The sequence below is a fragment of the Leucopleurus acutus genome (genome assembly GCF_964270905.1).
Source record: "Leucopleurus acutus genome assembly, chromosome: 1".
Taxonomy (NCBI): domain Eukaryota; kingdom Metazoa; phylum Chordata; class Mammalia; order Artiodactyla; family Delphinidae; genus Leucopleurus; species Leucopleurus acutus.
In genome coordinates, this window is record NC_139142.1 from 165,414,147 (window position 1) to 165,702,504 (window position 288,358).

The 288,358-nt window shown below is 44.9% G+C and overlaps 4 protein-coding genes and 1 pseudogene across 8 annotated transcripts; 3 read left to right on the forward strand and 2 right to left on the reverse strand.

Annotated features, from left to right (window-relative positions):
* Positions 1-6,100: 6,100 nt before the first annotated feature.
* ABHD2 (abhydrolase domain containing 2, acylglycerol lipase) lies at positions 6,101-116,113 on the forward strand. 2 transcript variants are annotated; one of them, XM_082852184.1, is made up of 10 exons: positions 6,101-6,212; positions 33,151-33,350; positions 68,147-68,322; positions 71,233-71,400; positions 90,514-90,697; positions 101,116-101,208; positions 103,756-103,866; positions 106,412-106,481; positions 107,968-108,052; positions 110,224-116,113. In XM_082852184.1, exons 2-10 carry the CDS (start codon positions 33,157-33,159, stop codon positions 110,418-110,420), a joined length of 1,278 nt encoding a protein of 425 aa, XP_082708310.1. In that variant the 5' UTR covers positions 6,101-6,212; positions 33,151-33,156; the 3' UTR covers positions 110,421-116,113. The 2 variants fall into 2 exon arrangements, with proteins under 2 accessions (XP_082708310.1, XP_082708311.1); XM_082852185.1 differs by lacking the exon at positions 6,101-6,212 and adding an exon at positions 30,508-30,608.
* Positions 116,114-120,731: 4,618 nt separating this feature from the next.
* RLBP1 (retinaldehyde binding protein 1) lies at positions 120,732-147,323 on the reverse strand (the record flags this gene model as incomplete). Its single annotated transcript, XM_082850686.1, has 8 exons — positions 120,732-120,890; positions 121,212-121,322; positions 122,266-122,424; positions 124,395-124,573; positions 126,154-126,358; positions 127,596-127,724; positions 127,994-128,086; positions 146,952-147,323. The coding sequence occupies 8 exons, from the start codon at positions 147,321-147,323 to the stop codon at positions 120,732-120,734; spliced, it is 1,407 nt and encodes a 468-aa protein (XP_082706812.1).
* On the forward strand, positions 147,084-223,761 carry FANCI (FA complementation group I). Of its 2 annotated transcripts, none has more exons than XM_082855019.1 (38): positions 147,084-147,164; positions 149,954-150,056; positions 156,002-156,074; positions 167,052-167,182; positions 167,624-167,780; positions 167,860-167,917; positions 169,801-169,842; positions 170,172-170,295; positions 170,731-170,816; positions 172,403-172,529; positions 176,421-176,513; positions 177,161-177,297; positions 179,349-179,529; positions 180,932-181,019; positions 188,687-188,817; positions 189,277-189,347; positions 190,425-190,539; positions 192,079-192,201; positions 198,126-198,194; positions 202,012-202,113; positions 203,042-203,215; positions 203,291-203,412; positions 203,941-204,105; positions 204,926-205,105; positions 209,421-209,587; positions 209,920-209,993; positions 211,538-211,654; positions 214,015-214,066; positions 214,905-215,032; positions 215,129-215,197; positions 215,383-215,476; positions 215,755-215,942; positions 217,018-217,071; positions 217,154-217,213; positions 220,246-220,320; positions 222,253-222,348; positions 222,602-222,706; positions 223,675-223,761. In XM_082855019.1, exons 2-38 carry the CDS (start codon positions 149,973-149,975, stop codon positions 223,735-223,737), a joined length of 3,975 nt encoding a protein of 1,324 aa, XP_082711145.1. In that variant the 5' UTR covers positions 147,084-147,164; positions 149,954-149,972; the 3' UTR covers positions 223,738-223,761. The 2 variants fall into 2 exon arrangements, with proteins under 2 accessions (XP_082711145.1, XP_082711146.1); XM_082855020.1 differs by having other exon boundaries at positions 214,024-214,066.
* On the forward strand, positions 196,551-197,601 carry LOC309959035 (YEATS domain-containing protein 4-like; annotated as a pseudogene). Its single transcript has 2 exons — positions 196,551-196,911; positions 197,215-197,601. The product of its transcript is annotated as a YEATS domain-containing protein 4-like (transcript).
* Positions 223,762-223,867: 106 nt separating the features above from the next.
* POLG (DNA polymerase gamma, catalytic subunit) lies at positions 223,868-240,356 on the reverse strand. Of its 2 annotated transcripts, XM_082855040.1 has the most exons (22): positions 239,627-240,356; positions 236,548-236,743; positions 235,462-235,626; positions 235,223-235,369; positions 234,994-235,073; positions 233,992-234,174; positions 233,733-233,887; positions 233,441-233,567; positions 232,259-232,495; positions 231,194-231,314; positions 230,900-230,986; positions 230,482-230,589; positions 229,849-230,009; positions 229,072-229,125; positions 228,864-228,981; positions 228,294-228,429; positions 227,946-228,192; positions 226,431-226,553; positions 226,131-226,299; positions 225,795-226,003; positions 224,674-224,834; positions 223,868-224,099 (listed from the first exon to the last, which is right to left on the reverse strand). In XM_082855040.1, the coding sequence occupies exons 1-22, from the start codon at positions 240,256-240,258 to the stop codon at positions 224,041-224,043; spliced, it is 3,675 nt and encodes a 1,224-aa protein (XP_082711166.1). In that variant the 5' UTR covers positions 240,259-240,356; the 3' UTR covers positions 223,868-224,040. The 2 variants fall into 2 exon arrangements, with proteins under 2 accessions (XP_082711166.1, XP_082711167.1); XM_082855041.1 differs by lacking the exon at positions 226,431-226,553.
* Positions 240,357-288,358: the final 48,002 nt, after the last annotated feature.

The window sequence follows — 288,358 nt, forward strand, 5'->3', positions numbered from 1 at the left end:
ATCCATGTTGTAGCATGTGTTAGAATTTCCTTCATCTTAAAGGCTGGATGGTATTCTATAGTATGTATATACCACACTTTGTTTATCCATTCATCCATCAATGAATATTTGGGTTGTTGCCACCTTTTGGCTATTGTGAATGTTGCTATGAATATGGGTATACAAATATCTGTTGGGATCAAGTAGCATGTGGAAGAACGTTTTAAAATTTAATAGTTATGAAATTATTATAATGTGGAGTAGAATAATTATAACCAGCACACCAAGCTTGCTGTATTATAGATGTTATTACTTGGGTCCACAGGGATTCTCAACCTCAGCACTACTGACCTTTTGGGCCAAATAATTCTTCATTGTGGGAGCTGTTCTGTGTGGCAGCATCCTTGGCCTCTACCCACTAGATACCAACACCACTCCCTTCAGTTCTGACAACCAAAAAAATGTCTCCAGACATTGCCAAATGTCCCTTGGCGGGTGAAACTGCCCCCAGTTGAGAACCACTGATTTAGGATGATACAGAAGAAGGTATTTAATATAAAAAATGAATGAATTTAATGAAACTATTAAGTAAATAATAAGCAGGTAGTAAAGAGATAGGGTCAAATGATGAAGGTGACATGCAGGTGCCCGGAGCTTAGGATGCCTGGGGCATGCCATGCACTGAGCTAGGATAGCCAAATCCTCAGGCAGCTAAGAGGAAGCCGTCAACTTAGATGAAGTATTAACTAGCCTCTGTCACGGGCCCACTCTATCTTTCCATCTTCTCGCCTATTGATTCTCCACTTGGACTCTTCTCTGGACAAATCAACTTGTATTCTTCCACTTAGAGGCCTCTGTCCCTGTTGTCCTCCCCCAACTGGAATGTCATGCCACCCCAGCCTGACTTCAGCCCATAGACCTTTAAGGGCCAGTTCAAATCTGTAAGAATCCAAATCAGAAGAAATTTTTCCCTCCTCAGAATAATTGTTCATGTTGATTACACTTTATTGCTTACTGCTCAGTCCTTTTTAGTCATCTCTTCAAATATTTCCCCTTGCCCTATATAGGGATGGGACTTCACTTCCTGGTTCTCTCTCTCTGATACTAAATGTCTTGCTTGGTAAAAATATTTACTTTCTTGTTAACTCAAATATTTGGTAAAACAATATAGGGATCTCTGGTAGGATGTAAACAGCTCAAAAATAGCTCAAGAGGGCTTCCCTGGTGGAAATAAAAAATAGCTCAAGAACATGAAATTATGCAGGAAATGATTGTAAAGCACTTACTTAATGCACAAGTTTTACTGATTCCTCTTGAGTTAACAGCATGAACAACTCAATTTTTATTACTGTAATTAAGGATGACGTCAAGAAAAGGAATACATGGTGACTAAGAAGTCATCTTTAGCCAACCACCTGTCTGACACTCTGCAGACATTATAAGGCTACAACAGCTTTGTGTGTGTGTGTGTGTGTGTGTTACATGAGAATTTTCAGTTCTGGGTCCTATGTATGTAAGTGTAAAAGTTACCACCCAATTTATCTTTCAAACTGAGACCATTTGACAGTGAAAGACACTCTTTCAAATTTGGGGGACACCATTCAAATTTTGCCAGGACAGTAGGCATAAACCACGACTGTCCTGGGCATAAAACCACCCTATGATTTTACTATAGACAACTTCACATGTAGGTTTAAGGAAGCAGCCTGAATCACAGACAAGGTTATTGTTCAGCACTGTTTGACTAGCCAGAAGGAAGCTTTCCTAATAACAAAAGAGGCTAAACCCTTGAATTTCACCATAGTTTGTTCTCGTGGAACTACTGCATGCTGGCACTTAGAACTTCTAAACAAACTTCATCTCTGTTATCAATCAGAAGCTAGCCAGGAGGCCTGGCCCTGGGGCATTCTGAGCTCACTGCCTAGACTTTACACGCAGGCAGCACTTGGTGTGACAGACAATAAAGTGACAATTTTGGAGTCCTCAGAGCCTAAGGTATCTCAGGCCTTGAGGGGAATCTCATGAACACCCAGGTTGCAGCTTTTATCACTATTCTCTCAGCTACAGACTTTCCCATTTTCCTCCGAGTGATTATGCTGACGAGGTCTGGTCTCAAAAACCTTAACTTATGGTGGGAATGTAAATTGGCAGCCACTATGGAAAACAGTATGGAGTTTCCTCAAAAAAATAAAAAGAGAGTTGCCATATGATCCAGCAATCCCACTCCTGGGCATATATCTGGACAAAACTATAATTTGAAAAGATACATGCACCCCTATGTTCATAGCAGCACTATTCACAATAGCCAAGACATGGAAACAAACTAAATGTCTATCAACAGACGAATGGATAAAGAAGATACAGTACATATATACAATGGAATATTAATCAGCCATAAAAAAATGAAATAATGCCATTTGCAGCAACATGGATGGACACAGAGATTATCATACTAAGTAACGTAAGTCAGAAAGAGAAAGACAAATACCATGATATCACCTATATGTGGAATCTAAAATATGACACAAATGAACTTATCTACAAAACAGAAACAGACTCACAGACATAGAGAACAGACTCGTGGTTGCTAAGGGGGAGGGGGAGTAGGGGAGGGATGGATTGGGAGTTTGGGATTAGCAGATGCAAACTATTATATATAGAATGAATAAACAACAAGTTCCTATTGTAGAGCACAGGGAACTATATTCAATATCCTGTAATAAACCATAATGGAAAAGAATATGAAAAAAAACCTTAACTCAGTCCTCTGAACCCTCTCTGGTAAGGGTATTCTGAAGGAAAAGCTTCTCTCACTAGGTGGTAGATATAACTAGTAAAAAAAATCCTGCATGCATTGGGGCAATGGGTAAATGAGAACTTTCTGTACTTGCTGCCCAATTTTACTGTGAATCTAAAACTATTTTTAAAAATAAAGTCTACATAAAACCAAATCCTGAATCCTGTGACCACTACTTCTGAGGGACAGAACTTAGAAAATGAGTTAGCACTTAGAGGAAAAGAAATTTTTTATATATATATATATATATTTTTTTTTGGCCTTCCCACAAGGCATGTGGGATCTTAGTTCCCCGACCAGGGATCGAACCCGCACCCCCTAGCATTGGAAGTGCAGAGTCTTAACCACTGGACCACCAGGTAAGTCCCTAGAGAAAGATTCTTAAATGGGTTCCTACAATAACTAGGGCAAACATTTATTAAGAGCTAGATATGTGGCAGGCACTGTTTGATGCACTTTACATCTATTAACTCATTTGCTCCTCACAGCACCCCATGAGGGAAGCACAAATACTGTCATCTGAATTTTATGGGAAAAAGTGGGCACAGGGAGGTGCGGTACTTGCCCAAGTTCACAAGGCTCGGAGAGGTGGAGTCAGGATTCAAGCCCCAGCAGCAGAGGGGCCAAAGCCCATTGCTCTCAATCATTCACTAAGGATACAGAATAATGAAAATGACAGGCTGAGTGAATCACTGATTTTGCTAGGAAAGAATAAATAGAGCTCACTACCTTCTCTGACCTCTGCTGCTCGCTATCTCTTTGAGGACCTCCAGGACTTTCACAAATCCTGCTGAGAGGCCCCAGGTGAGTTTAGAGCCACTTCTACTTCGGTAAATTGATGGAGCTTTAGTCATTCCAGAACGCGAGTGGGTGCACACCCTCTCCCTTGTTCCCTTTATAACAAGGCACTCTTATGCTTTCAAAAGTGTACTTCATAGCCACGTCCTAACCACTGGTTATCCCAAGCCAAGCCTCACCAAATCCTCAATCCCAACAGGCTACTAAACTTGAGTCCATTCTGTCTCCTAAATGGCCTCCCACAGAAACTCTTTATAGAGGGAAATAGTATGATTCAACAGAATATGGCAAGAGCCAAAGCAGAAGAGAGGAAACAGAAACCAGAGACCAATAAGGAAACAGTTCTATGTGTTGCAAATGGTAATGGTTATTTAAACCAGCCAGAGCTGCAAAGGAGAAGATGCACGTGTCCTTTCCCTCTTTCTCCTCTGCCTGGCCTCATTCTGCACCTCCCTTTGAGCCTTGGTGACACAATTGTGCTTTAGAATTCCCGAATTGGATGGACATCCCTTTCTGGAACTCTTGGCTGAACCTGTGTTGCTGACATGAGTGGAAAAATCCATTGGCACAATGATAAGTCCATCTGCAATCTACTCCCAACAGCTGCTTTCTGTGGCTCTGAATCAAGCTGGAGAAATCTTCCCGGATATCAGGAGCCACTACATGCTTTTCAAGGCCTAACAAGACATCTCAGTCTCCTTCAGCAAACACAAGCAGGAGCAAACCTGTTTCCCCAGCACGCGTGCAGATGTATGTATGGCCACCAAGCAGTACTATTTAAAGACACAACAACTGGAAAACTGTGGAGCAGAACCAAGTGCATGAACACACACGTGCACACACACACGTGCACACACACACATCCAACTGGCCACAGATCTAAAGCTTTTTTCTGGAAGCTGAAACTGTTTTAACACAGAGTCGGAACTATGGGCGTCCCTCACTAAAATCCTTTGGGTTTTTCTTTCCTAAAATAGAAGAGAATATAGAGGAATAAATAAATGTTGAGGTAAAAAAAATTTTTTGACAACGGAATGACAAAAATACAGCAATGGCAAAGGATTCTTTCTCCTCCTTCACCCTAGAAAACCACAAGTGTGTGTTCTCTCAAAGGCAGATCCAAAGGATCTGGGACTAAATTCAGGCTTGAGAGTCTATTTCTGTTCACATTCTAGGACTTCCACACCTTCAGAGTGGGCAATGGGCTTCAGGAGTTCCTGACAGATAGATTTTTATGCAGTGGTTTTTGGTCCAGTGCTGATCAGCCTTCAAAGGGATGAAACATGAGCCATTGGACACTTGGATGGGTGAACAGGAAAAAGGAAGCTCCATTTTTTCTTGTCATAATCCTGAAATGTGTTGGAAAAAATTTAACATTGATACAAATACCACTTCCCTTCTCTGGCTAAATGGCTACTCTCATCTCAACCCCTGCTCTTGGTAGGGTGGCCCTGTCTGCCCTAGAGCAGTTGGCCTTTCAAGACAGTCAAGTGTTCTATTCGTGGTAAAAGCACATGCCATTGCAAAAGCAGTTTCAGACTCAGAATTTTAGAACTGGACCTAATTCCATAAACCAATGTGTAAGTGGGTGGGGAACTAGTTTTGAATGAATGCCTACTGAGTGCCAGGCACTCTTAGCGTTTACCGGAGTTGTTTAATCTTCTCATCAACTACTATTGTTACTCCCAGTTGCCAAATGAAAAAAATCAGGATGCATGCAGAAAAGTTAAGTGACTTGCTCAAGGCCGTACAACCTGTACTCGCCAACAGGGAGTTCAATTCTTAGATATGATTCCAAAGGCTACAGTCTTCCAGGCTGCCTCCAACTGGGAGAAGGTCGTCTTAAGGGCTGAAAGAACAGTGGGACAATATCTGAGGTCCACACTGCCTGGCACGGCCCCATCACCCTTTCCTACCTGGAAGGGGCCAGAAGCCGCTGCCTCTTCATCCTTTCCTCTCCTTGAGGCTTGGTGACTCACTAACCTGACTCCTCTCCCCCGGGACACGACCCCAAATTTTGCCCCTGGTGTCCTGGACTACAGGTGAGTCCACCTGTCGGCCTGGAGCCATCAGACCCGGCAGCTGAACTACCAGTCAGCCTCCCTCCTCCCAACCCCAGACGACACCTTACATTACCCAATCGTCCAACCCAGCTTGCGGTCACAATTGCCTCCTCCCTCTTTGCAACCCGCCACAGTCAACATCAAACAACACCCCTCCAGTAGCCCTCCTCTCTTTTCCCTGCCCCCTCCGGGCTGGCTTTATCCTATAGTGTCTCGGCCAACGGGCTAAAGACGTGAAAAATAACCAATTGTCGTGGAGCTCTTCGCTAAGGGCTCCGCCTCCGCTCTGAGGAGCAGCTCCGTTGACCAATGGGCTACCCTCAGGGTACAATGGAAGTGCGGGGCTAGTAGAGCAGCGGCTGGGCGGCCCAATGAACGGGCGGGTTTCCGTGGCTAGGGGCGTGGCAGAAGCGGTCGTCAGGGGCGTGGCGGCAGTTGCTTGGGCGGGGCCGGTAGCGGCGGGAGCTGCACTGGCCAGGGGTTCCGGCTGCATTTCCATGAGCGCCGGCGGCAGCTGCTGAGCTGCGGGAACCTGACTGGGGGCGAACTGGGCCGCAGTAGTCAACCACAAGCAGGTAAAGCCACGGCGGAGCGAGCTCCGCTAAGCCGTGATTGAGCCCCCCGTCAGTCGGGCCAAACCCCTGAGCCCCGCGGTCCCTGTCGTGGCTCGGCCCATCGCGCCGCAGCCTGAGCGCCCCGGATCCTCGGGGGGCCTGTCGCCTGTCGCCGCGGTGGTCCCCAGGGCCGGCGGGGAGGGAGGCAGCCTGGAACGCATCGGGTGGGATACGCCTTCCTGAAAGCCCTTTGTCCCCTTCAGCTTCAGATACTGAGGATGGGGACAACCCCGACTGCGGCCTCCCTACCGGCCATCCCTCCATCAGTGCGCACTCTTGGGACCTCTGGGGTCTGGGGAGGGGCTCTTCCAGCCTTGGTGATGGAGATCCGGGTTCGGCACCTGCAAGGAGAGGGCCGAGGGACCTGATTACAGCCCCGAATATCCGAGGGGCCTCTGCGTTTCTGGGCTCCAAGGGGGCACCCAGGAATGATGGGTTCAAGTTGTACGGAGGCAGCTTTTGACCCACTTGGAGGCACACTTATTTAGCTCGCCCACGTGCCAGGCACTGTTCTAGGCGCTTCGTGGTCTTTCCCCACAGTGAGAACTGTCCAGCAGCGCAGGCCCTGCTAGGCGAGGCAGCCAACACCGCGACCTTGGAAGTGACCAGGCAGAGGCCAGGTGACAGCCACCTGCCAGGGATGCTTAGAAGGGACTCGCAAGGGAGGACTGCATGACCCACCTGTAAGGCCCTTCTCCATTCACAGATGCACTCTGACCTTTAATGCCTACCTTGAGAAGAATACTGCTGGGGGCTCATTAGTTTGAAAGTGGGTGTTGAATTCATCCACAATGAACTTGTGGTCTCAACTCTCAAGAGTGGGTGTTAGCAAAGAGAACGGACCATACCAAGAAGATAAGGTTTCTTTAGCCATTATGAAACCCTTAATTTGAACTACTGTGGGTTGCGTGCGTCTTTTGGTCTTCCTGATTCCTCTCCTTTGGTTGCTTCACCTCCAGTATGTCAGTTTCACCTGCATTCCAGTAACCAGATCCAAAGGCAGGCTCCAAAATCAGACTCCTGAGAGGTGCCTGGGTGGGACTGTAGGTTTGGCAGAGTTAATGTGATCTGGCCCAGAGCTTTTCGAGGGCCATTTTATTGCAACCACGCAAAGTAGAGTCCAAAAGAAAAACCATGCAGTACCCCTTTCACTACCCTCTGTCATTTGCCTGAATAGAGGCATAATAGAGGAATAATCTATTATTATTAGAGTAATATATATAATATATATAATATATAATTATATATATTATTATATAATAAGAGGAATAATCTTCTGAAGGTCAGGAGGCAGAGGAAGAACCTTAATAGCAAGTTTGCTGCTTGTTTTAGGATGAATTAACCTTTGAATAACCCTTCAGAAAGCAGACCTGTCCATATACTGCTGATTGTCGCATGAACTTGTGGCATTTTAGAGCTGAAGACACCTTAGGTAGAGCTTGTCTAATCTGTCTTAATGCACAGGTGAGTGAGGAAACGAAGGCCTGGGGAGGTCACAGGACTGACTGGTCATCACAGAACCATGATCTGTTGACCCTGGATCTAGCCAGTGCATGACTTGTATTTCACTCCTAGACTACTTATCTCGCTCTCTGTGTTGAAATTCTAGGGGAGTCTAGAGAGGTTAAGAGCACAGATTTTGGGGTCAGAGTGTCTGGATTTGAATCCTAGCCCTGCTTCTTACTAGCTGTAACCTTGGGCAAGTTACTTAACCTCTCTGTGCCTCTGTTTGTTCACCTATGAAACAGGAATAATAAGGTACTTAGATTAGAAGGTTGTTTTGAAGATTACTATATCTGAGGCACTTAGAACAGTGCCTGGCACACAATAAGCACTATAGATTTGCCAAATACGATCTTCTGTTGCCTTTTTATACAGCTTTTCTTCATACCTACCACCCAGTATTTTCTATCAGGAGCTAATTTTTTCCCCTGCTTCCTCTCCCCCAGTTCATTAAATATATTTCAGATTTCATTGTATTTAGCACATATGTCTGTGGGATTTTCCAAGTCACGTCGCATTTCATTTCTTATTTTTGTCTTTTATTGAATCAGGTAATTCATTTTCTCTGTTAGTCCTCTCGCTGTAATTACACTCTTCTTAGACTCCAAATCTGATTCTCTTTAACAGGGGGGTGGGGGAAATCCCTCAAAGTGATAAACCAAGTCCCTGATGATACCAATCTCCACGGCATCCTTCCAAATATCTATTCCCTCTGTTCGGCCCTATTTCCCAGTTGTCAGTGTGCTGCAGCGTGATTATAAATGGGTGAACATTTTTAGATGAAGATTTCATGAGCCACTGTATTAAGTGCTTTTCGGAAGTTCAGGGATCGTGTGTCAAATGCATTGAAGTAAGTTACTTAGTCATTGGAGCAGGGGGTGCACCAGCAACGCCTGCCTTGCCTGGCAGAAACACAAGTGTATGACTGATTCTTGCTGGTAATCTAGCTCTTTCACTAATTTTACTGCATTTTTCCTGTTCTTTTCTTGAGCTTGAAATAAACCAGATGGGACGTGCAGCGGAACGGTCTTTTCTCTCGTTCTAGTTGGGGAAATTCCCTTTCTTTTCTACTTTCACCTTCATTCTCTTTATCACCTTCACGGTTCTGATAAATATCTACTCTCAGTCCGCCATCCAATTCTCTTTTAATCAGAAGATACCTGTCACCTTTATTTCTTGCAGGAATCCGGTCACTTTGGGTTTTCCCTTCTCTGTTTTTACATGTTTTCTAGAATGAAGCAAACTATTTATCGATTGTCACCTTCCTAAGGGTTGATTCTGAGTTTGGATTTTTTGTTTAGGACATTCTGGAACTCAGCCATCTTAGAATAATTGTTTTAGTTTCTTTGTGTATTAATAAGGGCCCCTTTCTCTCACTCTCTTGTTCTCTTTTCTCATAACATCTTGGTGAAAGGGCTTCTTATTTGCTGTTATTCCTTACTTCTTCCACTTCCGCCTTCCTCCTGGGAATCTCTGGCAGGGCCCACGAAGAGTGTAGTGGTTCCCCACTGCCCTTGTTCCAAGCTCCTGTCCAGAGCACGAACTAATTTCTTTGGTCCTATGGAAGACTGGGGTGAAGTCTGCCTTGTTCTTTGCCTAAAACCTGGCTCTTTGAAAAGCCCTAGGAGAGAGAGTCTTCCAATATAATGGAATTCACGTGGCAGAATTTCTGCTCTAACCTACTGCATAGTTTTCCGGTTTTCATTGCAGGGTGGGTTTTGAGTACTCTTTGACCAATTTAAGAGCATAGGTGACTGGGGCAAGGGGTGTTTAAGCCTTCCTGTTTCATCTTGGGCTACGCTGTCCCTAGAGCAGAGCACAAGGAGTTCAGGCCGCCTCTTGTTGTTCTCTGGCATTAGGATTTTATAGCAGCTCTGCATGTTCCAACCTCTTTGGCCAGTGCATGTTGTTTTTAACCCTCATGCTGCTATTTCTGCATTGATACCCTGCAGGTGCTGACATTATCTCCCTTCAGGATCATTTTCATATCTGCATGTTTGTTTTTGTGGTCTTGGTTCCAAGGCATCATGTTTTTGGATTAAACATTTTCTATTTATAAAATGACTGGTGTGGGCAGGCCACCAGACCTATTGTTACCCATGAAGCTTGCGCACTGGACCCAGTTGGGTGCAGGGCTTGTGACCCAAGGACCCATTTTCCGATCTTTTGCGATAGTTAAGTAGCAGACAGGTAAAGAGCTTATTAGAGAATTGGAACACTGATACCCTTGGGTTTGCCTGGTTTCTGATTTTCTTTTGTTGTCTTTGAATGGAGCTTCATTAAGTTCAACAAACTGAGCATCTGGTGTGTGCCAGGAAGACAGCTGTCCAGATTAACAAGGGTGTTTGGTTTGCTGCGGAAAGACTATTTTGTTTTTATTTTACATTTTAAAATTTTCAGTGTTTTTAATTTAAAAAATTGTTTTAACAGGTAATGCATTTACATGATGAAAGAAAATATTCGAAAGGTGCAAAAGTGAAGTAGTAAATACATCTCTGTCCACCCCAGACTCCTACCAACTAGTTTTATTCCTTAGAGGCACCAGCGTTACTGATTTCTTCATCCTCCAGAGGTGTTCCAGGCACAGCCGAGATATTTCATAACATCTATTAGCAAATCCATTATGATTATCTTTCCCTTTAACACAAATGGTAGCAAACGATACATGCTATTTGGAACCTTGCCTTCTTTCACTTAGTGTTTCTTCGCAGTATGGAAAGAGCTTCAGCCTCATTTTTTACGAAGGTGATCTATTTTAGATATTCGATTCTGTTTCTAAGGCTGCTAAGAACCAGTCTTATTTAGGCAACAGCTTCACATGGAGATCCTAAAGCATTTTGTGGATTATTTGGGGGCAAATATTTTTCTTCTCTGTCCTGCAGCTCTGAGCCTGAGAAGAGGCCGCATGAGGGGGAGGGCCTCTCCTGAAGGTCATCCTATGAGGGGAGAGCGGGGACATTACAAAATGAGGAGCACTGGACCTCAGGCTTTTCACCTGCCCTCTGGGCAGAATGTGCTGGAATTGCCTGGGAAAGCTTGCTATGCTTTCTCTGGTCTCCAGTGAAAGCTCCCGGCCTTCCTGATACACCTTTCAGCATCTCTACCACGTCCAATCCTGTCTCCTGCACCCCAGCCCCGGCTCTGTTTGTTCTCGCCCTTGGGCATCAGAGAGGAACCCTGCCCTTCATGACGGGACTTCCTGCCTGGAAAGCTTTGTTAAGGGCCCCACCCCTTCCTTTCTCTCACCCCACGAAAAACCAGCTCTCACACCTGTGCCTCTGTGAAGCATTTTTCCCAAACAACATTTGGGAATATGATATTTGTTGCTCTCCTTAGGAGTGTTTCCCATTCTCCATATCACTTGACCAAGGTCTCTGAGCCTCACATGACCTTGCTAAGCTTTTGCTGATGACTATTCTAAGAAGAGAATTTAGGGGGTCTTCACATTTGAATTTTCTGTGGCTGCCCTTATGTTTTGGATAACCACGCTGGTTTAAACATGGTCTCATGGTCTTCTGTGGCTCCCAGTGGTTGCCTGTTGCTTTGTTTCTCACTTTTATTTAAAATGTGTCTTGGGACTTCCCTGCTGGTCTAGTGGCTAAGGCTCTGTGCTCCCAATGCAGGGGACCCAGGTTCGATCCCTGGTCGGGGAACTAGAGCCCGCATGCCGCAACTAAGAGTTCATATGCCGCAACTAAAGATACCGCATGCCACAACTAAGACCCGATGCAGCCAAATAAAATATAAATAAATATTAAAAAAATAAATAGAACACAATCCTCCTGGGAATAAGCTATAAAAAAAAATGTGCCTTAATCTTCATCTTGTTTTTATTTCCCTTCCAATCTAATTTAGAGTGTTGAATTGCATTGAATCTTTATGGTGTTAGTCAGCCAGTCTATTGAGAGTCATTACTTTCTGATCTTTGCTCCTTGCTGGGTGTCCACGTCATCAATCAGTTGTACCACAGATGCTGTGTTATGTAATATGAGGAGAGGGAGGTGATGTTATCAGTCAGCCTCTTCCCAGTCCGTCTGGGGTAGAAGAGATAGAAGCTTTGAAAAATCTGCCCCATTTCTGCACAGTCACTCCAGGCATGTATTTGTGTACTGTTTACTAAGTCATGTCAATGAGAGCAGTAGAAAACAAATCAGCAAGTCCAACATAGGATTGCCAAATTTTAAGTTTTTCAAGTAAGGCATTAAAAAAGCCCTGTCATCTCCCGTCATCGCCATCATTTAAGAAAAGACTTTTTAACCCCAAAAATGTGGGAAGGTCCGTATCCGAGGATAAAGAACAGCCTTCTAAACAGAACATATTTAGATTGATAAAAAGGTCGAGCTCATAGAAATCGAATCGTGGCGTTTGAGTGGGTCTGATGTAGAGGATTCTATTCAAGGAGGGTTCCGCTTTTCAGTTTCCTTAAACAGTGCCAGCTGTTCTTTTGCTGAGAAACCAGGCCATTCACTTAGCCAGCTAACCTAGCCATGGCATCATTTGATGTGGTTTTGTGCCTAGTGTTTTTTTTTAGATGGTATGGACCACACAATGTCGATGTGCAGTTGTAGCATCTTAGATTGATGTGAGCTGTTGGTGGGAGTTGTTCTCAGACTCAGCAGGGGCTGGATGTGTTCATGTCTAAAGTGCTATGTTGGGACTTCCCTGGCGGTCCAGCGGTTAGGGCTCCGCGCTTTCGCTACCGAGGGCCTGGGTTCGATCCCTGGTCGCTGAACTAAGATCCTACAAGCCACGTGGCGTGGCCAAAAATAAGGTACTAAAAAAAACACAATAATATAGTGCCCTGTTGTAGTTGTTAACAAGGAGGAGTGAGGGAAATTGGGGTGGGACCTCCACAACTTGGAATGAGGCCATTTGATGCGATGGGTTTACACATCAGGCTTTTGAAGCGTCTGCTTACACTCCTTAAATTCTTGATGTAATGTGTCAGGTGGTGGCTCCCGTTGTTTCTGAGATATAATGTGACTTATCACCTGAGTCCCCATGGCACCTTTTGCTCTCCTCCAGCAAAAGTAAATACCACGACATTCCCTCTGTGTTATGGGTATTTCCCAGTCCAAGGCCAAGGGTATATTCTTGAGTTTCTTTGAGTTCTCCTTAAATTAAGAACACTCAGACTTTTAGGTTTCATGTTAATGATAACTGGAAATATTTTAAAAGCATGTCCTGGATCACGGGGTTGACCTAATTATATCCAGGTCCAGGCACACACCACCTCAGTGCCCCTTAGGTGTGTGTGAATTTCTGATGAGTTAGAACCAGGCTAACCTGCTATGAGAAAAATACAGAGATGGACTTAGCGTGAAGAAGAGGAGCTAGCATCAGGTGAAGCCAAGTGTGCAAAGGAAGGCTGAAACGGGGGTCCCAGCAGAGGAAAGGGGTGCGAGAACAGTCACCACACTGTGCCTGGTACTCATACAACCTGCCCAGGAGCGGGTGGGAGCACCTGACGTTGTCTTGGGGATTTCAGGTCTGAGAAATGGCATCAGCCTCATTACGTTAGTGTAGTTAACCTGAATTATACTGTTTGGGTAATTGTATTTATTTGTACATTCGTTTTAGTCTCCATAATTGTAAAAGTGCTAAGAAAACTTTATGTCTGGTTTTATGTTCGTACATTTTAAGAAATAGTATAAGAAATAATAATCGAATAAAAGTAATTCAATTTAAATTTAAGATTCGAATAAAAAGTCCCCAGAGGATCCGGCGGGACCGTTTTTTTCCTGTAGAGGGGGCCAACTAGCACTTGAGTTTGAAAGACCCCAGCGTAGGAATCTAACCTCATGACTGAGGTTTCCAGTCATGTTTGTGTCATGCATGGCTCCTTTCCACGTGTTGAACACTTTAGAAATATTCATTGAGTCGAAATGAAGAGTTAGTTTGCATCATTGCCGTGCCGCCTGAATGAGATCCTGTTTGTATGTGCAGTCCACACTAAGTGTCCGTCCCAGTGGAGGGGAGCCCTCCAAAAGTAATGTCTTTGATTCTTTTTGTTTAATTTTGGAGTTAGTGATAAAGTTTTCTTATTGATATTTACATGACCCACACACTTACCAGGAGGGCCATACCTGGGAGCAGCCTGAAGCTTATTCACCACAAGTAACTCATCAGCCCAGGGACAGTGGAGATTTGACCATAGCTGAAAGCCAGGTGTGAACTTGAACCTCAGTGACTACTGAGACTGTTTGTACTGTGGCTAAATAATCATTCATTCACTTATTAGCTTTTATTATGGGATTTTAAAGGTATACAGAAGTAGAGAGAATCATATAGGGAACTCCCGGGTACCCAACACCACTGTTTCCTCTTTACCAGCCACTGCCCCAGCTCACATCAATTTTGAATAAATCCCAAATATCATACAGTTGTATCTATATGTATTTCTGTGATATCTCTTAGAGATAGGGATTCCTTTATTAAACCTAACTACAGTACTATTATTACTCTTTAAAAAGTTAACAGTAATTCTTTAATATCATCAGCTATCTAGTCATCGTTCAAATTTCTAAGTGTCTAAAAATGTCAGAAGTACTTTTCTTCAGTTTAACATTTTTGAATCAGGATTCAACTAAGGTTCACACACTGTGGTTGGTGGCTCTGCCATTTATGTCCCTTTTAAACTACAAGTCCATTTCCTTTTCTTTTTTTCCCTGCAGTATTTTGGAGAAACTGGGTCATTTGCCCTGTAGACATATTTATTTATTTATTTTTGAACAGGTAATACACTCACACAGTATAAGAGTCAAAAGCTATGACATAGTAAACAGTAAAAAAAAAACCTCCCCAAAGCAATGAATGTTACTAGTATCTTATATATTCTTTCAGAGGTATTTATGCATATCGCAGCAAATGTATGTATATCTCTATCCTGTATCTTTCTTTTTCCTATAACTGGCCACATATTGTGCTTGTTGTTCTGTTCCTTGCTTTGTTCGCTTAACATGGAATGATGGATTTTAGCAAATCTCCATATGTATTGTTTGGCATCCTATTAACTTTTCTCAAGTATCCAATTATGACATTACTGCTTTTGAAAAATTGAGGGAAGCACAATCATTCCCAGGATGATGTGATTGCACTGGAATCTTTCAACATTTATTGAGCCCTCTCTCTGCTGGGCCTCTGCCATCCAGGCTCTCCCCTGAAGCCTGGACACCCTCTGCCCCACTGTTGGCCCATGCTTAGCCCAGAGGTGGTTTTCCATGAATGTTTGCTGAGCTCCCAGCCCCTCACAGCTAGCTAGCTCCCTGTGTGGCCTGGAATGTATTCACACCGTAGACTTAGCTTCTCAGATTCCATATACCCTGGCTACAATTCCCTTCTCTATTCCAATCAGATAAATAAAGTGCTCACTCACTCTTGTCAATGACATTGAAAAATGTGCCCTTCTAAATAGTAAGATGATAGAAAATGCCAAGGAGATTATAGCCAAGGATATTTTTCCCAATTTAGAAAATACAGACCATTTCCCTCTGTCTATCATTAATATCACCCATCAGTCTATTTATTGACTCCCCATAGAAAGCTGGATGTTACACTGAAATTGCAAGAGAAATCTTGACTTTGCCACCAAAGAGTTTATGAGAGGAATGCAAATTTCTTTAAGGCTCTCTTTGGATGGGAGAGGACTTGCAGAGCGTCTGTCAATGGGGCAAAAGGTATCAGGATCCATCCAGCTGTGTGACAGGTGCCTTGTTTCTCTGTATTCCTAGAGCCTTTTCTAGACCTGGCCCAGGGTGGGTCTCCAGGCCTCAGACTCCTCCATGGCATTAATAATAACTCACAGAACTGTCATAAGTACCAAATGAGGTAATGTCTAAGGGCATACTTTGTAAACAGTAAATTACAGATTGGTTTCCATGTCAACACCAATGCACTTTGTGACATGTTTCTTTTTTTTTTTTCTTTTGGCTGCGTTCGGTCTTCGTTGCTGCGTGTCGGCTTTCTCTAATTGTGGCGAGTGGGGGCCACTCTTCGTTGCAGTGCGCGGGCTTCTCATCGTGGTGGCTTCTCTTGTTGCAGAGCACAGGCTCTAGGCACATGGGCTCAGTAGTTGTGGCGCATGGCTTAGTTGCTCCGTCACATGGGATCGGACCAGGGCTCGAACCCGTGTTCCCTGCATTGGCAGGTGGTTTCTTCACCACTGTGCCACCAGGGAAGCCATTGTGACATGTTTGAGGAATTACTGAGGTCATGTATTTAAATCACAAGCCTGTGATAAACTGTTGAGCTACACAAATAGGAATTTTATTTTTGTCTAGTTCTGCTCCTTCCTTTTGAAAATATGGTGACTTGTTAGTTGGCATTAGCCAGAGAGCACTTACTGGTTCCCAGGATGAGGGTTTGACCCCTAACCTGTGGTTCACAGACTTAATATTTTCTCTGGGGGGCTGATAGATAAGCTAATGGTCTGGAATGGATGCAGGAACTTGTAGTACATCCGTGATCTACTCATCACCTGCAGAAGATGGTTAAATTGGGGTTGGTAGTGATCGCTCATAGGCAAGTCCAGGACCTGGACTAACCGGGCTTGAAGACACAGACTTTGGTCTCTGCCCTGGGACCCTCTAGCCCTGTTGGATAAAGTGAGCCCCTCTTCTGCCATGTCTGGTGGACACACCATTGCCAAAGATTGTGTTTGCATTTAAAATTTTCATTTTAATAATTAGGCACTCTTTATCATCCCCGTTTTAATAGGTAAGGAAACTGAGGTGCAAAGAGGTTAAGAAATTTGCCCAAAGTCATACAACCAGTAAGTGGTAGAGTTGTGATTCAGGCCAGACCTATCTGTCCCCAAAGCCTGTCACCCTACTGTTAGTGGCCTTACTACCCCACCATCCGTGCACACCCACAGGAAGCTTCTCAATGAGGTAGAAATCTTTGTAACAAGACTTGTTCTGACCCATTTACATAAACCTGTTTCAGATACCACAGATATTTAAGGAAGGATTTTCCCATTTTTCTTAGATATTAAAAAGGATCCCTATTTTTTAATTTCCACTAACCTCTCAATCTAGGTTAACCTTAGGATTAATTGTACTCAAATTTATATTTTCTGGATCAGATAAGCTCGCATCAGTTGGAAAATGCCATAGACAGTTTTGTTGCACTGGATGTTTTGGAGTGAAAAGCACAAATCATGAGTCTTCTAATGGTATTTCAGTATTTATCTGAATGCCAACAGTCAATGGGTAGTTTTCTGCCTACCTTCTCTTTGGGCATTTTTCCTTCCTTCTGCCACATAGAACAGCCTGTTTTTGCTTTGAATTCTCTTTCTTTCTTTATTGGTGAGCAGTTTCTGAAGTAGATTTATAACTCTGTGAAACTTTAGATAAACAGGGGAAAAGGTGAAAAGAAATATGGCATTGGACGTGAGCTTCTCTGAGTGATGAAAAGTGGAAAACTTTCACTTCGGTGGATAATTATTTGCCTGAACTTCAAAATGTTCTTTAAAATATCCAAAAGCTACTGACAGCCCAGGTCACACTGAGCTTCTTCTCTTGACCCACGGTAGTATGGCAGTTACTCATAATGGCCCTTACCTCTCAGCCTAATGTAATAATTTCCTCATGAGAAAATTCTGCTCAAGGGATCAGAATGGTGATGCGTTGGGCCTTTCCCACAGGCTCAGTCAATCAATAAATATTTACAGAGTGCCCACCCATGCTCCACACCCTAAATTTAAACTAGTATACAATTTTACACTGAGGATTGAATTAGCAGGGCATAGACCAGAATCCCCAACAGAGATCAAAGGGATATGAATCATCACTTTTATGTGGAAATGAGGCTTGCTGATTTTCTAGTTATGAAAGAGTATTTGCAAAATGTGAAGGGAGGAAACAGGATGATTTTCAGGGTCTGGAGGGGATGGCCCTCAAATGAAGACTCCTGTATAGTTGAGCAGATTGTATGAAAACTACTTAGCTGTAAGTAGTTTTAGCTTGGGGTGATTTTCACGTGGTGAATGACAATGTTTGTCCAACACCCCACGGGTCAGGTTACACACAGCCAAACAAAGCCTTCTCACACTTACGAGGCCCATCAGTCGCCCATTGGGCCAGCACAGTAGGCTCTACCAAGGTGCCATCTTCCAGGTTGATGTCTGGAATTCCCCCGGGAGTAAAAACCCTGAAGCTTCTTCCACAGTGACTCACTCCCACTGCTCCCAAACCTGTCCCTCTTGCCCTGCCTGCCACTCTCCTGGCTGCCCAGCATCCTTGGCTGGCCTGTGAGGCTAGCTTGAGGTCTGCACCCACCCCTCCTTTTTCTCTTCTTCTGTTCCATCCCTTCCCATGGTTCTCCAGCTATCTGAGCCCATCTCATTCTTTCTGTCTCCTTTGTTTGAATTCCTCTAGTATTTATAGTTGGAACTTCAGGATTTCATTCTGAATTATACATGGATTTGCACTGTTTGCTAATTATTTCCTGGATGCCATGTATTATACTTCTTTCATAGTCCCCACAGAGCTTAGAATGAAGCTGGTGTCTTTGGTACCTGTGGGGAGCAGGGTGGAATGTCAGAAGCAGGATGTAGTTTTGCAAATATCTCCCCCAGTGGTATTAACACACTTTTTTGCAGGGGGAGGTCTACCCTTTTCTTTTACAAACCACTGCTTTATCCATGAGGGTGCTCCAACTTATACAGGTAAATCAATTTGGGGGAAATGGGATCACTTTCCTGATGATGGAGAAGCATTTCCTTCCTTTCCAAGGAAATCTTCCTTGATGGCTAGTTCCTTGCCTCCCAAGAAACGTGATTGGCATCACATATGCGTGGGGAAAGCCTGGCAGAGGAAGACCTCCTGTACAGTGAGCTCGTGGCTGAGTCTCTGCTCCATACGCGGCTCACCTGCCTTGAGCAGAGGTGGAGATGGACTCAGAGAAAATGCCTGCCTGATACAGGCAAAATTTAGACAAAAACCAAAGGAGGAAGGCTGCTGGGCAACTAGGAGCAATGGTGGGGACTTGCCCTCAGGCTTTAAAGTAAGCCGAGAAAGCTCGCTTCCAAAGTGGGAGGACAGGGGGAAAGGCCCAGAACAGCAGTGGGATGTTTGCGCTGGATGGACCAGGAGACAAGAACTTTCGAGGGTGTGAACCTAATTCTGTCTCTTTACTTGGAAAAGCCATCTATTTAGATAAGACCCCAAAATATATCAACCCAGAGGGCTGCCCTTTCTATCTCAGAGCCTTTGAATTTTTATTTTTCTAGATTTTCAGTGTCCTCAGTAGAAGGGTCTGATGAAGTCCAGCTCAAGACTGCCTGGGGACCAATTCCCATGTCCTTCATGTGTTGAAAATTCCCTAGCTGTTTCTTTAAAACTGACATTTTTATAATCTTGAAATATGTAATAAGGCAGTTTTCCTCTAAAACGCTCAAAGCATTTTGCAAACCTCATCTTGAGAGTATGGGTATTTTATAATTATAAAGAGTTTTTTTTTACCTACAAAATTTCATCAGCTTCTTTCCCTCAATAGTCTATAAGGTAACCTCCCCTACCCCGTTTTATAGAAAAAAAGGAAACTTTCACAAAATTTAGGTAGTTCATCCAAGGTCACTTGGCACAACCTAAGCTCAAACACAAGTCCTCTGACTCTAAAACCTTTGTCATTTGAACCTGATTAAAAAATGGGCAGAGGCCCTGAATAGACGTTTTTCCCAAAGAAGACCTACAGATGGCCAACAGGCACATGAAAAGATGCTCAACATTGCTTATCATCAGAGAAATGCAAATCACAATGACAATGAGCTACCACTTCACACCTGTCAGAATGGCTGTGATCAAAAAGAGAACACATAACAAATGCTGCAGAGGGTGTGGAGAAAAGGGAGCCCTCGTGCACTGTTGGTGGGAATGTAAATTGGTACAGCCACTATGCAGAACAGTATGGAGGTTCCTCATTATTATAAAATTATGAATAGAACTACCATGTAATCCAGCAGTTCCATTCCTGGGAATATATCCAAGGAAAAAAAAAAACACTAATTAGAAAAGATAAATACACCCCTATGTTCATTGCAGCACTATTTACAACTGCCAAGATATGGAAGCAACCTAAGTGCCCACCTAGAGATGAATGGATAAATAAGATGTAGTATATATATATATATATATATATATATATATATATATATATATATATATATATATATATATATACACTATATATAGTATGGAATATTACTCAGCCATAATAAAGAATGAAATCTTGCCATTTGCAACAGCATGGATGGACCTAGAGGGTATTATGCTAAGTGAAATAAGTCAGACAAAGACAAATACTGTATGATTTCACTTATTTGTGGAATCTAAAAATACAAAACATAAGAAAAATGAGCAAACATAAAACAGAAACAGAGTTAGATACAGAGAACAAACATGTGGTTGCTAGAGGGTGGAAAAAATAGGTGAGGGAGATTATAAGAGTACAAACTTCCAGTTGCAAAATAAATGAGTCACCCGTATGAAATGTACAATGTGGGGAATATAGTCAATAACTATGTAATATCCTTGTATGGTGACATAGTGTAACTAGACTTGTGGTGATCATTTTGAAAAGTATGGAAATATTGAATCACTGTGCTTTGTAACAGGAACTAACATAGTGTTGTAGGTCAATTTTACTTCAAAAACGGACAGACAAACAAACTTAGAAAAAGAGATCAGATTTGTGGTTACCAGAGGCAGGGGGTGAGAGGAGGGGAAATTGGATGAAGGTGGGCAAAAGGTACAAACTTCGTTATAAGATAAAAAAGTACTAGGGTTGTAATGTACAACATGATAAATATAATGAACACTGCTGTCTGTTATTTATGAAAGTTGTTAAGAGAGTAAATCCTGAGTTCTCATCACAAGGAAAAAGATTTTTTTTTTCTATTTCTTTAATTTTGTATCTGTGTGAGGTGATGGATGTTCACTAAACTTATGTGATAAATTTCATGATGTAAGTCAAATCATTAGGCTGTACACCTTAAACTTATACAGTGCTGTATGTCAAATACATCTCAATAAAACTGGAAGAGAAAAATATAATCTTTGTCATTTGATTATAGCACACAGGCCCTTAGGGTAAGTTTCAAAATCCCCAGAGAGGGCAAGTGATATGCCCAGAGCTACACAGCACAGCATACTCAGAGGGGAGAATAATTCCAGATACCATTGGAAGCAAGTTGTATGGAGACACAAATGGGATTCCCTCCCTCTTCTGACATCCAGAATCCAGCACGTCTGGGTCCTTCCACTTGGGTTGTGACCTAGAAGTTGGGGACGAGGCTCTGTCTAGCTCTCAGAATCGGCAGGACTGATGGCAGAGGCTGGGTAGGGGCTCCCTGGAGGCCCAGTACTGGGGCTGGCTTGTTCAGCCCCAGAAGGGTGACTATCTCGCATTAATATCGTGTCCTTCATTTTTAGCCTAAGGATGTGAGTGTGAATCAGTCCTTCATATGTATCTGTATTTAGCTGGTAGAGTTTGTCTTCTAGGACTTGGGCACTTGTCACAGTGGAATCCGTGTGACCTTTAAGCTTACTACTCCAAGCTAGCAGGAGATACTCTTTCTAGTCGCAGTGCCCGAGGTATATAAAACAGAAATAAAGCATGCCTCAAAATGCCATGCACGCTGCATACCCTTGCCCCTAGAACCTTCTCTCAGTCTCGGAAGGACAGGAAGCCCAGAACCTTTCCTGCTTTCTAGACTGAGCCCTGAGGGGAGCTACTTTTCTCACTACTGGCAAAATTCATCATCAGAGAGCCCAGAACTGAGAGAGGCAGGGGGTGGAGGAGATCAGCCCTGCCCCTGGCCTTGCGAGTGGGCAGGAGTGTCTCTCCCTAGGGGAGGGGCGAGGGGCTTGACCTGTGGGTCTGGTCTCCTCACAGATCTACTTCTTGCTGCCTGTGCAGTGAAAAGCAAGTGTCAGGATTATAAAGGGCTGCCCTTGGTAATGCTCACATTACAGCTTCCAGCGGCACTGTGCGCCATTCTGGCTCTGGGGCCCTTGGGACACCCCAGAATGCTTAGGAATGGGGACTGCTGATTATTTTTATTTTCTCATTAACTGAAGGTAGCTGTAAGTGCTTTGTTTTGCAGCTCTAGGTGAAACTTTCTTCTCTGTTTTAGTGAGTTCCATGGGGTCAATGATTTTTAGCCAAGGGCCGTGCCTCCCACCCCATCCCCAGTTTCCTCCTTCTGGAAGCTTTTTTGCTGGTGAGATTCCAGCACATGCCCCAGAAAGTTTCTTCTGTGGAATAAATCCGGAGATGCTCTTCTCTTCAGCTGTATCTATCTCTTAAGAATTCCAGTAAACCAGGCACTTGAGTTTGTTGGGTTCAGGCAAACTGGGATTTTCTTTTGATATCACAGATTTTAATTGCAGTGTATGGTTTTTTAAATTTATTTATTCATTTTTGGCTGCATTGGGTCTTTGTTGCTGCACGTGGGCTTTCTGTAGTTCCAGCGAGCAGGGGCACTCTTTGCTGCGGTGCGCAGGCTTCTCATTGCAATGGCTTCTCTTGTTGCGGAGCACGGGCTCTAGGCATGCGGGCTTCAGTAGTTTTGGCTCGCAGGCTCAGTAGTTGTGGCTTGCAGGCTGTAGAGCACAGGCTCAGTAGTTGTGGCGCACGGGCTTAGATGCTCCACAGCATGTGGCATCTTCCTGGACCAGGGCTCAAACCCGTGTCCCCTGCATTGCCAGGCTGATTCTTAACCACTGCGCCACCAAGGAAGCCCTAATTGCAGTATATGTTTTTTAATACAATGTTAGAATTATCAAATCTCTCCATTAAAATGCCTGTCCTATTAGAAAATTCTCTCATCTCCATAGAGGAAACACCTGGCTTAGGATTTTTGGTTTGTTCTCAGGTGTGCATTGAATGGTTTCTTGATGGTAGAGAAAGCAATTTTGCTTGTGATTTTACTAAGTGCTGTTACCCATTGTCCTCCACTTGAAAGTACTACTCTTTGAGCAAGACTATTTGCTAATGAGAGAGGCCAGCTGCCTTTCAGTAATTTAGTAAATGCATGTAAAAGTGCCCAATTAAATGTGCATGCTTAACTGGTGACTCAGTCTCCAGCTATTTTTAATTTAGTGACTTTGTGAAAGTTGTGGATTAGTAGCCATTCCTGATATGTAAACAGGAGGTTCACATTTTCTCTCATAGGGTAACTTTCCTCTTACTAGAAACTTGTAGGACATTTTCTGAAATTTCAGTAGGATGAATGTGTGGCCTTATGACTTTGTGGAAGAATATGGTTAAATAAAACTATTATCACATGAGTGAGTTTGCACAAAAAGGCAATTTCAAGCTCTTAAATTTGAATGCAACTGAGAGTGAGGTTAACCTAAATGTATTTAATTATCTGTAAATTCTCTTCTCTTTACCAAATTGTGTGTGACTTAGGACATTCCCTTCACCTCATAGGACCTGATTTGTAAGGGATGTGGGACTAGATCTTGCTTTCAGTCTCCCTGCCACCACCCACATCCCAGTGTCATAACCTGGTCCCAGGCCCCCAGGGCTGCTCCTTGGTTTGATCTGCTGAAGGAAAGGGTCTGGGTACTTGATGCTTAATGTTCAAAAATTAATCAATCAATCAATCAATCAGTGTCTCTTGGCATCTCTGGAAAACAGGGTTTTGGCCCCGTCGTTGCCAGGGCTCTCCATCATTTGGGGCTTGAGGTAGTGGCGGTGGTGAGAAGGGGAATTTCAAAACCCAGTTACCCTGAAGACTCAGCCAACAGGACTATCCCTGGGAGAAGGACACGCAGGACTAGAACAGCCTGGCTGTGCTGAGAGGTGGTGCTGTGAGCTGCTGGCGGAGGTGCTCACCCAGGGAATCGAAATCTCCCTGTGAGATCAGAGTGGGGCCCAAAGCGGCCCAGGTTATCAAGGGTACGCAGGCCTGGGTAGACCAGGACATACCTCAGAACCTTCTGGCCGTGCCTCTGGCTCTGTCCCAGCCCCGTGGCAGTGAGCACTTAACAGGTGCAGAGAAACAGCTCAGTGGGGGTGGTAGGGCTTTGTCCTAGCAGTCTGCTTTGGGCTTGTTTCTCCCCTTCTGTGGAGTTACTTTTTTCTGTGTGTGCAATAGCCCTGATTTCTTTAGTTAAATGGCAGATAAAGGGGTGAGAAACTGGCCCTTTTCCTCCCTGCTTTCTCCCCAAAGGTGTCATGTTGCCTACATTTCGGGTTAACTACTTTTATCTAAGTTGCCACCAAGAAGGCTGACAGATTGGGATGACGTGAGGTTTTGTCTGCTACACTACTCATAGGGCATTCTTGAGGAAGGAAGCCTGCCTGAGGCTTACTATGTTGGCGTAGGGTTTTATTTCAGGGCATTGAACAGGTTTGCTAGGAGAGTCGGGCCAGACATGAGTGGTTTTACCTGCAGGAAGGAGGTGCAGATGAAGGAACGGTCTCTCTGCGGGAAAGGAGGGGTCCCTTGGCAGGAGAGAGGTTGTGTGTATCAGAAGGAGGGGGTCCAGGCTGTGCACCGCCAGACCCCTTTCAGCACAGAAACGAGAACACACCTTGGAACTGTTAATGGACCTTGGTGATGAACACTTACTATCTAACAATTTATTAAGTCTAACACGGTTCCGCGTTAGAAGAATCAAGAGTGTGTCCTGGGATTAATTTTAAACTTGTTGGAGGAGACCCAAGCAGTGGATCCACTAGTTATTTCATTGTTGATGAGGCCTGTCAGCTGGGAAAAAAGTATCTTTTGTAGTAATTTCTGTCAGATTAGCGTTTACTTAGGCAAAATGGAGGAGAGTTTAATGGTGGGGATGGGATGGCTTATATTTGGGGGACGGACACTTACTGTATGTCAAGGATTGTTTTAAAATAATTTCTGTGTATTAACACCTTCAGTTTGCAGAGGAGGCCCAGAGGAGGTAAGAAACTTGCCCAAAGACAAACACCAGAACTGTCGGGGCCAGGATTTAACACGGGGTTACCTCACTCCAGGGCCTGAACCTAAACATAATCCTTTTCAACCTGATTGGAATTGGAAGAGAGAAATCCTTTAGGAGTTTGGTTTGGTTTTCCTTGAGGAGTATTTGCCATGGGACCCACGTATGTATTGAAGTTTGCTTGTCAGGTCCTTTGGGTGGCAAGGGAAAGAGGGCCCTCCCCTCCTAGCCCGTGATGTTTCCGTCTCTGGGCTCCCTCACTTCCCTATAACAGGAGAGGAAAGGATGGTCCTGACAGCTGAATCACAGAGGCAAAGAGGCCAAGCTAGTAAACATTTGTGCACAGAATACAATTTGCCTTGTGTTAACAAGTAGCCTGGGAGTATCTTGTTGTTAGCTGATTATTGGTATGTATTGGTTGGAGTTTGTCTGGATAACTTCCGAAAGCATGTGGCAGAGGGTCTCTTCAGCCTCTGAAGAACAGGGGTGTGGAACAGCTGAGTCATGAGAGGTCATTTGGGCTTATTCTGTCACAGTTCTGGAGGCTAGACGTCTAAAATCAGGGGTCGGCAAAGTTCTCAGTGTCAGCCAGGTTCTTGAGGGCTCTGAGGGAAATCTGTTCCCTGTCTCTCTCCTAGCTTCTGGTGGTTGCTGGCAATCCTTGGTGTTCTTGGTTCAGAGATGCATCACCCCAGTCTCTACTTCCATCTTCATATGGTCTCTCCTCTGTGTTCTGTGTCCAAATTTCTCTTTTCTTACAAGGACACCAGTCATGGGGTTAAGGGCCACTCTAACCAGTATGACCCCATCTTAACTTGATTATATCTGCAAAGACCCTATATCCAAACAAGGTCACATTCACAGGTCCCTGGTGAACGTGGATTTTGGGGGAACAGTATACACCCCATTATACCAGGTAATGAGTCTTTTGTGTTTGACGTCTCTGCTTGTTTTTTTCTTCACTGTAAGTTTTAGATTTTCAGTGAACATTAATATTCCAAGGCTGAAATCATCACTCACCCATGGAGGTGGAATGAATATGATGGAATTATTGGCATAAATGGCACAGCTGAAAATATAGAACTGTTTAACTTATTTGAAGGAAGAACAAAGGCCCTGAGGGTCGTTAGTTCTTATGAGTTTTACTGTTTAATGGTCCATGTAGTAGGCTGGAAAACAGGGCTATCTTCTGTTACAGAGCACAGAGAGAGTGTTCCTCTGCTCTTTAGCCAAGGACTGCAATTCTATCCCTAGAATCTCAGAAATTTTGAGCTGAGAGAGACCTTTGGTATCATTGACTTCTAATCTAATCCTCTCATTTTACAAATGAGTTCTTTAGGGCCCAGAAAGGTTCAGGGACTTGTTCAAGGTCACCAACTGAGAAGGGGCAGAGCAGGCACGAGGACCCAGGTCTCAGAACCCCCAGACTGGGCATCTCTCGCTGAATCTGTCCCTCCATCTTAAAATAACACTCTTAGTCATGGGGAACAGTGAGAAGCCCAGGCCCTCGCACTGGCGGAGATGCCAGTGGAGCCTGTCTTAGAGACTGAGGGCAATACCAAAAGTTCCTTTACTGCTGGGCCTTTGACAGCACCTTGGATTTCTTCGTTAATGTCGGGAAGACAAATGGAATTTTAACTATCATTTACAGCACCTAAATCTCACTCAAAAGAAGACTGCGGTGGGAGCAGGGAAGGGTGGAGGAAGTGCTGATCGGGTGCGTGTGAGGTGTGGGTGGGGAGATGTCTCCTTTCCATCTTCCGCATACCTGGCCCTAAGCTGCCTGAAGTGCACTTTAACTGGATTTCACCTGCCCAGAAAGGGAGAAGGGGCACACAAAATAGCACAATAGAAGCTAAGTTTGTTATGTCTGGAACAAGTGCAGAATATTAATTTTTAGTGGCAGGTCAAACTTAGATAGAAAGAAGACCATAAAATAAAATGCAGCAAGATAAGTTAAAATGAATATCAAGAGTTTTATTCTACAATTGCCAGTTAATTCCTTGTTTAATGTATATCGTGCACATGCACACGCACACACACACACACACCACAAAATCTCTCTCACACAGACTTACACACACTTCTTCTAAATCTATACTTCACTAAGGTGCAGTTCTAGTTCTAACTTCTCCATAAGTCCTTTCCCCACTTATTTTTTTCCTGGACTACTTATTCTTGTCCCCAAGTTTCTAAAGTATCTGTAGCCCTAACATAAACTTCTTTTCTTTTTCTCCCCAGTTAAAATGAGAATTCGACTTAACTGTGGTTCTACACAATACTTAGTACAGAGCCAGGCACACAGTAGGTCATCAAGTCCTTCAGCCCACTGAAGTTCAAGGAAGGTGGCCCTAGCAACATGCGGTAGAACCGCCCTGCTCCTCAGGACTTCAGCTCAAGGCTCTGTATCTGGACCGTAATAATTAGAAACCTCTCATAGGATTGCCTTCACCGAATCAAATTCAATTTTAAACCGTTGGCATTTTTCAAACGTTGAGGAAATTGATTCTCTACTTCATTTGCTATTAAAAAAAGTTGTAGGAGGACATTACCTATCACATCACTCAAGGTCCCCATATGTAAAGTCCCGCAGAATTTTTTTTTATAAATCTGTGCCAGAAGAACCCTGTTTTCTTTGAGTATCTGTCGTGTTCTCTGGAGGTAAGAAGAGTGTACTACGGATTAGCTCTGCATTTTGGAGAAACCATAGGTCTGACTAGGTTTCCCTTTTCCCCCTGGCAGTCAGAAAGCTCAGACACATTCTAGGCTTAGTCATATGTTTAGTTGTATATCATTTATATATATAAATTTATTTAATTTATTTATTTTGGGCTGCATTGGGTCTTCATTGCTGTGCAGGCTTTCTCTAGTTGTGGCGAACGGGGGCTACTCTTCCTTGCGGTGCGGTGCCTTCTCTTGTTGCGGAGCACCGGCTCTAGGCGCGCGGGCTCAGTAGTTGTGGCGCACGGGCTTAGTTGCTCCACGGCATGTGGGGTCTTCCCAGACCAGGACGCGAACCCGTGTCCCCTGCATTGGCAGGCAGATTCTTAACCATTGCACCACCAGGGAAGTCCCAATTGTATATTTTGACCTAGGTATTTTCCTTGTTCAGAGTCTCTTAATTTCTTTTTAGATTTTGTTAGTTGCTATTTTAAAGCTTTTTTTTTTGTAATAAAAAAAAGTTTGTAGTCATTATGAATTTTGGAAAAGAAAAAGAAAAATTGCCTGTGCTCTAATAATAACCCAACCAGTGTAGCATCCATAAAGATTTGGGGAGATAGTACTTCCTCCTGTGTCATTAGAAATTACAGACTACAAGAGTCTAGAAATAACAGTGGTTTAAACATGCAAGGGTTTATTCTCTCACATAAGAGAAATCCTGAGGTAGGCAGTCTGGGTCTGACATGGTGGCTCCATGGAATCATCAGGGACCCCAGGTCTCTGTCTTTCTCCTCTGCTGTCCTCTCCATGTGGCTCCTAGAGTGACCTCAAGGTCACTTCACGGCCCAAGATAGCTGTCGGAGTTGCAGCCCTGTTGTCTGCATTCCAAGGAGGCAGGGAGGGAAAAGGGCAGAAGAAGAGTTAACTCCCTGCCTTTTAAGGATTCTCCCCAGAAAGCAGAGCAGCCCCCCCCAGAACTGGCCAGCATTTAGTCATGTGGACTTGCCTACCTGCCATGGAGCCTGGGATCTGTAGTTAGTTTTTTCCAGCTAGGCACATTTTCCAGATTTGTGTTGAAAGAAAGGAGAGACTTCTTACCAGGAAGCAATCAGCAGTCAGCCACATTTCTGAATCTTTCTCTGTGTAAGTCTATTCAGCATTCTTTTTTTGTGTAGGGGGCATGTGGGATCTTAGTTCCCCAACCAGGGATTGAACCCGCGCCCCCTGCAGTGGAAGCATGGAATCTTAACCCCTGGACCACCAGGGAAGTTCCCTATTCAGCGTTCTCTTGAAGCTATCTCAAATAGTTTGTGGAAAAGAGTGAAGGTATAAATAAACATCAGTGTAAATATCAATAAATAAAACATACTACATCTTGTTATTTGCTACTCTGCCTTCCCATAATTGTTTTTTATTAATTTATCATTTATACATATACTGATAGTGTTATGTTTTGAATATTCAATCAATATAGACTTATCCAGGGCTAGTAAGGACCTTAGATTTCTGCAAGGTTTGCACATTCGGATGCCTTCAGGGACCATTCAGGTACCAGCAATGATTAAGTAGGCCAGAGGTCATTGTTGAGGGCCATGATAGGGAGTGGTGGGAACTGTGGCAACCAGGAGGGAGCATGGCCTGTCTAGAGGGGCAGCCCCGCCCAGCTCCATTCATTGCTGCCATGTGAGAATGCTGGATCAGTGTTGCCAAATCTTCAGATTTTTTTCTCAAGAGAAACCAGAGATCCAGATTTTTATCTGAAATCTCCTGGTGTTTATAACTTAGCAGCCAATAAATTCATTTTTTTAAAATGCCAGTTACATGCACTGCCATCCCATAGGTTGCCAGTTTAAGGTCTCTGATCTGGCACATCCCTTGTTTTTTAGTTGGCAGCCGAGCCCTGGAAAGGTCAAGTAGCTTGTGATGTGGCTGGAGACATTGCTCTTTAGTCCCCTCCCCAAAAAAGCCTGGGCCTCTGTGGCTAATTTGTCTCAGAATGTGAAGAAATAATAAAAATTTGAAGTTGAACAAGGCTACTCTGAAGGTTAATTGAATCTCCCCTTCAACTGGCTTTCATTTTCTTTTTAAATCATTTTGGTGTGATGGAATCAGAGAAAATTGGGCTTCAATACCAGCTCTACTATTTTACAGCCACATGAACTTGAGCAAGCTTTTGGTGTCTCATTTGTGTTTTCAGGTAATATCCACTTTCTTTCTTGTTTCTCTCTTTCTTTACTTTTCCTGCTTTCACACAGCGTAGTGGTTAAAAGCACGCTCTTCGGAGCCTGGTATGAATCTTGGTTTCTCTGCCTACTAGCCGTGTGACCTTGAGCAAGTTACTCAAGTTTTCTATGCCTCAGTTTCGTCATCTGTAAAATGGGGATAATAATAGTACCTACCTCAGAGGTACAATTAATAGCGTTAGGATGGGTAAAGTATGAAGAGCAGAGCTTGGCACATAGATAGTGCTATATAAACACTGGCTGTCCCTCCCCCACCCCTTTCTCTCTTGTGTTTCCTCTGCTGCTTTCGAAGCCACAGATCTTTAGCCCAGTGGGCCTGGCTCTGGTTCCCCATCTCACGGCGAGCACTTTTAGCTCCGGATGGCCCTGAGTAGCCAGCCTCCAGCCCCCAGTATGGACCAGATCTGACAGGTGTTACGGCTCCCCACTTATTACTTTCAGTTCTGTTCTGTTTCTGGAACTGTGTTTTTGAGCCCATCTGTGCCCTTTTACTTTTCTCAGCTCATATTTTTTCCTCTCGTTGCTGTATACCTGGGAGAGATGGAACAAGTCAACTGCCTACTGTCTTGACCTAAACCTGGCTAAGTTATTTCATTGGTCACACAGAGATGGTACCTGTCAGGTGTTTCTGAAGATTACGTTACAAGTTAAAGGACAAAAGCAGTGTGAGTTTGCGTTAGCCAGAGTTTTGAACGCAGCAGATAACTTGTCCTGGAAACCACAGAGAGCCCGTCAGTCTGTGGATTCACAGAGGCTTTGCCAGCAGGTCTGCCCAAACAGCCAAGAGTGCGTCACATGTGTTAATTAAAGAAATTGTCTTTTTCCCTAAAGGCTTTAAATGCAGAAAAACTTAGACTATGCTTATATTTCAGTTAAATTGCTTCTTTCTCAGCCTTTAATAGATCACCATCCGATCTTTTTAGCTTTTAGGTTAAATCGAATGAGATCTGACCTGACTGGCCCAGCTGTACAGATTTTCAAGAACAGTTCATATTCGCAGTAGAGAGGAACAGGTGACATAGGTACATATTGGCGAGACTCTTATTTTTGCTTCTTCTCCCCACCTTCCCTGACATTAGTAAGCAGGAGTGGAAGTGGGGACAGAGGGACTTCTTGTACGTTTTAAATTCAGTAAGTCTACTCTAGACCAGCCAGGAAACTGGTCAAGCCATCCAATGCATTCCTCTCCTCTCTTTGCAACCAAGGGGATAAGAAGGATGTCTGTTTCAGTTCCATATCACCAGCATCATGTCAGAGAAACTGGAATTCCTGCTAGGTTTTGGTTTTGGCCCTTCACTAACTACACTTAAAAATCCCTATTAAAATTAACACAACATTGTAAATCAACTATACTTCAATAAAATAAATTTTTTAAAAAATCCCTATTAACAAGCTGTGTCATCTTGGATGTTTGTTTCTCATCGGTTTGACTGGCATAGGTGGCAGGGCTTTGGAGAGATGAGGGACAGGGGCCACAGGTGGAACCCCTGGGGCATCTTTGAGTGCAGTGCTGTGTACTTTTTAGGTCACAGGCCCCTTGAAGAATCTGATTAAGTCTGCAGACCCTCTTCCCAGAAAACTTTCAGACACACACACTTTCATGTATAATTTCAGGGAGTTCCTGGACCTTAGAATTCCATAGGGGACCTACAGACCCCAAGTTAAAAGAATCCTTGTTTCAAGGGTTTGAGGAACAGCCTTTGGGGAACATGACCCTAGGAGTGAGGTGACATGTCCCCAGAGGTTAAGTTTTAAGGAAACTGTCAGCTCATAAAAGGTCAAAGGTTGATGTAGCTGAAAAGTATATTCTGAGGTCCAGCCTTGATTCTAAATCATGCCAGATAAATTTTAAAGAATTATTTTCTTGCCCTGATGGTGAGTTAAGGAGCTGGGGTCTTTTTTTTTTTTTTAATTGGGGTATAGTTGATTTACAATGTTGTGTTAATTTCAGGTGTATAGCAAAGTGATTCAGTTATGCATATACATATATTCATTCTTTTTTAGATTCTTTTCTCATATAGGTTATCACAGAATACTGACTAGAGCTCCCTGTGCTGTACAGTAGGTCCTTGCTGGTTATCTGTGTTATATATAGTGGTGTGTGTGTGTTCATCCCAAGCTTTTGATTTATTCCCCCCCACCCCACCCCCGTGCTTTTCCCCTTTGGTAACCATCGTTTGTTCTCAATATCTGTAAGTCTGTTTCTGTTTTGTAAATAAGTTCATTTGTTTCTTTTTTTAAATTAGATTCCACATATGAGTGATGTCATATGATAACTTGTGGGATGTTTAATTGCCTTTCCTCACTGAGTTGGAACCCCTGCCAGAGATCGTCTACAGTGTGTTTGGGTCCTGTATTTGCCAAAATCACCTCGATTTTAGAAGAGGGCTTCTGAGACCTCTCTGGCCTGGCTGTAGGTCTCAAATGAGTTCATTCGGTTATGCCCCAAACACGTTTTTGAGAGATTGTTTTGTCCTGCCTCTTCTGTCTGCGCCGTTGGCCACCAGAGTTCTCATACTGTTTTTAGCAGAGGCTACTTGAAACCATTCCAGGGGAAGCTGTTGCCATAGCTACCTTGGCTGCCAGAGTTACCGTTTTCTCCTTTTTGTTAGCTTGTGGTTTCCCTGATTTTTAAGGTAACAGCTGATGTTCTGTTTTCGTGCCTTGCAGCAAGGAAAAGGATGGAGTTTTGTTGCTGTTGATGTTTGGTTTTTTATGTTTGGAGTGGTGTGTGTGTGTGTGTGTGTGTGTGTGTTCTGTGTACAACATAAAGCTACCTGAGAAGATGAAAAGCCAGATATGCATGTACATTTTCCATACTCCAGTTTTTAATTTTGGTCTAGCAGTTGAATTTGGTCCACTTTTAGCCCAATTTTGGACTAACGGCTATAGTCAGTTGCCTTCGGTGGGGAAAAATGTGGCCAAGTTCCATTTCACACTGCCTACAACTCCCAGGAGCAAGAACCACTGCGACCTGGGCTGAGCCTGAACTTGGCTCCAGCACCAGGGCTGCCTCCAAAGGAGCAGGTGGCTGAATCAGGCCCTTCCTGCTCTGAAAACAGAGGTGAGTCCAGCAGGCAGTACAGCCTCACCTGGTGGCAACAGCAGTCCCATCTCACGTCTCTGTCCAAGGCTGTAAACACAGCGCCTCACGTGCAGCTGGTGCTCCAGGTGCAGGTTAAGTCTGCAGAGAGAGTCAAGGTTGCCTGGTAACAGAAATCAGAGCTCGCCTCCTGGTCCCCCTTGTACCTCTCCGACTGGACTCCTTTCTCCTGCTCTCAACAGGACGCTATTCACAGCATTTTCCAATTCGCTCATCTTAGAAATAAACGTTCATTAGATTAAAAAAAACACCACCCAGCCCAGTTTATTAGTGCTCAGGACTGTTCATGATCTGGGTTGTTGCCAGTCTGTTGGCACTTGTAAGGCACCGATGGGAATCGGCCAGGGTGGGTTCTGCGGACACATCTGGATCGTGACAGGTGATCGCTGGCTTTGTCTCTGTGTGGTGGGCTCCTCCCCTCCCCACGTGCTTCTAAACCTGCCTGTACCCCTGCTCCCCAGATCAAGATGAATGCCATGCTGGAGACCCCCGAGCTCCCGGCCGTGTTTGACGGGGTGAAGCTGGCCGCAGTGGCTGCTGTGCTGTATGTGATCGTCCGGTGTTTGAACCTGAAGAGCCCCACGGCCCCGCCTGAACTCTACTTCCAGGACTCGGGGCTCTCATGCTTCCTGCTCAAGTCCTGTCCTCTTCTGACCAAAGAGTGAGTAGACCTCAAACCCACCTGTACACCGGCCTGCTGATCTGTCTTTGCAGTGTTCAAAGAAGAACCTTCTCACAATGTGTCCTCAAGGCATCCATGTAAAATAGTGTCATTGGTGTTAAAGTAGCCACCCTCTCAATAGGAGCCTGGCGTTTGAATCCTGGCGGGCTGGAGACAGCCTCAGATCTTTGTTGCCTGGAAACATCCCTTCCTCCACGGGGTAGTGTCATCAGCCATGACAAGGACTTTGCAGAAAACAGTTGTCATTTTTAGGTAGATGTAGAAAGCTTAGACAATATTCTAGCCCTTTATCAAATGCTCTGTTGCCAGTTCTAAGACAGAGAAATCATCCTGACCCAAAATAATTAATGAGCAAAAAAAGCACAGGCTCATTCATTGGGTACTGTCCCTCTGCCTTATTGAAAAATATACTGAGCATTAACTAAGAGAATCCACTTAAAGAGAGGGTTTTCATTGCAAGTGAACCAGATTTCCCTGCAGAAGCCCTAGGTCTGTGTTTTGGGGGTGGCAGGGGTGAGCACTGCTTCTGATAGAGGAAACCGTAGTTGTAAAACAAAGGGTATCATCACACGTGCTGTTTTCAGGAGATGCCTCGTGAAATCTTCCCCTGTTGACGTCTTCTGAATAACTCCGTCTTCCTGCAGCGATTGGGACAAGCCTCTCACGTGAAGCAGTCCACGCTCTCTGGGGTCTTAGTTCCTTCCTCCTTCCTCATCATTGCTGCTTCACCTTGTTTGTGCCTCTTCAAGCTTAGTCCATTCTGCCAGGTGTGGCTTTCCAGATGGATGCTGCTTGGAGAGCTGTCTTATCCCAACCGTGTCTCTGGAGCGCCTAACAAAGTGTCTTATACTCAGTGGACAGTAGCAGAAGCTCTTCCCTCTATCCCAGTATAACCTCTCACCGCCTCTGTTGGGTGAATGATTCCCTTCTAAGGGGAGATGGGCAGCAGAGACACCTGAGAGTTTGAGCTCTTGCTTTGTCCTCTTTGGTTGTCTAGTTCATTTTCATGTGCTGTTACCCATGGGTGAAGAGCTGTGGGCTGCAGGTGTTTTGGGTGTTTGTGTACAGTTTGCTCGTAGTTGTAACAATAATGCCATGACTCCAAAAAGTTGCTATCAAGTCGAGAGAGACTTATAACTCCGTCATATTGCCTAACACCTGTGAACTGCCATGTACCATATAAATGTCATCATAGTAAATTTGGACCTGCCCTGCTGAAGGGACTTTACATTACAGTAGGCTCCACAACCATTATCAAGGATGTAGTGTTCTTAGCAAGCAGTGTTTGCATTGAAAACGCTCCTCTCTGAGGAGCGTGCACAGAATCGGTATGTTTTCAAAATTGTCCAGCATTTTTCTTCCATACTTAATTTAGATAATTCACTCATCTGGCAAGGAACATTTGCACCCGATTTCAGATTGAGTGGGACCCAGTTAGACCCAGTTCCCAGGTCTTCTCTTTGTAGAGAGCTTTTGAAAACCAAGATATTAAAAGCCCTACAAGATTATAGGCAGCTGAGTACACATTTCGACCCAGCATTGCTTCCTAAGTAATTAGAGGAAGCCCTGGGAAAGTTGCTCCTGTCCAGGCTCTGGATAAACATCACATAAGGTTTGATTCCACACTAATTGTTAAAAGTGTTCAAAAAAAAAAAAAAGAGCTGATTTTGGCAGGTTTTTTTTTTAACCTCTTTTCTTGTTTTTCTTTGAAAAATACCCCAGAGACATAAGTCCAACAGTTTCTCTTTGCTTTTTCCCCTTCCTGGCACTCTTTCTCGATGAGCCTATGGAACTGTCCTGGCGCTACGTGACCTCTATTGCGATTGCCCCCACCCTCCCTCCTGGGATGGAAGTGCATCCCTGGTCACAGTCTCCTCGGACCTCGTGGCTCTGGCCACTCTCTCCCACCACCCCCTTCATTAACCAGTTGCCACGCTCCTTCCTGGTGAAACCCAAATCAGGGAGAGGTGGAGGTCAGCCTAGGTTAAAGGCAGAGCTGGTGCATGTTTAGGACTTAGCTATGGTTTGAAGGTGGCTGTGAGAGGACAATTCCCCAGAAACTATGTACTTCCAAGACCTGTCCTGTTGAGCACAGGACCAGCCCTCCTAGAGCACGTTGGAACATTACTTAAAACAGCTAAATGCCAAACACCCACATTCTCTGACTTGATCGTGACAAATGATTATTAAAGGGCAAAAGGATTCACTTTTCCCCTCCATCTTTTAACTAGGTTCTTATTTTTTATTTATACTCTTAATTTTGGGTAAAACTATATCCTGTGTTCACGTAGCATATCACCAAAATGTTTTCCTGTTACTCTCTCATCCACATTACTGCATTTAAAATTTTGAGTATCTCTCATAGGCATTATGCCATTTAATCCTCTTAACAACTCTGAGGTTAGATTAATTTTTCCTCTCATTTTAAGGATGGGGAAATGAGGAGTAACAGAGGTGGAGACTGGACCCAAGTCTGTGACCCCAGAGCTGGCTTCCTTCCTATCCACAGGGAGGGGGACAGAGACCTTTCTCAGGGTACAGGTGAGAGAGAGGAAGCCGAGAGCAGTGAGGGGCCAGCCCACGACAAGAGTCTCTAGCAGGACTGGCCCCAGAGTGGCCTTCCGATTCCTGCATGACCCTCTTTCTATTTTAATCCCTGTCGGAAGCCAGTGGCCTTGATGTTCTTTCTCTGTGTGGCGTGTTTGTAACAGCCTTCCATATATTTGAAGCTGAGGGCAGGAAACATATCTGTTATGGGTAAAAGTGCTTCTCCTGGAACTTTGAAGATTTTTTTCCCAGAGGAAGCCTGTCTGCAGCCTTCACAAACAATCACCTAGGCCAGAAATGTCAGTTAATTGATTTACAACAAGCTAATGGTGTTACTCAGTAACCCTGACTGAAAGTGGCCAGTTATTTTGACTCATGTCCGGAATCAGGACATAGTCTCTTGCTGTTCTGGTGTAGAAAAAAAAGTCGGTGAAAGGTGAACATCGAAAACCTGTTAGGAGAATAGGGATTTTTTTCCCCTCCTTTCAGCACTGAAGTCAGTTTTTAAATCTGTTTTGAGATCACCTATCTAAAGATACATTAGAAGTGAACCTTTTAATGTCTGGAAGAAATTCTAAGATGGGATGATATGTCTCTTGTTCACTTAGCAACAGATCAATATTTACCTAGCAATTCCTTTTTTTTGTTCTCAAGAAGTGTTTGCTTTCAGTGAAACAAGCAAACTAAAAGATCAAATCAGTATTTAGAAAATGTAGTTGACGATACAGATCTCCGTTTTTTCTCGAATAAAAAATTTAATGCATATTCATTTTTTTAAATGGAGAATAAAGTGAAACATACGAAAGTCTTCTGTAAGTCTCCTCCTCAGAGATTCATATCATTACTACTTTGGTCATCACCGCTGTGGGGTTTTTTCTGCTGCAGATACTTTCCCCCAACAAAATCAGGGGCATATATAGCATTTGGTAACCTGCTTTAACACTTCGTGTTCCCTGGGAATGTTCCTGGCGGTCCAGTGATTAAGAGTCTGCACTTCCAATGCAGGGGGTGCAGGTTCAATCCCCTGTGGGGGAACTGAAATCCCACATGTCTTGCGGCGCAGTCAAAAAATTTAAACAAAACAAAGCACTTGATATACCATGGACATTTATCCACGCTGCTACTTATCTTCTAATATTTGATTTTTAACAGCTTCAGAATTATGTCAACCATTCAGATTTCCTAATGGCCGCTGGCAGCAGTGGTGTAGAGAAAAAGGCTTGGTTTGAAATGTAGATTAGGATACAAACTGAGGTCTTCTAAACTAGCTGCAGAACCCTGGACCAAGTGACAGGCCCTCTGATCCTTGGTTTCCTTGTGTATAAAATGAAACAGTCTTACAAAGCTACTTCTCATCATGAAGCTATGATAGGAAAGTACTACCCAAGACAGCATCAATGTTCTTTTTATTTATACATGTGGCAGACACCACGTAGACTTCTAATACCCCAGCTTTTTGTTGGGGGTGAATGACTCAGTGACTAGAAGTCACAGAGCCATGAAGAGGGGAACATTCTAGAGCTGTGCTTTACATATATCTCTAGTTTTAAGCCATGAAGAAAAGGTTGAGTGTTTCTGATGGTAATTCTTTAACTGTAATGCATGAAAAAAACAGGGCTGATTGACCCCATTATTCTGGCTGTGTATACTGCCTCTTTTCCCATTCTAACTCACATTGAACCATCCCAGTGTGGCTTGGGAAATGGGTTGTGCTATAGACTGAATTGTGTCCCTCCCCAAATTCATATGTTGAGGCCCTAACTCCTGATGTGATGATATTTGGAGATGGGACCTCTAAGAGATAATATGGGTTAGATGAGGTCATATGGGTGGGGCCTTCATGATAGGATTAGTGCCCTTGTAAGAAAAGGAAGAGATACCTGTGCTCTGTCTTTACCATATAAGGACACAGCAAGAAGGTGGCCTTCTACAAGCCAGGAAAAGAGCTCTCACCAGGAATCAGATTGGCTTACACCTTGATCTTGGACTTCCAGCCTCTAAAATTGTGAGAAATAATTTCTGCTACTTAAGCCAGAAAATAAAATTAAAATTAAAATTAAATTAAATAATAAAATGAAACAGGTAGATTTCCTGCAGTACCCTTTCAGCACTAACATCCTCTGAGTCTAGGACCACTGCATTGTCACCAAGCACCAGAAGAGTTTCCTGCGGGAAGGACCCTGGGGTTGGGGAGCCCTGGCTACAAGGTAAGGGCAAGAACCCAAAGAGAAGGATTCTCTTGTGTATCTGCCCTCTCCTAACTATTCCCACTCCCCTTGCTCTAAGACAAGGGAACACTGAATCCCATGGGCTTTTATTTTTTTTAAGGACTTTTTTGAGCTATCATTTACATATATTAAAATACACAAACCTTAAGTATACAGCTCAAGGCCTTTTGCATATATATTCACCTGTGTAACTGTCACTCCCTTGTGCTTTACAGGAGTGTCCCGAGTCACCTCCCTGCCTCTGCCCCACTCTGTCACAATACCACTTGAGTTGGGTTCTTCAAGCAGGCCAGCACCCAGGGTGCTACAGTGTGACCCCAGCCTACCTGGCCTGCCTTACCACTCATGGCATTCTCCCATTGCCTGTTAAGTGCCTACCCCTTAGGTGTTCATCCCTGGCTCCCCCAAATCCCTTCTTTCTCTCTCCACCAAGATACCTCCTTACCCTGTAAGAGAAACTTTAAATAGCTTCAATTCTGAGAAAATTTGCCTGACTTCCTCCAACTCCTCTTCAGCCAGAATGAGGGCCTCTTCCATCTTCCTACCCGTGTTTCCCCAGCATGTAGCTTCTGTGTCCATTTAGCACATTTCCTCTTGTTCTTTAGGGATCTGTGTCTGTCTCTTTTCTTCATCAGTGGAGTACATGTACCCCCACATCAAGAGCCATACTCTTGACCAGACAGAACAGGTTTCCTAGCAATGCCAGATCTTTAAGTATAATGCCATTCTGTCTCTCATTTTCCATGGACAGGTGTAGATGAGGGATGTTCCCATTTTGGTGAATGCCACGTGCTCAGGCGAAAGAAACTGTTTTCAGCTTATGCAATCAGTGCTGCTCAGGTGCGCTCCAGGGAATCAGGTGTACCTTCGGCTCTGATCAAGTTTTGTTTATTAGGAAGTCACCATGCTGTCTCTGAAAGTAGATAGATTGGTTGTTTGGTCTTAAATTAAGTCAGGGCAACCCCAGGTCTATGCAGAAAGGCAGTTTGCAGCCTCTGCCCTTCCCTTGTATTTTCCATCACCAGGTCCTCGTTAGAAAACGAAGACAGGAAGCAGGTGCCCCATCTCTGGAAGCCTGCTATTAAAATGTATATATTCCCTGTGGGAAGCTAGGCTTCTACTTTTTCACTCATTAGCAGGCCTGTCAGTATGGGTCATGGTATAGCTGAAGATGAAGGCATTTAGGAGGAATGTGATGGAGCACTTAGCTAATAGACAAGCCTAAAAGCGGATAGCTGAGATGTTTTTATTGGATGCAAGAGACATCTATGAGTCCCTACGGGGTCTGGAGAAGGGAAGCAGTGTGATCAAAACCTCAGCCACATGTTTGTGGGTCCTTTCTTCCACAGAGACAAAAAGGTAATGGGTTTCTTCTGCAACCAGCTGCCACCTGTATTAATAAGAACTGGATGTTATTATCTCTGTGAGTTTGAGAGATACCTGAAACTTGAAGAAGAGGGTCACACCCATTCCAACACCAAGTCAAAAATAGTAGTTGACTCACCTATGCCATGGTGCCCTTTCTGAGCATTTCCTCTTTGAAGCTGCTTCAGACACTGATAAGAGAATGGCAGAAACCCCATGACCTTTCCATGGATCGTAATGGGTTCATCTTCTGTGCTTTTTTTCTGTTTCTCTCCTCACTCACCAAGAGTACAAACTCCAAACAAGAATCCTATTGAAATGTTGTTCTCATCATAATTAGTCCACGTTTTTAGCTTCCTGCCAGTGGTCCTCAGTTAGTCTTGGTTAATGAACATTTGAAGACCTACTTCTCTGAGACTCCATTGTTGGGAGGTATTTTTAAAAGGTCATTTTTAAAACCTTTTTCATTGTGAACAAAATTTTTAGGGACTTCCCTGGCGGTCCAGTGGTTAAGACTCCAAGCTTCCACTGCAGGGAGTGCAGGTTCGACCTCTGGTCAGGGAACTAAGATCCTGCATGCCACACGGCACAACCAAAAAACAAAAACTAAAACTAAAATGTTATTGGTTTCTGCACAACTGTGCTTCCTAATTATTTCTTCTCTCAAGCAATACCAATTCCCTCTCTGTTGCAGTCATACACATTCCCTTCCTAACAGTAATATTCATTTTTCTTTTATGTACCCCAAATAAAAGCCTGATTCTATATATAAAATTACTATATATATATGTATATATATGCAAGATACACTATTTTTGTCCTAATTAGAAGTACTCAACAGAAAATCACTAATTCAGATCTCTCTGATACTGCAGTATATGGAATTATTTTCCAAATCTAAAGAGCAAAGGACTCCGTATATAAACTCCTACTCCCTTTCCCATTTCCTTCCTTGCCTCCTTTTTATTTTACTGTCTATTTGCAGGGGCAGTGTCACAGGGGAAGCTAGGGCAAGGGTCTTGGATATAGACAATTGGTGTTTTCTCAGTCTTAAATAAAACACCATGCAAAAGCAGCTTCACACGTCCCCTTCCAGTCAGATTGCCACCCCTAGGCCCCTCCTGGGTAGAAATTCTGGAGCCAGCACTGCTTATTTATAGTGAGTTAAAGTTGAAAAGAATTTGATTATCTTGGGCTTAAATTCTTAATTCCCTCTTTTGCTCCCAGAGACATTCCAAATCAGATTTAGATCCTTTCCTCCTTGGCTGAACACTAAAGCTTTGTCCTGTTTATAGGATAATCTCCTAATTGCCAAGAGTCTTAATTCTATTGACCTGATTTTACCCATTTTAAGAACTGTGCAAATATTTCCTTAGATGCTTGTGGTAAATCATTAACAATTGATAAGTGGATCTGTAGTGCTCTGGTGAGCTTATTATGTAAGCACCAGACCTTCAAGCACATTTTGGGGAAACTTACATTGCAAGAGAGTTCTTGAAAGATGAAAGACTCAAAATCATCTCTGTTGAGACTGATTATTGATGGTTTGCCTCAGTGAGGACACGTTCTCAGGTGACTTCATCTTAAAATTCCTTGTTTCTGATGACATGGCCCAAACCAAAGCGGTCAAGGTGAGAAAGTTGAGAGTTGTTAAACCTTGGCTACTGTCCTCTGTTACTAGGCTGACCAAATATCCCGGTGTTCCCAGGACTGATAGGTTTCCCAGAATATGGAACTTTCGATGCTAAAACCAGGGAAGTACCAGACAAACGGGGGTGCGTTGGCCACCCTCTGTTACTGTCTTCTGCCATCAGATGGTGAGGTTTTTATAAGGGGGTATGCATTAGGGGTAGGTGTTCAGTTCGCCAGTGGTCAGGTTTAATTTAACTCTTGGATGTTGTCCACCTGTACTGTCTCTGCCCTAGCAGGTCACTTATCCAAGAGGCCAGGAGGAAAGTGCTACCATCTTTGAGGCCTCTTGTATTGAATTAAGATGAGCAAGCTGAGCCTGTGGAGAAATTCATCCACTTTCTCTAACCTTGGTACAGGTTGTAGCTTCTTGTTAGAGACTCTGTGCCTTCATGCAGGAATTGCTGAAAGATCTTCCAAATTGCTGAAAAAGCTTCCAAATCCAGAATATTCAAGACTTCTTTGATTTAGTTCAGATGGAAGGCAGCACATCTCCCATGTGCCGTGCACTCCTTAAAGCAGTCAATTTCAGTTTCCAAAAACGTATGACCAACCTATTCCCCTGTTCATCATGCCTGAGTTTATTTCTTCAGGGCTCTACCATGCCTTCAGAAAGGCAAAAGAAGCATGTGCTACAGCTGATTCCATCACAACGGTGTAAAACCCAGCACATATGGATGGGCAAGTGGGCCTCTGCTCCGTGCAAGGCCGGTCCCATTGCCAAGTCACCCTCTCTTTCAGTCTTCCCCAGACTAGGCTCCAGCGACCATCTTTGTCCACCAATCATCCTTAATTTTGCTTAAACAACTTAACTAAATCCAATTTACTTTACAGGATTTGCCTGGGATCAGATCCACGTTTCCGGTCCTTCTCAATACGTAGTTGACTGAAAATCAATCCAATGTCCAGGAGCAGGAAATGGGCCTCATTATCTAGAAACTCTAAAATTTCCAAGTGTAGCCAACTTTTATCAGTTTCTTATGTTCTACTGATCCTATAAATTTAGTGCTTGCCAATTTTGATGTCAAACTAATCCTTTTGTCTGCCTGCTCCACGGCACGGCTCCCTTCACTATGACAGTACACTCGATACTGCAAAGCAGTATATGCTTTACTAGTAAAGTATAATTAAGACAGCAACTTGACTTTGAAAGTGTGTTCTAGAGGGTTAATAAATATGATTTCTAAACTCTAACTGCCCCTGTTGCCATCCAGCTGTGTAGAGGGTTAAGAGCTGACTGAAGTTTTACTTCATCTTTGTCTGAAGCAGCTGTGTGTGAAGCGACCAATTTTGGAAGCCCCCAGTTCTCTGCAGCAGCCTCAAGGATACCTTCTGAGCAAATGGAGTCTGTTGGGGGGACTGGGTTTTAGGATCAGAATCTGCTTGGTGGTTAACTCAAGGAAAGCATCTTCCTGGATTTCTAAGGAAATCTACCCCTCCGTGAAATTCTAGGAAGCAAAGCTTTTACTCATACAGAAAGCTGTAATCCTTCACGAATTGTTGTTTCACATGATTGGATGAGATGCCATCCCTGTTACCACCCCAAGTAACTGTCTGCCAGGCTGAGCAGTGCCCTCTCTCAAGGGCTGTGTCCTCCTCAGAGCAAGCACTTCCTCTGCCCAAGGCGGCTGCCTGCGGTGCAGTGTCACCACAAGCCCTGGAAATGAGTCAGCCCTTGTGGCAGCTTGTGAACCACCCTAAATCTCCACCCCATGTCATTTCTAATCATAGAGTGAGGACTCTCGGTCAGCGAGGGTGCCTGGCGTCAAGTTGGAGGGCTTAATTTCTGAGGTGGACAGTAAGAGTCTATAATCCGGAGCATTTGGGAAACCTCCTAGCCTGGAGGTCCAGTGGTTGATCCCAAACCATCTCTGGCCTTGTGGGAACGGAGAGGTCCACAAGAAGCAGCAGGTTGTGTATTTTTCCATGTTTCCACTGAGTACTAATGCCATTGCCAACCAACCTGACTTTCCTGTTGACACGTGGCACCAGATTCTCCAGAACTAGTATTTTCAGCCAGATAACAAAAGCTTGAACAGTAATTCCTTATTAATATAAAGTGAGAAACTCCATGTTTGTTTGTTTGTTTAATTTCTTTTTCTTTTATTTTTTTGGCCGTGCTACACGGCTTGTGGGATCTTAGTTCCCTGACCAGGGATTGAACCCGGGCCCACGGAAGTGAAAGAGCCAAGTCTTAACTGCTGGACCACCAGGGAATTCCCCATGTATGATTTTTAAACTTGAAATCTGCCAAGCCGTAACAGTACAGACTTTTCCTTCCTTAGTATTTCAATAAAGGATGATTCTTCTCAGTGAATACATAAATATGTATTTTTTAAAGTTAGTTAATATTTAGTAACCTGCTCTTCCAGTCTGTTCTCTGTGTGTATACCACACTCGTCCCCTCCCACACACACAGAACCCTTTTTCTCGTGTTTCCATCTCCTCTGCGCGTCAAAGTCCTCTTCGTCCCTCAAGGCCTCCCCACATCCTAGTTCTTCCAGCATTCTCAGACTTGCAGTCTTCTTCTGCCCCTTTGGCTCCTACCTAACAACAGGGATGTAAATGATATCTTTCCATGTGTGTATCTCTCTTCTGTATTCTGAGAGGCTTAAGGACAGACACCATCTTAAAATTTTCTTTATTCTCTATGGCTGCTACTTTGCACAGAGTCAGAGCACCCTAATGTTTTTAGGTAGTTTTGGTAGGAACCCAGGTGATTAAGTGTCAGAATGAGTAATTCAGGTAAGTGATAAAGGAGTTTAGAGAAAGAGGGAGATGGTACTATGGTGGCTTGGATGTTGAGGTCTTGTGTGATCCTGAAAGATGAGTTGGTTTGGAAAGAAGAGAAGATAGAGGGGTTGGTGTGAGCGTGAGCCAGTGAAATCCATCCTTTAAGCAAATGCTTCCGGTAGAAAACCGACTTTGCTCTCCGGGCCAGCACTCTTCACCCACCCACATCTCTCCCCTTGTCCTGCTAACCTCCCAGCCAGCTGGCCTGCGTAACAAGATGATGGAGTCCTCACCGACTTGGCATGTTTCCTCATTTTCACTGATGTGCCCTGACCCCACAGCCCCTCTGCTCCTGTCTCCCCACTTCCAGGATCTTCATTTGGCTGGACGTTGACCATCTCTCTTGCAATTCCCAAACATCTTCTTGGTGCTCTGTGTAGCCTTTGGACCTGCCGCCCTCTCTGCCCTTTGTTCACTGTGCCCTTGATTTTGTTTGCTAGTGTGCTTTGGCCCCATCACTAGCCTAGTCTCCATAGCTGCTTCCCGGCCAGCTCTTTGCCAGGTCCCTATGCCATGATCTGGTGTGACAAGAGCGTCTGATTACAGCAGAGAGCCCCAGGTCTTCAGGGGAGAAAGAGGAGGTCAGATCACATGGATTCTCAAATTCCCAGAAACGAGGTGTTTGGACTTGATCCCACGACCACTAGTGGTGGTAGGAAAGGGAAGGATGGGACAAATTCCAGATGCCTTTCAAGGTAGAATCAATAGAATCAATCAATCAAATGTTGGTGAATAATGGAATGGCCTTGGGCATCGGGCGGGAAGGGCTGAATCACAGAAAATGCAGAGGTTACTGAGCAGTTGAGAGAAGAATAGAATCATTGACAGAAATAGAGAAGTCCAGTAGGGAAGCTGCTTTCTTGGGGAAAGCTGTTTAGTTTGGGGCAGTCTGTAGGATGTACCTGTGCCCAGGTGCAAATGTGGCAACGGTGTGGCTTAGGTGTGGGCTTAAGGCCCGACATGCAGATCCCAGAGCGGCTGCCGGCGGGGGAGAGAAAGACAGAGGGGCAGAGAGAGCTGAGGACTGATGGCTGTGGCAGGTGAGGGTGGGAGGAAGAGCCAGTGAGCAAGCCAGAGATAGGCAGTCAGAAAGGAGAGCTAGGAGCCCCGGCTGCCACAGAAGCTAGAGAAGGAAGGCGTGGCACGAGACAGTGTCAGAAACCACAGAAAGTGAGGAAAAATGAGGGCTGACCAAAGGCCTTGGAGCTCGGCCAGAAAGAAACAGGGATTTTTTAAAAAATCTTTTGGCTGCACCGTGTGGCATGTGGGACCTTAGTTCCCCGACCAGGGATCGAACCCGCGTCCCCTGCACTGGAAGCACGGAGTCTTAACCACTGGACCACCAGGGAAGTCCCAGAATCAGGGATTTTTGAGGGTGAGTTTTCAGTAGTAGGGTCAGAAAAGAAGTCAGCTCATAGAAACTGAGGGGGGAAAAAAAAATGAGTGTGGTAACCAAAGCTGAGAAAGAAAGGAAGGGGAAAAAATAGGAAGCTAGAGGAGAAAGTCAAATTGGATGAAGGTCTTCCTCAAGATTGGGAAGGTGAGTGCCGGGGCGACAGGCAGAGGGAGAAGTTAGCAGCTGTTGCTCAGGGAGATGTGGAGCCCGGGCTCCGTGGTGAGACCACCTGGGCTCAAATGCCAGCTCTGGCCCCTCCTGGCCAGGCCACTTCACCTTGCTGAGGGTCTGTTTCCTCATTCCTAAAATGGGCATAAGAGCACTTATTTCATAGGTTCAGTATGAAAATAAAAAGAGACAGCAATGGGAAACGGTTTATAGGCCGCTTAGCATGTGTAAGACTTCAGTAAGTATAGCTGCTTTATTGTAGCTATTTTCATATTAACATTGTTAGCTAGATCAGTTATACAAATGACAAAGGGCATCATGTACACCAAGTTCATACAAGAATATTTGGACATGTATAAGACCTCGGTGGATAAGTGGGTAAAGGATATGACTAGATAATTTCCACAAGAGGAAAGACGAGTAATAAATACCAAATGATGTTTAGCCTTGGTAGCAATGAAACTTTTAAAAATGGAGTATTGTTGGATACTCAGAGGAAAATCTGGCAATATGATCAATATGAAATTAAATTGGACACGGCATTAGTCAAGATAGGCTAGTTTATGCCGTGGTAACTAATTACCCCTAAATCTCAGTGTCTTAAAACCACAAACATTTATTTCTCACTCCTGCTACATGTTTACTTTAACCAGCAGGAGGGCTCTACTGATTGTATTCCCGCTAGGACCCCAGCTGATGGAGGTGTCATCTCCATGTGTGCTTCCATGGCCACCACGGAGGTGGGAAAAGGGCTGAGACAACTCACTGCTACCCAGAAGGGACCCTCAGTCATTTTCTTTCCCGTTTCGTTGGTTAAAGCAGGGCTTATGGACACGCCTAACTTCAGGCACACAGACTCACCCTGTATCCAGGAGGAGGGAGTATGATGGTGACCACAGCCGCTGACTCCTATCAGCTCAATCTCCTCAGTCTGTCTCTCCGCACCATCCCATTGCTTCTGCCTCAGTTCAGGGCATCATCAGGTCTTGCTTGGACTGATTCCATAGCTGCACATCTATTCTCTACCCTTCTAACCACCTTGCAGGCCACCAAGTTGTCTTCTAAAGCACAAATCTGGTCATGTCATGCCCCTGCTCTAAGCAGCCTTGCTGCTTCTCTCCCACCCACATGCCTTGTGTTCCCGACACATCAAATCACTCCACATTTCCTGATACCCTGTGTTCTCTCCGGCCTGTGTCTCACACTTGTCATTCCTTCTACCTGGAATCCTTCCATACCTTTACACAGACTCCTTATTTGAGAGAACACAGATACCACCTCTTTGAGGAAGCCTTCCTGGTTATCGTCCTCCACACTCGGAGTGAGTTGTTGGTTATCTCACAGCATCTGGGACTTCCATTATAGAATTTACATTCATCTGCATTAAAATTATTTACTAGTTGGTATTCCATGATAAATTATGAAATAACTTACTATTAACAGCAATAACAACAAAAATAACAAATACCATTGTCTCTTGAGTGGCTACTATTCACCAAGTTCAGTGATTTCAATATATTTTATTTCATCTTTAGAACAACCCTGCAAAATGGGTGTTATTATTCTTCACCTCTACCCTCCAGTTTTTAACTAATAAGTAAATGCAACTCAACAAGGTGAATTGACTTGCCCAAAGGTGCAGAGCTATAAGAACTGAGATTGGACCCTGGTCTGTCTGACTCCCTAGTCCTTGTTGTTTTCTCTCTGCCATGTGTCCTCACTGCCCAGGATCATGTCCAGCACACACTAGGTGCTCCATAAATGTTTACTGAGCAAATACATAAAGACACAGATCATAAATAAAGGAGCAAAAATGTTGATTCCACTGCTATGAATTTAACACAAAGAAATCATTTAAACAAAGAGAAAAGCTAACAGGCTTGATTAACAGTGGCAGATCGAACACATGTTTATCTTCACCTCTTCTTGAATCCCCACTAAAATGATAATAAGGGGAAAAAAGGCACAAATTCTCAAGAACATAGAGAATAGGATAGGAGAGGGGAGAGTGGAAAGCAGATGGACAAGTAGAAACTAACTTAGAGGAGCAGAGACAGCTGAAACCCCAGCCTACAGAGTGAGAACTCTGCAAGAGTCAGGCTGATTTGAAGACTCAGGAGCGAGGCATCCCTGAGGATGGGGCGTGAAAGATGTCTGAAACCACGAAGACTGGTGGAGAGTCCCCCATTCTCTTCCCATCCCACACAACCAGGTGACTGCCCTGCCTCCGCCCTGGCAGGAGACTGGCACATTGAGAGTGGGAGTGAAGCGCCAGGCCACAGAGTCTGTGCGTGGAAAGTCCCAGCCATGACCAGGTTCCCCAAGGAGGTGGAAGGACTCCCCTCTGGGGAAACTAACCTGCCCAAGGGAAAAGTCCCAAAGACTGCTATTTGGGGGTCCTGTAATAGAGCGGCTGGAAGCCACAGATTGACAGGCCCGGCCTATGTAGACAGATAGCTGGGCATCAACTCTCCTGCCATAGAAGCAGACCACCAAGAGTTGCTGGACATGTAAGGAAAGCCTTGAACATGAAAGGCAAAGATATAAAGCAAGCAGATGAAAGGAAGGGGAGGAAACACAATGGAGGGAACCAAAGTAAACTGGAGAAAACCTGTCATGAGCATACTCAGCGAGAAGAGAAGATGTACATCCTTGTGGCAAGAAGAATTGCATCGTTCAGAGAACAGGAAGAGCTTTTGGAGCACAAATGGAGAAGATTAATAAAGAGATTAGAAGATTAAATGAAGATCTCTTCCAGAAGGTAGAATAAGAAGTCCTTATAACTTAATAACAGTAACAACAAAAATAACAAAGAAAAGTGGAAGAGATATTAGAGGATCAGTCCAAGAAATCCAATATCCAAATTGTCGTCGTTCCAGAAAGAGGCTAGAGCAAGTGAAGGGGAAGAAATTATCAAAGAAGTATCCCAATAGCTATCCCATAAGTATAGGACCTGAAAACTCCAGATTGAAAGAACTTCTGAAATCCTAGCCCAGAGAATGAAAAAGACCTAATCAAGGCTCTTGTGAAATTTTGGAACACTGGCACTAAAGCAAGATCCCAAAAACTTGCGGAGAGTAAGGAAATAGAGCACACACAAGGACACTCAATGGCAGACCAGAAGCTGAAGGACAGTAGAGCAAGGCCTTCAAAATCCTGAGGTAAAACGGTTTTTAACTTGGCCTTATATACCAGACAAACTAAACCTACTGTGAGGGTAAAATAAAGACATTTTCAGATATGGAGAGTTGGTCTCAAAAAATTTTTTTTCCAATTTACTTTTTCTCAAGAAGCCAGTGGAAGCCAACTTCCACCAAAAGAAGGAAGTTAGCCAAGGAGTGTGGCCATGGGGTCCACAACACAGGAGAGAGGCAAAGGGGCCTCGCAGGATGGGGGGAAGGGGAGCCCTTCCAGAGGGAGCAGGCACAGAGAGCTCCTTGAGCAGTGTCTCCAGGATCAAGCAAAACAGGTGATTGTCTGATGTCTTTGACTGTCCAGTGACTTACAGGTCCTTTAGAGTTTGGAAATAAGTTGATGATTGGTGCAAAGAAAACTAAGCTAATGAGGAAAAGATAAAAGTGGTAACCTGAGGGAAAATGAAGAGTCCTACAAGAAAAATACAACATGTGACTTAGTTGTGACTGATATTTACATAGTTATGATATAAATGCTGAAAATTAATTCAAACATGTTGCTATAACAATATTGAAAAGAATGGGTGGGGTGGTGGAGAAAATGCATGTTTTGGGGTGGTATAAGAGAGTAGGGACAACCAACAGAGTTGAAATACTTGTCTTTCAGAAGCAGGAATTGGGAGTGGAGAAGGGTAAGGAGGCATCTTGTTGGACTTTTTTACTGTGTTGAAAAAAATGAAAAAAATTCTAGAAAGGTAAAAACGAGACATGGAAAGATATTCTACCAGCGTTGTTTATTGTAGTAATAAACCTTGGGAACAAAAGGATCCCCAATGGAGGCAGCAGCGGTATAATGCAGGGGGAAGAACGTGGGTATCAGGTCAGAGATGTGGAGTTCAAATGCAAGGTCGACTGCCTGCTGGATCTTTAGACACTGTTTCCTGGTGTGTAAAGAGAGGTCCTGATAATACATGTTGCTGTGAGGGGTAAATTACATTATGTAATGTGTCCATAGAAAGTGCCAGATAAATGTTTGCTCTCTAAACTATAGCTAATAAACAGGTTAGAATTTTGTGCAGTCATCCAGAACTTAGTATTATAACTATATGTAAAAACAGGGAATAAGTGAAAAAAACAGAGGACAAAATTATATATCTACATATTGATATACCAATATTATAACTGTATCATTACTCTATATTCAAGTAGATACGGGTAAAAAGGAAACAAAAGTGAAAATCGTTTCACAAGGGTTGTGAGGATATAGATGATTTTTATTTTGTTTTTTTGATGATTTTTAAACTTTTGATTTCTTCTAGCTGTTTTAGATTGATATGAAATAAAACTGAGGACTCTGAATATACGTTTCATCCTTCATAGTTTTGAAAGTCGTTTGTAGTTCATTGCTAATAATAGGTATAAGCAGTGACACCAGCCGTTGTCTTTTGAATCTGTCCTTCATGTGTAAAGAGAGATGTGCTTTGCTTTAGCAGAACTTTCTAGAATATGCTTATCTGTATGATTTTGTGATGCTCTCTTGTCCTGTGGACAAGTATGAAGGTTTGGTGCCTAAGTTGCTGTGAGTTTTCACAAGGGTGGAGTCGTTGACTATTTGAGGAAATATTTATCTGTTCTCATGTCATAGCAAAGGGCTGCCATTTCAACAGGGCTAAACCACAGCCTTCAACAGTGGCTTCTTTCAGCCTTTTGGAACTGCGTTCCTCTTATTGAAAGCTCCAGGGCAGCTGCATCATTTCCTTCCTTTTACATTTCTGCTCAAGAAGCAGTGTCTGCATTTGCCAGTAGTTCTCTCATCAACCAGCAGAGTCTATGACCTTGTTCTGTCCTTCAGTGTTGCCCTTGTGGGCTCTGAGGTTTATCAGAGTAAATTTATTATAGTTACACATATCATAAACATCCTCAACTCCTGGATAGCTTATATTTATATTTATTTTTAAAAGAAAGGTTACATTCCCATGAAAAGATTCCCCCAGACATCATCAACCAATGTTTCCCTTCAACCAATGTTTCCAGTTTCTTGACTATTTTTCCAGACATATTTTATGCAAAAACAATTACACACACACACACACACACACACACACACGCTTCTTTTCCTTTTATTGCACAAATGGTAGTATTCTGTATACTCTTCTGCATTTTGCTTTTTTCATGAAATACCACCGAGGGATTCTCCCATATGAATGTAGGAAGAGCTTCCTCCACATATGTCTTGACTTCTTAGTATTCCACAATGGACCATCATTTGTTTAATTAGTCTGCTAGAGGGAGGTTTCATTTATTTCCAACCTTTTGCTTTCACAATGCTGCAACAGATAATTTTACATTTACATCATGATGCACAGGTGTCTGTGTAGGATAAACTCCTGGAAGTAGAATTGCTGGGTCAAAGAGGATGCGCGTGGAAAATTGTGTTAGCTAATGCCCTCAGGGCTATCCTCACAAGCACCGGGAGTATGAAAGTGCTGTTTCTTCCAAACCTTGCTAACAGAAGGGGTTCTCCTACATTTTTATATCTGCCAATCTGATAAGCAAAAAGTATTTTCTCACTGTGGTTTTAATTTGTATTTCTTTTTATCAAAGAGGCTGTGCATCTTTTTTATATTTAAGAACTGTTTTTATTTCCTTTTCTATTAACCTCCTATTGGTAGCCCCTGCCCGATTTTCTGATGGTCATTGGTCTTTTCAGAATCACCTGAGAGAGCTCTTTAAGTACTAGGGAGATTAGCCCTTTGTGGTATGAGTTGCAAATATTTGTTCTCAGTTTGTCATTTGTCTTGTGACTTTGCTCATGGTGGTATTTGCCATGCAGAATTTTTTTTAAACGTTTGCATAGTCAAATCGTTGGATCATTTCTTTTGGCTTCTGGGATTTCTATTTTCCTTTGAGAGGTCTTCTTCATCGTACAATTATTTTTAAAAACACCAAACTTTCTTTTGGCACATATATGCTTTCATTTTTTACTTTGAAATGTTTAATCTCTCTGGAATTTGTCCTGGTGTGAAGTGTGGCTCCAACTTCATTTTTTTCTAGATGGCTACCCTTTGCCCAATGCCACTTATTGAACAAGTCATCTTTACCCCATTTATTGAAACACCACCTTTTTCTCCTGCTAAGTTTCCTGGATGCATTTAGACGTATTTCCAGTCTGTTCCATTCTGGTGATAATCCTGAATATATACCATAAGCAGATTTGTAGCTTTTTAATACGTTTTACTCTGGGCAGTGGGGTTGGTTCTGCTACCCCCTCACTACTCTTCTTTTTCATAATTTCCTTGACTATTACAGCTCGTTCATTTTTCCATATGAACTTTAGAATGCTTGTTTAATTCCAGATATAAAAATCCTGTTATTTTTACTGTGTCTCTGTGACATTTATAGATAATTTAGGGAGAACTGGCATATTTGCGAGGCTGAGTATTCCAACGCAAGCTCGTTTGTTCCGGTCTCCTGAGCCCTAAAGAGCTTTATACACTTCCTTCTTATCCCCTTCTCGTGACTGTGAACTCCTTGGGAACAAGAACAGAGCCAGGTTTTGAGTGTGGGGCAGTAGTAAGGATATATATAATTACTGACAATAGAAGCATGTTTTTAATTAACTATTTTAAGAACCATCTTTTTTCTAATGTCATTGTTTGCCATTTTGTGAATTATTTTCTGCATATCAAAGAAAGGCAAGATATGTGCCCATGTTGAATGCTAACATTTTAATTCTTACAGTAATCTCTTGATTAAAGTGTTCTTAAAAGGGGCATTCCATGTAGATAATCCAGGAACCTCACATGTAGCTATTCCAGTTCCTCCCACACTAGGAATAGTAGCAGATACGATGTGATATTTCAGCTCTTATCTTCCTGCCTAGCCCTGGAATAGATTTTTGAGGTGATCTTGGCCTGAGACGTGGCCAAAAAGGGTCGGGCAAAGAGCAGACCACTGGCATTTCTCTGCGTGTCCTCCAGACAGAAGAGGGCTGAGCGGGGAGACAGGGACAAAACGAAGGTGTTCTGTGTGCTGTGCATCACCATGCGCCCTGTCTGGTCAGCAGAGGCAGTTTTTTCAAATCCATGATTTAGCGATAAGAAAGGTAAGGCGGGGAAACAGTTTAGCATCTTGAGTGCCAGACTCCAGGAGCTGTGATGTAGTCCCCTAGTTAGGTAACTAATATTTGACTGGGTCTTTGCAGGACTAGTTCTTTAATGTATGGTATTTTTTGGTGGAACCCTGGAGCCTCGTAATAAACTACGAGCCCACTTAGAGCATAGTGTCCAAACCAGGTTGAGATATACATGAGGAGAGAGGACTGTGCTTCCTCCCTTCTGTATACAGAGGACTGTGACCAGAGCTAGATGTGCAGGAAGATTGGGACTTCCCTGGTGGCCCAGTGGTTAAGACTGCACGCTTCCACTGCAAGGGGCGCGGGTTCGATCCCTGTTCAGGGAACTAAGATCCCGCATGCTGCATGGTGCAGCCAAAAAACAAACAAACAAAAAAATATGCAGGAAGTTAATGGGATCAGAGACCTTTAACATGTGAATGCAGTTCTGAGGGGTTTTAACTGGTTTTCTTTGAACTTTAAAATTGAGTTTATTTTTCCTCAGAGCAAAAAATGTGTGGTTTCTTTTTAAGTGGTTTTATTGTCACTCATGCGCTTGTTCTTGCTAACATTTGCGTTTCATGGCTTTCACAAGGTACACAATGGGTCATAGATGGGCCAGTGTCCTGTATTTATTTAGAAACCAGTCTCAGGAACAGAAGCTGATTTCTCTCATTTCCTTAGGCCACTTTTGGTCATTTCAGGCAGAAACAACCCGCTCTGCACTGGAATTTTCCTGTGCATCATCCTGCAGTTCAGGAATAGAGCATCTAACAACAGCAGTTTTGAAAGTGTAATGTGTGACAGCTGTGAAGAACTGTTTACCACCACCACCCCCCCCGTGGGGAAAATGTTGTGTTCAAAGCGTATTTCTTTCTTTCTTTCTTTTTTTTTTTTTTTGATGTGGACCATTTTTAAAGTCTTTATTGGATTTGTTACAGTATTGCTTCTGTTTTATGTTTTGTTATTTTGGCTGCGAGGCATGTGGGATCTTAGCTCCCTAACCAGGGATTGAACCCGTACCCTCTGCATTGGAAGGCGAGTCCTTAACCACTGAACCGCCAGGGAAGTCCCCCAAATCATATTTCTGATGAGCCTATTAATGGGTGTTGGGGAAGCTGAATATGCCACTTGACATTTTGAGATAAAAGGCACAAGGTGTTTGTTTCCAAAGCTAAAATGGTGAAGTCCTTTCCCAGCCTCAGCCTTGCCTCCCCAGCAGGACTGGTGTCATGTGGTGCAGGGTCTCCTCCACCTCTGGGCCTCCTGCAAAGAAGGGGCTTCCAGGGGCCTGTGTCCTAGTGGAGAAGGGTGAGGCCCAGTGTTGTAGGCACACAAAAGACCATCTGGCTTCAGGCCAGCCAGGCTGGACAGGGGAAGAGAGGCCACGAAGGGAACCAAAGGGATCTGTGGTAGGAGCAGCAAGAGTCCTGGGTTCAAGGTCTATGAAGGAGAGGCTCTGGCAGTTCAGGATCCAGGATAAGTATCTACAAACTGTTCCCCTAAGTCTAAAGAGTTCTGCCCCTTCCCTGCTTCCTCACCTCCTCTGTGGGGACACACGCTTGTCCACACACACACACACACACACACACACACAGAGGCGGAAGTCAATTTTCTGACTTCCGGAGCTGCCCCAAAGCTCTGTTCCCAGTATTCCCCCCACCCCAACCCCCTGCCCCACTGATCCTTGTTCTGATTAATTTATTCTCACTCATTAAAGTAGGTAAAAATGCTTCCCCAAACCAGACATCTCTTGCCTTTCCGGAAGTACCTCTAGCCTCTTTATCATCACTCTTCTGGGTCTCATTATCTTTGGGGAGCTATTCAGTATGAGTTAACATTCTGGCCCCATCTTGAAATAATCAATGTGAATATCCAAATTAATTACCCTCCAGATGGATCTCCTGCAGAAAAAAACTTCACTAATCTAAAGAAGATAGTTACAGTTGTGAAAAACATGTAAAATCAAAGAAATGTTTTTTTGTTTAATATACGTGAAGAACACCAAAGACAAGTTCCAACAAATTCAGTTATCAATTTGGAAAAACATGATTTAATATAACATTCTGCCAGTTGATCAGACAGAAAAGAGCAGGCACAAAAATGTTTAATTGTTGTTCTAACTTGTAGTTGAGGGAGTTGATGGGTCTCGAGTGTGGCGTGGTAAGGAAAGCTCTGGACAGACATCAGAGATCTGTCCTCTAATCCTGACTTTGTGATATCAAGCAAGTCAAGACTCTACTTTTCTCATCTGTAAAGTGGGGGGGGCGATATCATCGCTCAGAGGTATTGTGAAGATTGAGAGACGTGACCAGCCCAGTCCTTGACTCAGAGGTTGGTTGCTCAGAAACATGCCCTCTCTGAGAACCTTAGACTCCCATCTTAGTCAGCTCAGGCTGCTATAACAAAATACAGTAGACTGGGATGCTTAAACAACAGATACTTATTTTTCAAAGTTCCAGAGGCTGGAAAGTCTAAGATCAAGGTGCTAGCAGGTTTGTTTCCAGGTGAGGGCCCTCTTCCTGGCTTTGCAGATGGCCACCTTCTCACTGTGTCCTTGCATGGTGGAGAGAGAGAGAGAGAAAGAGAGAGCTCTGGTCTCTCATCGTCCTCTTTTAAGGGCACCAGTCCCATCACGTGGGCTCCACCCTCATGACTTCTTCTAAGCCTGATTATGTCCCAAAGATCCCACCTCGAAATATCATCACATGCAGGGTGGCGGGTAGGGCTTCAATATGTGGATGTTGGGGGGACACAAACATTCAGTCCTTAACACTCCCCATCATGTACTGAGTTAAACTCGTGCTTCTCAGCCTCGTGATTGTCTCCCCATACCATCCTCCCATCCTGCCTTTCTGCCCCCATTGCCCACTCCTTCTCACTGTGACAGTAGTTGTCTGTGTTTCCCTCATGCGCTTCCACCCCCAGGTTGTGAACCCTACAAGGTCAGGCACTGTGTCTTGCTAATCTCTGAATTTTATTGACTCAACATGTAAGAGCCAAAAGAAAACATAGGCAGAGGCCAGCTCAGTTCCGATAATGTCTCTGGTTTGGTCCCAGATGCCAGCCACGTGTTCCTAAGAGGCATTCCTCATCCGTGTGCTCACTCTCCAAACAAATCTCTTGGTCTGAGTAAATCTCTTCTCAGTGGACAAATATTTTTCCTGAAATGGAAAATTTGTTTTTCTTTACCTGAGGCTGTGCTTTGAGTAGAGTGGAGGGCCTGCTGGGAAGGGGAAGCTGAGGAAACATCCTGAGCCCTTGTCTCCTAAAGAGTCCCAGCACCTGCTCTGACCCCTGGCCGGCATCTAGGCTCAAACCCAGGGAAAGACATTATCAGCCACTTGAAAGTGAGGTTCTCAGGAGAGAAACGGGAGCAGCCGTGAGGCAGCGCTCTGTGGGGCCGACGCAAAGGGAGCTTTTCCCTTGGGAGGGCTTCCCAGGATGACGTGACCCCTCTGCTTTCTGCCCCATCACTGAAGTGTCCCTTGGGCTTGGGCTTTGCTGAAGGAGAGGGAAGCCGAGGGCAGACCCCTGTCTGTGGAGCGAACCTCTGTGTTGGGAACAAAGTCAGGGCCATGGGCTGGTTGGGCTTCCAGTCAAGTGCTGAGTTCCCAGACGCTGACAGTCGAAAGTCACCAACCCTTGAGAAGGTGGCCGCTCATTTTGCCGGATGACCTATTAAACCTCAAGAGTGAGTTCTAGGTGAATCCCGGAGGTAGCTGTGGATGTCTGGGGGAATCCTGCAGACAGATGGCTCTGCACTGGGTGTTCCTTCTTCTGCCCAGTGCCTGGAATTTAGGCTGGGGATAAATTAAATTACTACTTTTTTTTTTTTTTTTTTTTTTTTTGCGGTATGCGGGCCTCTCACTGCTGTGGCCTCTCCCGTTGCGGAACACAGGCTCTGGACGCGCAGGCTCAGCGGCCATGGCTCAAGGGCCCAGCCGCTCTGCGGCATGTGGGATCCTCCCGGACCGGGGCACGAACCCGTGTCCCCTGCATCGGCAGGCGGACTCTCAACCACTGCGCCACCAGGGAAGTCCACTACTTTTTTTAACATTACAATATTTAATTATTATCCTGATATTCTTTCTAGTCTTCAGTGGAGTTGTATCATATGTGACTTAACTTGTATAGATCCAAGTCTTTACACCAAGAAAGACACACACACACACACACACACACACACACACACTTCCTTTGTGCTGGCCCCTCAACCGGCCTCTCCACTCAGACAAGTGCAGGCCCCATGGTGTGTGAGCTGGGAGCCTCACATCCCCGCTGGTAGTGCCAGGGCCTGTGTGCCTCTCGTGCAAGAGGGAGCATCGTGCTGCATCCTCTCATTTAAAGATTTGAGTTTTTTTTTTTTTTAATTTATTTATTTTACTTTATTTTTGGCTGCGTTGGGTCTTCATTGCTGTGTGCGGGCTTTCTCTAGTTGCGGCGAGCAGGGGCCACTCTTCGTTGCGGTGCGCAGGCTTCTCATTGCGGTGGCTTCTCTTGTTGCGGAGCACGAGCTCTGGGTGCACGGGCTTCAGTAGTTGCAGCACACAGGCTTAGTAGTTGTGGCACGCAGGCCCTAGAGCACATGGGCTTCAGTAGTTGTGGCACATGGGCTCAGTAGTTGTGGCTCTCGGGCTCTAGAGTGCAGGCTCAGTAGTTGTGGTGCACAGGCTTAGTTGCCCCGTGGCATGTGGGATCTTCCTGGACCAGGGATTGAACCTTTGTCCCCAGTATTGGCAGGCGGATTCTTAACCACTGTGCCACTAGGGAAGTCAAAGATTTGGGGGTTTTATATTTCACAACACAGCCCTAACCTCAGGCCACCAGTGCCATCTGTGTTAATGCAGTCCCAGCCATCTGCCCGGCACTGGACAAGAGCTACCTGGGCTCCGCTTACAGACAGTGTGTTCCTTCCTTCCTGAAGGGTATTCTGGGGGGTGATTTGACTGTAGTTGATGGCTTGACCTTTTAACTTGAGGATCAGGCTACGGGTGAAACGTGACACCACTACACTAACAGAATGACCCTGAGGAGGAGAGAGCAAGGTTAAAACGGGAGAAGGGGTCACTCCCGAATGACCTCTTTGTCGTGACTGTTGGGCTTGCTGGAGGCCCAGGTCGTGGTCTGAGTGTTTGTCCTTTCTCCTGTGTGTTGCCAGCTTCCAACTCAACAAGCAGATTTGTATCAGGAGTGACCTCCCGGGGCTCCCCGTGTTGCTGAGGAGCCCCTGGTCGGCCATAGCCTTAAAAACAGACAACTCTGGAATACACGTATGCTAATTTGATGTATTTTTAAAGCTAGAGGCTGGTCGTTGACTATTTAAGATACCTTAAGCCTCATTTACACTGGTTCTAGATAACTAATATTTTTAAAGGATGACTAATAGAGTCATAGGAGTCTCCGGAATGAAAGCATCTATTTTCCTCATCACGCCTATTTTATCATCCAAACAAGCACTGGACGCAGTGGTCAAGGCCTCAGTTGAAGTCCTAACTCTGCCCTTGATTAGCGGAGTGACAAGTGACCATGGCCAAGCCTTTCGCTCTCTGGGCCGCAGGGTCCCCATGGTTGACAACAGCTGCCCATTTCACAAACTTGTTATCAAAGGCAAATGAAAGCAACAAGGTCCTGCTGTATAGCACAGGGAACTGTCTTCAATATCCTATAATAAGCCATAATGGAAACAAATCTGAAACAGAGTATGCATATATGTATATAACTGAATCGCTTTGCTGTACACCAGAAACTAACACAACATTGTAAATCAACTATACTTTAATTTTAAAATTTAGTTAATTTAAAAAGTAAAAATAAATGTTTTAAAAAGCAAATGAAATCCTATACAGAAAGGACTTTGAAAAATTGTGAAGTGCTATAAGTAAATAAAATGTTCTGTGTTCAAAGAAGGAGGTAAATAAATAATGGTGATGGAGCCATGACTAGTACCTCAGATGCTCCTGACTTCCTTTGGTAAAGGGCTTGGGGAACGTCCTTAATGTGCCCAAAGTCATGAACGGAGAGGCCCTAGGTTTCAGTCCAGGTGATATTCCTTTGCTCTAGTAAGGTTCCAGCGACCTTTGTCTTCAATGTATCTCAACTCATTCTTGCAGATAATTAGAGCATGGTAACCCTTCCCTCCTGTTTCCTTTTTCTCTGTGAAATCATGAACCCTATTACTTCCTTGTGAAGGAGGAGAAGCAAGACTTCTCAGATGACTCCCACGGATCTCCACAGCCCCTGAGTGGACCCTGCATTTGGGATCTTCTCTTCCACATGGTTCCTTTTCAGTTCATATCATCTCCTTTGTTGGTCCCGAGTCATTTGTCGGGATTGGGCTGGGAAGGAGGACCTCTAGTTGAATTCTAACCACCTGCACTCCCATTGGGAGAAGGCTCAGGAGAGGTTGAATCCAAGGACATTTTAAATACAAGTATCTTCATTAGAGTTGTGCTAACATTAAAGAGTTTTAGACTATTTTCAGGAACAAATCCTACTGAGCCAATTTGATTCCGTGTTGATTTTTTTAATATAATACAGTTAAATTTTATCTTCATCAGGTTTATTTTCCATTTAACTTTGCTACAAAGCTTGGAATCAGTTTTTGTTCGTATTGTATGTTACTGACCGTAGAAAGTTCTCTTATGGCTCTTCTTTTCATCAAGACCAATTCTCTAGGTTAAACTTTGCAAGTCTAAATGCTTTTATGAAAACTGGATTCTTTTGTCAAAATTTAGGCAATACTAGATTATACCACATGCCGTTTTAACTGTTACCAATTTTATTCTGATTCGATTCTTTCTACCAGTAGTAGCCGTTGTGAAGTGAACAGGAGGCTAATAGTATACATTTATTTTATTTTATTTATTTACTTTTTAAAATTTATTTATTTATTTATAGCTGCCTTGGGTCTTCGTTGCTGCACGTGGGCTTTCTCTAGTTGAGGCGAGCAGGGGCTACTATTCATTGCGGTGCACGAGCTTCTCATTGCAGTGGCTTCTCTTGTTGTGGAGCTTGGTCTCTAGGCGCGCGGGCTTTGGTAGTTGTGGCACACAGGCTCAGTAGTGGTGGATGGGTTTAGCTGCTCCTCAGCATGTGGGATCTTCCCGGAACAGGGCTCGAACCCGTGTCCCCTGCATTGGCAGGTGGATTCTTAACCACTGTGCCACCAGGGAAGTCCAGTATATATTTATTTATCAACTGGTTCATCTTTTAAATTGTGATCAGTATCACAGACAGAGATAGAAGTAGAGATAGAGTGGAGGAAAATAGCCTAGAGTCAAGATGGTAGGGCTGTTCAATGTCATTAATTATTAGGGAAATGCAAATCAAACCACAAGAGATGCCGCTTCATACCCACTAGGATGGCAGTAATAATTTTTCTAATGGAAAATAACAGGTGTTGGCAAGGATGTGGAGAAATTGGAACCCTTGTATGTTGTTGGTGGGAATGTAAAATGTTTCAGCTGCTATGAAAAACTGTTTGGAGGTTCCTCAAAAAGTTCAGCATGGAATTACCAGATAACCCAGAAATACTACTCCTTGGTATATACCCAAAAGAATTAGAAACAGGTATTCAATCAAAAACTGGTACACAAGCATTCATATCAGCACTCTTCGTAATAGCCACAAGGTGGAAGCAATCCAAGTGTCCATCAACAAATGAATGAGTAAACAAAATGTGGTATATCCATGAAATGAAATAAAAAGGAATGAAGTACTGACACAGGCTACAACATGAATTAACCTCGAAAACGTAATGTAGGTGAAAAATCGCAAGACAAAAAGTCACACGTTGTATGATTCCATTTACATGAAATATCCCAAATATGTAAATTCATAGAGACAGAAAGCAGATGAATGGTTGCCCAGGGCTGGGGGAAGGGGAGAATGGGGAGTGATTGCTTAACGCACATAGGGTTTCCTTGTGGAGTGATGAAATATTCTGAAAGTAGGTAAAGGTGATGATTGCACAATGTTGTTAGTATACTAAATGCCACTGAATTGTATACTTTAAGATGGTTAATTCCATGTTATGTGAATTTTAACTCAAAAAGATAGTGGGGGCAAAATGATGGGCTGCGTAAAATGTACTATTTTACTCTAAGACCAGTAAAGATCATTGACCAGGAGTCATAAAAACTCTACTTTGCTAGATGTCTCCTTTAAAGAAAATAACACAAACTCTTTTTTTTTTTTTTATGAAATTAGCTTTTAGAAAGATGGCTGTGTGAGAAAAAAAAACAACAATGCTTGAGCAAGTAGATTGCCTATTTCTGATCTATGTTGTATTATAGGTGAAGCTTTTCTGAAGAGGCTCTAAAATATCAATAGATACATTTTAGAACGATGTGAAATACTAAGAGTTGGGACCAGGTTTCAGGGAACAGTGACAGAAAGAAAGAGGAGACTTTGGAAGAACTAGAGGGAATACTGTGATTTGATGGGGGCTGTGGAGTGTCAGGGGCACTGAAAAAGCTTTTTGAACCAAAGACATGTCCAGCTAAAAACCTTGTAGGGGACATTTGTCACTTTTCTGCTGCCCAGCATCCATTCTTCCTCTCCAGGGGCACACAAATTTCCTTTTGGGGAAGTTCCTCTCTCCCATTGCATGTAGGTAGTAAATCAAGGTTGCCCTGCCCACCCACTCTGAAATTCCCTGCTTCTAGACACCTCACTCCTGGGATATTGACTCTTTCCAGGTGGCTGGGGGGCAGTGATGTTGCTGACTGTGTAAAGAGCACATCGCTAGAGCAGCCCCCTGGTTTCCTTCCTGGATCCTGTGCTCTTCAAGCCTGGTTCTCCAGACTCTTGTCCATTTGGTGAGCACCCCAGCATCCCTGTAATATAAGAGGAGTTAAGTTGGAGTTGGGTTTTGTTGCTTTAACCAAAGCAGCCTGTTTGATACAAATTTAAAATGCCAAGGAGTAGCGGCTGATGGGCATTTGGTTCACTGGGAAGGACTTGCTGGGATTCGGCGGGGGGCTCAACCTCAGACAGCATATCCTAAACACCTACTGTGTGCCAGGCCTTGGGCCAATTTGGTAGAGAGGTACTGGAGAGGATCAAAGGGAATAACGGCTAAGTCTGGGTCCCATAGCTATAAAGTGGTTTGATCTACAACCAAGGGACCCAAGTCCCATAAGGAAGAATTGGTCACCCACAGATTTAGGGCAAAGATGAGCATTAGTCGGCTTTTTTTTCAACTGTCTTATAAACAGCCCAGCAACCATCTGTCCTTGCTCGTGTGAACTCCATCTGCCGAAAGGCAGCATGTGTGTGTGTGTGTGTGTGTGTGTGTGTGTGTGTGTGTGTGTGTGCGCATGTCTGGAGGGATGTGGGAGGGAGGGAGGTCCAGATTTTCCCTTGTGGTCTTTCCCTTTGGGCAATTCCGTTAGCATAGCCAGATGTTGATTATAAGTAGGTTCAGAAGATAAAGACATGCTGGCCTCTAGATTTTGTTGTGATCTTCTAGCTTCTTTCTTAGTAACAGGATTCATTAACCACTGACGACAGTATGACATTGGACAAAATACCATCTAGATAAGTAAAGAAGTAGAAGACATCACTTCTGCTTTCTGGGAGTCAGGAATAAAACATGCCCAGATGCTAACTCTAAGAATAGCTTTTTAAAATGTAGACATGCATGCAAATTAGTGTAGTAAAAAATGAGTATTGAAACGTGAAGCAAGACATAAAGTTTTACTATAGGACATAAATACCTGAATAATGGAGAGATACACCATGTTTGGTTTTGGTTTTTGTTTTTGTTTTTTGCGGTACGTGGGCCTCTCACTGCTGTGGCCTCTCCCGTTGCGGAGCACGGGCTCTGGACGCGCAGGCTCAGCGGCCATGGTTCATGGGCCCAGACGCTCTGCGGCATGTGGGATCCTCCCAGACCGGGGCACGAACCTGTGTCCCCTGCATCGGCAGGCAGACTCTCAACCACTGCGCCACCAGGGAAACCCCCATGTTTGTTTTTTTATCTTTTGGCTGTGCTGCGTGGCATGTGGGATTTTAGTTCCCCAACCAGGGATTGAACCCTACATTGGAAGTGTGGAGTCTTAACCACTGGACCACCAGGGAAGCCCCTCACACCATGTTTTTGAATGGGACAAGTCGAAACTGTAAAGATGTCAGTTCTTCCCAAAGTAGTATATGTTTGGTGTGTTTCCAATTTAAAACTTCAAAATTTTTCATAGAACAAGCTAATCGTATAGTTCATCTGGAAACTAAAATGCCAAAAGTCTGCCAAGAAAATTTTGAAAAAGTAGAGTGAAGTAGGCCTGCACCATCAACTTTCAAAATATTCCATAAACTGTATTAATTAAAGTGGTACCATATTGGCATAAGAATAGACAAAGAAATCGATGAACCAGAATAGAAAATGCAGAAACAAATCCAGATATTTAATTGAGAACTTGGTATATATTTAAAATGACCGTTGAAATCAGTAGGGAAAAGATGGGCCATTTATGGAGTAAGGACAATTAGCTAACTAGTTGAATTAGATTAAAAATGAATTAGATCTTTACTTTGCATCATTTTTTAAAATAAGTGACTTCAGGGTAATACATTTTTAAAAACTATAGGAATAATAGAAGGAATATTGCTGAATATATTTATAATTGGGTGTTGGAATAGCCCCTTTTAAAGCAAAATGCAAAACACAAAGGTTTTAACAGAAAAAATTAATAAATTTAACCACAAAATATAAAAAGCTATATAAGATGAAAAATAAAATTAAAATATACAATAGACTGGAGAAAACCCTTGCAAAATATAATATATAATGACTTAATGTAGCAGTGATAAAAATAAAAAAGGAAAAAGAAAACTATAATAGAAAAATGGACAAAGGATATGAACAGACAATTCACAGAAAAGAAGTACAAATTGCTAATAAACACATGAATCAAGGAAATGCAAATTCAAGTAAGAAACGTTTTTTCTGCCATAGATTGGATCAACCTTAAGAAACACAAATTGAAATATAATACCCATTTTTTGCCTATCAAAGTAGCCAAAACACCAATTTTTTTTTTTTTTTTTTTTTTGCGGTACGCAGGCCTCTGACTGTTGTGGCCTCTCCTGTTGCTGAGCACAGGCACCAGACGCGCAGGCTCAGGGGCCATGGCTCATGGGCCCAGCCGCTCCGCGGCATGTGGGATCCTCCTGGACCGGGGCACGAACCCGTGTCCCCTGCATCGGCAGTTGGACTGTCAACCACTGCGCCACCAGGGAAGCCCTAAAACACCAATTATTGATGAGGGTGAGGAAGACAGGTACTTTCATACACAGTTGGAAGGAATGTAAATTGGTCCCTCTCTTTTGGGAGGCAGTTCGGTGGTACTATAAAATTTTAAATGCACACAGTTCTTGGTTTTATTTCTCATTCTCTAGCCCCCCTCCGTATTTCCCTCATCACTGGGTAGTCAAGGCCTGGCTTCTTTATAGCATAGCACCAGACTTCCAAGGAGGTATTGTACAAGCAGAAGCTGCCAGGCTTCTGAAGGGCCAGGCCCAGATCTGCACTGCAGGCCTCCCACCATGTCCAGCAGACCGGACAAGTCACAGGCCAGCCTAGATCCATAGGGGTGGGGTAGGGGAGGTAGGATTCTAGCTCCTGACGGGAAGAATGGCTTGTGGGGGCAGGAATAGGTGGAATTATTTGGCGGCTATATTTTCAGACAAACTACCCCATAGGTAGTTAGAGTAAAACATATTCCTCCATGTACCACTTCAGCAACATCTCTTAAATGTTTCCAGGAACTTCCCTGGTGGCGCAGTGGTTAAGAATCTGCCTGCCAATGCAGGGGACGCAGGTTCGAGCCCTGGTCCGGGAAGATCCCACATGCCACGGAGCAACTAAGCCCGTGTGCCACAACTACTGAACCTGCGCTCTAGAGCCCATGAGCCACAACTACTGAGCCCACATGCTACAACTACTGAAGCCTGCACGCCTAGAGCCCGTGCTCCGCAACAAGAGAAGCCACCACAGTGAGAAGCCTGCGCACCACAACGAAGAGCAGCCCACACTCACCGCAACCAGAGAAAGCCTGCACACAGCAACGAAGACCCAAGGCAGCCCAAAATAAATAAATTTTAAAAATTAAATATTTCCATATTTATATAAATTTCAAAATATTCTGTTGTTTTGGTCCAGATTTCTTCCCTGAAGTGAACCATGTGAGTGGGCACCTATTCTGGTTTTGACTTTCTTTTTTTTTTTTTTTTTTGCGGTACGCGGGCCTCTCACTGCTGTGGCCTCTCCTGTTGCGGAGCACAGGCTCCGGACGCACAGGCTCAGCGGCCATGGCTCACGGGCCCAGCCGCTCCGCGGCATGTGGGATCTTCCTGGACCAGGGCACAAACCCATGTCCCCTGCATCAGCAGGTGGACTCTCAACCACTGTGCCACCAGGGAAGCCCTGGTTTTTACTTTCTTAATGTTTTTCCTATGATCTGTGGATCAGTTATGAAGGCAAACAAAAACACAATAAAGCTCCACCACAGTAAATGCTATGCAAAACCTCAATTTTGTAAGCCCTGGTGTTGGGTTACTGTGATGTTAATTAAAAAGTGTTTTATCAGTAGGTGGTATTGTCATAAAAATTATAGACAGTGAAACTTCCACTGTGTACAACTGACCTTACACTGAACTGAGAAAGTCCCAGGCAGTCACCTGTCCACACACCATGCACGCACGCATGCACACACGCAGGAACCGCTTGAGAATTTCATCCCAGCCCAGTCTGAGAATGGTGCTGAGTAGCCTGGAAGGAGAACAACAGCCAAACACCAATCATGCCACAGCCGAGTTCACATCATCCTGATGCATATGATTTTTTAAGCATATCTTTGTCTTTTCAGATTTACTAAGTGGGTCTGTATTCTGTTCATCCTCAAGTCCTCTCTACGTGCTTCGTGTGTTTCAAGTGCCCTGAGGATAGACACAAAGGAGAATGAGCCCAGGCCCTGCAGGTGGCAGGGAGGAGTGTGCTTGAAAAAGGTGTATTTTAATCAAGCCTCGTGGGTGCTAGGGTGTGCAGGGTGCTTTTCCAGGGGGCACAGAGGCAGGGAGCTTCCCAAAAAACCTGACTGGAAGTGACTCTTGAGTGGACGGTGGTTCAGGTTTTTTGGAACTTAGGCAAAAGAGGTAAGCAGGCACCAAGGTGGCACCTCCTAAGCCGAGCTACTAGGACTCAAGCAATGGAGGGCCGTGGCCAGGTTTGTGTGTTAGTTATCCCTCCACTGGTGGGGGGATGCCAGAGTCGATGGGAGCAAGACTAGAGGCTGAGAGGCCACTTGGGGGGCAATTGCCAAGATTCAGAGGCGGTGACAGGACCTTGAATCTGGAGCATGGCATCAGGATTGATCACCTGTGTCATGATTATACAGGAAATCTGAGTAGCCAAAAGGAAATTTTATGCTTCTGTCATCTTTTCTATGATTATATTATATTCTAAATGAGATCAGAGGATAAGTAGATGAAATTTAACCCATTCTTCTGACACTTTTAACCTCAGCACATTTCTGTTTTTAATTTATATTGTAAACAAAATTTTCTCCGAACTTCTCCTCCAGGAACAATCAGAAGTTTGGTTTCTTGGACCACTCCCCTCCCCGTATGCACAGTTTATTGTCCAACTTAGTAGTCTGAAACCCTTTATAAATTCGGTTATCTAAATCTTTTATAGTATTCAGCTGTCCTATTGCCATTATTTTATAAGCTTGCTTTTTGTTACTGTCATAATCCACTTATCTCTTAAAAATGCCTTTGCCTGCTTTCTAAAGGCCGTGGTCTCTGCGCTGAGATTTGCACCTGTGGTTGATGCTGGCAAGTGGTTTCATGTCCATAGGTCTTAAAAATACTCTTCCTTGGGCTTCCCTGGTGGCGCAGTGGTTGAGAGTCCGCCTGCCGACGCAGGGGACATGGGTTCGTGCCCCGGACCGGGAAGATCCCACATGCCGCGGAGCGGCTGGGCCCATGAGCCATGGCCGCTGGGCCTGCGCGTCCGGAACCTGTGCTCCTCAACGGGAGAGGCCACAACAGTGAGAGGCCCGCGTACCGCAAAAAAAAAAAAAAAAACTCTTCCTTCTCCTCCCCGCCCCCAGAGAGGAAGCTTATCTGGGAACTGGCTTGCTTAAGGTGATGACTTCCCTTCTCTTAAATTTGTGTAGATTTAATGAATTGCCAAAAACAGAGAGTAAATCTGGTTTAATTTAAGAAGAGGGTCTGGGATCATCTGGTCTGATAGAAATGATAGGCACAAATCGGCAAGCAGGTTAAGGTAAATTCTTAATAAAATGTTCACCACTGTGATACACTACAGAGGTGAAGGATTGATGTCATTACCATTTTATATTATGTCTCTAGTTTAATACAGAACACAAATCCTGCTCATGCATCAAGCTTGGGCTCAAAGCTGAAGAAGAGAAACCAATAGCAGTTTCAGTAAATGGAATCATCTTGCCCTGTGGTTGTGAACTATAATCATTTCTTAATTGTAACTTGGAACACCTTGTTTTCCCAGTGACTAACTAGTTTGTGATTTTTGCACTTCCTACCAAGGACCAGAGTCACTGTGTTTTCACGAAGGACAGTTGTTAGGGTGGTATCTTGCCTTGCTTATGCTAACAAGACTTTATCCTTCATTAATCCAACAAATATTTACATTGCTCTGCCCTTCCAGCACATTCTCCAGAGCATACAATGTGCCCCCCAGCACACACACACACACACACACACACACACACACACACACACACATACATGCACAAGGCACTTAACAGACTCTTAGGAGGCTTTGCAGCCCTTCCCAGTTTAACAAGGTAGCAGGTTTGGTTCATGGGGTAACCCCTGCAGCTGTGGCCTGCCTTATTGGGGGAAGGCAAAGAAGTGAACATTTAGTTTGCATAGGTGCCGTGCTAGCTATTTTATATACATTAGCTCATTTGATAATGAGGCTAACCCTGTCAAGTAGCATGTGTTCAAAATGTATTAGTTGCTTTCTTTCTATTCTACATTATGGAAATAACCCGTGTTGAATTAATTTATTATGGCAATAACCCGTGTTGAATTAATTAACACCTTAAATTTGAAATCCTGTCTATATAAGCATGCCCTGGTTGATTTCTAAAGCTAATCTGATGCGTTAAATGGGAAAAGGAGATAAATCATGGCATGGGTATAAGGTTTAAAAAATCTCATATTTGTGCTTAGTGAACAGAATTTGTCAGGAAAAAAAAAAGAGGTTGAAAAGCTCTTGCTCCAAAGTTATTTTAGAGCATTATTCAAGGAGTGTGGGAAAATTGACCTCTCCTCTCCTTCTTTCTTAGATATATTCCACCTTTGATCTGGGGGAAAAGTGGACACATCCAAACAGCCTTGTATGGGAAGATGGGAAGGGTGAGGTCACCACACCCGTATGGGCACCGGAAGTTCATCACCATGTCTGACGGAGCCACTTCGACCTTTGACCTCTTCGAGCCCTTGGCTGAGCACTGTGTGGGAGGTAAGCTAGTTTAGGTCATATGATTAGGCCATCACTCGGGGAAGGGGAACTAGTCCGTGAGGGAGCCTCAATATAAATGCTCGAGCCATTGATACTTACCATCGCATTCAGGGTCCTGTAGGAAGTCTGCTGAGGTGCATCACTTAGGAGCAACTGGCAAGGACTGGCTCCAGCGTGTGCTTGCCGGACGTCCTGTAGGGCTCTTCAGAAAGCATTGTTGAACACAGTTTTTTAGTCCTTTTGTGAAATAGAAAAGCTTGGTATAAGAACTTGGAGCCCAGGACCAGGCCTCTGGTTTGATGACAGCAACAGAAGCTGGACTATTCTAAGTGCTTTATGTATGCTATTATCTCATTTAATCCTCACAACAACCTTGAGAAGTCAGTGCCTTATTATCCCTACTTTACTGATGAGGAAACTGAAGCTTAGAGATGCAGTGTAGCTGGTCTTGTTTGTTGGACAACAGCAGATAACAAAGGCTCTCATATACCCTCTGCTTAGGTTTCCAGAGGTCTGGGACACCTATATCTCAGAAACAACCACGGTTTCTACTGGTGATAAAACTCTCATTGCTCTGTGCAGACTGCACAATAAACATTCATAAAAAGCTTCACAATGAGGACTTCTGAGGAAGTGGAGTTAGATGGCTGCATCCTTTGAATGCTGTTACTACTGGAAGAGGACATGTCTTTTGAGTTCTGTAGTATTCAAAGGCACCTAGTTTTTTACAGGAGCTCAGTCAATATTTAGGGGTAAATTCCAGTAAATGTAATATAGCTCTCAGTTATTTAAAGCACTTAGAACCTCTGAGTAGCTAGTGACAACTTAGCTTATGTTCCCTCTGTCTGGAATGCTTGTTCCAGACCTTCACACAATTACCTCTTTGTCATTTAGCTCTCAGCCCCGATGTCACCTCAGAGGGATGGTCCCTGACTCCTCTAACTAGTGTTTCCTTCCCAGGAAATCCATCACACCTTCCTGCTCTAGTTCTTCATGGTACCTGCCACTCTCTGAGCTTATTTGCATAGTTGTTTTTCATCTGTCTGCTAGAATGTAGGAATCCCCAGAGTCGAATAAACAGTCACAGAAGTGAATAAATGAATAGATTAGGAGTTCACATTGTGTTTCTAAGGCTTGTAGCTGATCTTTCAAATGTTTATTTCTCTACCATTTAAAAAAAGTTAAATATTTTTTCCCTTGCTTCTAATGCTCTGACTTCTTCTACTATTAAAGTACAAAATTTAAGCAATTTAATTTAACCTGCTCTTCTAGGACTGAGGTGGAAAGTTGAAAAGGACGAAACTGATTCTTTTTTGTGATTGTCTGTGTCTTTCTATCACCCCTGTGCCCAGAAAGGATTGATGAAGGTGGTTCTGGAAGGCAGAAATGCTTCCAGGAAACGCTCTAAGAAAAGCAGTCGTTTTTCCTTTTTAATAATTTCTTCCTGACAACAAAAGGAATAAATACTCACTCATAGAAAATGTAGATAATGTAGAAACATTTAAAAAAAAGAAAAGAATCATCTGTAATCCTACACCCAGCATACCACTGTTAGCGTTTTGTTCCATTTACCTTCGGTTCTATGCAAAGTTTTTCTAAAATTTAAATTACTACACATTATATTATAAATTATAATGTAAATATTTCCCCATATAGTTAAAAGTCTAAAAGTCTTCAATAACAAAAGTCTAACAATTGCTTAATAGTCTCCAATGTGGTCATACCATAATTTAATCATTCTGGTTTTGGGCATTTAGCTTGCTTATAATTTTGTTGCTCTCAAATAATCCTTTGATAAGCATCCTTACTCATAAAATTTAAGGCAAGATTCCAAGAATTGGAATTACAAGGTCAAGGTTTATAAAAAATTTTAAGTTTCTTTATGCATATTACGTACGAATTTTAAAATTGTTCTTATCTTAACTTTCGGAAGGAAAATTTATGATTAGATTTAATAACCCAAACACCACTTTTCTTTTAAAGAAAAACACATATTCATATTTTTAAGTAGGTAGTTCATGCTCATGATAGAATATTCAAAATGTACTAAAGGATATACAGTAAAAGTATAAGTCTCTCTCCCACCCTAACAGTGGTACCCACTGTTAAGATTCTTGTGTTTGATTCCAGAGCTAGTGGATGCATTTATAAACATAGATGTCTTTTCCCCCCAACAAATAGTAGCATATCATAACCCTTTTCTGCACCTTGCTTTTTCCACTTAATACATATTAGAGAGCTTGCCATATCAGTGTATGTAAAGATGTCTCATTATTTTTAAGGGCTACATAATATTTCATCGTTTGGATATGCAAAAATTTATTTAAGCAGACCCCTATTTCTGGACATTTATGTTATATTCAGTCTTTTACTATTACAATCTATACTGTAGATATATTGTTTTGTGTATGTACAATGTATCTGTAAGATAAATACCTGAAAGTAAAATTGCTGGATCAAAGAGGTCTAAACAAACACTGCTTTTTATTTTTCCATTCATTCATTCATACAGAATTTCATATAGAAATTAAGAGTAATGCTTGGAAACTTGTATAAGAATTTGACAGAGTGATTTTCTATCCATTGACTCTAATAATTAAAAAATTGAGATTTGAATCTTTTTCATTTCATTTTTCTAGTAATTAATTTTGATTGTATTTTATTTTTCAAAAGCATCTGTCCATAATGGATTGGAACTTTTAAAAACTGACCCTTCACCACAAATAATTAGAGAAACACTGCTATAGAGAGTTCCAGCTAGAGGGAAAGATATTCTTTCCAAGAGAAATGAGTGACAAGATGTATGTTAAATTCTCTCCTACTGTTGGCTAAGCCAATGAAGTGTAGTTGTGACCATTTATCATGTCACTATTTATTGGCTATCTCGGAATCTCCTCCTCCACCACATAGATGATGTTACCATGGTCATCTGCCCTGGAATTGCCAATCACAGTGAGAAGCAGTACATCCGCACCTTCGTTGACTACGCCCAGAAAAATGGCTATCGGTGTGCCGTGCTGAACCACCTGGGCGCCTTGCCCAACATTGAACTGACCTCGCCACGCATGTTCACCTACGGTAAGCTTGGGGCACAGCCAAGTGGAGAACCCCTTATTTCTTTTCCCACTCCAAGTGTGCTGCTACTTCTGCTTCTGCCTTACTTTTCTAAGTTTAGAATTTGTGCCCATCTGAAAGAGCTGGTGAGGCACACAATTTCAACAGCAGCCCATGTGTACTGGGCATTTGAGAAGCCATGCCTCACATCAGCCTCTCAGCTGGGCACTGGAACAACCCCTATCTCAGCCGATCTCAGAGGCAGAAACTAAAGCTCACAGGGGAAGGTCTTGCACAGCGCCCCCTGCTGGTAAGTTAATGCCCTTCATCACTATGCCCTCCTGATGCTCATTCCTCAGGACTCTTGTGAGTGGCAGGCCAGCGCTGTGATGAGGCATGTGGATGTTAGTGGGAAGGGAGTCTAGCACATTAACAACTCAGTGGGTTTCAGGCTGCTTGAGGACGGGAATTGGATCTCATATTTCGACAAATGCTTCTTGAGTTTCATCAAAGTCCTTTGTTAGGTAAGGCTCTGTGTTCTGGACTGCTCGTTCTTAAATCTTATTTAACTCTCCCTTCAGATTAACTGAACACACATAAATAATAAACATTAAAATATGTGTCTGTATATGTATCAACATTTGTGGTGTTTATAACCACATCAATTATAAGGTGTTTTCATGGGAAACAAATGAAAATTACATTTATAATCTCACCATAACTAATTTTCTCTTTCTTCATCCTCCCATTCTTTTATCTGTGTGCACATAGTTTTTATTTAGATGCAGTCATAGTGTGTATATCTATGGTAACTTAATTTAAATAACTTTATATTCACTAACATAAAGATGCATAGTCATTATATTTAATCTTTTTAAAGAGCCACATTGCTGTGATTACCCTGTTATAGTTTATTTAACCATTCCTCTTTGTAGCCATTTAGGTTATTTAAAGTTTTTCAGCATTTTAAGTAATGATGGTATAAATATTTTTTCATAGAACTTTTTTCTTCTCTTTAATGTCTTCTTGGGAGTAAATTTCCAGGAGTAGAATTTCAGAGTCAGCATTTTTTATGCACGTCTTGTACATATTGTCAGATTGTCCTCCAGTAATATTGCTCCAGTTTTTTCCACCCTTGGTGGCATGTGAGGGTGGGTAAGGAAGCATAAGTGGGGGCACCTGCTCTGTGCCAGGCTGGGGGCTCCCATCCGACTGCTCCTCCGTGTGCACTCCCACCTAAAGACACCCATTTTACAGCCTCCCTTCTGTTCAACAGTTTGGTCAGTAGCTTGAAGATACAGGTGAAGCTCCAGATTTACACGTAACACAGGCACATGGGGAGTAGTGAGTAAGTGAGAGACAGGTTTGGATCAAAAGGCAGAAACAGGCAGTATCTAACAAAAATGAAAACAATGGAGAACAATTATAAGGTCCTGTACTTAGATATACAAATTCGGGTGCACAAGTAGAGGATGGGGAAGTGTGGCTTGGCCGCAGGGTCTGGGACGGGAGTGCTACCTAACAGCACGAAGTGCCAACAAGACAAGAAATGCCAGCGAGAACACTTAACGTGTGCCCAGCACAGCACCGCCGTTTCCCAGGGACGTGATCTCTTCTATCTCCACAGCAGCCCTTGAGGCAGTGAGTGAAATTGTGATGGAGAGACTGAAGCACAGAGAGTTTAAGTAATTCGGGCAGGGAGAGAACCCGTAAGTGGAAGAGCCAAGATAAGAGCCTGAATCTTGCCGCCCTGGCCTCCAGAATCCTAGGAGAGGAGCTAGGCCTGTGCAGTCCAGGCCCCCGCCCCTCAGAGTGCTGAGCTATAGAGACAGGAGTCTAGACTGGGGGGTACTCGCACACAAGTCGAGGAGTCTGGTGGCTAAAGGAGCAGAGACGAGTCGGCTCAGTGTGGGACGTGGTCACAGAGAGGCTACCCAGCCCTGCCACTGGCCAGCTGTGTTACCTTGAATTTGCTTAACCTCAGTTCCAGGTTCTTCAACTGCAAAGTGGGGGTTACAGTTTTACAATTAAATATGGGTCACTAAGGACTTAGCAGGCAATTGAGTACCTAACATATAGTATCCACTTATGAAATGTTCGACTTATTCAAATACTTGAAGATCCTATAATGCTAGTGAAAGATTAGCAGTGCTCTGTGTGGCCCAGATAAATAAGACGTGTTCTGCAGGGGAAGATGGGAATATCAATAATAATTACAATACAGTATGATGAGTACACCAGTTGAGAGTGTCTGGTGGGCGCGCAGCAGCAGGGTGGAGAATCCAGCCTGTCTCCATAGGCAAGGGTCACGCGTGGAAGGAAGGGTCCTCCCAGAAAAAGCATTTGAACTGGGTCCTCAAGGTGAGGAGGGGTTGGAGCTCAAAAATAGAGAGATGGGGGCTGTGGGGTAAACAGCCCTACAGCTGCCTTTGAAGAGAGTGGCACATCTGGGCTGGCAAGCAGAATTTGAGAAAGGAAAATCCGTGGGGTGAAGTGAGTCCATCTAGGGTGAGCTCAGCACCCACATCTTTCATAGTAATTTAACTTACCCTTTTTGTTGTCACCGTTTGTTTCATCAGAATTTTAGAAATAAATTCCTATAGTTTATTTTAGTAGTTTTCCAGAAAGACAGGTACCTAAAGATATGGATGATTTTTCTAGCTGTGCTATTTAGTTCTTTTGTTTATCAGTACATCTTTTAACTGTTGAGGTGCATTGTTTAACCATCGGTTAGTAAGGTCAAACAAATGTGACCTGAGGTCAAAAATCCAGAACTTAAGGCACTTGAAATCCAAACAAAAAAGTCTCTGGGGGCTTCCCTGGTGGTGCAGTGGTTGAGAGTCCGCCTCAATTCAGGGGACACGGGTTCGTGCCCCGGTCCGGGAAGATCCCACATGCCGTGGAGCGGCTAGGCCCATGAGCCATGGCCGCTGAGCCTGCGCGTCTGGAGCCTGTGCTCCGCAACGGGAGAGGCCAGAACAGTGAGAGGCCCGCGTACCGCAAAAAAAAAAAAGAAAGTCTTTGGTAGCTTAGAGAAGGTGTTAGTACTTCTCTAAGTGCTATTAATATGACTTCAGTTTAAAAGAATGGTTTTTTAAAGAATGAAATTTTGCTGTTTGCAACAACACAGGTGGACTTGGAGGGCATTATGCTAAGTGAAATAGAGACAGAGAAAGACAAGAAAATAGAAATAGAGACAGAGAAAGACAAGTAGTGTATGATATCACTTATATGTGGAATCTAAAAAATACAACAAACTAGTGAATATAACAAAAAAGAAGCAGATACACAGACATAGAGAACAAACTAGTGGTTACCAGTGGGGAGAGGGAATGGGGGAGGGGCAATATAGGGGATTAAGAGGTAGAAACCTCTTATTTTGTACCTTAGGTATAAAATAAGCTATAAAGGGGAATTCCCTGGTGGTCCAGGAGTCCAAAGACGAGGGTTCAATCCCTGGTTGGGGAACTAAGATCCCATAGGCCGTGCAACACGACCGAAAAAAAAAAAAAAAAAGCTACAAGGATATATTGTACAACATGATGGAGTATTTTCAAATATTTTATAAATATAAGTGGAGTATAACCTTTAAAAATTGTAAATCACTATATCGTACATTTGTAATTTATATAATATTATATATCAACTATACTGCAATTTTAAAAAATAAAAGAATGGGTTTTTAATAAACGGTTCCCTGGACTGGTGAATAAGGAGCAATCCTTCAACAAAGCTGGCCTGATACATTAGAGCAAAGCCTATGTTTGTTACTTTTCACTGGTAAAGTGAGGCAGCTCAACTGTTAACAAGCTAGAACTGAAAAATCTTCATCACACTTAGTCCTGTATTGACTAGTTGCCTATTTATGGACTTTCTATACTTCAGTATAAATATATTTGTCGACTTTTATTTCTACACCTAATATCATTCATTTTTAATTACTGTTGCTTTGTAATATGGCCTAATATCTGATAGGATTCACCCTGACCCATTGCTTCTTCAGCGTGTGCGTTTGTCTCTCTGCCTGTTTATTTTTTCAGTTGAACTTTAGAATTACTTTGTCAAGTTCTGTGTTGAGTTTCTGTACCAGTCAAGATGGACTCGATTATGCTGTGGAAACAACCCCCAAATCTCACTGGTTTAAAAACAAAGATTTATGTCTTCCTCACATGACAAATCCATCCTGGCTTGGCCGGGGGTGTCCTATGTCCCATCACCATCCTCACTCAAGCACCCAGCCTCATGGAGCAGCCCCCATCGGGAGCATTACCCGTAGAGGTCACAATTTATTGGCCAAAGCACATTACATGGTCAAATCTAACTTCAGTCGGGTGGGGGAGGTGTGTTGTTCCCAGAGAGGGAAAGTAGATTTTGGTGAACTCTAGCACACTGTATCACAATTTTTGAATAGAAATTTTATTGTATAAATTAACTTGGAAAAGTTCGTTGTTACAGTGTTTTCTTATCCAGGAATGTGGAACTTCCCTTCAAGTCTTCCTTTGTTTCTCCCATAAAGAACTTCTAGTTCAGTGGTTATCAACATTAGAATTCCCCTGGGGAACTTCTGAAATATACCAAGGCCAGGGGCCAGCCCCCAGGAGTGTAAGGTTCCCCCCGCCCCAGGCTGAGAGCCACAGATGTAGATGTTACACATTCTTTGTTTCCTCTTCAGTATTTTTCTTTTACCTTTTTATTACAGAAATGTTCAAAATATAGAAAAGTAGAGAGAATAGTAAAATGAACTCAGAATAAACCCCTCTGTACCCATCACTCAACCTCAACAAGTACTCAGCTTCTGGCCAATCTTATTTCATCCATAAACCACACCTTTCCTGCATCCCCCTTCCAAGATTGTTTTGGAGAAAGTCCCAGACAGCCTATCATCTCATCTGTGACTGTTTCAGTGTGATGCTAAGGTACATGGATTCTCTGTAAACTGTTTTAGTTTGCTAGGGCTACCAAAGCAAAATACCATAGCCTGGGTGGCTTAAATTAAAGAAATGTATTTTCTCACAGTTCTGGAGTCTAGAAGTCTAAGTTCAAACTGTTGGCAGGTTTGCAAAGGCTTCTTTCTTTGGTTTATAGATGGCTGTCTCTCTGTGTGTCCATGTCTGTGTCTCTGTCTGTGTCCTTATCGCCTTTTCTTTCTTTTTTTTTTGTCAAATATCCATACCATTTGTTTTGTTTTGTTTTTGAAATTTATTTATTTATTTATTTTTGGCTGCATTGGGTCTTTGTTGCTGCACGCGGGCTTTTCTCTAGTTGCAGGGAGCGAGGGATACTCTTAATTGCGGTGCGCGGGCTTCTCATTGCAGTGGCTTCTCTTGTTGCGGAGCATAGCCTCTAGGCGTGCGGGCTTCAATAGCTGTGGCTCGCAGGCTGTAAAGCGCAGGCTCAGTAGTTGTGGCGCACAGGCTTAGTTGCTCTGCGGCATCTGGGATCTTCCCGGACAGGGCTCGAACCCGTGTCCCCTGCATTGGCAGGTGGATTCTTAACCACTGCAGCACGAGGAAAGCCCTAATCTCCTTTTCTTATAAGGACATCAATTATATTGGGTTAGGGCCCACCCTAATGACCCCATTTTAACTTAGTTACCTCTCTAGAAGCCCTGTCTCCAAATACAGTCACATTCTGAGGTACTGGGGCTTAGGACTTTTACATATGAATTTGGAGAGGACACAATTCAGTCCATAACATAAACATAGCACAGTACCATCATCACACCTAAAACTTTAACAGTATTCCTTCATAGTAGTTCAGTTTCCCCAGCTAACTTCTTTCTTTGTTATTTTCCTTTTTAATTACAGTTTGCTCAATTTGGGATCTAAATCAGGTCCCATATATTACAGTTGTCTCAGAGGTTTCTTAAGCCTCTTTTAAATCTCCTTCCCTTCACTTTTTTTTTCTTTTTTTTTGGCTGTGTTGGGTCTTCGTTGCTGCGTGCAGGCTTTCTCTAGTTGCGGCGAGTGGGGGCTACTCTTTGTTGCGGTGCACCGGCTTCTCATCGTGGTGGCTTCTCTTGTTGTGGAGTACAGGCTCTAGGTGCACGGGTTTCAGTAGCTGCAGCACGCGGGCCCTAGAGCACATGGGCTCCAGTAGTTATGGCTCACGGGCTCTAGAGCGCAGGCTCAGTAATTGTGGCGCACGGGCTTAGTTGCTCCACAGCATGTGGGATCTTCCCGGACCAGGGCTCGAACCTGTGTCCCCTGCATTGGCAGGCGGATTCTTAACCACTGTGCCACCAGGGAAGTCCCTCCTTCCCTTCACTTTTAATAGACCCAGTCAAGTCAGCCTCTTCCATGTGGGGTAACTGGATGTGACATGAAGGGGGTCCAGATCCCTGGGACATGGCACAACCCATCCAGAACATACGTGGGCACCAGGCATGGCCTGAGGGGCCTGCTGACCTCAGGTCTGCCCAAGTTCTGTGTGGAGGGCCCTTCTCTTGTCTCACCAGGTTTCACCTTGTCATGCAGGACTCAACCAAGATGGCACCTTCTTAGAGAACCCTTCCAAGACTCCCCTCGCCCCCAGTCATTCTCTGTCTAATCCCCCTCTTCACATTCTTCAAGGCACGTATGGTTTGATGAAATGTTGTATTTGTTTACATGTTTATTTCCTGTCTCTCCATCCCCAATTCCCCTCCACAAGTGCCCGGGGTCTTTGTGCTCCTGTTCTAGCCCCACAGGGCCTCGAACCCTGCTTGGCCCATAGAAAGTGCTCACTAGGTCGGTGTTGCCTGAATGAGGACTGAGAGGAAGGGTGCGAAATGACAGTTTGTGGATGGAAGGTGATGTTGTGCAGACTAGCATGCCTCAAACAGGTGTGCCTTATGGTTGTATGACCTGTCCTTATGTAAACCGTGTCGCTCTGGAGCAGATGGCAGGCCTTCCAGTCACTGTGATACTCTTGGGGCCTTTGGAAACTGTGACCTTGACCAGAGCAAACTAAAGAGGGCATGAGCATGAAGCCCTCATTCTTCATTTCCTGTTTCCCCCACACACACACACACCCCTCTCTTTCTGAGAAAATTGCAAAAGACCTTTTCCTGCTTATCAAACTAACTCTGTTCTAAACCACGTAAGCACTAATCCCTTGTTATTGGGCATCTTTGCTGATGTGATTAGAAATTGTTGAAAATAGATCTCTTGAACAGAAGAATTTCCTAAATGGATAACCTTACATTCTTGTGACTTAGAATCACATGAATCCTTAGTTCTGCCTTTGAAAGATAAATTCATTAAGGAAAATCCTGCATGACAGCAGTTACCATTTATCTCACACTAACAGTGCCGGGCATGTGCTGAGCATGCACGGGTATTACTTCCCTTGATCCTCCTGATGCCTGGGAGGTAGGCGTTAGTTTCCCCACTTCCCAGGCTCAGGGAGGTTAAGTACCTTGCCTGGGGTCACACAACCAGTAAGTGGTAGGACCAGCATTCAAACTGCGTGATTCTTAACTTCAACTCAGTACCACCTCTGCCGTAGTGTTCATTTCCTATTTATGATATTGCTTATTAGAATAAAGGGGAGCAGGGAGATAGTTGAGCATTAAAAAGATTTGTCCCCACTATGGTGGTAGTGGTCATTACTGTTTTTATTGGTAGCTGTCGCTTACATTGCACTTGTTGTGTGCCAGGCACTGTTCTAAGTACTTTATAGGATGTATTAAATCAGTCATCCCCCTTTTACAGATGAAGAAACTGAGGCCCGGCAAGGTTGAGTAACTTGCACATACTGTATAGCACAGGGAACTCTACTCAATACTCTGTAATGACCTAGATGGAAAGAGAATCTAAAAAAGAGTGGATATGTGTGTATGTATAACTGATTCACTTTGCTGTGTACACCTGAAACTAACACAACATTGTAAATCAACTATACTACAATAAAAATTTTTTTTAAAAAAAGGTTGAGTAACTTGCTCCAGATCACAAAGCTGATGAGTGGGTGATCCAGGTTTCCATCCCAGGCAGTCTAGTCCTAGAGTCCATGCTTTTGAACAACTACATAGCCTTTCCATGTAAGGGACTGCATCCTGCTGATACTTCTAAGGAGTAAGGAAATAGTTCCCAGTCGGATACATTTTAGGTTTAAGGCAAAAGAGCAGCCAGGAGCTTCTCAGAGCCACAGAAACAGGCCTGTTGGGTTTGGGCTCTGGTTTTTGTTTATCTCACATCCTACAGACATTCATGAGGCCAGACCCTGTGATGAGAATACAGGTGGGAATTCAAGTCCCTGCTTTCCGGAAGCTCCCATTCTAGTGAAGAACAGCTCACCATTGAGGGAAGGGGGGGAAATAGTCCCAATCAGTCTGCACTTACTGGCTGGGCTTGTCCAAAAAGAATATTTACCAACAGCAGCCTTTTTAAGGACAGGGGCCAGATTTTAATATTCAATTTTTATATTATGTTCTTGTTAATCTCCTGCATAAAGTGTATCACTTAGAGAGAGTTGCTCAGGGAACGCCTGCATAAGGAAAAGGCAGTGTTTTAGAGTCCAACAGATGGGAATTTGAATTCCACAGTTGGGAAGTAGCATTAATATAAAAGTACACAGCACGAGACCCAGCAAATACCAGTAAATGCCAATGATTATTGTCTTTATTAGTCTTTCACTCTTACTTTGTGTTTTCTGTGAGCCCACTTAGAGGAGAAAAGGTGAAAGTTTACTTGAACAATTAAATGGCCTAGCCTCTATGTCGGCTTCAAACAGTTGACTGCCTGTGAACTGTCATAAGGGCCAATTTGAGAAGCAGTGCTCGTTGAGCATAAATTTCTGTTTTGAGCTTGGTCTGAGTTATGACTCTTTTTACAGGTATGGCAAGGCCCCGGTGGTTATTTTGAAGGGTGCAGTGCTTGCTTTCCAGCTTCATAACCTTCAGTACTGGCTCCTTGCCAAATCTGGTGGGCCCAGGCTGAGGGTAGGGGGGGTGGTCACACACCTCCAGCTCAATGTTACTGGCTTCTATATTCAAAATCAGTACTGGAAAGTTGTTTTTATTGTAGTACATGTTTATTAGCTATATTTTAACTTTCTAAAAATTATTTTCATTCTTTAAAAAATTTCCTTACCACTTGCCTCAGAATAGTTCATAGATTTTTTTTTTTAACCAGCAGATATTAAAGATTTCCCTTTTGATGAGTTACATGACATTATCTGATCTGACCAAAGACAAAATGTGAAACTGTTAGGATGACTAGTAGAACCCACAAGGGTAGAATTTATCAGTCTTTTAAATTTCTTATTTAAGTACGATACTTTGCTGGAACAGACCGGGGGTCCATAACCCTATCTTCTGGATGAGATCAATGAATAACACTCGAAAATGAAGGAAAGCATAGAAGTCTTGAAGATTTTTTTGAAGTGTATTTATCATACAGGGCCTAATCTTTAATTGGAACACTGCGGTAGTGAACAATTGACTTAATTGATTTTTTAACCTAGGCAGTGTTAGGAATGTGAGTAATGTCGTCAGTGATGCTGCAGGGGACCAGTAAATTCAGGAAATATTCTGCTCCATCTTTATCTTTGGCTAAATGCCTTATCCCAGCAGTCCAGTATTCATATTCAGGGCAAAGTAGAGCTGGATCAAGTCCACCAGCCAAGGAAACGAACTAAAAACCAGAATGATCCAGTTGTGGTTATTCTGACCTCCATTTCTAAGACTGACCTTGAAGTCTTATGACCAGAAAGTTAAGAGCCAAGTTAAGAGCCAAGTGACAAAGGGTCTATGAGTTTGATCTTGATTAGAGGAAAAATTTAAGATTTTTAAAAAGTCTTTTCTATATCAGATGAAAGGAATAAAAATAATAACCTTGCATTGGTGACTCAGTCAATAAGGTGACTGAGTCCCTTAGAATCATGAGCCTCCTAAGAACTTAGGACCGAACACCAACCTAGGACATTTTGACATTGAAAATGGTCTCAAACGATTTAAATTGCCTTTTCCTGTGAGTTTAAACAGTGAAGTGGGCTCTTCCCTTATTTCTAAACATCTGGCTTTCTTACATTAGACATCAAGCTGAGAAGAGGTACATGAAATCACAGCATCATCTTCTGTTGCTTGGAGGAGGAGCTCATTAATGTCCAATTGGGTTTAATACAGGATTTTTTTTTTTAACTGTCTTTTGGAACCTCAATGTAAGATCAGAAAATTTTGCCTTGCTTAGGGGATAGCATTTCCATCTTAGAAGGGAGGGAAGCCCTGTACCTGGGGTCACCATATAATTTAGCAACCCAACTGGGTCACTTATGAGAGTGAAAAAGGACCTTACTAATAACTGCATCAGAATAACAGACAAACTCCAGGACTCTCTCAGGCAAACTAAGGTGTATGGTCACTCTGCTATACAGCATGCTGTAGAGGTCACCCACATGATCCAAGGCATTTTGCCACAAAGAGTTGCAGACAGTGATTTTTAAGAAACTTCTACTTTGTTAGAAGTAGAAGTAACTGCTCAATCTAGCTGAAGATATTTGATTAGATCATGAACATAAATGTTTCTGTAAGCTTTTCATGTCTACCATTTTAATTGATGCAGACTCCATTTTAGTTTTTTTTTGAATTTTATTTATTTTTTATACAGCAGGTTCTTATTAGCTATGTATTTTATACATATTAGTGTAGATAGGTCAATCCCAATCTCCCAATTCATCCCACCACCACTGCCCCCAACCGCCACTTTCCCCCCTTAGTGTCCATACTTTGTTCTTTACATCTGTGATGCAGACTACATTTTGAATCGTATTCATGATTCCAGATGACAGCCAGGAGCTGTGTTGCGTCTGCAACAGTCGAGTGTTATAATGGCAGAAGGACACTGTGGGAAGGGAGGAGGGGGGGAGGTGGGTGAAGAGAGAGGGAGAATGGGGAAGCGAAGGTAGTGAATTTGCAGACGTTCAAGCATCTTAGTAAAACATCTGACAAGACCGTCTGCTGAGAGTCATTGAGCTTTGAGAGGGTGCCCAGGGAGGGGCCCAGAGTTTAGGGACATGTTGGGGAGTAATACTGTGAGCAGAACTGTGGAGGAGCCTCGACAGGTCTGTGCTTTCTGGATGAGATCTGAATATTTAACCTTCAGACAGAAGAGGGCAGTTTTCAGCATCCTGTACCCCGGGAAACAAAGCCAACAGCACTCATTTGCGAAAATCTTTGTTTCAGAGTTAAAGACAAGGCAAATTCATATGGTGGGCAAAGAGGGCTCTCACTTTATTTCCACAGCTGTTTTCTTCCCGAATGAGTCAGCTTTGCAGCAGCTTGCCCACAGCTCTAGGAAATGACTCACACACCTTCACTATGAAAATGCTAGGGGCTGCTAGGCCCCCAACAGTCTGCCAGCGAGCCATGTTGTTAGCTGACCACTCTCTTGCATTAAATTTAGTGGGAAGGACATTTAGGTTCTTCTTTCCCGTCCCCTGCTCAGTCACGCTGGCTGATACTGTGTGCTTTCATGCCGCATGATTCAAACTTCCTTCTTACCGAGCTCCATCAATGGCACGCCCACCATGTGCCTGGTGTGGAGGATACAGAGATGACTCAAAGTCTCCATCCACAAGGAAGACCACGTCTCTGGGTCCTTGTATTCGAGCTGACTGAGTCATGATAGTGCCATTTTGGGGGAAATGGCTTTTGAAATAGATGGTACAAGAAAAAGGTCTCTCCTGTCCTCGGCAGTTTGCTTTTCCAACATAGGCCTGTGGTACTCATCTGTCTAAGGCCAGGTTAGTGCCTCCTATTTCGTCGTCTTAAAAAGCTGCAGCAAGGGCTTCCGTGGTGGTGCAGTGGTTGAGAGTCCGCCTGCCAATGCAGGGGACACGGGTTCGTGCCCCAGTCCGGGAAGATCCCACATTCCGCGGAGCGGCTGGGCCCGTGAGCCATGGCCGCTGAGCCTGTGTGTCCGGAGCCTGTGCTTCGCTACGGGAGAGGCCACAACAGTGAGAGGCCCGCGTACCACACAAAAAAAAAAAAAGCTGCAGCAAGATTATATAAGGGCCTACTGTATAGCACAGGGGGGAGAAAAAGGTACAATCTGTTTGCAGGACATATATTAAGTTAACCTTAAAAATGCATTCCAATATACATTTGTCTGTAGACAAATACTGTTTGATTCCACTTATACGAGGGACCTAGAACAGTCAAATTCATAGAGTCTGAAAGTACATTGGTAGATGCCAGGGGCCGGGGTCGGTGGCGGGGTTGGTGAGGGGGAATGGGGAGTTACTCTTTAATGGGGACAGAGTTTCAGTTTAGGAAGGTGCAAAATTCGGGAGATGGATGATGGTGAGAGTTGCACAACAATGTGAATGTACTTAGTGCCACTGAACTGTACACTTAAATATGATTAAAATTTTTTTAAAAGTGGGCTATAGAAACATTTAAAAAAAAAAGATTATATACCTAAATCTTGTTACTGGTGCTAATCCTTTAAGGATTAAATACATAGAACCTCATTACAATCCTCCTAGTATTAAAAAAACAGGTAGCTGCAGCTCTTAATAAAAGAACCCAGGGAGGGGTTCCCAGACACTGAGGGTGTTTGGTAACTGACAACCGGTGGAGATCCCGGGAGGACCCTGCATCTACCAGCGGGCTGATCCTGGAGCTGGACAGACACCATGTCCTTGCCTTTCCCTTGCCTGGGAGAGATGGCAGCTCTTCACAAAACACCCAACAGCTTGTCTAGGATTATGTAGACCTGGCCTTTTATCCAGATCAGAAGTGCTTGAATCTAATTAAACTGAGGCTCCCAAAGTGCCTACACGATTAGCTGTAGTTGCTCCTCAGTAGTGTAGCAAATCCGAGTTACAAAATCCAAGTTTTGTAACTGCCCCAGTGACATCTGAACATCTCCTCTAGGTCTCAAATAATTAGTCTCAGACCTGGATAAAGATAGGTAGGTCCAAAAGGCATCAGATGGTGAAAAAGTAAGACTTTTCACAATTGAAAAATAAATCCTGGCCATGCAATTACTTATGTAGATTTGGGATACAAGACAAAGGACTTGGGCTATGGGGTTAGACATGGGTCCAAAGCCCGTTGCTCCCACTCACTCACAGGGCCTAGCACAGGGCCTGGAACGTAGTGACTCCTTCCCATTCGTTTAGATGATACTGACTGAGTGCCTGCTGAGTGCCAGGCCCCACAGATACAGTGGTGAACAACACCAGGAATATCTTTGCTTGATGGCGTTTATAGTCTAATAGAGAGGCTCATTCAATGGTAGAACAAAACTTAAAGATACAAATAATTAGCCAAGGGATGAAAAAATTAGACAGAGTCCCAAGGAAATGGTGGTAGAAACAATTGACAATAAGTCCCTTAGTACCATTTCTTGTACAGGCAAATAATGTCCCCATCACAAGCTGCACACATCACTGCCCCAGCATGAGGGATGTGTTGGGTGTATTTAACATAGTTGAAACTGGTCTAAGGATATTTAAACATCTTTTTAAGAAATTATTCTTGATTTTCACTAGATTTTTTAACTGGCTGGATTTTTATTGAAAAAGTAATGTATATACACAGGAAAAACATTCAAATGGTGCAAAAATCTGTATAGCAATAAGTCAAACTATGTCTTCCTCCCATCCTAGCCCCTGGTTTTCCTCTTCAAAAAAAAAAAAATAATAATAACTGCTATAGTTTTTCAGCAAATATTCAATCAGATATGTATACACATATAATCCCTTTAAAAACACAAGTACACACAGGAGATGGTGCCATCCCACTGCTTCGCTCTTGTTTTAGCCCCTCAGTAAGCTGGGTCAGGGTCATTCCACATCAGCAGACCGGACTCTACCTCATTCTTTTTCACAGCAATTTAACTAGTCCTCTTACTGGTGGAAATTTAGGTTATTTCCAATCCTTTGCTGCTGCAAACAGCGCTGCAGGAAACATTCTTGCACATATATCTTCGCACACATCTGCAGTATAAAGTCCCCCAAAGTGGAATTGCAGGACCAGAGGTTTGTCCTTTTGAAAGCATTAATAAATGTTACCACATTGCCTTCTGAAGGCTATTCCAGTGCCCACTCCCACATCAGTGGATGGACCAGCAGTCCCGGTACCCACACCCTCCCCAGTGCTGGGTATCGGCAAAGTTGATCTTTTCTAATATGGGCAGTGGAAAAGGATTGTGAATTGTCGTTTTAATTTGCATTTATTTAACTGTGAGTGACATGAAGCATCTCTCTGAACCGCCCTTTTAAAAGACAAAAGAGGGCTTCCCTGGTGGCGCAGTGGTTGAGAGTCCGCCTGCCGATGCAGGGGACACGGGTTCGTGCCCCGGTCCGGGAAGATCCCACATGCCGCGGAGCAGCTGGGCCTGTGAGCCATGGCCGCTGAGCCTGTGCGCCTGGAGCCTGTGCTCCGCAACGGGAGAGGCCAAAAGAAACAGAAAATTGAAGATTTTACCCACCTTTCCTATCAACTCAGACAGGGGTTCTCAAAGTGTGTTCCCTGGACCAACATTGCCTGGGAACTTGCTAGAAATGAAAATTCTCATCCCACCCAGACCTCCTGAATCAAAGATTCTGGAGTTGGGACCTAGCAATCTGTGTCTTAATGAGCCCTCTGTTTAGACCCCACCCCTAGAGTTTCTGATTCAGTAGGTGGCGTGAGGCATAAGAACTTGCATTTTGAACAATTCCCAGGCAATGCTAATGCCGCTGGGCCAGGGACCACACTTTGAGAACCGCTGGGCTAGTGCATTTTTCTTGCAGTAATATTTAACCTCAATGCAGCTTTTCTGATCCACTCTACAAGAACGATTACCAGAAAGCAGTTGTGTGTATTTAGGGCTTTAAAGATTGTTTTTGTTAGGAGTTTGATGGACCCGGTAGAGCTGCCCTGTTGGGTTGAGCAGGGGTTCACCCACTACAGAAACCTGGCTTTGAGGAAATATTTGGAAAGCAGCTACCAGGGCAACAGCCCTGCTTCAGAAGCTTCCAAAAGGCAGGGCAGTGCCTCCGTGTGGGCAGATTGCTTACTGCAAGTGGAAAGGGAAGTCTGAAGAGGCTGGTCCAGAGACCAAGTGGGAGTATGCCTTAAAGAATGCTTTCTCCTATTAGTCTGAGCCAAACGGATCCTTGTTCCCTGGAACAGTGGTTCTCAGCCCTGGTTGCACTTTGGAGTCCCCTGTAGATCTCATAAAAGAACACCCATGCCCGGGTCCTACCCTCAGATAGTCTGATTTAATTAGTTTGGGGAGGGCCCAGGCATTAGTATTTGTTGTTGTTTTACAAGATCCTCAGGTAATTCTAATGTGCAGTCAGATCACAGAACACTGCTTTGGAGAAAAATCTAGAAATCTAGATTGGCCTTTTCAAGTGTTAAGCTACAATCCCTTGTTTAAATGATTTTTTTTAATTGTGGTAAAATACACAAAAATTTACCATTTTCATCATTTTTAAATGTACAGTTCAGTAGTGTTAAATACATTCACATTGTTGTGCAATCAATCTCCAGAACACTTCTCATCTTGCAAAATTAAAACTCCGTACCCGTTAAACAACAACTCCCCATTCCCCCTCCCTCCAGCCCCTAGCAACCACCATTCTACTTTCTGTCTCTGTGAATTTGACTACTCCTTGTACTTCATGTAAGTGGAATCCGACAGTATTTGTCTTTTTATGTCTGGCTTTTTTCACTTGGCATAATGTCCTCAAGATTCATCCACTTTGCAACATGTGTCATAATTTCCTTCATTTTTAAGACTGAATAATATTCCATTGTATACATGTACCACATTTGGTTTATCCATTCATCTGTTGATGGACACTTGGGTTGCTTCCACCTTTTGGCTGTTGTGAATAAAAACTGCTATGAACATGGGTGTACTTAAATAATATTTTTAAAAGAGAAGAGAAGTAACAGTTATAATAATAGTTAACATTGAATACTTACTATGCCCTGGTCTAAGCCTTTTACCTACATCACTTTACTCAGTCCTGCAAACCAACTCTGTAAGGTATTCACCATTATTACCTCCATTTTACAGATGCAGAAACAGACCCAGAATGGTTTGGTAACTTGCCCAAGGTATTTTCCAAAGTTCCCTCAGGATAAAAATCATTTGGAGTATTTGTTAAAAGTACCCATTGCCAGACCCCATGCTGTATCTGTGGACTCTGAACCTCCAGCAGGGAGCCCAGAGGTATAGATTTTCCTTGTACCCCAGGATTTGCTTGTCATCATTGGGAAGTTGAGAGCATTGGGGGCCACTAAAGGGGCCTACCCTAAACAGTGTGACCACAGAGCTCTTTCACTCAGCCATGGGGCCAGACTGCCTCATTAACGCTGTGTTTTTAAGGCCTCTTATGGCCTAAGAGAGGTGAACAAATGTCTCTAACAAGAGTTCTGAATTCTTTATTTGTTGCATGCCTGAGCAGCCGTGATATCAGCTGAGTGTGTTTGAAGACTCCCCCCTCTTTTACATCACATCTCCCCATTTTAAACCTAGCGTTTCCCAGAGATATAACATTCCTTCTATTGCTACCTTTTTAAAAAGAGAAACTTGGATAAATAACCTAGGTGGGGACAAAAGTCTGACGTTTCAGATTCCTAAGTTAAGAGTCAGGGTTCCCTCTGGACCAGCTTTTTGTTGCTCCAGGAGGCTGTCACCAGGACCCATCAGAGGCCTTCAGAATCCACTCAATTCATCAGCTATTTATTGAAGGGCTGCAAGGTGCACCGCCCTCTGCTGGGTGCAGGAGGGAGAAAAATAGGAGACTTGATCTCTTATATCTCAATGGAGAGAGAGACATACTTCCTTTTCAGGGTGACGCCTGGGTCTTTCCATGTTGGGAGGGAGCAGCTCTTGGCCCCCAGTTTTTCCCCTAGTCTTAAGCATCTTTTGCCACCTTCCAAGCCTCAGGAGCTCTGAACACTTTCAAATTGCAATCGTTAGTCAAAGTCTGGGGGATCTTGTCTGGAAAGAGGCGCGAGGGGGCCTCTAGGAGTGTCAGGAATATTTTCCGTCTTGATCTGCACAGTGGTTGCATGGGTGTAAATGCATAGATTCATCGATTGTGCACTTTCCCGGGTGTATGTTATACCTCATTAAAAATAAAAATAAAAAAGAAGGCAGCTTTATGTGTATTGTTACACAATGGCTTCTGAAACATATTGTTAAAAAAAAAAAAACAGTGCTAAGCAATATGTATGCTGCCATTGGTTTTGTTTTGTTTTGTTTTTGCGGTACGCGGGCCTCTCACTGTTGTGGCCTCTCCCATTGTGGAGCACAGGCTCCGGACGCGCAGGTTCAGCGGCCATGGCTCAGGGGCCTAGCCGCTTCGCGACATGTGGGATCTTCCCGGACCGGGGCACGAACCCATGTCCCCTGCATCGGCAGGCGGACTCTCAACCACTGTGCCACCAGGGAAGCCCTGCCATTGGTATATTTAAAAAGGGTATAGAAAAGTACCTTTTACCACATCTTTTATGTCATTTGAATTTTGTACCATGTGCATGAATAACCAACTCAAAACAAAACACATTTAATGCAGATTCCTGGGCCTGGCCACCATCTTACTGAATAAGCCTCTTTAGGGGTGAAACCCAGGAATGCCCGTTTCTAACACCCTCTCCAGGTGATTCTTTGTACCCCATGGGCTGAGAACCCCTGCATGGGGCTGTGCTGGCCTTCCACTGTTAAGAGGAAGACAGATCCAAGGGGGAGCTTGTCCCGGCTCAGAAGGTCGTGTCCCTCAGGGTTTGTGGGTTAGGAGAGGAGCCGTTCAACTCTCTTAGGAATGTCCAGCCCTCTGAGCTGGCTTTGATAAGCAGGAAGATGTGGAAGAAGTCTGTTTTCATTTTTTTTTTTTCAACGAACAAAATCCATACCGTCTTCATGCTGGTCTGTCTCGTACATGCCTCTTGGCAAAGTCCCTCACTTTCCCTGTTAGGTTTTATTTTAAGTTGTCTCCCTGCTGAGTCTGGGGCTGGGCCTTAGAAGGATGTGATGAACCCCTTCATTTGTATGGCCGCTAACCTTCTCCTCTTCGCAAAGCTGCTGAGACATAACATGACTTCACCAACTTCCCAAGGGGACACCAGTTGACATCATCCCTCCTGGGCAGACTGGGCCCAAACACCCTCTCCGTTCAGAAGTCTCCTCTGTATGTTTCTGAATGGGTCTGTCTCCCACGGCACCTGTCCCTATGTCACCAAGAACATTTTATCCTAATCCCACAGAGCATCTTGGCCGTCCCTCTGGACTAAAGTTTGTCTCTCCTTCCCTTCCCCACATTGACAAGGCAGTCCTGTAAATAACATCCACTTGGTACTTTTCTTAACACCATGAATCATTGTACATGTGGGTGTAACATCCTATTTTGTAGCCTAAGAATCTAACCCCAAAGAGTATTGCTCTTGCTTTTGTTTACCTGTGTGTGCAAACACAGGTGCTCATGTACACCCTGAATATCTGTTTTAATTTCCATGAGTATCCAGATAGGTTTCTTACAACCCATCTTTAAAGGAGCATTGTACAAGTGTTTGATACATGGTCCCTTCCCTCATGGGCACTACTAATGTCGTGTTTCCTCTAATACTGAGGGGCATCTGGGAACTTCGCTGCAGGCAGCCAAAGAGAAGTCTGCCTGTCTGGCTGAATGTATGTGTCTCTCTCCACACACACACACACACACACACACACACACACTCACATACACACACACACACTCCTATACAGTCATCCCTCAGTATCCTCAGGGGATTGGTTTCAGGATCCCCACGGATACCAAGGTCCACAGATGCTCAAGTCCCATATATAAAATGGCATAATATTTGTGTATAACCTATGCACACCCTCCTGTATACTTTAAAACATCTCTAGATTACTTATAATACCTAATACAATGTAAATGCTATGTAAATAGTTGCTGGTGCACGGCAGATTCAAGTTTTGCTTTTTGGAACTTTCTGGGATTTTTTTTCTGAATATTTTCAATCTGTATTTGGTTGAATCCACGGATGCAGAACCAGCAGATACAGAGGGCTGGCTGCGTACGTAGATATTTCTCTCTCTCTCTCTAGTAGAGTCTTAACATCCACTTAGTAACCTTCCAGCTCACATTTTCTCCAATCTTTGTTGCACCCGAAATGACCAAGTCATCTTACCTCTCTGCCCATAGGCTGCACCTGGGAATTTGGAGCCATGGTAAACTACATCAAGAAGACATATCCCCTGACCCAGCTGGTGGTCGTGGGCTTTAGCCTGGGTGGTAACATCGTGTGTAAATACTTGGGAGAGACCCAGGCCAACCAAGAAAAGGTTCTGTGCTGCGTCAGCGTGTGCCAGGGCTACAGTGCACTGAGGTGAGTGATCCCGGCCACATGCTCCCAGTTCTTTCTGCCGTTGGTCCTCCAGTTAGCACTCGTTTATTGAGATGCCCCAGTGCACCAGACATTGGTCCATGAAGAGCAGGGGAAATGCTGGGGCAGACTGAGCAGAAGTTCCTGGGTCTTGGATTCACCTTGTTTTGCTTCCACATCGTACACTGGATTTGTCCTATCAGACCCCTTAAGCCTGGGATATGCAGCTCTATTTTGGGATCAGATCTGTAATTGAATAAGCCAAAGCCCCCCTTAATAGCTGCTGTTCCCCTTTGGAGTCTCTGTGAGACGACTTAACTCTGTTCGTGCTCCAGGAGTTTTGTAGAACTGTGGGTTTATGAAAACAGAGGAGACTTGGTGAACCAGGGTCTGAGAACTGGGCCTTATGACCCCAGATTCCTCCTGTCTACCAAAGAATTGAGTCTCAGGTGGCATCTGGAAGGGGTCTTTAGAAACCATTTAATCCATGCCCTCACTGTCAAATAGTCATCTCTCTCAGGCATACCAGAATCACACACAAGAGATGACCTACTGGGTAAAGGTTTACCTCTCCCCTTAGTCTCCCGACAACAGAACCCTGAAGGAGGAGTCCTAGGAGGGCATTATCGTCTTCTCTGACCTCCCACCAGATCAGTGTTGTCCTAGATCACTCCAGAGTCACCACACACACACATTCACCCACACACACACACACACACACACACACACACACACTCATACACACCACACTCACACACACATCTTTCCAGACTCTTTAAATGCATTCATATTTTTTCCTGTACTCACTGCTCATGATAATGTCTTTTGTATTACCAATGGGTATGGCCAGTTTATTAAAGAACTCTTGAAATCCAAAATCACACAAAAAAAGTAAAAACAAACAAACAAAAAGCTCCCTGATTGATCCAGTCTAATGCCAAAGAGTCCTTATAGTTAATAAATGAATCCTTCCTTTTTGCCTCACCTATATCTCTCATGGTGTAATTTAAGCCTATCTTGTCATTTTCTAATGGATAAGGGGCTACGTTATTTCTAAAAATATCTGTTACTGGAATGTGAAGTCAACACATCCAAAGGGCAAATGCAAGCTCGGAATTCAGCCTCTGCCTGAGCCTTAAAGCTGGCCAAAACGGAGAATTTAAATGTACCCAAAAATAGACATGAAAGACATCCCTGCTGGAACCTTCCCTGAGTTCCAGCGCCAGGGCCTAGGTTCCAGTTGTCCTCACCTGCAATATGCAGATGACAGTAATAATAAATGGTACCTACCCCATGGCGCCATTATGAGGGTCAAATGAGTTAATGGGCATGAACTACTTGCAACAGTGCCAGGCATGTAGAAAGTTAAGTCAGTAACTGTTAATTATCATCGTTATTCATTGTAAAAGGAGAAGTGGACTAGATCAGTGGATGACAAAGACCAATCTAGTGAACTAGCGACTGCCTCACTTCATTAAGAATCACTTGGAGGATCGTGTTAGAAATAAACTCATTTTCTTGGGCCCCAGCCCTGGAGATCCTGATTCATGCATCTGCGTCACAGGGCCGGGAATCTGCGTTTAGACACATTTCACAGGTGACTGCTGAGATTTAGCCACGTTTAGCAGTCATTGGGCCTGGGGACCTCAGCGGTCTCTCCAGCTCTAATATTGCAGGACTAGGTTAGTCCCCTCGTCCTCCTGATGGGAATCCTCCCCTTCACTCCTCTCTATACTCTGGTGAGCCAGGACATGTTCCTTTATTTTGGCTTGGCTAAAAATATTCAACTCCCAATTCATAGCCATTATGTAACCAGAGTTAACTGAAGTCCCATCCTGCCCAGTGACTGGAATATTAGAGCAATGAGCAAAGGGCCCGCCACAGGATCCGAGGGAGGGAGCAGGGCCTGGCAGGAGGCCCTTGTCACCTGGCAAGTGGTCCCGTTTTTGGCAAGGCTTCTAGCATCTGTAAAAATCAGAATCGCTGAAGTCCCCTCCTAAACCAAGTGCTGTCAGATTACTGTGAACACTGACTTTGTGTTCAGAGAGCCCTGGATTTGACAAGCAGGAGGATGTAGGACAAGTTTGTTTTCATTTTTTTTTCAACGCGCAGACTCTTCAGCAACAGCCTGATTTCATTTTGCTGCAACAGCGCCATCTGCTGCTGGCCAAGCACACGACTCACGCGTTTGCCGATCCATGATGTTCAAACTAAGGCAAAGGTTTAAGCTAGGAAACTGACCAACATCTGTGAGGTGCTGAACATTTTGCAGGCGTGGTCTACACCACTTCTCCTTGAGACCTCAAAGATCTTGATACTCATAATCATTGTCACATCAGCCTCCTGCAAAGAGGAGAGAAACAGGCAACTTTATCCTCTAGAGCACAGAGGACTAATGCTAAGGCTAAGATCCTGTGGCCCTACACACAGGAACTGGCAGCAGGTCAAGGAGACACCATCGCCTATGTGCGCCCCCAACACTTTAATGAGTTCAGGTCCCCCCAACAGTTTAATGAGATCTACTTGCTAAATGACAGTGGCTTACTTTAAACCAGCATAACCTTTTTTTTCCTGCCAAGGCTTGAGGGCAATGAGCCTTTTCAGCACTGGGATGATGGCAGCCATGCTTCCTATATGCCAAGGTGGAGCGGGGAGGGCTCGTCTGCCTCTGCAGGGGCCACACAGGAGTTCATGCTTCCGGTAAATTCCTCCTTGTTGAGTCTACACAACCGCTTGTCAGTGATCCATCCCCTCCCTCTGGCTTCTCGTCCCTATAGCGCACCTCCCCACTAGCCAGAGCCAGTTCTAGGCTCAGAAGCCAGCGCCTGCTTGCTGTAGTTAGAGCAGACTAGCTGCTGCTAAACTAGCTCACCTTTGATGAGGTGCTGAACCAGTGAAGGAGGGAAACAGATGTCCCAAAACTACATGATATCCAGCTGACTTAACATGTTGCCTCAGGATAAAGAGCAGCCAACTAACTAGCCCTGGAAATGTGTGTGGTCAGACTCAGCCTAACTCTCTGGTTTAATTAATCATTTGAAGATATCATGAAGACCTTCATTATAAATGCATCCAGTGAATAGCAACCAGACAGAAATGCAAGAGGGAGAAGTAGTGATGCCTAAAGATTACCCGTGATTAATTCATCCATTGATTCTTTGATTCATTCAGCAAGACACCCTTCTAGGTAATAGGACACAACTGTGAACAAGGCCAACAAATTCCCCACCCTCGTGGAGCTTAAAGAAAAGGGAAGGGAAGGTCTTGTAGTCTCATTTCAGGTAAAATCAAGTCATCATTTCTGAGGAAGCCATCAACAATCTTGCACTGAGGAATCCGCCAATAATAATATGAGTAAATACAAGCATTCTGTTGCAGTTTGGGTGTAAGAGATAGTCTGTACCTGCTTAATGGCAATAGAATGATGTTTACACAGCAGCAAACCAACAAATAAGTGTCACTAATGGTGACACGCTAGGTATATGGGTGCCAAGGAAGTCTTCAGTCAAGTGGGGAGTCAGTGGGGAGGGATTTTTGGAAGGAGGTGAGGTGGGGTCAGAGGCCCCTTACAGGGCAGTGGAGGAACCATCAGATCTCCCTAAATGCAGTATGTTTCTGGCTAAGTGAGTGCATGAGCACCACTAACTCGTAGCCACTTTAACAGCCCAGCATTTTTAGCAGGGCCTTCCTGTCACAAGGAAGAGGCAGGCCCCACTTTTCCTGCCAAATTATGCATATATTCTCTCTTTTGCAAATGGGCAAACTCCAGACTATGGATAAGTTTATGACAAAAGCAAGCATTATCGTTCATAAAGTCCCTCTGTAGAGCTGTAACTTCATCAAACCTGTGTTCACAGTCGAGCTGTAAAATAATTTTAATACTCAGTAATTTTTTTAACAGAGCCCAGCAAAGGAAGAAAATCTGCTGAGTTTAGACAAAACTCCATGGACAGAATTCCAACCTTAAGAAACAGCTTAAGGGCTTCCCTGGTGGCGCAGTGGTTGGGGGTCCGCCTGCCAATGCAGGGGACACAGGTTCGTGCCCTGGTCCGGGGGGATCCCGCATGCCACGGAGCGGCTGGACCCGTGAGCCGTGGCCGCTGGGCCTGCGCGTCCGGAGCCTGTGCTCCGCGCGACGGGAGAGGCCACAGCAGTGAGAGGCCCGCGTACCGCAAAAAAAAAAAAAAAAAGAGCTTAACTTTGCCACCACTGGGTTATGAAGCTAACCAAATGTTTTGTCCTTGGGGATTTTTGTTTACTTTTCATTGTTAATTTTTGTAATCAGAAAAATGAGGGTGTATGATATGCCGTTTGACCCATTAATCCCATTCCTGTAAAAGTGCATCCTAAGGGAAAATATTCTGATAAGGAAGAAAGGGGGTTGGTGGGTGGCCATCCCTACCCTTGTCTGGCCACAAAGCCCAGCCAGGCAGGTGTGAAGAGTTCTGGGCCCAGTCCCTAGTAGGGTACGGAGAGCTTTTCTTTTGCCTGCAGTCTCAAGCTGAACTAGCTGAGGTAACGACCTCTCCACAGGTCAGCCCTGCCCCTGAAGGGCAACCATCTGCCAGCCAGGAACCTTCTGCTGGGTGTCTTGGGCACAGAGGTGCCACCATCTTCCTCCCAGAGGCCACACTGTTCAAGGCTTGTCCTGGTTTTGCCCCACTGCAGTATGACTCTTTTGTAGGGCCAAGTTAGAAATAACCCACGTGTCCAGCAAGAGGGATAGTTGTAAGCTATGATGTACCCATTCAGTAGAAAACAAGGCTGCTTATATTTTTTTTAATTAAGAAAATATATAAAATGGCAGAGTGTGTGTATTAAACGTAGGGGGGAAGGTAACTATGCAAAAATATGACTGTAGGGAGAGAGAAATGGAGAGTTGTCATTTAACTGGGTATAGCGTTTCAGATTTGCAAGATGAAAAAGTTCTGGAGATCTGTTATATAACAGTGTGAATATACTTAAGATTTCTGAACTATGTGCTTAAAAAGGGTTAGGATGGTAAAATTTATGTGTTTTTTACCACAATTAAAAAAAAATTTTAATGATTGCATATTGGCAAAGCCTGGAGGGGAACCCCCTCCCTTCGCAAATAAAAATATTGGTTATATTGGTGTGGAAGCATTCTGGGAAAATACTTAATATACTTTAAGGTTTCATTGGCATATTACTTTCAAGCTATTTTTTAATATTGCCTAGGACCGTATTTAAGAAATTCCTCACCAATCTTAATTTGTGGTGCCCCTTTTTGGAATGTGAGAGTCATGCTTGCCCATCCCAGACGTATAGAACCTGTCTCTCATTCTCATCCTCCATATTTTCTCAAAGACCACAGGAAAGCTATGTGGTGTTCTCACAGTCTCCCAGCACTCTGAGATGAAATTTATATGCGCTAGGAGATTTGAATTTCTTTGGGTGTTAGATGCATTCTTCTCCCAGTTCATTCTCTTCCAACTTTAATTCCTTTTAATGGATGCCTTGTCCACTCATTTTGCAAAGTATGAGTTGGAAAAGTTGAGCTTTCTCTGAGCAGTACCCCAGGAGCATAAAGCAGTTGTCTCAGCTCTTCCTTGCCTAATTGATTGTTCTGAACATAATTACAGACCCCTGTTTTGTTGGGACCCTTTTCTATAAGTGATTTAAAAATCCATCTCCTGGGACTTCCCTGGCCGTCCAGTGGTTAGGACTCCACGCGTCCATTGCAGAGGGCTCAGGTTCGATCCCTGGTCTCAGGGAACTAAGATCCCGCAAGCCGTGCATCACAGCCAAAAAAAAAGAAAAGAAAATATCCATCTCTTTCCACAGCACCTTTTAAAATTCTTTTAACCCTGCAGAGAGAAATCTCTCACCAGCAGATGGCTGGGAAACCAGTACAGGTAATATCTTATTAATGTTACATTGATTAGAAATAACAGCATTTTAAAGAACTTTATTGGTTTTCATAATAGATAGGTAGATGGATGGATAAAGTTCTTTAAAAATCCATACATGTCATTCTGGAATAAGACTCCCAGTGAAACCTTACTAGTGTTTTGGGGTACTGTCTTCTCATTTGCCATCTCAATGACAGAATCATTTTTGAGGGCTTTGCAACTCTCAGGGGGCATCATCCCTTTTGGAGTCATCTCGTTCTTTCTGAAGTCTATGAAACCTGCCTTCCTTCCAACAAGGGTTCACTTTGGATTATACAAAGGCTTTCCTCCCTGTAATTATGACCTAGCTGCATTCTCCCAGGTTCCACACATCTCTGCTGTGTCCTCAGCCAGTTTCTCCTGGTGGGCCAGCATCTAGCTCAGCTTGGGAGCAGTTCCTGCCATCCCTTCTCTCTTCTGGAGAACATAGCTATTTAGAGGCAAGTCAAGAACTTGGATATTCTGCTGTGTGGCCAAGTAAGGGATTCTTTCAGTGTCTAGAGAGCTGAAGTCCCCTGGTTCTGGTGCCCATTTAGCATCAAAAAATGAAAATTCATTTCTTCCATCTGACGTGGCAGATCTCACCCAAACATTCCCCACATGTTTTTCCACCTTGGTCTCTGTTTTCTTGTCATATAGCACTTTTCTGCTTCTCCTTGTCTACCTTATTTTAAATAGCTACACAGTGTCCATCGCAGGGTTCCTTCCAATCCTGCTCTCATCTCAGCAAGTCTCACTGATACCTCTCATATCTTATGACTCTGCCGAGTTGAGTTCACCTGTGCGTGCTCTTTCCATTGGCATACCGGTATCTGAGGCTATAAATGTCATCTCTCCCTCCCCGTTCTTTCCCGTTTGTTCTCATGACACCACTATGCTTATCACCCTGTCATACTTGAAGTCTGTCCGCCATGGTACCCTATGTTATAGTCTCATCTGAGTGTTCTTCCCCTACCACCACCACCATTCTCTTTAAACCTTCTTGACTGAGTCATCTGGTCTCCAGGCAGACATTCTCTTCATCCTCATGAGATGCATGCCCAGGAGCCTGCCCATCCCTCAGGTCTCTTCAGCCGAGGCCAGAATTCAGACCCATTCTTAACACCACCGGTTGGCTGGCTCCCCACTCACAACATCCACCACTGTCTGCAGAAGTCCATCCACCATTAACAGAAGCAATGAAAGCAACACCAAGGCCCCCAGGGTGGCCTCTGTCAGGCCTGTGATAGAACTGTCTACCTACCTCAGCCACAGAGCGATCTGGGTGTGAAAACTGTTTCTCTAGTTCAACCTCCTGATTTGACAGATAAGGAAACTGAGGCTTGGAGAGGTGAAGTGGCTTCTGCAGAGTTTGGTGAACTACCCAGTGGGGTCAGATGGGCCCTAGTTCAAGTCTCTGCTCTAACTCTTGCCAGCCAGGTGGCCTGGACATCTTGTTAGACCTTCATCCCATCACCAGCCCCAAGCCCTGGGCTCGTTTGCCCCTCTAGCCTGGTTCTGCCTCCTGCTTCCTCTCACTGCAAAAACATGACAGATAAATTGGAGTTTGGCTTCAGTGGGAGCTGCATGAGTGAGGTTCTTGACGGGCCATGTATATAATGGTTCCAGACCACCTGCTGGTCTTTTGCCATCCCTGAAAATGGTTGTTGAGGCTCAGGGTTAACAGTTAAAACTGACTTTGATCTTTGGCTGTCCTCAGCAGGGTAAATAATTTTCAGTAGCTCATAATCCAAAAGATTTTCTATCTTTCTTTTCCTCCTCCTTCTTCTTCATTGTTATGGAACATTTTAGACACATACAAAATAAAAGCAATAGGATATTGAACCCCCGTGTACCACCACCAGCTTCAACCATGCTTAACTCTTGGCCACTCTTGTTTCCTCTGCACCTCATCCACGTACCACTCCCCCGTAAACTGGATTATTTTCAAGCAAATCCCAGACATTATGTCATATCACTTGTAAATATTTCACTAAGTAGCACTAAAAAACTCTAAGGACTTTTTCTTAAACATAATCACAATACCATTATCACACCGAAAAATTAATAATTCCTAATATCATCCCGTTTCTAGTCAGTGTTCAGATTTCCTTGATTGTCTCATGGAAGTTTTTTTAACAGTCAGTTTGTTTGAATTGGGATCCCCATAATGTCCACACATTGCATTTATTGATTTGTCTCTTCAGTTGCTTTTAGTCTGTAGGATCCCCCTCTCTTTTATTTCTTTTCAGTTTGTTGGTGGTGGTGGTATTGAAGAAACCAGGTCATTTTTTAGATATATGAAATGAATGTTTTTACAATATGTTGGTCTTGATTATGTTTTCTTAAAACTAATATAAAATTAAGTTTCAATCCCTTAATTTTATATTCAGAGGTAGTGAAAGACATCCCTTAAATATACTGAGTGGTAAACCAAAGATATGAGGAATCAATGTTGGCCAGCGTTGACTGGGTAAAACATTGGTCCCAGCAACCTTATCCCAGTCCCTTGAGCCCGGGGCCCCCGTGTATTCCCAGAGCCTTTCAGTGAGTGGCACCTCGGGGGTGATTCAATCAAGGAATCTGCAGCGCTGGAGCATCTTCTCATAGCTTAAATTTATGGTCAGTGCCCCCTCCCTTCCCAACCTCCACAGTTCCTCTAATATGAAGGAGATAGTAACAAAAGCAGTTAGAAGGTCAGCAAAGGGAGAAAAGGATGAGGGCAAGAGAAAGCTGGGATTTTGAGACCATAGGCTTTCTGAAGAAGGGACAGCTTGGGTCCAAGGTCAGAGGAGGGAGACCCGCCCTAGCAGCAGGCTGTGGGTCACAGATTGGGAGACCCCCCTCCTCCCTCAGACCAAGAGGCAAGTGTCCACAGTCCTGCCTTAGCTGGGGCCCTGCCCATGGTGATCCAGCCCGTCCTTTCTGCTCCTACAGTGTTCAGGGAGCCCCCCACAAAAAACCCGTGCATTTATAGAATGACCTTTTGACCTTTGAAGGCAGTGTTAGTCTTCACTGTGAGCTTTAGCCTATGTTTTATGAGCACATCATAGGCCGTTAAATCCACAGACCCTTTCACTTTTAACTTCCCGCCAGTTCTGATTTTTTAACCGCGATGTTACGGGAAATGTTTGTTATTCCAAAATTGAAGTGTGGCAGTTTTGGGGAAATTACTTTTGTAACTCCCTGGATTTTTTTAAAAAATACCTATGTACCACCCTCTCTCAAGAGTCCCCTCTCTGGCCATCTGGGAGATGAGGCCAATGGAATCTGTATGGGAATAGTGACACCCAGACTCATTCCCGGGGTGGAATCAGGCCTCAAGACTCAGAAATCTGCAAAATGAAGGTTAGCGTGGCCTCCATGGCAGCTGTGTCTGGGTTCACACCCCCCGAGGGAAGAAAGCACAAAGTGGGGAGGGCTGAGCGGCAGCCTGGGAATGACAACATCGGTGTTTGTTCACCTGACACGTGGGTGAGGAAATCTGGCCGCAGAGGCGAGTAGAGGAGGGACAAGGTGATGGTGGCGGAACACACGTGCTGGAGCCAGGCAGGCCTGCTTAGACTCAGCCATACCTGACCGTTCCAGTGTGACCCAGGGCAGGTCGCTTGACGTCTCTGAGCCCGTGGTCTCCCGATCTGGAAGCAGGGGTGTTGCCTGCCTGGTGACCCCACACGTCGGTAGGCCTTGCCGTGCCAATCACACACTAGCTCTAGAGGAAAAAAGACTCAGGACCAGCCCCAGCAGCTGGGCCTTGAAGGGGTTGATAGCCTCGCTACTTCTTCCGTTCCTTGCCCCTTGAATATGCTAAGGCTAATCAAAAGAAAGCTCAAAGTATATGATATTCCTTTGCCTCACAAATGGCAACAAGTGTTGTTTTTTTTCCCTTCCCATTTTTTAAACTGTTATTGAATGATTGTTTAAATTCTATAGTGCTTTACCGTTTTTAAAAGTTTCACACACGATTTCATACACTCCCATAATAACCCTTCCCCCCACAGCCCCTCCCCCTTCCCTCTCCCCACTGATAGCCACTAGTTTATTCTGTGAGTCTGCTTCTTTTGTGTTTTATCCACTAGTTTGTTGTATTTTTTAGATTCCACATATAAGTGTTTTCAGGTTTTTCTGTGCACTTATTTTCTCCACACACCCCCTCCCTTTACACACTCCTGTTATTAAGCCAGAAAAACATGCTTGCAGGGTAGGAAGCCGAGTAGCGAACGTGTTCAAATGACAATTGAATAGGTCCTGTGACGAAGAGAAGACCAAGGTGATGGAAGGAGGGGGTCAGGAGTGTCAGCAACAAAGCCTGTGGCCCCAGAGAGCTTTCTGGCTGGGGCCTCATGTTCAGCAGCGTTCAGCTGTTCTGGTGTCTCTACAGGTAGCTTGAGGACCACGCATCCAAGCCCACGTTCCAGCGTAGGGAGCCGGCGCTCTCCAGCGGCAAGAGCTCTGCCTCCTGCCCTCGCCAGCCCCATCCTCTCCTCTCCAGGACGCAGTCCCTCTCACTGTCACTTGTGGTTCTTCCAGGGCCCAGGAAACCTTCATGCAGTGGGATCAGTGCCGGCGCTTCTACAACTTCCTCATGGCCGACAACATGAAGAAAATTATCCTCTCGCACAGGTGTGTTGCCTTCCCTATCCCTTGGGAGACAGTTCCTTTCTGAGCTTATTTCACTAAAAGCCAAAATTCCTCTTTCTCCAGGAAAAAAAAAAAAAGGCAGGGGTGGTACACATTGTCTGCTGACTGTTTTGTGACTTGGTTAGAAACAAACTTGTCCCAAGCTACCAAATTCACCAAATCGCTTTCTGCTTCCATAATTTTCAAAAAGTCCAAGAAGAAAGAGAAACCGTTTCCACACCATTCTTTCCCAAATGCGGGCAATCCTGAGAGTGGCTTGTCACTGTTGGGGAGCTTTTCTCCTTAGGATGCTTTTGTGCTTGGGGATCCAGAATCGTTCTCTGCTGGCTCTTGGGGTTCTGACCAAGCAGCAGCATGACAGGAGTCCGGCTGCTGATGCCAAGCATGGTGTCCACACTCTCCATGCTCTGCCTGCCCGTCTCCTGCTCAGAATCCTTTGGTGGGTTAGCCCCTGACAAGTGCTTAGAGCAGCACCTGGTCTTCAGTAGCGCTCAAGAAATATTAGTGATGATTTCATCGTTGTGATTATTGTTAGCGATATTGGCTCTCCCTCCTCCCCCATGCCTCCCTCCCTCTCCAGCTGGACCAGGCCGCTCAGAGGCCCACGTGCCCTCTGGCCTCTCCCACACCACTTATGCCCTTGTTGAGGACCCCCTTCCCCTCATCTCTGCTTGTCCAAACCCAGCCCATCCTTTTAGGTCCGTCTCGGGTATCTGCCTCTGTGAAGCTAGCTCCTCCCGCGACAAGTCGTTTTTCTGCTGCCTCCGCAGTGTGAGTCCCGCATCACGAACTAAACTGGAAAGCACTGGAGGGCTCGGGCGTGTTTTGATTCCCCCAGAACCTGGTACATATTGGGCACTCAAAAAGTACAATTTTAGGGGGGTTTTGATGCCATCCTAGGAAAAGCAACCTGACTGAATGATCAGTTTCTTATCCTATTTTTTTTCAGTGATTAAAAGAAAATGTACTGCCCACCTGGCCAGCCAAGCACCCTAGATTGGGCTTCCTGTAGGTGGGGTTCACATGGCGCCTGGGCAAGGCTGGTGCTTGCAGGCCCCTCAGGCTGCCAGGCACATCCCCAGGCCCTGGTGTTGGGTGAGTGGAGGGCACAGGGAGACTTATGTCCCCCAGGCTGGCTGAGTTTCTGCTCAGATCGTGGTGTGTGAGCATCAGTTGTGTGCTGGGCCCTGATTCAGGTATGGCTCAGCTGAGGTTTGGATGGATCCAGGGATTTGCTGAGGTTCCAGCAGGGGTGAAACCAGGCCATCAGACACCAATTCCAAGTCCTCTGTCTGTCTTCCCATACCTCTGCAATGGGAAGTGAACTCCTTCCTCCCAGGGAACATTTGTTTTGCTACAGGGCCCAGTCTTGCCATTAATAAATTAGTCCAAAAGGTCCATCTTGTAATTCTTAACAAACTGGCAGAGTCCTCTGGATGTGCTCTCAGGGTATTTACATTTTTAAAATTTACCACAGAAAGCCAAACACCTAGAAATTTTAGGGATACTTTATTAGAATTTTTTTTCTCTATCAGCATTGTCTTTTCTTTTGTAAAATTTTGTTCTAGTTTTATTGGGACACACTTTAAATTGTGAATTCTATCCTTTAAGTATATAATCTTCCTAATACTCTTTTGAAAAAAAAGTTTTTAAGAAATCTGTTCCTCTTCTTTGGAAGAGGTTGTGAATGGATACCAGAGCATTTAGTTTCCGTAATGAATTTTTCCCACTGTAGGGCCAAACCTCAAAGCAAACTCAGTCTTCCTTCAGCTGTGTGAGTGAGAGCCCTTGCTGGGAATGGACGTCTAAATGTGCACATTTTGATCTCTGCCTTTGTTGTCATCCTCTCCAGAAGGATCATTTTCTTACTGGAAATAATTACTCTTCTGAGTATACGTTAGCTTTTTAGCGAACATATTGGAGGGCTGTTGATTTGCCCAAATGCTGAATGGGTTAACCGTTATCTTCCTTGTTAAGTGACACAAAGGGCTCATAAAGAGAAAGGGGTTCTGCTAAAAGGGGGCGGTGTCAACACCAGTGTAAAGATGGGGCCTCCACAACTTTAGACTAAGGCCCCCCACTGTTTGGCTGACAGCCCACCACAGGCCACAGAGCCCATCCTGAGACCTCTCTGTAGGGCCAGTTTTGTAATAGTCACCTAGGCTCAAACACAATCTTCAGTTTGTCTAGCTGCCCCTTAGACAGCGGCAAGGAAAATAAGGTCTTGCTGTTGATCCCTCGTCGGTTATTCAAAAGTCAACAGTGCAAGGGTGTCCTCTGGGACATTCTGAAGCCTGAAGGGATTTATTTCTAAGTTACACGCAGACGCTATGTCAGAGACCCTCTCCTGGCTTGCCTCTGGGCAAGAAAGTAGGCTCGGCTGTGGTTGTTTATTGTGTGCTTTAAAAAAAATTTTATCAGCTTTACTGAGGTATGATTGACAAAATTGTAAGGTATTTCATTGTACAGTGTGACGATTTGGTTTATCATCTGCTTTTCATTCTCTGTTTGCTTCTTGTCTCATTGTAGGCAAGCTCTTTTTGGAGACCATGTTAAGAAACCTCAGAGCCTGGAGGACACAGACTTGAGCCGCCTCTACACAGCCACATCCCTGATGCAGATCGACGACAATGTGATGAGGTGTGCCCATGCTCTGGGGCAGGGTGCTAGGCGGGAGGTAGCAGGCCGTTGCTGCCCAGCGCTAGGGGTTTCCTCTGCCCACTTTAGTGTTAAGGGTTTTGGTTGTTTTTTTTTTTTAATGTCCACTGTTTAAAAACTGAAGATTTCACAGAGAAATCCAAATTTCTAATGCCTCTTAAAAAAATAGGAAGAGGACTTCCCTGGCAGTCCAGTGGTTAGGACTCAGCACTTCAAATGCAGGGGGTGCGTGTTAGATCCCTGGTCGGGAAACTAGAATCCCACATGCCACATGGCATGGCATGGCCAAAAAATGTAAAAAAAAAAAAAAAAAAAGGAAGAGGCTCTGACCACTCGTTCTACATTCCTGCATGGCCAACTGAGCTTGAACTGGGGAGCTGGGGTATGCGTGCCCTAGTTGTCCACAGTCCTCAACACCGGGTCAGGGATCAGATGTCACATAAACTGCATGTGGCATTGGAGTAAAAGGAGAAGGAAAATATTTCTTGTACCTGCCTATGTCTCTATCAAAAGTAGAAAAACCAAAAATAGACCGAGAGAGCTGTGTGTTACAAGAAAAATGGACAGAGCCTCTTCCTTTAGGGGCGTAAAGACTCTCCTCTGAGTGTAATATGCAAAGCCCGCCCACTTCACTCGGTTGCCCTTTCCCTGCCGCCCCTCCAGGCCTCTCCAGGCACCTGAGGTCACCACACTGACAGTGTCCTCTTTCCTGGCACCAGTAGTTTCTGACTGAGGTTAGCATTAGCTGGAAGAGGTAAAGTTAATCTCTGACCTCATCGGTCTCTTGAAAAAGTCATCCTTTTTATTTAGAGATCACTTGATACCTTCAGGTGTGGCCTAAAGCAAGCTAGTGTTCATCCAATAGATAGGCACATATTGACCTAAGAGTATGAGATCTGTATTTACCTTCCTTATGGGATTTTAGTAGCCTTCTTACACCAAGTAACTTTGAAATATGCCCATGAACAGTTACTCAAAGGAAATGGAAATTGGGAAATTGCTGGCACGTTCAGAAGGTGAGAATGAATTATACCCAGCCTCACTTACGATGGGGTGTGCAACTTTACTGTGGTGCAGACACTACACTAATGAGAAAAAGAAAACAAAGTTACTTAAATTTCATTCATCTTCTAAATTTTTTTAAGCCCAAAAGAGAGTGTTCTTCAACTCTTCCTAAAACTCTTCCTTTTTTTTTTTTTTTTTTTTTTTTTTTTTGCGTTATGCGGGCCTCTCACTGTTGTGGCCTCTCCCGTTGCGGAGCATAGGCTCCAGACGCGCAGGCTCAGCGGCCATGGCTCACGGGCCCAGCCGCTCCGCGGCATGTGGGATCTTCCCAGACCGGGGCACGAACCCGCATTCCCTGCATCGGCAGGCGGACCCTCAACCACTGTGCCACCAGGGAAGCCCTCTTCCTTTTTTAATAGTGCTAGATAGTAGCAGTTTTCATGATCATAACCAGTTTGGGCAGCCTCCTCATCAACCCGCCACCAGTAATACTGGAGGACGAGAGTGCCTTCCTGGCCCGCTGAGACCTCAGAGGGGCTGATTTCACGGAGACAAATGTTCTAGAGATGATTTCTGCACTCGGCCTCCTCCCTGTCAAGTTTGGCCCAAATAGTCCAACCTGAGGGTCCTTCGCCGGCAGAGATGTCTAAGGAGCCTGGGGGTGGAAGAGATCTACAGCTACAGGGGAGCCAAGATACCCTGAAGACCCCAGTCAGGACAAAAAACCCCTACTATTCACAAACCAGAGGCCTTAATCTGTGTCAGAATGAAATGAGGTTTCCAGAGATCCTCTGACCTGGGGTTGACTCTGTCTCCTGGTGTCAGAGCTTCAGGCTGAATCGTGCTGGCCTCTCAGAGCACAGGGCAGGGCAAAGCTGCAGGACCTGCCTGCTGAAGCACTGAAGGGTTTGTCAATGTCAGTGTGTCTCTGACTACTGCTCCATGGAGGACAGAGTCGGTAACTTTGAATCCCTGTCTCATTTCTATTATCCAGTACATATTTCATTCCAGTTCACAGTGGTCCAGATCACTCTGCCCGGAAGAATTCTGTTGAAAACAAAGTTCTAGTAAATGTCTTCGAATTGCAGTTTCTTAGTGTCTACAGTGACATCTGGTTTTATGCTGCCTCAAAAAGATGTAACATCTGCTAATAATTACTACAGATAACACTTGCTGAGTAATTACTCTGGGCCAGTCACTGTGCTAATAAAATGTCACTTTAATGTCATAAATCTCACAGTGCCGTTAAAGAAGCTCCTGTCGCTAGCTCCATTTTACAGAGGAGAAGCTCAGAGAGGTTAAACCCTTTGCCTAAGGTCCATAGTCAGTAAGTGACAGAGCCAGGATTTGAAGCCAGATGCCAAAGCTGGGTGCTCTTAACCCCTAACTCTGGTGCCTGTGTATATTCTACTGATATGATGAGCTAGTGTGGGAACTGGCACAGTAATAAAATCAATTCAGCATTCTAAGCTTATTTCAAGTATTGTTTTGTCTTTTTCCTTTGTGTGTGTGTGTGTCCCAGGAAGTTTCATGGCTATAACTCCCTGAAGGAATATTACGAGGAAGAAAGCTGCATGAGGTACCTGCACAGGGTGAGTGACCACGTCAACTCAGGAAACAGCATCTCAGAATTAGTATCACCCCACCCAGCTCCACCCGTGATATAACAAGCATCCCTCCTAAGCTTCCCTGGTGGAAGCTCTCCCAGCATCTGGCTCCAACTGCTCTAGTTGTTGACTTGGGTTTATTATTGAACCAAACTCTGCTCCTCTGTGACCTCCATAAAATATCCCAGAGCTGCCCCTTAGTGCGGTGAAAGCCCTTAAAATCGCTACCGCACCCATTTTTTTCTTAGTCTGCCTTTGACTGTATAATCCTGCCTGGTTCCTATACCATGGTTCCTCCCAGGAAGTCCATGTAGATTTCTTATAATCCTAGACCCTGTTTTGGTCATCGTGTATTTTTTTGGTGTGGTGCCTAGGACTGAACTCAAAATTCCTGCCATGATCTGGCAAGCACAGAGTGAAATAGATGCATTTCTGTATCAGAGTGATAGAGGAGCATGTGTTTTGTCGAAGTAGACTGGTTTATATTAATGCAGGTGTGAGCAGCTACAATAAACTTTGTATTAAATTAAGCTTGTGGCCAATCATAACCCCCATGTTTTTTACCTGAACCACCACCAAATCAGTCTCTCCCCTTCTGTCTTTGAACAATAGCCCTTTCTACTCAAACACAGGACTTCCCATTTATCCCTATCAATGTCCACCTGTTGTTTGGTCCACCACTCCCCCAGCTTAAGCATACCATTGTGAATGGCAGTTCTGCCTTCGTGTCATATCGGCCGCCCCTCCTACTTTAGCATCATCATCCAGGCTTTTCATGTCTTCATTTAAGCCATTACAGAAACGTGAAGCTGTCCAGAGCCAGTGTCAGGGGCCTCCGGGTGAGGCAACCAGTCATTACGTTCCTGGGCATGGCTGTTCAGTAATGTCTGAGCACCCCCATCAGCACCACCTCTGCTAAAATGAAAAAGGACGCTTACTGGCTGTTTTGATAAATGGATGTTGGATGCAAAGCTGCCGAGAGCTTCCCGATATCCACCAGCCTGCACCTGTTTTCAACCTTCAGATTCTTCTAGAAAGCCTCCTTTTTCTGGAGTGGAGCACACTCCTTTTTTCCTCCCCACCATATAAATTGAATGAATATGTACATAACTCTGTAAAGTCATTTTTCGGAAAGGTATGGCTAATATGAGACACTGTGCGGAGGATCAGAAATATTTTGCCAGTGAGTATTGTAGTCTTTACCCTTGCTCCATCAGAGCACGTGGGTCACCTAGGACACCGAGCTTGGCTCCTGCACATGCCTGCCAGGGCTGTGATCACAGCAGCAGTTATCATTCCTGCCACCACCAGGAAATACGAGGTGTCCTGAGTCCACATGTTCAGGAAACTGAGCACTGACCCTCTTCCCTTTGCTTCAAAGACATATCCGGTAGTGTATTTGAGCCTTGGATCAACGGGGTCTAAAAAAAGAGAACTGATCATTTAATTCTGCTTTATTTTCTTGTTTCAGATTTATGTACCTCTCATGTTGGTGAATGCAGCCGATGACCCCTTGGTGCATGAAAGTCTTCTAACCATTCCAAAATCTCTTTCAGGTCAGTGTTTCTTGCTGTTGCTCCCTCAACTGCTCAGCAAATTGCCACAGTATGTCACCTTCATCATGCTGTCATATCCTGGCGATCAGGGTATCTCTTGGCAGTGTTCTTATTTATTCTAGCCTGATAGTTCTGGGGCTGTGATGGAGCCTGGGTAGAGCCTTTTCATGTTCTCTCCTGGTGCAAGAGACAGGATCATCATTTATATCCATAGCCAAGAGGTTCGGGGAGTCCCCTGGTGTTCTGTGAAATTATGGCCTCAGGGATGTGGGTCCATTAAGTCTGAGAGTTTGACTTAAAGAGATATTTAGACTTAAAATTTGACCTGAAAAGCAAAACAAAAAAGCCAGTTTTGCTACCTCTTGTGACAGACAGCCTCCCCATCTGCTTTGAGGATAAAAATATAAGCAACTGAAAAAGCAAAGAAGGTTGTTCATGAGAATGTTATCTTGCCCCAGGCTTGCACGGCCTCACAGCATGCTAGGTAGGAGCTACGGGAGAAACTGGAAAGAGGGTAACGGAAGGAAACACTTGGGTCACAATCTAAAGTTACTTTGCATTGTACCTAATCTCCCTTCCCAGTCCTCTGTAATTACATTTCCTCTTGTAAATACCATATGTTAACCAGGGGGAAAAGGGGTACTTCTGATTCTCTCATGACCCCAAGTTAAAGAGTAGATAACATAGCAAGCAGATAAAGGACCCACGCCCAGACAGAGCTCCGTTCTCCGCTCAGAGTGAATGCGTGTGTCGCAGGTGCATTATGTGATAAAAAGCTATATGTCAACCGTCTATCAAACCACAGGCTCCCTACACAAAAGCAGCCACGTGGGCTGCAGTGAGAGGAAGTAGCCATGCTGGTTTCCTTAGGCATATCTAACATCCATAGCAGTAATGCTGTCACACAGAAACTTACAAAATAGCAGCCGAAAGGGAAGAATAAAGGGGGTCAGACAAGAAAAGAGCCCTTGCAGAGCCAGAAATGTGAGTGCCAGGAAGCGCCTCAGAGGCCTGGAGCAGCCAGCAAGGGACCCGTTGTCACTTATCCCCCTGGGAAGAGAGATGCTCCCTGTGGTACCTGACTACCTGGCTGCCCATTTTGCACATATCTTCGGTAATGGCTTTACCAGCCCATGCGGGACTAACTTAAACGTAGACTCATAAAGTCAAGCTCCAGGTTAATAATTCTCAAATGGCCGTTTAGCACGTGCCATTGAGAGCTTGGCCGTCTTTTAACGCAGCTTTATGTTTTAGCCTTGAAAAGTAAAGTTCTGTAGTGAAAAATCATTGACTCCATTGAATTCATCTGGTTCTCTAGTAAATAAGAGTGTTAAGTGTTACGAGTCCCTCCTCAAAGGCTGGTCCCCACCAGTAGCATCGGCATCGCCCAGGAGCTTGTCAGAAACACAGAATCTGGGGACTTCCCTGGTGGCGAAGTGGTTAAGACTCCGCGCTCCCAATGCAGGGGGCCCAGGTTCCATCCCTGGTCGGGGAACTAGATCCTGCACACTGCAACTGAGAGCCTACATGCCACAACTAAAGATCCCACATGCCGCAACTAAGACCCAGTGCAGCCAAATAAATAAATAAATATCTTTTTAAAAAAGGAAATGCAGGATCTCAGCTCCTTCCCCAGGCCTATTAAAGCTGAATCTGCATTTTAAGGCAGTCTCCCAGGTGATTTGGATACACGAAGTTGGGAGGTACTTGGCTGTACAATCAAGTCAGCTGGGGAGTTTTAGCAACACCAGCACCTGGGTCCTCCCTCTCTCACCTACCACCCCCCAACTCCACCCCACCCCTCCCCTCAAATCAGAATCTCATTGGTCTGGATGCAACATAGGGATCATAAAAAAAACTCAGGTGATTCTAATATGCAGCCAAGTTTGAGAACCACTTAGAGTTTTAAGGATCTCCTAAGGCGGTACCCATTCTCCTCCAAAGCCAAGCTGCTATTCCAAAACTTGCTAGATCCCACCATGTTGCCTGCCCCACCAAATCTCCCTCCCGCTTTGGTGAATGAGGCAGAGGGAGTAGAAATCAGATGTCCACTTAGGTGACACCTTCGCCTGTGGGGAAAGCCTGGGCCGCCCTGGTCAGCTCACTTTTGCACCTCCTGCCCTGGAGCTGGTCAGAGAACAGTGACTCACTCAGCTGCCTTTCTCCTACAGAGAAACGGGAGAACGTCATGTTTGTGCTGCCCCTGCACGGGGGCCACCTGGGCTTCTTTGAGGGGTCCGTGCTGTTCCCCGAGCCCCTGACATGGATGGATAAGCTGGTGGTGGAGTACGCCAATGCCATTTGCCAGTGGGAACGCAACAAGTCGCAGTGCTCTGACACGGAACAGGTGGAGGCCGACCTGGAGTGAGGCAGCCCCTGGACTCTGGTGCGCACCAGCTGCCCTGGTCACCGGCTGTTTCAGGTCTCCCATCTCCCTCAGTGACCTGGATCTGACCTCACACCATCAACGGAGACCACCCACTAGACACACCTGACTTGAAGTAGGTGGCCGTCCCTGGGAGCTCCAGGCTATTTTTGTGCTTAGTTACTGGTTTTCTCTACTGCATTGTTAGCCATGGTGACAAGCGACGGGGTTTTCACCCTCCTGTCCGGTGTCAGCATCTGATTGCTTTCAAGCCAATTACATCTAGTTTCCCTATTAAAAATGTGTCTGAACAGCAGTTTTGCTTTGCCAATCAGAAGGCTTTTCCCCAAGAGCAGTGAAGGATGTATGTTATTTTGTGGTGGTGTATGTGTCCTGACGTAGACCCTAAAAAGAGCCAATGCTGTAGATGCAGCTCAGCTTGGGAGCCGGGGACCCTGGGCCTCCCAGGCCAAGACTGTAGCCTCCTACGTGGCAAAGAAAATTCCCTTGACTCACAAACCAAGTTTCTCCCTCACTGTCCTCTAAGACAGTTTTCCCACAGGTTGCTGCTGATGAGAGTTACCTGGGACGCTTGTTACAAATTCAGCCTCCCGGGTCCCTCCCCTTGGAGAAGCTGTTTCAGTGGGTCTGGGAAGGGGCCTGGGGATTCTAATTTTTGACAAGTGCCCCAGGTGATTCTCCTCACCAGGCAAATTTGAGAAGCACGGTTGTGCAGAGCCTTTAAATTAGAAACATCTCGGTAGTTTGTGTTGTTGAAATTCGTAGTCAGAGGTATCTCTTAGATCCCAGGAGCCTCCAAAGCTGCAAGGCCTGTCGTGTACGGTTGCCCTGGTGCAATCGCTATGTGATGTCTCAGAAAGGGCTTGGGCTGGGGGTGAAGACTTCAGGCCATGCCTGACTCTGCCTCTCACTGGCTATATGACCCTGGAAAAGTCCCTTTGAACTTTTGTTTCTTCACCTGTAAAATGGGGGACTTGGGCCAGGTAGATTGCCGATATCACTACCAGTTCTGAAGTTCAATGACAAACTCAGTTTACTGAGGTTTGAGAGAACACCTCTCCAGGGGAGCCTGAGAGCTATTCTAAGCATGTAGACGTCATTTGCCTTTCCTTCTTTTTTTTTTATGTCCCTCATTTCATATAAAGAGGGGTTTTTTTTTTAAACACTCAGTTATAATTTTATTTTTTTAACCCAGGTCTCTCTAACTCTGGCTTTTGATACCAAACAATTCAAAAGTTGGATCTGAGTTTGGAGAAATATCTTTCCAACTGAAGAGGGTGTGATTTTGAAACCAGATTTTGTAATGTAATAGCTCATATTTGTAGCGTGTTGGACAGATCTTTCCAGAGTGTTATCTTCTCAAATGAAAAGTCACTCTACATTTCAAGTACTCCTTTCCTCCAATCCTGTGGTACTTGAATATCTAAAAACCCTACACTTCGAAAAATCAGCAGTTGCTATCTGGAACTAAACAGAATTACAAGTGAAATGACCTATAGATACTTTAAATAAATAAAAAAAATTTCCCGGCTTCCTCTCCTTTGCTATAGGACAGACAGGAATGTAAATAGTGGGTCTGTATGTGGATGTTTAAGGGGTAAAGGGAGCCACCTGAGGGCCTGGATGCAGCCCCTCATGGCCGCAGGTGAATGTAGTTTGGGCATCGGTCCAAGTCATGTGACAGTAATGTCTGTAACCTGAAGAAGTTGTTTTCTGACAATCACCAGGTCATCCTAAATAATAACATCAAAAACAGCCGTATCTGAAGAGACTGAGACTTCTATGGTCTCGACTTTGCTTCGGTACAATTTCTCACACACACCAAATTCATCATTGTGACTTTCCCCCCAAGTTGTTACTTTTCAAGTGCTTTTCTTTTTCATGTTCTTTTAGTACAAACTGGCACTTTATCATCTACCCCTCAATTTCGAAGCTAGTCTCTCCCCTCTGTTACTTTTCCCTCCAACCAACAACCACAGCTATAATCTAGAAGGTTCATGGTCATATATCCTGCTACAACCTTCATGTCTCAAGACCTTTTTTTGTGAAATTAGATGAACGAAGCAATAACTTAATGGGGTTGAATCACCATCCCAGGAAGCAAGAGGCTCCTTTTCATTTGCCTTAGGTCACATCCCTTGATCTATTCTGACAAAGCAGTGGCCAGGTACCAGCTCCATTCAGGAGGAGAAAACAGTCCTGTTGTCACACACTTGGCAGGGATGGGGGCAGGAGTCCTCGGAGCCTGGTGTGCACGGCAGTTCTGGTGGCCCACGGAGGAGAGGCAGGGCTCGGGGCACAGCCTTTGTTGCCACATAACCGGAATTTACCCCACGGGACTGTGGAGACCGCCTCCCAGCTGAAATCTTTTTAGTGTGTGCCTCTGAATGGCACTTACATTCCATTTTGGCTCACATGAAATCAACTGAAGGCCTCTGTTCAAGCTCCAGGCTCCCAGGCATGGAAATAAGAGTGTAACTGTGGCTATCTTACAGGAAAATTCTTGTTTGTCCCTGAATGAGAGCACAGAGGCATTGAATTTACAGAGATGCGAGCTCGCCTAATAAACAAGGGAGCAGCATTTTATATGTAGGTCAGCTTTTTCCTTCCTCCAGCTTTCCTTGCTTTTCCTTCGTTCCTGATGATAATGTGAGGGCTCTTCTTGCTACTGAGGTCCTCTTGGGCTAAAACAAGGCAGAATTTTCAAAGAGTATTTGAATATTATATTTTTAAAATCAGGTTAAAAATACAATAAAGTCAGGTTAAGGATATAAATTGCGGAAACCTAGACAGTTGTATCGCAGGAAGAACATGTTAAAAACCAAGCAGGTTTTTAACAGTTCTCCGGGTTGTTCTCCCTGCCTCTAAACAGTTTGAAGACAGTGATGAAGATCCCAGTCAAGTCAGGATTATCTGACTTGAAAAAATGGTCTCAAGTCTCCTTGATGCAATTATGTTAGTAGGGAGTTTAACAGACTTGAGGAAAACCTCTTACCTTCCCGCCCGTGAGTTTGCACCAGTGATTCCAGAGCAGAAGGAAGGCAGAAAGTTGTTTGTTGTCACTATATTCTTTGAACCTCCCCGCAGCGTTTTATACATGAGAGTGGGAATATACCTGCAAGGGGAGCGTGCCTTTCTTGACATAGTGTTAGGGAACCAGGGTTTGGGAGACTTGGATTCTTGTCCTGTCTCTAATTCACGTTGGATTGTGGGCAATCACTTCACCTCTCCGAGCTCCAATTACCTCACCTTAGACCATCTCTAAGTCTACTTAATCTACTTACACATCATTTGCCAGAACATTCCCGCTGGCCTTCTTACAGCCCTTGCAAGTGGAAACAGAAAAGTCAAGACTTCGGGCTGATCTTGAGGGGACTTGGAGAGAGGGAGCTACTGCATTCAGCCTTTGCTGGTGAAGACCCTTGATTTTGCCCAAAGCCCTGTGTCTCTGACTGGCTTCTCTTCAGAGCCTCCATTGTCATCTCAATATTCTTTCTGTACTGAGGGTGGTCTTATGACTGGGACAGGTGCTGACCGTTGGAACGAGGCGAATATCCCCATCCTTCTGTGTGACTCGGGCAAGCTTTGAGAGTTCCCAGGGCAGAAACCCTTCCTGCTCAGACTTTCATTCTAAAACTACAGTCTTCATTAAAGCTGAACTTTCTGGGTAGCTGAGCTTATATGCCTGGCATCTGAATGAGAGCTCTCTTTGTCACTGTGTGGCTTGAGATCCGTTTTGCCAGCTCCGGGGAAACAATACATGTGTTCTTGTTTGTGTTTGCCGGGCAAGCAGATGTCTGAGCTGTGAGAGGCTTTTCTTTTCCCGTGGCATTGCTTCTGACTTAGTGCTAAAGTGAAGATCACTGAAACATCACGTTGAGTTGAAAACTCAGGTCTTTGTCGTTAAGGCAGGACAGGAGAGTTATTAAGAAGCATTTCACTGCAGCATCCGCTCACAATATCATCTGGAATTGTTCTCTTTGCCCAGAAAGCCTTAACTTGCCTCTAGAATATCCCCTGGTGGTACAACACTATTGTGGCTTTGGAATTCAAATTATTCTGCTGTAGAAGTCTGAAGTAAAGCTACAGCAAAACCAGAAAATGTCTCCATGTGGCCTGTACGCTCCTTATTACATTAGGTGCCCCCACCCCTTGACAATAAGAGCAATCCAGAACTGGCCAAACACCTCATCTCTGACGCCTTTCTTCCTTCTTGGCCTCACTCTGTTGTTCAGAGCCACTTTGGATGCTTCAAAAAACCATGAAAAGTGGCCTGCCTTTGGCATTTAGAGGCCAAGCAATTGGGGGAAAGGTTTTCTTCTCCCCCCTGTTATCAAAGCAGAGGGAAGTGCCCCCTCTTCGTAAACTAGGATTGCTTTTGCCAAATTCTATTTGAAGGGGAATGGGCCCGTACTCGCAGTGAGAACTGGGATGCTATCCAAAGCTACAGCTGCTTCCTCTTGCCTGTGTCACTGCTGCAACCGCCTCGCACGCTGTAGCCCAGGCATCCCCCCGAAGTGGCCCTTGGAAGCAGCCATTCGCAGACCCCAGACGGTAGACAGCTGCCCCTTTTGAAGGAGTCAGCCCCCTACACACACCACGTTTTCTGAACCGTTTTTCCTAGCATGTATTGTGGGTAAAACATTCACCTATCTCTAATGAATAAGCTGAAGTTAATTTCCAACCAGTGAATTAAGTCCTTTAACTCGACTCCTGTCAGTTAGTAACAAAACCTATAACCTGCCGTCTCCCCGTTCTGGTCCCCATTAGCCAAGAAATCTATCGCCGTAAGTTGGGGACAGTCCACGTATAGCACCTGCAGAAATACCCTTCATCTCAATAGGCATTCTCCTTCCAGACCACCCACATGGAGCAGCCAACAGTCACGTAGAATAATTGCTGAGCCCTCAGACCCAGCGCCAGCCACTCCCTCCCAGTGTGTGGACCGAGTTCCTGGGTGTGGGAGTTAGGTTTGGTTTGGTTTTTGTTTTGGCCTCTTTAGTTTTCCTAAAGCACAAGTCCATGTAGAATCCTGTCACCTCTCCACACCAGTTTCAGGTGATCTGGGTCTCTCCCACTGCCTCAGGAAGACCTTCACTGTACCTGAGCTTTTGACTTCTGCCACTGCAGCTGCCTTAGCGACACCAGGGGCTGGGGGCATGGAGGGGGGAGCCAGTTTGCATCTCCCCCTTTCCTGGTTAGACTTCCATGAACCCCATTCTTCTGTTGGCAGATCTGCTTCCAGACTGATTTTTGAGAACCATCACTTTCACATTCCTAATTTTTGTTTGTTTTGTTTGATTTTTTTTTTTTTTTTTTGGACTTTCTGAAACTTCAAATGCTGCCCTGAAAATAATGTATTTTTGAGTTTGTGTTCTGAAAGCCTCCGTGCTGGTGGATTGGGGGTGGGGGAGGCAGAATACAGGATCCTCCAGCACTGAGGTGTTTAAGATTTGCAACTAGCAATGCAATTTTTTCTAAATATGAGGATATTTACCTTTATTAAGAAATTATACTAAACAGTGGTGTCCTTGATCATTTTATGTTCTCATATTACTTTTGGTTCTGTTTTGATTCTGTGTGGTGGTAAACAAAGATCATTACAAACAAAAACTGTAATTTTGTTATCTTTGATTCAATGGAATTTCTTTACTTAAAAAAATAAAAGGCTAAAAATGTGGCGTGGCTGTGCGTCCTTTGTAGTGGAGATTTTCTATCTAAAAGGATTCTTCCTGTGTCTTCACCGAAGCATGCGCTTGAAAGAAATGGGCAAAACACCAAGTTCTCATCACAACTGATTTTAACCCAGCCTTGCAAATACCAAGGAAATGAGCAGCCCACAGGTGTCTTTACAAGCCCATCCTCTCCAGGAAGAAAGCCAAGGCCTGGGAAGAGTGAGATATCAGCATTTTAAATACTTGCTCTATAAAGTGAACCATGTAGACAGAATGTAAGGTGAGATGTAAATGGTGGTTGCCACGCATGAGTCCCTTCCTTTTCTAATAGTGTTATTTGAAAAGACTGGGTGAACGTGACCTAAATTAAGGTTATACTGGGTTGGCTGAGTAATGGTGGTGTTTTCTTCTCCTTTGCATCTGTCAGAATCCAAGCTAAGGGTCTCCAAGGGCCAAGCCCTGGCCCAGCCAGGACAGTTGTGCCAGTCCGTGCTCCCCCCACCCCAGGGACCTTGCACTCAGAGTTTTCTTCCCTCCTTGGCCATGCAAAACCTTTGACAAGCTAAGTGGGGTGGGGAGTGTTGGTTTTGGAGGACATGCATTAGTGAGGCCTAAAAATGCCCAATATCGAATTCCAAAGTGTATCCCTTGCTGGTAAGCAAGCTTCTCCCCCAGCACCAACCCCACCGCCCCACTTCCTATCACCCACAAAATAGCCAGACGACTTTGATCCAAGAAAACCAACTTGCAGAGAATACTACCTATGAAAAGTACCACATGAGAGAGATTTCAGGTCCAGGGTGTTAGGCAGATCGATGCCAACAGCTTGCCAATGTGGTCAGCGCACAGCTGTGCCTCTCCTGATTCTACCCTACAGATTTGCTGTCGGTGACATTTATCTACAATCACTCGCTGACCCGGGGTGCTGATGTCTTTTTTCTTATACCTTCCAATAACAGGCCTCTCAGCTCTAGCTCTATAGGGAGTACTTTCCCATGTTAAGGACCAAACACCTAACTGGATGGCCCTCCAGCTGTACGACAGCCTCCCTCCTCATTTCTGTCTTGGTGTGTCCCCCCTTAGAGAGGGTCACATGTAGCTGAGTGGTTGGGATGACCTTACCGGCGGTTTAGCCTTGAACTGCTCAATCTCTCCCCAAAGAGAAGTTAAACCTCTCTCTCTCTCTCTCTCTGTGGCTACGTGCACTCAGGACTTATATTTGATTCGTGCTGTCTACCCCATTTGGAATTACCCCAGCGTCTCTACTGAAGACCGTTTGGTTTCCCCTTAAAGTTATTTCCTCCTTTATCTGATGATGTTGGTGAAATTGACCTGGAATGAATGAAGCTCTGATTCCATGGTTCCTCTTCCCCACCTCTACCTACATTTCCTCTATCCCCAGAAATTAACATTTGAGACAAAGCATTGGTAGTAACAGAGCCAAGGGATTTGGAGCCAGAGTTGCTGGGTTAGGGTCCCATCCAGGCCACTTCCTAGCTCTGTGACCCTGATCAGTATTGGACCCTGGGTTTTCCTTTTTCTTTTTTTTTTTTTTAACCCCTAAGATGAGAATAATTTTAATAAGAATGCCTGTCTCTAGATATTGAGAGAATCAAATAAAATAATGTTTTTCAAAGTGTTATGTTGAGCAGTCCCCTCCTGGGACCACACTTTGAGTAGTAAGTCTCTCTGGTATCCTGTGAGCTTCCAGACCCTGCACTGCTAAGCTTCCTCAACACCAGAGCCACGCCCACCATTGAAAGTGGGACGAAAGGTGGTCCAGTCACCCTGAAGGTGACTCTTCAGCTCTTTTCCTGGTTGACTTAAGACCTGGGCATCCCTCTTCCAGGAAGACTTTGCCAGGATACCAGGGAGCATTGGCCTCCTACAGCGTCCCTTACATAAACTCAAGGCTCTAAGCAGTGACCAGTCTTGCTCAAAGGCTCTCTGCGGCTGATGGCCCATTTCCCTACTGAGACCTCCATCCACACCTTAACAAATGCTTCCATCTGCTAACAGATAGTATTTCCCCAAAGGGCCACATGACGCATCACTGTGACTTCCCAACCTTGGCTATGCTCAAATTACTTTCGCATGCAGAACCCCTGCCTCATCCCAGACATCTCCAGAAAGGAAGGTGTTCTGAGCAGCAAGTGGTCCCCCTTCCCATATTTGCTGGCTTTCAAGAGTATTTTACTGTCCCTCTTCCTCTCTCATTAATGCGGGGGTTGTGGCCACTTGTAGGAATACAGCATATGTAGGCAGCTCGGATTCTGTGAGACTGAGCACATCAGATTTTAACATTAACATTCGTGGTCTTCAGGCACCTGTTCCCAAAGGTGGCAGCACCACCTTCCTGGCAAGGTCTGGCTCGGCCTGCCCCTGGCTAGTCTGTCCCTGGGCATGGAGGGGCAGTACCACGGCACGGCCAGCAGGGGGTGGTGGCAGCCCACGGTCAGAACCGACTCGCTGGGTCCCAACCCTCTAGCTTCTTCCTCAGAAAGCCCCTGGGCTTTTACGTCAAACCCTCCCTAAGCTAAGGCCCTAGCCCTGCTGACTTTAGGAGGGACACCAGCATCCGTTTGGATTTGAGTAAGACAAAGCTGCCCCAAGAGCCTCTGCCTGCAGTTTTTTCCGTATCCTGATCTCATTTATAAATTAGAGCTCCCACAAATCAGAGGGTGGGACTAGGAGGGCTCCTGGCAATTAGGGGCCGGGGTAAGATGGGAGTCATCCAAGAGGAATCAGCCACTGTTTCCCTCAAATTTGGGACACAACTCTTTTACAAAACAATTATAAGTGTATCTTGAAAGTTTAAAAATGCTCGTTCCTTTAATTTTTTAAACTCAGCCTCATCCCTGCTCCCACTCCACCAACACCTGTACTGTCGACTCACCAATGCCCTCTATCTTGGCAAACGCAAGTCCCCATTCTCTTATCACTTGCCCCCTCAGCGGCATGTTTGTGCCCTCATACTTGAAATACCTTCTTAGCTCCAGATGTTCTAGGAGATCTCTCGGGGTGAGGCTGCTGAGCCCCCTTCAACCATATCACCCCCACTCTTTTTAGGCTTAATACTAGAGTTCCATGTAAGGTTTGATTTGGAAAAGTTTCAAAGGGTTTAAAGAAGGGTTTGGGAGAAATCCTCACTGGTCAGCCACCCACAATAATTTGCTATGATTCCTCCTCCAGCTCTGAAGTCGTATGTATATCATTTATGAACATAGATTGTTGACTGTGAACGTCATAGAGAAGGAAATTACCTGGGTGATGAGCATACACTGCAAACCCTAGAACTGAAAGAAAAGATATGAGAAGTAAATGCATATATATGTACAGTCACATATATATGTACATGTACATAGCCACACTGGAAAACGAGAAAGGGAATTCAGTGGTTCAGAGAAATTCCTAAAGGCGTGAAAACAGACTGCATTGGATTGAACCCACAGCCGGAAACAGCTGAAGGTCCTGCCCCAAAAGGTGGGTACAGCACCAAGGGTGCTTCATGCCCAGAAGGAGGCAAGAGCAGAGAAGTCTTGGGATGATTATCAGGGTACCTCGTGGAGGCAGCCAGGCCAGGTGACCCTCATCCACCACCATGAGCCAGACAACAGGAACAAGTGTCTGCCTCCACTGGGAAAGTCAGTGTAGGATCTTGGGAAAAGAATCTGTCAGTGCCTATGAGCCCCATGCCCAGAAGAAGCCAGGCCTTCCCCAAGACAGAGCAGCATGCCCAGCACACACTCGAAAGTCACCAGACACTTGAGGAAAGCCAACTGCACAGAAAGGAAAGCATTTATATTTGTCTAAATATGCAGAGCTTGAAAGTAGAAGTTCATTTCTGTAAGGTGTCTGAGACTGAAGACAAAGAGCTTTCATTGTATAACTTGAGGACTGGGAGAGTGCTCAGAGAGGATACCACCTGTAAATCTAAGTAAAACCATCCGTTGAGGCAAGGGGTCTGGAGGAGAGAGCTTTGGTGGAGAGACCCCACAGACAGGAGGGGGACACAACTGCTACCCTTGAAGGAAGTCCAAGCTCCTGACCACCACTGCATACATCAGACTGCACCTGACTGAGGGGGACCAGACCACCCCAAAATGGAGCTACTTCAAGGCTGCTTCCACCCTGGAATTACACGTGGAAAGCGTTTCACCTGCCTACCAGCCACCAAGATCACTATACTTGCCAGATCATTTTCACTGATATTCCCCCTCTCTTTTCTTCTTTTTTATATTTTTAGGGGTGGGAGAGACTTTTAAACCAGCCTCCTTGCCTGTTTTCACAGACCCTAAATAGTAAAACTATTACAAAGAAAATCACTGAGAAGCTTGATTAGAGTCTTTGACACTCAACCCCACACAAGTCTCCATCCTAAAGCTTCAGAGGCAGTAGGAATATAACTGCCCTCACTTCTTCTTGCTCAAGGGAATTCCCCTGCTTTTTTATTGCCCCCCAGCTTGGGAGGAGGGTGACACCTGAGCTCACCCAAGCTTAGGAAGGTTCAGAGGAACCACAATCATCCCAGGCAGCCCTTTTCCCAGCCTTCTGGGTCCAGGGCAGCTGAGGAGAGGCCCAGGGACACTAACTACAGATCAGATGGCAGGGGATGTTCTCAGAAGGCTGTGTTCTCAGCTTGGACCCGGGGACCAAAGAGCTGTTCAGCAACGACTTTGCCGTCATACTTGGGCAGTGTGCCCCCAAAGTCGGAGGGCAGGATGTCCTCGTTGAACTCCTGGTAGAAGCTGGAGAGGTCTTCTCCATGGACAAAGACCTGCAGGGAAGCAGAGGAGATAGAGCTGAGCAAGGGGGTTCCCTTAGGATGAGGGCTGGGAGGAGAAGAGGGACAGGACAAAGGCACACATGCCATCTCTGCCTCGTGATGGCCTTCTCAAAAGTCCTCCTTGTTGTGCTGTCTGTGGGATCCACTTGGTTCGGAACCTTGGTACAGAGCCTGAGGAGGGCTCAGGCGGGGTGCCCTCCTCCTCCACCTTCATCCCTCTTGTCTCCTGAACCCTTTCCTGCTACAACCCCCTTCACTCACTCACACACCAGACAATCACCGGGCACCTTCCCTGCGTGGCCACGCACTCACCCTCTGGAGCAATTTGCTCTTCAAGAAGGGCTTGACCACGTTGTAGGTTGTGGTGAAGTACCATGGCTGGTGGATGAAGTGGATGGCTTTGAACCGGGCTGGGAAGGAATCCTGCAGGGACAGACAGCACCCCACCACATGCCCCATGACCTCAGAGGTTCCCACTCACTCTCCCACTGCCTCTCCCCATGACAAGAGGACAGAGTTGTCATCACTCGGTTGCCCCAGAGGATAGCCCACTGAAGGTTCCATCCCCAGGCCAGCAGCTGGGGAGCCCTGGCTTCACTGCAGCTCCAAACTGAAGGAAGGATGCCCCAGAGGCCACGCAACCCAACCCTCATCCTGCAGATGCACAAAACCTTGTAATTAGGTGGAATAAGGAAATGAAATAGTAGCCTTGCTTGGTTTTTAGGTGACCAAGGTTTTTCAAATCCACTTGCCTTCTGAGCAGACTGCAAACTATTATAGACCAGAGGTACACTATTGTCATGCCTCATTGTCCTTTGTCCCCTCCCATGACTCCCACCTCCTATCTCTCCTTTCCAAGGCAAAGCAGATTTAAGATTAGATTAGGTCTAAGAAAGGACTTCTGACACATGAGTATATAGGAGTAAGTTGTCAGGAGCATTAATGATATCTCTTTCTCAGGAGAAATTCACATCCAGAGGGAGGCAGCATGACCTATGTGGACAGAGAATGGGATTCCAGGTCAGAAGGTGTAGGTTCAAGTCCCGCCTCTGCCACTTGATAGCTGTGTGACCTTGAGAAGCCACTCAAATCTCTGAGCCTAGATTTCCAGGTTTGTAAAGCGAAGCAGGGAAGCAGGGAGAGAACGCTTTTAAGAAGTTAATAAATTAATGAATGTGAACATGTGGCAAACTGTTGATCACCACGAAGTGTTTGTGGCTGGGGCTGTGATTGTCATTGCTCTTTCGGGCACTAGGCGGCTGTCTTCTCAGGTCCCTGCTAGCATCATAAACCGGGAAACCCGGCCCAGCCTCCCAGCCTTCCCACCCGTGAGAGGCTCCTGCAGGACAGGGTTCTGTGGCCTCACCTGGAGCATGTCCACCATCTTCCTGAGATCTGAAGCCCGAAGTCCAGCAGCCTGCTGCATGGTAAAGCCCTTGAAGTTCTCAATGATGCAAAAGCCATTAATTTGAGTTTCCTCATTCTCCAGTAGCTTCTCCAGGATGAAACAGTATGCCTGCAAGATCTTGGGCACAACGTGAACAGGCTGTAAGATCCAACCCACAAAGACAGTTAAGACTCAAGGTCCTAACGGGAGAGCTAACTGGTATACCCCTTCCCAGAGGTAATTTGTCACAGGCTTTGAGCTGGGACAGTCCACCTCTGTGAATGTATGCCAAGAAAATAATCTTCAATGTCATATCCACGGTTAGATGCCAGAGTGTTTATCCTTGTACCCCTATGATAGTGGAACAAACTAAATGTCCAGCAATAAGGGACTGGTGAAATTATGGTGTATTCATGCCATGGAGTATTCTAGAACGGTGATATATAAGACTAATGATATAGAAAGATATCCATTCATGGTGTATTATTGTAGCATACAATCCCATTTTTATAAGAAAAAATATGTATGTCTGTGTGCATATGCGTTCTCATATGTTTCTAGGTTTCTAGAAAAAATAGGCTGGAAGGATGTCAGTGGTAGAAATCTCTGGGTGGTAGAATTGTGGATGATTTTAAATTTGTGATTTTTTTGGTATTTTCTAAAATGAGTAGATATCACTTATGTAACAAGAAAAAATATTTGTAAGTCTCTTCCTTACCATACGTATGTATGCCTCAGTCCTAAAGCCAGTATCTTATTCAGTAGCAAACACTACAGGCATCCCTAATACGATCAGGAACAAGATAAGCATGTTCACTTTCCCCACCACTCTTCAACTCTGTGTTGGAAGTAGTGGCCAGTGCATCCAAGTTGTTTTTTTTTTTAAATCAAGGGTATAAGAACTAGAAGAGGAAAAGAAAAAATGTCCCCCATTTACAGATAATATGATAGTATTCTTAGAAAATCTGAGAGAGTCATTTATATGAGTAACATAAATAACAGAAGAATTCAGTAAAAATACCAGGATACGAAATTAACATACAAAACCAATAATCTTCATAGATACAAAAAATAACCAAGTAGGAGATATAATGGCAGAGAAAGTCCCACCTATAGCAACAATAAAATAAATACTTACGACAAACTTATTGACAAACATGCATAAGGTTTGAAAACTTTAAAACACTCCTGGAAGCTCAAAATGTAAAAGGGAAGGCATCCCTTTTTTGTGGATAGTACCACTGGCCATGGATGTTGCATTCATAAAGATGCTGATTCTCCCCAAGTTTGTTATTTACATTAATGTTATACCAATAAAAGTCTCCTGACATTTCTCCTAGAGGTTAATAAATTAATTCTAAAGTTCATAAGGAAAGGTAAACATGCAAGAATAGCTAGAAAAGCCCTGAAAAAGAGGAGCATTAAGGACAGAACTAATCCCAACAGATATTAAACATTCTATACCATCTCTATAATTAAAACAGTGTGATATTGAAGCATGAAAAGACAGACCGATGGCACAGAATAGAAAGTCCAGAAATAGATCCAAACACATATGAAGATGCAGAATATGATAAAGATGGCATCTCAAGCCACTGGGGAAAACGATGGACTTCTAAATAAATGGTGTTGCGACTACTAGGCAGCATTTTCTAAAATGAGCTTGTACTTTTTTTTTAAGGCCTGGTGGCACATGCCAAAGTTCTCCCAAGATAAACCCTAGTTCCCCTGCTAGGACAGCTCTCTTAAAGGCCTGACAAGTGAAATCACATATATATGGTCTGTGTCGCTCTCAGCTTTCAGCATTTGGCAGGGCTGATCCCAGCTCGTGGCCCACAGCTGTCACTCCCACTTGGCAGGGGTACCAGGGGCTGGCAATGTACTGGCCAGTGGGCCCTGCCTTCAAAGCTGCTGGGTTTTCCAGCTGCCATGGCACATCCTAGGATTTCTCCTCCTGCCGGGAAAGGGCCTGGTGCCATGAGCTACTGGCCATTCCCCCACAAACCTCGCCTCCTGGGGAGCCAGGAATGAGGGTCCAATAGCGGCCAGGTTTGGAGGAGGGAGCCCAGCCCAGGGGATGGGAGGGAGCCAGGCGAATCCCCACTGACCTCATCAAAGGTGATTTCTTCAGAGTCCCAGTTCTCAATATTGAAGAGCATGACCACTCGGCCATACTTGTCCCGACTGGAGAGGACACCAGGGTAGCCAGCCTCAACAGTGCAGCGGACAGCCTCCAGGGACAGGCTGTCAAAGAGCTCTGGGTACTGCAGCCGGAAGTTCACATAGCCTGGCAGAGGGGGAGCAGAAGAGGCCCCTCAGGGAGCCAGCCCATCCTGGGGTGGCACATGGTGGGCATCCAGAGACCCAGGCTCCTGCCTGGCTCCTCCACCTACATGCTATGTGTAACCCAGCAGGATACTCAACCTTTCTGTGCCCCATATTACCTCTCCAAAAAATAAGACGATAATATTGGCCTATCTCACCAAATTGCTGTGGTAATCAAACAAGATTCCAGGTACAGACGCCATGAGTAAACTGTAAAAACACAAGATGGAATCCTAAATCTAAGGACAATTACTATTTGGTATTTTTCTCTTTCCCAACGGTAGAGGCACAGGTTTCTCAGTTGGGCACAGGGTTAGCTGAGTGGCGGGGTGGGGAAATGACCCCCAGATAAAACCCAAAGCAGGACACAGAGGCCCTCTCTGACTCCAGCGGCACTCCCACCACCCACTAACCCCACCCTGACCCATCCTGAACAGGTCCCCGCCTATCTGCGATTGTCTCTTCCACCAAACCCCGGAGGGACCAGGCCCAGAGGAGGTTTGGGGAGGCATTTGCCAAGGGAAAGCCACTGACCTCCTCGCTGCTCCTCCAACACTCCAGGCCCGTTCCCACCACCTAGCCTTCGTCTTTGCTGTACCCTCTGCTATACTGCTCTTTCCCCAGGCATCTCATTTCCTTCGAGTTTTTCTTTAAGAGTTCTCTTTGCACTGGAGCCTTCCTAGCCTCTTTACCTGAAACTTCAACCCCTCAGTCCTCTATATCCACCTTCTTTATTTTTCTCTGTATAGTTTTATTTTATTTGTCTGGTTTATTTTTTCCACCATTAGACTATAAGACCCACGAGGGCCGGCAGTTCTTGTCTGCTTTGTTCTCTGCCACATCCTTTGGCCTAAAACAGCGGTTGGCAAAGCAAAGCAAAGCAGAGAATTACCATTTGCGGAAGGAAGGAAGAAGTAAGGAGAATCATCAGCCTGCATAGGGGCTGCTCAGACACCCCTTCCCTCCACCAGCACCAAGGACTTGATTTCCTTAAGACACTGGTCTTCATCCCGTGGGCACGGCCAGGTTGGTTCTGTCGTTGGGACTCACCCCCAGGGCTGGCACCATCTTCAATTCTACTATGCGTGAGGTTTGGGTACCTGAGGGGAGTCAAGCTCATACCCACCTTCCCTGCAGTGCTCCAGAGCCAAAACCTAGGCTGGGCGGGTGGGGAAGGGGAGAGCAGGGGTGAGAGAGGAAACTACCCCAATTTGGGTGACTCAGTTCTGCTCATTGAGACTCAGGAGAGTGGAGAGGCGGGGCCAGACCTCTAGGAATCTGGTCCTGCCAGACTCATCCATTCATTGTCAGAGCTGAAAGGGATCTTGAAGGCTATGTAGTTCACACACCCATTTTACAGGGAAGGAAAAGGAGGCTCAGAGAGAGTGACTTGTATGGCACAGGGAATGGGAGGGAAGTGAAGGAGTCGGTCTCAGTGCCCGGGTGAGGGTCAACGCCCTCCTCGTGACCTTCCCCCCTTCCCCCCTCACTCCCCACCCCCCCGTAGCCTTCCCAGGGCCACCCATCCGGCGCAGGCCTCACCTCTGAGCAGCTCGTAGGCTCGGCCCACGTGGAATTTGCGCGCGCGGATGAAGCGCAGGAAGAAGGCGCTGTCCTTTCCCTGCACCCTCTCCGCCACGGCCACAGCCAGCTCCTGCCCCGAGGCTGCCTCCCCCTGCACCAGCTCCTGCAGCTCCCGCACCGCCTCCTCCCGGGTCTCCTCCCTCTCATTCAGCTCGTCCTTGGCCTGGAACAGGGGTGGGGTGCAGGCACGAAGTCAGGTAGGCGCGGGTGCGGGAGGCTCCTCCGGGTGCCAGACCGGCTGAGGGGCAGAGGGCACGGCAGCTGGGGCCATGGCTGCTCTGTCCGCAGGGGCAGCTTCTGCACTGGCAGCACCTCAGACTGCCAATTACATTTGGAGAAAATTAAGTCAAACTTTCATCCTGGGTTTGTTTGAGGAGACAGCCAGAGAGCTAAACGTTTCTAATCACAACAGCCTACTGGAGCCCTGACTTAGCACACTGCTAAGTCCTTTAGATCCGTTATGTTTTTAAGTCTTTGCCACAATCCGTCACAGGAAGGTTGTCATCTTATCCCCATTTCTCAGGGTGAGCAGACTGAGGCTGATAGAGGTCAAGGTATTCTTGACCAAGGTCACCCAGATAAAAAGGGGTGAAGCTGAAACTCTTACTCAGGTTGGACTTTTAATCGCTTCACTCTGCTGCCTCCCAGGCTCATTTCTGATCTTTCCAAAATCAAAGATACCAGGCAGATGGCAGCCTGTCCTCTGCCTCCTATTCCTCCCCTTGGCTGAGCCTGGAGAACTCCTCAGCATGCCAGGGGCAGCTCTTTCCTTGGATGGCATGAGGGGGAAAGGCAGGTCTGGGGGAGCTCAGAGCACCTTTCCCTTGAGACACCCAGGGAGCAGAGATGGAAGCCAGGAGCCCGGGTCCAGCTCAACCCCAACACAGCTCTGCCACCCTCCACAGAGCACAGTCTGATCAACTCCGAACTGGTTCAACAACTTTCTTTCACAGGTACAGAAAGCAAGACCCAAAGAGGGAAAGAAGTTTGCTCAAGGTCACACAGCAAGTTGGAAGTCGGTCTGGTATTAGAACTCAGGCCTTTTCCTATCCAATGGGGGCAGCAGGTGGATCCCTGTTCTCCAAGACCATTGCAAACCAATGTTCCTCACATCTGAGTCTAGGATGATCCCTGGTCCAGGAGCCCTAGGTCTCGGCATTGGTTTCAGGGAACACTGTTGGTGCCATAGTCTTGGAATAGGCTGGCCTGGACATCTGGTCACCCCAACTGCTGCCATGGCCCTGACCTTCAGAATAGCCCCTAGAACAAGCCAGTCCTTTAGGTCCAGAATGACCTGGAGAGCTGGTGCTGGACCTTTTCTACAGGAGAGAGGATGCTATCAACATTCCCCCTTGTTGCCTCTCTACCCTGTCCCTCTGCACACCCCGGGGCCACCTCACCTTCTGCAAGGTGTGGCGGGGCAGCTGGCTGCACTGGCCAAAGACAGGTCCGTGGTCTTTGGTTGTAAGCCGCTCCAGTTGGGCACGGAGCTCTTGTTCCTCTTCAGGGACCATGCGGAATGTGCCCGCCTGGGCAGAGAGAAGTCAGGAAAAGACAGGAAGAGACCCCCAGCAACCTGAGCAAGCCAGTCAAATGGGTCTGCTCAGACCCTAAACTAGTGCTTTTGCCCAAGGTCACCGTTGAGCTTCCTCCCTTTGGGTGGGGTCAGGGACCGCAGAGAGGTTGTAGGGGTGAATGCCCATAACCCTGAGCAGACCAGATGACAGAGAAACAGGAAGGGAGAAAGGGAAGGAGGGAAGGTGGATGGAGGGGAGCCCCAGGGCACAGGGGTACTCACCCCCTCTGACATGCTGCCTCTGGAAGACTCGGAGTGCTCGGAAAATGAAGGACCCCGCTTCTTCTGTCCTGGCCTCTCCAGGCAACCTCCTTCCTAGGAGAGGAAGTCAGGGCTGCAGTGGTATGGAGAAACTGTTGTGTTATTGTCTCAGAACAGTGGATCTCAAACTTTTGAGTGCATCAGAATCACGTGGGGCATTTGTTAGAAATGCAGATGCCTGGGCCCTGCACCTGTGATTCTGACTCAGGAGGTCTGAACTGGGGCCCGGGCATCTATACTTTAAAACAGCACCCCCGGTGGCTCCGAAGAAGGTGGTTCTTGGGCTACACTTTGGGAAACCCCCCTTTGAGAAGGAACACACACAAAAATACCTCAAACCTCAGTTCTTAAGATGAGTTGGCCCAGCCAGGGAAAAACTAGGAAAAACTAGGATCAGCCTCCATTCTCAGTTACATGATCACTGCAGGATAAGGCAATCCATCCTCCCATTTGTGACCCTCCTTTTCCAGCCCAAAGGGGCACCTCAGAAACTTCCCAGCCTAGTGGATGGCCCCGTTCCAGTGAATTAACTCTCCAGAGGGGTGGTGGCTAGTTACATAACCATAACTGGGTGCGTGTTCTGTGCCTTGTGATGCGCTATTTTCAAATCCATTGTCTGGGAGCCAGCATTATTATTCCCATTCTACATAGGAGGAAACAGGCCCAGGAGAATAAGTGACTTGTCCAAGGTCACACAGCCCTCAATAGCCAGGGATCGGGACTTAAGACCAAGCTGTGAACTTTCCATCAGCATCAAGAGGCAGCCTGTTGTGGCAAAAGTTAGACCTGGGTTCGAATTCTCTCTTCCATTTGCAAGCTTTGTGATTTAACCTGTATCTTGGCTGTCCCCTGTAAAAGGGAGATGGAAGTTTATGAGGATTTAATTAAATAATGAACACAGAAGCAGTGCCTGACCACCATAACCAATTTCATTGTGCACATGACAACCCACTGAGTATTTTTGGAGACAACTCTTCTATTTCCAGATTTTCCCCTCTCCTACCTAAATGTCCCCAGACCCGTCACCACCCTGCTCCTGCCTCTGACCAGGTTTCCATTGGTCAGTTCTGTCATCTGTTCACTGTTGATTAGTAGCAGAGGTGGGACTTGAACCTATGTCTGCCTGAGACTTAGACTTGCCTTGACACCTAGAGCCAAGACATCTCCAGGCAAACTCCCTAGGAGAGCTGGTGTCACAGAAAACCCTTTAGGGTCAGAGAGAACCAGGTTTGAATCAGGCTTTGTCATTTACCACCCATATGAGCTAGGGCGGTAGGTTATTTAACCTTTCTGAGCCTCAGTTTCCTCATCTGCAAATTGGGGATAATAACCACACCTACCAAATAGAGTTGTAATGAAGATCCTATAATTTCTGTAGGGTACCTAGCACAGTGTTTTGCTCTAAAACATAGTTCCCCTTCCCTTTCTTAGCATCATACTGATCATTACCCCAACTTGCACAGAGAGACTTAGAGGATGCCAGGGAATATCTGAGGATCTCCCATTTCCTGCCTCTCCCACTCCACAGACCCAGCAGGGCAGGGAGGTTCTGGGGGCTGTCATCCACCAACAGGAATAAAATCTAAGTCAGCTTTCTAGCAGGTAGACTTCCAAATATGCAGGCATAGATACAAGACAGACTGAAATACGACTGTGCTCTCCCTTGGATTTTGCTGGAACAGAAAGGGAGAGGCTGATAGAACTCCCTGAGCAAGGGGCTCAGACAGGAGAGACAGTGGCTAGACACCCGCAGCCAGTTAGGCAGCTCATCAGGACAAGATCCTAGATCTTAGAAATGGAGGGTTAAAGTCAGTACAGCAACTCTTTTTAAAATATGCCCAATCTACTAACTCTGATTTTTTAAATATTGATTTATGAGCTGTATACAAGAAAATATACCCACCCCTCACTCCGTGTCGAGGGTGTTCCCTGCCGTCTAGGGTTGCCAGTTAAAATGCAGAATGCCCAATTACATGTGAGTTTCAGACGAGCAAAAGTTTTTTTGAAGTGTTTAAGTATGTGCCATACAAATTTGGGACATACTTATACTAAAAAAGTATTTGTTGTTCATCTGAAATTCACATGTAACTGGGTGTCCTATATTGTTATTTGCTAAGTCTGCCATCAGGTTGGTCTGGCTCAACCTGAAAAATGGCTAGTGGTTTCGGTTTTTGAGCAGCCTGAGATGTGATCTCCCCACCACTGACGCCTCACCCTAGTCCTGGGCTTCCTGGCCCAGCCAGGCCCCTGCTACTGACTTACCTGCCAAGTCAGCGGCTCCTCCTTGGGACACCTGGTGCCTGTGTCCTCCAGGGCCTGGAGGTTTCCTCCTCTGGGGGCGTGGTCCAGTCAGCAGGTTGGAATTAGCGTGTCACAAGGAACTTCTCACGGCCCACAGTTTCCCGTTAAATCAGGCTCACAGGGAGGCCCAGATTGGGGCAAGTGACGCACCAGGGGGAGAGAGGGGATCAGCCTGGGCCTGGCTGGAGCCACCTCAAAGCCCTCCTTTGTGTGCGTCTGCTCCAGAGTTCCTGCTCAGCCATGTGGAAGCCGGGCTGTGGGGATGGGATCTGGGCCAGCCCCATATGCTTCTCCCCGTCTTCTCTCTCATCGCAGGGAGGTCTGAGAAAGCACACCCCTGGGTAAGACATGCTCAAGATGGAGGGAAATTTTAAATGTGATTGTAGATGAAATGGCAGCTGTGGAGAATCCTGGCCTGTCACCCTCTCCCCAAGCCCAGCAGGGCCTGGCGTGGTCGGGCAGTGAGTGAGGCCAGCTGGGAAATGTAGCTGGTTAAGATTGAGTGTGGAAAGGACAAGACAGGCTGACCCACTTTTAGGCTGTGGCGTGCAGTGATAGGAGCCTGCTTGGGCACCAGACTGCCCACTTTTATATCCTAACTCCGCCACCTTCTAGCTGTGAGACGTGACTTCACCACTCAGTGACTCAGTTTCCTCCTCTGAGAAGTGGGAATAATTAGAGGAAGTCCTATCTCCCAGCATCTCAGAATGGGACTGTATTTTGTTGTTTGTTGTTGTTTGCTTTTGTTTTCGTTTTTTTTTTTTTTTTTGGCCTCACCGCATGGCAAATGGGGATCTTATTTCCCTGACCAGGGATCGAACCTGAGCCCCCTGCAGTGGAAGCATGGAGTCTTAACCACTGGACCGCCAGGCAAGTCCCAGAATGTGACTGTATTTGGAGATAGGGTCTTCAAGAGGTAATTAAGGTAAAATGAGGTCATCAGGGTGGGCCCTAATCCAATATGACTGGTATCCTTATATGAAGAGGGAATTTGGACACAGACAGTTACAGAGGGAAGACGATGTGAAGACACAGGAAGAAGGCACCGTCTACAAGCCAAGCAGAGGAGTCTCAGAAGAAAGCAGCCCTGCAGACACTTTTACCTTGGACTTCTAGCCTTCAGAATTGTGAGAAAATGAATTTCTGTTGTTTAAGCCACTCAGTCTGTAGTACCTTGTTACAGCAGCTTTAGCAAACTGATGTAAGTGGGTTGTTGGATTTTTTTCCCAGGTATTTCACAGAGTGTGAGGCTCATGGGAGATAATGGAGGTGGAGGTGAGGGCTCAGGCTCCCCACAGGAAGGAACTATGGAGGCCACAGAAGAGGCTTTGTCAAGCTGGGTGATGGACTCTAGCACAAAAAAGAACGCTCCTGTGCACCAAGAACACTTTCGAGTTGATGGCATAGCCCCGACGGAAGTGAGCTACTGTTCCCAGAGATTTTCAGGATGCTGGCAGGCTGCGAGGCCCTGTTTAAAGAGCAGAGCTTTCTATGACATTCCTCTGCTCACAGCTTTTCTCTGCCTCTGCCCTGCCCTTCCCCCCTCCCAAGAGTCACGTTCATGTCCAGTCTCTCTGGCTGGAACAATAGTACCAGTGTGTGAGCAGAGATGCTGCCCTCATTGGCCCAGACACCTGTGCTGGCCACATTGGCGGACTCTGTGGGCTCCCTGGCTCTCTCTGCCAGGCTGGAGGGAGGGAGGGAGGGGGCTTGCATTTGCTGTGCCCCCCATTCTGTACAATGGCAAGAGCCTTACCAGTGTTATCTCATCCAGTCCTTTCAGATGTGAAGTAGAGAGTAAATTCCCCCTTTCCACAGAATAGGGAACTCAGAGTCAGAGAGGTAAGGAGACCTGCCCAAAGCCACACAGCTGGTAAAGAGTCAAGTCCTGGTCTCTCTAAAGCCCTGTCATTATTCAATGCACAAGGCTGCCTCCTTCTCCAGAAGCGAGAGCGACACAGGTGTGACTGCCCAGAGAAGTCACACCTGCCCCCTGGCTGCTGGGGAAGGTGACATCACCTCACCTTCCTGGGAGCAGCTTCAGGGGGCAAGAGTCTGGTCATTGCCATTCCCTCTTGGCCAGTACTAATACTCCTGGGCCAGGGAGGACCCCAAGGGGTGCCTGGGCCTCAACCCCTCCTTTGAGAGATGGGAAAACCCAAGTCGAGGAACATTCTGCACCTTCCTTAAAATTACCCAATGGTATTGAGTGCCCCGACTAGCATGGGCTGACCCACAGGGCTGGCAGCCACCTTGTGCTCTAAAAAGCTCCAGTTCCTCCGGGAGCCATGCTCATTCCATGAAAAAGAGTCTGCCCTGTGGCAGTGGGGGAGTGAGAGGTGTCAGAGATTAAAGTAATGAGGAGTAGAACAATAAAATCAATCTGTATGCTTGTTGAAAGAATATTTTCTAACTAAGTAGGTTTAACAATATGAGGAAAAAACGGTTGGTGCTTTCAGATGGGAAGTTGGCTTTAGCTCCCCACCACTAAGAAAAAGATGTAAGTGTTTGCTATGGACTGAATGTTTGTGTCTCCCACCAGATTCTTATGTTGAAGCCCTAACCACCAATGTATTGGTATTAGGAGGTGGGTCTTCTGGAAGGTGACTAGATTTAGATAAGGTCATGAGGGTGGGGTCCTCATGATGGAATTAGTGCCATTATTAGAAGAGGAAGAGACACCAGAGCTCTCTCTCTCTCTCCACATGAACACATGGAGAAAGGCCTCATGAGCACACAATGAGAAATCTGGCAATCTGCAAGCTTGGAAGAGGGTCTTGACCATGCTAGTCACCTGATCTTGTGTAGTGAAATGTAGTGGAATAACTGAGGACATGGAAAGGAGATGTGACCCATGAACCCCTCGGCAGACCGAGGGCTAGCGAATAAGCCAGAACCCCTTGGCAGACCGAGGGCTGGCGAGTAAGCCAGAAGTGCTGGCAGTCCTGGATACTTTGGGCGCTGATCCATGAAATGATCTCAGTATAATCAGAATGATGGGAACACAAGGAAATGTCCTTGTGCTACTTTAGTATAATCAGAATGTTGGGAACACAGGGAGATGTCCTTGTGTTGCTTGTGAGCTCAAGGATGAAGCACAGCATGTCTTCAAGAAAGCCCATTGTTGCTTGTATAATCAATAAAAGCATATGTTGCTGCTTTGGCATTTCTGGAATGTTAAGAAAACAAGTCTTAAGATGTAAACATAGATAATGCCTAAATAAAAGCTACCACAGCAGGACAGACGGCGCTGTTTTGCCTGAGTGAGCGGCAGCCCTCTACTGCTGTGTTTTGGCACAATTCATCTCATGTGATGAGCTTACTTTCGGCCCTGTCATAAGAAAACTACAACATCTTGTGCTTCCAGCCTCCAGAACTGTGAGAAAATAAGTGTCTCTTGTTTAAACCATCCAGTCTATGGTATATTTTTATGGCAGTGTTTATAGGAAGGAAGCCGTAGAAAGGGAGAGGTTAAAGACTAAGGTCAGAGAGGGGTAAGTGATAGTAAGTAAGGTTCTTGGTGAGAAGATGGAACAGAGAGGGAGTCATTGCTCCAGCAGAAGTACCAGCCTTGGCTGGGTTGGTCAAACACTCTCCCATTGCTACAGAAAGCTAAAGAGAAGAATTTGTGCGGATGACAGTGAGTTTAAAGGTTTGGTGTAAAGTTAAGCTCACCTGCTGTGAGGAAAGGAGGATATAAGAAAGTTTGAAATAATTCTCATGAAGAAAAAAAAGGTTAAACTTACTAGGGAAGATTGGCTGTGTTGAAGGCTTGAGATTGATTACAATGACTTCTTCTTTTCAAACTGAAGTATAGTAGATTTACTATGTTGTATTAGTTTCAGGTGTATAGCACAGGGATTCAGTTATATATATCTATATATTATATATAATATATATATATAATATATGTATTATTTTTCAGATTCTTTTCCCTTATAGGTTATTACAAAATACTGAGTATAGGTCCCTGTGCTATACAGTAGGTCCCTGTTGGTTATCTATTTTATATATAACAGTGAGTATATGTTAATTCCAAACTCCTAATTTATCCCTCCTGCATCTTTCCCCTTTGGTAAGCATAAGTTTGTTTTCTATGTCTATGGATCTATTTCTGTTTTGTAAATAAGTTCATTTGTGTCTTTTTTTTTTTTTTAGATGCCACATATGAGTGGTATCATATGATATTTGTCTTTCTCTGTCTGGCTTACTTCACTTACTATGATAATCTCTAGGTCCATCCACGTTGCTGCAAATGAAATTATTTCATTCTTTTTTTAATGCCTGGGTAATATTCCACTGTGTGTGTGTGTGTGTGTATATATATATATACATATATATATATATATATATATATACACCATATTTTCTTTATCCATTCATCTGTCGATGGACATTTAGGTTGCTTCCATGTCTTGGCTATTGTAAATAGTGCTGCAGTGAACATTGGGGTGCATGTATCTTTTTTTTTTTTAACATCTTTATTGGAGTATAACTGTTTTACAATGGTGTGTTAGTTTCTGCTGTATAACAAAGTGAATCAGCTATACATATACATACATCCCCATATCTCCTCCCTCTGTGTATCCCTCCCACCCTCCCTATCCCATCCCTCTAGGGGGACAAAAAGCACAGAGCTGACCTCCCTGTGCTAGGGGAGGACACAGCGGCTGCTTCCCACTAGCTATTTATTTTACATTTGGTAGTGTATATATGTCCATGCCACTCTCTCACTTCGTCCCAGCTTAACCTTCCACCTCCCCATGTCCTCAAGTCCGTTCTCTATGTCTGCATCTTTATTCCTGTCCTGCCCCTAGGTTCTTCAGAACCTGTTTTTTTTTAGATTCCATATACATGTGTTAGCATACGGTATTTGTTTTTCTCTTTCTGACTTACTTCACTCTGTATGACAGTCTCTAGGTCCATCCACCTCACTACAAATAACTCAGTTTCGTTTCTTTTTACGGCTGAGTAATATTTCTTTGTATATATGTGCCACATCTTCTTTATCCATTCCTCTGTCAATGGACAATTAGGTTGCTTCTATGTCCTGGCTATTGTAAATAGAGCTGCAATGAACATTGTGGTACATGACTCTTTTTGAATTATGGTTTTCTCAGGGTATATGCCCAGTAGTGGGATTGCTGGGTCATATGCTAGCTCTATTTGTAGTTTTTTGAGGAACTTCCATACTGTTCTCCATAGTGGCTGTATCAATTTACATTCACCCCAACAGTGCAAGAGGGTTCCATTTTCTCCACACCCTCTCCAGCATTTATTGTTTGTAGATTTTTTGATGATGGCCATTCTGACCAGTGTGAGCTGATACCTCATTGTAGTTTTGATTTGCATTTCTCTAATGATTAGTGATGTTGAGCATCCTTTCATGTGTTTGTTGGCTATCTGTATATCTTCTTTGGAGAAATGTCTATTTAGGTCTTCTGCCCATTTTTGGATTGGGTTGTTTGTTTTTTTGATATTGAGTTGCAGGAGCTGCTTGTATATTTTGGAGATTAATCCTTTGTCAGTTGCTTCATTTGCAAATATTTTCTCCCATTCTGAGGGTTGCCTTTTTGTCTTGTTTATGTTTTCCTTTGCTGTGCAAAGGAAAGGTCCCATTTGTTTATTTTTGTTTTCATTTACATTACTCTTGGAGGTGGATCAAAAAAGACGTTGTTGTGATTTATGTCAAAGAGTGTTCTTCCTATGTTTTCCTCTAAGAGTTTTATAGTGTATGGCCTTACATTTAGGTCTTTAGTCCATTTTGAGTTTATTTTTGTGTGTGGTGTTAGGAAGTGTTCTAATTTCATTCTTTTACATGTAGCTGTCCAGTTTTCCAAGCACCACTTATTGAAGAGGCTGTCTTTTCTCCTTTGTATATTCTTGCCTCCTTTATCAAAGATAAGGTGACCATATATGTGTGAGTTTACCTCTGGGCTTTCTATCCTGTTTCATTGATCTATATTTCTGTTTTTGTCCTAGTACCATACTGCCTTGATTACTGTAGCTTTGTAGTATAGTCTGAAGTCAGGGAGCCTGATTCCTCCAGCTCTGTTTTTCTTTCTCAAGATTACTTTGGCTTTTCAGGGTCTTTTGTGTTTCCATACAAATTGTGAAATTTTTTGTTCTACTTCTGTGAAAAAATGCCATTGGTAGTTTGATAGGGATTGCATTGAATCTGTAGATTACTTTGGGTAGTGTAGTCATTTTCATATGTTGATTTTTCCAATCCAAGAACATGGTATATCTCTCCATCTATTTGTATCATCTTTAATTTCTTTCATCAGTGTCTTATAGTTTTCTGCATACAGGTCTTTTGTCTCCTTAGGTAGGTTTATTCCTAGGTGTTCTATTCTTTTTGTTGCAATGGTAAATGGGAGTGTTTCCTTAATTTCTCTTTCAGATTTTTCATCATTAGTCTATAGGAATGCAAGAGATTTCTGTGCATTATTTTGTACCCTGCTACTTTACCAAATTCATTGATTAGCTCTAGTAGTTTTCTGGTAGCATCTTTAGGATTCTCTGTGTATAGTATCATGTCATCTGCAAACAGTGACAGTTTTACCTCTTATTTTCCAATTTGGATTCCTTTTATTTCTTTTTCTTCTCTGATTGCTGTGGCTAAAACTTCCAAAACTATGTTGAATAATAGTGGTGAGAGTGAGCAACCTTGTATTGTTCCTGACCTTAGTGGAAATGGTTTCAGTTTTTCACCATTGAGAGTGATGTTAGCTGTGGGTTTGTCATATATGGCCTTTATTATGTTGAGGTAAATTCCCTCTGTGCCTACTTTCTGGAGAATTTTTGTCATAAACGGGTGTTGAATTTTGTCAAAAGCTTTTCTGCATCTATTGAGATGATCATACGGTTTTTCTCCTTCAATTTGTTAATATGATGTATCACATTGATTGATTTGTGTATATTGAAGAATCCTTGCATTCCTAGGATAAACCTCACTTGATCATGTTGTATGATCCTTTTAGTGTGCTGTTGGATTCGGTTTGCTAGTATTTTGTTGAGGATTTTTGCATCTATGTTCATCGGTGACATTGGCCTGTAGTTTTCTCTTTTTGTGGCATCTTTGTCTGGTTTTGGTATCAGGGTGATGGTAGCCTCGTAGAATGAGTTTGGGAGTGTTCCTCTCTCTGCTATGTTTTGGAAGAGTTTGAGAAGGATAGGTGTTAGGTCTTCTCTAAATGTTTGATAGAATTTGCCTGTGAAGCCATCTCATCCTGGGCTTTTGTTTGTTGGAAGATTTTAAATCACAGTTTCAATTTCAGTGCTTGTGATTGGTCTGTTTATATTTTCTATTTCTTCCTGGTTCAGTCTCAGAAGGTTGTGCTTTTCTCAGAATTTGTCCATTTCTTCCAAGCTGTCCATTTTATTGGCATATAGTTGCTTGTAGTAATCTCTCATGATCCTTTGTATTTCTGCAGTGCCAGTTGTTACTTCTCCCTTTTCATTTCTAATGCTCTTGATTTGAGTCTTCTCCCTTTTTTTCTTGATGAGTCTGGCTAACGGTTTATCAATTTTGTTTATCTTTTCAAAGAACCAGCTTTTAGTTTTATTGATTTTTGCTATCATTTCCTTCATTTATTTCTGATCTGATCTTTATGATTTCTTTCCTTCTGCTAACTTTGGGGGTTTTTTTGTTCTCTTTCTCTAATTGCTTTTGGTGTAAGGTTAGGTTTTTTATTTGAGATGTTTCTTGTTTCCTGAGGCAGGATTGTATTGCTGTAAACTTCCCTCTTAGAACTGCTTTTGCTGCGTCCCATAGGTTTTGGGTCGTCATGTTTTCGTTGTCATTTGTTTCCAGGTATTTTTTGATTTCCTCTTTGATTTCTTCATTGATCTCTTGGTTATTTAGTAGTGTATTGTTTAGCCTCCATGTGTTTCTATTTTTTACAGATTTTTTCCTGTAATTGATATTAGTCTCATAGTGTTGTGGTCGGAAAAGATACTTGATACAATTTCATACTTCTTAAATTTACCAAGGCTTGATTTGTGACCCAAGATATGATCTATCCTGGAGAATGGTCCATGAGCATTTGAGAAGTGTAATCTGCTGTTTTTGGATGGAATGTCCCATAAATATCAATTAAGTCCATCTTGTTTAATGTATCATTTAAAGCTTGTGTTTCCTTATTTATTTTCATTTTGGATGATCTGTCCATTGGTGAAAATGGGGTGTTAAAGTCCCCTACTATTATTGTGTTACTGTCAATTTCCCCTTTTATGGCTCTTAGCCATTTGCTTTATGTACTGAGGTGCTCCTATGTTGGGTGCATATATATTTACAATTATTATATCTTCTTCTTGGATTGATCCCTTGATCATTATGTAGTGTCCTTCTTTGTCTCTTGTAATAGTCTTTTTTTTTTTAAGTCTATTTTGTCTGATATGAGAATTGCTACTCCAGCTATTTCTATTTGCATGGAATATCTTTTTCCATCCCCTCATTTTCAGTCTGTATGTCTTGCTAGGTCTGAAGTGGGTCTCTTGTAGACAGTATATGTATGGGTCTTATTTTTGTATCCATTCAGCCAGTCTATGTCTTTTGGTTGGAGCATTTAATCCATTTACATTTAAGGTAGTTATCAATATGTATGTTCCTATGACCATTTTCTTAATTGTTTTGGGTTTGTTATTGTAAGCCTTTTCCTTCTCTTGTGTTTCCTGCCTAGCATTTATTATTATTTATTTATTATTATTATTCCTTTAGCATTTGTTGTAGAGCTGGGTTTGGTGGTGCTGAATTCTCTTAGCTTTTGCTTCTCTGTAAAGGTTTTAATTTCTCTGTTGAATCTGAATGAGATCCTTGCTGGGTAGAGTAATCTTGGTTGTAGGTTTTTCCCTTTCATCACCTTAAATATGCCCTCCACTCCCTTCTGGCTTGCAGAGTTTCTGCTGAAAGATCAGCTGTTAACCTTGTGGGGATTCCCTTGTATGCTATTTGTTGCTTTTCCCTTGCTGCTTTTAATATTTTTTCTTTGTATTTAATTTTTGATCGTTTGATTAATATGTGTCTTGGTGTGTTTCTCCTTGGATTTATCCTGTATGGGACTCTCTGCACTTCCTGGACTTGATTGACTATTTCCTTACCCATATTAGGGAAGTTTTCAACTATAGTCTCTTCAAATATTTTCTCAGCCCCCCCTTTTTTTTTCTCTTCTTCTTCTGGGACCCCTATAATTCGAATGTTGGTGCGTTTAATGTTGTCCCAGAGGTCTCTGAGACTGTCCTCAATTCTTTTCATTCTTTTTTCTTTTTCTGCTCTGTGGTAGTTATTTCCACTATTTTATCTTCCAAGTCACTTATCTATTCTTCTGCCTCAGTCATTCTGCTATTGATTCCTTCTAGAGAATTTTTAACTTCATTTATTGTGTTGTTCATCATTGTTTGTTTGCTCTTTAGTTTTTCTAGGTCCTTGTTAAATGTTTCTTGTATTTTCTCCATTCTATTTCCAAGATTTGGGGTCATCTTTACTATCATTACTCTGAATTCTTTCTCAGGTAGACTGCCTATTTCCTCTTCATTTGTTTGGTCTGGTGGGTTTTTACCTTGCTCCTTCATCTGCTGTGTGTGTATTTGTCTTCTCATTTTGCTTAACTTACTGTGTTTGGGGTCTCCATTTTGCAGGCTGCATGTTCGTAGGTCTTGTTGCTTTTGGTGTCTGTCCCCAGTGAGTAAGGTTGGTTCAGTGGGTTTTGTAGGCTTCCTGGTGGAGGGACCTGGTGCCTGTGTTCTGGTGCATGAGGCTTGATCTTGTCTTTCTGTTGGGCAGGACCATGGCCAGTGGTGTGTTTTGGCGTGTCTGTGAACTTATTATGATTTTAGGCAGCCTCTCTGCTAATGGGTGGGTTTGTGTTCCTGTCTTGCTAGTTGTTTGGCATAGGGTGTCCAGCACTGTAGCTTGCTGGTCGTTGAGTGGAGCTGGATCTTAGCATTGAGATGGAGATCCCTGAAAGAGCTTTCGCCATTTGATATTATGTGGGGCTGGGAGGTCTCTGGTGGACCAATGTCCTGAACTCGGTTCTCCCATCTCAGAGGCTCAGGCCTGACACCCAGCCAGAGCACCAAGACCCTGTCAGCCACATGGCTCAGAAGAAAAGGGAGAAAAAGAAAGAAAGAAAGAAAGAAAAATAAATAAATAAAATAAAGTTATTAAAATAGAAAAAAATTATTAAAAATAAAAAGTAATAAAAAAAGAGAGAAAGAAAGAAGAGACCAACCAAACCAAAAACAAATCCACCAGTGATAACAAGTGCTAAAAACTATACAAAAAACAAACAAACAAAAATGGACAGTCAGAACCCTAGGACAAATGGCAAAAGCAAAGCTATACAGACAAAATCACACAAAGAAGCATACACATACACACTCACAAAAAGAGAAAAAGGAAAAATATATGTATATAAAATTAAAAAAGAGAGCAACCAAATCAATAAACAAATCTACCAATGGTAATAACTCTAAATATTAAACTAAGATAAATATAAAACCAGAAATAAATTAAATGCAGAAAGAAAACCCCAAGTCTACAGTTGCTCCCAAAGTCCACCACCTCAATTTTGGGATGATTCGTTTTCTATTCAGGTATTCTACAGATGCAGGTACATCAAGTTGATTGTAGAGATTTAATCTGCTGCTCCTGAGGCTCCATGGAGAAATTTCCCTTCCTCTTCTTTGTTCGCACAGCTCCTGGGGTTCAGCTTTGGATTTGGCCCCGCCTCTGCGTGTAGGTCGCCTGAGGGCATCTTTTAGGAAGTCTGAGGTCTTTTGCCAGCGTTCAGTAGGTATTCTGTGGGAGTTGTTCCACATGTTGATGTAGTTTTGATGTATTTGTAGGGAGGAAGGTGATCTCCACATCTTACTCCTCCACCGTCTTGAAGGCACACCCCATGTACCTTTTTGAAGTATAGTTTTGTTCAGATGTATGCCCAGGAATGGGATTGCTGGATAATATGGTAACTCTATCTTTAGAGTTTTCTACAATGCCTTTTAGGGTCCCCATGAACACAGTCACGTGAAGCCTCCAGCACAACCCAAGCAATCCAGATATAGCCACAACAAAGAATATGGCTGGCCTCATACAGGGTTAGGATTTGCCAGATGGGTGGGATGGAAGGACAGACAAGGGGGCAAGTTGAATTCAAGATGAAGGAGGAGTGAGGGACAGCAAAAATTAGAGAATAGTTAAGTGGGAATAATTGAGCATTGAAACTGGACTAAGAGGAAGCTGCTGTCTGAGTAGTGATTCTGCTCAGGCTGTGTCCAGGAGAGTAAGTGGCTGAGGTGACATAGATGAGGAAGTCAGGGAGATGGGAAGAGAAGCACCAAGAGGCCTCATGTAGGATGGAGGATCCACCTCAGTTTTGCAGCCATCTAGGGTGACAACAGAAGAGGGTCACGTGAAGTGGAAGATGAAGAAGAGGCATCTACCTGTCGTCATCAAAGGGGCAGAGATGGCTGCTCAAAGTTTGCTGATTATTTACAAGCCAGAGCAGATCACTAGGTTCACAACTGGCCTGATTTTTTCAAAAAACTTTTTTATTTTGTCATAATTTCAGAATTACAGGTCACAAAAATAGTACAAAAACTTCCCATATGCCCTTCACCTAGAAGTTAACATTTTATCACATTTGCTTTACAATTCTCTGTCAATATATACATACCATATTTTTTTTCTAAACCATTTTAGTGTAAGTTGCAGACATGATGCCCCTCTTCTCCTAAATACTTCAGGATGTATTTCCTAAAAACAAAACATTCTCTTAATTAACCACAGTATGAATGTCCAAATGAGGAAATGAACATTGTTATAATATGAATAGTCCATAAACCTGAATCAAATATCACCAGTTTTAAGGGACCAGTTTTTTTGGGGGTTTTTTTGGCTGCTTTGGGTCTTCGTTGCTGCGCATGGGCTTTCTCTAGTTGTGGTGAGCGGGAGCTACTCTTCATTGCCGAGCGCGTGCTTCACATTGAGGCGGCTTCTCATTGCAGAGCATGGGCTCTAGGCGCACAGGCTTCAGTAGTTGTGGTGCATGGGCTCAGTAGTTGTGGCATGCGGGCTCAGTAGTTGTGGTCTGCAGGCTCAGTAGTTGTGGCACAAGGGCTTAGTTGCTCTGCGGCATGTGGGATCTTTGCTGACAAGGGATTGAACCCATGTCCCCTGCATTGGCAGGTGGATTCTTAACCACAGCGCCACCAGCGAAGTCCCCAAGGGGCCAGTTTTTAAGGATTACTTTCCACCCTGCTTCCCCTTTCCCAAGTCCTCTTCCTGTCTTCCAGGCAGGCCTCTGAGAAACAAGAGATGGAGCAGGGTAATGGAACTAAACTTTTTGTTTGTTTGTTTGTTGTTATTTTTGTTGTTTTGAACTTTTAATCTTCAAATGACTGCCGATTCACAGGAAGTTTCAAAAGCAGTAATGTAGTTTTAAGTCAAAATTTTCATTTTGAAATTTAACATTTCATTGAAATAATTTAAAAACCTATTTTTCTAAGGATGTGTTCATAATTTTGCACCCATTTAACAAATATCTGAAGCACCCACTGTGTGCCACTTTTCCAGACCCTGGGATTACAAATGGTGAGCTGTTAAACCTCTACCTTAAACCCTACTAAGTCGGAATTTCTTCAGGATGGAGTCAGATGGTTCTTCTTAACAATCCTGTGACCTGCCCACGTAGTAGGATCTTTTTTTTAATCTTAATCATTTCTAAGTATACACTTCAGTAGCGTTAAGTACATTCACATCGTTGAGAAACAGATATCCAGAACTTTTTCATCTTACAAAACTGAAACTCTATACCTATTAAACAAGAGCTCCCCAATTCACCTTCTCCCCAGCCCCTGGCAACCACCATTCTACTTTTTGTTTCTTGGAGTTTGAATCCTTTAGATACCTCATGTGAGTGGAATCATACAGTATTTGTCTTTTTGTGACTGGCTTATTTCACTTAACATAATGTCCTTCGGTATCATCTGTGTTGTAGCACGTGAAGGGATTTCATTCCTTTTTAAGGCTGAATAGTATTCCACTGTATGGATACACCACATTCTGTTTATCCGTTCGTCTGCCCATGGATGTTTGGGTTGTCTCCACCTTTTCACTATTATGAATAATGCTTCCCTGAATATGGGTGTACAGATATCTGATTAAGATCCTGATTTCAATTCTTTTGTATACACACTCTGAAGTGGGATTGCCGGAGGGAGCTGAAACTATTTTTTTTAATTCAAAAAATACTTTATTGGTAAAAGATACTAAACATCTGAAACTTCAGTGACTTGTAATCTTTTTGCAATAGTAACATCAACACGGATCACCAGAACTACACTATTAAGTGCTCCTAAACACTAGTCTCCTTATACATGCTACCTTGATTATTCTCTCAAGCAATGCTGCCCTTAAACCCAGGTAACTGGAGTGCTTGGACAGGGTGGGTGCCTCAATAGCTCCCTTCCTAGATGATGAGGAGTCCAAGAAACTTGGAGTGTGAACGCACTGAAGCCCACGTGCCCTCCTTTAGACCATGCTTGGGGTACCTTCCCAAACAACCCCAAGCTCAGTTCCTCGGCCTATACAGGCTCCTTCCTAAGTCCACCCTCCCCAGAGTGGACCTGCTAGTGTGCACAGCATTGTCAAGGGTAGCCAAGGGCAGCTTTAGAGGAGAGACATGGTGTGGATTTTCAGGCTGGGTGTCCACATGCAGGCATATGAAGCCCCTCACACTGCAGGATGGAGTGGGGAATGATAGGGGGCCTCCATTTGTACTTTTCTCTGGACTCCTGCAAATACCAGTAGCTATAATATTATTATCCAAACATGAGCTACTGACAAGGTCTGAAGAACATTTGATTCCAGTGTTGTAAACCTGTTTTTAACTGGCTGTGTTTTCTAGAATCAGTGTATCACTAGCTGACCAGTGTATGGAGTCTAGTCAGTTGAAGCAGATTGGTAAGATTTGCTGCTTAGTAAGGAAGCTTGCACCAGGGTGAAAAACATTGTTATGAATCTAAGTCTGTTCTCTTCCTTTGCATATGTAACACCCATTAGCACTAATGGAAAATACAGATGACACATTCATGCAACAAGGGGAGGCAAGACCCCCTGCCGCAATTGTCAACGCCAGTGGGTAGATGCTCACACAGGCAATGCAATAAGTGCACCTGGGATGCAAAAATGGAAGTTCAAAAAGGCAAATGAGCCCTTTTGAGCTACACAAATTCATGGCTGCCTGGCTCAGTCCCAGAAGCAGCCTGGAAGGGTGGTTTTGTGGGGAGAAGATGAGGTAAAGTCATCTGATTCCTTGGCAAGCTAAAGGATTCCTCTCAGGAATAATCTTCCAACCCCGCTGCTGTGTTTTAGCCAAATATCACAGCTTAATATTGGGCCAGAAACGTGGTAGAAGTAAAAAGTACTTAAGTAGTGTCATAGGCTTCCCTGGTGGCACAGTGGTTGGGAGTCTGCCTGCCAGTGCAGGGAACGCGGGTTTGAGCCCTGGTCTGGGAGGATCCCTCATGCCGTGGAGCAGCTGGGCCCGTGTGCCACAACTACTGAGACTGTGCTCTAGAGCCTGTGAGCCACAACTACTGAGCCTGCATGCCACAGCTGCTGAGGCCCGCCTGCCTAGAGTCCGTGCTCTGCAACGGGGTAGGCCACCGCAGTGAGAGGCCTGCACGCTGCAGCGAGGTGTGGCCTCCACTTGCTGCAGCTGGAGGGGCCTGTGTGCAGCAACAAAGACCCAGCACAAGCCAAAATAAATAAATATATTTATTTTTAAAAAAAAGAAGCGTCATAAACAAGTAGCAGACCTAGGCACCTGAGAGGCATCATTCTCTTCCAGCAGCTATGTTTCTTCCAGAACTGGCCAAATAGATCCATCCTACCCCTGGGAACTGGGAGACAGACTCCAGACTGAATGCCCCCTGATCTTAGCATTCCTTCACATGCCATCCCATGGTCTCACATTTGGCAAGTCCAAATCTGAAGGCTTCATCAACTCAAACTTTCATCCTTCCCTGTGTGTCAGTCAACTGGCAGTATCACCAGGGTGCACCCAGTCACTCAAACCTGAATATTCCTCAAACCCCTCCCACCTCTCCCCAAGGTTGGGCCACCACCACCTATGTCCAGGACAACTTAGAGCCTCCTAAGGGGTCTTGCCTTCAACTTTCCTCACCTCCATCATCTTTTTTTTTTTTTTTTTTTGGCTGCATTGGGTCTTCATTGCTGTGCATGGGCTTTCTCTAGTTGCAGCGAGCGGGGGCTACTCTTTGTTGTGGGGGCTTCTCTTATTGTGGAGCACAGGCTCTAGGTGCGTGGGCTTCAGTAGTTGCAGCACACGGGCTCAATAGTTGTGGCATGGGGCTCTTAGGGCACACGGGCTTCAGTAGTTGTGGATTGCAGGCTCTAGAGCGCAGGCTCAGTAGCTGTGGTGCATGAGTTGAGTTGCCCCGCAGCATGTGGGATCTTCCTGCACCAGGGATCGAACCCGTGTCCCCTGCATTGCCAGGCGGATTCTTAACCACTGCGCCACAAGGGAAATCCCCACCATCTCTTTTAAATAACCTCTGCAGCACTCACCTGCCAGAAATATTGTTCTACAAAGTGAATACAATCACGCCCTTCCACTTCAGCTGTTCCCCACTTGCTCCTGATGTGAAAAAGATTAACAAGCCCCTGCTTTCCCACCCCCACCCGAAGCACCTGCACCTCCCGAACCAGCCAGACGCTGGATTGCTTGTTGCTGTCAGGCCCTTTGCACAAGCTGCCCGTTCAACGTAGTATAGGTTCTTGAACCTCTCCTCCATTTCTCTTTGCTCTACTATCAGTTGTTCATTTAAGAAATATTTACTGAGCATTTACTGCTTTGCCAGGCTTTGTGCTAAATGCTGAGATTTTGTATGCAATAAGCCTCCTGGCCACATGAGGCTTACATTTTAGGGCTGTCGACTGAAAGAAAAGTGCATAACCTAAAAGTTGTGAGTTAAGTTTTATCCAGGTACCTTACTGAGGACTATAGCCCAGGAGATAGCCTCTGAGATAGCTTTGAGGACCTGCTCTGAAGAGTTAAGGGAGGAGCCAGGATATATATGAGTTTTCGGGGTTTTTTTTTGTGGGGGGGAGATCCATGTAATCAAAGATCAAGATTACTGATCACAAAAAACAGATATTTCAAGTTAATGACTTAAGTGCTTTCCTATGTATGGGAAGATGCAAGAATCTGGGTTCATTGAAACTTTTCCTTAGATATGCATCTTAACTATCCAAGGATCCTTACATCCAAAGCACAAAATGTTTCCTGTTTTTCTCCACCCTGAGCTCCCCTCAGGCACACTGAGGCCAACGACTGCAGTTGCTACAGCCTTGATCCCTATAGAAATGGAATGGCAGGCAACCCTTTTTTCCTTTACAGGATTTACACCTCCACTGGCACAAGGAGTAGAACACCTTCCTGCGCCTTCCAGGCACTTCCAATGCAAAGACCTCTACAGCTATCACTAGATTCATCCCCTTTCTCACTGACCCTTTCCCCAAGAGTACACAAGAAGGCCTTAACTGGTCAAGGCACCGTGGTGGCCACACCCAGGCCACACTGCCCTGGCTCACTCTGCGGTCCCGAATTGGAGTTCTAAGGCTGCCCCCCCCACAGTGAGTGGGATCGTCCCAGGAGTTTCCCCCTCCCTTCTGTCTTAATGGTACGCCCCATGCGCGTGCTCCCGGGCGGCGGAAGTGAGCCGCGGGAGGCGGGAGCCGCTGCTCCCGGTAACGGAAGTTCGGCGGCGTTGGGTTGAGCGCACTTTTTGGAAGCTTTTGGAGGAGGTGAGGCTGAGGTGACCGTCCGGAGGGGCTTCGCGCGTTGCAGGGGCGGTGGGACACAGCCCCGGGGAGGTAGCGGGTCTGGGAGGACAGGAGGACCCCACTTCCATTGTGACGTTCTGGCGTTTTCCTTGGCTTGGAAGGGTCGATGTGCCCTGCCATCTCCCTCCGCGTTGGTTGGCCCTCCCTGCTCCCCGGGCGTGCTACACTCTCGGCCCTCCTGTTAAATTCTTCCTCTCCATCAGCGCTTAGCTCCTACGTCTGAGAAATTTCTCTAAACCTGTTTCGCCTTTTTAGCTCGGTCACAGCGCACATCACCAGCTATCTCATTTTATAGTTTCCCTATTTGTGTTTACTTCTTGCTCTCTGAGGAGCCCCGGCGCAAGACCCGCGGCGTTTCTCTTCTGTGGTGCGTCACTAACCTCAGGGCCTCTTGACAAAGAATCTGCAGCCACCTATCTGTTACTCATCTCTGGTTTTAGGAAGAATTTAGCAAATGTACCTGCTGAAATAGAAAGAGTTCAGCATCTTCCCCTTAGGGCTGGACGTCTCTTTTAGTCGGTATACCTTGTTTGCATCCTCTACTGCCACCCAGCCCCTAACAGAGGGTAGCAGGTAAAAGCATGGGATTTGGGGTCCGGAGCTGGACAGACTCGGATTTCAGTTCTGCTTCTACCCTTACTAGCCTTCTAACTTTGGGGATTTGGGGAAATTCCTTAATCTCTCTGAATCCCAAAAGATCTTTATCTAAATTGGGAGTAATAACACAGACCTCATAAGGTTGGTGTGAGGATCAAATTAATGAGTGTAAAGTGCTGGGCCCAGGGTCTTGCCCATTGTAGGGATTCAGTCATTCATTTGTTCAGCAGATATTTATTGGGCACCTTTTATGAGCTAGATACTGTGCTAAGTACTGGAGGTTCAGTGTTAAACAAAACCAGACAGGTTCCCCTGCACTCCTGGAGTTTGAAGTGGAGTGGGAGGTGTAGTTCTTAAGCTAATAATTACAAATGTAATGTTAAAAGTGTGGTGATGGTGAGAGAGATTACAGTTGCCTTGAAAGAATGTAATAGGGGAGTGTTTAATCTAGACTGAGCTTCTAAGGAAGTGTGGATTGAGCTGAGATCTGAAGAATTTGTAGGAATTAACAATAAAAGATTGGCAAGCAGCAGATGAAAGGAGGGGTATTTGTGTAAGTTCCAGACAGAAAATCATGTGTAAGGGTCTGTGGCTAGAGGAACTTGGGGGTTTGAAGGACTGAAAACGATTCAGTGTGCCTGGAGAATAGAGTGAGGAAGGGGAGTTAGCATGGACCAGACCTTTTTATCCTGAATTCAGGATTTTGGACTGATATGAGAGTAATGGAAAGCCACTGAAGAGTTTTAAGTTAAGGATGGAGATTGAGGGAGGATAAGTCACATAATCTGGTTTGTGTTTCAAAAACATTGTTTTAGCTGCTGTGTGGGGGATAAGTTAGGAAACTATGCAGTAGTTCAGGTGAGAGATGATGGTGGCTTTGGAGTAATGTGGAGGTAGTGGATCTCAGAGAGAAGTAGACTTGAGAGATGTTTTAGGGAGGTAACATCAACAGGACTTGGTAGTGGATGTGGAGGATGAAGGTGAAGTGGTTAAGAATGTTGTCCAGATTTTTGGTTTCAGCAGCTGAGTGGATGATGGTACAATTTATGGAGATTGGAAACGAAGAAATGCAGGAGGAGGAGCAGGTCTTCTTTCCATCAGTGTGCATTTCCCCCTTCCCATAATACTCCCATAGCTACACACTAACTCCTGTCTGTCTAATGTGCTTCCATTTCACCCTTTCCTTTCTACTCCCCAGAGTCACCACCCTAAGACAGGCCTTTGTCACTACCACTAAAATAGCCCCCAGTAGCCTCTTAGCCTCTGTTCTTCCTCCTTACTCCCTCCCTGCTTTAATCTGCACATTGATGCCAGATTCAGTTTCCTCAAACACTGTTTCAATCTTGTCAGATTATCTTTTACTACAGAAATTTTTGTTGCCATCTATTATTTACAAAATAAAATCTGAATTCCTTAACCTGGCTTTTAAGAGCTTGTGCAGTTTAGTCCCACCCTTTCTTTGTAGCTTTCCTACTCACTACTCCCCTACTTGAACCCTCTACTACTCATTTTCCCCAAATAAATTTTTCAGATTCTCTTATGAATGCCTTTGTTCATGATACTCTCCTTCCCAATAATGTATACCATGTGGTTATCTTGACTGTCTAAATTTAATCTTTAAGTTCCAGTTTAAGCTTTCCTCTGCTGGGAAGGCTTCTTGATGTTTGAGCACACATTTATTTCTTAGCCTTGTTAACTTCTCATTTGTTTTTACACCATTTAATTGGTATAAATGCATTTACAGTGCTGTTGATTTATTCATTTATCAAGTGTTACTTTATTATATGTTATAATATTCTTGTGTATGTGTCAATAATAATTTATTATATATTTGCTGTACTGTTAAATGATAGCTTTGTTCTGGGCAGCATACTGGGTAGATGCTTAAAAAAAATGTGGCTTGGAATTAGGAAACCACTTGATTAGACTACAACTTTCTAATAAGGAAATTCCAGGGAATTCTCAAGATTATTTTGGTTTGGATAAGAATCACCTACTCATACTAGTTGGTAATCCTTAGCCTGTTGAGTACCCACTGTGTACGTAGTCTATAATATGTATGAAATACTCAGTTAACAGGTAGAGAAGGGAAAAAAAATCAAACTTGTTTCCTTCTGGAAGTTTGATCCAGCTCTGACATTTTCCCTTTCCAGTTTCTTGATATGTGCAACAATGGACCAGAAAATTTTATGTCTAGCAGCAGAAAAAACAGCAGACAGACTGCAAAAATTTCTTCAAACCCTGAAAGAAGATGATGTGAGTATTAGGAAGGATGTTCTGCCAAAAGCAAATGTCAAGCATGATAACAAATTCAAGGGACATGTGAGAAAAATTAATTCTGCCACTTCATCTATCCCCCACTCTCCTTAGGAGACAAGGATTTATTTGGTAACAACTCATAGATACAAAGAAATGGGAGAGAGGAAGAGATATGCACAACTTAAGGGCATTTGTGTACATTTATACAACTGTATTTGTTTGTTTGTTTGTTTATTGATTGATTGCTGCAACGTGCAGCATGCAGGATCTTAGTTCCCTGACCAGGGATCAAACCGATGTCCTCTGAAGTGGAAGCGTGAAGTCTTAACTGCTGGACCACCAGGGAAATCCCTACAACTGTATAATATTTAAATGACATTTATGCAACCGTATAAGCAAATTAGTACACTTTTTAGTTCTTAGAACAATCCTATTTGAAAGCAATATCCAGACTGTAGTTATTGATGTGAGACATTAGATTTGCCTGTTGATGCTTCATTTATATTTTTCCCTAAAGAAGTTCATAAGTAGTAAGATATTTTGAAATTATTAGGAAAAGTGAAAAACAACCAATTTACATTGTGTCTTCACTATATGATTATAAAATGGGACAATAATTACCTTCTATGTTAGGCTTTCTAATCTTTCTCTCCTGATATACTTCTCCTTATTCCATTATAAATGATCTCAGCTTATTCAGATCCCTACATGGAAAATAATCCCTCCTTAAAATTAACCTTAAACATTAGTATATATGTATAGACAAATTAAGACTTTGAGTATTATTATTGTTCTTTAAATTTCTTTAATGTTATATCTATTTATTTTTGGCTGCATTGGGTCTTCATTGCTGCGCCTGGGCTTTCTCTAGCTGCGGTGAGCAGGGGCTATTCTTTTTTGTTTTGTTTTGTTTTGTTTTGTTTTGCGGTACGCGGGCCTCTCACTGTTGTGGCCTCTCCCGTTGAGGAGCACAGGCTCCGGACGCACAGGCCCAGCGGCCATGGCTCACGGGCCTAGCTGCTCTGCGGCACGTGGGATCTTCCTGGACCGGGGCACGAACCTGTGTCCCCTGCGTCAGCAGGCGGACTCTCAACCACTGCGCCACCAGGGAAGCCCTGGGGGGCTACTCTTTGTTGCGGTGCACGGGCTTCTCATTGCAGTGGCTTCTCTTGTTGCGGAGCACGGACTTTAGGTGCGCGGGCTCGGTAGCTGTGGCTCACAGGCTGTAGAGCACAGGCTCAGTAGTTGTGGCGCATGGACTTAGTTGCTCCACAGCATGTGGGATCTTCCTGGACCAGGGATCAAACCCATGTCCCCTGCATTGGCAGGCAGATTCTTAACCACTGCGCCACCAGGGAAGCCCCGAGTGTTATGTTTTTAAGGAACTTTTTATGTGCTAGTTTTTGTGGTCATTGAAGCTAGGTGCATCTTAATCTTTGTTACCTTATGCTAACTGGGAATTGATACAGGGATGTGCTCTGATTTTTTTTTTCTTTGAAATTATCCAGAAATTGCTTTTTGTGGCACTTTTTAAGACAGCCTTTGCATGAGTTGAGAGTTGAATCATCCTATAGACAAGTTACAATTTGGTTGAAACCTGCTTTCTATTTATTTATTTACTTAGAATTTTTATCTTACCTGCTTCCAAAAGGAATTTGAGGAGGCTTTAACATTACACTATAAAATAAGTAAAAAATAAGAATTAGAACAAAACCCATGATAGATGCTATGAATTACTTCTCTGATTCATGCTTATCACAAAAAGAATTCCTATCTTGGTTTTTGTGAGGATGAAATGAGATACTGTATGCATCTAACATCTAATAGACCCTCAATAGGCATCCAGTAGACGCTGAGTAAATATTAGAAAAGGTCCTTCAGCTCTTCCTATTTTAAGTTTCTTCACCAACATGAACACAGTCCTCTGAATATTTCTGTTTTGTTAACATTACCTTTAAAAATTTTGTACCTCAAATTGAACACAGGGCTCCACATGTGTTCTACCACTAGAGTAGAGGGGCACTAATATTTCCCTAATTCTTCCATTAATGCAGAGTCAACTTTTTGGCAGCAATATTATATTATTGTCTCATTGCTCTTACAAGCAACTAAAAACCCCAAGTCATTTTTGCATATAGGCTAAATTTCCTTCATCTCCGAACTTCAATAGTTAGTTCTTAGAACCCACATTAAAATTTTTATTTTAAATCTGTTACTTATCTTTTTAGATTAATTTGATTTCACTCCATCAAGATCTTCTTGTTGTATCCTGATTCTGTTGACCATTGTATTAATCATCATTTTATATCCTCTGTAAATTTGATAAGCATTCCAGCAATATATGCATTCAGTCCATGTGATAAAAATGTCCATAGAAGATGTGCTTAAGAGTAAAAAATTATAAAACACATAAAGCAAGTCCATGACAAGGAAGACTGACATATCCAGCAGTGGGAAAATTTACATTCAAAGATTTAGAGAGAATAGAGGAATCTAAAAGGGACTGCTAGAATAAAAGTAGAAGTTAATAAAGTGGAGAACAGTAGTTCAAATTAATACATAAAAATCCTGGTTCTTTGAAAAATAGACAAAACTATTAACTAATCAAGAAAACAATGGAGTAAGCACAGATATACTAAATAAGAAATGATATGGGGGAAATAACTATTCATATAGAGAAAAATCACAAAAATTACTAAGAGACTACTCTATATATCTACTACAAATAAATTTGAAAATGTAGATGCAATGGATAATTTCTTAGGAACATACAGTTTAATTAAATTGACCCAATTTGAGATGGAAAGCTTAACCAGATCAATTTCTATAAAAGAAAAACAGAGTTATCAAGCAATTACTTGACACAAAAATACCAGGTCCAGAAGTTTCATAGGAAACGTCTACCAAATCTTTAGAGATCAGAGGTAAGAGATAGTCCCGATGCCACATAAATTGTTTTAGAGTATATATAATACATAAGGAAAAATGTGCATATATAAGGAAAACTTCCAAGTGCTTTTTATAAAGTATAACATTGATACCCCAAACCTGATAAAGACAGTTTGAAGGGGCTTCCGTTGGTCAAATTTGAACATTGAAATAATCAAGTTCAGTTATGAATTATAAACCACTGAAAAATATAGAAATTTGTGAGTCCGTATTGATAATAAATGATGAGGAGGGCTCTTGCTTACCACAGAGTTAGAAAACCATCATTTGGCAACCATCATGATAAAGATTGGATCAGGCAGGAAGCATCAGTGGATGCTAAATCCAGGAAGAATTTTTTAACTCTTTGTTTTGAGTTGATTTTAGACTTACAGAAAAGTTGTAAAAATAATAGAGTTTCCACCTATCCATCTCTGTTGGTGTCTCTTTTTTCTTTACATTTTCTCCCTGGATGATCTTACATGTTCTCACTGAGCTCCACTTTGGCATATTCAGTTATCGATTTGACATCTCCACTTGGATATCTTAAGAGTAACAGTTCTGAGCGCCACATCAGATCTGCTGAATCAAAAACTGCACGTGGAGTTCTCTGTTTTAACAAGCCCTCTGGATGATTTAGATGCTTGCTTAATCCGAAATTTTCACCATATCTGTAAATGGTGCCACCATCTACCCAGTTAGTTGCTTAAGCCAGAAATTTGAGTCCTCCTTGATTTCTTCTTTTCCTTCATCACCACACCCATTTCACGTCTAAAGCATGAGGAAGTCTGTCTTACTCCATTCAGGCTGCTGTAACAAAATACGGTAGACTGGGTGACTTATAACAACAAGCATTTATTTCTCATAGTTCTGGAGACTGGAAATCCTAGATGATGGTGCCAGTGTGGTCAAGTGAGGGCCCTCTTTTGGGTTGCAGACTTCGCATTATACCCTCATATGGTAGAAGCAGCCTGGGGGCTCTGTGGGATCTCTTACAAGAGCACTAATCCCATTCATGGGAGTTCCACCCTCATACCTAATCACCTCCCAAAGACCCCACCTCCAAATACCATAACATTGGGTATTAGGATTCTAACGCGTGAATTTTGGGGGGACATAAACATTCAGACCATAGCGAAGTCCTACTGATCAAGCTCTCAAATATATCTTCAGTCTACGGATCTTGCCCAAATTTTGATGGGGTTACATCCCAATAAACCCATTTTAAGTTGAAAATATTCTAAGTTAGAAATGCATTTAATACACCTAACCTACCAAACATCCTAGCTTAGCCTAGCCTTACCTTAAACGTGCCAAGAATGCTTACGTTAGCCTACAGTTGGGCAAAATCATCTAACACAAAGCCCATTTTACAATAAAGTGTTGAATATCTCATGTAATTTATTGAATACTGTACTGAAAGTGAAAAACAGAATGGTTGCGTGGGTACAGAATAGTGTATCAGTTGTTTATCCTTGTGATCCTGCAGCTGATTGCTAGCCCAGGAAAAGATAAAAATTCGAAATACAGTATCTACTGAATGCCTACCACTTTTGCCCCATTGTAAAGTTGAAAAATTGTAAGTTGAACTGTTATAAGTTTGGGGCCATCTGTACTTTTCTTCGTCTTACAAAGTACTACAAACTGAGTACCTTAAACAATAGACAGTTATTTTTAAAGTTCTAGGAACTAGAAGTCCAGGATGACGGTGTTGGCATTGTTGGTTCCTGCTGAGGGCTGTGATCATCTGTTCTGTGTGTCTTGCCTAGCTTCTGGTGGTTTGCTGACAATCTTTAGCATTCCTTGCCTTGTGTCACCCATGGTCTCTGCCTTCACTTTTACATGGCATTCTCGCTGTATGTGTTTCTGTCCAAATTTCCCCTTTTTCTAAGGACATTAGTCATACTGGATTAGGGCCTACCCATATGACCTCAAGCTTAACTATTTACACCTACAATGACCCTATTTCCAAATAAGATCACATTCTGAGATGCTGGGGGTTAGAGCTTAAACATGAATTTTGGAGGGGGACACAGTTCAACTCAGGACATCTCCCCTGCCATTACCTTGCTGTAGGCCACTATCATCTCTCATTTGATCACTGATAACAATCTCCTAACAGATGTCCCTATTTCACTCTTAAACCCTCCCACAACCTATTTTCTACAAAAGGAATAAGACTGATTTTTAAAAAAAAAGACATCTATATATCACTCTCCTCTTTTCTCGTTAGTTACTTCTGTTGCACTTAGAGAAAATCTAAGCTTCCTATCATGGCCTACAAGGTTCTTATTATCTGGTTCTTGCCCATCTCTCCAAATTCATCTTGTGCCACTCTTTTCTTACTACTCTTCAGTCAAATTGGTCTTTTTTTTTTCTTCAGGCCATCCAATATGCCAAACTCTTTGCTCCCTCAGGGCCTTTGCACATAACAATACCTTTACCTGAAGTGTTCTTCTTTCCTCCCTTTGCATAACTAGCTCTTTCTCATCCTCCAAGTCTCTATAGAAATGTCACCTACCTCAGAGAAGCTTTCTCCCTGACTACCCTAGCTGAAGTTGCTTCCCTTTCCTCAATTATTGTCTCAGTCTTTTGTTTCTGTTACAAATTTCTTTTCTGATTTTTTTTCTTGTCGTCCTTTTCCCTCCTGCTCTACTGTAAACTGAGTCAGATTATCATGTTCATCCTTGTATCCCTAATGCCTAGGAAGAAGAACATGTTCAAAGAGTATTTGCTGAATGAATGTATATTCCCAAGAACATAGCTTGATACCTAGTGCTGATTAAATACTTAATAAACGTTTGTAGAATGAATGTATGAATAAATTTCAGTCTTGACAGCCCAGCATCATGTTAAGTCTACCCTGCTATATGTAAATAAATACGTTATTTGTGATACCTGGAGTCTCTGAAGGATATGAACTTGACAGATGTGTGTTTTTCATACCGGGAGTTTAGGTCATTCAGGTAGGGAAATTGTTGCCAGGGACTTGTAGCTTTTTCTTTTCTTTGCAGCTGGCTAATCTCCTTCAGAATCAGGCAGTGAAAGGAAAAGCTGCTGGAGCACTCCTGAGAGCCATCTTCAAAGGTAATAATAATGCCACTTCTATCTCTCTGGATTCATTGCTATATTTGTTTACTTTGGGTGCATATTGCTACCTTTCTTACTGTTTGATGCCCCACTGAGACTTTTCTGTTTTGGGGGTTTTACAGAATCAACTAAAGCAGCAGTCTCCTGTCTTGTGGACATAAATAATTTTGCTATAGGGGGTTGAAGTGGCTATCTGAGATTGGATTGCTGGTTTTGGAGCCTGTAAAGGATGCACGTCATAAAATCCGCTTTGATTTATTTGTGCTTTTAAAATTGTGGAGAAGAGGACTTCCCTGGTGGTCCAGCGGTTAAGACTCCGTGCTTCCACTGCAGGCGGCATGGGTTCTATCCCTGGTCGGGGAAGTTCCGCAGGCCCTGCGGTGTAGCCAAAAAAAAAAATTGTGAAGAGAGCAGCAATGTTTAATAGTTAACCTGTGCTTAACAAAAGAGGCTAGGGTGCTCTGAGTTTTAATGAAATGGAGTATCTTAGGTGACTTACGTAGAGATTCTTCATTCCCAGTGGGGCATATTTTTATTCCATATCTTGAACAAGGGCCAGTTCTACATTGTTGCTGGTTGTGACTCATAGTTGTTTTATAAATTGTAGTAGAATAAAATTCTACAAGCAAAAATTAAAAGTCGCTTCACACTCTTAGCAGGTAATTTTAACTTGGTTTATTTTTCTTACCCCCTCGAGTAAATTGTGTCTCTCCTTGCAGGGGTTCAAAAACACATCTTCCTATGCATGAAAAAAAAATTTTTTTTAACATCTTTATTGGAGTATAATTACTTTACAATGGTGTGTTAGTTTCTGCTTTCTAACAAAGTGAATCAGTTATACATATGTTCCCATATCTCTTCCCTCTTGCATCTCCCTCCCTCCCACCCTCCCTATCCCACCCCTCTAGGTGGCCACAAAGCACCGAGCTGATCTCCCTGTGCTATGCGGCTGCTTCCCACTAGCTATCTGTTTTACATTTGGTAGTGTATATATGTCCATGCCACTCTCTCACTTTGTCACAGCTTACCCTTCGCCCTCCCCATATCCTCAAGTGTATTCTCTAGTAGGTCTGTGTCTTTATTCCTGTCTTACCCCTAGATTCTTCGTGACTTTTTTTTTCTTAGATTCCATATATATGTGTTAGCATACGGTATTTGTCTTTCTCTTTCTGACTTACTTCACTCTGTATGACAGACTCTAGGTCCATCCACCTCACTACAAATAACTCAAATTTCGTTTCTTTTTATGGCTGAGTAATATTCCATTGTATATATGTGCCACATCTTTACCCATTCATCCAATGATGGACATTTAGGTTGCTTCCATCTCCTGGCTATTGTAAATAGAGCTGCAGTGAACATTTTGGTACATGACTCTTTCTGAATTATGGTTTTCTCAGGGTATATGCCCAGTAGTGGGATTGCTGGGTCATATGGTAGTTCTATTTGTAGTTTTTTAAGGAACCTCCATACTGTTCTCCATAGTGGCTGTACTAATTCACATTCCCACCAGCAGTGCAAGAGTGTTCCCTTTTCTCCACACCCTCTCCAGCATTTATTGTTTGTAGATTTTGTTTGTTTGTTTGTTTTTGTTTTGTTTTATTTTGTGGTACGTGGGCCTCTCACTGTTGTGGCCTCTCTCATTGCGGAGCAACAGGCTCCAGACGCGCAGGCTCAGTGGCCGTGGCTCACAGGCGCAGCCGCTCCGCGGCATGTGGGATCCTCCCGGACCGGGGCACAAACCCGCATCCCCTGCATCGGCAGGCGGACTCTCAACCACTGCGCCACCAGGGAAGCCCCATGTTTGTAGATTTTTTGATGATGGCCATTCTGACCAGTGTGAGGTGATACCTCACTGTAGTTTTGATTTACATTTCTCTAATGATTAATGATGTTGAGCATTCTTTCATGTGTTTGTTGGCAATCTGTATATCTTCTTTGGAGAAATGTCTATATAGGTCTTCTGCCCATTTTTGGATTGGGTTGTGTCTTTTTGTTACTGAGCTGCGTGAGCTGCTTGTAAATTTTGGAGATTAATCCTTTGTCAGTTGCTTCATTTGCAAATATTTTCTCCCATTCTGAGGGTTGTCTTTTGGTCTTTTTTATGGTTTACTTTGCTGTGCAAAAGCTTTTAAGTTTCATTAGGTCCCATTTGTTTATTTTTGTTTTTATTTCCATTTCTCTACGAGGTAAAACTTTTTTTAATTGGTTAAAAATTGGAAACTTGCTAAATGACTGTTTTGTAGAAATATCAGAGAAAAGGAAATAATGAAAGATCAAAAGCAGCTGTCTATACATGCTAAGTGACAGTAATAAGTGGAAGAAATAAGAGTAATTTCTTTCTTGGGTAGACATACCTGGAACAGATTATCATGGCTCCCACTTCTGTAAATAACCTTATTTTTACCTTATATAAAAACATAGATTTGGAAATCCTAGTTTAAAAGTATCATGAATTACCAAGTATATATGGACACTACCTCATAACCATTTTAATCCTGTTAAATCAATGGTGTAAACCAGTAGTTAGCTAATGATGACATTTTAGAAAATTGAGATATAATCCACATACTAAAAAATTCACCCTTTTAAAGTGTACATTTTTTGTTGAGATATAATTGACATTGTACAATTCACCACTTAAAATAATGCATTTCAGTGGCTTTTACTATATTCACAGAGTTGCACACCTATCACCACAATTTCAAGAATTTTTATTACCCCTAAAAGAAACTTTGCATCCCTTAGCTGTTGCTTCCCTAAACTTCTGTTCCGCGCCAGCCCTAAGAAACCACTCATCTACTTTCTGTCTATAGGTTTGCCTATTCTGGATATTTCATATAAGTGGAATCATACAATATGTGGTCCTTTGTGACTGGCTTTCACTTACCATAAGGTTACTAAGATTCATCCATGTTGTAGCCTGTATCAGTATTTCATTCCTTTTTATTGGTGAATAATATTCCATTTTATGAATATATCATACTTGTCCATTCATGAGTTGGTGGACAATTAGGTTGTCTACACTTTTGAGCAATTATGAATACTGCTACAAGTTTTTGTGTAGACATATTTTCATTTCTCTTTAGTAAATAAGAGTAGAATTGCTGGATCATACGGTAACTCCATGTTTAACTGTTTGGGGACTGCCAAACTGTTTTCCAAAGCTGCTACATCATTTTACATTCCCACCAGTACTGAAATAAGGATGCCCATTTCCCACATCCTCTGTCAACACTTGTTATTGCCTTTTTCATTCTAGCCATTCTAGTGAGTGTGAAGTGGTGTCTCACTGTGGGTTTGATTTTCATTTCCCTGATGGCTAATGATGTTGCGTATCTTTTCTTGTGCTTACTGGCCATTTGTATATCTTCTTTGGAGAAATGTCTATTCAAATCCTTTGACCTTTTAAAAATTGGGTTGTCTTTTTTTTTTTTTTTTTTTTTTTGAGGGACGCGGGCCTCTCACTGCTGTGGCCTCTCCCGTTGCGGAGCACAGGCTCCGGACGCGCAGGCTCAGCGGCCATGGCTCACGGGCCCAGCCGCTCCGCGGCATGTGGGATCTTCCCAGACCAGGGCACGAACCTGTGTCCCCTGCATCGGCAGGCGGACTCTCAACCACTGCGCCACCAGGGAAGCCCAGGGTTGTCTTTTTATTACTGAGTTCTAATATTACTTTTAAATATTCTGGATACAAGTCCCTTATTAGATATATGATTCACAAAATTTTTCTCCCATTCTGGTTGTCTTTGCACTTTTTTGATGGTATCCTTTGATGCACAAAATTTTAATGCCTAATACTTAATTTTTTTGTAGCTTGCGCTTTTAGTTTTATATCTAAGAAGTCATTGCTTAATCCAAAGTCACGAAGATTTATACCTGTGTTTTCTTTTCAAAGTTTTATAGCTTTAGCTTTTAAATTTAGATCCATTTTTAGTTAATTTTTGTATATGGTGTGAGGTAGGAGTCCAGGTTCATCTTTCCCCATTTTCAATAGCACCCTTATTGAAAATCAATTGCCCATAAATGTGATGGTTTCGTTTTGGACTCACAGTTGTATTCCGTTGACCTAGGTGTCTCTCCTTATGTCAGTACCACACTGTCCTGATTAGAGTAGCTTTGTAGTAAGCTTTAAAATTGGGAAGTGTGAGTCCTCTAACTTCTTTTCTTTTTTTAGGATTAGTTTGGATATTCTGGGTTCCTTGAGTTTCCATATGACAAGATTAGCTTGTCAATTTCTGCAAGAATGGAAGCTGGGGTTTTGGTAGTGATTTTGTTGACTCTATATATGAATTTGAAAAGTATTGCTATCTTAATATGTCTTCCATTAATGAACATGGAATATCTTTCCATTTGCTTAGGTCCTCTTTCATTTCTTTCAACAGTATTTTGTACTTTCAGAGTACAAGTCTTACACTACTTTTATTAATTTATTCCTGAGTATTTTATTCTTTTTGGTGTGATTGTAAATGGGATTGTTTTCTTAATTTAATGTTCTCAGTGTTCATTGCTAGTGTATAGAAATGCAATAGACTTTTTTTTTTTTTTTTTTTTTTTTTTGTGGTACGCGGGCCTCTCACCGTTGCGGCCTCTCCCACTGCGGAGCACAGGCTCCGGACGCGCAGGCCCAGCGGCCATGGCTCACGGGCCCAGCCGCTTCGCGGCACGTGGGATCCTCCCGGACCGGGGCACGAACCCGTGTCCCCTGCATCGGCAGGCGGACTCCCAACCACTGCGCCACCAGGGAAGCCCGCAATAGACTTTTGTATATTGATCTCATATCTTGCTACCTTCTTGTACTTATTAGCGCTAGTAGTTTCTTCTTTGTGGATTCCTTATAAACAAGATTATGTCAACTGTGAATAGATACTTTATTTCTATTTCAATCTAGATGCCTTTTGTTATTTTCTTACCTAATTACCCCAGTTGGAACCTTCAGTAGAATAGAATTGGTGAGAGTAAACATCCTTCTCTTGTTCCTGATCTCAGGGAAATCTTTCAGTTTTATATTATTGAGTGTGACGTTAGCTGTGGGTTTTTCATGGATGCCCTTTATCAGGTTAAGGAAGTTCCCTTCTATTCTTAGTTTGTTGAGTGTTTTTTATCATGAAAAGGTTTTGGAATTTTCAAATGCTTTTTCTGTGTCTACTGAGGTGATCATGTGGTTTTTATTTATCCTTTACTCTATTTCTATGGTATATTATATTGATTTTCATACATTGAACCACTCTTGTATTCTTGGGTTAAATCCAATTTGGTTATAGAGTATAATCCTTTTTAAAATGTTGCTGGGTTCAGCTTGCTAGTATTTTGTTGAGGATTTTTGCATCTGTAGTCACAAGGGATACTGTTCATAGTTTTCTTAGGATGTCTTTGTCTGGTTTAGGTATGAAGATAATAGTGGCCTTGTAGAATGAGTTGGGAAATGTTTCCTCCTCTTCTTTTTTTTCGAAGAGTTTGTGAAGGGTTGCAGTTAATTCTTTATATGTTTCGTGAATTCACCAAGGAAGCCATCTGGTTTTGGGCTTTTCTTTGTAGAAGAGTTTTGATTGCTAATTCAGTCTCTTTATTTATAGGTCTGTTGTGGTTTTCTATTGTCTTTTTTAGTCAGCTTTGATACTTTGTGTCTTTATAACAATTTATCCATTTCATATAAGTTTTGTAATTTATCGGTATACAGTTATTCATTGTATTACCTTATTCTTTTTATTTCTGTAAGATTGGTAGTAATGCCCCTCTTTCATTCCTGATTTTAGTAATTTGATTCTTCTCCCTTTTTTTCTTGGTCAGTCTGAAGATTTTTCAATTTTGTTGATCTTTTCAAAGAATAAGCTTTGGTTTTCTTGATTTTTCTCTATTCTTCTATTCTCTTTTATTTATGTCTGATTTTACTTTTATATTCTTTTCACTTGCTTTGAGTTTAGTTTCCTCTTTTTATAATTTCTTATGGTGGAAGATTGGGTTATTGATTTGAGATCTTATTTTTTAATACAGGTATTTACAACTATAGATTTCGTTCTAAGCACTACTTTAGCTGTATCCAATAGCTTTTGGAATATTGTGTTTTTGTTTTCATTCATCTCAAGGTATTTTTCTAATTTTTCTGTGCTTTCTTCTTTGACCCATTGGTATTTAAGATTATGTTAATTTCCACATATTTGTGAATTTTCCAGATTCCTTCTGTTATTGATTTCTAGTTTCATTCCACTGAGGTCACAGAACATAAATGATATGATTATAATCCTTTTAAATTTATTGAGAATTTTTTTATGGCCTAATGTGTGGTTTATCCTGGAGAATGCTCCATGTGCACTTGTGAAGAATGTGTCTTCTGTTGTGTGTAGTGTTCTATATAGATGTTTGTTAGATCTGGTGTGTTCAAGTCTATTTCCTTGTTGATCTTCTAATTGTTGTTCTGTTGATTATTGGAAGTGGCGTGTTGAAGTCTCCAACTATTGTTGAATTGTCTATTTCACCCTTCAGTTCTGTTAGTTTTTGCTTTGTGTATTTTGGAACTCTTGTTAGGTGCTTATATGTTTATAATTGTTATGCCTTGATTCTTTTATCATTATAAAATGCCCTTTTTTGTCTTTAATAGTAATTTTTGTCTTAAAGTCTACTTTTTTCTGTTACTTTTAGAGCTACTTCAGCCCTCTTTGGTTATGGTTTTCATGGTATATCTTTTCTAAACAATTTGTATCTTTGAATCTAAATTGTGTCTCTGATTGACAGCACATAATTGGATTTTTAAAAATCTGTTCTGCCAATCTTTGCCCTTTTTTAAAATAAATCTATTTATTTTATTTATTTTTGGCTGCGTTGGGTCTTCGTTGCTGTGCGCAGGCTTTCTCTAGTTGCAGTGAGCAGGGGCTACTCTTTGTTTTGCACGGGTTTCTCATTGTGGTGGCTTCTCTTGTTGTGGAGCATGGGCCTTAGGCGCACGGGCTTCAGTAGTTGTGGCTCGTGGGCTTAGTTGCTCTGCGGCATGTGGGATCTTCCCGGACCAGGGGTTGAACCCATGTCCCCTGCACTGGCAAGCAGCTTCTTAACCACTGCTCCACCAGAGAAGTCCCAATCTTTGCCTTTTGATTGGAGTATCTTATCCCTTTACATTTACCATAATTGCTAAAAAAGTAGGATTGATATCTGCCGTTTTGCTGTTTGTTTTCTTTACGTCGTGTCTTTTTGTTCCTCTGTTAATACCTTGTGTGTTATATGTTAAGTAGGTGTTTTCTAGTGTACCATTTTAATTCCTTTGTAATCTTTTTCACTATTTTTTTCAGTTACTTTCTAAGTGCTTGCCTTGGCGATTAGAACTGACATCTTAACACATTATTGACCGGAGACATATCAATACATTTTTAGAGAGTGCTACAATTAACATCACCATGAGAAGTTGTTAGAGCTTGAAATTGATCAAGGGTTCATTAGACAACTTATGATTGTCATTATCATTCACATTTTGCTCCGTTTGGTTCTTGCTTCAATCTTGTGTATATTATAAATGTAAAATTTCAAAAGTGACACATCATGAAATTTTGAGTGAAAAATTTTTTGGTGAATTTTATGCAGATACTTTCTCTGATTGTCCAAGTGGCATATATACTAGTGTCTCAGAAGATGATAGTTCTTCAGAATATAATTCTGATTCAGACGATGTGAGTATTAGACCAACAAAGAGACAAAAAACCTTAGTGATTGATTCTGATACAGAAAGTGAAAATGAAATTCATGGTGCAGGAGAATGCTCCTTTGCTTCTACAGAAGAGTGGCTTGAAGACAACATTTTACAAAAATTAGAATTTACAGGTGTGTCAGGTCTAACTATTGAATGTAATAACACACAAAGTGTTAGTGAAATAACAGAATTAATTTTTTGGCCAGCCAAAATAAAAGTCACCGGCCACATGCATTAGTTTCTGCAAAAATTCCCCTGGGCAATAATGAGTTAATTTATAACAATCTAGTTCAGATTAATACCAGCTTAGATTTAATAGTTATAAAACTTTGCTCTACATATAGCTTCATTCTCCCCCTTCCTCCTTTGTGCTATTATTGTCCTATAAATTACATCTTTACACATTCATTCCCACCAGTGCAGATTTATAATTGTTGTTTTATGCAGGTGTCTTATAAATCAGGAGAAAAAATAATTACAAAGTACATTTATACTGTCTTTAATATTTTCCTATGTAGTTACCTTTACTGATGTTCTCTGTTTCATGTGGATTCAAATTCTGTCTGGTGTCCTTTCATTCCAGCCTGAAAGACTCCCTTTAGCATTAGGGCAGGTCTTCTGGCAGCAAATTCTCTTTTGTTTATCTGGGAATGTCTTAATTTCTCCATTTTGGAGGGGTAGTTTTTCTGGCTATAGAGTTCTTGGTTGACAGTTTTGGAGGGATAGTTTTTCTGGCTGTTGAGTTTTCAGTACTTTGACTATGTTATCCCATTTCCTTCTGCCCTTCAATGATTTTTTAAAATGAGAAATCAGCTGTTAATCGTATTGAGTACTCCTTTTACCAGATGAGTTGCTTCTCTCTTGTTGCTTTCAATATTCTCTTCTTGTCTTTAACTGTACAGTTCAGTGGCACTAAATGCAATAATTGCTCTATCTAGAACTTCCAGTATTATGTTGAATAGAAGTGGAAAAAGTGGGCATCCTTGTATTTTTCCTATCTTACGGAAAAGTTTTCAATCTTCACTTATTGGGTATGATGTTAAGTGTGGGTTTTTCACATATGGTTTTTTTTATGATGAGGCATCTTTGATTTTGATAGTTTGCTATGGTATGTCTAAATGTGGATCTCTTGGGTTTATCCTGTTTGGAGTTCTTTGAGCTTCTTGAATGTGGGTTTTGTTTGTTTGCTTTGTTTTTTTGGCTGCACTGTGCAGCTTGTGGGATAGTTCCCCGACCAGGGATTGAACCTAGGCCCTCGGCAGTGAAAGCCCAGAGTCCTAACCTCTGGACTGCCAGGGAATTCACTGAATGTGTAGATTAGTGTTCTCATTAAAATTGGGAAGTTTTTGGCCATTACTTCTTTTTTCTCCTTTCTCTCTTTCCTTTCCTTCTGGGACTTTCAGTATGTCTATGTTGGTATTCATGACGGGATCCCGCAGGTCTCTGAAGCTCTGATCATTTTTCTTCTTTTTCTTTCTGTCCCTGAGACTGGATAATCTCAATTGCTCTATCTTCAAGTTCTCTGATTCTTTCTTCTGCCAGATCAGATCTCCTGTTGAGCCCCTCTAGTGGATTCTTCAGTTCAATTATTGTACTTTTTAATTCCAGAATTTTTGTTTGGTTCTTTTTTTATAATTTCTGTCTCTTTATTGATATTCTCTATTTGGTGAGACATCATTCTTATATTTTCCTTTAGTTCTTTAGACATGGTTTCCTTTTGTTCTTTGAACATATTTAAAATAGCTGATTTCAGTCTTTGTCTAGTAAATCTAATATCTGGGCACTCTCAGGGACGGTTTCTATTGATTCCTTTTTTTCCTGTGTATGGACCATGCTCTTGTTTCCCTGTATGTTTTTTATTTTTTTGTTCCTGAAAACTGGACATTTTAAATGATATTTTGTGGGAATTCTGGAAATCAGATACCATCCCCCTCCCCCAGATCTGTTGTTGCTGTTGCTTTTGTTTTTATAGTTGTTCTTCTGAACTAATTTTGTGAAATATGTATTGTTTGTTGTGTATGGGCACTGTTTTATGTGGCCACTGAAGTCTCTGTTTGGTTAGCTTTGTGGTCAGCTAATGATTTGGCAAAGATTTCCTTTAAAATGCCTGGAACCAGTGAGTTTCCCAGCCTTTGCTGGGGGACCCTGTGCATGTCAGGTGCACACCTTCAGTTCTCAGGCAGGTAGCTTATAACTCCTCCTTAGCCCTTCTGCTTGTGTAGAGCCTCAGGATCATCCAGAGGTGAGAGATTAGGGTCCTCTTGGGTGTTGCCTGGCCATACACACAGCCCTTTCCATGTGCACAACCCTAAGTATTTTCATGGCTTCCTAGGTTCCTAGGAATATGTCAGAATGTTTCAGAGTCCCCTCTGCACCTTTCTCCAGGCTTATATTTTAAGTTCTTTGGTCAGCTTGTTGCATGCCCAACTGTTATTGCTATCCAGGCAGCTGAAAAAGTAATCACTTGCAACTGGTTTAGACAAATGCCCCTGGTAAAAGATTGCACTGGGCGAGTTCTAAGTCAGGTCAAGTAAAGACAAGTCTTGCGAGTGAAAATTTCTAGGGAATAGCCAGACAGGTCAAATAATGACAGTTATCTGGGAACTGGGCTTTGGTGGAGCTCCAGTCATATTCTGTCCCCTCCAGAGGCTGCTAGACTGATGGCTTGTACCATGAGTGTGAACTGTTGGTTTTAAAGACTACTGGACTGGTGGGGGGTAGGGGTTAGGAGGTGGAATGAGGGCATGTTGAAACACAACAGAGCTTGCTATTCTCACTTAGATTCAGCTGTTTATCTTAAATAAACTCTCCCTGGATTGTTGCAAGTCTGGTTAATTTCCAGAATCCTGAACAAGTTGGTTTTCACTATTTTTGTTAGTGTTCTAGTTGCTTTTATGGAGGAGAGCATTTTCCAAGGTCTTTATTACTCTACATTCCTGCTGACATCAATCAGTGATGATGTTTTGAAGTGAAGTATGTTAAAGGCACTTAATTTGGGTTACTGGATCCCAGAAAAGCTCTAAAGTATATTAGAAGGTGTTCCTTCTTCTGCACTATAAAATTACTTAAAAAATTAATGACATGGGTGGAAGTAGAAAAGGTAATGTTTCAGTTTTCTGTCTAAATTAAATACTTTTTCAAAGCTCCTAAATATTGCTGTTCTAAACACCATAGTAATAAGTAGTTTGATAATTCTGTTTCTATATTCAACTACAAAGCTGTTTGTTTTTCCTGTTTACCCTTCAACCTTGTAAGAATTCTTTCTTTGTTTCTGTACCACCTGTTTAAAACAATAAGGTTTCCCCTGTTCTGAGGAAGCTGGAGCTCTTAGGAGACTTAAGATATACAGTTGTTGTGTCCAATTGTTGGAATCGGGGGATTTGCAGAAAGAAGTAGCATCTGAAATCATAGGATTACTAATGCTGGAGGTGAGATGGAAAACAAAAACTTTTTTGGTTTTGGGTGGATTTTGGGGGGTTTGTAATTTGTTGAGGGAGGGAAAACTTAAGTGTGCCAAACCTACCATAGCTCCTATTTATGAATAAGAACTACTGTTATAAAACAAAATAGTTGATGAATGAGCCATAAACCATTTAGATGTTTACGTTACATTTCTGGTATCATGGACATGTATCTCTTTGAAGAGTTGGCGTATTTGAAAACATCAGGGAACTGGTGGAAGATCCTGATCTATGAAATCCTTTACAATTATGTTTATACCAGAGCAGAATGATTCCCTGAATCACTTATAGGACCAGTTCTAGGTTTCAATGCCAGTTCTATTAATTCAGCAAAAGAGTATTTCTTAGAAAGAGATATCAAACATTTAGATTTCTGCTTAACATTTTTTTAATCCCATCAACTTCTAGGTTCACAATTTTCCAGGAGCATTATTGGTTGAATTAGCCAGTGAGTTTGTTGATGCTGTCAAACAGGGCAACCTAACGAATGGAAAATCTTTGGAGCTATTACCCATCATTTTCACTGCCCTTGCTACCAAAAAGGAAAATCTAGCTTATGGAAAAGGTAATTTTCTTCCAATCTTAGTGGCTTTTACTCTCTTCACTGGATTAAATTTATTCCTCAGTGTATTTTGCATTTCTAGGTGAACTAAGTGGGGAAGAATGTAAGAAGCAGTTGATTAACACCCTCTGTTCTGGCAGGTGAGTCTTATTAATGTGTAGAACTTTCTCAGGACTACAAGTGACCAAAAAAAGAATTATCATTTATTTTAGGAATTTATACCACTCAAGTTTTTAGTCCATTTTGGTTTATGGTCTACCACTATAAAACCATTTAGTCTGTGATGAATTTTTGAGAGAGATTATTTACTGTATTCTCTGTTCTAAGACTATACATATAGTTTCTATTTACTTGACTCTCCATCTTAACACAGCAGTTTATACCAATAGCAGTATTTGGAGTCTCAAGGTCCTTAAGGCTGGAAAGTCACCCTACCACTATCTTTTATATTTTTTTGAGGAAGTGAGATGTATAAGTGATGTATCTTTAAACCAGAAATATGAGAATCTACCCTAAGGAGAAATTGCAACATATAAGAAAATCTTCATACATGAACATTTCAACACAGAAATTTGTGACCAACTTAAGCATACAATAATGGAGATATGTAAGTTATGGTATGTAAGCTATGTATCAATAAGTTAAGGTAGAGCCATTCCATGTAACTTATAGCCATTAAAAATGAAGTATAGGGGCTTCCCTGGTGGCGCAGTGGTTGAGAGTCCGCCTGCCGATGCAGGGGACACGGGTTCGTGCCCCGGTCCGGGAAGATCCCACATGCCGCGGAGCGGCTGGGCCCGTGAGCCATGGCCGCTGGGCCTGCGCGTCCGGAGCCTGTGCTCTGCAACGGGAGAGGCCACAACAGTGAGAGGCCCGTGTACTGCAAAAAAAAAAAAAAAAAAAAAAAAATGAAGTATATAAAGACATACATCAAAGATGAAAAATTCTTACTATATATATATTATATATATATATCTGTGTGTGTATATTTATAGTAAGAAATCCTTAATATATATATATTTTTTTAATTAATTATTTTTGGGTCTTTGTTGCTGTGTGTGGGCTTTCTCTAGTTGTGGTGAGCAGGGGCTACTCTTCGTTGCGGTGTGCGGGCTTCTCATTGCAGTGGCTTCTCTTGTTGCGGAGCAAGGGCTCTAGGCACGCAGGCTTCAGTAGTTGTGGCTCGCAGGCTCTAGAGCACAGGCTCAGGAGTTGCGGCGCACGGGCTTAGTTGCTCTGCAGCATGTGGGATCTTCCCGGACCAGGGCTCGAACCCATGTCCCCTACATTGGCGGGCGGATTCCTAACCTCTGCGCCACCAGGGAGGTCCCTTACAGAAATAATTTTAGGCATGAATCAGCACATGTATATTTATCCATTTATTTGTTTTTAATTACCCAAAAGAGTTTATTCATTACATTGTAATATATCTTTGATTTTTCATTTAACACATGTTCATGTCAGCATATACCACTTTACATCATTCTTTTTAATAGTTCCATAGTATTCTGTTATAATATTTGGCTAGTGTCCAGTTGTTAGATTATTTGTTTTTTGCCGATAAATAATATTTGGCTATTTGGTTTTTTGCTATTATAAAAAGTGTTGGAATTAACATCCTTATATGTCTAGGTGACCTTTTATAAGCATGTACATGGGATATATTTCTAATAGTAAGTTGGGTGGGTCTTTGGTTATGTGCATTTTTAAAGTTGATAAGTAGTATTGCCAACTTGTCTTCCCAGAAGGATTATATCAGTGTACATCCCCTAAAACGGTATGTTAAGTACTTGTTTCCCAAAATCTCACCAGCACTGAATATCATCAGAGTTTGATTTTGCCAGTCTGATAGGTTAAAAGCTGTTATTTCATTGTTTTAAATGTTATTTCTTTGATTTTGTTTCCCAGTGGTACCAAATCAAACTTGAAATGGCCCTAATTTTTTCCTCCTTACTAATTTTACAAAGTAATATGTAAATAACTTTAAATGACATAAACTTCCTTTGTCAATTTCTTTAATCAGATGGGATCATCAATATGTAATCCAACTCACGTCCATGTTCAAGTAAGCATTATCATTCCCTTTTCTTTTTATATCCTGCTATGAGAACTTACCTACTAGAAACTGAAATGTAGTAAGGTCAAATACCACTGTTCCCTAAATAAGAGTATCGGTACCTCTGTTTTCTGTTACAGGATTTACCCCCACTCTTTTTTGCTTTGATTTCTTATTTAAAGTATAACTTTATGATTTTTTTTTCCAAGATAACTTTGCTTAGGTAAGGTTATTGGTCCCCTTTAAGGTTCTGCATTAGAGAAAAATCAAAAGAGGTAGTTATAGTATTCTAATATCTCCCAAATTAGGCTCTGATCTTTAGAATCTTTGATCCACAGGGATGTCCCTCTGACTGCAGAAGAGGTGGAAATTGTGGTGGAAAAAGTGTTGACGATGTTCTCCAAATTGAATCTTCAAGAAATACCACCCTTGGTCTATCAGCTTCTGGTTCTCTCCTCAAAGGTATAAATGAAAAATTTGCTTTTTTTTTAACTCTGGTGAAATGCCCAGTTAGTACCATTCAGCTTATTCATACTCTTGTTTTATATACTAGGGCATAGATGCTTTTATTTCATGTATGATGATTTGATCTAGTAAAAAGGTCATGGCCCTCAACCAAAGTAAACATACATTATCTCTTGTAGTACCACATTTTGTGTGTGTGTGGTAGTAAAAGGGATAAAGATTTCAGAAAGGGTGGACTATAGGCCCCTTAAAATCTGATATTAAGATGTATTTCAAACTCAATTTCAACATGAAAGTGTTCTATAAATTCTTAGTGTGACTCTAGGTTATAATTTATTTAAATTCATACTTGAAAATCCTTCAAGCTGAAAAGAACTTTAAGTTCAACTTGCCCTTTATGGAGAGACCTTACTTATTTTGTATTATTTTCAGGGAAGCCGGAAGAAGGTTTTGGAAGGAATCATAGCTTTCTTCAACAAGCTAGATACGCAGCACAGTGAGGAACAGAGTGGTGATGAGTGAGTATCACAGTATAGAAATAAAATCATTTTTCCAAATTCATCTTATTGTTATCTAACTGTTCAGTCCGTACCTTCACTTCAGCACAGAATTTCCCTAGTCCCCTTAGCTGCTCAGTAATAAAATTAAAAGAATAATGCAGTCTCTTCAACTCTTTCATTTTAATCTTTCCAGGAAAACAGCAATAATTATTCTGTAAGTTGCAAGCTTAAAAGCTATTTAAGTGTTTACTTTGTGCCAGAAACTATTTGGCCCTAGGACTACAGTGATGAACCAGTCAGACAAGGTTCCTGCTCTCATGGAGATATTTCAACGAGAAGAGAAAAGAAAGTAAATAAATAACAAAAATATTAGAGTGAAAAGTGTTATGCGTATATTTCAAATGGATGATGTGACAGTGACAGTATAGCTACTTTAGATTGAGTGGTCAGGGAAAACTTCTCTGAGAAGGTGTTATTTTAACTGGAGCCTAAATGGTAAGAGCCACAATATATAGATCAGGAAAAAGCACATTCTCAGTTGGTGGAACAGTTAGTGCGAAGGCAGGACACAGCATGAGGTGACTGAAAAAGAGGATTTTTTTTGAAACAGATACTTAACAGAGTGCTTGCTCTGTGCCAAGTGCTGTTCTAAGCACTTTAAACCTTACAGCAACTCTCTTTTGCCTCTGTTTTATGCATATAGAAACCAAGGCACAGAGAAATTAAGGAATTTCCAAGGGTTATGTAGCCATAAATTGGTGGACCTGGGATTTGAATTCAAGCAGTTTGGCTGCAGAGTTCGTGCTTTTAATCCTGTTTCAGCCTACTGCTTCTAATCTGGAATAACTTTTAGTTATTTGGCTTGAGCAATTGATTAGAAGGTGGTCTTGTATACTGAGTTAGGAAAGACTGACAAAAAGCAAGTTTAGGGGGAAATAAGCTCAGTTTTGACCATGTAAGTTTGAGATGTATATTAGTATCCCATATGGAGGTGTTGAGCAGGCAGTCTGGGGTTTTAGAGGTCAGGACAGGAGATACAGATTGGAAAGGACTAAAGCCTTCAGACTCGATAGGGTCACCTAGGGAAATCGTGAAGAGAAGAGAAAGAAACCCAAGATTGAGCTCAGAGGCATTCACCATTTAAAGGGAGGATGAGCCAGCACAAATAATTAAGAGGCCAGTGACAATGCCCCAGAAGCTAAGAGAAGAAAATGTTTCAAGAAAGAAGGGGTCAACTGTGTCAAATCTGCTGAGGCTTTAATTAAGATGAAATTTGGTTATTGGTTTTGACAGTGTACAGGTCATTTGATTATTCTTGCAAGGGCTACAAATAGCATTGGAAAGGGAGGTTAGGGAGGGGACAGAAGCCTAATTGAATTGAATTGAACTGGGAAGAGGTAAAGAAGTGGAAATAATGACTATAGATGTTCTTTCAAGAAGTTTTGTAAAAAGGAGCAGAGAATGAGACAGTAGATTTTGTACTTTGTGCCTGCCTCCAGTGATCATATTAGTTCAGCTTGAGTTTTTCTGTTTGTTCATATGAGCATATGCACTGTTGTCTCTTTCCCAAACTATAGCTCATACCATTCTGTTGAATCTTTTAGGCTGTTGGATTTTGTTACTGTACCATCAGGTGAACTTCGTCACGTGGAAGGCACCATTATTCTACACATTGTGTTTGCCATCAAGTTGGACTGTGAACTAGGCAGAGAACTACTGAAACTCCTAAAGGTAGCCCCACACTCTTAAGGAGATCCAGGATCTCTTTATGAAACAGGGATGTTTGAACTCAAGCCTCTTTTATGCCGGTTAATGACAGGAAACAAATACATAGAAATATTGTAGAACTACCCTGGGTCTAGAGGATCTCTTTTTTTTTACTTTGAAAGTGGAAGATATATGATATCACTACATTCTTAAGCAAGTTCTGTTTTAAAACCATACCTTAAGTGTTTTAGTGTTTAAAAAGAAAAAAAAAGGTGAAGACTGTTCAGCAGGAAACTCAAAATTTAACCTTAACTCCATTATTCTATGAGCTTCAGTCTTGACCTCTGTTTCCGTATTTGTGAATTGGGGAAATTGCCTATTTCTAGTAATATATTGTGGGGTTTTGTGAAGCTAAGTCATTCATCATTAAATATTTGTGAAGTAGTAAGATAAAAATTAGAAATGTTTTGAACTCTTTTTAAGTATTTTGCTACATTTACCTTATCTCACTTTCTCACAAGTATAGATTTTTTTCTGAACCATTTAAAAGAAGAAATCATGACCCTTCAATGCCTGAATACTTCCACAGATGTCTCCTAAGACTAAGGATTAATACCTTTTCATTGAGTTTTTTGAAGCATCCAGCCCAGTTTTCTTGTGTCTCTCATTGTCAGATTTGTCTTTTTCCTCATGATTAGATTCAAGTTAAACATTTTTGGCAAGAATATGTCATAAGTGATGTTGTATACTTTCTCTTGTTGGGGTCAGCAAACTTTCTCTAAAGGGACAGACACTAACTATTTTAGGCTTTGCAGGTGATATGGTCTCTGTCAGTGCTACTCAGCCCTACTGTTGTAGCAAGAAGGCAGCCAGAAACAACACATAAATGAATGACTGTGGCTGTGTGCCAATGAAACTACATGGGCACTGCAATTTGAATTTTATTTAATTTTCGTGTGTCACAGAATATTATTCTTCCTTTGATGTTTTTTTTCCCCTCAACAATTAAAAAAGTGAAAATCAGTCTTAGCTCATGGGCTGTACAAGAATAGGTGATGGGCTAGATTTGTCCCAGAGGCTGTAGTTTGCCAACCACTATTCTATTGCATTATGTCAGAAGGCTCATAGTATCAGGCAGTCTTAGCCAAATCATTTGATCAAGACAATGACCATCAGTTTTCTTCATTTGCAAAGGTATATGTTTCCCTTTGTAATTAGAAAGTAATCCATGGGATCATAATTCGAGGCATGCGAAAATTCTTTTCCTCAGCAACCTTTCACACAGTGGATTTTGTTTTCCTGTCTACTGATGATTCTTGGCCTAAATCACTAATTATACTCGGAGTTGCAAAATAGTAGAATTAAGATTACAAAATTTTAATTCTGTCATTCCTTCTACATTATTAGCTGGTTTTCTTCTGTGAAAAGAGCCACCCCCCATTTTTTTGGATATTGTTATGCAGCCAATGAACCTTTTAAAATTCAATCTGCTCGTATGCAGTACCCAAAGTGACCCATATTTGGCTAATTGGATCCTTGAGGTAGGCTTATGTGTCCTTCTAACATGGCCCCATTAGTCTTTGAGCACTTCTGTGGCATAAGCTATCCAAGACACACTTGTACTTTCCTTACCCGATCCTGATTTCTCTAAGGAGCCTTGGGTCCCTTTTGTAGGAAAGGATATTTAAAGACCATGATGTGGGAACTAGCCTTTGCAGCTCCTTTGTCTTCTCTGTATCTGTTCACTCTTCTTTTTATTTAGGTTTACAGTAACTATATTATTGATCTTTTCAAAGAACCAGCTTTATCGACTGTTTTATATTTGTTGGTTTTCTGTTTTATTCATCTTTGATTTTATATTTATTCCTTTTTTTTCTTTTTTTTAATTGATTATTTGTTTTTATTTTTGGCTGTGTTGGGTCTTCATTGCTGTGCACAGGCTTTCTCTAGTCGGCAAGCCAGGGCTACTCTTCATAGCAGTGCATGGGCTTCCCATTGTTGTGGCTTCTCTTGCTGCGGAGCACAGGCTCTAGGCATGCGAGCTTCAGTATTTGTGGCACACAGACTCAGTAGTTGTGATGCACGGGCTTAGTTGCTCTGCAGCATGTGGAATCTTCCTGGGCCAGGGATCAAACCCGTGTCCCCTGCATTGGCAGGAGGATTGTTAACCACTGCTCCACCAGGGAAGCTGTATTCCTTTTTTTCTTTTGTTTCTTGTCATTTCTTTCAGGGCTCAAAGATCTATTTTTTAAGCTTTATTGAGGTGCAATTTACATAACATAAAATACACCCATTTGGGGCTTCCCTGGTGGCACAGTGGTTAAGAATCTGCCTGCCAATGCAAGGGACATGGGTTCAAGCCCTGGCCCAGGAAGATCCCACATGCCGTGGAGCAACTAAGCCCGTGCGCCACAACTGCTGAGCCCACGTGCCACAACTACTGAAGCCTGTGCGCTTAGAGCCCGTGCTGCACAACAAGAGAAGCCAGGACGATGAGAAGCCCACGCACTGCAACAAAGAGTAGCCCCCGCTCACTGCAACTAGAGAAAGCCCACGCACAGCAACGAAGACCCAACATAGCCAAAAAAAAAAAGAAAAAAAAAAATACACCCATTTTAAGTGTGTAATTCATTGATTTTTCATAAGTTTACCTAATTGTGCAACCATCATCATAATTCAGTTTTAGAACATTTTCATCACCTTGTAAGATCCTTCATGCCTGTTTCTATAGATTTACCTTTCCTGATTTCATATAAATAGAATCATACAATATGTAATCTTTTGTGTTTGGCTTCTTTCATTTAGCATAATTTTCGAGGTTTATCCATGTTGTAGCACTTACAAGCATTTCATTCCTTTTTATTGTTAAATAGTATTCCGTTGTATAGACATATCCATTGTTTAGCTGTTCACCAGTTGATGGACATTTGAGTTTTTACTTTTTGGCTATTATGAATAATGCTGTTGTGAACATTCACATGAATGTCTTTGTGTGGACGTATGTTTTCATTTCTCTTGGGTAGATACCTACAAGTGGAATTTCTGGGTTATGTAATACATTTATGTCTCTCTCTCTCTCTCTCTCTCTCTATATATATATATATATATATATATATATATAAAATTTTTTTCTTGGCCATGCCGTGTGGCATGTGGGATCATAGTTCCCTGACCAGGGATCGAACCTGCGCCCCCTGCAGTGGAAGCACGGAGTCTTAATCACTGGACCACTGGGGAAGTCCCATATGTTTATAATTTAAAGAAACTACCAAATTGTTCTCCAGAGTGGCTACATCATTTTGCATATCCATCAGCACTGTATGAGGGCTCCTGTTTATCCACATCCTGGCCAACATTTGTTACTGTCTTTTTTTTTTTTAATATACCTATTCTAATAGCTGTGAAACAGTATCTCATAGAGGTTTTACTTTGCAGTTCCTTAGTGACTGATGATAACCAAACATCTTTTCATGTGCTTATTTAGTTGTTCTGATATCTTTGATGAAATGTCTATTCAGATCTTTTGCCCATTTTTTGATTGTGACTTAAAGAGTTTTAAGAATGCTTTGTATACCATGGGTACAAGTCCTTTATCATGTATGTAATTAGCAAATATTTTTTTCAGTCTCTGGCTTGTTTCATTTTCTTAATGGTGTCTTTTGAAGCAGAAAAGTTTTGATTTTTAATGAGATCCAATTTATCAGTTTTTTCTTATATAAATTATGTTTTTGTTATTGTATCTAAGAAATCTTTAATCCAAAGTCTTGAAGATTTCCTACTGTGTTTCCTTTTAAAAGTTTTATAGTTTTAGCTCTTATATTTAGGTTTCTGATCCATCTAAGGACTTGTTTTTAAGTAGGATATATTATACTTTTCAGATGTAAGTTATGACTCCTTTTTGATTTATTGTTCTAGGCAGGACAGCAAGGAGATTTCGGTAGTAATATATGTCCTTTCAGCATTGCCCTCTTCCTCTCTGTAACAAGAATACAAAGATTTGAGGAACAGGTATTTATGAATGACTTTTTGGTTCCTTCTGTAGTTGATAAAGTGTACAATAGTCTGTTTTTTTAAAATTATCTTTTCCTAAACAATTCCACTCCCAACCTGCCAGCAGCATATTCCCCTATAAGAATGTAGGCCCACACTGTTCTCTGTGGGCTGCTTGAAGACTTCTTCAGATACTTGGTTTATACCTCCACTTCCTATTGTGTGGTAAGCCAGGTGGTGAGATGGGAATAAGAGTGGAAACATCACACAGTCCAAGTAGCAAGAATGGGAAGTTTAGCTGGGTATTCATTGCAATTGTATTATGTTGTAGCTTTCTAAGAAACTGTCCCTGATCAACTTGAAATTAATGAGAATCTGTTATTTGAAAGAATGAAAATATAAAATCCTTTACCCTTTTTTCTCATATGTGTTTCTCTGGTTGTGGGTAATATTGATTTTTAGCCCTTTTTCTCTCAAGGAAGACCTGTCTTCAGCTCTTTTAAGTTCCCACTGAAAGTCATAATTTTTGTATCATACTCATCAGTGAAACAGTTGTCATAGGGATATGAGTGTATGGCAGCAAGTAGGAACAGTTACAGGGTTAAGATTCTATAGTATGGGCTATCATTTTTTGCTTCATTTTCCTATTTCTTTCATTATATTAGGTGTTTGACCTTTTAAAGTCTTTGGTTATAAAAAGCTTTAAGGATCTTCAGCTTCTCCAAGGCTCAAAATTTCTTCAGGATCTAGTTCCTCATAGATGTTGTGTTTCAACCATGATCTTGGAAGTGGTAAAGAATAGGTAAGTTCATGAACCATAAGGTTCATAGGGTATTTAGTGTTAAGATCAGAAGATCCTTGAATCCCAAGGGCTGAGTTCTTGGGCACCTTGATAGCAAGGATACAAAACTGAAGTAGGTACCTTTGCTCCTTTCATGCTATTTTCTTTAATGCTATTACTACTCTATTGGCCTGAGTCTTCATTGGCTTTTTAGGTGAGTAGAAAACTGAGTTTTATTTACTTTAACTGTTGGAGTTTGGGACTGATGGATGGAATTGAATTAGCAGTTTTAGACAATTAAATTATTAGCAGTTTTAGGCAAATCCATTTTAAATCAAATTGAAAAAACTGGTAACCATCCTGGTTGTTACTTTCATGTTTAATGTTGTATTTCAGAATATACGTTAGCTGTTATAACGGTCTTTACTGTGTCATGCTTTGTCTGTGGTTTGTCTCCATGGTTTGCTATATTTAGCTCTATTGGCATACTTTGTGTTTACCTGCAGATACTTAGAGGTGCAGAACATTAATTTACTAGGGAAAAAAATCACCTATGAACCAATACAACTTCCAGGTTATACTTACCTCCCCTGTTTACCAATCATGTATGAGCTCTTTCATGTTACAGATAAACATTTTGTAGCAAACCGACTGCAACTGTCTCCTCCCTCCAAGATGGTAACTTTAGCCCACAGCAAACATTTCTCCACTTCATTCTTGTTAAGATTATTAACAGACTATACTTATTTAGACTTCATAATTTTACTGGTTTCTTTGTTTACATCTTATCTTTTGAACCTCATACTTTTCACTTGGAGATATGCCATAAGTATATATTTTTTGCAGTAATCCTTTCGGATATGGTTTGTGGATAGTAAACTTTTCATATCTGAAAATGTCTTTGTTTTGCTCTTCCACTTGAACAGTAATAGTTGGACGAGGTTTAAAATTCTGAGTTTATAATCAGTTTCACGTTGTCTTTTTGCATCTAGAATTGCTGATGAAAAGTCTGATGGTTATCTGATTCTCGTATTATTTTAGATAATCTGTTATTTTTCTTCATGGGAACTTTTAAGACTTTATTTTTATCCTTGATCTTCTGAAATTTAACACAATTTGTGTTTATGTAAGTTCCTTTCTAATTCATTTCTGCTTGGTAATTGGTGTGCCCTCTCACTGTAAGGAGTCATGTCTTTCCTAAACTCTGTAATGATTTTCTTCTATTTTCTTTGAGTACTGTCTCCCCTTTTTCTCTCTTATTAACTGTTGGAATTTCTTGATCTGTGTGCTGTATCTCTTAATTTTTCTTTCACGTTTTTCATATTTTTGTCTTTTTGTGTCAAGTTCAACAAAAATTCCTTAGCTTGCTCTTCTCAATAATTATTTCTTCAGCTCTGCCCATTTTATTCTTAGGTCCATTTATTGAGTTTTTCACTCTATCCGTCATGGTTTTTATTTCCAAAATTTCTAATTGGTTCTATTTTCATAACAGTTCATTTTTTGTTTCATGCTATAATACTCTTTCTTATTTCTCTGAGGATATTCATTAGACTTTTAAAATCTTCTCTTTGTTCCATTAACCTTTTCCCTTAGCGATTAGTTGTCTTCATTGAGTTTGGTGCTTCTCTTTCGTGGTGATATTGTTTTCTTGTATTTGGTGGTTATTGCTTATCTCCTTATTATCGTTTTTGATATTCCCCATTAGTTTGTCTGAGAGTGCTGTATCTTTTAACACATTCTGCCTCTGTGACTTGAGGATAGTGGTAGGGTGTACCAAGGGCTAATCTTCTAGGTGTGGCATTGCCCTAATCCTCCAGCATGTTGTCATCCTCTCAGAGTGCTGCTCTGCTTCATATGTTTTTTAATGTTCTGTAGTTTTTGGATTTTCTTGGTGTTCTGTCGGTAGAGATTGCTTGCCTACCATTCCCATTACTGTTCATTAAGAAATTCAGAATTTATGTGGAGTGTTGGTTATCCAGGTCAAGTTTGGGAAATATGTAACACGGCAGAGAATATAGAGGTAAGGTATTTTACTAAGTTTTTCTTCTTAACTAAACTTTGTTTTCTTGTAGTGTTCACAGTTGGGATCATGTTACTCAGGGCCTGGTAGAACTTGGCTTCATTTTAATGGATTCCTATGGGCCAAAGAAGATTCTTGATGGAAAAACTATTGAAGCCAGCTCAGGTCTTTCTAGAATGCCAAACCAGCATGCATGTAAGCTGGGAGCTAATATCCTGTTGGAAACTTTCAAGGTGAGACTCTAGTTTAGCAACCATTCCCTAATAAATAGGGCATTAACTTGGGAGTCTGGGGGACAGGGCAATTTGAGTATGTAGCAGTTTCCCAGAACAGAGATTGGGATAGTAATTGAAACATTATAGACCCAGTTTGATGGAATACTTACTTTCTCACTCTTTATTTATATGAGATTTTCGTTTATTTTAATTTCTGTTCTTCCTGACCATGTTTTAGAAGTTTGAATATAAGTTAACTTCCTCATGATTTCCTCTTCTTCCTCTAGCAGTAAATCATTTCTGGGTTTTTAAAATTCCCTTATACAAAAAATAATCTTTTAGGTTGCTGTAGAACATCAAGCTTGAAGAATCATGCTTATTGGTTCATTGTTTTTGAAGAACCAAATTGAGGAATTTACAATCTTTTAATTCATTACCATATTATGGCTATCATCTCAATCTTAATTTCTGAAATAGCTTTCAAAAATTCATTTCAAGTTCAAAAAAGATCATATCTGAGACTAAACAAATTTGCTTTGCTAGTGATTTCTCTAAGACATCTTCTTTACATTCAGTTGTTCACTGCATCTACACAACAAAAGTATCTGCTGAAAATGTTATTTGGAGGCCAATTTAAATGTAAATCTGATGGTCTGATCCAGAACCATGAAGTGAATGCCATATAATAGTCCTTGAGAGTTGTGTATTAGATACATATGACTCTCCTTAACCATAATCTGATTAAAAACATTCTTAGAATAAGAAAATGGTTTTTGTTTTTAAATTAATCTTTTTTAAAACTAAGAAGGTTCCACTTGATTTCACACGGATGTTGGCTTTGCCAAGGTATCTATAGAATATAGAATTTACTAATAATCAAATTATTAGTCCAGGGTCTGAAAGTAATTAGTCTGTATCCCAAAGTTACCAAGTTCAGGTATGAAATTTAACTAAAATTCAAGTAAAAATTCAAAACAGGTTGTTTTTTAGGCAGTTGCTCTGCTTGTAGAAACTGAGGAAGGGCTTGGTGAAGATTTTCTAGGTTTTCAGAAATTTTCGTGGGCTTTTAAATTTTAAAATAAAAGTTGTGCATACTGTCAGGAATATGGACGTTGGCATGTAATAGATACCTAGGTAGAATTATTCCTGTTTGATGCTGGACCTTATATGTAGCAGTACTTTCATATGATTTCTCTTTTAGGCTAATAAAAGTTTGCCCTACTAATGAATTGTCTGAGCACAGAATGAGGGTAGAATTGAGTGATTCTTTCCAGATGATTCACATTATATTTGTCTTTGAAATAAACAGTCCAGTTTTGCCCATATTCAAACTATTCTTTAATCTGCCTAACATGCATTGATATAATTGTAAGCTGAAGGTCACCAAGGAATATTTTATTGGTTCTTCTGTTCTTTTTAGATCCATGAGATGATCAGACAAGAAATTCTGGAGCAGGTCCTCAACAGGGTTGTTACCAGAGGATCCTCCCCCATCACTCATTTCATAGGTATTGAACTTTGGAAGGGTGGATAAAGTTGTCAGGAACATTTTAATTTAAATGTCATAATGCTTTTGGTCCTGGAAAAAAATGTAATGATACAGTAGATTGACATCTTTAATGACATCTTTGATTATGATGCCAGTAAAACATAAATGCATTTATATTTCTATGGTTGTCAAGAAGGAAAAGAGCATATAACTCATGAGTGAGCTTCTGTCTTGCATCAACTTTCTCTCTTTTTTGTTTGAATACTTCTCAGGTGAGTGCTGTCCTTCTGCTGTCACTCATTGACCTCCCGTTCTCTTAACCCTTGACATTCGTTTTTTGTTTTTTTGTGGTTTTTTTTGGCGGTACGCGGGCCTCTCACTGCTGTGGTCTCTCCCGTTGCGGAGCACAGGCTCCGGATGCGCAAGCTCAGCGGCCATGGCTCATTGGCCCAGCCGCTCCACGGCACGTGGGATCTTCCCGGACCAGGGCACGAACCCGTGTCCCCTGCATCGGCAGGTGGACTCTCAACCACTGCGCCACCAGGGAAGCCCTAACCCTTGACATTCTGACTTCAGTACTGGTCTCTTTGGTGACCTCTGAATGTTTTGCTCTTTTAATACATATATCCTAATGTCTAAATCCACTGGTCTTTTTTTAATCACCAACTTTCTTAATTTCTCTATCATTCTACACTGTTTACAACTCCCCTGAAGTTGATAACTGTAATAATTTGCATCTTATCCTGCCTATGATCAGTTTTTTTTTCTTCTTTAGTGATTCCTTTTCTTTCTTCTATCCTTAAATGTCAGGGTTCTCCAAAGCTCTGTACTTGACACTTCATTCTACTTTTTTTCTTTCTTTACAGCTTTATTGAAGTATAATTGAGGTACAACAATGTCCACATATTTAAAGTATAACAGTTTGATAACTTTGACATACATATACACCAGCGAAACAGAAAGTATCACCACAGTCAAAATGAACATATCTATCACCCACAGATGTTTCCTGGTGCCTCTTTGTAATTTGTTCCTGCATCCCTCTCTTCCTTCCCATCTCTCATCTCTAGTCTGGTCTGCTTTCTGTCACTATAAATTTAAAAATTTTTATGTAAATGGAATCCTACAGTGTGTACTCCTTTTTTTTTTCCTTTCTTTTTGGTCTGACTTCTTTCAGTCAGCATAATTCTTTTGAGATTTTTCTGTAGTTGTCACACGTATCAATAATTGATTTCCTTTTTATTGTTAGTATTCCCTAATACGGATATAACCACAATTTATTTATCCACTCACCTGTGTGCAGGTTTTTAGGTTGTTTCTAGTTTGGGGCTATCACGAATAAAGCTGCTATGAACATTAATGTGTAAGTCTTTCTGAGGATGTATGCTTTCATTTCTGTATGGAAACATGTTATAGTGGAATGGGTACACCATATGGTAGGTGTAGGCTTTATAGTTTAAGAAACTGCCAGACTATTTTCCACAGTCGTTGTACCATTTTACATTCCTATAAGCAGTGTTTCTAGTTGCTCCACATTGTGACCAACTCTTGGTATGATCAGTCTTTTTAATTTTACTCATTCTGATTGTGTTTTTGTTTGCATTTCCTCAATGGCTAATGATATATTGAACATTTGCCATGCTTATTTGTCATTTCTGTATTTTCTTTGGTTAAATGTCTGTTCAGGTCTTTTGTCCATTTAAAAAAATTGAGTTGTTTCCCTTTTTATTACTGAGTTGTAAGAGTTATTTATATATTCTAAATACAAGTCCTTTGTCAGATATATGTTTTGCAGATATTTTCTCCTGGTCTGTGGTTTGACTTTTAATATTTGTAACAGTGTCATTTGAAGAACCAACATTTTTAATTTATCAGTTACCAGTTCATCAGTTTTGTATAGTTCCTGCTTTTTATGTCATGTATTAAAAAAATCTTTGCCAAACCCAAGTCACTAAGATTTTCTCCTATATTTTCTACTAGAAGCCTTATAGTTTCAGCTCTTATACTTAGATCTGTGATCCATTTTTGTTAAATTTTGTATAGGATGTGACATAACAAGGTTCATCTTTTTGCTTAAGGCTATCCAGTTGTTCCAACACAATTTGTTGAAAAGATTATCTTTTCTTCATTGAGGTACCATGACATCTTTATTGAAATCAACTAACCATACATGTGTGGGTCTATTTTAGGAATCTGTTCTATTCCAGTGAGCTATGTGTGTGTTATGTCTTGATTGCTATAGCGTCATAATGTGTCTTAAAAGCAATAGTGTAAGTCTTTTAACTTTTGACTATTCTAGGTCCTTTGCATTTCCAAGTAAATATTCTAATCAGTTTGTCAGTTTTTATAAAAGGTCTCAAGTTTTGATGGAGATTGCCTCAAATGTATGGATTAATTGGGGAGAGAATTGGCATCTTAGCAATATTGAGTCTTCTAACCCACGAACACAATGTATCTCTCCATTTATTTACTTCTTCAATTTCTTTCAGCAATGTTTTGTAGTTTTCAGTGCGTGGATCTTGCATATCTTTTGTCAGTTGATCCCTATTTCATTTTTTTGACACTGTTGTAAATAGTATTTTTTAAATTTTCAATTTCTGATTGTTGATTGCTGTTGTGTAGAAATAGTTGCTTTTTTAATATTGACCTTATATCCTGCAACCATGCTAAACCCACTTATTAGTTCTAGTCGCTTTTTGGCAATTCCTTAGGATTTTCTACATAGAAATCACGTCATCTCCAAATCTAGACGTTCTTGATATCAGTGATATGTCTTTTTTCTTTTTTTCTTTACCAGTCTGGCTTAGAAGCTTGCCAGTTTTACTAATCTTTGAAAGAATGAGATTTTAGTTTGAATTTTCTCTCTTTTTTTTTTTCAATTTCACCAAATTCTGCTTTTCATTATTTCCTTCCTTTTGCTTGCTTTGGGTTCATTTTGCTCTTTTAAGTGATTGAAAAACATCAAAAGAAGAATATATCATGATACATGAAAATTTTAGACTTTAGAGTTCATAAAATATAGTATTATTGGAATACAGACATGCTCAATCATTTATGTGTTGTCTATCTTGCTTTTATACTTTACCAGCGGAGTTGAGTTGGTATATATATATATATATATATATATATATATATATACACACACACACACACACACACACACACACACACACACACACACACACACACACACACACACACACACACACACACCAACTCGTGATATATATATCTATCTCACATGACCCATTAAGCCTAAAATAGTTATTGTCTGGCCCTTTACAGAAAAAGTGTGCCAACTTCTGGTCTGTTATATTTACCTAGATATTGATATTGCTATTTTTTCCTTCCTGATGATTGAAGTTTCCTTTTGTTTGTGTGAAGGGTTTTAACTACAAAATCCATTCTTTTAATAGAAGTAGGGCTGGTCAGGTTATCTGAATCTTCTGGGTGAACTTTGGTAGTTTGTGTCTTTCAAGGAATTTGACCATTTCATCTTAAGTTATCGAATTTATTGTCATGAAGTTGTTCCGAGTATTCCATTTAATGTCTGTAGGATCTATATTGATTTGCCCTTTCTGACTCCTAAAAGCCATAATTTGCATCTTTTCTCTTTTTCCTGATTAGTCTAGCAAGAGGTTTATCAATTTTATTGATTTTTCTCCAAGAACCAGCTTTTGGTTTCATTGAGTTTCTCTGTTGTTTTTCTGTTTTCAGTTTTATTGATATGTGCTCTTTTTTGTTTTGTTTCTACTGCTACTTTGAGTCAGTCTGTGCTTCTTTTGATTAAAAGCATACGTCATTAATTTGAGACCTTTCTCTTTTTTTTCAATACAAGCATTAAACTATAAATTTCCTTCTAAACGTTGCTTTAGCTGCATCCCATAAATTTTGTTTTTTATTTTCATTCCGTTCCAAATACTTTTAATTTCTTTTGTGATTTGTTCTTTAACCAGTGGGTTATTCAGAAGTGTGTTGTTCAGTTTTCAAGTATTTGTAGATTTTCCAGGTTTTCTGTTATTGATTTCTAATTTGTGGTTATAAAATATACTTTGTATGATGCGAATTTTAAAAAATTTATTGAGACTTGTTTTATTCTCAGAATATGGTTCATTTTGATAAATGTTCTCCATGCTATTGAAAATAATATGTATTCTATTATTAGGTAGTTTTCTATAAATCACTGAATTCAGATTATTCAAGTCTCCTGTGTCCTTACTGATTTTCTGTCTACTTATTCTGTTAACTATTAAGAGAGGGGTGTTGAAATCTCTGACTTTGTATTTATGGAAATGACTGTCTGTGCCTTTCAGTTCTATCAGTTTTTGCTTCAGGAATTTTAAAACTCTATTATAGGGCATAAACATTAAGGATTGTTATGTCCTCTTGGTTAATGGATTCATTAATTCTTATGAAATGACCTTTTTGTTCCTGGCAATATTATTTACTCTGAAGTCTACTTTGATATTAATATAACCTCTGCAGCTTTCTTTTTATCAGTGTTAACATGGTATATTTTTTCCATCTTTTTAGATTTAACTTATTTATGTCTTTATATAGTTAACTTGCGTTTTATTATAGACAACATACAATTGTGTTTTACTTTTTTTTATCCAATTTGACAGTCTCTGACTTTTAATCAGGGCAGGCCATCTACATTTAATGTGATTAACATCCAGCTATTTGTTTTCTACTTTGTCTGTTTTTTGTTCCCTTTTTTCTCTTCTCCCTTCTCTTTTTTTTTCTTTTTTTTTTTTTTTTTTTTTTTTCGGTACGCGGGCCTCTCATTGTTGTGGCCTCTCCCATTGCGGAGCACAGGCTCTGGACACGCAGGCTCAGCGGCCGTGGCTCATGGGCCCAGCCGCTCCGCGGCATGTGGGATCTTCCTGGACTGGGGCACGAACCCGTGTCCCCTGCATCGTCAGGCGGACTCTCAACCGCTGCGCCACCAGGGAAGCCCTCTTTAGTCTTTTTTACTTTGTGTTTCATTTTAGATAGTTTTTATTGCTGTAAATTCAGATTCCCAAATCTTCTGCAGTGATCTTATCCATTAAAATTTTCATTTTTAGATGTTTGATTTATGTCTTCCATATCTTCCCTGTCTTTTTTTTTTAACATGCTTCCCTGACTATTTTTTTTTTTTGCTGTGCCACATTTTCTTGCAGAATCTTAGTTCCCCAACCAGGGATCAAACCTGGGCCCCTGGCAGTGAGAGCACCAAGTCCTAACCACTGGACCACCAGGGAATTCCCTTCCCTTCCCTTCTTGAACATATATTTATTTTAGTTCTTTTAATGTCCTTGTCTACTAACTCTTATCATTGTGTAATTTCTGATCTGTTTTTATTGATTTATTTCCTCGTCGTCATGAGTTGTGTTTTCCTGCTTCTTTGCCTGATGAATAATTTTGATTGGATGGCAGACACTGTGAACTTCACATTGTTAATTTGCTGGATTTTTTTTTCCTTCCAATATTATTGAGCTTTAAGTTTCTTGGAAAGCATTTAATCCTTTTTATGATTATTTTTATGTTGTGTTATATAAGACCAGACAGCCTTTAATCTAGGGCCAACTTGGTGCTACAATTAAAGCAATGCTCCTTGTATATTATGAGGTGTCTCCACTGTGGATGTTGTGACTATAAACTATTTCCTGTCCTTTATGACCTCTGAGAATGGATTTGCCTACTGCTTGCCTGTGATTTTTTCCCTGACTTAGATTGTTTTTTCATACAGATGCACTGACTAGCATGCAGCTAACATACAAGGGGAGCTACCTGCACATCTCCAGGGCCCTCTTTCCATGCAGCTCTTTCCTTTCTGGTACTCTGCCCTATGAATTCTAGCTGCCTTAGCTTTCCTGAATTGTCAACTCTGTCTCTGTAACTCAGGAAGACCGCTGGATTCTGAGTTTCCCCTCTCTGTGCTACTGCCTAGAAACCCTCCAGGCAGTAAGATGGGGCAATTATTATAAGCCTCTCCTCATTTATTTCCCTTCTCTCAGGGATCATTGTCTGTACTGCTTCGTGTCTGGTGTCTGAAAATTGTTGTTTCATGTAATTTGGCTTATTTTCTTGTAGATGTTTAAAGTGGGAAGATAAATCTGGTTACTCTTACTCCATCCTGGTGGGCAGTGTCTGTCCCTCTTTTTATATGTTATCTTACTTGCAGATATCATACCACTTCTCATGATTTCACTTATTTTGGTGGGGTCTTTTGTGGGCATGGCTCCCAAATCTTTATGTCAAGACTCTCCTCTTTCCTTAGTTCACTGCTTCAATGACTTCATTCCTGCTAGATATTTCCATTTAGTATTTTTTTTCCTTTTATTTCAAATGCAATACTGTTGCCTTCAAACAAATTCCCCTTTCCGTTGTCCCTGTTTCTGTTATCTGAAACACGGCTCTGAGTCTCAGAGGCTAGAATTCCTTTTAATCTTCTCAAATACACTTGGTACCTAAGTTCTTTCATTCTTTCCCTCATACTGTTACCTCTTCCTTCTTTTTTATACCCTCCCCCACACACATACACCCATTGCCTAATTCCCAGTCTTATAACCTTGCATTTAGACTACTACCACAGCTTCCTAACTGGTTTCCCTGCTTTCTTTTTTCTCTGCAGTGATTCTGCCTACAAATTGCCGCCAGATCAGTATTCCTAAAATACCACTCTGTCATTCAAAACTCATTAATACCTCCTTTCATAAATTACCAGCTCTTTACCCTGGTATTTAAAGTCCTTGATGGAATTCCCTGGCAGTCCAGTGGTTAGCACTCAGTGCTTTCACTGCCATGGGCCTGGGTTTGATCCCTGGTCGCAGAACTAAGATCCCAGAAGCCACGTGCCACGGCCAAAAAAAGTCCTTGACAATTTGATCCAACCTACCTTTCCAGCATTAACTTCCATTATTAACTTTTCTGAATGCTTCACCCTATCTCCACAGATTTCCCCATCATCCTCTGAATATGTCTTACACTTGCCTTTCCTGTACTTTTACTCGTACTTTTCCCTTTAAATATAATAGTTCTTTCCAGTTCTTTGTGCATCTAAATGTTACCCGTCTTTTAGAATCCAGCTTAAATTCCTTCTTCTCTTTGTTCTCCTAAAGCACACCATCTCATAATGATCTCTTCCTTTGCGCTCCTGTTTAAACTCTCTCTTTACCATTTGCTAGACAATAAACAATGTTTGGAATTATTAGATTTTTGGTATCATTCTATTACTTCTTTCATTCTTTTAAAATATTTTTTTCTTCACTTCCAGCTAAATTAACATTCTTGAAGGAAGAGAGACCAGGTTTTGTGCTTTTGAATATTCCTTATAGGACCATATTATTATGCTTGCATATAATAGAAATTCATAAATATTTATTGATTTATTTCAGTTTGGAAATATGAAAACAATGTGTGCTACTTATTCAGGCAGTATAATGGGTTTCTTCCTTTCTTTTAGACAGTTTAATTTTTGTAGTCTTATACTATCACCAGAAGAAATTTTACAAGTATCCTGGTTACATTGACCTTAAAGTCTTAATACATAGAATCAGTAGAAATCTATGTTGCAGTGTACTTGACTTATTTGAGAAAGAAACAAAAAACTTTTTACCATTTCTTTCTCCATTTTATGTTCCTTTTATTTGAAATGTTTTTAGTTATTTGAGGCAACTGATTATAGATTCTGTTTTTCAGACCTGCTTTCAGATATCATCATGTATTCACCCTTAGTTCTTCAAAGTTGTTCTTCTAAAGTCACAGAAACTTTTGACTATTTGTCCTTTCTGCCCCTTCAAACCGTACAAGGGCTGATGAAGGCAGTGCAGGTAAGTCTTGACTCCTAAAGAGCTCACCACAACTGAGGTTGAACTGCCGAGTGGAGGTCTGATGTATTTCTTACACATATACGTGTAAGAAATACTGTTTTCCTTGATTCTAGAACATAAAACTTTCTATTAAAATAGAGTCTCTTTTCCAAGTTTACCCCCTCTTCATAGTGCTATTCTCTCTCCTTTGATTCAGTTTCAAGTTAGTGAAGTAATTGAAAGGCTCTTAGGAAATTATTAATTGAGGACAGTAGGTTTAAAGGTATTCACAACTAGTTTCAATTTAGCATTTCAAAATATAAAATTGTCCTTATTACTAAGTGTAATAAACAATGCAACTTGTTTATAAAACAGAGCCAAACTTTCTTATAAAAGCCAAATGGTAACAGTATTGAGTAGAAATGTGCTAAGGCTAATAAACAAATTGCTGTTTTTACTTACTGATTCTTCCTCTTTCAGCCCCTTCTAAAAGTCAGCTTGTCAATAAGAGACTCCTTGATACTTGTCCTTCGGAAAGCTATGTTTGCCAGGTATGTAGCCTCCCATGAGATCTGAGGAAGTGATGCTTTCTAATGTTACTTAGAGTCCTCTCTGCAGTCATCTCTAGTACAGCCTGTTCACAGCAGTCATGCAAATTCCTAACCCAAACTTAGAGATGATAATACCATCTCCTAAAGATACTATGAGATGGGTAATATGTGGGAAGCATTTGTTACTTTAAGGATAAGATACCAAATTAATATCACATTGGCCATATTATAATACACTCATGGATATTCAGAGGAGCAACTAGTAAGTAGCCATATGCTGTTTATCCCTATTCTAGAATTGACAGTTTGTTGTTACTCCTTACCCAAAAGCATGTCTGATAGGCCAAGGTTGTATATTGTAGCATCTGTAACATGCACTAATCATTGAGCCTCAGTGAGATGAGTGTATCATTTTTCTGGATGGAGGGTTTATAAGGCACCAAGCACTACACTCCTCTATGAAGAAAGGAAGTGCTCCTTTAAACTCAGAGAAAATCAACAATTTCCTTTGCTATATTTAGTACTTACATTTGAGTTATCAACCCATTGTACAGCCTTTCAGCGCTCTTTTTCTCATTTCCCTCATAGACTTGTCAGCAGGATAGAAGAAAGTATAGATAGTGCCATGAGGTTAAGTAGATAATGCAAAATTCAGCTGAATTCCTATACTACTAATTGCTGTGAACAGCCGATGCCTTTTTTTTTTTTTTTTTTTTTTGCGGTACGCGGGCCTCTCACTGTTGTGGTCTCTCCCGTTGTGGAGCACAGGCTCCGGACGCGCAGGCTCAGCGCCCATGGCTCACGGGCCCAGCCGCTCCATGGCATGTGGGATCTTCCCGGACCAGGGCACGAACCCGTGTCCCCTGCATCGGCAGGCGGACTCTCAACCACTGCGCTACCAGGGAAGCCCCAATGCCTTATTTTGAGTATATAAATTCAATTTATTTTGCTCTGTGCTTCATTGTTTATACATATTCCTTTCCTGTACAGAACTAACTGAATTTTTCTGACCCAGAAGCCTATTCCTGTGAAATCAGTACTGTTTGGTAACTACTTCTCTGTCTATTCCTGAGCTAGCCAGCTTGATGCCCGAAAATCTGCAGTTGCTGGGTTTTTGCTGCTCCTGAAGAACTTTAAAGTTTTAGGCAGCTTGTCGTCTTCTCAGTGCAGTCAGTCTATTGGTATTAGCCAGGTAAGGATTTTTTTTCACACCAGCTTATAGTGTGTGCACTGATGCAGGAGCTGATGATGTGCAGACTCTTCTTTTACTCCTGTTCTGGTTGTACAAATGATCCTGAAACTGAGAGTCTGATGATGATGATGATATCAGCTAACACTTTTTAATGGAAAATTTGCTGTGTGTTAACTGTGCTTTTCAATATGGTAGTCCCTAGCCTCAAGGTGGCTGTTGAACTGAATATTGATTGAAATGTCGCTAGTTCAAATTGAGTGTTGCTCTGTGTGTAAAACACACACTGGATTTTGAAGACTCTGTGTGAGATAAAAGAATGTAAACTATCTCGTTAATAATTTTTAATTTTGATTATGTGTTGAGATAATATTTTGGCTGTGTTGGGTTAAATAAAATATTAAAATTAATTTCACCAGTTTTTTTACTTTTTTGATTTGACTACTAGAAAATTTAATATTATATATGTGGCTTGCATTTGTGATTTGTATTGTGTTTCTACTGGACAGCACTGTGCTAGACTCTATGCCAAGTGCTTTACATTTATTTTCTCATTTAATCTTCACAGCAATTCTCTGAGGCTAAATACTGTTATTGTCCCCAGTTTTAATAGTTTATTTACTTTGTACATCTATTAAAACCTGTAACCTGAGAAAACAAAACATTTTACAGTAACGTGATAATCTAGGTTTTGCAGCAATAAAATTGTCTTTGTCATTTAAATTCAGTAATATACGATTTATAATAAGAGACGTATCTGTTTACTAGTTTCATTAAGAATCCTTTATTGCTCTGGTATAACTATACAAAACTTTTGTTTATAACATATGGCATAGATTAAATATTAGGAACACTGGGTATCATTTATGTATTGTTATTATCCCCAATTTAAGGGTAAGAAAACTGAGACTGAGAGAGGTTAAATAACTTGCCCAAGGTGATATGGCCAGTAATGGGTAGAACTGGGATTTGACCTCAGTCAGTATTAACTTCCTCACTAAGATGCCTGAAGTGAGGATTAGGAGTTCTTGGTCTATAATGGCTGAATTTATTATATGACTCAAACAAGCAGTGTTATTCTTTGTCAAGTCCATATCTGAAGAAAATAACTACCTACCCCTAAACCTCTCAGGAGTTCACGGAACCAAAAATAGCTCAGTTCTTCTAGCTATTGAAGACATGTAAGGAAGTCTTTTAGACCTTTTATGTAAAATCAAGTTTATTATGACTACTGAATTCTAGAAGCATGAAATAATCTGTGTGCCTTCCTAAGCAGGTGACATTGCCAAGGAAAATCTTAAGGAATAAGGAAGAGTTAATTTTTTTAAGTGCTTGAAAATTCTCTTAGTCCAAACTAGAATAAGAGTGATAACTTATCATGGCCTAATAATGATTATAATATCTGCCTCAGTCCTGGGTTTTGGCATATGGGGAAAGCTAAATGTAAGGTTCTTTGACCAAGTACATCAGCTCATTTTACCCCCTTAATAGAAACTACTTACTCTAGTAAGATAGACATGAACTGGCCTCTCTCCTTTTCAGGTCCATGTGGATGTCCATAGCCGTTACAATTCTGTCGCCAATGAAACCTTTTGCCTTGAGATCATGGATAGTTTGAGGAGATGCTTAGGCCAGCAGGCTGATGTTCGACTCATGCTTTATGAGGTAAATCAGCAGAGTGAAGAGATGTAGTACTTCCCTCCCCAACTCCGCTAATAATCCTTTTAATTTTAATAATTTTTTTTCTGATTATCAAAGTACAGTAAATATGCTCTTATTTAATGCAGTTAGGACCAGTAGTTAGTGATGATTAGCCAAAAAGTCGTTTAAGGTGAGGAATCATAAAGAATAGTTAAAACACCTTAAATGTTTTATTTTAATTTGAAATATTTAAATGTACTGTTAATTTACCAGTCTTTTGCTTTAAGGCCAAGTCCTTTTGGTTTTGAGTATGAGTCTGCCATTTGGAACTTCCTGTCTCTCAAACAAGCCATAACTTTAATGTATTGCCTATAATTTCAAGTTTTTGCTTATGTAAAGTAGGATAAAAACTTTAAAACACTTCAGATACAGTCTTAGTATAGAAATCTTCTAGATATGTTCAGTTTTTCCCCTAAGTTTTTAGAATTGTCTTACCCCTAATTCATCAGAAATTGGTTTTAGAGATTTACTTTTATTAAGTCTTTCCAAAACATTCAACTTAGTTTTTATGCAAACAAATTCTCGTTTTTTTGTTGTTGTTGTTTTTGGCCATGCCACATGGCTTGTGGGATCTTAGTTCCCTGACCAGGGATTGAACCTGTGCCCTCGGCAGTGAAAGTGCAGAGTCCCAACCACTGGACGGCCAGGGAATTCCCAGAAACAACTTCTTTTTCATTTTGCACTTGGTTTCCAACAGTTTACAGAATGTCTGATTAGATCACATAATTAACAATGATGGTACAATTAGCAAAAACTGAGAGAACAAGTATTACTACTGACTTGTGATTAGGATATAATTCAGCCAGTGGGAACAAAAGTTTGCAGTCATGAGGGATTGCACTACGATTGCTAGCATTTAGTATGCTGTGTACTTCAGCATACATATTTCATAGGATGGAGAGCATTAGATGATCTAGCAAGTAGATTAAGTGGAAGTCATTTCAGAGAACAGCTATTGTAATACTTTTATTTGCCCTTTTTTTTTTTTTACTAAATTTATTTGTGGCTGCATTAGGTCTTCGTTGCACGCGGGCTTTCTTTAGTTTTGTCGAGCAGAGGCTACTCTTCCTTGTGGTTTGCGGGCTTCTCATTGTAGTGGCTTCTCTTGTTGTGGAGCACAGACTCTAGGCACGCGGGCTTCAGTAGTTGCAGCATGTGGGCTCAGTAGTTGTGGCTCATGGGCTCTAGAACACAGGCTCAGTAGTTGTGGCGCTCAGGCTTAGTTGCTCTGCGGCATGTGGGATCTTCCGAGACCAGGGCTTGAACCCAAGTCCCCTGCATTGGCAGGCGGATTCTTAACCACTGAGCCACCAGGGGAAGCCCCTATTTGCCCTTTTTAAAATAACATTTATTGAGCTACAGTGGTTGCAAGGCACTGTACCAGACATCGGATTTTTCAGGTTTATTGTAGAAAATATAGAAAATACAGGATTTTTTTTTTTTTTTTTTTTGCTGTATGCAGGCCTCTCACTGTTGTGGCCTCTCCTGTTGCGGAGCACAGGCTCCGGAAGCGCAGGCTCAGCGGCCATGGCTCATGGGCCCAGCCGCTCCGCGGCATGTGGGATCTTCCCGGACCAGGGCATGAACCCGTGTCCCCTGCATCGGCAGGCGGACTCTGAACCACTGCGCCACCAGGGAAGCCCCAGGAAAATATTTTTAAAAATATTATTACTAATCCCAGCACTCATATATGTATATTTATACAAAATTGGAATCATAAGATTTATCTAGCTTTTATCTCTTAATATTATGTTGTAATATGTAGTTTCCTATTTCATGAAATGTTCTTTGACACATAATTTTTAATGCTAAAAAGTGTTCTTTGTGTATACAGTGATTTATTTAACTGTCCTGGGTCATTTCTGTTGTTTCCAGTTTTTCACCATGAGTGTTGTTGTACCTGAATATTTGACCACATTGCTGGGTTAAAGATTAGAACATTTTAAAGTCTACTGGCATACTCTGGCAAGCATTGAATTTTTATGATAATTAAAAATATCTTTGTTCAACATTCATTTGTGGTAAAACTCTCAGACGCTCTTAGCAAACTAAGATTAGAGGGGAATTCCTCAACCTGATAAAGGGTGTCTATGAATCCTACATCTGATATAAATAGTGAGACACTTAATGTGTTTCCCCTTCGATCAGGAACAAGGATATTTGTCCTCAAAATTTTTATTCTGCATTAAAGTGAAGGTCTGATCCAATGCAGCAAGGCAAGAAAAAGAAATAAAGGCACACAGATTTGAAAGGATGAAGTAAAGCTGTGTTGTTCACTTAGTGTACATAGACAATACCAAAAAGTCTGCGAAAAATGAGTTTAGTAAGGTCGTATGCAAGATCAGTAACCATGCAAAAATCAATTACAGTTCCATTTTCTAGCAATGAACAGTTTGAAATTGAAAGAAAGCAATATTTATAGTAGATAAAAAAAATACTTAAGGATAGATTCAACAAAATATGCACAAGATATGTACACTTGAAGACCTCAAAATAGCTGAGAGACATTAAAGAAGAATTAAATAAATGGGGAGATATGCAATGTTCACAGATGAGAATGCTTAATATTGTTAATGTTTTTAAGTCTCAGAAATATCTGTAGATTCAATGAAATCCCAGGCTCTTTTTGTAGAAATTAAGAAGTTGATTGTAAAATTTATGTGGGGCTTCCCTGGTGGCGCAGTGGTTAAGAATCCTCCTGCCAATGCAGGGGACACAGGTTCGAGCCCTGGTCCGGGAAGATCCCACATGCTGCGGAGCAACTAAGCCCGTGCGCCACAACTACTGAGCCTGTGCTCTAGAGCCTGTGCTCCACAACAAGAGAAGCCACTGCAATGAGAAGACCGTGCACTGCAACGAAGAGTGGCCCCCGCTCTCTGCAACTAGAGAAAGCCCGTGCACAGCAATGAAGACCCAATGCAGCCAAAAATAAATAAATACATTTTAAAATGTATATAATAATAATAAAATTAATGTGGAGTGTAAACCACCTAAAATAAACAAAACAACTGAACAAGTATAAAGTTGGTCAGTTAAGGTTTTTCTTTTTTTTTTTAATTAATGTATTTATTTTTTGGCTGTGTTGGGTCTTCATTGCTATGCACAGGCTTTCTCTTGTTACAGTGAGTTGGGGCTACTCTTCGTTGCGGTGCGGGGGCTTCTCACTGCAGTGGCTTCTCTTGTTGTGGAGCACGGGCTCTAGGTGGACTTCAGTAGTTGTGCCACACGGGCTTAGTTGCTCCGTGACATGTGGGATCTTCCCGGACCAGGGCTCGAACCTGTGTCCCCTGCATTGGCAGGCGGATTCTTAACCACTGCACCACCAGCGAAGTCCCTGGTCAGTGGAGTTTTCACGGAAATCCCAAGTAATTCAGTGGAGAGAGGATGGTCTTTTCAACAAACGGTGCTGGAACAATTGTTTGTTGTATTGGGGGTCCCCAAAACCACCTCTGTGTTTAAAGATTTCTTTAGAAGGACTGATAAAACTGAGCATAAATTTGTTCTCATGGCTGAGATTTAGACTTAAAGGATAGAAAGCAAAAAACAGCAGAGGCGAGAGGCAAATAGGGTGAAGTCCACAGGAGACCAGGTGCAAGCTTCTAAGAGTCCGCTCCAAGTGTGATTGCACAGGATGCACTTAATTCTTCCAGCAAATGAGTTGTGATAACGTATGCAAAGCATATTCAAATAAGTTGTGATAACATATGCAAAGCGTATTCTACTAGGGAAGCTTATTAGAGAGCACTCAAGGCTTTTTATTGGCAGCTGGTCACATAGGCACCCTTACTTAGCACGTACCAAAATTCCTAACTCCCAGAGGGAAATCAGGTTTTCAGCATAAACTATATTGTTTGTACAAACAGTTTAGGCACAGTAAGCTTCTCATTGTTTAGGGAGTTTTATATCAGTATAGGAAAAAACTGTTTACCAGCCAAATTCCCAGCCACCAGCCAAGGGCCAACCTTGGAAGCAGACCTTTCTAAGGATAGCAATCTCAGACCACTGTGTTAATGATAACTCTTTTCTGCACAGTCATCCATATTCAAAAAAAAAAAATCGCAATCTTATCTACCTCCAAATTTTAAAAATTACCTTGTAGCCGCCACCTTTCCCGTCTTGCGTGGGGCTGAATGGGCTTCCGTGACGCCCTCTGCCGTGAGGCGTTGGTGATTCCTCAGCACCCTGAGCACTGCTGACTCGTCTTCCTTCGGCCAGAAACCCTCCTCCTTGGGCCCGCGCGGGAGGAGCACAGCGGCGAGTCCGCTGGCCCCAGTCTCTTTCCCTGGCAGCGGCGGCTTCTTCCGTAGGACAGTATGTTCAAGAGAATGGCCGAATTTGAACCTGACTCCGGCGGGAGAGTGAAGGGGGTTACTGTCGTTAAACCAATAGTTCATGGTAATGTTGCCCCATATTTTGGAAAGAAAAGAGAAGAGGATGGGCACACCCATCAGTGGACAGTATATGTAAAACCATACAGAAATGAGGATATGTCAGCATATGTGAAGAAAATCCAATTTAAGTTAAGTTTATGAAAGCTATGGCAATCCTTTAAGAGTTGTTACTAAGCCTCCATCTGAAATTACTGAAACAGGTTGGGGTGAATTCGAAATAATCATCAAAATATTTTTCATTGATCCTAATGGAAGACCTGTAACCCCGTATCGTTTATTAAGCTATTTCAGGGGCTTCCCTGGTGGTGCAGTGGTTAAGAATCTGCCTGCCAATGCAGAGGACATGGGTTCGAGCCCTGGTCTAGGAAGATCCCACATGCCACAGAGCAGCTAAGCCCGTGAGCCACAACTACTGAGCCTGCACGTGTAGAGCCTGTGCTGCACAACAAGAGAAGCCACGACAATGAGAAGCCCGCGCACCGCGATGAAGAGTAGCCCCCGCTCGCCGCAACGAGAGAAAGCCTGCGCACAGAAACGAAGACCCAACACAGCCAAAAATAAATTAATTTAAAAAAAAAAAAAAAAGCTATTTCAATCAGACACCAGTGCAATGCTGGGAAAAAAGACAGTGGTTTCAGAGTTCTATGATGAAATGATATTTCAAGACCCAACAGCAGTGATGCTATAATTATTAACAACAACATCTCGTCAGCTTACCTTAGGAGCCTATAAGCATGAAACAGAATTTGCAGAACTTGAAGTGAAAACCAGAGAAAAATTAGAAGCTGTGGGGAAAAAAAACAAACTTTGAAATTGCAGAGCTTAAAGAGATTAAAAGCAAGTCGTGAAACTATAAATTGTTTAAAAAATGAAATCAGGAAACTCAAAGAAGATGATCAGACAAAAGAAATATAAACGGTTCTGAAGAGAACTCGTAAGTGAAACTAAAAATAAGGTGGAGTTTAAAGGCGAGATGGACTACAAATACTGCGATGTTTCTTAGAGGAACTGCACATATAGTTGTCAGCCATAGATTTCTCAGCAATGGGGTCAAAGTATTTGTACTTTACAAGCAATCTTTAATGTGAAATATATCTGTATAATGCTGTATAGGCATTTTATCAACCCATTTCGGGGTAGTTCTGTGATACTAAGCACAATTTTAAAACATTTTTACTGCATTGTATGTATAACTTACCCTTTGGACAGACATCAAAATTTCATTATAAAGTATAACTTGTACAAATTTTGTACTTCCCTAGTAGTTAAATTCATGGTAAATTTAATGTGTATATTTAATTTCTTAAGTTCTTACCTGCCCCAGTCCCAACTCTTTTGTATCTGATGTGCCCAGTAAGCACTCAGTAAATGTAGTTTACAGATGCTGGAAAAAAAAAAAAATTACCTTGTAATGGATCATAGACCTAAATCTGTTAGGATATTGTTGTTCATTTATTCATCAAAGAGCTTATTTGTCCTCTGTTTGATTCCTTTTAGGGGTTCTATGATGTCCTTCGAAGAAATTCTCAGCTGGCTAATTCAATCATGCAAACTCTGCTCTCACAGGTAAAATGTATTTTTATGGATATAAGGGAACAGATACTAAGGCAATTAAGAGGCGATTGACATTCTTCATAATTTTCAAAATATGAAATAGTTCCCAACTAGTGCAGTGGTGCATTGTGACCATGCCTGAGGTATGTGATGCTATTTCATGTTATTTTATTTTAATCACCACTTATTGCCATTATCTGACAGTTATCCCTCTCAGTTAACAGTCTGCATCCTAAGTTAGAAGGACGTTCTGAAGAACCATTTGTACAGAGGCCATCAGCAGCTTTATTTGTTATGTTTATTTCTGAAAGAAGACAAAGAGAGTTGGAGAAAATATAGCACAATATTGACATTTGTTAAATCTGAGTGACATATTAATGAATGTCTATTAGGTTATTTTCTGTATTTCTCAGTTTTAAAAAAAGCTTTAAATTATGAAATATTTCAGAGGATTATCAAGATGAGAAGAATTCAACTGGAGAATATCTGCTGTAAATAAGACCTTTTACTCAACGTTTATTCATTAAGAATTTATTTGAATGTTTTTTTAATAACAGTTTAATAGCAGTTTTGTGGTGATATAATTCACGTACCATGCAATTCACCCATTTAAAAAAATATAACTCATATATTTGCAGAGTTGTGCAACCATCACCATAATCAATTTGAGAACATTTTATCACCTCAGGAAGAAAAACCCTACGCCATTTAGCTACCACCCTCTAATTCTCCCATCCTTCCCCCAACCTCCTACCCCTAAGCAATCACTTATCTTCTTTCTGTCTCTATAGATTTGCCCATTCTGGACATTTCATGTAAATGGAATCATACAGTGTGTGGTCTTTTGTGACTGACTTCTTTCACTTAACCTGATGTTTTCAGGGGTCATCCATGTTGTAGCATGTATCAGTGCTTCATTCCTTTTTATAGCTAAATATTTCATTACATGAATCTTTTTATATATTGAGAGAGTTCAAGATACTGTTATGTACTAATAGTGATAACAACAGTACCTAACTATAGCACTTATAGAAGGCCAAGCAGTTTATGAAGCATTATATGGTGGATGATCTCATTTAGTCCTCACAAAACCCTGTGAAATAAAAACTGTTATCTCCATTTTACAGATTTATATTTTAAGGGTCTGAGAGGTTAAGTAATTTAATTTGCCCAAGGTCACACAGTTAATTAGTGGCAGAGCTGGGATTTGAACTCAGATCGTGTAGCTCAAGAGTCCAAGCATGTTATTCTCCTATTTGGAGTTGATTAAGCTTTTTGGATCTCTAAGTTGATGCTTGTCACCAGATTTGAGAAATGTCCACTGATTATTTCATCAAATATTTTTTTCTATTCCCTTTTTCTCTCCTTTCCTTCTGCGACTTCATTGGTATGTATGTTGGAATGCCTGATATTATTCCACACATCTCTGAGACTTGTCCCATTTTTCCTCAATATTTTTACACTGTTTTCTTCAGATTTGATATTTTCTCATAATCTGTCTTCAAGTTTACTTTCTCCTCTGCCATTTCAGATCTGTTGTTTTACTCTTGAATGTATGTTGAATTTTATCAAATACATTTTTGTATCTATTGAGATGACCGTTATGATTTTACTCCTTTAACCTATTACTGTGATGAATTATATTATTTAATCTTTTAAAGCAACATGGTGGGGGGACTTCCCTAGCAGTCCAGTGGTTAAGACTCCGCACTTCCAACTGCAGGGGGCGTGGATTCCATCCCTGGTCATCAGGGAGCTAAGATCCTGCCTGCCGTGTGGCACGGCCAAAAAAAAAAAAAAAAAAATTGCATTCCTGGGATGAACTCAAATTGATGATGATATATTACCTTTTTTATACACTACTGGGTTTGGTATTCATTTAAGACTTTTACATATATGTTTATAAGAGGGAATGGCCTGTAATTTTCATTTCTTATACTGAACTTCCTTGGTTTAGTATGAGCTTATTAATAAAATGATTTAGGGATGTTCCCTCTTTGTCTAGTTTATGTAAAATTTGAAATTGTCTCTATTTCCTTTTTTTCCCTTAACTTTTTTCAAAGTTATATGTTATCTTTCTTTAAACTTTCAGCTAGATTTTTGGCTTTTGATTTTTCGGACTACACAGGTAGTGTGAATGCTACCCCATCTACGTTTGGAGACTGGCTTGTGGTTAGAAAGTCCCAGGAGAGACATTTTTCCCCCTTCACCTAAAGTCAGGGGTCAGTTAAGCAGATACATATCCCTCTACCATCCTCCTCCATATGCTGGATTTATTTTTTAGGTTTATCCACTAAGAATATCTCCTGAGAATTCGAGCTTTATGTGAAGGTTTCTGATCCAGCCTCCACCGCATGAGGACCCTAGGCTTTGTCTTTAATTTCATGATTCCTTTTTACTTTCCTTTTCCTTTCCTCTTAGCTATCTATTTAATAAATATGTCTATATAAAATTTTTAATGCAATATTATTTACTGTTCTTTACCATGAGGATTTCTCTAAACCCTAGTCCACCATTTTGCTATAAATGGAACTGCTCTTTCTCTCCCTCTCCCTCTCCGTCCTTTTTATGCCATTGCTTTGTGATAATTCTGCTAACGAAGCTCCATTTGAAAGTACGGTCTCAGATATGGAGAAATTATTGGAAGGTCCTATACTATTCATCGAAAGCTTTTCAGTGGGCCTTGGACCTGATCCTATATAAAATTTGTATCCTGGTATACTGTATCTGTCAAACTGTAATGATCAGTCCATCTACATTTGCACATTTAACATCGCAAATGATGACTGAAGGCATAGACCAGTGCTTCCCAACTTAGGTTAGTATGTGGACCTGTAAAATTCTACAGACTCCAAAAGTTAAAAAAAAAGGATAACCTTTTTTTTAATGGAAGTATAGTTGATTTACAATGTTGTATTAGTTTCTGGTGTACAGCAAAGTGATTCAGTTATATATATATTCTTTTTCATATTCTTTTCCATTATGATTTAGTACAGGATGTTCAGTATAGTTCCCTGTGCTATACTGTAGGATCTTGTTGTTTATGTATCTTATATACAGTAGTTGGTATTTGCTAATCCCAAAGTCATAATTTATACTGCCTCTTTTCCCTTTGGTAGCCATAAGTTTGTTTTCTGTGTCTGTGAGTCTATTTGTTTTGTAAGTAAGTTCATTTGTCTCGTATTTTAGATTCCATATGTAAGTGATATCATATAGTATTTGTCTTTCTCAGTCTGACTTAGTATAATCTCTGGGTCCATCTTTGTTGCTGTAAATGGCATTATTTCATTCTTTTTTATGGCTGAGTTAACTAACAGTTTTTTGAGCTCTGTTATGTGCCAAGTAGTATTTGAAGCTCCTTACATATGTTAGCATGTTTAATCCTTATACGAATTTATACATTTATATTAATAAATATCCTCATTTCACAGATGAGGAACCAAGGCATGGATACCTTTATTGAATTAATAAGTGGTGGTACTGGGATTTTAGACTCAGCCAGTCTGACTCTAGAGCCTATATTCTTAACCTTCAAGCTATACTGAAAATGCTGATTGCCTATACAAATTTAGGAATTGGTGTGAGAGAGTATGATGTTTTATAGGAGAGGTTATGAAGTGGAAATAGGAAAGAAGATCTCAGTTGGTACAGTACCTAAAGCAAGGGCAAAGGATATGGTTGAGTCAAAGCAACACAAATTTTGCTGCAGTGTTCTTTGGACAGTTGGGAAATAATGTCTTAGAAAGCATTAAAGGTGCCATTAGCTTGACCCGCTAAAAAAGTGAAAAACATTCATGAGCCATGGTATCTTTTTCCTTACCATACACAGTTAAAACAATTCTATGAGCCGGAACCTGATATGCTGCCACCTCTGAAATTAGAAGCTTGTATTCTGACCCAAGGAGATCAGATCTCTCTACAGGAACCACTGGTGAGACTTTTTTCCCTCCTTCCAGAACCATTATTTTTATTCTTAAGTAAAACTATCAGCCCTGTTGATATGGTTGATCTTCAGAAACAGATACCTTCCCCTGTGAAGCGCTCTTCCTGGTACTCCCAATGAATTTTTACTCTTAACTCTTAACTGCTTATCTTTTCTGACCCATCTTCACCTTGGTTTTCTTGGTAAGATATCTGCATGTCAGCACTTTACTAAATCAAGGCATCCATTGTTTCTCCCAAGGAGCATTTTATCTCCCGTTTATGGCTCTTTGATTACATATACTAAATAAATATAGTTTAGAATGGAGAGAAGGAGGTCACCCGGAAGCAGATGAACCCAGGGGACCTGCTTCATTAGTCTGGGGTATATGATTTAGGCTGAGCTAGAATTGGCATTCTGTCGAACCTTCAGAGGAACTAGGACAGGTTGGTTTTCTATTCTAGTTGTCTAGCCTCAGAAAGAGAAGAAAAGATAAAAACTGAAACTGTCTCATCCCAAGTGACTTATAACAGATGTCCTCAGCCTGGATCAGAGATGCTAAAGATTGGTCTCCCAAAGATTCCCTCAACATAAACCCCTATCTTTAGAATAGCCTCTGTGACTCAAAGGAGCTAGAGAGGATTTAATTTCACAGCCTGGCTCCATGGTGTTCGTACCAAATCAGAGGCAGCACATCTGATGTTGCATTCTTAGGTGTCAGCTACTTATGAAGCCAGTGCCTTTGGGAAAGGCCAGAAAACAATGCCTCTGTTAGTTCAATTATTTTTTTTCCAGTTTTGTTAATCCAGATTGACTTAACTTGTGATGCTAATGAATAACTTACTTTAGCCTTATAGATAAGGATTATTTGTTGATTATCAACAGCTTCATAGGTTATCCTTTAACAAGAATATTCAATTATTATTTTCTTCTGCAGGATTGTCTGCTTTGTTGTATTCAACACTGTTTGGCCTGGTATAAGAGTAGAGTGATGCCCCTACAGCAGAAAGAAGAGGAGGAGGAAGAAGAGGGATTCTACCAAGACTTAGATGATATGTTGGAGTCTATTACTAGTAGAATGATTAAGAGTGAACTAGAGGACTTTGAACTGGTAATTGCTAAGTCTCAGCTGTGTTGAATAATGGAGGTTTTTAGTAGCTTATTAATTTTATCTTCTGTTTTTTAGGACAAATCAGCAGATTTTTCTCAGAGCACTGGTATTGGCATCAAAAACAATATCTGTGCTTTTCTTGTTATGGGAGTTTGTGAGGTTCTAATAGAATATAATTTCTCTGTAAGTAATTTCAGGTAAGGTATTGCTGTGACTCTACTTGTAGTTCATTTTATGTGTGTGTGTGTGTGTGTGTTTTTTTTTTTTTTAACACAATATGCTAGGTATGAACAGACCACAGACCATACACTATCTATTAATGGACATGTAGCCTAAGACCAATCTATGTTCTTTCTACCAGGGAACACCAAAGCATATGCCAAAGAGGCTGGTGAATTTTGTCCCTCCAGCAGGCTTTAATGTATTCAAAATTCCCCAGACCCTGAACATAATAAGAACTCCTGATTTTAACAGAGAAATTTTGATTGGTGGTAGTATTGAACTTTCATTCTCTGCAGTGACTGGTATAAATAAGGGAAGAAAAGAAATAACCCAGATTGGTATGACCTGGGAGTGCTATGTTAATGAAGATCCATTCATTTGTAATGTTGGGTCTAAACTATGAAATCTAAAGAAGCATTGTGATTTCTTTATTACTGTTTGTGAAAATAAACCACAATATTCTGATGCTTGTCCTTGATGGTCTCTTTTTCTTTTTTACACAGTAAGAATAAGTTTGAGGACGTTCTGAGCTTATTTATGTGTTACAAGGAACTCTCTGACATCCTTAATGAAAAAGCTGGTAAAGGCAAAACTAAAATGGCCAACAAAACAAATGATAGTTTTTTGTCCATGAAATTTGTGTCTGATCTTCTCACCGCTCTTTTCAGGTAAGGTTCTAACAGAGTGCTTAAAGACAGCAGTGTGGTGAAGATAAAAATACCTACCCAGGCTCACTGATATTACCTAGCTTGGATTCACACAGTTCTTAGCACATATACAGTAAGAAGTAAGGTAGGAGGTTTGTAATTTTCTTGAAATGAAGGCAGAACAATCCTACCTAGGCATTAAAGAGATACTTTGAATTATTAAAGGAAAAATCAGAAACAATGGACTAGTGAATGAAAAAATAGGATGAATTCCAACAATGTGTTCTAAGAAAATCAACCTAAGTAACTCAAACACGCTAACAGATAAAAAAAGAAGAAAGAAAAACCTGAATTAAAAAAAACAAAGGGGCTCCCCTGGTGGCGCGGTGGTTGAGAGTCCGTCTGCCGATGCAGGGGACACGGGTTCATGCCCCAGTCCGGGAGGATCCCACATGCCGCGGAGCGGCTGGGCCCATGAGCCATGGCCACTGAGCCTGCGCGTCTGGAGCCTGTGCTCTGCAACGGGAGAGGCCACAACAGTGAGAGGCCCGCGTACCGCAAAAAAACCCAAAAAAAACAGAAGAGTAACAACAACAACAAACCACTAAAGAAAACTAAGACATTTAAATTTCATCAGAGTTAAAGGAGTGGGGGAGGGGGAGAAAGTGAGGTAACACTGAGAATGATATTTGTAGGACAGCCATGGCAGTGACTCTGGCATGGGCTGCTTAGAGTCTGTCATTTAGAGCTTGCTCTGTACTATTACCCTGAACAGTCTCTAGAAAACCTAATTCCAGGTCCCAATAGCTGTAGAGGAATCTTTCTCTTTTTCTCTCTCTAGGGACAGTACCCAAAGTCATGAACAGAGCCTGTCTGTTCTAAGGTCCAGCAATGAGTTTATGCGCTATGCAGTGAGTGTGGCTCTGCAGAAGGTACAGCAACTAAAGGAAATGGGGCATGTGAGTGGCCCTGATGGCAAAAACCCAGAGAAGGTCTTTCAGAACCTCTGTGACATAACTCGGTAAGCCCCACTCACCCTTAGAAACCGTTTCCACTTGCTGTGGAGTCTCCAAGAGAAGAAATTGGGGGTGGGGATGAAGGTGGGTTTGAGGTTGGGCATTGCCCTAAAGGTGAAAGTACAGTCACTATATTGGGTTCTTTTTCCTAGTCATATTTTGGTGTGGATTGTTAGTCACATGTAAAACGTTATTCTGTTACCAGGAATAAAGAGGGATATTACATAATGACTAAATAATTTATCAAGTAGATATAACAATTTTAAATGTATATGTACCTAACAACAGAGCTTCGAAATACTTGAAGCAAAAATGGATAGAACTGAAGGAGAAATATACAAATAATAATCTACCTCTCTTGGTAATCAGTAGAAATAGATAGAAAATCAGGGAGGACGTGGAAGACTTGAACAACACTATCATCCAGCTTGATTTAATTGACATTATAGAACATTAAATAAGTTTCAAAATACACGTTCCTTTCATGTGCTTATGGTACATTCATCAAGATGGACCAATATTTTGGGCCATAAAACAAACTTAACAAATTTTTAAAATAGAAATCAGCGTGTTCTCTGACCACAACAGAATTAAACAAGAAAGCAGTAACAAAAATATGCGGATAATCCCCGTATATTTGGAAATTAAATGCATTTCTAAATAACCCATAGTCAAAGAGAAAGTCAGAAATTTTAAAATATCTTAATGAAGATGAACATTTGAGCGTGCCAAATTTTGTATGGTCCAGCTAAAGCAGTGTCTAGGTAGAAATTTAGAACAATCAGTGTTTATATTAGAAAGAAATCTGAAATCTCTAATGTAGGCTTTTACATTAAGAAAATAGAAGATCAGGTTAAAATGAAAGTGAGCAAAAGGAAGGAAATAATAAAGACAAAAGTAGAATCATTGAAAATAAAAACAGGGGCCTTCCCTAGTTGTCCAGTGGTTAAGAATCTGCCTTCCAATGCAGGGGAATGCAGGTTTGATCCCTGGTTGGGGAACTAAGATCCCACATGCCTCAGGACAACTAAGCCTGTGCTGTAACTACTGAGCCCACGCACCACAACTAGAGCCCATGTGCCGCAATGAAAGATTCCACATGCTGCAACAAAGATCCCACGTGCCGTAACTAAGACCCAGTGCAGCCAAATAAATAAATAAATTTTTTTTTAAAAGAAAGCAAAAACAATAGAGAAAATGAGACCAAAATCTAGTTGAGATCAATAAATTCAATAAACTTTAGCCAGACTGACCAGGAAAAGAAGACACAAATTACAAATACCAGGTATATGAGGAAGAGGAGACATCACTACTGATTCTACACATATTAAAGATTCATAACAGAATGTTAACTTTATGCCAATAAACTTCATAACTTAAATGCATGAATTTCTTTAAACCTCACTCAAGAAAAAATAGGTAACCTGAGTAATCCTATCTCTATTAAAGAAATTGCATTTGTGATTCAAAATTTTCCCTCAACAAAAACCGCAGACCTGCATGTCTCCACCGTTGAATTCTACCAAACATTTTAGGAAATAACACCAATTTATGCAGACTCTTCCAGAAAATGGAGGAGGGAACATGTCCCAACTCATAAGACCAGTGTTAATTACCTTGATACCAAATCCAGCCAAAGACATTAATAAGAAAAGTACAGACCAAATTCTCTCATGCATATAGATGTAAAAAAATTAGCAAATTCATCCCAACAGTTTATAAGAAGAATAACTTATCATTTAAGTGGAATTTTTCCCAGGATGCAACGTTGGCTCAATTTGTAAATCAATCAGTGTAATTCACCATGTCAACAGACTAAAGAAAAAACCATATGTTCATCCCAGTAGATGCAGGCAATCAGAATTCAACATAAACCATGATAAAATCTCTTGACAAGGGCTTCCCTGGTGGCGCAGTGGTCGAGAATCTGCCTGCTAATGCAGGGGACATGGGTTCGAGCCCTGGTCTGGGAGGATCCCACATGCCGCAGAGCAACTAGGCCCGTGAGCCACAACTACTGAGCCTGCGCATCTGGAGCCTGTGCTCCACAACAAGAGAGGCCGCGGTAGTGAGAGGCCCACGCACTGTGATGAAGAGTGGCCCCTGCTTGCCACAACTAGAGAAAGCCCTCGCACAGAAACGAAGGCCCAACACAGCAAAAATAAATTAATTAATTAATCAACTCCTACCCCCGACATCTAAAAAAAAAAAAAATCTCTTGGCAAACCAGGAATGAAAGAATTTTCTCAGTCTAATAAAGGATATCCACAAAAACCCTATAGTTAACAGCATACTTAATGAAGAAAGACTCAGTGCTTTCCCCCTTGTGCTTTCACCACTACTATTCAAAATCATACTGGAGGTGGTCCTAGTCAGTGCAGTAAGACAGGAAAAAGAAATAAAAGACAAAAGATTGAAAAAGAAAGAATAACACTGTCTTTATAGACATAATTGTCTACATAAAAATTTCCAAAGAATTATTTTTAAAGCCACTAGATCTATTAAGTAAGTTTAATAAGGTTGCAGGATTCAAGGTCAGTTTTTTAGAAAACTGTATTTTTATGTACATACTAGTGGTGAACAACTGGAAATTGAAATTTTAAAAACTACCATTTACTATAGTGTCACAAAATGAAAACTACTTAGTGATAAATCTCAAAAACATGCAAGATTGATGTGATGAAAACTAAAACATTAATGAAAGAAATCAAAGAAGTCCCAAGTAAATGGAAAGACATACAGTGTCCAGGGATTGGACGATTCAGTGTGTCAAGGTGTGAATTATTCCCAAATTAATCCATAGATTCAACACAATACCAATCAAAATCCTATCAAGCTTTATTGTAGGAATTGACAAGATTATTCTAAAACTTATATGGAAAAGTAAAGGACCTAAAGTAACTAAAATGTGAAATAAAACAACAAAGTTAGAGGACTCCCACTATGTGATTTCAAGTCTTACTATAAAGTTGTTGTGTTTAAGGTAGTGTGGTATTGCTAGAATCAATGGAACAGAAATAGATGGTTCAGAATTGATCCACACAAGTATGGTCTTGACTTTTGACAATGGAGAAAGAAAAGTCTTTTCAACAAGTAGTTTTGGAACAGTTGGACATGAATATGTGAAAAAATGAATCTTTTATCCATTTCTCATGTTATATACAAAAAGTTGACTTGAAATGGATCAGAGACATAAATGTAAAACCAAATATTGTAAAACATCTAGAAGACAGAAAAGGCTTTGCAGCCTTGTTTTAGGTAAAAATTTCTTAGATGAAATACCAGAAGCACAGTTGATATTTTTAAAAAATTTAACTCTGTTCTTTGAAAAACACTCTTAAGGAAATGAAAAGACAAGCCACAGATGAGAGAATATTTGCAAAACACATGTGTGATGATGGACTGGTAACCAGAGTATATAAAGAACTCTTAAACTTGTTAAGAAAACAATCAAATTGCAAAATGGGTAAAATACTTGAACACTTTACCAAAGAAGATGTATAGATGGCAAATAAGAACCCAAAAGGATGGTCAACATAATTAAACACTAGGTAAATGCAAATTAAAATCACAATGAGATATCAGTAAACACCTATTAGAATGCCTAAAAGTTTAGATTGACCATACTAGAGTGTTGTCACAGATGTGGAAGAATTTGAACTCTTATACACTGTTGACAGAAATGTAAATGGTGCAGCCACTTTGGAAAATAGTTTGGCGGTTTCTTAAGAAGTTAAGCACACACCTACCATATGATATTCCCACCCCACTCTTAGGTATTTACCCAAAAGAAACGAAAGTAGATGTTGATACAAAGGTTTGTATATGGCAGCTTTATCTGTAACAGCAAAATCTGGAAACAACCCAGAAGTCTGTCAATAGATGGATGGATAAATTGGTGAATGGGTAAGCTGTGGTACATCCATACCCTGGAGTACTACTCAGCAATAAAATGGGACAAATTACCAATACATGCAGCAACATAGGTGAATCTCAAAAGCATATGCTGTTAGCAAAGCCAGATTCTAAAGGCTGCATAATGAATGATACCATTTTTGTATGATAGTTTGTAAATAGTAAAGCCACTGGGACAGGAAACAGACCAGTGGTTCCTTGGAAAATCGAGGAGAAATAATTGATTACAAAGGAGCACATGGGAACTTTTGGGGTAATGGAAATATCTTGATTGTGGGGCTGAGTACACAACTGTGTAAGTTAGTCAAAATTTATAGAACTATACATCTATAGGATGGGAATTTTACTGTATGTAAATTGTACCTTAGTGAACCTGACTTTGAAAATAAAATCACTTTTCCCCAGGGTCTTGCTTTGGAGATACACTTCAATTCCTACTTCAGTGGAAGAGTCGGGAAAGAAAGAGAAAGGAAAGAGCATCTCGCTACTGTGCTTGGAGGGTTTGCAGAAAATATTCAGTGTCGTGCAACAGTTCTACCAGCCCAAGATTCATCAGTTTCTCAGGGCTCTGGGTGGGCATTTCAATTTTGATAAATTGGCTCTGAGTTTGTCTTTCTTAACCAAACCTCTTGATTCTAGTTGTTAACCTACCAGAGGACACCTGAGAAGTCCTGATGTTGGTAAGGAGTGACATCTAGTGGATTCAGAATTGACACTTACTGGATTACATTTATTCACAAACAGTGACTGGAAAATGGAATATAGTATTAAGAAATTGCAGAATGTTAGGAATATAATTAAATCTGCCTCCAGACTTTTTTGGCTTCCTAAAATTTTAGTATGAAAAGGCAAAAAAAAAGCCCAAGCCCATTTCAAAGAAGATAGAGTTCTTTTCCTTTCCTAGATGCCACAGATAAGGAGGAAGAGGTGGAAGTCAGTGTCACTCAAAGAGCAGCATTCCAGATCCGGCAGTTTCAGGTGAGAAGCCTGGGAAACTGCAGTACTTTGTGAGGGTCCTTGGAAAGGGACTGTTAGCAGGGCCAGCTGGTGAGAATGGGCAGACAGTGAGCAAGTAGAACAGGAATTTCTTCTGGGTCATCATTCAAGCAACAAGACAGAGCTCTTAGAATGAGAGAGAATGCATTTGAAAGGATTCTAGGAAGGATGTGTATTTAAGCCACCCCAACCTGCAGGAGTCATTGCCTCTAAGAATCACTGTTTGAGCTGATACAGAGAGACAGCCAGGAGCCCATTAATGCATGCAAATGTAATTTGGCATTGTCCGTCAGATTGCATAAAGACTGGACAGTGAAGCCGATTAGTTTCTTTTTTAAATTTATTTATTTATGGCTGTGTTGGGTCTTCTTTGCTGCCCATGGGCTTTCTCTAGTTGCAGAGCGTGGGGGCTACTTTTCGTCATGGTGCACGGACCTCTCATTGTGGTGGCTTCTCTTTGCTACGGAGTATGGCCTCTAGGTGCGCGGGCTTCAGTAGTTGTGGCTCACGGGCCTAGTTGCTCTGCAGCATGTGGGATCTTCCTGGACCAGGGCTCGAACCCGTGTCCTCTGCATTGGCAGGTGGACTCCTAACCACTGCGCCACCAGGGAAGTCTCTCCTATTAGTTTCTAACCACTAGTTGTCACAATATCAGAATCTTTTATCACAGAAGATTTCTTTAATACATAATTTTAAAGTTCCTATTATATGCCAGGGACTGTTCCAGGTGCTGACGATATAGCAAGGGATAAAAGAGACAAAACCCTACCCTCACAGAGCTTACATTATAGTGGGAAGAGACTAACAGACAAAATACAGTGTTTCAGGTGGTGAGGGAATACCAGCATTGGGGCGTGGTCTAGCCCTGAGGTCAGTGGATGGGCTTCAGGGAGTTGCGAACCACCCAAAACTGGGTGCACGGGAATTCCCTGGCGGTGCAATGGATAGGACTCAGTGCTTTCACTGCCATGGGCCCGGGTTCAATCCCTGGTTAAAGAACTAAGATCCCGCAAGCTGTGTGGCACGGCCAAAACAAAGAGAAAAAAAACTGGGTGCACAATTCATTCCTGATGTACATTTGGCAGGGGGTTGGAGAAGGAGTCCATAGTTCTCAAGAGAACACTTAGACTTAGAATCAGAAACAGGGTAAGAAACCACCTATTCAAGCCAGGTTTATTTTCAGCTTTTATCCTCTTGGATTTTTGGTGTTTTTGCGGTATGCGGGCCTCTCACTGTTGTGGCCTCTCCTGTTGGCGGAGCACAGGCTCCGGGCGCACAGGCTCAGCGGCCATGGCTCACGGGCCCAGCAGCTCCGCGGCATGTGGGATCTTCCCGGACCAGGGCACGAACCCCTATCCCCTGCATCGGCAGGCGGACTCTCAAGCACTGCGCCACCAGGGAAGCCCCGGATTTTTGGTGTTTTTGAATCCTTTCTGTCCCAGCCTTAGGAATCTCCAGGTAGATGTCTCTTCTCCCTGTTAGTAACATGTCTGCTAATGTTTCTGTGTATACTTTTCCTTTCTCAGAGGTCCTTGTTGAATATACTTAGCAGCCAAGAAGAAGACTTTAACAGCAAAGAAGCCCTCCTACTCGTCACTGTTCTCTCCAATTTGTCCAAGCTGCTGGAGCCCTCCTCCACTCAGGTATGAGTACCACTCATTCACTCCCACTTAGCATCCCTCAGAAGATGGGGAGTATTACGTCCTAAAGTATATATCTAAATGTCTGCTTGAAATCTGGCTTATTTAAAATAATATATTCAGTTATGCTTCTGAATTAATATAAGATGTACCTTTCGCAACATAGTGTTTCTATCATGTTATAATTACTGCTTTTGTTTGTTTGGCCACTGTCAAGGGTAAACAGTAAGCACTACAGAAAAAATCTTGTTTATCTGTGGAGTTCAGCCTTCTTAATGTGGGTTTTTCCCCACTCCTGGTGTTTTCTCTTCTTTTCTAAAATGAAAGTATGTTAATTATCAAGAAGGTAGCTGACATTCAGCAGTTAACTTTGTCATCAAGGTTAGCTGGTACTGAGTTTGGGAGAGATTCAACAGAAGGTGATAAGTCAGAAAGCATGATCATAGTCCTAAAACAGAATCAGTTCTGCCCAGACAGGTTTTAGGTATATGTGTATGGGTCTGCACACATACACGAAGAATGTATGTACCCACATGAGCATTCACACATACAGAATAAGAGAAGTGCCACATTTTGTGGGTCTGTTCCATTCAGGAGTGATTTCCCTAGAGGATGATAAAGAGAGTCCTTGAGAGCCTAGGGCTGTGTGGTTCTACCACACCTCCTTCCTGATCTGTGAGGAGACAAGTTGGAGTGCTAAGATGCAAGCCTCCTTGTGTAAGGCCTTGCTTTAGGAAGCACTAGCCAGACCAGCCCTGTGTGTTATGGTGTTTGAGCACTGGAAAGCAGACTTGATTTTCCTGTTGTCCTAGTTCCAGGTAGCCCAAAGAAAATCCTTTTGTTACTTATGTCATCCTAGATCCAAACAACGCATCTGCACTTTACTTTCAGCTTCATTCTTTCATATTGCTACTTTTGCTGCAAGGAGCCCAGGATTAGGAAGGAAACACGGACAGAGAATTGGAACATGGTGACATCTGAGGGAAAATAAATAGATTTGGAAAGGCTAATATAAACAGGAAATTTTTTAAATTTAATTTTCATCACGTACCCCCTCGTAACTTCAGGTAGTCTGTTTAAAATTTTTTAATTTAATTTTGAATGGGTAATAAAGTTGTATGATTTGAAAACCAGAAATTATAAAAAGATTTACAGGAAATGGTCTCCCTTCTATTCATGTCCTCCATCTGTTCAGTTCTTCTTTTCCCCCGATAAGTAAATAATCTTCTTTTAGTTTCTTATGTAAAGAGTTTTTTATTCCTATACAGCAATATGAATATAGATTCTTATTCCTGACCCTACCCTCTTCACACAAAAGCTTGTTCAGCATCCTGCTTTATTTATTTGTTTCATTTAATACTGTATTCTGGAAATCAGTATTCTACAGTAATCACTGTATTCTGGAAACTTTTTATATCAGTTCACGGAGAGCTTTCAGTTAGCCTCTAAATTGATCTTTTTCCCCAACAGATCAAAAACTAGATTCTTTTTTTTTTTTTTTTTTTTTTTTTTTGTGATACGCGGGCCTCTCACTGCTGTGGCCTCTCCCGTTGCGGAGCGCAGGCTCAGTGGCCATAGCTCACGGGCCCAGCCGCTCCGCGGCACGTGGGATCTTCCCGGACAGGGGCACAAACCCGCGTCCCCTGCATCGGCAGGCGGACTCTCAACCACTGCGCCACCAGGGAAGCCCCAAAAACTAGATTTTTAATCATTGTTTTACTCTTAAGTATCACGGCATTTCAGTGCCTTTGTGGCTGAAAGCCTATCCCAAACAACTGCTGAAGCAGAAAGCTGAGTGTGTATCTGGCAACATAGGACCTACTATCCCAAGACCTTAAGCTTCCCTGAACTCTTTTCTTTTTCTTTCTTCTTCTTTTTTTTTTTTTTTATCCCTCCTCCCTTTTAACCTCCTATGGCCTCTTGGCTCCTAATAGCTAATTCAACTATCACTATGGCCAGGATCTTACTCTCCTGCACCTCTGTTAGCTTACTATCCTTAAAGATGTCTCAAATGCAGAGAATGTGGGGCATGGGAAGAGGAAAAAGGGTACTTTAGCCCTAGACTGCGGTGGTAGGGGCAGAGGAAGCTCAAAGGGTAAGAGCCCAGACCCCAGGACCTTTGGCCCTTAATGAGGGCATTGAGAATTGAGTCATATGCTATATTTGAGAAAAGTATCAATAAGTCTTCTCATAACTTTGGACTTATTTTTATGCTATTTTTAGTAGATTACTACCACTTTAGATCCAGGCACGTGTTTTAGCAGGTGATTTGCTTAGACTTGGAAAGGTCTAGGGCTCTTTTAGTCTGGCAACACCTAGGTCTGTCTTTTGGCATGTTTCTGTAATATCTGAATGATCTCTAGTTTGTGCAGATGTTATCCTGGACAACTAAGATTTGCAAGGAAAACAGCTGGGGTAAGTTTCCTGACATGTTTCCTTTTAGGCTTTATATAAAATCATCACCACCAAACAACATTTAGAAAATTCACCAGAGTGGCCAAAATGAAAAAAACACACACAATGCCAGTACCAAGTGTTGGTAAGAATATAGAGCAGTTGAACCTCTCGTTCACTGCTACTGGAGCTGTAAGTTGGTATAACCACTCTGGAAAACTGTTTAGCAATATCTAACTACTAAAATTAAACATATGCTTATGATCCAGCAGTTCCACTCCCAGCAAAAATAGGTGGAAGAATTCTCACAGCAGCACTATTCTGATAGGCAAAATCGAACCCAAACATTCATCAGCAGTAGAATGGATCAAGGGATTGTGCTGTATACACACAGTGGAATACTGTAATGAGAATGAACAAACTCCACTGACACACAACATGGAGGAATCTCACACACATAACATTCAACAAAAGAAAACAGACAGATAAAAGAGTACTTACTGTACGATTCCATTTAGATAAAGTTCAAAATCAGACAAAACTGGATTACAGTTACAAGGCAGAATAACAGTTTCCTTGGTGGGGGGAGGGGGCAGTTCTGGGGTGCTGGTAGTGTTCTATTTCTTGACCTGTGTGCTAGTTATGCAGTGATAGTGACTAATAATGGGAAACATCTCCCTTGTTTGGACTCGTGGATAGAAGTGCACCTTTGTGGGAGAGCTGCCTTGATTGGAATGTGTGCAGCACAGGGATATTGTGCCTGAAATATGACGAGCTACATGTTCCAGTTAGGCACCCCACACCCGCCAAAGGACTGACTTGGATTATAACTTAGCTTTTCTTTCCTTCCCACTCCTAGAGGATGCCTCATTTTGCAAGGGCTTGATGAATTTGCTCTTCAGCCTCCATGTTTTGTGTAAGAGTCCTGTGACCCTGCTGCGTGACTTGTCCCAGGATATCCATGGACATCTTGGAGACATAGACCAGGTACCATAGTGAGCCTTTAATACAACACCCTGAGTTGGGGATAGAGGCCAGGGGAACAGCCTTACTGTCATATCTCACCTCTCTTTCCCTCCCCAGGATGTAGAAGTGGAGAAAACAAACCACTTTGCAGTGGTGAATTTGAGAACAGCTGCCCCTACTGTCTGTGTAAGTGTTGATCCCCGACCCTTTGGAAATAGCCTTGTCTTACCTTCCATTTTATTCCCTGTGAAGAGTGAATTATAGTGGCTCGCCTCCTGAGGCCTGTAACCCACCCGCAGGTGGCCATGGTTATCATATTACACCAGCAGCTGTGTGCAATGAGCCATGCCAGGCATTCTTTTCTTTCACAGTTACTTCTTCTGAGTCAGGCTGAGAAGGTCCTAGAAGAAGTGGACTGGCTAATCACCAAGCTTAAGGGACAGGTGAGCCAAGAAATTATACCAGGTAAGTTAACTAAAATCTGAACTGGAGGACTGCATAAAAGCAGATACACTGAGCTCTGTTTGTTTGTGCTAGATTTCCAAAGTAATGAAGGAAGTAGAAGGTAGTGTGCCTTATGACAGCATGATTATTAATGTATTCTGCATGATGAATTAAATACATGCTCATTTTCCCTACAGACTTCCTAGTTAATGATGTTTTGTTGGTTTCTAAATCTCTTTCACTTGAACTAGAAAATAAGGCCAGTTGGGTTTGAATATGCCAGTTTCCTTTCCTTTCAGAAGAAGCCTCTTCTCAGGCAACCCTACCAAATCATCCCATTGAGAAAGCCATCATCATACAATTGGGAACTCTGCTTACATTTTTCCACGAGCTGGTGCAGACAGCCCTGCCATCAGGCAGCTGTGTGGACACCTTATTAAAGGACCTTTGCAAAATGTACACCATTCTTACAGCGCTTGTCAGATATGTGAGTATTGGAGAGACAGTCACTACTATCATTCTGTCCCACCCAGCCAGGACATTACCCCCTGCTGCAGAATGCCCCTGTGCAGAGAGCTCTTGCCTACATCTTTGCAAGTGATGGTTTGATCAGTAGGTGACAGCCATCTCCACAGGCCCAGAAATAACAGTTGAGGCATAATTCTAAATCTCTTTTTAGAGGCCCTGTTTCTTTAGCATATGAGTATGTAGCACCTGATGGAGAGTAAATGCCTCTTCAAACACCTTCTAAGGCTCAGTCTAAACTATAGCTATAGAACTTAATCTGATTCTAGTTGCACAAAAAATTAGACTATTGCAGACCAGTCTGGGCACTGACAAGGTGTTTGTTCCTTTAACAAGTGAGTGTTAAATGCCTCACAGGTCAGGTACTAGGGTAGGGAATAAGTCTATTTTTTAAAAATAAAAGGCATAACTTGCCCTGGGTTTAAGTTAATGCTTCTTAGTATCTGTTAACAAGAAATTCTTTTTGTACTTGCAATATTTTGATTCTCAGCAGACATTCAGAGAGTGATAAGAACTAGGTAATTTAGTTCTAATTCTAGCAACGACCCACATTAAATACTTAGAAAGGCACAGACAACCCAAGAAAGATAGTAGACCGCCTCACACCATGTACCCAAACAGCAGTGTGGCCATTTCTGAGAAGGTGCAGCTCAGGCTACAAGGTATGGCTACTAAGCTTCTGTGGTAGAAATACTGAGAACCTCTAATCTTTATTGGCTTTTTCTAAAGCAAAAACAGCAAAGTCATTGGTTTTCTAGATACAGGGACTACCAGCCTGAAGGATTTTTAAAGCAATAAACAGAACAAGTCAGAAACAGAAACCCTTTATTACCTGCTGTCTGGGAAGCTTTGGAGCTTAGAGGAGGGGAAAAAGGAAGCCTTGAGTCTAGGATTCTCCATGAATATGGTAGCTTATTTTCTTTTCCCTCTCCAGTCAGAGCAATAAGTCATACTCCATTTGCTCACTGAGTCACTACCTATAGTTTCATGGGACATTTATATAGGAGGGCATGCTAAATCTTGGAATCTTTTGTTAGTATCTCCAGGTGTGTCAGCACTCCAGAGGAATTCCGAAAAATATGGAAAAGCTGGTGAGTTGAGAATGCCTTTCCTAGGAACGGGGAAAGCATCTTATTCCTACAGTTACATTGATTTCCTTCTCCTTTGCTGCAGGTGAAGCTGTCAGGTTCGCATCTGACCCCGCTATGCTATTCTTTCATTTCTTACATACAGGTAAGTGATTCAGAGTCTGTACCAAAATGCATCCTCAAGTAAGAAAGGACTCCTTATATTCCCAGGGGACCACTAGGTCACCTGAGCTAAGCGTATATAAAGTTTCTTCCCTACTTACAGTAAGCCAAAGGTGCCCATATGAGAACAAGCCAAGGTTTGAAGTCTTTACAGCAAGGAAATCTTTATATATAAAAAAAAAAAGTTTGATTTAGAGAGAGAAGGCATTTGATATGTGTACACTTGGAGCAGGGGAGAAACAAACATGCTTGGGCTCAGTGACTTGGTTTATTTTTGGGTGATTCCAAATCCATGCCTTTGGGCATCCTTTGGGAATGTAAGTAAAGTAGCACCATAGTGAGAATGAATGAGGTGATGCATGGAAAGTGCTTAACACAACATCAGGCAAGTGTTCTCTAATGTTAGCTGTACTAAAAAATGAACGTGGCCTTACAGCATCATTTCCCAAGCTGAACTCTATGGAACGTTTTGCCAAATAGTAATATTAGGTATTAAAAACACCAAGAACAGGACTTCCCTGGTGGCGCAGTGGTTAAGAATCTGCCTGCCAACGCAGGGGACATGGGTTCGAGCCCTGGTCCGGGAAGATCCCACATGCCGCGGAGCAACTAAGCCCGTGTGCCACAACTACTGAGCTTGCGCTCTAGAGCTCGTGAGCCACAACTACTGAGTGTGCATGCCACAACTACTGAAGCCGCATGCCTAGAGCCCGTGCTCCGCAACAAGAGAAGCCACCGCAATAAGCCTACGTACTGCAATAAGGAGTAGCCCCCACTCTCCGCAACTAGAGAAAGCCCACGTGCGGCAACAAAGACCCAACGCAGCCAAATAAATAGGTGAATAAATAAGTTAATTAATTTTTTAAAAAATTAAAAAAAAAGAAAAGACCAAGAACAGCTAGTTAAGAGGCCAAGCTGAGACATGAACCCAAGTACTTTGACTCTACAACAGGGGTCAGCAAACATTTTCTGCAAAAGGCCAGATGGTAAATGCTTTTAGGTTTTGCAGACCATACAGTCACTGTCACAACTAAACTCTGCTGTTGTAGCATAAAAGCAGCCATAGTCAATACACAAATGAATGAGCTTGGCTGTGTTTAATAAAACTTCATTTTGAAAAACAAGCAGTGGGCCTCTGGGTTGTAGTTGGTTACCCCTTGCTCTAGAATCATACTTGGTACTCATTGACATGTAAAATGTTGGGAGGTTTTGGGGTTTTGTGTTTGACCCCATTCTCAAGCTCTTCTTCTGCTTATCACCAGGCACCTTCTAGACTATCTTTTTTTCTACATTACAGAAAAACCAGTTTATGTATTCCCTGGATATTTCCCCCCTTCTCGATTCGTATTTGACTTAAGGCCTTACTTGACAAGTCAGCTGATCCACAGGCATTTTTCTCTTTGTGAGATGTGCTTAATGAGTGACCTTGGGCAAGAGCCCACACGGTTCCACTAACTCCAACTTCTATCTAGAAATCTGGATTGCATTTGCCACATCTTTCAGAGAGCTGTTTATTCTCTTATAGCCCCTTTCTTTTTCTCATAGCCTTGGATCTCAGTGGGAAGAAAGCAAGGAAAGCCATTGTTCCAAAACCCTTAGCATCCTGCTCAGAACTGTATACCTTTAAAAGATGCTTCTGGGCTTCCCTGGTGGCACAGTGGTTGAGAATCTGCCTGCTAATGCAAGGGACACAGGTTCGAGCCCTGGTCTGGGAAGATCCCACATGCCACGGAGCAACTAGGCCCGTGAGCCACAACTACTGAGCCTGCGCGTCTGGAGCCTGTGCTCCGCAACAAGAGAGGCCTTGATAGTGAGAGGCCCGTGCACCGCGATGAAGAGTGGCCCCCACTTGCCACAACTAGAGATAGCCCTCGCACAGAAACGAAGACCCAACACAGCAAAACTAATTAATAAACTCCTACCCCCAACATCTTAAAAAAAAAAAAAAAAGCTGCTTCTCTTCCAGCTACAATTTTAGTCCTACCTGAATCAGCAGAAATGGGCAGTAGATGGGGTTGATTTAGGGAGTTCCAACAAGGTGCCATGTTGGGTACAACTTTTAGGAAGATGGCTCACTTCCCATTTGGTCCACATGAGTTCTATCTATGGCTGATACTCTGCCCCTCCCTTAAAAAGTCTTCACCCTCTACCCTGCCTTCCAGGGCCAAAAGCAAGTTTCTTCATACCAGCATCTCTGGGATCCCTGCATTTTCTTATTTTCCAGAACATGCCGTGTGGACCAAGCCTCCTGCCTTTCATATAGCTCCAGTAGTATAATTTGTCTCCATTTGCAGGTCTCTGTTTTTAATTTTTTTCCTTGTCACGTGGAACGTGGTAATGTTCCATTCCTGGAGGGCACAGAACTCCCCTTCAGGTAAAAGGTTCCTGTTTGTGTACCTCACACTTGGGTGGTCTCTCCTGACTCATGTCTCAATTCTCTTCTGCCTTATCAGAATCCTGTTCTTGGTTCCCTTTCTTATTGGTTCTTCCTTTTTCCAGGAGCTCTTTATTCTCTAATTATGTACAACATAGGGAAATAAGTGTTCCTATGACCTTTAAACCCTTCTGGAGCATGTAACCACTTGTCATGTAAGATACATCACTCCGGGAACAGCTTCTCCAGCTTCCTCTTCTTTATGCAACCCTTTTAGCTAACTTCCCAGTTGGGAAACACCTATTCCTACTTAACCGTGACAGTCCTTTTGTGCCTCACTAGTCCCTTGGCTGCCCTGCTATAGTAATGGTTGGTCCTGCCCTCACTTCCATGTGCTAGATGCATCCAAGAGCAAGATGGTAAACCTCCAAACAAAAAATAGAAAAATGAGGATTATAAAGCGTCCCAGAATGCTTCCCACCTTCTGGCATCTGCTGCAGGATAATCTCTTCACCCAGACTTGGTCCCCCTAAGAGTTCCCCCATGCTCCACTGTAATCATCATACTAGAAATTTACCACTAGCCTGCTAGCTCTACAGAACAATCTTCAGGAATGACAGAATTTGTTTCTGTTTCTTTAGAACAAGAAGAGTAAGAGCCTAAAACATACAGGAGAAAAGAAAAAGGAGAAAACTGCTGCTGGGCCCACAGCCATGGTAAGCTGCTGACAGTGATCAAGATGTGGTTGCTGGGACTTCCCTGGCGGTCCAGTGGTTAGGAATCTGAGCTTCCACTGCAGGGGGCATGGGTTTGATCCCTGGTCAGGGAACTGGGATCCCGCATGCCGCACAGCACGGCCAAAAAAAAAAGTGGTTACTGATGAACCTTGAAAATATTAAGTGAAAGAAGCCAGTCAGAAAAAGACTACATAATATGAGTCCATTTATATGAAATGTCCAGAAAAGGCAAATCTAAAAAGACAGATTAGTGGTTGCCTAGAACTGGGGAGTGGGGGGAAGGGGGGTGTTGGAGAAACTGGGAAGGTGACTGCTAAAATGGGTGTAGGATTTCGGGGCGGGGGTGAAAATGTTCTAAAATTGATTATGGTGATGGTTATACAACTCTCTGAATACACGAAAACACACCGAACTGTACAATGTAAATGGGTGAATTATATCTCAGTAAAGCTGGGGAGGGAAATGTTTGTGTATGGCTCCTTCTCAGCTCATGGACTTTATGTTCAGATGGAACATCTTTTCCCTCTGAACCAAAAAACATATACTTTATTCAGGAAGTACCGGAAAATCTTGAGCTCTTTCTTTAAAAATAGAAATAGCTTAGGATAACCATTGAGAAGGAACTGGTTTTAGGAAAAGTTAGCGAGTGCAAAACGTGCTCCCTAAAGGATGTGAAAGAGTTGGAGAGGGTGCAGGGAAGTGGGTTCTCTAGTGCACTGCTGGCAAAGGTGAGAATTCAGTACTCTCTCACGGGGGCAGTGTGGCAATAACTGCTCAATTTTAGACCTATACATTCACACACACACACTCTTTACTACAACAATTGCATTTTTAGGATATAGAAATTGTAAAGGCCTATGTACAGAATAGTCCTAGCAATGTTGTAAAGTAAAAGTGAAATACTGGGAAAACTAAGATACCCACTAATAAAGGACTGGCTAAATGGGTTTATAGTACATTTATACTGCAGAATACTATGCAGACATGAAAAAAATACAAATCTAAATGTTCAGATATAGGATTCTCTCCCAAGATAATGTTAAAAAGAAAAAAAAATGAAAACAATGTTCTCATTTGTAGTTTCAAAATATATATATAGAAACATGTCTATATACTTAAGAAACATATGGAAGGATCTACAAGTTACAATTCAAGTTGAGGGGAAAGAGATATATTAATACCAGCAATGAAAACTCATATGTAGACTAGAGAGGAAATAGAGGTAGTGTAGAGTGGGCTCATTGTTACAAGAATATCAAGTCAGGCAACCAAGTATCTACAAATGGTCCATCCCTCAGCCAGTTTCTAGATAACAGATATTTAGGAATTATAAATAGGAGGATTCATTGCAATCTCCACTAGCATTTAGGTCCTTTGCTGAGAGTGAACTGTTAAAAAAATCTTAATTACTGGTATATAAGTAAAACTGCATTTGATTGGAAGACTGACTAGCTTTCTTCCAAAGCCATGAGCAGTTCTGCTACAGACAGCTTCAGAGGACTTCAAGAACCCTTGAAGGGACTTCCCTGGTGGCGCAGTGGTTAAGAATCCGCCTGCCAGCACAGTGGACATGGGTTTGAGCCCTGGTCCGGGAAGATCCCACATGCCGCGGAGCAACTAAGCCCGTGTGCCACAATTACTGAGCCTGTGCTCTAGAGCCCATGAGCCACAACTACGGAGGCCTGCATGCTACAACTCCTGAAGCCCGCATGCCTAGAGCCCATGCTCTACAACGGGTAGCCTCCACAATGAGAAGCCCCCGCACCACAACGAAGAGTAGCCCCCGCTTGCCACAACTAGACAAAGCCTGTGTGCAGCAACAAAGACCCAACGCAGCCAAAAATAAATTTATGTAAAAAAAAAAAAACACCTTGAACCCAAAACTTAGGTCTTCTCTTCTTTGCCCTGTAGGCCAGAGCTCTTCGGGAAACCAAGCCAATCCCTAATCTCATCTTTGCCATTGAACAGTATGAAAAATTTCTCATCCACCTTTCTAAGAGGTCCAAGGTAAACATACTCTGTTTTCTACCAATCCCATTTACCCTGTGAAGGGACCTGGCAAACTGAAGCAACACAACTGCAGTGGGGGAAAAATCTGCAGTTCTTTTCTGTTTCTGATGGCCTGAATCCAAACATTCATGGATTCAAGTGGGTGTGTGACTTCCTAGAGGAACTGAAGGGTTTGTCAGAGATAGTTTAGGCTGTCCTGGGCAGGACCTATCGGTAGGAAAATGTGCCCATGTTTACAATCCTGTCACAGGTGAACCTGATGCAGCACATAAAGCTCAGCACCTCACGAGACTTCAAGATCAAAGGGAACATCCTGGACATGGTTCTTCAAGAGGATGAGGATGAAGATGAAGAGGTCAGTGCCTGCTTCTGACTGAAGTGCAGCAAGCCCTAGCCACCCTTTCTAACTGGGGTTAGCAGCCTGTCTGGGGGCAGCCACGGGTTAGTGGAGGAGCAACCACCACAGAACGGGCCAAAAGGTGGTCAGACAAAGATGAAACAGGCTCCTCAAGAGAGGGGTTGTAAACTTGGAACCATACCCAGTTGCCCAGGCTTGTATTCATTTTGGGTAGACATTTCCAGAAAGGGGGTGATGAAAACAAGACCCCTTTCTGTGGGTCTTCCCCTGTGATCTTTTGAACCATTGGAAAATCACGAGCCCAAGCATTCTGGCTCAGAAAGCAGTTTACTTCCTCTTTTATCATGCCCTCATTCGAAGGAGGGCCACTCTATGATCAGCTCAGGTTGTCATGCCAGTTTCTTATCCTCCTTTTGCCCTCTGATAAGACTAAAAGGGAGAGGAACAAACCAGTTACAGCAGCACACCGTGAGCCCTATAGCATCTCTGAAGCAGAACTCAATGTTTCCTTACCTCTAGTGCCTAAAATTTCTATCACCTCGGTTTGTCTAACATAAACTGGGAGTTTACATAAAACACCCTGGATTTCTAGCGTCTCAAAAATTTTTAACTTACATTCTTCAGTTTATCACACTCCAAGCCATAATGCACCTGGCCCCATCCACTCCCTTTGCCTATTAGGCATTTGAGTTCAGGGGAGTTATGTAGCATCTTGATGCCCCTTCTCTGTCATCTTGTCCCACGCATGTCCCCAGGTATAACAAAAGCCCAAAAAAAAGAAGTTAGCACCACCTTACTCTACTGTAGAACTCTTCCCTTCTCCAACATAATTACCTCCCAGGAGTGGGAAAGGGGAGAAAGCATGACTAACACAGGCTTTGATGAGAAGATAAAGGATCTTTGTTTTTATTTCCACTGCCTCCGAGCAGGCTTATCACATTTAGAGCGTTACTTCTCTCCCCTAGGGCACTGCATCAGAGCATGAGGGACAGAACAAAGAACCAGCCAAGAAGAAAAGGAAAAAATAAATGAAACGCCTGAGTTAATGTGAACTTTGGGGCTTCTGCTTTCTTTTCACCCAGCAAGCAACAATGCCCCCTTGTCCTACAGCCTGCACCAGTGTTGGCATCTTGGTTCTGAACTAATTGCACCATCAGTTAGAGGCAATCATTCTTGGCAGGTCCTGCTACTGAAAAATGGCTGCCCTTAGGCAAGCCCTTTTGCAAAAAAAGCACAGCTGAAAGCCTGAGTTTAGGAGCCTGCACTGCCCCGATGAAGCTCCACGGGAGCAAATACAGAGCCTCCAGACAGAGCTATGGTCCAGGCTGGCTTCATTTTTCCAGGGAGCCTTTGGTGAGTTCAATTATCTGGTAAATATCCAGTGCTTCACCTGAAAAATAGTGCAAATTGGTTAGGATGCTTCCTCAAGAATTGTTAACTCACAGGTCAGAAGTGAGAAAAGGAACTTAATTAATGTTAACGTCAAAAAGTACAGAAGGGTTCAGAGTAATTGCCAGGAACGGTAATGTTACATTTGGGGAGGATCTGTTTTCTTTTTTGTATAAAATAAGTTTATCTTAGACACATAGAAAATAAGCTTTCTGATTTACTTGTTTGGCACTCAAAGCACAGTTTTTTCACTTAAGAATGTACTTTGACTTTATACAGTAAATCTTCAAACATTTCCGTTGTGGTTGAAGAGGGAAGGGAACAGATGGAAGAAACCAGAGTTTCAAACATTCCTTCATTTACTGTGAACAGCTTTCTAGAAACACATGCCTTTGTGATTTGAGCATCATGCTCACTTTGGAGCCAGGGCACATTATAAACTGAAACAGCCCAGAACACAGCACAAGAAGTAGACTTCTTATCCTCTGGTGCCCCAAGCTTCGTGTTGTCCAAGACCACTTTCTATGCCTAACGTCCTACGAGTGAGTAACGAGGAACAAAGGTGTTGTGCTCACCCTCGGGAATCCCGTATCTCCTTTCCATCCCAGTTGGGTTGGAAGGGGTTTTACAATCCATGGTCACTTCCTTCCTGAGGCACTGGTCGATATCGACTGTACTGAAAAAGGCGACTGACTGGGGCAAGTCATTCAGACCCAGCTTGTAGGCAAACATGCACCTGAAAGAGACCCGACCTCCTCTCACAGTCATGTCCCTGCTGTGAATCCAGGAGAGATGACCTGGTATCCGTAAGGCAGAGCCTCCCCCCAGCCAGCTCTGTTCACTTAGCAAAGAAAGCTGAAGGGCCAGCACTGCCCGCTATCCAGCAGCCGAACACCTCCCGCTGAGACACGTGCAATTATGGACTCAAAACACACCTTTTTTTTTCCAGTTTGGTATACTTTATTGATGTCAAAATTTCAATTATTGGGCCAGAATTTGAATATACGAGGACTTTCATTAGCTCTGTTAAACATAACCCCCCAGGAGATGATTAAGAGGGCAGCGGAGACAGTGTTGAGTATTGTAAAACATTATTTACCCATTAATCAGGATAGATCATGGTTCCCAAACTGGTTCTGGGGCAGATCAACATGAAACTGTAACATCATTAATGTAACCATATAAACTAGGAATTTTACTACAAAAAAACACAACTCAATATATAAAAAAATACGTTTTTAAAATCACATTTGAGTTTCCCCATTAACAATGTTTTCTGTCAGTATTCAGAATAACAAACTTCTGGCACTTAAGAATTAACATTTACGAATGGAAGAAAATATCTCAGTTTTCTACGGGTTGAGAAAAGCCTCTGTCATTTTGATTTTCAAAACAGAAAGGTGTGTTCTGAGGGGAGCACAATTTGAGAACTACTCTTTGGAACAACTGCCCTGGCTTCTACCTTCTCACCACCTCAGTGATCTAGTCTTGGTATATGACACTTTCAATCCCCCAAAAAATTTTTTCTAAAGGTTGAGGCCAGTCTTTTTTAAGACTGCTACAAGTTTTAAAAATCAGAGAGAAAAGTGGGAACATTTATTTCTGGGGGGATGAAAATTCAGATCATGCTCAGCCTGGTCCAAGCCCCACATATCTGGTATATAGTCATGCCAGAGAGGCCACGGGCCTTGCCTACCTGGTCAAGAGGTTGGTGATCTGCAGGGCAAGGGCAGCGCGGTAGCGGTCCTCCTCCCGCACCAGGTAGCGAACCTCATCGTGGATGCTGATGCAGAAGCGCCCATCAATGGCAAACTCCTCAAACAGCCACTTCATGGCCACAAGCATGAGGTGTAAGTAGTCCACAGCGGAGCTCTGCACCACCCAATTCACACGGCTGGTCATAAACTGGGGAGGGAAGGTAGGCACAGGCGAGAAGGGTTAAACCACATACCAGTTCACTAGAGTAGGAGGTAGTACAGGAACCCTGCCCTCCCTGCGACCCTCTCCCCATGTTCCAAGGGTAGTAGGATACCTCCCCCTGGACAGCAGAGGGCTCCAGGGCTCGGGTGATGCGGCAGCCCAGCACCGGGGTACATGGTGTGTCAGACATCGCAATGCTCTCCAGCTTATTGAACATTTCTGACTCTGTGCCCCCCATCCAGGCTCGTTCAGCAACCACCTCCCACTTCTTCCATTGTGATCTGGGGGGGCAAGGAACAAAGAGAGGGCAAGCTTTGTCTTTTAGCATCTTAGAGCTAAAAACAAAGCATCCCAGCTTTCCCCAGGCCAGCCCAGACCCGCCCTCCATCCTTAACACACAGACAGTTCTCACTTCCTAGAAGCTTCTCTCTGGATCTTGCGTAGATCCTGCAGGGAAACCCAGCCATCCTCGGTCCTGTCCACAGGGAGGTCCAACTCCCTCAGCAGCCACTCGCCCTCATCTGACAGCCGATACCTTTGGGGGGGGGGGGGGTTGCAGTGTCACAACTGTCATTCCCACGGGAACACCTCTTCTATGCCAAACCCTGGGCTAGGAGTGTTCAATCCCTTCTCCACTTCCACAACCACCCTGGGGTCGTGCCTTTCCCCTACAAGCTCCACTTCAGAGGGGGAAAAGGCTCAGAGATACTAAGTGACTTTGTAAGATCACACAGCCAGGAAGAGGTAGAGCCTAGACAGGAACCCAGGATTCTGGGGACTACATGAGGGTAGCCCGATAAAGGACATATTCCAACACGAGAACCACTACTGTTATTATTGTCCTAATGCCCTAAACACTGCACTGCCCCATGACCAACAGGTGGCATGTAGTAGTCCAGAAGGCAGCAAGAGCTATCACCCCACATTGGGGGGGGGGGGTGCGGTGCGCATAGAGGGGATAGAACAGGCTACTCCCTGAAAGGGAGAGGACAGAAGACAACCTACAGCCAGGCCCGACTGACCCTTCTCAGTCCCCACTGCCCCAGACTCCCAGCTTCAATGCAACTTCAGACATCACCAGGCTTGTCTCCAGATGGCTCCAGAGCCACGCCACTCACCTGCTCAAAGGTGCACCAGGGTTTCCCCACCACCCCTCAGTCCAGACTCCTCTGTGAGGCCAGCAAAGGTTTCCACAACTAAGCCCAACCTCTTCTGTCGTCACTGCCTTGCCTCTGCCAGCACACACCGCCCACGGTGCATGCCACCCCCAACCCCATGTCCTCCTCTCACCTCCCTGGACAGTACTCGGCTCCCCTTTTCTGCCTTTATGCAGTTACTACTGAACTGTTATCACTTAACTTTTAGTCTTTCCATGAGGAGGTCAGCTAATTAAACGTGGACACCGTATGTTATACCCACGCAAGTTGTAAAGGCACCTCTCCTCCCTCACACTCGATTCAGGAACCCTCCTAGGAGGCTGCTGAGGCCCTGAGCAAACAATAGGTACTATAGGCGGAAGCAAACTGAAGCCTGGGAAGGCTTTCTCCTCTGTCAAAATCAGTTTAAAGTCTCTGGTTTTCCATAGGCCCTCCTGTCAACTTGTCCTACTAAACCGCCTGCTGCACTTGCTCTCACTCTCTGTAGGCACGTGAGTTTGCAACCCCACGTTACTGTTCACTCTGCATGACCAGAGCTCTGACAGCATAACAAAAGCACAGCTTTAACTCTATGAGGAAAACTGAGCATTAAGCAAGCAGATGTCACAACCCAAGGACAAACCACCCTAGAACTAGGTCACAGGGGTCTGGAGGAAGAGGGGCCAGGTGAGGACTCACGTAATGGGAAGAGGTAGAAAAGAATGGGGCGGTAAAGGTAGTAAAGCAAGCCTGAGGCCCTGGGGTAACGTGGATGGGAGAGGCACCCTCACCTGCGGAGGCCCTTGGTGACCGCATACATCTGTCGGGCCTTCTCAGCTGCCTCCTGCCGCGTGAGCCGGTGGTTGAACTGCATTAGCAGGCGCTCAGCGAAAGGCTGCCCGGCCCCGTAGATGCGGCCATAGTTGAAGACCTTGGCGTGCTCACGGCTGATGCCCACTGTGGCAGCTGTCTTACTGTGTAGATCGGTGCCCCTGCTCTTCCTGCCCTGCAGTGTCATCCACCCAAAGGCTGTGCAGCCTGGGGGGCGAGGCAGGAGTGAGAAAACAGGCTTCAGAAATAATCCTCCTGGCGAGGCATCAGGCTGCCACCGCTTTGCTCCGGCCCCGGCTCCTGCTCACCATGCATGCCGGCAAAGTGGGCGTCTCCAAGCACAGCTGCAATCCACAGCTCCTGTGAGTCCACATCAGCACCCACGAGGATGTAGCCGGGCGGGGCCTGCACCATGGCCTTCAACTCACTGCCTACTCGGTCAGGCTGCAGGAAGAGTGAGGTCAGCCCCGACCTAGATACCCCAGTAGACTCCTCCCACCCATCCCTGGAGCCTGACTAGACGGAGAATGCTGGAGCCCTTCCTGAGGGGATGGTTTTAAGGAATGCCAGCCAGCAGTGCCCCAAACTCCACAGTTCCAGGTAAAGAATCCCGGCTCCGTGCCTGGCTCTATACCCAGCCCCATCTAGACTCCACAATAGCTGTGCCTAGCATGCCTTGTCAATGTCCGGCCAGGAGCAGGTGCCCAGAACATATTTGCTGAAAAGCTGGATGAGTTGTGAAGCTAGATTTGAACTTGAGTCCTGCCTGACCCAGATCTTAGGTTCCTTTTCATGCTCCTCAGCAAAGTCCCTCTGCAACCCAGCTTCTAGACACACAGGAGAGAAAGGGCAGGACCAGAGGTGCAGAGGACACATACCCGGGCATTGCTGGCAGTGAGCCATGTGGGCTCTACAGCCCGTCGAGTGATGGTGCCAGCGGTCACAACCTGGGGCAGGATGGCCCCATAGCGGCCTTCCTCATCATAGTGTGGGTGCCTGGGGGGAGAACATGAGGCTCAGCAGCTTGCTTGGGTCCTAGGACCCGCCCCCGTTTTCCCGTTCCCACAACCACTTGCCAGGACATACCTGGTCACAGCACGGGGCAGAGCTGACCTGGGCAGCCACACCACCATCTGGGAGCTACGGGGACAGACGGGTTGCTCAGCACAGCCATAGGGAGCACACACTCCATCCCCCATCACAACACGGCCCTCATTTGCCCAGCTTTGGGGGTTGCTGTGCCCCCTCCTTGCCCAGCCTCAACCCTTTTCCCACTGACTTGACTCAGGTTGGGCCTAGCATCTACCGTCTAGGAGCATAAGCCACCGGGAACTAGCTAGGCATCTGAGGCAGCTTCGGCCCCCGTCCTGGAGTATCCATGAGGCACCCAGCACCAGCCCTGCCACCACTGCCTTTTCCAGGCTCAGGGCAGACTTTACCAACCCATCACAGCACGCTTATCACAAGAGTGTGCCGCTGGCAGCCACAAACCCCTCAGAACTAGCCTTCGACCCATTTGCCATTCCCAGCCTACAGGACCCACTCCCAGCCCCCAACAGAACTTACAGGCTACTAGCCCTCCATGGAAGGGGCCACAGAGCTGGGAGGGGCCGCGAAGGTCCTACAGTACCACTCTTTTTACATAACAGGGAAACTGCAGCTGGAGAGGGAACGAGCCTTGTCCACGGTCCCATGGCACCAGGACCACAAGCAGCCAGGCCTCTAGACCAGGCTGTCCCTCCACTGCAGCACAGGCTGTCAGGGGCCCCTGGGTGGAAGGCAGGGGAAGGGATCCCAAGACTGCAGTAACCCAGCCAGAGGCACGGACAGACAGCATGTCTCTGCCCTCCCACAGTGACCCACCTGATACGTTTATGGGCATTCCTCCAAAAAGAAATCATTTTGTTGATTTCCAAGGCACGGGGCCCACTGGCACCTCCTGGGCCAGCCTGCAGGGTGCCGTCCTCCATCTTGGGCAGGAAGTCTTTGGCAAAGGGGCTGCCCACATTGCAGCTGTTACCATCCTGAAGAGAGCAAAGGAAGCAGGGGCTGGAGGCACATGGCAGACCCCTAGCTGGGGAACTGATGCCCTGTGTGCCTGGGCTCTGCCCAGCACTGAGCCCACAACCTCAAGCAGAGCGGTCTGGGGCAAATTCCTGACTGCAGCGCACGCGCACACACACACACACACCCCTAGCTCCCCTCACACACACCTAGCTCCCCTCACAGTAACAGCCATCAGTCAACAGATCCTATCATGTACCAGATGTGGCACAGACACCTGACATGCCCTGTGTCATTTAATTCCACCACCATGCCCCTCACCACCCAATTTTCAGAAGGAAGACAAAGCCTCAGAGAGATGACAACATTTGTCTGAGATCATACTCTGCGCCACTACTACCAGCATTCCTGCAAAAAGGGAGTCTCCCTGTTTGAGTCACTCTGGAGGCCTACTGTGCACCCTGAGCACAGCGAGGACACCAGGACACACACCTTGTGAGGCAGCTTGAAGAACCAGCAGCCGGGGATATCCACATCATTGTAGGGTCCGTTGCCGTGGTGATAAGCTGGCTGGCTGGCTTTTGGGCCACCAGCAGCAGTCTGTGGGGGCCACACACCAAGATCAGGCCCTGCTCCAGCACCTGCATTCAGCGAGGGCCATGGGGTAGGGGGTGGGAAAAGGGCCTGAAATGGCAAGCAGGTAAGCTGGGAAATGACAGGATGGCTATGAGGTCTCAGGCTTCCTCCTTGGCCTCCAACAAGTATGGGGCCACCCAAAGGCAGGGCAGCCATCTCCCAGCTCCCCAAGATCCTGGGAATTCTCTGGGGGGAAAGAGCTACTTGGGCACAAGAGGAGGGCCCTGCCACCCAACACCCACCCAGACAACCCCTGAGCAGGTGCCCAGCTCACCAGAGCTGGGGGTTGACCTGGAACTGCCACTCGCAAGTTCTCCATCCTGGCCTCGGCCTCCACTTCTAAGCAGCCCATTTCTTCCACCTGGATGGGCCCAGGTACCAAGGAAGTGAAGCAGAGGGCTGACTTGGCCCAAATCCACCACCCCTCCCTGCAACACGCAGACAGCCCAGGACAGCCTGAGGTGGACAACTGAGCGCATCCAGCACCCCGCCTCCACCCAAAAGGCCACCCCTTCCTTGAGGGAACAGAGCCCCCTCCCCAGAGCTCAGGCTCAGAGCCCGCCCTCACCGTCTGCCACATGGTGCTGCTGTCGGTGAGCAGGAACTCCTCAGCCAGGTCTGCCTCCTGCGGCTCCAGCTGCTGCTTCCCCTGTTCAAGACAGTGCTTCCTGTACAGGGACTCGATGGCTCTGCGCAGAGAACAGCAGCAGCAGCCTCTGGTTACCGGGTGCCCCCTCCGGGCCAGGCAGCTCGCTGGGGGCCTTCCGCGATTCCCTCCGTTTAGCCTCAGAATCAGCTCTGGGGCGGAAGTGGACAGCACTTCCCCTGGTTCATAGACAGGGAGTGACAAATTGAAAATGACGGCACAATGGTGGCAGGCTGGGTTTCGAGGCCTGGGCTGACTCAAATCTAAGCGCTTCTCCCCAGAGCCGCCACCTCCCCAGGAAAAGGTCTGGGAGCGCAGCAGTGGGAAGTCAGGGCTGGGCCCTGCCCCAGGCTGGCTCCTGCCCGCTCATCCATCCTTCAGCTGCAAAGGGGCAGACTGATCCCTGCCCCTCTGTCCTAAGGCCCCACGGGTGGTTCAGGCTGCCCCGCAGAGCCAGGACTCTCAATTCTGGGCCACTTCAAGTGCTATGGCTTCTCCCCAACACCTGCCTGTCAAAAGCTCAAGGGTTTGTGAGCTCAGACAAGAAACTGACTTCCCTAGGGCCTTTGTTTTGCCAACTCTAAAATGAAGATAACCGCGGGACTGCCTGGGAAACAAACAAGGGAAGCACTGTAAAACGTTTATTAACACAGAATATAATCAGTGCTCAATAAATTACACTCAAAAAAGGGGGACAAAGCTCATCCCCCGTCACTTCCAACAGCCCTCCCTCTGCACACTCCTGTGAGGGCAGCTGGGCTGCCGGGCCCAGGAGCAGGGCCTCAGTCCCACCCACTCCAAGCACCACACCCTCAGCCCCACAGGGCTCTGAGGTCCAGACACAAAAGGCAGCCACCAAACAAAGAACTAGAACCCAGACTCTCAGACCCGAGCTCTTTCCACTAGCCTGAGCTGGGTTTGGTCTCTCTAGCCAAGGGGAAGGGGTGCCTAGCCTCCAGCCCCTTCCTCCCTGAGCCAGAGCCTTACGTGTAGGGGCAGGCCACCCCAGCCGACGTTAGGCCGCTGCCTGGTGGCACCTTAGCCAGGTTGTCCCGCCGCCCGGGCACCAGGTATCCCCAGCCATGCCGCTCCGAGTAGTGCAGAGGGAAGCCGTCCCAGGTCAGCGCCATGAGTTTAGGTGTGACGCGCATCTGGAGACTGAGGAGACTGGGGCCTGGGGTCCACGCAGGGTCATCTAGCCGGGGACAGAGCTTCCGATACCACCTATGCCCCGCCAGAAGAGAGCAGTGTCATGGTAGTCGGGGGAGGACAGTGTGTGACGGCAAGGGCCCCACCCACTCTCCAAGACCCCAAGGCTTTCTGGTGACCTCGGCCTACAGTCACCATCCCTTCCCTCTGGGATACAGCCAGGACCCCCACGGAGTCCCCTAGAATAATTCGAATATCCCAGAAGGAAAGATCCTATGTCAGCCCCCCTGTACTACTCAGAAGTCAGGACCCACATGCATAACCTAGGGCTGGACTCCTTCCCCAGCTCCATTTCATGCAGGGAGCAAGTAGATCTGCCCTCCCACCACTGCTCTAGAGGCACACCAGAGCCTTCAGAGCTCCATCCCTCACGTGCTGTTCACCGGAGCCAACACAAGGGTGAGGCAAGTGAGGCACGCAGGGCACAAAATTTAAGGCGGCCTCATCTCAGGCAAATATAAAGTTGGTACTCTGCTGTTCACCCTGGCTGCCCCTATTTTCTCATCTCTGCCACTCTATGGGGTGTGAATGAAGGGTCACCTCCCCAAGGAAGCCTTCCTTGATTTCCCCAAGCAGAGTCAGGCACTGCCTCAACACTGATGACTCTTCTGTCTCATCATGGATATAAAGTCCAGCTGCGCTGGTTGGTCTGCACAACTGGCTCCTCCCAGGGAGAAGCTACTAGAAAGAAGGAGTTATGTTCCTATTTGTACTCTCAGAGGCTACTATGAGGCCCAGCACACAGCAGGTGCTTAGTGCACTTGTACCGCTTAAGTCCAGTGACCCAGGAGTCAGAGCAAACTAGTGAGCAGGACTGGAAGACGGCAGGAACAGATGGCAGCAGGTTAGTAAGGGCCCATATGCACACCACCCCCTGTGCTGGGGCCCAGAATAGAGGTGTCCCAGGGTGGAGGGAGGGGTAAGGATGGCCGCTGGACATGTTAGGGAGACAGGGCTTACCCTGGGTGCCCAGGAAGGTGCTGGGGCCGCTTAGGCAGGAGCTCTGTGGTCCCCCTGAGCTGCTCCAAGCAGGCGCGGGCCATGACATCTCGCTGAAACTCCTCCTCCTCACTGGGGGGGCCAGGGTCTGCACAGGGTCGGGGAGGACAATCAGGACCAGAGGAGGGTCTCTCACAAAGGCCTGCCCAGCCTACTCATGTCCAGAAGGCCGGAGCAACCCCTTCCAAGGGACACCCCGGTCAGGACCTTCCCAGGGTCCATCCCTGCTCCACCTCCCGCCCATGTTCCCCACCTTCCTGATCCTTGGGATCCCCAGGAGCCTTGGGCCCCTCGACAGGCAACTTGCTGGCTGCGGCCGGCTCCTTCGTCTTCACCTTCTTTGCCTTCTTCTGCTTAAATTCCTGCAGGTCCCACTCTAGGTCCCAGAGCCAGGGATCTTCTTTGTACCTGCACAGCCAGTCCACCAGGGCAGGGCTAAGGCCAAGCCGAAGGCCAGCCCTCCCACCTGCCCATCCCCTGCAGGGGGATCCAGCCACCCAAGGCCTGGCTACCTCTCTCCTGAGAGCAGCTGGCAGGCATCGTTGGCCAGGTCCATCAGTGACTTCTTCATCTCCCACTGGAGCTCCTCGTAGGTGCTCTGTGCCTCCGCCAGGTAACGCTCCCAGTTCTGGTTGACGGGCAGGTAGGAGACACCCATCTCCAACATGCCAGCCAGAGTCACCGGGTGGGGACACCTTGAGGACAAACACCAGGGCTGCCATAAATGACCACAGGAGGCAAGGCTTTGGCCCAATCCCTGGGCCAGCCTGGCGATCCTCAACCCAACCACCCACGTCAGAGAGACAGGGGTTGAAACCCCAGCTCTACCGTCTCCCAGCCATGAGACCCTGGCTAAGTCACTTCATCTCTCTGAGCCTAAGTTCCTTCATCTATAAAATGGGAATAATATCATCCCATCCGCAGGGGTAATGGGGGGAATGACAGATCACAAAAATGAAACTGGCTGCCATTTGCTGAGTAATGACTAAGCGCCAAGCACTGTGCTACAACCCCCCACACACAAAAGATCATACAAGAACCTCACAACTGTAGTCAAGTATATTTGTGTATGTTTCACAGATAAGAACATTGAGGCTCAGGGAAACCAAGTAACTTGCCCAAGGTCAAATGAGTTGGACAGGATAATTAAGATTAGGACCAGGTCTGGCTGACGCTTATGACTCTGACCACATCATAAATCTGACTCACTAGCAAACATAACCAAGACGGATGTGAAGTCCTTGGGTCAGGATCCGGGTTCAGAGACGGTGCTTAGCAAACCAGGGCCACGCACATGAAACAAGCACAGCCTCAGCGCCCCCCTCCAGGGCCTCTGTAGAAACCCCAGAGTCCAAGGCCCAGGTGGCCACCACTGGACAGAGTGGCTCCATGCTCTCAGCCCAGAAAGGCTAAGGCCCCCAGCCTGAGAAAGGCCCAGCACCACCTGGTTACGGTGGGCCCAGGTACCAGGAACCCACTGACCCCCATGGGTTCCCAGAGGGGCTCTCCCTCACCTCTCCAAGAAGAGCGGTAGCTGCTGCTGGAAAACCTCATAGGTGGCCCACACGTCCTGGGCACAGTACTGCATCAGGTCCTGGCACAGGCGACAGGAAGGCGCTGGGTGGGCAGCCATCCCACTACCACCACCGGGCCTCTCAGGGTCAGGTCTGGCAGCTACACTCCCCAGGGTCACTAGGGGTCTGCCACAGCCCATGTCCCCAGAGCCCCTCTCCACCACCATACCTGGAAGTTCTCACGGATGTCCTTCATGCTACCCTTGACAAACAGCTCGCGGGGCTCCTTCTCTAAGCGAGGCCCCCCCACGTAGAGGCTGTGCACGTCTGCCAGATTATTGACACTGCTGATGTCCAGCCAGTCCCAGGATGAGATCTGGAGGCCAGAGCAAGGGACACGGCAGATCAGCTCAGTCTCAAGCCAGACAGGCCGGCCGGGGAGGGGGGCCTCCCACAGTGTGCTCTCACCGCTGGGCCGTTGGCTTTGCTCTGGGATTTCTGGCCTCGCTGTGTGGGGTGCCGGGCCTTGCGCTTGCCCTGCTTGGCTGCCATCCACAGACTGCGCTGGAAGCTGCTTAGCCCTGAGATGGCCATGTGCATGCTCATGGTGTCCAGGAAGCGCATGTGGGAGCCCTGAGGAGGAGAGGCTGCAGCTGAGGGGCCAGCCTACCCCTGCTTCGGCACTTCAGCCCACCAGGCCCACCTCAGCCTCCCCTCCCAGCCCACAGCCTCCCAGCGCTAAAGAGTGTCTTCATGCTTGCTCACGCTTGTCCCTCCACCTGTGAGGGGCCTGCCTTCTCAAACCCTAGCCACGCTTGAAAGCGCAGGCCTGGTTGAATCCCAATACACAGGCCTTCCCAGCATCCAGCAACAGCTCCAGGGGCACCTTGGGAACAGAGTGGCCAAAACGAGGCCTTCCAAGCTATCAGGCTCGGCCCCCAGCCCTGCCGCTCAGAAGCTCTGTGGCCCTAGGCAAGTCAACAAGGCTGTCTGAGCCTCAGCACACTCAGCTAGAGGCTAAGGCTACTCTCACCTGCCCTGCCTTTCTCCTAGGGCACTTTTCACAGAATTAAGAATTGCCACAACTATGGTTCTGAGTGTTTGATGTGTGCACTGTTCAAACCCTCTCAACAATCCTATGACGTAGCTTCCGCCATCTCCCTCTTTTTACAAATAAGGAAACTGAGGCTCGGTTTCCTTAGTTGTAAAAGGGATGTTAAGAGGCTCGAGCTGCTCACCAGTGGCCAAGGCAGGATGGGAGCCCAGGCCGTGGGGCCCACAGCCTCCAAAGACCCACGCTAAGCTCTAAAATGCCGCACAGAGATAAGGGCCATTAGTACCCTTTGACAACTCAGGTCCTGTGCCAGGCAGACCCTAGGGACAGAACAGCTGGGTACAGGGACCACGGGCAGGGCTGGTCAACAGGAGGCCCTGTAGCTTCTACAAAGGTGATGGAGGCACTGGCCAGGAAAAGCAATGCCTTCCCTAGCCACTGAGAGCAGGGCTCTTAGCCCACCCGGTGCCAGAGGCTACATTTGGCCCTATGAACCATACCTGGATCAGGTACTGCTCCCTGATATGGGCCCGGTCGAAGCACACGTTGTGCCCCACCACTAACTGCTCCTGCCAGTCTCGCTGGGTGGGGCTGCCGGCACTGGCAGGGACCTCCAGGGGAATGAGGTCAGCCGGCGACAGCTGGCTGGTCCAAGAGTAACGCTCTTCCACCAGCCGCCGGCTGCACCAGGAATACCTGAGGGAGGTGAGAGGCAGGCAGGTTCAGCACGGAGGCATTCAAGTTCCACCCCACAATCCCCACTGCACACCTACCACCACATGCCAGGCCCTACGCTAGCAGCTGGGGGTACAAGGGAGACCACGGGGTGCTCCTAGAGCTAGAGGTCAGGCGGGGTGCTGCCCGGGTATGTGTTGGGAGTGCGGAGGAGTTACAAAAGCTTTACTTTTCAACCTCCACAGAGAGAAAGGGAGCTAAGTGCCACAGTCCCGGGGGTCCCAGATGGGCATTCAGCCCGGGCCATCAAGGTGTTTGTTACGCCCAGGGCTCACCAAGTCTGTGCTTGGCTCTGAGGTGTCTTAATGACCGTTATCAACCCCTCACATTGATAAGCACAAAATGGCTAATGTTCAAAGTGCTAGTAAAGAAGAGAGACAATTATAATAAAACCCAAAGTGGAATTTTTTTTTTTAATTCAAAGTGGCAAAAAAAAAAAAAAGACAAATGCTGCACACGTGTACAGGATGAATCATCTGACAGCTGGAAAGATTCTGAAGGACAAAGAGCGAAACACGCACCTTGTAGAAGGTGCTGTGTCTCTGAACAACCACCCTCAGTGAGAGACCAGGGAAAGTGCCAGAATGGAGGAAATGTATGCACATGTGCTAGGAAATATGTGCTAGGGTTGGGGTGGGAGGGGCAGGGGATGAGTGCTGCCTGCTGGGGGCCGGACACTGATTCAGGAAAAGGCTCAAGTTTGCTCAAGATCCACAAGACTAAGTGTGGGGAAATGGCTGCTGAGCAAAAGCCTTTTGTGAACCGCAGATTACACCAAAGGGTCAAGGCCACTCAGCATCAAAGTGAGTGACGAGGCCACATGTGTGGCCACCACAGCTGCGAACAAGCTGCCCGTTTCCCTTACGGCGGGGAGGAGGGGTTATCTGCCGCAACAGATACAACAAACATAAAACTAGTTTTTTTGGGGGAAGGGGTTACCAGCAAAAAGAGGTTCCTAGTGTTAAACCTGGTAAAATCTAACTCACACTCCAAATGATGGGAAAACGCTCAGGGACTCAAGTTGAAACCTCCTCCCCTTTCAATTCAACATGTCAAAGCCCTCAAACAAACACAACACAGAAGAAAAGGCTGAAGGATGTCAAATATTTGAGGCTGTGGTGATGACAGGGACTTTAGTTGCAATAAAAAGCCAGACTGGTGTCAAGATCCGGGTCTGCAGCTGTACGTGAGAACCATCTTTTTAAATTTATTTGTGATAAAAAAAGAAGAACGCCAAAATGCAAACACCTCTGGCAAATTTAAGATGAGTCAGGACCAACGCCGTTAACACTACACTTTTCCTGTGAATCTTAGATCGGTGTTGACAGCCTGTGTAATGTCCCTCTGGTCTGATGACCAAAGCCCTTACCAGCAGCCTTCGGGAAGCTGCCCTCTGGGCCATCCAAGGCTTTTCCCTCCCACTGGAAACTGCGGGCTGCTCAGGAACCTGATGTTACACAGCCACGTGGCAGGGATGTGCCCAGGTTAAAAGTGGCCTGCCGTCAGGGTCCCATCTGGCACCTCCCACCCCCCGCCATAGTCAGGCTCCCAGAAGGAAGGCCCCAGCATGAGTCCAGTCCTCAGCAATGACTTCTGCCGCCAGGCAAACTGCACAGTGCCCCCAGTACCACCGGCAAGAATGGAATGAGAATGAGAGGAGGATGGGAAGGACAGGGAGAGAAAGAGATGAAAAATTAGGAGAGGAAGAAGGAGGAAAAGAAAAGGGGGACTTCAGGGAGATTGGCCAAGAATGACCAAAGATCAAAAAACAAGTCCTTCCTATCACTGGTTTCCTAATTTCCTTTCAGCCACCACAGTCTACTTTACTTTCTCAAATGATGGACAGCATTCCCTCTATTTTGACCATCAAGTTACACAGTAAGCACTGAGATTCTCATCTTAACTGGAACTACATCAATGAGGAATCATCTAGTTTTGCTCTTTTCAGCCGTTAATGCCTACCTTATCTATTTAGCCATGCTTTCACCATTTTCAACTGCATATTTAACATTTCGCAGCTTTCTTTACAAAGATGTAGCTTCCAATAGGAATAAAGAAACTGCCAACTTTTTTGCTGGCCATGCCTGAAAGCATTAAGGTTGTAAATAGTATTTTAATCCTGGAATGAAGAATAAAAAAGGGGAGAAAAGTACTGCCATCATTGTTTGAAAAAGAAACTTGGGTAGCACTTAGAAAGTTATTTAAAAAGAAAAGAGAGATTGAATATACCTTTTGGGGACAAAAATGCCTGCAAGCCTGCTTGGAAGGCTGGGGGAAGGAAGCAGTTTCTCAGCTGGGGGTGGTCACGGGTTGGGTGGGGGCAGTTTCCCGAGGGGAGTGGGTATTTGGAAACACTGAAATGGGTCGGGGCGGCGAGGATTTGGTCTGGCATTTAAGGGAGCAGCTGGGGATGCTGAGTGTCCTATACTGCCTGGGCCATTCCCGCAAAAGGTAGGTTTCTCCTGCCCAAAATTACCAATAACATCCCCAAATGGAAACACTGTTCAAATGTCTTGGACTAACTTCTCAGGAAGCTACTAGGGCAAGTGGGAAGGCACCAAATCAAGGTGATCTCAAGTGGTCTCCCAGTCAGTCTCAAGTTCAACACACGTGATTCTCTGCACAGCCCCTATCACCACGTGACATTTGCTTGGGTGTTGTTTACTACCCATACCTTCCTACCAGAAAGTAAGGTCTGTAAATGCTGGGGTCAAGGCTTGTTTTAGTTCACCAAGTCCACAGTCCCTGGAAATCCACCCACCAAACACATAGTGGGAGCTCACCAAACCATTAAGCTGGGCCCCCCATATGTGCTCAAGTCCCCTGACCCCTGCCCGTACTCACCAGGCCGAGGGGGATATGGCCACCGCCAATGTGGGGCAAGTTCCCTCTGCCAAGCAGACCTCCACGTCGAACACCAGGGCCCGCTCCTCGGGGATGGCCACGGGTTCGGCCTCCCCCGCGGGGCCGTACCGGGTCCAGCCCTCCGCCCAGGCCCAGCTCGGGGGCCGGGGGACCAGCTGGGCCTGCAATAACAAGTTGGCCGCCTCCAGGTAGGGCAGGCTCTGCTTCTGGGCCAGGAGGCGGAAGTGCTGGTCCAGGCTGCCCCCGTAGAGGGGCGGCAGGCGCAGCTCCACGTCGGGCAAGGGCGCGGCCGGCTGCCCCCAGAGCCCGTGCTTCTGCAGGTGCTCGACGCTGCGGCGCACCGCGGCCTCGCCGGGCATCTCCCCGCCGTGCCCGAAGATTTGCTCGTGAAGCCCTCTCGAGAGCATCTGGATGTGCAATGGGTTGTGCCGCAGCTGCCCGCCCTCCGAGGACGGCACTGGCTGCGGCGGCGGCGACGGCTGCAGCGGCTGCGGCTGCCCGTCGCTGGGGACGGGGCCGGAGGCGGAGCTGGAGACCCAACGCCCCGGAGCTGGAACCGGCCCTGGCCCGACGGTGGCGCCGGCCACCTTCCTCCAGAGCAGGCGGCTCATGGTTGGTGCAGGGAGCCCCCCGCTGGGAGTCAGCACACCTGGCTTTGGGCTCCAGCTTGGCAGCTTCTACTGGCTGAGAGACGTGGAGAGAGACACGTCCTGTCTCTGTTTTCCTGTCAGTGAAATGGTTCTGACCATGCCTGCCTTCCACCCACAAATCCTAAAGGAGACAGATGATATACAGTGTTACTAATGACACACGTAACATGTGTGATATTAACAGCCATCATTCCTTAAGCATCTTCTGCGGCCCAGGCAGTGTGCCAGGCGCCTTTAGGTACATTTTCTCAGTGAATCATCAAACAACCTTGGGAAATAGCAATACCTCTCCTGAGGAAAACTGAGGTTCACATAAGTTCATCAGGGAAGGTGAGAGACGTGGTTAAGAGGGCAAACTCTGAATAGGAGGACGCGGGTTTGAATGCTGGCTCTGGCTCTTACGAGACGTGTGACCTTGGGCAAGCTCCTTAGGCCCCAATTTCCTACTCTGTAAAATGGGGTTACGGATTCTACCTGTCATACAGGGCTGCTGTTTGGGTGACACAGGGCAAACACGCCGCGCGGCCCGGCCCTCGGCAAGTCCTCGGCAAATGGTGGCTGCCTTTATCGCAACCGCCGCAGCCCGAGGGCCTAGCGCCTTTAGGAGACAGCGCCCGGATTCGAACCCGTCAGGTGGGCCGCCGTCCCGCGGGGCCCCGACCCACGCCTGAGCCCGGGCCCAGCAGGCCGAGGGCGCCCTGCAGGGGGCGTCGGCAGCGGCCCCCGCGCTCCCGGCCGCCCGCCCGCTAGCCTGAGCCCGGCGGCCGCGCCGCGGTGCGCCCTGGGACCAGCCTCCGCCCAGCTCAGGGCCTCGCTCCCTGAATGGAGAGGGAGGGGCCGCGCCGCCGCTCAGGGACCCGGCCTCCCCTCAACGGCGAACCCGCCGGAAACCTCAGTCCGCCCGGTGCTTCCTGGTCTGCGGCTCCCGACCCCAGGCCGGCGACGCGGCGTCTCCCTCCGCGCGGCCTATGCAGCCTCGGGGTGGCGTGTGGCCTGCACCGAAGCAGTTCGCCTCGCTGGCAGCCGCAACTTCCCGTCTGCGCCCCGCTCACTCCCGCCGCTACCCGAGAGGCAAGAGGGAGACTCCCAGCGCGACCAATAGGAGAGCCAAAAGTGGACCGGTCCGCCCGCGGGGTGGGGAGGAAGGACTTCCGGGTGGGCCTTCCCTGAAGAACTCTGGGAACCAAGGTCCAACCTCCCCTGTTCAAGAAGCAGATGGATTCGTCCTGGGCAAGCCGGTGGGCGGTAATAATACTTTTTAGATTGTCTAAAGAGGATGAACTATCGGGCGGCCGCGTGGCCTAATGGATAAGGCGTCTGACTTCGGATCAGAAGATTGCAGGTTCGAGTCCTGCCGCGGTCGTAGGGGTCACTTACAATTTTTGCCTTATTCCTTCTTGGGAATTAAATACCGGAACAGTACGAAACGCTGTCGCCGATTACCACCTCACGTGGAAGTCTGGGAACACCAAGATCTGCCGAAGTTACTACCCCCACACTCCACACCCAGCATGACCCACTGAAATTGCTCCCTTACTTGCCCTGGGGGCGGGAGTAGTGGTATTTTTCTAAAATGTACCTTCCGGGCTCATACCCCCACGCTGGTAGAGTGGGGGGGGGCATCCTACGCGGAAACCCCGATTTTAAATCAACTGATAAGTGGGAATAACAGAGATTCACGTTTGAGGGGAACACCCTCCCTCTCTTCATCCTGGGCAATTCTGATGGGTAAAAATACTGCCTTTCGTTGAACCCGAATCTGCCACCGGTAGATTAAGCCCTCGCCCCGGCGCGTCCGGCTCCCCCGCGCCCGAGGAGCTACCAGAGGTTGCCTTCCAGTCTTTGCGGGCTCCTATCTCTGCATCCACCTCCTGTTGCTCCAGGTGCCTCTGATAAACTGCAAAGCGCCGCAGAATAAGGCCCACGTGGATAACGAGAGCCTGGGAGTTGGATGCTGGAGACCCAGGAAAGCAAGGCTCAGAGAGATTTGAAACAGACCTGAGGACACACAGCTGACTAGGGACAAAACTCAGGCCTCACAAAAAGTGGACGCCCACCTCCCAGGCCGTGCGTGTGCCAGGACACCGTGAACTGACTTGAAAAACCGACTTCGGTATTTTTCAGGGGTGTGGTTTGGGGATACCCAGGGAAACACACTCCTCCGCCTGTCCTGCGGACTGATCCTGCCCAGAGAGGCGGAGAGAAGCCCCAGACCAAGGCTTGTGAAGGTTGCACTGGCGTTGAACCTAGATCCTTCCATACATTTCCCTTTTCTTTAAGTATGAAATATTGTTTATACATTGTTCTAGATGTATTTAATATACACACAAATGTATTTTTTTTTCTTTCTTTTGGCAAAAAATACAAGCAAATGAAAATTCAGTGTCTTAAAATCTGGGCTTTTTCACATAACCTTGTACCACTGATATTTAACAAAATGCCGAGAGAAGAGGTTCTCAGTTTAAATCAGGAACTCCCTAAATGGGGAAAACATTTTCATTATTTCTTCTAATCTCCTACTGCAATTTAGCATTTCCTTCAATTATGAGGTTAGGCTACCAGCCACAGTAGTATCAGCAGCACCTGGGGCTTTGTCCCCAGTAGCAATCACAGATATGTCCATGACACATTACAGTTGCTGCAGATTTTTCAAAATATTGTTTACACTCATCTGTACTTCATTTCTTCTTTTTTTTAAATTGGGGTATAGTTGTTTTACAATGTCGTGTTAGTTTCTACTGTACAGCGATAAGTATCCCCTCTTTTTTGGATTTCCTTCCCATTTAGGTCACTGCAAAGCACTAAGTAGAGTTCCCTGTGCTATACAGCAGGTTCTCATTAGTTACCTATTTTATACATGTTAGTGTATATATGTCAATCCCAATCTCCCAATTCATCCCACCCCCCCCTATTTCCCCCCTTGGTGTCCATACATTTGTTCTCTACATCTGTGTCTCTATTTCTGCCTTGCAGACAGGTTCATCTGTACCATTTTTCTAGATTCCACATATATGCATTAATATACAGTATTTGTTTTTCTCTCTGACTTACTTCACTTTGTATGACAGTCTCTAGGTTCCTCCATGTCTCTACAAATGACCCAATTTCATTCCTTTTTATGGCTAATATACACTCATCTGTACTTCAGAATAACAGTGTGGTAGGCCACTGCCCTGATCTCCTTTTTCATGAGTTAACAAAAAAATTACATATAATATCATCTATTTGTTTTTTCTAATATTTCATTATCTTTGTTTTCCTTTGTAATCCTATGTGTTTTATGCATTTAAAAAACATTATTCTTAGAAGGTGTCTATGGTACAAAAAAGCTAAGCTCTCTTGCCCTACCTGAATGTCACTTCCGGGGATGGTGTTGCTGGACCTGCCTGATATCCATTAAGAGAACAGCCCTCCCCATAGGTTCAGTGTCAGGAAATGTCCAGCAGGATGCCTGCGCCTCCCAGAAGCTACTTCAGGACAGTCTGATACCCTGGCCCTGGAATCAGAATCTTCAGCAAGAATAAAACTGATTGACACTGATTCCTGCTGAGGGAGGGTACCCGGAGGCATGAGCACTTCCTGCCCAGTTGCACTGTTTCCAGGGTTTTGAGCCCAGCTCCCCAACCTTCCCTCCCGTCTTTTCCGGGAGCTCCTGCGAGAGTGTGTCCTTCTAGAAAAGTCTATTTTTACTAGTAATACCTGAGAAGCCACGTACATTTCCCTACAATTCCCTGGACCTCTCCTCCCACATAGCAAGAGACAAATTTATTAGGAACCCCCTGTCCAAATTGAAACACTGTACTTTTTTGGAAAGCATGTACCTCAGTTGTAACAAAAGCTGATTTTTTTTTAAATCTCCCCTTCCACTGTTGTAAATGCCCAGGAAGACTGACCTTGTGTCTCACTGGATGCTCTGCTCCAGGCCCTGGCTGGAGCTTGGTAATAACAACAGCACTTATTAGATGTCAGGTTCTGGCATCTAATTAATTAATCCTCGCATTGACCCCTAGGATAGAGGTACTATTATTATCCCCTTTTACTGATGAGGAAACTGAGGCACAGAGAGATAAAGTAGGGCAATTAAAGCCTGACAACGGGTAAGTGGTAGAGCTTCCCCAAGATTTGAACCCAGGGAGACCTGCTCTAGGGGCAAGGATTTCAATAACTGCGTTACACAGTAAACACCCACTCACCCTGAAAGCTGAGGCCCCCAGCTCCAAGGTTATGTGCCAGACATGGGCTGGTGCTGGAGATGCAGGCTGGTGCAGACTCTGCATCACTGCTGCTGACTAAGGGACTCTTCGGTCACGGCCTGCTCCTCCAGGGTCCCTCTAGTGAGCTTACTTCCTGGTGACCGTTTTCTGTCGTGTTTGCCAAGCCCAGCTTCAGCAGTTTCTGACTCAGAGAGAAAATATCACTGTTCTACCTCTATCAAAAGCTACCACTGCCAAATGAAACAGGCTAAACATTTTAGGGTACCATCTGCTTTAATCCTCTCAATAACCCCTTTGGGACTATTGGTACGTAGGTACTATTATTATTCCATATTACAGAGGAAAAAGGAAAAAGTCTCCAGTAACAAGTATGAGGTTGACTCACTTATCCAAAAATTACACAGTGAGCGCAGGGCCTGGAATAGGACCCAAGTACTGTATGATTCCAAACCCACCAGGCATTTCTGCAAGCCCACTAAACACCCCATGTGAGAAAGGGAGTCTGAGAAGACAGAAAGCCAACACTGATCCTGGGTTTGCTACGGGCTCACACCAGAGTGACTGGCGTAAGATCCCAGGTCATGCTAATAGCTGCCCCAATATTTGTCAGAAGGCAACATGAGTTTATTTTTATTATTTTTTTAACACTTTATATTTGTATCTGAGTGATACAGGTCTTTTTTTTAAAAAACTTTTTCTTTTATATTGGAGTATAGTTGACCAACAATGTTGTGATAGTTTCAGGTGTACAGCAAAGTGATTCAGTTATGCATATACATTTATCTATTCTTTTTCCAATTCTTTTCCCATTTACGTTGTTACATAATATTCAGCAGAGTTCCCTGTGTTATACAGTAGGTCCTTGTTGGTTATCCATTTTTAATACAGCAGTGTGTACAACATGTGAGTTTATTAATATTTTTCATGAGTCTTCCTCCTTTGTGCTTGACCAGTGGGACCTCCAAGGGAGTTGAACAGGAGGAACAGGATGAAGAAGGGGGGAGGGGAGGGGTCTTTTAACCAAATATTATTTACCACGCAGTTCATAAGTCTCCTTATCTGTAAAATGGGGACGTTATAGCACCAGCACCATGGAATTGCTGCAAGGGTCAAATGAGCTCTACGTGTAAAGCATTGAGAACAGCGCCCGGCCCAGAGTAATCGCTCACAAAGTGTAAGGTGTGATTATTCTTATGTCAGCACCTCCATAAAAGCTGTGCCAGCACTATGAGCACCTCCAGGGCATTTGTCCCTGAAATAACCACACCTGTGCTACCGGACTTCAGAAAGCAGAAGGCGACCTTCTCTTTTGAGCTGTTTCTAGCAAAAACACATGGGAAGGGGAGGGCTCGTTTGGGGTCAGCTCCTGCCGTGCCAGGTCTCCGTCTACCACCTGTGGGATCAAGTTGGCATGTGTGTAAAACTGGGGATGAGAGGTGTGGGCTATTTTCAAAATGTGCTTCATATTTCAGAGGGGTAATTGTTGATGTCAAACCTGTGTAGTTTAAGGGAAAAAGGGAATTAATGGAAATGCAAATCCTTGGTCTTGTGGATGAGAAGCTTCCTGACCAGAAGAGACCGTGCCCTGTCCATTTGTGTGTCCCTAGCATGGAACCTGGCACATAGAGGTGGACGCTTATTGTCTCCCTCCACCCCACCCCACCCCTGGCCGACACCAATAGTCCCTTCCTGACTCCTGGCCAGGGCTGAGGAGCTGACTCAGTCCCCACAGCCAGGGACTGGGCTTATTAATGACGCCGAGCCAAGCAGGCATTCCACCAAAAAGTGAACAGTATTTCCTTACCATCAAATAGCCCGTCAATGTTGAAATTTCCAATGGCAAGAGCCCCTTTTTGCTTTAGCTCATTTGGGTTGATTTCCTGTTGCTTGTGATGCAAAGAACTCTCACGGATTAAGTATTCATTAAATATTTGCTGAATAAATGATCGAGCTTTTCTTTTTTTATCTCTTTAGCTAAATTTCACCGAAGTAAATTTCACCAAGATAAGACCAGGCCATACACAAGATTCTCCACAACAATTTATGATACTGGAGATATCTCTGATACAGAGAAGTATTTAAAAAGAAAACTTGATTTATTTCTACCATCACTTGAAAACTATCACATCATAAATATAATTTTAATATATACAGCTATAGAATACCTAATTTATATAGTAAATATACATTGAATGTATAATTCAACATATAAAACTTAAAAATAACAGACACCAGCAAGAAATTCAGCCGGTTTACAAAAATCCACACCTGAAAATAAGTTCCTCCCTCAGAAGAATGGAACATTATGAACACTATATAGTAAGGAGACACTCAGTTAACGTATCTTAGTTTAAGATAAAGTTGAGGTTTTTGGGCTTCCCTGGTGGCGCAGTGGTTGAGAGTCCGCCTGCCGATGCAGGGCACACGGGTTCGTGCCCCGGTCTGAGAAGATCCCACATGCCGCGGAGCAGCTGGGCCCGTGAGACATGGCCGCGAAGCCTGCGCATCCGGAGCCTGTGCTCCGCAACGGAAAAAGATGAGGTTCTTGGTCAATAAGACAATTTCATTCTTAAAACGTTGATGTTAATCAGCCCCAAGCCATCTCAATCCACATGTGCATGCCACGAGAAAGGCAACTGAACTGGCTTCTCTGATATACATTTGCATACTTGTACATACTTCACATACTAAACAAATGCCAACTTCTGGAAGTGACATTTCTACAAATCACTGAAAAAAAAGTCCCCACAAGGATCCATCCTGGGGGCCATGGCATCAGTGCAGTGTGTCCTTCCAGACAGAGAAGGGCAGAACCTTCAGTTCCTGAGGGATTGAAATATCCATGGGCTCCAAGCCCTGGCCAGGGCCCTGTGGCCTGTTTTGCCAGCTGCAAAATTGCGAATCCCATGTCCTAATCTATTAGATCCCGGCCAGGCCCGGCTTGGCGAGCAGTGCCCCCTGTGGGATGAGCACAGCACCACCCACGGAGCCTTGACCTGCAGTGACTACTCCGCCCACCCGCCAGAGATGGTAAATGGGTTTCTTGCCATTTGTTTGTCACTAAAGATTTTAAGCTCAAAATATAGGCTGTGGGATTAAAAGAGATGCATATTTCTCTCCTGCAGAGACATTTCCTTAAGTTGCGCTAAACTCTAAGCACCTAGAACTTTTGTGGAGATTGTCTTGCTCTCCTGTTAAAAGGGGACAGGCCCCATCCCATCCCAGGTACAAAAAAAGGTTTAAGTCATTCATTCATTGGGGGATAAATGAGAGCAAGACTCTCTGAGATCAGCTGTTTACATGTAGGGGAACATCCCAGGTATCCTGCTTCTGGAAGAAAATGGTCATCTTGCCTTGGCATTCAATTGTCAGGGTTTCGAGACAAGATTCTGTCTGCTTTGTTCCAGAAACACTTTCAGGTGGCAGAGGTTAGTTTCAATCACATAATCATTACCGTCGGAGCATAAAGCCGGGAAGCAGCTCAGGTTGGCATCTGGTGGGGTCAGTGGCCATGGGGGGGATCCTGCCAGGAGGCTCACAAAGGCCTGCCATGCCCAAGGCACCATCCCCAGCAAACCAGCTGTGCTCCCCTGGCCACAACTGGCTGGACTCAGGCAGGTACCTGAGTCAAGGTAGCTGTGGACCAACCAGGTCTGAAAGAGACTAAATGTCGATGAGGTGACGCTTAGCCCATGGGGGTGATCCAAACCAGATGGTGACCAAGCGTTCTGATTGCATCCTCTTTCAGGAAGCGTGCAGGGGCCATGAACATTCTCATCTGAGAACACAAGATGCCCAAGGTCACCAGAGCTACTGCTGCACCCACATGGTGATGAGCCTGGAAGGCCATCCCAGCCTGGGAAGTTCAGGCAGCTCTCCCCATGACATTGGAGTGCCACACTGATGCAAAGTTGAAGGCGTGGCTGTGATTGTGGCAGGATGGTCGCTTTGCTAGAGGCCCAGTTCTGGAAGTCATTCTGGAGGCCCAGCTGAGAGCCCACCCACCAGCCCTTCCAAAGATCTGTAAGCACCTAATTCCCTATACTAAGTGCCTTTTGTATTAAAATATCTGGAAAGGTCTCTGTTTCCTGAAACTGAACCTGACTGATGCCAGGACCCTCCTCTGGGCTCCCAGCGCACCCTGTGGTGTGGATCACATGGCCATGGTGGCTTAGCTTCCCCCCGCCCTCACCCACACACCCACCCAGCTGTGAGCTCGCTGAGAGCCGTGTCTGGTTTCTCTCGTATCCCCAGCACCCAGCACAGAGCCTGCAGGAAGGAAGTGCCCAATCCATATATGTTGCGCGAACCAGTGAATCTCCCCAGTGAGAACAAATTCTTTTTCACCTTCATATCCGTATCATTCAGAGTAGGAACTAGGAAACACTCTGGTTATTTCAAGCAAAATGAGATGTGGTACAGAACTTCACCAGCAAGAATAAAGATGGCTGGAAGGGCTGGCATAGTGGGTGTTAGAACGTGACTTGCTTCAAGGTCACGCTACTGCAGCTGGGATCTGGAGCCAGATTCTAGAGGACAGGAGGCCACTGTTGCCACGGCTACCACCGTTGCCGCCACCACAATGCAAATTCAGTGACTAGAGAGTGACACACCGAGTTGGGCTGCAACAACAGTCTTGTCCGCCAGAGCTGGTCTGTGCCAGGGCCACAGGAAGACGGCCCCTGCCTCTCTTTGGCCTCTCAAATCTCTCATGAGTGTATCTCACAGGCAGAATATAAATCACACCCAGAACCATAGCTGCAAGGGCATCTGGGAAATGCACACTGGCTCCCAGCACTAAGGGCAGGGGTTGTTTCTTCATTACCCTGGGCCCGGCTCATGCTCAGAGGACAACAAGTGCTCCATCCATGTTTCTGGCCAAGTTCTCCGCCAATTTCTGTGGGTTCCCAAGAACGGGGATCTAGGAGAGGGACTTCCGGGCTACCCTTAAAAGCTGCCAGCAAACGACCAGCGCTCCCTGACCCCTACTCACAGGAAGGGAGAGGCCGCAGGGAAGAGCGGCTGAATGCCTGGGCCTGGGGCCTGCGGCACCTCAGCTCAGCGACCGGCAGCATCTTGGAAAGCAGAGGACACAAGCTAGCAGGAGGGCAGGTCTGGACCAGGCAAACAGAGGAACCCTGGGGACCTTGCTGAGGAAGCCTGCTGGCTCCAGACAAGGGGGCTGCCCAGTGTGAGGGCCCTGGGCAAGGTGTGTAACCCCAGGAATCCACAGCGACAGGGCTCAGCTGCCCCTCCTTGGGTTTGCAGGGAGACTCAGTGACTCCCAGCTGGAAGCAAAGGCCGCTAAAGTGTGACTGGGCTCCGAGAGGCAGGACCCCAGGAGAAAACTGTGCCCCCACTGCAAGGGTCAGAGAGCAAAGGTGGCTGCTCTGACCCCCCGGCACGGGGCTCCTCACGCCTCAGCTATCGAGGTGGGTGGGATTGGGCTGTTCTGATTCGGCACCTCCGAACCACAGTGGGTCGGTGTGTGTCTGGTTCCTTCAGCAACCCACGCCTGGCAGAGAGCAGACTCTGACCACCCAGTCCAGGTGCCCTAGCCTCCTGCCAGTCCTGGGTCTGATGGGCTAGGAGGAGTCCTGGGGGTGGGGGAGGCCACACAGCCCTCCGGATTGGAAGCTAAGCCCCAGCAGGGCGGGGTGGGAAGGGGAGGGCATCGTGGAAGCTGCTGACACACTCCAGCCCCAGGGTCACCCACGCCTCTCCGGGGGTTCAGCTTGGGAGGACAGAAGGGCAGGGGAGGCCAGGCCCACCAAGAGGCAGGCACACCCCCAGGACCAGATGGAGCAACAAACGCTGGCTCTTGGTCCTCTCCGTGACTCCCCTCCACCCTGGAAGTCCTGAGGGGAGCTCCAAAGGCTCTTTGCCTTCCCCAGAATGCAAGAAACTGACACCATCGATGACCACCTCCAGGGGGCGGCGACACAGGGAGACTTTTCACTTCAATCCTGCAGTAGCTTTTGAATTAGGAATGGTGGACTTGTTATTGGTCAAAAATCATACATTACACTAAACTTTACAAAGAAAAAGAAGTCATTTTTCTCCCTCCATACGTTATCTACTTCCATGTTTAACACACATTCACCTTGACCACAGGGGACAGTCAAATCACTACAGCTCCTCGGACAGGACCCTCGGTGTTACTGCTCTCCACCCAGCCCGTGCACACACCCTGCCGCCCACAGGTGGTCTGTAAAGAGCTGCAGGCACCACCTTGGCCACAGGGACAGATCTAAAGGTGGCAGGTGAGCCAAAGGGGCCCCATCAGGCTCTTTGCCTGGGATATTTTTAAACGGTAGCTAGAAGAGAGGGTCAGGTGTCAAATCTGCTGCAGCCATGCACCTGTGATGTGTCGAAAGCTGGTCTGACCCGCGGGGAGAGGAGAGGAGAGCCGGACGAGACCCCAGTGACGTCAGGTTCCTGTCATCCCTTCCCTTTCTGCAGTTTGGCTGTGTGAGCCAAAAAATTCCCACTTTGTCTGCCAAAACTGGTTTGAATCAGGTTTCTGGTGCTTGAAGCCAGAAGAATCCTAAGTGACTGGCCTTTCCCTTTGTAAAATAAAGGGGCTAGACAGGCTGGTCTCTGGGGTTCCTGGTGGTTTTGGCATCCGGGGTCCCTGTGCCCTGGAGTGAGCCGGGGTCTGGCCTGGATGTGACATAGACCATTCCCCTCCATGTCAGGTAGAATGGTTCATTCTTGGGACACTGCATTCAGGAGGATGGACCAAATGAAGAAAAGGCATTTGGCCACCTTCTCTGGCCCTATCCTGCCATTACCTACCCTGCTGCTGGGCCAGCCAGCTGGGGGGAAGTGGACACACAACCAAAGCCTCTCTGAATAGGGAATCAGCGCATGTTACTGCAGATAAGCCTCACAAGCCATGACTTTCCCCTTCTAGAGATGAGGACACTGAGGCCCAGGGAGATCCAGCATAATTTGCTTGAGGTCACATAGCTTAGACAGGTAGAGTCAGGATTCAAACTCATTTTTTTCATAGACCTCTACTTGGCATTGCCACAGGCCTTCCAGGTCCTCTAGCCGGACCCATCTGGAAGGGAAGAGAAAATCGACTTTTTTCCAGGGGCTTGGCCCCCAGGGGTCCCGAAGCAGCACTGACTCCATGGATGTCAGCAGGAAGTGTCAAGGTGAGAGGCCTGAGTCAGTGTAGGTCATGTCCAGCACTACGTGGCCTCAGCAGGGGACCTCTGAGAACTGCCATCGCTCATCTGTAAAATGGGGAGAAATGCTTCCTTTGCCTCCCTCACGATCAGGTGAGCCCTCAGGTGTGGAAGCCTCAGGACACTGTTCAGCTCCCTGCCTTCGTCAGAGTTCTGTGTGCCTTGTGGGGAGAGCTGTGGCCTCCCACATCCCCTGGCCACAGCCCATGCCAAGGGCCACCTCCTGGGACCAGCTAGGCTGCTTCCACTTTATCTCTGCATGAGAGACCAGGGCGGCAAATGGAGTTAACAGGGGAGGTGGAAGCTCAACCGCTCCCCCCAACCCCTGCCTTTTTTTTTTTTAAGCAACTAATATTTTTTTCTGTTTACCACCCGCCTACACCAAAACCCCCCCGCAGACTAATCATAGAAATTTTAGAAAATATATCTTAATCAATATACAGTCAACACTCATTATTCATGGATTCTGTATTTGTGAAGTCACCTATTCTCTAAAATTTATTTGTAACCCCAAAACCAATACACGCTGGGATTTGCACAGTCATTCTCCAACGTGGGCAGAGCTGGGAAAATTTTGAGTGGTGGAGCACTGGCGTTTCCAGCTGAGGTCCAGCAAGGCAGCATTCTGCCTTCTTGTTTCAGCTCTCAGATGCCAGACAAGTGTCCTTTTGGCAGTTTACGCAGGGCCACTATTTTTTTTTTTTTCACATCTATATGCTTTTTGTGGTGATTTCGCGCTTTGAAATGACCCCCAAGCCTAGTGGTGAATGAAATGCCGTCTGGTGTTCCCAAGTGGAAACAGGATAAGATGGGCCTTAAGGAGAAAATACGGCCATTCAATTAGCTTTGTTCAGGCATGAGTTATAATGCTGTTGACCCTAAGTGCAACATTAATGAACCAACAATATATATTAAATAAAATGTCTTTAGGTAGAAACATCCCCCAAACAAGGTTATACAGCTACCTGTTGATCCACTGAGAAAAATGCGGTGACCTGAGGCTGGCAGGAACCCAACCCCGTGTTGCCCTAGGAGCGCTGGTTCAGCCTTCGCTTCTTCCCCATTTTTGCAGGACTTTACAGAGCCTGACTACTGAATAATGAGAATCACCTGTTCACTAACCTAGAGGGAGGGCGTGATATTCACTTCAATGAAGACTGAAGGTTGCACAGTACTGAGTATAGGATGATCCTATATTGTAAAAAGTAAAATAAATAAAGCAAAGTTAAAACAAACAAGAAAAAGTCCTTCACCTGTGTGTTTGATGTTTGCTGGAACTTGGAATAAAGAGTGGAGAGGTTCAACCTGACTTTCCTGGGTGGAGGGAGAACAAGGTGTGTGTGGGGGATGATGAAGTCTTTTCTTTATACACCTCTGCCTTGTTATGAGAGGCGTGTGTCACTTTCGTAATTTTTAAAAGTTTCATACGACAGAAAAAAATCAGTATCCCTTTCTCCTGGTGGCGCCACCTTGTGGGCACATCTGGAATTACAGACATTAGTGATCCTCGCTCTGACAGGTGTCAGCCGGGACCCCAGCCCTCAGCCCCAGGTGCTCCTCAGAGCCTCTGGGGACATCTCACATGGGTTCAGGGACAAGTCGCACAGTTTGTCAACCCATCGAGGACTCTATGCACGCCAGCTGGTCCCCAGCACGGTACCCTGAGAGCCTGGCTTCTCTGATGGGAAGATGGAGAGCGGTCATTCCCCAAACCACAGGGAATTTTGAAGGGTGGTCAGCGTGAGAGGTTAAAAGCTGGGTTCTTAGCACTGTGTGACCTTTGACGAGTTACTCAACCTATCTTGGCCTCAGTTTCCTCGTCTGTAAAATAGGGATGCCAGGGGTACCTATGCATCAAAATCAAAGCAAACTGCTTGGCAAATACCTGGCCCCTTGTAAAGACCATGAAAGCTAGCTATTATTATTGTTATTACAGAATTTATAAACTTCCAGAAGATTCTTGTGATGTTGTGATTTATAAGAAATGAACATTTGGTCCTTATCCATGTTTCCTGGCTCACAGCTCCCAAAGCCCTTGGAATTCCATGAGCAATAAAAGCAATGGGAACATCTTTTGCTATAATACTTGGTCTCCTTTCCTCAATTCCTGAAATCACTTAAGAGCTATAAAAGTGAAATGGGTGTCTGATCATTCACAAGCCCCTTTCCACCACAACTGGCTTTATGTTAATGAGGCGACTTGGGGAAATCCTCTAAAGACAGGGAGCTGGTTGACAGAGGAAGCAGCCCTGAATAGACGGGTGGAACTTTCAGTCTCACTGTCAATTTCCAGGGAGGAGAGAGAGGCTGGAGGTGGAAGCAATCACCAATGGTCAATTAATCAATCAATCATGCCTGGGGCTTCGCTGCTGGTGCAGTGGTTGAGAGTCCGCCTGCCGATGCAGGGGACGTGGGTTCGTGCCCCGGTCCGGGAGGATCCCATATGCCGCGGAGCGGCTGGGCCCATGAGCCATGGCCGCTGAGCCTGCGCAAATCATGCCTATGTCATGAAGCCGCCATAAAAACCCAAAAGGAGAGGGTTCAGGGAGCTTCCAGGCTGGTGACCCATAACCCTTCCACATGCTACCTTGCCAGCCCCAAACTCTGCAAACTTCACAGGGACAGAGGCTCCTTTATTCAGGGCCTCGTCCTATGTAACTCTTCATCTGGTTGTTGATTCACATCCTTTAATATCCCTTGTAATACACCAGTAATCTAGTGAGTAAATGAGTTTCCTGAGTTCTGTGAGCCACTCTAGCAAATTAATCAAACCCAAGGAAGGGGTTGTGGAACCTCTGACTTATTTCCAGTTGGTCAGAAGCCTAGGTGACAACATGTACTTGCAACAGACATCTGCAGTGGAGGGTGGTCTTGTGGGACTGAGCCCTTAACCTGTGGAGTCTGATGCTATCTCTACAGTGTCAGATTGAGTTCAATAACAGGACACCCAGCTGGTGTCCAACAATTTTGTGCTGATGTGGGGAAACCACTACACACATTAGACTTGGTGATCAGAATCCTGGTTGGTGGGATTGTGGAACTAGAATTGTAGTTCCCAAAGGTCACATGAAAATACCCTTCTGGCTGTAAGTCCTGTTAGTCCACAAGGCCAGCCCAGACTGTATGAATCCCATTTAGACCCAAGCTGCCCCTCACCACCACCCCCATACTGACAAACAAAAAGAAGAGAATTCAAAGGGCTTCCCCAAGCCCATCACCCAGAGATAATCACTGCTGACGCCTTGGTGAGTGGACTTCATGAAGTTGGTATATTTGTACTTTTCACTACATGCAGTGGACCTACACCCGTGGCTTTCACCTGACACTACAGAGTGATTATTTTTCTGTGCCCACAGGTAATCATTTACACAAGAATACACGTGACTGCCTGGACACTTGGCTGTTTTCCACTGATTTCTCGCTTCACTTGGATTTCCTCACTCCAGATGGTTTATGTGGATCTGTGGGCTCTGCCAAGGTGATGACTAACTGGTCAACAGGGCTGGGAGGTGCCCCTGTGGCACAGAAGGGTGGCATTGCTGCATTTCAATTCAGCTGAGATGCAAACACCCACAGACGCCACCGGCACAGGCTGCTGGGAACATGGCCCTGATATATGCCACAAAATCTCTCCTGATCTAGAACCAGCGTATATCTAGAACAAAAAAGGCTTTGGATAGATGAAAATAGGCCTTTGGGGAGATACGTCTTATGACCTGCTCTAGCTTGGAGTGAGATGATGCCTACTGCTGTCCCTGGCTGGCCACAGAGCAGGGACAAGACAGGAGAAATGCAAAAGAACAGAGCCTCTCTCCCCAGCCAGGCAGAAATCGGGGCCAGCATCAGTCTGGAGCAGTCTGAGTTTCCAGGGTGAATGTGGGACTTGTTGGCTAAAAGGAGCCGATGGCAGATTTCTGAGCATGTGTGAGGTGGAGACAGGTGAGTGTGGATCAGGGAATGACAGAGGGTCCCTCAGGGAGCCACACCAGGTTTCAGGGAAGGAAGGGGGCATGGAGCAAGAGAGTCCAGTGACCTGGTGACCAAGTAAGACCCGTGGACCTGGACTGCATACCTTAGGACATGGATGGGCAGGGTCTTTGCATTGTGATGACCCCTCTGTCCCAAACCTACACTGGCCCCAGCAAGCTGGAGTTCACCAGCCAAGATGGGAAATGGGGGTGGGATGCAGCTCATCCATTATGGGTTAAACTGTGTCCCCCACAAATTCATAGCTTAAAATCCTAACCCCCAGTACCTCAGAATGTGTCTGTATTTGGAGACAGGGTCTTTAAAGAAGTAATAAAGTAAAAATGAGGTCATTAGAGTGGGATCTAATCCAATTTGACTGGTGTTCTGATAGGAAGAGGGGATTAGGACACAGCCAGCACAGAGGAAAGACCATGTGAAGACACAGAGAGAAGTAGACAGCCATCTACAAGGAGGGAGGCCTCAGGGGAAACGAACCCTGATTTACTAAGTGCCAACTCCATGCCTGGAACTGTGTGAGGCACGTGGTCGCTGACAGGGAATCCACTGCTTGTACTTAGAGCGCATGCTCAGATGACCTCTACAGCACAAAGAGCTGGGCCACTTTGTTTCCTTCCCCTTCTTTACACACAGGATAGAATCGTGATTGTTGGTATTCTTTGGGGTGGCTATAGAAGGCTTTTGGAGGTTAAGCAGGGCCTAAAGCCACCCCTTGGCCGACCCCTCCTGCTGGTGGCCAGGGCCCCTGCCTTTTTACCCCGTTTGGCCCTCCCCCAGCCTGTCCAGTGCCCTCCACCGTACATTCACCCCCTGTTGAACACCAGAGGTGGCAGCCAGGAGCTTGCCCACTCTATGGGACAATGAGATTTCTCAACATTTTTCTGTGATCGCCTTTTTTTTTTTTTTTTGCGGTACGCGGGCCTCTCACCGTTGTGGCCTCTCCCGTTGTGGAGCACAGGCTCCGGACTCACAGGCTCAGCGGCCATGGCTCATGGGCCCAGCCGCTCCGCAGCACGTGGGATCCTCCCAGACCGGGGCACGAACCCGTGTCCCCTGCATCGGCAGGTGGACTCTCAACCACTGCGCCACCAGGGAAGCCCTCTCTGATCGCCTTTTAACAGACATAAACATCTCTTGCTCTCCCCCACCAGTTGCACACACCATTGAGAATCAAGATCTTCTCCACAGGCCCCATCAGAAAAGAAGATTTAGTCCACCTTTACTTTCTATGGTTGTCTTGCCTAAACAATGCAGGATTTCATTTTCTCAAAAGGAAATTATTTTTATATATTGGATATATAAAAATATACCCAATGATGGATATATTTTTTAGGATGACATTCCTCCTCACCTAAAGGTTCTGATATGCTTCCCTTCCCCCTGCAATAAGCAACCCTGGGAGGAAGGACCAGGGCACCCCCTGGAGTAATGCAGTACCCAACCTGCACAACTGTGCATGGTGGCCCTGGCTCAGCAGGCAATTCTAGCTGAACAAGGTTGCGCTACAAGCTGTCAAAACTGGACTGTCAAGGTGCAGGGACTGCAGTCACCAAGACAGGCAGAGATGCCTGCAGAGAAGGAGAGAGAGTGCCTGCCTGGCTCCTTCTGAAGCCAGAGCAGGGACCTGAAACTCCTTGTTTCAGGCCTGAGGAAGGTATTCAGGCCTTGGCTGGCATCCCTTGGCCTTAGCTGGGAGGGTGACTTCAATCACCAAAAGGGACGGAGAAGCAGCCAAATCACAAGGGCTTGGCAGAGAGAAAATCAGGGCATGAAAGCAAGGAGATGGGAACCAGCAACCTATTAAAGGCTAAAATCAGGAGGGGCCTTCATAGTCTGGACACATAACACACAAGCTTTAACACAGTTCCTGAAGCCCCAGATGAACTGTAGCCTGAGGGCAACCCTCTCTGGTTCACCTATCCTCTTGGCTCTGTTTACATACCTCCAGCAACAGGGAGCTCACTACCTCAAGCAGTAAGCCCATTTCTTGTTTGGGCAGATCAAGTTACTGAAATCTCTGACTTGTGTAATCCTAGTATTTCAGAATGCACTCCGAAGGACAGTGGGGCCATTGCTATAGTAAAAGCTGGCGGCTAACACGGACTGATCACTTATGTTCAAGCATTATCCTCAGCGCTATCTAACAATTGTCCCATTCAATCCTTTCAATAACCCCCATGAGGAGGGAACACCACTAGCCCCATTTTACAGATAGAAAAGATTCAGGTGCAAAAAAGTTATCAGTTGCCAAAAGTCCCACAGCAAATAAGTGATGGGTGGAGATGAGAGCAAGGACTATAATGTTGATCTCAGGCTCAGCATCCCCAGGGGTTATGCTGGGGAGCTCCAGCCCCCTCCTTGGCAGGTGCCACAGAGGTCAACACACATCTCCCTGGTGATGCCAGGAACGGCTCTGGAGTTGGCCACCCTGCTCCACTGCCCTGTGGCCTCTACTCAGTTGCTGAGCTGGGGTCTGGAGTGGCAGGCCTATCCTCAGTGAACCTTTGGGATTGGTTCCTGCCATTGACCTGCATGTCCCTGGGCTGTTGGTCCCCCCCACCACCACCCAGGACCTGCACTGCCCTGGCTTGCCAGCCTTCCTGTGGTGGACCCTGCCGTGGTGCTATCAACATAAAGCCTGCCCCTGGCTTGGGGCATGTATTAGTCAGAGTTCTCCAGAGAAATATAACCAATAGGATAGATATATATTAAGAGATTTAACATATATCAGAGAAAGAGAGAGAGGGAGAAGGAGAGGAGAGAGAGAGAGAGAGAGAGAGAGAGAGAGAGAGAGAGAGAGACATGTATTTATAGATATGGGGGCTGGCAAGTCTGAAATCCACAGAGCAGGATGGCAAGCTGGAGACCCAGGGAAGAGTTGATGCTGAAGTCTTGAGTCCAAGGCAGTCTGGAGACAGAATTCCTTCCTCTTCAGGGGACCTCAGTCTTTTTCTCTTAAGGCCTTCAACTGATTGGATAAGGCCCACCCAAATCATGGAAGATAATTTGCTTTACCCAAAGTCCACTGATGTAAATGTTAATCACATGTTTTTTTTTTTTTTTTTTGCAGTACGCGGGCCTCTCACTATTGTGGCCTCTCCCACTGCAGAGCACAGGCTCCGGACGCGCAGGCTCAGCGGCCATGGCTCACGGGCCCAGCCGCTCCGTGGCATGTGGGATCTTCCCTGATCGGGGCACGAACCCGTGTCCCCTGCATCGGCAGGCGGACTCTCAACCACTGCGCCACCGGGGAAGCCCTAATCACATCTTTTAAAAATACCTTCACAGCAGCATCTAGACTGGTGTTTGACCAAAAAACTGGGTGCCAAGGCCTGACCAAGTAAACACAAAAAATTAACCATCACAGAGCAGTTCCGGCTTCTGGATGCATCCCATGCCGTTCTGCCTGCTCTTTCACAGTCTTGCCTTTCAATGGACAGCATCCCCTTGGTCTCCTCTTTCTAGGCCAACCCCTTCCCCAGCCTCTGCTGTTTACACAGCTTGAGGACCAAAGTCCCTAAGGCCCTGATCACTCTGTCTGTCAGTCAATGTCCCTTTTAAGTTAAGAAGCCATCTTTGGTCAGCTTCCCCCAAAGCAGACCCCAAGGCAAGGATCTGCAGGCTAATGAAGTGCTCCAGGAGAACTGGGAAGGGAGTGGGGGAAGCAGGACAGGGGAGGGGCAGAAGCCCAGCAAAGATGGGATTTCCAGCAAAGTCTCAGCCTCAGTGTATTTCTACAGAAGGCCCTGGGATGTGAGTCACACCTCAGAGTTCGTCCTTGAGGGAGCTGGGCTTTCGTACTTCTGCACAAGATATCATCGGTTACAGGCTGCTCTGGGGCTGGAGTCGAGGCATAAACTCCCAGGCACTTCAACCCTTCAGTATGCAGCTGACGAAGCTCCAGTCTTCTTTTTTATTGTTGTTGTTGTTTTGGGGTTTTTTTTGTGGTACGCGGGCCTCTCACTGTTGTGGCCTCTCCCGTTGCGGAGCACAGGCTCCAGACGCGCAGGCTCAGCGGCCATGGCTCACGGGCCCAGCCGCTCAGCGGCATGTGGGATCTTCCCAGACCGGGGCACGAACCCGTGTCCCCTGCATCGGCAGGCGGACTCTCAACCACTGTGCCACCAGGGAAGCCCGAAGCTCCAGTCTTCTGAAGGAGCTTGCAGGTGCTTGCCCTGGAACGTCAGATGTTATGAGAGGAATAGGAGGGGAGCTGGATGGGGACCCAACAGTGTCCACTACAGCGCCCACCTGAACACAGTGCCCCAGGGTGGTGTGACCACACATCTCTGGGAGACTAGCACAAGGCTGAGCCTCCTTGAGGGCAGGAGCCGTTTCTTTACCGCAGCACTGCCTGGTCTGTGTCCCCTTTTCAAGCAACATTTGGGAAATTAACAGAGGAAGGAACAAAAGTTATATCAATCAGGCACCTGCACAAGAACCAGAAACCACTCTGATATGTTAAGCGGAAAGGAATTTCAAAGAATTTAATGTAGAGAATTAGGCAATTATAAAACTGCTGGAAGGACTGGGGAAGCAGTTGGAGGCTAGACTTGTAGGAGTGACTCTCAGAATGCTGCAGAGCTGGCCTGCCAGAAGAGCTACACTTCCACCACTGTCTGGAAGGTAGGAAGTTAAGAGGTGGCCCATGGAACTGTTGACTTTAACAACACCCTGCTGCGGTTGGGATCCAGGAATCAAATAGTCACCACCCTTAACTATGAAAACACCTATAGATTCTCAAGAAGCTGAAGACTGTACACTGGAACATGTTGCTGGAAGTCCCACATCTCCGCTGCATTGCTCAGAGGTGACCGGAATATGGCCCTGGCCTCACTTGCGCCTTGAAAACTGCTTCTATCCAGAATATGAGATGCCAGGGAATCTGGATAAAGTCGTTTTAGCTTTCCAGTTTGCTTGACAGGAGGGGTTTGGGTCAGGGAGCTGGCAGGGGCAGAGAACAGAATCCTCCTCCAAGCAGGCCAGTGGAAAGGGGTTTATTGCAAGACTCTTCTGGGAGGGGAGGGGCAGAAGCCCTCTGAGAAAGTCTCAGGCACTCTCTCCCTGGAGCCCCAGAGCCTTTTCTCTGCTGACCTCTTTACCCATCTGCTCCATTCTCCTCTCAGCTTCTCCGCTCCCTCATCACCTGGACTGACACAGCACTGACTCCGTCAGGCTCATGCAGACCTTCTCAGCCTGGTCTCACTTCAGTGCTCAGGAGAGACTCAGGTTGAGCCAGGGATTAGTCCCGGTGAGCCAGTGGCCATGCCTGATAAAATCAATGGATCGTCACGGGGAGGAGAGAATGCAGGAGGTGCAAACATGGCCACTTAGGCCCATCTGGTCTTTTATCTGAAGGAAGATATGTCTGGGTAAGGTTTTATGGAGGAGGTGAAATTTGCCTAGAATCTAAAAGATACTCCAGGGCTTCCCTGGTGGCGCAGTGGTTGAGAGTCCGCCTGCCGATGCAGGGGACACGGGTTCGTGCCCTGGTCCGGGAAGATCCCACATGCCGTGGAGCGGCTGGGCCAGTGAGCCATGGCCGCTGAACCTGCGCGTCCGAAGCCTGTGCTCTGCAACGGGAGAGGCCACAACAGTGAAAGGCCCGCGTACCGCAAAAAAAAAAAAATAATAATAATAAATAAATAAAATAAATAAATAACCTATAAAAGATACTCCAGAGGGACTTCCCTGGTGGTCCAGTGGCTAAGACTCCATGTTCCCAATGCAGGGGGCCTGGGTTCGATCCCTAGTCAGGGAACTAGATCCCACATGCTGCAACTAAGAGTTTGCATGCCACAACTAAGACCCGGTGCAGCCAAATAAATAAATAAGTATAAAATACACTAAGTGTATAAAAAACAGAATTACAAAAAAAAATTTTTAAATAAAAGATACTACAGATTCAATGCAATCCCTAACAAATGACCAATGGCATTTTTTACAGAACTAGAACAAAAAATCTTAAAATTTGTATGGAGACACAGAAGACCCCGAATAGCCAAAGCAGTCTTGAGGGAAAAAAACGGAGCTGGAGGAATCAGACTCCCTGACTTCAGACTATACTACAAAGCTACAGTAATCAAGACAATATGGTACTGGCACAAAAACAGAAACATAGATCAATGGAACAAGATAGAAAGCCCAGAAATAAACCCATGCACCTATGGTCAATTAATCTATGACAAAGGAGGCAAGCATATACAATGGAGAAAAGACAGTCTTTTCAATAAGTGGTGCTGGGAAAACTGGACAGCTACATGTAAAAGAATGAAATTAGAACACTCCCTAACACCATACACAAAAATAAATTCAAAATGGATTAGAGATCTTAATGTAAGACCAGACAGTATAAAACTCTTAGAGGAAAACATAGGAAGAATACTCTGACATAAATCACAGCAAGATCTTTTTTGATCCACCTCCTAGAGTAATGCAATAGAAAAGAAAAGTAGGGCTTCCCTGGTGGTGCAGTGGTTGAGAGTCCACCTGCCGATGCAGGGGACGTGGGTTCGTGCCCCGGTCCGGGAGGATCCCGCGTGCCATGGAGTGGCTGGGCCCGTGAGCCATGGCCGCTGAGCCTGCGCGTCCGGAGCCTGTGCTCTGCAACTGGAGAGGCCACAACAGTGAGAGTCCCGCATACCGCAGAAAAAAAAAAAAAAGAAAGAAAAATAAACAAATGGGACCTAATGAAACTTCAAAGCTTTTGCACAGCAAAGGAAACCATAAACAAGACGAAAAGACAACCCTCAGAATGGGAGAAAATATTTGCAAACGAATCAACGGACAAAAGATTAATCTCCAAAATATATGAACAATTCATGCAGCTCAATATTACAAAAACAAACAACCCAATCCAAAAATGGATAGAAGACCTAAATAGACATTTCTCCAAAGAGGACATACAGATGGCCAAGAAGCACATGAAAAGCTGCTCAATATCACTAATTATTAGAGAAATGCAAATCAAAACTACAATGAGGTATCACCTCACACCAGTTAGAATAGGCATCATCAGAAAATCTACAAACAACAAATGCTGGAGAGGGTGTGGAGAAAAAGGAACCCTCCTGCACTGTTGGTGGGAATGTAAATTGATACAACCACTATGGAGAACAGTATGGAGGTTCCTTAAAATACTTAAAATAGAACTACCATATGACCCAGCAATCCCACTACTGGGCATATACCCAGAGAAAACCATAATTCAAAAAGACACATGCACCCCAACGTTCATTGCAGCACTATTTACAATAGCCAGGTCATGGAAGCAACCTAAATGCCCATCGACAGACGAATGGAAAAAGAAGATGTGGCACATATATACACTGGAATATTACTCAGCCATAAAAAGGAACGAATTTGGGTCATTTGTTGAGATGTGGATGGATCTAGAGACTGTCATACAGAGTGAAGTAAGTCAGAAAAAGAAAAACAAATATCGTATATTAACGCATATATGTGGAACCTAGAAAAATGGTACAGATGAACCGGTTTGCAGGGCAGAAATTGAGACACAGATGTAGAGAACAAATGTATGGACACCAAGGGGGGAAAGTGGCTGGGGGTGGTAGTGGTGGTGGTGGGATGAATTGGGGGATTGGGATTGACATGTAAACACTGATGTGTATAAAATTGATGACTAATAAGAACCTGCTGTATAAAAAAATAAATAAAATAAAATTAAAAAATTAAAAAAATCACAAGGAAATACACCAAAAAAATAAAAATAAATAAATAAATAAAAGATACTCGAGAGAGGAGTATTACAGGCAGAAAAATGGTAGGTGCACACAGAGGCAGAGAGTGAGTGGTGCTAGAGTCTGGGCCTTGGGGAAATGAAGACATCTGGGGTGGTGGGAGTGTCGGGGACACAGAGAAGGGGACACAGAGAAAGGGACACAGGTCAGGTCACAGGGGGAGCTTGTATGCCTCTGAGAAACATGGGCTTTTATCCTGAAAATAGTAGAACCCCACTGAAGGATTTTAAGCAAGGAGGAGATATGATCAGACTGGCATTTTAGAAGGGTCCTCGTCCAGAAGCGTGGATGACACATTGGAGGGAGCTGAGTTCTGAAGTGGAGCTCCAGCCAGAAGACCTCTGAAATCATTCAGGTGAAAGAGGAGAGTTGGAAGTAGGGTGGCACACATCCAAAGCTGAATACTGGCTCCAGCAATTTTTAGCTGTGTGACTTTCAGCAAGTTACCTACTCCCTCTGAGTTTTGTCCCCGGAGGCATATAGTAGGAGGTCAGCACAGACTTGTTGAATGAATGTCAAGAACCTATCAAAATGTATGACCAGAGAGAAAGCAGAACACCATGCTGGGGCGGGCAGAGTTGCTCCTACCACTGGAGGTGTGAGCCTAGGGGGAATCTCAAGACTCTCCAAACCCTAGGGTTTGCCCACAGATCCCATCATTTCCTTTACCCATTTCTCATTCACCTTTGAAACAAGAGGCCCTTAGGCCTAATGAGAAGTTTTTTGTTTGCTTTTTTTGGGTTTGTTTTTTAAGTTTTCTGAGGTCCTACAGGTATGAAAGGGACTCTGCCTGAAAGGGAAGCTGCAGAGGTGGGAAGGGCGAGGCTGGGAAGTGACTGACACTGCCATGGAGAAAAGGGGCACAGCTTGCCTGGCTACAAGAACCCTTGGGAAGGTCCTGAGCCTGCCCTGTCCACCTCAGTCTCCATGGGACCTTCCTAAAGGAGGCCAAGGTAGCAGAGGCCCAAGTCCTAGGTAGGAGAGGAGGTGAACTTTAGGCTTGCTGACTGGCTGCCTCACTGGTGTCCCCATTACCTAAGTGCCTGTTTCCTGACAGGTGAGAGGACCCCATACACATGAGCGGCTAATCTGCATGGAGAGGCCTAGAGGAGCTAGCAGTGAAAATAGATGCCCGGTTCTCTTTAGGCTACTGCAACTTTGTCCCCTCTACCGAGACCCCAAACCATTAGGAGGCTTCTCTGCTCAGGCGGGAATGCACCTGTACCTTCCAGGAACGTCCGCCAGAGGGCGCTGTTGGACAGCGCGCGGAGCCGCGCTCCTGAGGGCGGCGAGGTCAGAACAGTTAACAGGAGTTCCCTGGAAGGAAGCAGGAGGACTTAGGGTGGGAGGCTGGAATATCCTCAGTAAGTCCTGTGTCCTGTAGGAGTCTTGTCGTTGTACGGCCAGGTCTTAGGGGTGCACGGGCTTCAGCCTCCCCAGCTTCAGGTCTGGAACCCAGGGGTAAGGAGGATGGCCGGGCAGCACTGTGCAAGCTCCAGCAGAGACGCCAGGGGGCGCTAGTCTGGCCTCCTCCGCTATCCATCTAGGCAGCAATCCGTTCTTGGAAGTCTCCGCTCTCTGTTCCCCGGCGGTCCCAACCCAGGGGTCCGAGTCATGGGGCTTCGGGGACGGGGATCGTGCAGAGGAGGTCGCCCTCCCTCCCTCCCTCCTCGGCCTGCATGGCCCACCACCCAGCGCTCTTCCTCTGCGCCCCGCGCCCTTATACACTTTCTCCGGAGAGGGGCCCGGCCCTCCTACCCCGCCCCGCCCATGGACTCATCTACCACTTTCCCCTCGAGTTTTGCTCCTGGGAAAGGGCGTGCCGATCCTCGAACTGGACAGGCAGGTCGAAGCAGAGGTTTGAGTGACCTCTGGGGATGGGCGTCGATATTCACCCGGGACTCATAATCCTGCAGTAGGAGAGCAGGATGGGGGCGGTGCGAAGAGAACCTTGGGGAGCCGGGAAAAGATATGCCCACAGCAACTGACCCTTTCCTGGGCACTCGTTCTGGGACCTCGAGGTTTTTCCGTGGGTTCAAGCTGAATGCTCGGTCTCTCCTAGGCTCTTCGGGGCTCAGAGAGAGAACACCTCCCTACAGGACCCGAGGGACACTCGCTAGAGCGCTCGGCAGGGCATAGGCATCGGAACCCGATCCCCAGGCTCGCACCACCAAGCTGAGCTCCCGGAGGGGTTCACACGCTCTCCGTCTCCTTGGGTCCTGAGGCAGGAGAGGTGAGGTCGCTGGGGAGCCAGCCCTGGCACCCTGGGAGCCTGGAAGTCATGACTAAAACCAGAGCATCATTTTCCCAGTAGGCTGGGAGAAGAGTTGTCACGCTGAGGAGACCAGCCTTTGAGGGCAACATGGGGCTAACGCTGGGCACAGGACGGGGATGGCGCGCCCTTCTGTGCTTCTCCCCGAAAACTGGACCGCCTTTTTTCACGCCCTTAACTCAGGAAAGGCTTGATCCAACTGGAAGCTGGGGGTCTGGGCCCCGAGGAAAGAGAGGAAGGGGAAATTCAGGCTGCAGGAGTGCAGCGGGGAGGGTGGGGAAGTCGAGGAGGTGCGCTGCTGGCTGTTTCCCCTTCCCCCATTCCTGAGGCCGCGGCTACTGCCTCCTCAAAAGCTGCACAGCCGGCAAACAACAGGGTTCGGGCAAGCCCCCGGGTGAGAGCGTGCAGGCTGGGAGACAGTCGGCGAGAATTATACTAGGCCTGCACCCGTGCACATTCCCTCCAGACCGGGCGAGACCCAGATAACCCCGTGCGGACTCTGCCGCGGCCTCCAAAAAGGGCAGCTGAGAGCAGGAGTGGAGAGGACGAGAGGGGGCCGCCTGGGCCCGGGTTTGGCGGGCGCGTCAATGGGCGGCAGAGGCCGGAGCAGCGGCCTAATGGATTCAGGCCTGCCCGGCTGAGGCACACCCGCCCGCCCGCCCGCCCTGAGCTCTCAATAGCGGACAATGGAGTCCCGGGGTGACCTGAACAAAGAATTTGGAAGTAGTTAAACTGCAGAACACGTTCTGGGCCTGGGTGCCTCCTTTCAAAAAGAGCACAGGGAGAAGAAAAGAAAGCACTGGGGGGTGGAGGGGGTGAGAAAATGCCCAGGGGAAAAGTTGGTAGGTCGCCCTAGTTGCCGCCAGCCACCAGACGCCAGGAATTCAATGGGAAATGGGGGGAGGGGGGGAGAGTGGCCCAAGTCGGCCGGACCGCAGGGAGAGGCTGAGAAAGTTCTCCCAGAGATGGCTAGGGTTCCCCAGCAGGGCCGAGTCTTTGCTCAGGGCAGGAATCCGGACCCCAGGCTTCCACTCTGGGCCAGGCTCAGGAGCTGGGCTGCCCAGGGAGTCTAGAAGAAGCTTCTCTTGGGCTTTGGATGCTAGAATGGAGGCCAAAGGGGGGGAGGGGGGAGGGAGTGACTGGGCCTTGCCCTTGTTCTCCGGTGGAGATTCTAAATGCACTCTCTCTCTCTCTCTCTTCTGGGTCCCTGTGTCTAGCCCTCCACCTCACTGGGTCTCTCCGAAACTCTAGCAGGATCTCTCTGGACAGATCTCCCTCTCTGATCCTTTCCTCAGGGCTTGTTTTTGTTTTTCTTTCTCCATCCATTTCAGGAAGGCTAGGTACCCTCCCCACCTCGGCTCACCCTACGCCACACAACCAGCAATCGAGATTCTTCCAATGAGAATATTCTCTCTCTCTTTTTCTTTTAAAGTCAGGCCTCTGGGTGTAGAAATTAAGGCCAATTATTATTTTTATCTCGTATTTTTCTGATTTTTCTCAGTTTTTCCACAATGAACTGTCACAAAGCAGAAGAAGAGGAAGTCAATTAGAAAAGCAGTCAGTTTCACTGTTGTCAAAGTAATTTAGAAGAGGAGAAACAGAAGTTACAGAGACCAAAAGAGTAAATAAAATGACAGAAAAAAATGGTCAAGAAATGCGTTGGCGTGGTGGGGTGAAGAGACAAATCATCTTTCCCTCTTCTAGACCTTTCCTCAAGTTGTTCAGGAAAGAGAGAAGTAGGAAAGAAGAAAGGCGCTGTGGCGGCCACAGCTTTTAGGAGGCAATGCCTCTAGAATCGGAGAGAGCGCGCCCCAGCCAGGCGGCTCCCTCCTATGGGAGGCGCTCAGTTTGCAAGGGGTTAACAGCATTGCTCGTGAACTTGGCCTGTCTGTCTGGCTCGTGATGGATGGTGAAACCCGCTGACAAGTTCAGCCGGAGGGACCTCCCCTGCTGTGGCTGAGGGAGAAACACACAAGCAGAGGGGACCTGGGACGAGCGGCCAGGGCGCGCGGGGGAAGACGGTGGTTAGGCAACAAGGCAGGGCGACCGACAAGGCGCGCTGCTCTTCCTGCCCTCTCGGCTCCCGCCTCTCCTTGACCACTCGCCTCCCTCCCCGAAGCTTTCCGACATCACCGTGGAGCACCAAAGTTTCCCGGGGTTCCGCGCTGGGTGTCCCAGAACCCCCTGCCGGCCCCTGTGAGCAAGGCTGGGAGAAGGGAGCGGGGCGTCGGGAGCCAGCCACTCAGGAGGCCGAGTTCAGCATTTGGACAGCGGCTTCGGGGCGCCGTCGGCCAAGAGCGTGCAGTTTGCAGGTACACAGCCCAGGACAGGGCGGGGAGAGGGGAGGCGGAAGCATTGGGCTTTGGAGAGGCAGGACCCAGACTGGAGGGCACCCTCCGCTCCGCACGGGACACGTTTCCCCGAGCTAAAATATCCCTTCTGATTACACACTGGGGCTCCGGGACCAGCCAATCCAGCGTGGGTACCCTCAGCCTAACCAACGCTTGCGTAGGGGAAAAGGTCAAATGTCCCCTTTCAGCCCAGAGAGTAGACGCCCCCATCCTCTCAGCTCTCCATTCTCCCCAAAGCATTCTACCCGGATCCCTTAGCTCAGAGCTGCCAGCGAGGCTTCCAACCCGCTGCTCCCAGGTTGTTGTTAGCTCTGGACGAGTCTGGCGACGCAAGGGGAATGGAGGGCTCGAATGGCGCCGCGACTCCCCGGGAAAAGCTGGGAGGCAAGCGGGGCGGAGGAAGGAAGCGCCGGGGCGCAGGGATGGGAGCCCCTAGCAGCTTGCCTCCGCCCCCTCCATTCCGCACTGGTCGGGGTGAGGGGAGGGGGGGCGGGGGGAGCCGCGCTGACGTCACTGCGGGCCGTGCCCGCCCGAGAAGGCGGCGCTGAGAGCTGCTCAGAGCCCGGAGAAGCCGCGTACCGCCAGGAGCCCCCGAACCAACGCTGCCTTGCTCGCCTCCCGCGGCTCTCGGCCGTGCGTCCGCCGGGGCAGGGGCGCCTGGAGAGCGGTCGGAGCCGGGCCTGAGCCCGGGAACGCGCCAGATCAGGGGCCGCGGAGCCGCTGTCCCCGCAGCCGCCCCACCCCCGCCGCTGCCTCGCTGGCCCCCGGCCCCCTTCCCGGTCCGTAAGTGCCGCTGTCTGCTGTGTCTCAGTGAGGCTGGGGAGAGGGGGCTAGGGCGCCAGGGCGGTAGTCTCTCCTAGGGCAGCATCAGGGAGCTGGTCTGGACTGGGAGAGGGGGCTGGGGCATCCCTGCTCAGCCCCCTTGGGCAGCACGGGCGGCTCTGGGCTTCCCGTTGCCGCCGGGCAGGGTGCGGGGTGCGCTCTGACTGCGGGTGGAAGGTGGGATCAGCTTCTGGATCCTGACCCATCATCCCCAACAAATCATCAAGGCCAAGGTCAAGGGTCGTGGGGCAGTGGGAAGCGCCCAGCGGTGAGGACTTTGGGTGTGCAGAGAGGGGAAGGCGCAGGGCCGATGGAAGTTGTGGGATGGCAGACAGGTTTAGTAGAAAGGAGGGAATGTTTCCGAAGTGAGGTTTCCTGGGGTCCTCCGATCTCCCCCTTCCTCCCCTCTGCCCCTAAATCTCCTCTTCCTTCGTATCCCCTCCCCCACAAAAACAACCCTGAAAGTGACTTCCTGAAAAAATATTTTAAGAAATAATGCAACACATAGTACCCACTCTAGACAAGATTTATGGCACGCTTTCCCCTTCTGTATCGGGAAGTTGTTGGAAAATGCTTTCTGCTCTACTCCCCTCTCCATGCCCCAGAACAGGCCTCTTGGATCTGTCTGAGGGTGTCTCTTCCGCCTCCTCCATCCCAGGCTCCAGTGAGCTTGGAAAGAATGAGGGTGGCAGTGGAGGTTGAGGCTTTGGTGAGGGGCTTCTCTGGGAGAAGTCTGAGGTGGGGGGTGTCCAGGCTGGCCCACAGCAAGGCAGGGAGGTAGCAGAAGCTGGGAGTGGCTCCAGATCAGATCGTGGTGGCTGTGCATGCACCCAGAAATACACAGTCTGACTCTTTGTAACTGAAGAGAAACAGAGATGCTGGGGCTGAAAGGGAGCCCCTTTTTGAGCCCCTCATACCCTGAAAAAGGTGGTTTCTCCAGCTATATATATAGAGAGAATGAAGTTTGATGGTCTGGCTTTCAATCAAGGAAGAGGCCAGAAGGTAGGATAGGTGGGCATGGAGGTAGGGGTATCATGCAAAGCTCCACCGCAGGAGCCTCTATCAGCAATGCTAGCTGCTGGGGACCCCAGCGGGGGGAGTGCTGCTCTGCCCATGCCTTTTCAGGAGAGGTGTTTCCCAGTTCCTGCCCAGCCTGGGTCTCCCCAGAGCCCACACCCTGGATGCCTAAGCCTTAGCTTCTGAGGAAAGGGAGGCTAGATGTGGGAGCCATAGTGGGCACCACAGCCCAGCTGACCAGGTGTACATGAAGGTGGATGTGGAGGCCCCTGGGGCCCTAGGTGCAGGAAGCTGGGTCCATCTGAGTTAGTCCAGTGCTGGACTTTCAGACTCCAGACAATAGGAAGATCAGCTTTATCAAAGCTTGAGCCTGACGAAGGAGCAAGGGAGGGAGGGAGCAGTGCGTAAACGGCACTGTGGACTTGGCCTAGGTTGTGACCTGAGATACTGTCTCCTAATTAAGGCCCAGAGGGGCCCAGGAAAGGACGGCTAGATACAGGCTGAATGTCAGGTCCCATGGCTGATGGAGCTTGGGGAGCTCCATCGGTCTCAGGCTCTCAGTCTCTGGATAAAGGCAAGTCTGGTAGCAGGATAATGGGTCCCTGCACAGGGCTGTTGGCTAGGGTCAGAACTGCCTACTCTCCTTCCATTTAACCTGTTAACTCACTGTGTCCTAAAATAGGCAGGGGGCGGGGGAAGTGCACCCTCCTGCGGGTAGTTAGGGCCCTCGCACTGAGTTGTGTAACCACCAAGAGGAAACAGGAACTTGGGCCAAAGCCATCTCAGAGCCCAAGCAGCTGAGGTTGCCAATGGGTATGAGAGCACTTGTGTACACGTGTGCCTGCACGGGCAAGGTATCTGCCACCTGCCTTAGGCAGGCTGCTAGATGGGTGTTTGGGCCAAGTGTGGGAGGAGGGATTTTCAGGTTGTGTGAAGCTGAAGGGGTACAGGGCACATGAGTGACTGCAGCAAGAATGGGCATTTCTGTAGATACAGGAGTGGGGGGCCCAGGAGCCCCTCTGTCCTTTGGTGGAGATTCAAGGATGAAAAATGAAGTCTCTGGCCCTCAGTGGAGGTGCCTAGGAGGGAAGCCTCCTCATGAGGGGCCACCTGCCAACAGGACTCTCTCTTTAGCTGTCATTCTTTACTTCTGGTAGCTGCTGGCACCCCTGGAGCTTGGTTTGGGACTGTGGGGAGGAAGCCAAGGATGATCGGGGCAAAGGGAGTGGTGGCAAGAGAGGTCCAGCGGGCAGCTCTCAGCACCATGGCCAGGGCTCAGCCACCACCGCTGGTGCTTTAGTGTCAACACCCAGCACTCAGGCAGCCCCAGTGCCTGCTTTCCCATCACCTTAGGGCCTGTGCTGGGCCCACGGGCCAAGGCCAGGGGATTGGCGTGGGACAAAGCACACAGATCCCAGACCCAGTCCAGTGTGCAGACAAGAGAGTGATCGGGGCCAGGGCTGATCGTGTTCTCCCCACTCGGGCTTGGAATCAGCCTGCTTGACAGCCTGACACCTCAGCTGGCGGTGCCAGGCCCACACAGTGCACCTCCACTTGGCATCAACCTGGGCCATTTCCTGGGCCCCTGTCTAATCTGTGCATGGAGGCCGGCCACCAGACCAAGGAGACTACGGTCAGCCCTGACGCACCAGAGCAGCCTCCTCCCCGATGCCTATGCCCTCAAGGTCGGATTTTTCTGTGGTCTCCTTCCTGGGAGTAGTGCTATAATGGCCAGGTGCTGGAGGGGGAGAGGGAGGGGGAGGGGTCGCTCATCTGGGACAGTCCCACTCAAGCAGGGCATGGGCCCTTTGCTGGCTGGCCTCACCTGCTCCCCGCCAAGGGACTCAGTTTCCCATAAAGGGTAGCAGAAATGTGGCCCTGATAACAGTGGCCTCTCGCATCTGAACTCAATCCAAATCAGGCTTTTAATTCTTCCTCCCAAAGCCCCCACCCGCCCTCAGCTTGCCAGTCGGGCCTCCGGCGCCGTTGTGTTACCGTGAGCCTCGCTGAGGAGCCATTTTGTGCAGCATCCTGCTTAAATCACACTCCGAGGGGCTTCTTCCTCGCTTTCCCTTCCCCCACGCTCCCTCTCTCCCCTTCCTCTCTCGCAGGTGAGCAGTGCTTCTCCGCCTCTTCCAGCCTCCACAGCCCCACCCTTCCCACCCGGGGTGGCCCAGAAGGACTAGGGCTCTGGAGGCCACCCACACACACACCAAGAAGGGGAGACAGTGCAGGTTCCTAGAGCTGCAGGAGGAGGGGGAGTAAGGGGCGCCTCCCAATTATGGTAATCCTTTGGAATTAACTGTCTCGGGCCCAAATTCGGGTGGTTCCTTCCCCAGGGCTGCTGTCAGCCTCTCTCTGTTCCTCCACCATTGTGGCTCTCTCTAGTTCTTGTTCGCCTTCTGGAAAAAGGGATGTGTGTGCAAAATGGGATTTGGAGGGAGACATGTAAATGCTAGGTCTGGTCTGGCATAAGCTGACTAGGGTGGGAGTGGGATGCAGGCTGCAGGCTGCCTTGGATTTAGGGTCAGGATGAAAATAGAACAAACGTGAGACAAGCGGTAGGGCTACAGGCACTTGACAAAATTGAGACCTTGGCAAAATGGAGATGTGTCATTTTTAGGGGAGAATAGGAGAGAAAAGCGTATTTAGAAAAATCATGAAATCCTTTCCAAGCCACCCTCTTTTGCCCACTTGTTTGGAACACATCCTGCGGAGATTTGCCTGGCTGTGAGTGGCTCAGTGCCCCAGGGCCCAATAAAATGGATCCTCAAGGGTACCTCTGCCCAACCTCTCAGGTGCTCTGTGCAGCAGAGTCTCTGATCTGAAAAAATTGGTGTGTTGACTGCTGGAAGTTGAGAATCCACCTGCCTGTCCCGCTGCCAATTCTCTCCCTAGCTCTTGGACTAAATTTTTTTTTCCCTGGGGGCATCTGGGAGCAAAGAGATCACATTTTTCATGTTTAATCTTTTGCCTCCCAGGGATGGCTGGCGTGAGAAGGTGAATCTCAGCACCTAAGGCTGGAGGGTAGCCACACATCAAGGAGGAAAGGGGTAATGGTTGGGGTGAGCAAGAAGGGGCGCCCATGGACCATTCACCTCTGGGAGGCTGCAATGGGGCCTCCAGGTCTGTGTCAGGCTTACTTGGGGGTGATTCTGGTAGGTCCTGGGTGGCAGCCCCTTCCCCTTGTTGAGCTACTTGCAGTGAGTAGGCCAGGTGTGTGCTAAGAGCCCTAGAAGGAGGGCCGAGGCAGGGGTTTGTGCTTTCATTTTCCGGTGGAACACGAATTTAACCAGCACCGCAGTTAGGGCCTAGGACATCTCCAAGGGGCCGGCCACAGTCGGCTGTACCCTCCTTGACTTGCAGAGAGAGGAGGGACCCAGCAGCCTGGTACTGAGCACCAGGGCCTGGACCGAGTGTAGCATGGCTTGGGAGCTTCTGCGTGCCAGGCATGCACTAATGGGTGGGAAACCGACCCACGCGCACCAGGACATTTAATTCCTCCTTCCCTTCTCACTCAGTCTCGGCGCGTGGGTTGGGTCGACTGCAAGGTGCTGGGCGTGAGAGAGGGAAAGGGAAGTTAAAGGTTAAACAGCTCCTACTCTTCTGCTCTCGGCCTCCCAAGTGCGCATTTGGCCGCTCTAGAGAGACCTTCACCACGCCCCACCAGCGCGTCCCCAAACCTTGTCACCGTAGCTCCCTAACTCTGATGGTCCGCGGTGGCTGCCAGGGTCTTGGGGGAAGGCAAATGAGTTGGGGGAAAGGCCAGACAGTGCGCACCCTGGCGCGCAGCCCTAATGCTTTCGAGAGCAGCGGGGGCTCTCCCTGCCCTCCCAGAGGGGAAGCTGTGAATGCCGAGGCCATTGTAAGGCTGGGTGGTGCGGAGCGCGGGAAGGGGGCTGGGATTTGAATGAGAGTCTGTGATTGGCCGATCCCTAGACTGACGTCACTTCCCCGCGGGGCGATTAGCCTGAGAGAGGAGGGCTGGCAGTCCAGTGCGCTGGGGGCGGCCGGGGTGCCCTAGGCTGCCGAAGCGCACCGCGCGGGTGTCCTCAGTGCGCCCCGGGACGCCGTCGGAGCGGGCAGCCGGCGCCGGTGTCCGGACGCACAGAACGGATAGCCGGGGAGGAACGCGATAGGAGGGCGGAGGATGGAGGGATGGAGGGAACTGGGCGGGGGCTGCCGGCCTTGGTTGTGGAAGTCTGTGTATCTGTGTGTCTGTCGGTCCCCTTTGGCTCTCCGCGTGCGCCCGGGGTTCCGAGAGCGGCGCCCGCTCCGGTTTCCGCGCCCGGTGGGCAGCGGCACGTGGGGCCAACGGCGCGGCAGAGGCGGTGGCGAAGGGAGGCCCGTTTCTCTCTTTGGTTATCTAGCTGTATGAGTGCCACAGAGCCGTCATAAAGCTAGATAACCGAAAGTAGAAATGACTCTCACAACTTCTGCGTGCGAGCGCCCGTCCCGCCGGCCGCCCCGGCCCACAGGAGCCTGAGGAACCCAGAGGAGCCCAGTGCCGGCCCAGCGGACTCCAGCCCGGCGGAGCGGCCGCGCCCGGACCAGGTACCTGACCTCGTTTCTCTCTCCGGGGACACTTTCCGAACCCTGGAGGAACTTGCCAGCTTTCCCCCTACTCCTCTTTCCCCGCCCCCACCCATCCTCCGGCGCCGAAGTAGGAACCCCAAAGTGGAGCGGCCCGGGGGAAGGGAGGGGGATGGGGTTGCAGAGGGGTCGCTGGCGGGGAAGGCGCCAGCCTTCGCCTTCACCCCATAAATCAGGCTGGAACAATCCTCTCCCGGAGCTGCGGACGGGGATTTTGGGATGCAAATGTGGTCGGAGTGAGACAGCGGCCGGTAGGGGGTGGGAGTGGGGGTAACTGAAAGGGTGGGCAGGGGTCTGCCCTGCCGCTAACAATGCACCCTTTATCGAATTATTCGACGAGTCAGCCCCTGAGCGTCATTAGCATACGGCTTGGGGGTTGCCGGAGCCTCGCCCCTCGGTGAGGTCAAGTTCTTGATAATTTGATCACTTTTCACGGGCTCTGGCAGCTGCCTTTGTGTGCAGTTGGGGGGTCTGTGTGCAGCGTGAAGCGGAGCAGAACTGGCGAGGAGTGCGCTCAATGGCTAGGGGCCGGGGCGGGAGGCCTCCCTCCCCGACGGGCCGGCCCTGCCCTGCATACAAACGGAGCGCCAGCGAGCGAGCGGGCGGGAGGGACCGAGCTCAACCCCGCCAACCTCTGCACCAGCCTTGGCTCGGCCATTCCCGCCCGCGCCTCCCCAACTTCCCGGAGTGGTTAGGGTGCAAGCAGGCTCCCGGCGCCTTCCCACTACTCTCCTGCACCCCGCCTCTCTGCTTGCAACATAAGATGTATTACAATGTCTAGCAAATAAAAAAGCAATTGGGGGAAATCTGCATTCCGTTCCCATGGCAACCCAATGCAGCACACCCGGCCACTCAAGCTCCCAGCCCCTCTTAGCTGGGCGTCGGGCTGTGGGACGCGCCCCTGCTCACTGCATGGGCATCAGGATCCCACAGCGCACACAGCGTTGGGGTCCCTCTTAAGGTCCTTGTCTGCCTCCAGGTCACTTTCCTCCCTGACACCTTGACTCGTCCTGAAGCTCAGGGCTCCCTGGAAGCTTGGGGAACCTCCTGGGCTCCCAGGGATGAGTGGCTGTAGACCCAGCCCTGGACCCTGCCATGCCTCAGGGAAGAAAGGAGCCAATGTAGGTTCAGACCCCCTGATGGTTTGGGGGGCTTTCTAGGAATGTAGGTGTATGAGTGCTATGACAGGCAGGCTGGAATGAACTTGAGCCACCATTCAGACACGAACCTCCATCCCATTTCCCTTTTATACAGGAGGAAACAAATCAGGAGGCCTAAAGTGATTCCTCCGGGCTCTCACAGCTCAGAAGTGCAGAGCTGGGCCCAGGTCTTATTCCCATCTCTGCCCACTTCATTCTCCAGAGCCTCTCCCTCACTTTTTTATATGGCCCATCATTCCCATCCTCTTACCCAGAACCTGCCCACTCCCCTTTTAATAATAGAAATCTTTTCCCATTTTTCATTCCTCCGAGACTTTTTTTTTTTGCCTTTGCTTAACAAAAATTTTTTTGAAAATAGGTTTTATGTGTAAGAAGCAAAAATTGAAACAGTACAAAAGGGAAATCCATCGGCCCTGGGGAGGGGAACTGTGAGGCTGAGGTGGATGGTGGAGGGAGACTTTTCACTGTATCACCTTTTGGATTTTGAACCACTGGAATGTGTTAGCTATTGAAAATAAAATTAAAATAAGAAGAAAACAAAAGTCCAGGCAGGGAAATTCAGCTGTCCTCCCTCTGTCCCCAGTTATCCCTAGAGATAATCCCCAGGTAGAGAATTTTCATGCATCCTGTGTGACACCCCCTTCCCCATTTTTAAAGGCCAGTCTCCCTTTTTCCTGGCAAGAGGCGGGCAAAGGGTGGCTATCTTGTTTCAGGATCCTGGAGGCCACGGGTAGCATCCCCTGGGCCGCCCCTCCCTTCTCAGCACACCTGGGAGCCTGTGCACTGATCGTGACCCCATTTCGGAAGAAACCAGAGCAGCTCTTCCTGCCTCCTCACCCTGTGCTCCCTGCCTTCTTTCCCAGCCAGATGGCCCTGGGTCCTGGGCTTCCATCTTCCCTTCCCACCATCTCTATCCTTTGCTATTTTGCAAGAACTAGTCCTTCTAGTAACCTGGTGGCTTTGCACCCTCACAGCTGTGTCTATATAATTCCAATGTTTTTTTTCTAATTAACAAAATTTTTTTTTAAAACCAGGGTCCCAACCCATCTCATCAGTCCTGAAATCTGGGTTGGGGGAGGAGGAGTCTGAGCAGGGGAGCATGCGGGTTTTCTTTCTGCTTTTTACGAAAATTCGTTGATGCAAACCTCCGGGTCAGGGAAAGGATCGCGGTGGGGCTTCGGGGGACAGAGAGCGCCTGAACCCTAACCTCCCGGACCCCACCCCACACCCACCAGCAGTGGCCCTCGGAGAGAGGTCAACACGCCGGATTTGGGCCTCCGGGTATGAACGCCCATCCCTGACATAGCCATGTTCGAATCCCCTCTGGACACTTGAAGCCTGAGGTACAGACTTAAAACCGGTGCCTCACCCCATCAAATCTCATCTGGTTTGCCCAGGCCTGGGGGAGCCGCCTGGGCCTTGGCCCTTCTCGCCTCTTCTTCTCATGCCCCAGGGAAGCCTTCCTCCAAGTCTCCTCTGGCCACTAGGCTCCCCATGTTTGGGCTACATTTTTGCTGCACGTTTCCGCTACCCCCACCCCACTCAAAAAGGCTTTAGGGAGCCTGAGAACGCAATTGAAGCTGCAGCTTGGAAGCCTGGATTGGTTGGGATCTCAAAGATGCTCTTCACCTAACCCCTTTCATTTAACATCTAGAAATAGCGAGCTTAATAAGGCCCGGTGGCTCGCCAAAGGTCGTAGACCAAGCCACTGGTGGGGCAAGAATCAGGGCAGCCACCGTGGTGAGTGAGGCATCAAGGGCTTCCTTCTCACTCGTCCACTAACTCCCAACCGTGAACGACCGTAGGACGACGAGGCGGGCCTCTGCTCGGCGAATGAAAAGCTGGCATCACTGGGCGCCGCCGAAAATCAGGCTTCGGCGCGGCCAGAGGCCTGATCTAGGCCGGTCAGGGAGCTCTCCACAGCCGCCGGCCGACCTCCCGGGAAATGGGACCAGAGCGCGGAGGGAGCGAGGCCAGAAGGCCTCCCAGGGCCCAGCCGCGACGCTGAAAAGCATGAAGGGTCGGAATTAGGCGCTCATTTAGCGAGCGTTACTAATCCGAAGTTACAGCGCTAATTCCCTGATCCGGCCGCTCCCACACGCAGCGCTGGGATTAGAGGCGCGGTCGCCTACTCGCCCCGCCCTCACACCCCCAAATGCGCCCGCCCCGCGCCCTCGGGTCTGCGGGCTCAGGGCTAATCCGCCGCGCTCGCCCGGCCCGACCGTGCCGCGCGCAGGGCGGGTCCAGCCAGCTGGGGTGTGCAGTCCTGTACGCCTAGGTCGGGGAAAAGCAGGGAGGGGTCGGCCCTGAGCCCCGGGGCAGCCCCAGCGGGATTTATGCGCCCTCCAGGACCCAGGCGACGCGGCGCGGTCAAGAAAACGGCCCGGATTTTTCCAACCCGTGTATATGCGCACCCACAGCAGAGGCCCCGTGGAGGCCGCGGCGCCATTTTAATAGTCTTCATTTCCCCCTTGGCATCTCTTTCTTGCGTGTGTGTCGGGGTGTCTCGGTCCCCCATCCCGCCTGTACTTTAGACCCCCTCCATCAGCCTGGATAGAGTGACCAATCGGCTCTGGCCTAGGGTGGGATGTGCGTCACCATGGTGACGGCCAGGGCGCCCTGGCAGTGCCGCCCATCACAGAGGGCGAATCTTCACTCCGCCTGGACAGGAAGGTGGTGACGGGTGGGGGGGCTGGAGGAAGGCTGTGGCAACTCATCCCGCCTCCAACCCTATTCTCCCTGGGGTCAGTTCAACTTGGGTCAGGCAGGGGAGAATGGATGATGTGGGCACGGCCTTGGTAGAGACCTGAGCTTGTGCTGGGAGTTGTGTTCAGGAATCTTCCCTTCCCCCAGGTGGTGTTCCCCTCTTCTTTCTCATCTTGGTCCAAAGCTCCATCTTGGTCAATCTCTCACCCTCTTCTGTGTCTCTCTTCCTACGAGAGTGGTGTTCAGGGGCTCTCAGAGGTCCCCCCATATTGCCTTGCTCTTAAGGGTTGTGTTTTTGGGCAAGTCACTTCCCCTGAGCCTTAGTTTTATCATCCACAAGACAGGCTGGTGTGCATGCTGCTGATGGAAAGCACTGAGTGCACAGTGGGTGCTCTATCAAGGTCAGGGCTCCTTCTCCCTTAGCAGGGAGGGCAAGATAATTGGGGACGGAACTCACAACATAGGGATTTCCTTTCTGTCTGGGGAAGCCAAGTTTGGGTGTCTCATGGCTTCCTAGAGCCAGCTTTTCACTGCTCCTCCAGACAGCTGGGAATCTGACAGGAAGACAGGGTTTTTCAAAATAGAGTCAGGGCGGGGGCTGTGGCTGGAACAAAACCTTGGTCAGTGGCTCTGAGAATGGGCCGCTGCAGCTCCTATATAGTGCTGGCTCGTTCCTTCCAGGCCGGTCCGGCTTAAGCACCACTTTAAGTGGTCCCGGCATTCACTGGCCAGCCCCCTCACCGCAATTGAGCCGCAGGGGTTTGAAAAGAGGGCCAGGGCCTCAATGACAGGACCTTGGGCCAGGCTAATTGGTTTTGGTTCAAGGGGATACTGGAGTTGTGAAAAGCTCCAAACTGCCTTTCCCACGCCAGAGCCAGGCCACGGTTTTAAGGAGACGGGTTGGAGGAGCTCGGGGGCCAGGCGAGAAAGCTGGGAGCCAGGTGTCTCCGGCTGACGATCTTGCTCTAACTAACGGCCAAGACATTCCTCCGCTTGGAGGGTGGGAAGTTGTTATAAGGCATTTCATGGGTGCAGGCAGGTTCTACTTGCCCTCTCTCACACACATGGCTATGCCAAGAAAGGGGTCTTTAAGCCTTTGGCCCACCTTAGTTGGCAAAAGCAGCCTCGCTTCTTCCCACTGGAATCATCCAGTAAGAGAAACAAGCAATTGCCGAGTTTTAGTTCTTGCCCACAGAACTGGACCAAATCTAGCCTGTAGACTCTGGGAGAATCCTGCACTCTATCCTGAGGCAGGCGGTGCAGTTGGTCTCATGATAACCCACTTCTGTCTCTTGAAATGTCCCTAAACCACCCTGGGTATGAGCAAACAAGGCAGAGATGGGAAACAGGGAAACTTGAGGTCCTTTTTTTTTTTTAAACTATTATTTTAAAATAAAGGGTCAACTATTTCTTTACATTCAAAATTAAGCATTAATTATATTATGCCAAGTCTATCATTATTGTAGATAATAATGTAAATGCTTTGGAGCTTATGTCTTGAGGTGTACCAGATATCTATGTGTTTGGACCAAATGATTGCACATTCATATGTATAGTATACCCATTCTTATATATATGTGGTCTATATACCGAATCGTACACTTATATGACGATCAGTTATGTTAAGGATGGCGGCAGGGTTAAGTAAGAGCTATAAAAAGGTCACTCCCATTTAAAATGTTGCATTGATTGAGACCTGTTTTTCATGGTTCACTGTGTGTTGGAGGGAGCATTCTGAAGTCATCACCAGTGAAAGAAACCCCCTACCCTTCTTATTATCTTCCACATTTTGCACCATGTTTGCCCACTTGAGGCATATGATAAGTAGGAGAAAGGTACTTGGAAGAGATATAGAACTCTGTGTATCACATTTTCCATTTTTATTTCAATTTTTAATTGCCCAGGGCCTAATTTCTTTGGGACTCTGCTGATCTGCACATTTGAGATTCATGTGTAAATATGCATGTGGCATGTGTGCACGCCTGGGCTTCCTTATCAGAGTGTGCTCTCTCGGTGTTTAAATACACACAATCCACACCACACACGATTATGGGCTTGCATATTTGCCTCTTCTCTAGAATCGGGTTAATTTTCCCTTCGTTCATCCTCAAACCCATTAAGTTCCCCCCCCCACCCCCCACCCCCACAAAAAACTGCACACCCTACCACAGACCAGTGGTTTCGCCCCACTTCTCAGGCAGGCAGCTATCCAGGCAGGGTGCTGGAGTGAAGGTTCCTATTAGGCAGACTTCATTAATGTTACCAAATATACCCCAGCACATTTACTCGTCTACTATGAAGTATTATCATAAATGATTAAAATTAAACTGTACTTGTCAAAATAAATGAACAAGGTACAGTTAGTGATGTCTTTGCCTTGATTTGCTTATTCACTAATTTGAAGAAAAGAAGGAAGGGAAAGGGAGAGAAGGGAGGAATGAAAGGACAGACTGCCATGGGAAGGGGAGAGGAGATGTTGAGAAAAAGCAGAGGGAGAGAAAGAGAGAGGAAACCCCCTCAGTCATCTGCCCTTGGGTTTCCAGTCATTAGGGCACTCTGGGAGGCTGGAATGCAGTCTCTAACGTCAGCTCATAATGAATATTGAGGTGTGGATGTGGAAGGAGGGATTTCTTTGTTTACTGAGGAATGGCCATGGGAATGGGGAAGAGGATTGCCTTTGGGGATTAAGGAGTGGGCTTTGGTTTTATGAAGGGCCTTACTTCTTTTCCGAAGTTTTCTGCAGCTAATTGATTCAATTCAGACATTCCTCCTCCCTACCAGGCCAGCCAAGGCCGCGTGTCTGTGAGATGTGCACAGCCCCATTTCCCCATCTGCTCTGGCCCCTTTCTCTACTGTGACCCTTGAAAAGGGTGTGAACCTTCACATCAATGGAGAAATCAGTTAGCGGCTGAGATCTTTGCATGCATGTGTGTGATACACTGCCACATACTTATACACCTACATGTATATTATTAGAAGTATAATTTACATATAGAAACAGATCATAGGTGTACAGTGCATTTACATCCACGTAACCAACACTCAAGATAGCATTTCCCTCACTCCAGAAACTTCCCTCCTGCCTCTTCCCAGTCAATCCCTCCCCAACCCCCTTCGATATCTCTTACCATGGATCTGTTTGACCTATCTAGAGTGTCAAATACATAGAATGTATGCCAGGACTTCTTAGGAGATTTTGTGTTTGTGGTCACGTCGGACTCGCGTTAAACACTTTCTCCTCGGATGGGCCCGGAAGTCAGGCCTGTTATTAGATTATCTTGGTGGGGCAGATGGTTTGAGGTGGTCTTCCTTCAGGACAGCCCTGGTCTCACCCGAGGTCTGTTAATGATCAAGGGACAGGTGAAGCTCACACATCGCAACTTGTCTCCCATCAGTGGCATCCAGGAGCTGATGGAGAGCTATTAATGGAAGGTGCCAGCTTTGTGCTAATTAGAACTTCCTTTCAGCTTCCATCTGCACAGGCACTGGAGCCCCTCACCGGTCAGCCTCACCTCCCCCCACATCAGCTTGCAACCTAGTTTTTGTTCCCCCCATGAATTAGGAGGTGCTATGAGTGGAGCTGTTCTCCTCTGTCTCTGGCCAAACCCGGGTTCTTTGTGTGTTGCAGGAATGTGCGGGGAGTGGAATTTCTTGAGCCTTCTCTGTCTTGTTAGGGTGGAGATGGACTGCAAATTGGAAAGGGGGGTGGGTACCACGGCCACTCCCCCAGGTTAGGCTGGTCTCACACTCCTCGACTTGGGTTTATTTTGAAAAGGACCTTTCTCCTCTGCCCTCTGGTGAGTGTGGCTTCAGATCCTTGTTCCCTCCATTACCCAGATTCCTGGTGTCTCTCAAGTCTGGTTGTACCCACCCCATCTCAACCTTCAGCTGCCATCTCTGCTGTGTCAGGCAGCCTGGGGGTGGCGGCTGTCTCCCTGATCTTCTTCTTCTTCTGAAAAAGCCCAAACTTTTTTTTTCATTTTGCTTTTTCTTTCTTTCACCTCCGGTCCAATGGACATAATTTTTTAAGTGGAGGTTGTTTTTTATAGAGATTTCATTAAAAAAGAAAAGAAAAGAAACATTAACGTCACATTAACGTCATTTAAAGAAAAAGCACCTCTCAGCTTGGAGGTTGGGGGAGTTACAGCTTCCTGTGTGATTATCAATTGGGATAAAATCTCTTGCGGGAACCAGACAGGGGCATTTCCTAGTAATGCTCCTCTGTTTGGCTCCCGAATCCCCCCAGGTCTCCATTGGGGTTGTGTGTAAAAATATCATGCCCTTCCTGCCCCTTCATCTCATTTTCTCCTGCCTGAATTATCTTGATCATAATACAGGTCACCCACTTCTTTGACTGTGTAGACTGTGATTTTAAAAATCAGGAGTGGATTATTAGCCAGCATGAGGCTTTACCAGGTTCCCTCAAGGTTCTGGACCCAGGCTAAAGAGGGTGGAGATGCCTCCGGGGTGCCCAGAGGGCTGCAGAAATTCCCCATCACAGGTCATGGGGAGAGCAGCACGACGGGCTCTCCTCTGTGGCCTTTTCTGCCCCTAAGGGTGACAATCCTGAGTGGAGGCACTAGAATGGAGAACTCAGGACTATCCTGGACTGGGTTAATAATCCAGCAGTCCAAATTTCAGAAGGGCAGCAGCTGGGGGGTGGGTGGGAAGGGATGCCCACGCCTGTGAGGCAGGATTTGAGGGCATGCTTTCAACATTACAACTCAGTGTATCCTTCACAAGTCATATCACCTCTCTGGGCTTCTGTTTCCCCATCTGTGAAATGGGAATAATAGTACCCACACCTCCAGGGGTCATGTGAGAATTAAGTAAAATATACAAATAAAGTCCTGGCATACAGTAGGTGCTGAGTAAATGATAGCTTTCTTCAGGGTCAGACAGGGGGTGCACATGAATGTCTGGATCTGAAATTCAAACCTCCACCTGCTGGAGACAGAATGAAAGCACCGATGGATGTCCAAGAATCCCTTGGAAGAACTGACCAGTGCCTGCCATGCCCACTGGGCCCCTGAATTGAGAGGCAAAACAGGACTCCAAGGAGCACCCAGTTGTGGAAGGTGGGGGGCGGCGTTGGAATGGGTATAAAGGTCCAAGCTTGGCTGGCTGAGGAGGAGGACACACAAATGTCTACAGCCTTGAAGGAAACAGATTAGGAACTGACTTTTGAGGCCAAGAGGGCGTCACCAGCAGGTCCTTGTTAGTTCAGCGGTTGGGGATTTCTAATAGCTGGCGCCTGGGATCCCAGCTCCGGCAGGTTCTGGGTCTCAGGACTCATGAACATTGCTGTCGGGGCTCGGGGTGGGGGGTCGGTTAGTCAGGATCGTTCCGGGGCGCTGGCTGGCAGGCTCTGCTTGGTGTGCTGGGCCCTAGGTGCACCCAGATGCCCCATCTCACGGTTCTCCACTTCTGGAGCTCCAGCTCCCAACGAGCAGGGTTTCGCTCCGGAGGGCGGGCCTCCAGCGGCATACTTGCGGGTGGCTAAATGCCCGGCCCGCTGGCCGGTAAGGAGAGCCGGGCCAGAATCCCCCTTAGCCAGTACCCCACCGGGCTTCCCTTCTGCGTCCTAGGCGGGCGAAACTGAGGCGCAGAGAGCTGGGCTGTGGACATGACCTGGAGGATGCATGTGTCCCCACCCCACCTTCGAGTGGACGCGGGCGCGCTTCTGGGCAGGCATGGAGGGTGCCTGATGTCTCCGCTCTGTTTTACAGCTACTCCCCTGCAAGCGCTTCCCCCTTCGGCGCCGTTCCGCCCGCGCTCAGCGCCCTCTTCGCAAGCACGAACTAGCTGTGGGCACCGGCTCTCTCGTAGGAGGGCGCGCCGGGGGCAAGGTGAGTGGCCAGAGCCAGGGAATGGGAGGAGGAGCTGTCTGCCTGCACCCCAACTCTGCCCTGGGTGTCTCCAAGAGCGGGCTCGCCGGCCTGCAGCCCGGAGGTTGGGCGATTCCAAGATCAGGACGGTGGAGCGGCTGTGTTTTAACCTGGGTCACCAGAAAGGCCCTAACCCTCCTCCCTAAGCCCAGATCCAATATGAAACACACACGCGCAACGCCCTGTGAAATGGCATTAAAAATACACATACTGGCTTGTGATGCTTTGTGATACAATTCGGCAGAGCTGGCGCAGAGCGCGATGTATAGCACACAGTAGGCCCCAAGTAAATGGCGGCTGTGACGGTTCCGGCCTCCGACGCGGCTTTTTGGACACCTGGGCTCCCCCCGTCGGCTTTCCGCGGGAATTGGAGGCGCGCAGTAACCAGCGCCTTGCCCCTCCGCCTGGGGATGCGCAGCCGGCCCCGGAAGGGCTGGGGCCTGTGCCCGCGCCCCCAGTCTCTGGGCTAAAGAAAAGGGAGTCACCGGCACAGACTCGAGTGCCGCAGTGGGGCACGAGCCCAAGCAAAGCAAGAATCCGTTTTAAGCATTCACACCTCGTGTACACCCGGGCACTGCCTGGGCCAACGCCCTTCGTAGCCAGGAGCGCCCCCAGGCCTCGCGGCGCGGGCGCAGCGGGGGGAGGGCGCAAACAGGACGCCCGGGGCTGGCCGAGGTCGTCGAGAAAGACGGCAGGAGGCCCGCGGCCGTGACCCCTGGTCTGCGCTGAGACTCGAGTGGGGCGCGTTGCGAGACCGGGAGGCCATTTTGAGAGCTCGAGGAGCGGCGGCAAGATGGCTGCGTGGGCACGAGGTAGGTCGCGGCGCCGCGGCACTGCCGACCCCCTCCTCCCGCTCGCCCTGCCGCGGGCCCACAGAGGCGGAACGCGCGTCGAGCGCGCCCGGCCCCGCAGTGTCTCGGCCGCCGTCCGTCCCGGGCAGGCCCTCAGGGTATTAATTACCCCCGGGGGGGTGCCTTGCGAGAGAACGGCCGCCGTCTTCCTTCCCACCTCCCTACCGGACCCTCCGTCGCGGCTGCCCCCGCACCCCTCAGGCCGCCAAGTGAGCTCCTGGCCGGAGACGAGGAGCCCTGCGGTGCGCGTCGCGGCGGCGGAAAAAGAGGCTTCCGGTCCGAGCCCTCCTCACTTACCTGCCTGAGGCAGGGGCGGAGACGGCCTTCCTCTCGGCCTGAGGGGGTGCAGCCGGGCTTGAGCGGGCCGGGATGAAGAATGTCGTTATTTTGGAGCCCGGAACCGCAGGCGCTTTGCACTCTTTCCTTATTTCCGGGGAATGTCAGGCGCATGGTTAATGCCCGCTTTTTCTTGAAACCGCGAGGCCCGAATGGCGAGCAGAGCGAAGCCACCCTTCCCGGGACTGTGTGTTCCGGAGCGCAGTGATAGAGGGGGCCAAGGAACAGAGAGCCCCGCCGATGGGGGCGGCGGTCTAGCGAGGGCCTCCGCGTCGCCGCTGTGGTTGGGGGCAGGCCTAGAGGCTCCGTTCGCATCCTCTTAGGCTGCTTCGGGTCCATTGCTTCCTCCGCTGGCCTGGTGGAGCAACTTTGAGTTCGCCCGCTCCAGGCCCCCGCCCAAAGGTCAGAGCTGTGTCTGTTATGTGGCCTCGGCCCCGCCGCCTCCACCAGGTTGAATAATTTAAGCTCAGTTGCTGTTGTTCTAATTAACGCAGTTGACCCACCGCTACCCTAAAGCAGGTTCCACGCGTGTGCATTTGTACAGACCGACCAAGGAGCTCCAGTAACGTTAGTTGTGTTTGAGTCCTGCTTTGTGCCAGGCCCGCTTCATGTGCATTAGGGCCTCAGCTTGATAAGTAGGGTGATGATTCCCTCTTTGTGATTTTGGCCATAGCTAGGATGCGACAGAGCCGGGGCCAGGATGTAGATTCAGAGCTGTCTGCCCCAAAGCCTGAGTTCTTACCCACAGGCTCAGCACTTGGATACATACAACAGACACATGGATTCATCTGTTGTGTCTCATCTCTCAAACAAGCACCAAGCCTGTCCTGAATCCAAGCCCCCATCCCCACATCACATATGAGGGCTCACATATGAGGACTCTCCTGTCACCTCATCCCCAACCTCCTAGCCTAAAGCTCTGGCCTAAAATAGATGTTCTGATTTAATACTGTGGTTGTTCTGAGCCTCCCGGCAGCCAAGACAAAGAAGAAAGTATGATGGTTTATAACCTTGTTCCAAAAAGGAAGCTCATCAGGATTTTTAGAGATATGAACATTTTTTCCCTCCATAAGACTTACAGAAAATTTAAAGCTTGGTGTTTATGTAGGTCAACTGCTCATGTCACAGATGAGGAACAGCCCAGAGAGATTAAGTAATTTTCCCCAAGGTCATGAAGTTAGCTAGCAGAGCAAGGAATGGGACTCAGGGCTCCTGATTCCCAGTCCAGTTTCCAACCTCTCAGGAGCGGGCTTTAGTGGGCTTCTCAACAATGGTTTAGTTGTTTTTAGTGACCCCTCAATTCCCCACTATAAACTCCTCAGACCTGTGTGCTGTCTTCTTCTTTCCTTTGCCCCAGTTCCTAACGCTAGGCTGGGCTCACCATTGTGGGTGTCTGTAAATATCTGGTAAATGAGTGAGTGGATCTCTCTCTTAAAGACTAAAGCTCTGTGCTGCGGAGATAGGGGTGGTGGTGGAGAGATGTTCTGGTTTCAGTCCTCTGGAGGGACTTTGTTTTTTGAATGTTAGGTTCCTGAGCCCATGAATTCCCTAGACCTCTCTCTTTGGGCAAATGGTGTGAACTGGGTAGTGTATTTCCCCTTTTGGCAGTCGTCCAGCTCCTGATCGTTCTATCACATTGTTGGACCTAACGGGAAGGGGTTATTTTTCTCTTATTTTTATTTATTTGTTTTATTTTATTTTTTGGTTTGGCCGTGCTGCGTGGCACGTGAGATCTTAGTCCCCTGACCAGGGATTGAACCCATGCCCCCTGCAGTGGAAGCGTGAAGTCCTAACCACTGGACCACCAAGGAATTCCCTGGGTCATTTCTCTCTCGAAGGGACATGTTGTCAGTGAGACCTACAAGTCCCTTTATGTGAACTAAGGAGGGTTTCCCGATGGCCTCAGCACAGCTGCCGTGAGGCCGGGTAGATCCATTCTTTTGTCCTCTTTGGGTAGAGAGCCCCCCTTTCTGTGCCTTCCCAGGTTTAGTTCCTGTGGCTTAAGTACAAGTCATAGAATGTGGCTCATCAGATCCCCAGAACTTATACAGATTAGCAGATTTTCATGCTTCCCAAAAGGTAACCTTGGAACCCCTGGCATGATAACTGTCAGTGCTGAATAAATTTGGTGAGCCTGCCATAGACCAGATTCTCTGGAAATTTGTACTGGAAACTTGTCACCCCTGGTGTGTGGGGAGGAGGTCTGCTTCTTGGGGAGCAGCCCCTATTGACAGAAATGCTGCAACAGATCCTAGCCAAATCCTGACCATCGTCTTTGGGCAGGCTCTGCCCAGGCAAAACAGGGTGGAGAGCTGAGGCCAGTTTACAGCTAAAGCCCCAGCTCTGGAAGAAAAACAGGGTTCAGCTCCCCAGGTTAGTTACTGTCTACAAGGATTAAAGGCCCCAAATAATGGCTGGCCTCTCCCCTCCTCCGTGCCAAGGGAAGACATGTAAATACAGCCGCACGCCAGCTTAGGCAGTAGATGTGTATAAATCGAATTTAGCAAATCAGATCATGGTTTAAATGCACTATTTAAAGCAGTCCTGCAGTGAAGCCTTTTACAAAGGGAATAATCATTTTGTGATGCTAATCATCAGCCTCCAATCTATCTCCTTTGTAAGTTCAGATGTTGGTGCACTGGGTGTTCTGAAATTGGGGCGCTCTTGTGTAGGGCCCGGGTGATGGCTGTCTGTCTTCTTTTTCTGACCTCTCATTTTAAATGGGTGCATGTCCCTGTTCTCACTGGGGGCCTCAGGATGCTCGTCACTTAGTCTGATAGTTCTCGTCCATCCCACTCATCTTTTTATAATCGGATAGAGCCCACCATTCAGCTGCTCCTGGCTCCTTTTCTGAGATTTTCACCCTTCCTGGGGGGAGATATAAGCCCTGCTGTTCTCAGGGTATTAG

Coding starts and splice junctions, on each gene's coding strand:
- ABHD2 (XM_082852184.1), top strand. CDS start 33,157: ATGAATGCCATGCTGGAGACCCCCGAGCTCCCGGCCGTGTTTGACGGG. Junction 33,351..68,146: donor TGTCCTCTTCTGACCAAAGA/GTGAGTAGACCT, acceptor CTTCTTTCTTAG/ATATATTCCACCTTTGATCT. Junction 90,698..101,115: donor CAGGGCTACAGTGCACTGAG/GTGAGTGATCCC, acceptor TGGTTCTTCCAG/GGCCCAGGAAACCTTCATGC.
- FANCI (XM_082855019.1), top strand. CDS start 149,973: ATGGACCAGAAAATTTTATGTCTAGCAGCAGAAAAAACAGCAGACAGA. Junction 215,943..217,017: donor TTACAGCGCTTGTCAGATAT/GTGAGTATTGGA, acceptor ATCTTTTGTTAG/TATCTCCAGGTGTGTCAGCA. Junction 217,214..220,245: donor CTTTCATTTCTTACATACAG/GTAAGTGATTCA, acceptor CTGTTTCTTTAG/AACAAGAAGAGTAAGAGCCT.
- POLG (XM_082855040.1), bottom strand. CDS start 240,258: ATGAGCCGCCTGCTCTGGAGGAAGGTGGCCGGCGCCACCGTCGGGCCA. Junction 230,010..230,481: donor TCTTCAAGCTGCCTCACAAG/GTGTGTGTCCTG, acceptor TGCTCTCTTCAG/GATGGTAACAGCTGCAATGT. Junction 224,835..225,794: donor ATCACCAACCTCTTGACCAG/GTAGGCAAGGCC, acceptor GGTCTCTTTCAG/GTGCATGTTTGCCTACAAGC.